The sequence below is a fragment of the Hirundo rustica genome, chromosome 17 (genome assembly GCF_015227805.2).
Source record: "Hirundo rustica isolate bHirRus1 chromosome 17, bHirRus1.pri.v3, whole genome shotgun sequence".
NCBI lineage: Eukaryota > Metazoa > Chordata > Aves > Passeriformes > Hirundinidae > Hirundo > Hirundo rustica.
In genome coordinates this window covers 294,383-579,343 of record NC_053466.1, presented here as the reverse complement: position 1 = coordinate 579,343, position 284,961 = coordinate 294,383, and the positions used below count along the sequence as shown (strand labels likewise).

General features: G+C 47.2%; 5 protein-coding genes across 11 annotated transcripts; 3 read left to right on the top strand and 2 right to left on the bottom strand.

The window, feature by feature from the left end:
* The first annotated feature begins 6,033 nt into the window (after positions 1-6,033).
* PIWIL1 (piwi like RNA-mediated gene silencing 1) lies at positions 6,034-19,659 on the top strand. Its single transcript, XM_040080917.1, has 21 exons — positions 6,034-6,159; positions 6,796-6,873; positions 7,460-7,634; positions 7,927-8,052; positions 8,467-8,681; positions 9,104-9,225; positions 9,837-9,917; positions 10,377-10,574; positions 10,923-11,034; positions 11,900-12,017; positions 12,634-12,751; positions 12,907-13,021; positions 13,474-13,661; positions 14,173-14,245; positions 14,574-14,774; positions 14,867-14,970; positions 15,457-15,527; positions 16,022-16,175; positions 16,968-17,093; positions 17,520-17,667; positions 18,304-19,659. The coding sequence occupies exons 2-21, from the start codon at positions 6,799-6,801 to the stop codon at positions 18,418-18,420; spliced, it is 2,637 nt and encodes an 878-aa protein (XP_039936851.1). The 5' UTR covers positions 6,034-6,159; positions 6,796-6,798; the 3' UTR covers positions 18,421-19,659.
* A 302-nt stretch (positions 19,660-19,961) lies between these two features.
* On the bottom strand, positions 19,962-105,619 carry RIMBP2 (RIMS binding protein 2). Of its 4 annotated transcripts, XM_058422845.1 has the most exons (24): positions 105,191-105,619; positions 65,395-65,478; positions 65,128-65,242; positions 64,421-64,543; positions 60,208-60,312; positions 56,616-56,666; positions 55,374-55,394; positions 51,858-52,062; positions 45,941-46,092; positions 43,989-44,065; positions 43,054-43,163; positions 41,826-42,635; positions 39,216-39,367; positions 37,599-38,060; positions 35,813-35,956; positions 34,673-34,831; positions 29,066-29,183; positions 28,177-28,361; positions 26,447-26,615; positions 25,183-25,283; positions 24,235-24,306; positions 23,865-23,999; positions 23,240-23,286; positions 21,399-21,463 (listed from the first exon to the last, which is right to left on the bottom strand). In XM_058422845.1, exons 2-23 carry the CDS (start codon positions 65,430-65,432, stop codon positions 23,260-23,262), a joined length of 3,531 nt encoding a protein of 1,176 aa, XP_058278828.1. In that variant the 5' UTR covers positions 65,433-65,478; positions 105,191-105,619; the 3' UTR covers positions 21,399-21,463; positions 23,240-23,259. The 4 variants fall into 4 exon arrangements, with proteins under 4 accessions (XP_058278829.1, XP_058278830.1, XP_058278831.1 ...); XM_058422846.1 differs by lacking the exons at positions 23,240-23,286; positions 65,128-65,242 and having other exon boundaries at positions 19,962-21,463; positions 105,191-105,618; XM_058422847.1 differs by lacking the exons at positions 23,240-23,286; positions 65,128-65,242; positions 105,191-105,619 and adding an exon at positions 88,241-88,394 and having other exon boundaries at positions 19,962-21,463.
* An 11,790-nt stretch (positions 105,620-117,409) lies between these two features.
* STX2 (syntaxin 2) lies at positions 117,410-134,636 on the bottom strand. Of its 2 annotated transcripts, XM_040080872.2 has the most exons (11): positions 134,533-134,636; positions 128,259-128,330; positions 127,664-127,763; positions 126,530-126,604; positions 126,064-126,137; positions 125,479-125,587; positions 124,646-124,719; positions 124,405-124,542; positions 122,948-123,058; positions 121,764-121,891; positions 119,338-119,476 (listed from the first exon to the last, which is right to left on the bottom strand). In XM_040080872.2, the coding sequence occupies exons 1-10, from the start codon at positions 134,560-134,562 to the stop codon at positions 121,808-121,810; spliced, it is 867 nt and encodes a 288-aa protein (XP_039936806.1). In that variant the 5' UTR covers positions 134,563-134,636; the 3' UTR covers positions 119,338-119,476; positions 121,764-121,807. The 2 variants fall into 2 exon arrangements, with proteins under 2 accessions (XP_039936807.1, XP_039936806.1); XM_040080873.1 differs by lacking the exon at positions 121,764-121,891 and having other exon boundaries at positions 117,410-119,476.
* Positions 134,637-138,198: 3,562 nt separating this feature from the next.
* RAN (RAN, member RAS oncogene family) lies at positions 138,199-143,428 on the top strand. Its single transcript, XM_040081125.1, has 7 exons — positions 138,199-138,315; positions 138,978-139,020; positions 139,932-140,016; positions 140,110-140,235; positions 141,191-141,378; positions 141,892-142,062; positions 142,167-143,428. Exons 2-7 carry the CDS (start codon positions 138,985-138,987, stop codon positions 142,209-142,211), a joined length of 651 nt encoding a protein of 216 aa, XP_039937059.1. The 5' UTR covers positions 138,199-138,315; positions 138,978-138,984; the 3' UTR covers positions 142,212-143,428.
* A 10,591-nt stretch (positions 143,429-154,019) lies between these two features.
* ADGRD1 (adhesion G protein-coupled receptor D1) lies at positions 154,020-277,585 on the top strand. 3 transcript variants are annotated; one of them, XM_040080979.2, is made up of 26 exons: positions 154,844-154,927; positions 155,007-155,043; positions 157,944-158,027; positions 161,131-161,226; positions 163,883-164,005; positions 166,236-166,415; positions 167,565-167,819; positions 171,615-171,679; positions 172,456-172,608; positions 174,690-174,749; positions 175,577-175,694; positions 176,804-176,914; positions 178,613-178,688; positions 181,875-182,016; positions 222,674-222,747; positions 224,914-225,037; positions 236,152-236,255; positions 238,604-238,715; positions 243,892-244,045; positions 247,042-247,108; positions 248,053-248,119; positions 252,488-252,579; positions 273,110-273,236; positions 274,420-274,461; positions 276,298-276,390; positions 277,004-277,585. In XM_040080979.2, the coding sequence occupies exons 1-26, from the start codon at positions 154,859-154,861 to the stop codon at positions 277,097-277,099; spliced, it is 2,721 nt and encodes a 906-aa protein (XP_039936913.1). In that variant the 5' UTR covers positions 154,844-154,858; the 3' UTR covers positions 277,100-277,585. The 3 variants fall into 3 exon arrangements, with proteins under 3 accessions (XP_039936911.1, XP_039936913.1, XP_039936912.1); XM_040080977.1 differs by lacking the exon at positions 161,131-161,226 and having other exon boundaries at positions 154,020-154,927; XM_040080978.1 differs by lacking the exons at positions 154,844-154,927; positions 155,007-155,043; positions 157,944-158,027; positions 161,131-161,226; positions 163,883-164,005 and adding an exon at positions 165,448-165,498.
* Positions 277,586-284,961: the final 7,376 nt, after the last annotated feature.

Genomic DNA, 284,961 nt, shown 5'->3' with positions numbered 1-284,961 from the left:
TAAAGCTGCTGCTTTTGCAGGCAGCCTGGGACAGGCTGCACTGTGACAGCGCACACACACACAGAGCATACACAAAAACACACAGAGCACACACAAAAACACACAGAGCACACACAAAAACACACAGAGCACACACAGAGCACACACACACAGAGCACACACAGAGCTCGCACACACAGAGTTCACACACACAGAGCACACACAGAGCTCACACACACAGAGCACACACAGAGCTCACACACACAGAGCATACACAGAGCACACACACACAGAGCACACACACACACAAAAACACACACACAGAGCACACACACACAGAAACACAAACACAGAGCACACACAAAAACACACAGAGCACACACAAAGCACACACAGAGCACACACAGAGCACACACAGAGCTCACACACACAGAGCACACACAGAACACACACAAAAACACACAGAGCACACACAGAGCACACACAGAGCACACACAAAGCACACACAGAGCTCACAAACACAGAGCATACACAGAGCACACACACACACACAAAAACACACACACAGAGCACACACACACACAGAGCACACACACACAGAGTGCGATAAAATGTTGAGGTTGAACGAGCTGCTATGGAAACAGAGTAGAGGCTGTGTGGTTTGGAGGGTGCAGGTAACCAGGTGCACAGAGCGTGCAGAAACGTGTCTGACTCCGAGCCGTGCTCTTCCACCCTTCTCAGCCTGCACCCCACGCTTTAGGGAGCCAGGAGCAGAGTGCTTCTGCTAACACTTTACTACTGCTCTGAGGAATTCACCCTGCCTTCTGTAACTCAGGATATCCCTCCTGGATTTGTGCTCTTGCTTCTCACGGGTGTGTGCTTGTCAGATACCCAAGAGCTCGCCCCATCTTTCAGAAGCAATTCGGGGAATACTGAGCCTGTGAATTCCCGTGCTGAGGCAGGCTCTGGGTGTGAGCACAAAGCTGTGCCTGCGCTGGGTGCCCGTGTCACTGACAGCAGCACGGTCCGTGCACAGCCCCAGTGCCACCGGGCCGCTCATTGGCATGCACGGCACTGACAGGGGCTTCCATGAAAACATTTCAAAAATGATTTTGCAACTTAAGAAAACATACTTCAGCAATTACCATTTCCTTTACCATGAAACCAAATTCACTGTACATTACAGCTTTAAAGCTGAGATCTAAGGTTCAGATCAACTCTTTAATCCTGACTGTGGCTTCGGGTACTTCCTGATATTTATGAGAAATGCTCCAGGCCTGCAGCTGGGCTTTGAACAAAAAAATAATGAACTTCGTTGACCGTGAACAAAGTTCTACACTATTTTAAAGAAAGTTAAGCTCTGACATTTTTAAATCCAACATTAAATCACATAACCCAAATTCTCTGCATAATTCAGGAATGTTCACAGCAATAAAAAGACAATTAGATCAAACTGGGTTGCTAAATGAACTGAAATCAATCTATCTAAACCTGAGAATTCTTGTTAGCCTCTCTCCTGAAATACTCCCAATTTACTATATAATATCTGAATCAAAACACTCTTCTACTCCGAAATACTCCATACACTAACTCTCCATCTCCTTGCACTAATTAAAAATACAGGTAATAAAGGATATCTTACAGAATACACACCTCACAGAATTTAATAGTATTTACTGAATATGGCTCACAAATCTAATTACAGTATTAACTTCTGGAGGCCCTGTTCCTGTCTGTATAATGTGATCTCTCCATTTAATGCAGCTGTTATTGAGAACTTACGCCAAATCACTTCTTGCTCACTTCACGCAGGATTTGCACACAAACGAAATGTCAGCTAGGCCTGATGTGAACTTTTAATGGGCAGAAATTAACAGAAGGTACCAATTTGATAGAACATGGGTAATTTCAGCAGGGGGATGACGGTGTTTTCAGGAGTAGAGGGCAGAGGGTGACAGAGCAGGGCTGGCAGTGAGCAGTGAGGAGTGCAGGGATCAGACATCCGTGAGCAAGGAGCACACAGCCCCAAACCAGGCTGCCTCTGGTAGCACAGAGCATATCGGTGTCAGGGGGAACAGGAGAAACTCCTACACCTGCTCCAGGAACACAGCAGGGCATGTTCTAAGAGAACAGACACAGAGAATAAGGGCTCAGACAAAAGGAGTAAGAACCTGAATGAAAAAATCAGAAATTAAGCATGAAAAAAGTAGACTAGGGAACAGCAGGGAAATACAAAGTTGGCACATTGATTTTCCCTCTTCTTGAGAGAAAGTACTTCCATGATATTTGTTATTCAGTTGTGTATTATCTCCTTAGTGGCAATTTTTTTTTTTCCTCTTCTGCCACATGCCTTTAGCTTTTTGTTTTGGGGTGTAGATGCTGCCCTACCTGTCCCCCACCCTCCAGCCAGGGCAGTAAATCAGGCTCCCCTGTGCAGGCACACCAATTCCTCTGTCCCAGGCTCCATTACCGAGTGTGACCCTCAAAACTCGCACTGGGAAGAAGCAAGGCTCTTAGCTCATGAGACAGTGTTTCGGATACCACATAGCCTTTAACACTTTGCCTCTCTCACTTTATAAAAACACTAACTGAGAATGTAAAAACACTGTGGTCCAGACTCCCAGCTAGTTAACACTTACCACAGAAACATGAATTCCAATGCTTGTTTTTGAGAAATTCCCATTTGAAAATTCCTTAACAAATATTTAATGAGATTCAGGAGCAACATGCTGGGCTTCTGAGAACTTAACCATGCATGTCAGCTACTGAGTTCTGTTCTGACGGATTCCTTGTTTCCTCTTGCTCCAGCACAGCAAATGATGGGGTTTATTCTTCTGTCTCGAGACAGTGCCTTTTCTGGGGATAGAACCAAGAGAGCTGGTGATATCTGGCCAAGGTGTTACAAGAAACAGATGAAGGTAAGAGTTCAACCTGCATTGGGAGGCCTTTGCAATACACTTAAACACTGCACTAAAGGTAGGGAAGCATTTTCCCCCCCGTGTGCATTGGAGTCACTTATTTATTTACCATGCAGGATCCCAAAGTGCTGCTCACTACACAAGTTAACAGCTGTCTGCTGGTACAGTTCCTGCCTCCTACCTCCTCAGGCATCTTTTTCCTGTTTATACTTGTACATCAAATGGGCCTTTGGAAAAATCCCTGATTTTCTTTTGTTCTGTTTTCTTTGTTCTGTTTCCATGCAGTCTTTTCCCCTTTGGAGATGACATGGATGGGAAATGGCTCATTGTAGCAACAGGAGACAGAAGGCAAAAACAATTGCATCACGGGTAAAGCAAACATCAAAGTGGAGTCCAAGCCAAAGAGCTGGGGAAAAAAATAAAATCATATGTGATATTTTGATGTGTTGAAGTCCAGTTTGGGAGGGTTTGTGGCAACACAAAAAATAAAGTGCAAACGGTAACCATCTTCCAGGCCTTGTTTGTCTTGGTGTTTCTGTGAAGCTGCCTGGGCTAAGGACACGATGGACCTGCTGCCTTTTCCACATCCCCTCTGACTATGAAAATCCTGGATAGAATTGTTTAAAAAAAGCAGGTCTGAAAGACTGTGAACCAAACTGGAACCCATCTTTCACTAAGTACTAATTAACTGTCTGACAGCCCACGTACAAAAATTAGAGTGCTTATTGTTGATGTTTATTTTCACTTTAATAAGGAATTGCTGTAGGTAGCCAGCCTGATTAAGTACTTTTAACAACTCCCTTCTAAAGATAATTGAGTTCTGCAGTGAAATGTAAGGAATTTGGCATAAAAAAACCATTAAGCAGGCAGATACTTTAAATGAATAAACAAACGTAAGTCTTTCCAACACACACATTCTGCTTTCTCATGATTTACATAACGCAAATGACTTTGACAACATCTTTATGTTCTGTTTATCTTAAAATACTGCTGAGCCAAAAAAATCTGCATATTGTGTTTCTGCAGCTTTAAACCTCTGACCTACTAGAGAGTTCTGGAGGCTACAGAGCAATAAAAGTTGCAACTGTGGGTGAAGAGCCCATGGCAAGGAGTAATCACAGCTCTTAAAAGCACTGAACATGCCAGATCTAAGTGTATGCATTGGGTTTGTTAAATATTTATCCAGATTTATATGTGAGTAAATGGAAATCACATGCTAGAAGTACTTCAGCTGTCTTTAAGCAGCAACAACCACACTTCTGTAGTTCAAAAGCTCTTTTTTTAAACTCCTGGAAGAGAATCTGGCTTCCCAAGTGGGTTGCTGTGCTGACATGGTAAGCACAAGAAATCTGGCTTTGAGGACAGACTGACAATATAAGTGAAACAAAAAGAGATTTTCCTATTATTTAAGTATTTATGTTACCAGCGTCACCCACTTCCACCTGGAATAGCAGAGAACAAGGAAAAGGAACCTCGTTTACTGCAGGTACCTCGAAACTTGTAAATGGCCTCACAAGATCAGAGCAGTCTTTCACAAAGGTAAGTATTTATTAGGTAATGTTCTCTCTGTCCCTTGAAGTCAGTGTCTCCAAACCCATCACGGTCATTTAGTCTTTAAGCAAAGGCACACTAGTAAACAGAAAGGGTGCAGGTGAGCCCTGGTGCTATCTGCACATCCTGTTTTTCATGGAAAAGCTTGCTGGAGAGTTAATTCCCACTTCAGACCGCTTCCCCCAAGTCGTAATGTTTGTTAGCTCTGTTGTGAAGTCCAAAATACAAGTTACAATTGCCTGTGAGAGCCATGGCAATAGGGCCAGCCTCAGTACTCAGAAAAAGGTGCTTCTCCCCTGTGTTTGATGGCTGGTCTGCTGGAGGGTGTCCCTCTGTGGAAGGACGGTCTCTCCGGGGGTTTGAAGCGTTGATGCTCCCCCAGGCTGTGTCACATCACTCCTGGTGACAGTTCCACTGCCAGCAGCCTCTGTACTTCCGTGGCAGCAAGGAAGTTATGCTTATTTTTATTTATCATTTAATAAAGTTGAAGTAAAAAACGTGTTTTAATAGATCTTTTAAGGTAAGGGTTGTGTTTCATTGTTTTATAGTTCCATGTCAGTTTGATTAGCCAGTTAAGAAGTCACAATTTCTAAAGACTCGTATGTATTTTATTGCTGGGAGATACAGAGCATTAAACACATGCATGTTATGCGCATTAATTGGAAGCACTTTAAAATCTTGTAAATGTATCAATGGGTTTTCATATACTGTATCTGATTGATTTTAAATTTCCCAAATTATATTAACTTGGTAAATGTAGATCGTGTCAACAGAAGTAATCTCAGGGCTGATAAAAAGGTCACCGGGGAGTTGCTGGAGTGTCTGAGATGCGGGGTCAGCCATGGCTCAAACAAGTGCACAAGCACAGCCCCGGCTTCACCGGCGCCGAGCGGCGCTGCCGTGGAACGGCGACAAGTTCTATTTCTTGTTTGACTGCTCCACCTCCCGGTGAACTGAAATTTACCATCCACGCAACAGGTTGGAAGAGGAGGAAATCACTTTTAGAGGGAACATTCTCCCCGTGTTCCCCCTTGTGACTCCCGGCGCCCACCGTGCAGCGGGGGCACCGCCGAGCCTCAGCCTCGGGCCTCAGCCGAGCGTCCCGGGGAGAAAGAAACCCGGCCAGCACCGGGGCACGGCCGGAGGGTCCGGGGGGAAACCCGGCCAGCACCGGGACACGGCCGGAGGGTCCCCGGAGGAGCCCCCGCCATCCCCGGAGAATCCCCAGGTGATGCTCCCGCCGTCCCCTGAGGATCCCGGTGCGGTCCCCGGGGTCAGCCCCCGCAATCCCCGCCGGGTCTCGGTGCTGTCCCCGCCGTCCCCTGAGGATCCCGGTGCGGTCCCCGGGGGCAGCCCCCGCAATCCCCGCCGGGTCTCGGTGCTGTCCCCGCCGGGTCTCGGTGCTGTCCCCGCCGTCCCCTCAGGGTCTCGGGGCGCTCCCCTCAGGGTAGCACCGCCCTTCGGCTCCCTTCGGCACTCTCCGGCGGCGCTCGGCAGCCAATCGGCGCAGCGGACGCCTTCCCGCCTCACTCGCTGCCGCGTGCCGTGCGGCTCCGTGCTGAGGGCGCGGCGGAGCCAGCGCTGCGCCGGGCCCGGCCTGCGAGAGCGGCGGCGGCCCCAGCGGGGACCGAGCCGTGCGGGGCCTGGGGAGGGCGGCTTGCTGTCCGCAGGGTAGGAGCAGTGTCCCTGTGCGGCCCGACGGCAGGCTGAGGTAAGGCCGAGGGCTGGTGCGTGTGCGCGGGTGCGGGAAAGGGATTTTGGCCCCACAAACCGCTCGAGGCGGGCAGGGAAGCTCGGCCCAGGCCCTCGGGGCCGGGAAGGGTGGCTCTGAGTGCAGAGGATGGGCAGGGCTGGGCAGGACTGTGCAGGCCGCAGGGCCGGCAGGCCCTCCGGAGAAGTGTGCTCTGCTCCTGGTGTACGGTAACAAATGGGGCTGAATCGAATCCCCAGTGAAACTTGAAAGTCGCATCAGAAGGCCCCGGGTCTGCTGAGGCCTGATCCTGCCGTGCTCGTCGATCAGGCTGACTCCAAAGCTTCAGAGTTGTTGCGGCCTGCGGCAGCCCCTGCAAACCTGGCTGGAGGGGCTCCCCTTCCCCGGGGGCTCCCCTCCCCCGGGGGCTCCCCTTCCCCGGGGGCTCCCCTTCCCCGGGGGCTCCCCTTCCCCGGGGCTCCCCTTGCAGCTCTGCCAGCATGGGGATCCCCGAGCAGCGAACCCCGCAGGGACCGGCGTGTTCTACTGCGGGCCAGTGGAAATTAAAGCAGGGTAATAGTGCTGCTCATAATATTTATTGGGACAAGGGTGGGAAGGAGAAGATAGAACACTAATGCTGTAGGTTGCTCATTTTAGAAGATGACAGGAAGAGCTAGAGCCAGAGGAAGACCTCCGAGACAAACACCTGCTCTTCCTGCTGTAGGAGATACACCTGTAAGTTGGTTTTCTTCTTAATGAGTGCAGCCAGGATTTGAGATGTCATACCTAACCTAATTCCTATTTTAGTATCAGGCAGATGCTTTACATGTTATGTGTGTATGCATATATTCTATTGGGTGTACAGTTAATATAGCTCTGCTTTATTAAGGACATTTTATTAAGTTTCCAGTAACATGAAACTCTGAATTGTGGGATTGCTCATGCCTTAAGCTTGCCGTTCTTCCAGCCATGACACTTTTTAATATTATTTATTCCCTAGATACTAAAATTACGAAAGATGTATTTATAGAATAACTAGTCAGTTACTCGTATCAGAGGGACTGTAGAAAATGAGAAGTGCATTCCAAGCTCCTGTTAGAGCCTGGAAAGAGAAGATTTGCATTAGCTATTAGTTAAATGAATAATAACTTAAAAAATTTCCACACTCCAGTAGCTTTGAGTTTCAAGTGTAGAATAATAACTCTGCTCCTTCGTATGGGAGAGGAGGGATTTAAGTGTAGGTAACTCTTGCAGTGGAGTATTAGAATGCTCTCTCCTTGGTGAATGCTCTGCTGAAGTCGCTGTTTGTTCCCACCTGCAGCAGGTTCAGCAGGGTGTGCCTGGCCAGCTGCGCGGCCGGCAGCAGCCGCAGCATCCTCAGCAGCAGCCGCAGCAGCCGCAGCAGTTCCATGTTCCTGCACCTCACTCAGAAGAGCCCGGGGCCCAGGGGCGCCCGCGCGGCTGTGAGACCGTCCTGCAGGAGAGACGGCCAGAAGGTCAGAAAGGCTGGGAAACTCCACAGGAGCGCGTGTTCTGATGAGAACACAATTAAGAGATGCTTTAGACTGTAGTTCTTTTTTTTTCTTTTCAAAAGAGATTTATTACTAAGAATTGAAATATGTTTGCTACATAGCAAAAGCTTAAACGTAATGTTTTGTGAGCACTCTTAAATTGGTCTTAGTGCCTTTTGAGATTTAATTGCATTCTATATTTTTATTTGTTAATATGTGATAGTATATATGTTATTTATTACTTGATTGTGATTCTCCCTCAAATTTTAAACAATAGGATTACAGGTTTCCTCGGGGCTCCAGGATTTGTCTTTAAGAGATAGGGGTGGACGTCGCAGAGATTTCCATGACCTTGGGGTAAATACTCGGCAAGCCATGGTGCATGTTCAAGAATCCAAAACTGGTATGTTTAAATTAGATTCTAGATTTGAAATGAAAGATCGTTTCCTTTATTTCTGCTCTTAGTTTCCCCTAAAGAGCTAAGTAGAGTGTATTTAGGAAAAGATAGTCCTCCTCTTTTCCTCCTCTTTTCCTTCTGATACTAATACTTCAGAGTGTATAGAAAAAGATTAGAAGTTGTTGCTGGTACCTGAAGAGGAACATGGAGAGTTGTGCTGGCAGCTGAAGGCTGAATAGAAAGTTCCAGAGGGCAGATCAGTGTCTGGTGACAGCGAGCTGCAGCTCACCGAGTTAGAGCAGATACAGAACACCACTGACCTCCGATCTTTGTCCGACTGCCATAGCTTAAAAAAATGTCTCAGCACTGTAGAATAACTGTGAAGTGGTAACATTTCATAACTGTTGCCTCTCATTTCAGGTTTTTCAGGAAAAATAATCAAGCTGACCACGAACCACTTCCGTCTGAAGTCGCGCCCGCAATGGGCTCTGTTCCAGTACCACGTGGGCTACAGCCCCGAGATGGAGGCGCGGCGCCTGCGCTCAGCCCTGCTCTTCCAGCACGAGGACACCATTGGGAAGACCCATGCCTTTGATGGGTCAGTGTTATTCCTGCCAAAGAAACTGGAGAATAAGGTACAAAATGAGAACGCGGTTTTATTTTTTAGCGTGACTTGAGTTTTATTCTTGTTTCCTACTAGCCAGAGTTAGGGAACTGATATCCCACAGGCAGTGGGCAGTTTAGTTGGATTGAATATATCAGCATAAGCTAATTTGTTTGTGTGGAGAAATTTGGTAATAAACTTCTGGTTCTAATGCATCATTTCTGCAGGCTAGAATCATCCTCTGCACAGAAGTGATAGCACAGACAGTATTTCTCCTTTAGTTTCCTTTGTACTTACATCTTTCCTACCCTCCTAGTGGGAGGTCGAATCCACATTTCAGTTAATCTTGAATCACTGCTTAGAATAAAAATGGCTAAGTTTGATATTACTGGAGCAAAATCCAGGGACAGCCCTGTTTGCTCTGGTTTTGTTAACCTCATCTCCCTTTCTCAGGTTACTGAACTGTTCAGTAGGACTCGAAATGGGGAGGATGTGAAGATAACAGTCACGCTCACTAATGAGTTGCCACCTACTTCACCTACTTGTCTGCAGTTCTACAACATCATTTTTAGAAGGTTTGCTGTATAAGTTATATCTTTATAAGAAGTAATTCTAAAAACACCTGACTTCAGTTTTTCCATTCCGAGGAATAGGCTACACTAAATTAGTATCATAAATGTAAATTTTTAAGCCTTTCTGGCTACTCTTACTGTGGGGCCAACCACATCTGGCAGTACTGTAACGTGCAGCTGTGTGTATTTCTGGACCATGTTAGTGTGAAAGGAGTTCATGCTGCTGTAGGCACTTGGAACACCCTACCCTCCTTCGTGTGTGTGGGTTTGCCTCTTAAAGCAAATAACAGAGCAGGACACGGGACTGGCAATTTCCTTCTCAGTGTCTGTAGACTTTCCTCTTCACCCGGGTACCTGGACTGTGTGGTTCACCTGAGATGTAGCCTGTTTGGACTGCTGCCTTCAGCTGGTTGTGCAGGGTGGGGTTGGACCTGAACTTCTCACTTGATTGTTGTTAATGTGTCCGTGACCTTTATAAATTGAGATTAACAAGAAGTTCATATTTTACATAGTCAGGTGAGCAATGAGTTTGTGCATAGGGATTGGACTGTGCATGATGTGATGATGATAATAATAGTAATAACACTAAACTACATCCATTTTTCAATTTTTAGGCTTTTGAAGATGCTGAATTTGCAGCAGATTGGACGTAATTATTACAACCCCAGTGATCCAGTCAGCATCCCTAATCACAGGTTAGGCAGAAGTGCTTGGCTTTTGGAGGGGTGCTGGGGCAAGGGTTGCTGGCTGGCGGGGTGTCCTTGTTCCCTGCAGGATCCCTGCTGGGTGCCTGGTGCGCCTGGGGGCCGTGGTGCACTCCCTGCATTAACCTAACCTGTACAGCCTGGCTGATGGCAGGAACTGGGCAGTGTCCTGCTGGATAAACTGCTGGTCTTTTGCTTCTGAAAGTGCCCTGAATGCCTCCAGGCTTTGTCTGTGAGATACTTGATAGCATGAAATGGATTTCTGACTAAAGATAGCTACCTGTGAAATATTTTTGATTTTGTTAACCTTCAAGAGCCTTGTTTGTGTTTGGATAATGGTTTCTTTGTGCCGTCGATGCTCTCTGGTGTCTGTGCAAGTGGGCAGGAACAAGGGGTGACAGTAAAGATGCTGTAAAGCACACTGAGATTCTGTGTGTTCTCCTTTGCCAGGCTGATGGTGTGGCTGGGCTTCACAAGTTCCATCCTGCAGTTCGAGGAGAACATCATGCTGTGTGCAGACGTGAGCCATAAGGTTCTCCGCGGGGAGACAGTGCTGGACACTATGCACAGCCTTCACTCCCAGGTTGGAGAGGAAAGATTTAGAGACGCCTGTGCCAAAGAGCTCATTGGTTTAATTGTTCTCACAAAGTAAGTCTTTCTGCACTCTTGTTGTCTTGGAGAGCTCCTTATGCTCCGTGCCCTGAATATGCATTAAAACATCACAAAGCCTTAAAATGCTGTCACTGTCAAGCTAGCAGACTGATCAAGGTGACAGCATTTGCAAAAGCAGGAAGTGCACACTGGTTTTCTTTTGGTTTTGTTACTGTTCAGCTTTTGGTAGAATTGAGAGCCTATTACAATTGAGAACTAAAAGTTATTATTTCTGGAAGGAGCAAAATTCCAACTTGCATGAGTATTAACTTTGTCATCACACAGTTGTATTTCTTTTCTGTTTGGGTTAAGATGTAAACAAAAAGTGATGAAATGTTTATGTAGGTACAATAACAGAACGTACAGAATTGATGACATCGACTGGGATAACAATCCAAAGGGTACCTTTAGAAAATCAGATGGTTCTGAGATGAGCTTTGTGGAGTACTACAAAAAGGTATAAAAACTTCCCTGTGTTTTATGCTTTAACTTGGAATGTTCAGTCATTGTTACACGTTTACTTAGGATGCGTGGATTTGTAATTCATAGTATTTTTAACGGAATTTTGCTTAAAGGACACTGTGTAATCTGAGATTAGTATCAAACCTGCAGAGCATGGTTTGGTGGGAGTAATCCACCCCAGGGAGTAGCTGGTCAGGCAGAAAGGCCGGGAGGGCTGCACAGATGAGCAAGGAGCTCTTGGGAAAGCTCCCAAAGGGAAGCAGGGACAGGGGGTGCGCAGGAACACAGATACATTGTCACAGCGTGCAGGGCTGAGGTTGGGAAAGCCAAAGCTCCTCTGGAGCTGAGTGTGCGTCAGAGCTTGACCATCGGGGCCTCTCACTGTCAGCTCTTTATGCATACCAGTTTCAGCTGAAACAGGATGGAACTCAAGGTTATGGGAAGGTTACATTTTAGAAACTTCACTTGGCAGGCTTGTTTGATTCTTGTGATTTCTTAAATTAAATTCCTCTGTAGGGCAGGAACTTTGTCCATTGCTGAACTGGAAGGAGCACCCCAATATTGAGTTAGATACCCCAGATGATGATGCCTCAAGCAAGGCACAAGCTTTGTTCCTGTTGTCTCTTACACATCAGTAGTTTGATGGCACCAATGAGACAATAGTGCTTCCCTGCATGGCCTTTTCTGACAGAACCAGATCTGTGCTAATTGAAAAAGGTTGTCGTTGCTTTTGGTTTTGTTAGTTTTAGGAATAATATTTGTTTTCTCAAGTGAGCATTATTACTCCAGAATAATACTGTTTGTTATGAGTAATTTGTTTGTTATGACTAAGTTAACATGCATTCTGTATTTTGATCCAGCAATACAACATAGAAATCAGTGATTGCATGCAGCCTGTCCTGATCAGTCAGATGAAGAGGAGGAAAGGGAACATCCAAGGATCTGTGGCTCTGATTCCAGAGCTGTGCTCCCTAACAGGTACTGTAGTATTTTTCCATATCAAAGCATCTGTCAAACCATAATGCTACTGAATGAGGTATTCTGACAGCAGCTTTCTGCAAAGGTCAGAACTGTTTTGTTTGTATAAAAGTGAGTTCAGGAACACATTTTGTAGCTAAAAGATTGGATATTTAAATGGGAATGGAAAGTTTGAGGGGGTTTGTTTTTGCATAGTGTTTAGGTATGTGTTCAACAACAGCACTCTGATAACTTGTAGAGAGTTCTGATGGTAGAACTTCTGTTGAAAAAGAACAATTTACTAGAAATTTATGATAATTTTGTAAGATACATAAATTCACATTTTGCTCCGAGATACTCACTTTGCACTAGCAGTACCTGTCCATCTCAGCGCCATTTTGTTTTGATTTGAAGAGCTGCAATGCCTTGTGGGGTTTCCTCTCAAGTGCCAAAATCCAGGATTTTTTTCCTATGCCAGTGGGGGTGTATGTACAGGAAGCAACTGAAAACTTGGGCAACTACTGCTTCTACTTCCTGAGTCTGCAGGACATGCATCACCAACCTGCACAGGCTGCAGGTTTACTTGTCATAGTCCCTAGTCTTAACTTTGACTCAGAAGAGGCTTTGCTGTTGGCAGGACTGACTGACAAGATGCGCAGTGATTTCAACATGATGAAAGACTTGGCCATCCACACACGGCTGCCACCTGAGCAGAGGCAGCGCGAGCTGGGGAGGCTTCTGAGCTACATCCAAAAGTATGGCACCTTCACGTCCTCTCTTTCTGTCTCGTGAAAGATTTGTGTATCAAACTTCTGCAACAGAACTTCTGAGATCTTACTAAAAAAACTTCTAAAAAACTCAGCAGGAACAATTTTCTTACGTTTTTAATTCAAATCTTGTTTTTAAACAGAGATGACAATGTTCAGAAGGAGCTCCGAAACTGGGGTTTAAGCTTTGATTATAAATCAGTGTCCTTTACAGGAAGAGTTGTTCAAGGAGAAAAGATCTTTCAATCAGGAGCCATGGTAAATAATAAATCAACTTCTAAAATCTTCTGGGTGTTCCACTGATGAAACAAGTTCTTAAGGAAGGAAATGGTACTTTTTGGTTTATAAGTGAAGGATAAAGAGTGAAAACGTTATACACAAGCCTTTGTCCAAGCAGGAGACTTGCAAATTTCTTAAGCCGTTGCCAGGTTGTGTTTAGAAACCCTTTAATGCACTCCATTACAGTAGCGTTGTCCTTGCAGAGCAGTGCTCCTGGTCAGCTGCACGGACTAGGAGACCAGAGATGTTTCTGATTAGTTTCCATCTATGACAGAGGTACCGAGGCTTGCGGGTGAAAAGCCAGGGGTTGTTTCAGTTGAGTACTAGAACAGGGGCAGTGTATGTTCAGTGCCAGGTAGGATGCCAGTATGAATGCTGTAGGGCTGAACGAGGTCAGAGCTGCCTGTAAAGCCTGAGCTGTGTGCCTGCAGTTCGATTACAACCCTCAGTTTGCTGACTGGACCAAGGAGACGCGGGGCGTGCCCCTGATCCGCGCCATGCCCATGGACAGCTGGCTGCTCATCTACGCCCGCCGCAACCACGACGTGGCCAACACCCTGCTGCAGAGCCTCTTCAAGGTCACCCCGTCCATGGGCATCCACATGAGCAAGCCAAACATGTGAGTGTCTCGTGGGACGGGGGTAGCGTGTCACACAGCCATCGTCTGGGAGATTTGTAGTAAAGCAAAGCTGCTTTCAGTGTGGAGATTGCTCAGTTTTCTCTTGTGACTGATTTTTCTTACTCATACTTCTATTTCTGAGAGTTTTTCACATGCCAGAACTAAGAAGTGTTAGACAGACAGTCATTGAGCAAACCCTTCTCTAAGGAGTGTTTCCTGCTTAGGAAATCAATTGACTTAGGATCGGTTCTGGTTCTGATTTGTTCTCACAAATATCTTCCCTTCAGTACCTGTACTTGCCTTTAGTTTTGAATTTCATTGTGTTTGGAAGCACAAGTTTGGAGGTGATTCCTTTTAACCTTGAGATGTGTGATAGTTGTACGTTTGTTAATAGCTGTAAATGTGACATTTCATTCACTATTGATGCGTAGTGAGCTTTTATGCTTTTGCTGAAGTTTCAATAGCTGTTAGGTGGGTTTTTTCTGTAAGCATTTTCTCTCTTTCTTTTCAGGGTTGAAGTAGATGATAGAACAGAAGCTTATTTAAGGGTTTTACAACAAAGGATTACCCCTGACACAAACATAGTATGTATATGAATCTATTATTTCAAATCATGTTTATCTCTGTAATTGCTGTTTAGTGGGATTTGCTCTCAGAAATACAACTCGGGGCTCCTGAGAATCCACTGCATAGCTGCTCATCCTCCAGTGCAAACCTAGCACTGACCATGGGTATCCTTCTGGAAAAGAGCCTTTGGTTCTCAAGACAGACACTGACCCTTTGCAGTTCTTTCTTTCACTGTGAACATTTGAATATTTCTCTTGAGCCTAACGAGTTTTTCATAAAGAACTTTTTAAGCGCTGTATAATGCTGAGAATGCAGCTCCTTACAAAGATTCTTTTTTCTTCACAGGTAGTTTGTATTTTGTCTAGTTCCCGAAAGGATAAATATGATGCCATCAAGAAATACTTGTGTACAGACTGCCCCATCCCCAGCCAGTGTGTGCTGGCTCGAACTTTGAGTAAACCACAGACTATCATGACAATAGCAACCAAAATTGCCTTGCAAATGAACTGTAAAATGGGTGGAGAACTCTGGAGCGTTGAGATCCCCGTAAGTAATTCTTGTAATGGTAACTCCCCTTTAGGGTCTCTGTTTAAAAAGCAGGCCCTATATGGATCGTGCTGTGTGCGATTGCTTTGCAGCTGAAGCAGGTGATGATCGTGGGCATTGATTGTTACCATGACACCGTCTCTGGGAAGCAGTCCGTTGCGGGCTTTGTCGCCAGCCTGAATCAAACAATGACTCGGTAAGATCAGGGTGCCAAGGCAAAAAAGCCCCAAACCAATAAAAAAACCCTTTCCTTTGACTGAAGAGCAGCTGCTATGTGATGGTTCATCAGGAAAATTCCAAATTTGTTTGCTGTAATGGCTAGTAAGAAATGTGGATTTTTTCCACTGCGTCCCTTGAAGGAGTGGCCTTGTCCTTTTCCCTTGCTTGAGAGAGGGGTCAGCTGGTGGAGACAGGGCTGGGATGAACAGAGGGCAGCAGGATGACAGGTTCTTTTCCCTTTTGAGTTGACTTGTGTGAAAGGCTTTTCTTGGTTGAGAAGAATGTGAAGTCATGCTATGGCACTTGTACCACAGGAGGAATATTCTCATAGAACCCCAGCTCCTCCTTGGCTGCACTGACCCACAACACCCTTAAGGACTAAGTGGTCATGGGCATTTTAAATTAACTTCATTGCAGTAACCCTGGGAAATGCTTTGAAGGGCTTTCGTTTTGTTCTTCACAGGTGGTTCTCCCGCTGCGTTGTTCAAAGCCGTGGGCAAGAACTTGTGGATGGAATCAAAGCCTGCTTGCAAAGTAAGGGAAGGGAAGGAGTTCTGCTCTTGTGGAGCCAGATCTAAGAACTGACAATTCAGCTTCCTCAAAACTCTCCTCCCCTGCTGCCCTGAGGGGAGGTGTTACCAACCTGCACTTATGAATATTGCTGAAAATGAATAGCATTCTGTGTCAGTCTCTCACTGATTCCCACATTTCTGTACAGCAGTTAAAGACTGCTTAGCTGTGCACTTCCAGGAATGCTTTAAGGGAGTCTGATTTCAAGGAGGGCAGCTCCTGCTCCAGCAGAGCCACTGTGTCCTCGTGTCCTTTCTGTTTGTGAGTGCACAGGCACACCAGAGCTCTTCCTGCAGGTACATTGGTGTAGCATGATGCTGACCCATTTCACGTTACTGAAGGATTGAAGACCTTGGTTTTCCAACTTACTGCTGTATATCCGGGAATAAAAATCCATTTTTGTTTTGGAATGAATTGTCATTACAACTAATGGCTTTTACTCTTCTTTTTTTTTTAAGCTGCTCTAAGGAACTGGTCCAAGTGGAATAAGTGTTTGCCCTCTCGTATTTTTGTGTATCGTGATGGTGTTGGAGATGGACAACTCAATACTTTGGTTAATTATGAAGTGCCTCAATTTCTGGATTGCTTGAAGAGTATTGGTACTGACTACAGGTAAATCTGTTTCCACCAACCTTCTGCTTTACTGCCAGAGAAATAAACACTGGGATACAAAACAAGGCTATGGATGAAGGCTGTGTTGTCTTTCCATCCTTACTGATTTTCACCTGAGCTCAGATATCTGCTTTTCTGATAATTATTTACATGATTTCAGATACTTCACTTGTAATGTGATAGGAAAATTCTTAGTACATGCACCACATGACTGCCATACACATGTGTGCACATCCACTCTTTGGGCATTCTTGATGGATGTGATAATTTACTTCTGTCCCACTGGTTGATCATAGCCTGATTGTTACGTGTTTTTCTTTCCACTCCTTAAAGGAAGTTGTCCAGTCACTTACATTTTCAACATTCTGCTTTGAAACTTACCAACTGCAGTGACTTAATCTGCTCTGAAAAATAAAAATATTTCCTTACACTGCAGGCAGGCAGAGCAATTGAAGTGCTCAGTTCTTCTGTTTAGCTTTTGTTGTTGGCTTTAACAAAAATACCGTTAAGACACAGTATAGGGAGCAGTGGGGTAGAGAGTAGAAATCCAGTCTTTATTTAGAAGATCCCTTTTTGGTCCATTTTCTACTTCTCAGTGAAGTTAAAGGAAAGTTGATTTGGTGAAAAATAATATCAACTAAAAATCTAAAGTTGTGAACAATGTGTTATTTAATCTGAATCAGTGAAGACTTACATGTGAAATGAATGCCTTGGAACTCCAGCAGATCTGCTCCTGAACAGTCAGTGCAGTTTTCCAGGAGAGTATTGTTTTTCCCTTTCCCTTTCTTTTAGCCCAAGACTCACGGTGATTGTGGTGAAGAAACGCGTGGGTGCCAGGTTCTTTGCAGAGGTTGGTGGAGGACTCAGAAACCCGCCCCCCGGGACTGTTGTTGATACCGTGGTGACCAGACCAGAGTGGTGAGTTCCCTGCTCTCGCCAGCAGCCTGCTCAGGAAGGAAACACATCCAGATTACATGCACTGTAGCAACAAGTGTAAAAATCCTTCCCACCCTCGTGTGGCTCAGGGGCTGGAGGAAGTGGGCAGTGTAAGCTGAGCACACGTGCAGAGCGGTTATCGGGAGGAAAACGGGACAGAACAAAGGGTTAAGGTTGTTATCTCAAGACCTGGTCCATACAGTCAGATTATTCGTGCTCCCCCGGGTCTCCTGGCCTTTCAGACACACAGGAAGCTTTTGAGGCCAAAGCCTGGCCATTCTTCTGGGGTTTGCTCAATAAGCATAAAGGGGCTGGAAGAGAACAAGTCAAGTACCTGGGGGCGTGCCTCTTCCTAAGACAAAGAGCCCTTTCTGTAGCAGACCCGTGGGTTTGCTTTTCCTCTGGCAGGTACGATTTCTTCGTGGTGAGCCAGACAGTGAAGAACGGCTGCGTGGCACCCACTCACTACAACGTCATCTACGACACCAGCCAGCTGAAACCAGACCACGTGCAGCGCCTGACCTACAAACTGTGCCACATGTACTACAACTGGTCGGTGAGTGCTCCCTGGCAGCAGCATCCTGCACCTGGGCAGCTCCAGCCTGCAGGAAGGTGCACAGGGCTCCTCAAAGGGCCTGCAAGGATGCCTTGGCACCTGGAGCAGTTTGAGGACTGGGTGGTTTATAGTTACCTGAGCTCTCTGAAGATTACAGCAATCTTTATGCTCCCTAGTAAATACTTGTTATGAGCACTGTTCCCAAATTCTGTGTCAGAAGCAAAATAGAAATAATTTCTTACCTGCAGAAGTAGCTGCTCCTTTATGTGGAGGTGGAACTGTGCTGCTGCATTTCCCTTGAGGCCTCTGGTGCACACCCAGCTCGGCTCGTGCCTGAGCTGTGCCTCAGCTTTGTCACTTTTTAGTCAGAAATAGCAGCTCTGCAAGGCCCGGCACTGGGTGTGTCAGAGGTGTCAGGAGGGCACTGGAGTTGGGAAGTTTGGGGTTTTTTGCATCTGTTCTTCTGTTGTGTTGGGTGTATGTAGTTATTTTCACAAATCAGCACAAACAACAGGGAATACAAATTTTACAAGTATGCAGACTTTGGAGCTCCACGGGTCTTTGTTACACTGACTGCATGCTTATTTAAATTACTTGAAAATAATTGCCTTTTTTTCTTTTTTCCCCTTTCTGCAGGGCATTATCAGAGTACCTGCTCCTTGCCAATATGCTCATAAATTGGCTTTCCTTGTCGGTCAGAGTATTCACAGAGAACCGAACCTGATGCTGTCAGACAGACTGTACTACCTTTGAAGCTGTTACCAGCCAAACATAGAGTGTAGTTCATCTCTAGGGAATGGAGAATTGTCTGGGCTTTTGCTTTGGTTTTGGTTTTTTGTGAGACGTGCACAGGAGATGTGCAGTTGTGGAAATTATTTCTTTTCATTGCACCAGGGAAAAGCTTGAGGTGGCTGATTTGCATTTTGAACAGGTGTCTGATTGCTAGAACAACTACACAAATTTTTATGATTTTTGATGCTTATTTACTAAAGGTTTTCTGTGATTCTTCCCAAAAGTTTATTGGTCGTTCTTATTTACATTTTGAGAAGTCTTACACAGAACTACTTTTGCATGAGAGACAGAGTTATGCAGACCAGAATCCAAACTCTTCCAGCTAGCGCATTACGCTTCTGATTTTCAAAATGCTTCAATATTGTTGACTCCTTGTTTCTCTTGGCTGTTACAGTGAGGGCCAGATTTCTCCTGAATTGTTTCCTACCTTAAAAGGAGGTGACGGGACGCTCTTGCTTACCAAGGCTTTGTTCTAGGCTGTACAGCGACGCAGGACCTCTGGCAGGGCTTTTAACAGCTGTCACCATGAGGGGTTTGCAAACCAGCCACAGACTGTGGTGCTGCCTGGAGGGGCCTGAGGGGCCTTTGTCAGGCTGGGGCAGCTGAGGAGGGCGTGCTGGGTGCCAGCTGCACCCGAGGGCTCGGCCTGCAGCACCCTGGGGAGCCAGGGCTGCACAGCGCTCTGCACAGCAGCACCCCGGGGAGCCAGGGCTGCACCCGAGGGCTCGGCCTGCAGCACCCTGGGGAGCCAGGGCTGTGCTGAGGGCCTGGGCTGAGCCCGTGATGCTGCAGCAGCAGGGACTGACTGTCGTGGGGCTGTGCTTTCGCTCTGGTCAGCGCAGTCACTGCAGGAGGAGCTGCCCTGCTGGGCTGCTCCTGTCTAGCCACAGCCCTAGTGAGAAACAGCTGCCAGCCAGGGATACCAGCGCACTGACAGGTTGGGGGTTTTTGTTTTTGTAGCTCCGGGCAGTGGGGCAGCCTTGGTTTGTTCGTGTCTGAGGTTTGCATTGGTCCCTGTTGTGCAGCCCAGTTTGTCAAACTGACAGCATGTGTGGGGATGGAGGTTGATTGCAGATTTTTGCAGTAGCAGAGTCAAACTACTTACTGCACGTGGAGAAACTCAGATCTTAGTGCTGGTTTTCCTAACCACCCTGTTGTGAACCTTGTTGCTTTTCTTTGTGAGATTTAAATAAAGTTGTTGCTGTAATCTTTGCTCCTTTCAGCCTGTTCTGTGTATTTTGTACTTCACCGCTGGGCTTTGGGCACAGGTGGGACAATTGCTGGGTAGCTCTGCGACCCTTTTTTACCTCTGGGAAGCTCCTGCAGGATTGCAGATAGAGGAGATAAACCCTTTTTTTATTCTGCAGTAAACTGGAGCAGCCAGGGACAGTTCTGGAAGAAGGCTGAGGCAAGAAGCCAGCAGCTGTCACTGGATTTATGAAACGTACTGCACTCTACAAAATATCAAATTATTTATTTATATAAAATATAATACACAACCATTGTACACATGCACACACCCACACAGTACTTTACCACAAATGTAGGCCAGTTATTTTCTTCAATTAAATGTTATAATCTAGCACACGGTATTTTACAGTAATTTACATCGTTATCTGAAGACACAATGGGGAAGCTTTGATCATTCGTTTATAAACCTTCCGTAAATTACAAAAAGAAAGGCAGTCTGAAAAGTATGTATAAACAGTAAAAACAATTTACAAATGGACAAGAATTACAAAATAGTAACAGCCAATGACTGCCATCAGTGTGTGGGGTTGTTTTTCGTGATATGCCAATATTGCAGGTGTGATTTGAGTCGAGCCTGGCGCAGCCTCCTTACGGGCTGTGGCTGGCACAGTTTGTCCTTGCACTTCACACTGCAGCCTGAATCTGACAGCAGCAGTCTGAAAATGCCTTTTCACCTAGGACTGAACCTCCACAGCAAAATAAGTAACTGGGGGAGAAAAGAAAGGGCTTTTGGTGTGGAGTTTGGGTTTTTTTTTTTTCCCCAGTAGCTCAGAACAGTGAACCAGGAGCCCCAAAACTGGAGGGTGGATGGTTGAAACAGGGTGAGCTTCTGAGTAACTTACACTGCCTGATCCCAGTGGAGTGAGAATGACAAATCAGTACAAGGGTTTGGATTTACGGGGGAAGCAAAAACTAAAACCCAAGCGTTTAGCACAGCACTTCCACACTCCCAGGAGCTCATCAGACATGGGATGGGGTCAGTAACAGTATTGACCTGAAATCACGGGGTGGAGGGAGGATGGAGACAGCTGAATCCACACTACATACACCGGATACGCTGCATATTTATTAGACAGTACAAATCATTGTGCATTAATAAGGCAAAACATCAAGGCTGATTCAACTAGGAGTTTCAAGACCATTTTTGTTAATGCTAATGACTGGGTACAGGGGGTGATCTCTCTGAACTAGCAATCAGTGAAGAGAGTTTTCTCCCCCCACTCGTGGTTAAAGGCTGAGATTTTTCCAATGGAGTTGCAGGTGTTGAGTTGACTTCCAATAAAACCATGTTCTTCTGGCCTTAATCCCACAACTTTTTGTTTGTTGTTGTTTGTTTTTTTACTTTTTAAAAAATGTTTTTTTCAACAACAAATGCACTTCCCTTTTTTTTTCTTGCTGTTTTGATTAAGCAATTCACATGATTCTATTGATGTCAGTGTTAAAAATGCAAAGGTCTGGTAAAGTACTGCATAGTCATGAAAGCCCTAGTTTTGATTTAAAAAAAAAAAAAAAAAGAAGTACACAGACTGGAAGCTTTACAAGTTGTCCAGGAGCACATGACTCATTTCACTGCACCAAGCTTTTTCAGCAGTTTCTTGCCTTTGGAAAGCAGCCCCTTTTTCTTTTTCGAGGACATTTCCCTGCCTCTCCCGGGACTACCAGAGCCCATCACAGGTGACGGAGGTGACCCGGGATGGAGATGAGCTGTGGGGGATGGTGCTCTCCGGGGTGTACCTGTATTCTCAGGAGGAACCTATTAGGTACATTGTTATCATTTATTCAATCTTTGAAAGCTTCAAAGCCATCATCAGCAAGAAACCTGGCAACATCCCTTGTCCCATCACCCACTTAAACAAAAGGGTCGGTTTCTTTCTTCTCTCTGGCTTAAAATACTGCGTGGGCTTATGGAAAATACATCAATTTGGAGAAAGAAATTATAGAAATAGAAAACCCACCAATCAAGCCCAGTTTTGGTTATACCTTTTTAAAGGAAAAGTTGGATACACTTGCTTTGCCAGAATTCTGGCCACAAAAGCCACCCAACTGGCTTTGGTTTTTCATTTCAGTACTCTGATAGTACTAAAATGGAGAGGGATACTTTTAGCTATAGATTTAAGAAAAACAAATGCGTTAATTACTGCAGATTAGCAATCTATAGAAGCCAAACTCTTTTCAGAAGAAATTACTTAAAATGCTACATGGTCACTTACTTTTTTTATGTCCTTTAAATGCCTTTTCTTTAAAATTGGCTAGCAAACTTTATGTACAGATTAGAGAAGATGGCACACTGGCTTTAAAAAAAAAAAAAAGAAGAAAAAAAAAAAAAAAGGAAAAAGAAAAAGCTAAAATGAACCTTAATTGCAATCAAAGAAAGCTTAAAGGCCCTGAGCGCTTGATGTGTATGCTGCAGCTATGAGGTTGTTAGATGACAGCATTCCTAAATATTTTGAACAGCTTTTTTTTTTTTTCTGTTCAGTCATCAAAAGCACTTGGATGAAAATGCTAAAATTACGTATGCTCAGCCTATCCTAGCTACAGTGCCCAGCTGCAGAATGGTTGCTATCAATTAAGGTGATATTTTCATAGTAGAATCCATGCTTTTGGGAGTCCTGCTAGCTTGGAGCTCCAGTTAAACATCAGCAATTTACTGGCTTGTTGTGCAACAGTGAGTTGAGCAAAGGGGCTTCAAGCCTACTTTGATTTTAAATCAAGGTCTAACTCTAATGAAAAAAAAAAAACCAAAAAACCAAACGAAAAAACAAAACAACTTGGTAAAGCACCCCAACGTACACCTGAAGATACCAGATATCGAGTCTAATGCATTCATTCAGTGAGCTGCATGTTTCAGGTCGAGACTTTTATTGCATTGGTAAACCAAACAGTTGCTAATGTTGCAAACGTACACTCGCTAGGAAAAATCCGAGTAAATTGTACCAGAGGAAGGGGCTTTTATCAGAAGTGCTGAATAGTTGGTCTTAGGCAAACTGGGGTATAATTGATTGTGGAAAACACATTTTAAGGCAGACAATTTAAGTGGCTGTGTTTGAGTGTAGTGAGTTTCAGAACCAACTATCCCCTTGTGAACTGCCGTCCGTGCCAGCGTCACTGCTGTTTCTGCAAGGGCTGGAGCTGTTGTGCTTTTCTCTTGACACGGGAGCTTGGAATTTTTACATCCCAGCTTGGCTAGCAATGCAATATGCAGCTTTGTTTGTAGGGTAGTTAGACATCAAACTCTCCTCTCTATGTAAACATAAACATTGAGCTCGGGAAGAAATATGTTCCAAACACTGACCTTGGTAAAGGGAGGTGGGATGGATTTGGGAGGGTTCCTGCTCGAAAGGATTTGTCTCCTAAGAAAGGAGCTGACGTGACTGGGTACAGTAAAGGCTTACAGCCCGTTCTTCTGTGGCCAAGGGGTTTGGAGACATATTTCTTTTCTTTTCCCCCACAATTAAGTTTCAAGACTTGCATTAGATAGCCAGGTAGCTTTAATTGAAATCTCTATTGGTATCTTCAGTTGCTCACTTACGTGAAGGCTACATTGCCTTATTAAGGTGTGAAATGAACACTCTTCTTCTGTTTCCAAGCAGATGAGCAAAGAAATAAAAATATATATAAAATATATAATATAGAAAAGTATTGCAGTGATGAAACAAAACCAAAAATGAGGTACTCTAAACACGATTAATTCTTTCATAAAAGAGAAGTCTCTGAGCAATTAATTGTCACCAGTTGGAACAGAGGGTTGTAAGGATTAAGGGATCACCACTGTCGGTCCAACAGCTGCGGTTACCGTTTGTATTTAGAGGAACACTGGTACCAGCCTTTCGTGCACAAGAACTTTTTTAGTAAGAGCAATTTAGAAGCTCTGGGAAATAACTGTCACCAGGAAAGCGCTGCTTAAATTCAGATTATAATGGCCGGTCCTGTAATGACTGCAATCAAACAGTCAATTTCGTTTCTCCATTTACAAATGTAACGAGCTGGCAAAGGCTAAAGTCACTTTTCATCACGGTTTTTTTTTAATATATCGAAAGATAATTTTAAATGGGCAAATGAATTTAAAAGTAATGTTAAAAGTAATGTCTAAGTTATACATGGGAGGGAATGAAATGGAAAATGAAGATTCAAGTGTTTCTTAGGGGGTTGCTTACCCTTTTTGCCTTCGATCTCATGGGTGTGTCATGGACGTAGCGCAAGGGTGCGTCGGAGAGAAAGACTTCAACATCATCAGGCACTTCTTCAAGGAAGTTGGAAGGAACCAGCCCCTTCTGCCCGTTGAGTTCACCCTGTGAGCAGAGGGAAGTTCAGTGAATGCCTTCATTTACTCACCTGCAGGTTCCCAAGGGGGCTGGGAAATATTTTTGCCTGTTTCCAAGCTGGCGAGGAAGAGGAAATTCTCGTCTAAGGTCCCTGGGGACGCTGAGGGCTCACAGATTCCCACCCCCTCTCCCCAGGCTGGTGTTTGGTAACTGCTTGGTGCAGCTGGGGGCAGTTCGGGGTGACCCAGCAGAGCCAACTTACGTAGTAAAATCCATCTTCATCGATCTCACCAAAGACAGTGATGATGTCCCCAGTGCAGAAGGTCAGCTCGGCCTGCAGGGAAGGAGCAGGGACAGGCAGCTCTCAGGCCAAGGTCAACCTCCTCTTTACTCATAGAAAATCCATTTGGATTTCTCCCCACTCCTTCATGTTAAGACACTGCTGAAACCGAACTGATCTTCGAGAGCCAAATCTCTTTTTTTTTTTTTTTTTTTCCCCCTTGGGTTTTTTTCCTCAGCTTGCTAAAGCTGGCACCTCTCCCAGCCCCTGTGGACACCCACAGGGCCCCCTGTGACCAACACAGGGACTTGGACAGGCGGGACGAGCGCTGGAGCTTTGATCTGCGCAGCTTCAAAGGGCCCCCGAGCCACTGCTGGGGGAGAGGGAGCAGCTGAGGGTGGGACGTGGCTCAGGCCCTGCTGTGAGTGCCAGCACAGCATCGGGGCTGGCAGGAACCTCTGCACATCACCCAGCCCAACCCCTGGGGCACGACAGCCCTGCGCTGCAACTGTCCTGGATTGGCTTCAATAAAACCTTCACAACGGGCAGCTCCACTCTGATCAGCACACAGTGCACTGGGCTCCTTCTAATGGTCTGCGGCTTAAATGCAATTAGGGCGGGGTTTTAAATTAATTTTAATTTCCTGTGGTCATGGGAGAGAGAACAAACAAAATCTTTGCAATACAGCAGCACAATTTATTTGATTTGTTGGCCAAACTATTTTGAAACACCATAATTTAGAAAAAGATTTTCAGTAAGAAACAGAAAACAACCCTGGCTGTGTTCTAAAGCACCGAGTCCCACATATTTCAAAATTCACTTTCTCCTTTAGAAAATTCCCGAGTGTTCTACAGTTCACCAGTTGAAACAAAACCAAAGCACATTCTAAAGGACCATTTTAAAGGGTAACAGGCTCAGCTCTGGCCCTACCTCCACATCCACGTTGGGGGAGCTCTCCCTGGGGTCGTAGTCGTAGAGAGCCACCATCCTCCTGGTGGTCAGCGGCTGCTGCCGGCCGCGCCGGCCGCGCTCTGCGGGGCACGGGCAGCAAGGTTATCCCAGAAGTGTCCCAAAAGTGTTCCCAAGGTGTTCCAAAAGTGTTCCCAAAGTGCTCCCAAGGTATTCCAAAAGTGTTCTCAAGGTGTTCACAAAGTATCCCAAAGTGTTCCCAAAGTTATCCCCAACATGTTCCCAAAGTGTTCCCCAAAGTGTTCCCGAAGTGTTCCCAAAGTTATCCCTAAAGTGTTCCCAAAGTGTTCCCACAGTTATTCCCACAGTCATTCCCAGTTATTCCCACAGCTATTCCCGAGGTGTTCCCACAGTTATTCCCAGTCATTCCCACAGCTATTCCCGAGGTGTTCCCACAGTTATTCCCAGTCATTCCCACAGTTATTCCCAGTTATTCCCACAGCTATTCCTGAGGTGTTCCCACAGTTATTCCCAGTCATTCCCACAGCTATTCCCAGTCATTCCCACAGCTATTCCCGAGGTGTTCCCACAGTTATTCCCAGTCATTCCCACAGCTATTCCCGAGGTGTTCCCAGTTATTCCCAGTCATTCCCACAGCTATTCCCGAAGCGCTCCCCGAGTCCCTCCTGCGCTGCTCTCGCCCTCTCCCAGCTCAGCTGCACGAAGCCACGACGGCCACAGCCACTGACAGAGAGGAGCGGCCACACACAGCTCAGAAATAATCATTAGCCATCATTAAATAATAATTAACACTGGTCTGCCTCTCTTTATGCCAAGGCACAGAACCCCCAGCCCGCTGTGCACAGCGGACTCCACAGCTCAGGGATCCTCTTCTGAGCCCAGAAATATTTCAGGAATATTTCAGAAAAAGTTCAGAAAAAAAAACCACAAAGAAAGTAACAAGTGGAGCGGTGAAGCTGCAGGTCCCCATTTGCAGCAGGTGATGTACTAAGATTAAATATTGGTGCTATAAAGTTGTATGAATATTAGCTGTATAAAGTTGTATAAATATTAGCTGTATAAAGTTGCATAAATATTAGCTGTATAAAGCTGTATAAATATTAGCTGCATAAAGTCATCCCGACACTGGCACAGAGTGTGTCCCCTGGGGCCGTAAATGACTGTAAAAATGTAGATAAATCTGCATAAAACCAGGGGGTGACGTGGGAGAAGCCAAGTGAAGAGACCCGAGGGTCTGACGTGCGATGTCTGCGTTTTCTCTCACCGATTTTCTCAATTGGAGTGTTCAAAGGAAGGAAACCTTGCTTCAGAAGCTGATCCATCATCTCCTCGTCGTCTGCTTGTATCTCAGAGACCATGTTACACGGGATAAGGCCAATTCTTGCACAGGTTTCTCCACGGTAAAATCCATCAGCGTCTTTGTCCCCATAAACCTGGCATCCAGAGAATGATGATATTGGTCAAGCAGGTTTTAGTATGGAGGAATTTTAGTGCAAGCCTAATGACAACTGCAGTTTAGATGTGGAATTATATTAGTTTTGGACCGCTCTGACTTAGGCTATAAAACTGGAATTGTTGCATTTATTTGACTTGTGACTTAAGCAGAATTTAGACTTTTTTTTTTTTTGTTAGCAGCGAAAGTGACAAAGTGCATTAAAAGCCATCAGTTTCTCCCTGTGCTGAGCCACGTGTTTACTTGGTGTTTATGGAATCATTATGGTACTAGATTCAAAATTAAATATTTGCAAAATTATGCCAAAATGTTATTAATTTGATTCAAACAACTTTTACATTTCCATAAATGCTTATCTCATACATAATGCACTTAAGCTCTGTGACTGCCTTTTGATTTAATTTAAAAACATGGCTTAGAAAAACTACCTGAATGAAATGCACATTCTTGCAGAGGAAAGGAAACTTAAACAAGTTCTTTTTCTTTGGCATAGACCACGTAACACGTGAGGGAAGCGAAACATTGAACAAAGTATTTAACAGCACAAAGACTGTGAGCTGGGTACAGATGTTTGTGTTAGGGCCCAACCCAACGGAGTGGAAGGCAGTCAGGATTTTAACAGCTTAAATCACAGTTTAGTCTCTGAAATGGGCAATGTTCAAATTACTGGGTTTGGGGTTTTTTTTTGTAAACTGCCCCAGCTCCTGGCACGGCCCAGCTCTCCTGGGCAGCCATGGGTGCTGTACATCAAACAAACAAAAAAAAATAAATAAAATAACCACTACAACAAATAATTTAATGAAACTAAAACAACCCCTGCAATCACCTCTATTAACATTAAAAACTAGTCAATAGCAAGTTTCAAAAGTATTACCAAAATAAAAGCTAAAAATCAAAACCATAGACTAATAATAAAAGCACTTAATATAACTCAAGATAATGCATCTCTACCTTTCAATTGTATGCATGCACAACTGTAAATGCATCAACAGCTACCTTAATCATAAAAAAAAATGTGAAAGTACTTTTCCAATTAAAGTCAAAAAAAACTATTTAAGATAATACTAAAAACTTTAAAAGGGGAGCAGAAACACTCCACTTAGGGCTTCAATTAATCTAAAGTTCATTATCTCATCATTAGCTAGCAGTGCCCAGCCTGTGGAAAATGCAGCAGCTCAGGTTTGGGGCAGCACCAGCACTGCTGGGGCTCCTTTGCAGCAGAGATCCTCTCTGACCTGCTCCTCCTGCAGGGTTGTGACAACGGACACAGGGAGCTCCAGAGTCACCCTTCTGGGCCCAGCCTGAATCTTCACTTAAAACTGGCCCCAACTATCGACAGCACCTTCGAGATTTTTGCCCATTTTGTGGTTATTTTTAAGCCGTTAGCACTCGATATTAATGACGGGATCAAGTGAGATTTCCAGCCCGAACCTGTGAAGGAAAAACGCCCGGGTTCTGATCGCACGGGCGGCTTTCTCCAGGGCACAAAGGAGAGGCTGTTTGTAAAACTGTCCTTTGTCTCCTTTGTGCCCAGGGCTCACCTTGATGATCTGTCCTTCCTTAAAAGGCAGCTCCTCCTCTGCGGCATCGGGGTTCGGGGACATGGTCAGAGGGTCGTAGTCAAAAAGTGCAACAAATATTCGAGTGCAAAGATCCTCCGTGCCAGGATCTGTTTCAGATTCCTCATAAATGTCTGGGGAAAGATGGTCATGACCACCGTAGCCATCTGTGGAAGCAGGTTCAGAAAAGAACAATTCAGTCATGCAGGCTGGCCTCACCATCCAGCTATCCCAGCTAATATTTGAAACATGACTGGCATTTCAGTGAAAAAAAAAAAAATCCAAACCTCACTCCTATAAAGCTTGGTGGGTGGTTTTTGTTGTGGTGTGGGGTTTTTTGGTTTTGGTTTTTTATTTTTTGTTATTTTTTTTAAAAAAGCATATAAAACCTGCTCTGGAAGTCAGGCTGATCTCCTGCACCAGACTGATGTTTGCACAGCTCACGCAGGAAAGCCATTTTTGTTAGGTTTGCAAGAGTTTGCCATAAATTAATGGAAAAAGTAGCCAAGAGCACGGCATGAGAGTACAGAACGATGGCAGACGAGTGGCAGCACGCAGGGCTGGGTGACCCTGGCTGTCCACACCGATTTCACAGACCACCAGTGAAGCTGCCAGCAGATTCCTCCCGAGCTGGGCTCCCGCTGTAGCCGAGCCCCAGCAGGGTTCAGCGATCCGCAGCGGGCACTAAAGCGACGGAGAGCTCTGGCGGTGCCAGCTCACACCTGGGAGCCCCAGCACGCCCCTGCCCTCAGCCCAGCCCAGGTGAAGCGGCCTGGCTCCGCACGAGGAGCTGCCCTTCGGGGCGCTGAAGGATTTCCTTGCCAACCCCGAGGCTGCCAAGAACAGAGATGCACGGATCTGTCCAACTAACCCATGGAAGGGACCAAGATGGGCCGAGACCTTTGCGGCACCGCGCTGCCGTGCGAGGACCTCCGCCCTGCGTGCTCCACCCTGTCCGGCCGTCCCGCAGAGGCTGGGTTCCCTAAAAGCTGAAAAACAGGGACACGGAGAAGAGCTCAGTCAGCGCCGTGGTTACGCGGCTGGACATCGACCGGGTCCATCGCGTTTGGAAGCGTAAGCTCTAAAGGCAACCAAACCTAGTTTTTAACTCAAAGGTTAGCTGAAGAGTGAGTACTGCTGCCTGGCAGACCTGCGAAAGGAGAAAAAAAAAAATAAAAAAAAATAATAAAAAAAAATGGTTCCCTGATTCATGGCAGAGTTTTGCAACCGGCAGTCACACACACCAGAACAGAAAGAAAAGAATAATTTTTGCAATATTCTTTTGCCTTTGTCGTTGCTGCTGAGGTGGCGTTGGCGTGTCCTGACGAGCGGCAGGGGCAGCCCCGGGGCTGTGCAGGGGCTCGGGGGGCGCAGGATGCAGGATGCGGCCGCTCCGCACGGGCACGGCCCGCTCTGCCCGCGGCCGGCCGCACCCCGGAGCTCTCCAGAGGTCACCCCGCAGTCACCGGCACGAAGGCAGCGCGCTCAGCACGGCCGGGAGCGGGATCATCTCAGCCCAGCCGGGACGCTCCGGGAGCAGCGGCTGAGCCCTGCTCTGCTCTGCTCTGCTCTGCTCTGCTCTGCTCTGCGCTGCCCAGCCCTGCTCCGCTCCGCTCCGCTCCGGAACGCGGCAGGGTGCAGCTGGAGCTCCGGGATGCTGCAGACAGAGGGTAAAGGACCGGTTCTGGTCTCTGGGGACGCGTCCCTCACACCTGGAGGCTCCTCTGGACGTTAATGGACAGAAATGCAAAGAGGCAAGATGGTGCAGAGCACCCTCGGAAGATGTGGGACGGCCCCGGCCCCTGTGGAAGCAGCTCTGTGCCTGCATCCTCCCGCAGAGATGCAGTCTGCAACTTCAAAGGCAACAAGAGATGGTCTAAAAAGGACGGCAAAGTGGTGACAGTGCAGAGAGAAGGCAGAAAATGAAAATGATGAAGCCGTGACTCCAAAAATCTGGGTCACTGTCACACTGGGGGAGAATCTTGATTCTTCTCTTGAGATGTTCCATGATAAAGAGCATACCCTGAAAATTCTGGGAATGAGATGAATAAAAACAACACGATGAAATGAATTATTTGACAATAATAAAAATAAAAATTAAAAAATACTGATGATGAAACATTTCTCCAATTAAAAATGCAGGGGTTTTTTTTTGTTGGGTTTGTTTTTGGTTTATTGTTTTGTTGGCTTGTGGGGGTTTTTTTGGGGTTGTTTTTTTTTTTTGTTTTGTTTTTTTTTTTTTTTTTTTTTTTTAAAGCAACATTCAGATGGGCAAAATAAAGAAAAGCAATCTTTTGGAAAAATTATAGTTCAGCTAACCCTTAATTAAAATTTAGATTCAGTTGTCCTTTAATAAAAGCAGCCATTATTGTAATTTCTTCTGGGGGAAAATCATCGCCAAGCAAATTAATCTGATTTCAGCATGACACAGAAGAGGACCATAAACGAAAATGCAGAGCAATAAACAAAAACGAATGGGGAAGAAAAAAAAAAAAAAAAAAAAAAAAAGGGGGGGGGGGGGGGGAAATGCAGCAGATGGGTCCAAAGGATGGACTTTAAAAATCAATTTGGAAAAAAAAGAAAGAACAACAAAAAGAAAAAGAACCAAAAAAGCAATGATTATAGAGAAGAGACTGATTTGGCAAGCAGATGTTAAAGGAAGATACTTCACACACCAGAGAGTCTTCTGCATCTCTGTGGGGTGGCTTTGCAGGGACAGCGGCTGCCCTAGAGCCAGCCGGTTTGGGGTCGCTCTTCCAGCCCCCCTGCCCTTCTCCGTTACACAAACGCTCTGCTCTGGCGCCCCTCGGAGCTCCGGCCTTCCTCCCCGAGCCGGCCTCGGCCTCTTCGCCCCCGGGCTGCCCCGGCCAGGGGAGCTCCCCGCAATCCTCCTCGATGCTGCTCTGCCTGGTCAGGGCTCTCCTGCGGGCCGGCAGCGGCCGCCTCCGGCAGGGGCAGGGCTGTGTGTGTGCCCGGGGACCGCACCCGCACCGGGGCTCCTCCTCCTCACTGCCCCGGGAGGGTCTGACCCCGAACCGGGGCTCCTCTTCCTCACTGCCCCAGCTGTGTCTGACCCCGAACCGGGGCTCCTCTTCCTCACTGTTCCAGGAGCGTCTGATCCTGTGCCGGGGCTCCTCTTCCTCACTGCCCCAGCTGTGTCTGACCCTGTGCCGGGGCTCCTCTTCCTCACTGCTCCGGGATTGTCTGACCCTGTGCTGGGGCTCCTCTTCCTCACTGTTCCAGGAGCGTCTGACCCCGAACCGGGGCTCCTCTCCCTCGCTGCCCCATGGGGGTCTGCACCTGTTCCAGGTCTCTCCCTCTCTGTCCCAGCCATGTGTGACCCTGTTCCAGGTCTGTCCCTCGCTGTCCCGGCCGTGTGTGCCCCTGTTCCAGGTCTGTCCCTCGCCGTCCCGGCCGTGTGTGACCCTGTTCCAGGTCTGTCCCTCGCTGTCCCGGCTCTGTGTGCCCCTGTTCCAGCCCTCCTCCTCCTCGCTGCCGCAGTCCAGCCCGCTGTCGGGGCTCCGGGCCAGGGGCTGTCTGGCCGCGCATCCTCGCTCCTCCGGGCCCGGGGCCGTCCTGCGCCTGGCCGGGTACCGCGGGCTGTGCTGCTGCTCCGCAGCTCCGGCCCTGCGGGATCGAGAGCCTCCCGCTATCCTGGGGTTCTTTTTACAGGCCGTACCTAAACCCTGCTTGTAGAGCAGTTCCGAGTGCTCCCCGTCCTCTTCGGCCACTTCTGGAATACTGAAAAGCCTTTTACTGTGGTGTGTGTGCTGGGGAAAGTCAGGCTGCTCCGAAAAGGGGGCTCCAGTGGTCCTATTCTTATCGTACTCCTTAAGATTTATGTAATGTTAAAAACCAGACAGGGAACAAAGAGCGTGTGACAAAAATAAAATGGGAGGGAAAAGGGAGAAAAGAAAAATAAAGACAGAATTAGTTTTAGAGCAATGGCAAACGTAAAACATGCAGCTTATATAGTGAAAAGGATGTCATGCTTTGAATGAGGAGCTGTGAAAAATAAAGATGCGATTAAGAAGTTGCTGGGTGCCAGATCCAACACGAGAGGTCAGTACAAACGACCGAGTGATGCTCTTAACGGGAATAAACTCGTGCATTTGAAACGGAGCAATGGAAGCCACATCCAGGTTCCAGCAGGGTGAGTGAGGACGGCATTAAACTCCTTCCTTGGCCCATGCCAAGCTGCCATCTGATATTCTCTGCAACCAGAACCCACATCTGGGGACAACAGCTCTGCCCTAGCAGCCTCCTTGCTTTGCATCTCTTAAAGCTTTTTATAGAGGTAGTCAGTATCTTCACTCTCCTGTCAGAGTAGAGCTATTCCACAGCCAGCATTACAGGAGTTCTGGTTTCCTCTCTGAAATTCTAAAAGACCTGCACCATTTTTCAAGCCTGCCTTCCAGGGAAAGCCCCCTGGGACACAGGCTGCTCTCTGAGGCCCCCGGGTCTGCACTGCCACCAAATCTCTCATCATGACCTTGTATATAAAACCAGAGCTTGGAAGTCAGCCTGTGAGCAGAAGCTAAAGTCTCTATGCCAGAAGCAGGTAAAACCTATCCCATCCTGGGAAAAATAAGCGTTCTGGACATGCCAGATACATTTGGCACTTTTCCTGTTCCATTTCCACAAAACACAGGTTGGTCTGACAAAGAATCCCCAGAGGCTGGGCTGGGCTCTGGGCAGAGGGAAGGGAGCACAGGGCAGGAGGAGCTGGCTGCCAGGATTTATTGATTCTGCAGCACGGAGATCATCTCTCCTTGTGCTTAATGCCCAGATCAGGGGCACCTCTGGCCTCAACAGCACCCGTAAATAACAACAGATCATCCTGGAGATTTCAGGGACATCTCTCCCTGAGCATTCCAAACCCAGCTGTGTTTGGGCATTGTCCTCTTTCAGGCTGAGGGAACTTCCCAAGTTACTTTAGACTGTCTCACCTCTTTTCCTTTATTTTTAAAACATGTGTAACACCAGTGAAACTAGAGATAAAGTGCCACTGAAGTGGAAAAAAGATCAGTGAGCGTGGACTATCACAGTTTAGATAGAGAGAAGAGACATCAAGAGAAGCCTGTAAACCTCAGCAGGTCAAAAATTATTTCCTACACCAGTTAAGGTTCTGGAACCTTCTCACTATCAACACTGATAATACTGATTTAAATCCAAGAAGTAAATATACCTTCTGATGCATAGAGAACAAGAATGGTCTTGGGATTGTTCTTTTTGCCAGGGGAAGGGGACAGAAGAGGCATACAGAAGGATTTAGCTTTTCAACCTTTACGTTGGTGCAGCAATAGAAACACCAATAATTTCTTCTTCTGGAAAAGCACCTGTCTCATTGCAGACTATCAGAATAAAAGGACTGAATTTACAGGACATGAAAGCACTCATAGGAACGGTCAGAATTCTTGTATGCATGAGAAAATAGTACTGATTTTAGTTTAACAACCATCTACTGGGAAAAAGTGAATCTGTGGGTTTGCGCTTCCTAAGGAAACACAGTTTGTGCAATTCCTACACACATAAAGAAGCCAATACAACTTACATGTACAAATACAATATGGCAAATACATACTGAGTATTGGGTGTGTTTAGTGCTCTGCATGTGCTGTACTTGTCCTACTGAAGTTGTTTCTCACGATGAATATTCCTGTACTGAAGCAGTATTTCGGGAATACATCTCCCACTCTCTCTGGTGATTCCCTGATATTCAGGGCACAGGGAGTTCTGATAAAGCACAGATCAAACTAAGCTGAAACCACTCCCATTCTTACAGAATGCTTTAAGCCTGTGGCAGGGATGGGACCAGCACTGGATACACGGACAAACCACTCACACAGGAAAAAATCAGCTGTTTTAGAAGTTTTTACAAATCTCCTTTCTCAGAAACAACTCGTTTTCAGGGTAGCACATGCAGTGCATCCCCACAGAGACAAGGGGAAGGTCCCCAGACACAGAACAGAAATTGCAACTGCAACAATCACATATAGGAAAATAGTCAGTCCAAAGTTTATCTATCAAACAATGCAAAAAAGAAGGAAATAAACGCATTAACGCATCCCAAATCTAATTCTCCGTGACAGGGTGGGTTTTGCTGCTCTGCAGGGTCCCTCATGCTGGGAGGGAGGGAGGGAGGGAGGGAGGGAGGGAGGGAGGGAGGGAGGGAGGGAGGGAGGGAGGGAGGAGGGAGGGAGGAGGAAGGAAGGAAGGAAGGAAGGAAGGAAGGAAGGAAGGAAGGAAGGAAGGAAGGAAGGAAGGAAGGAAGGAAGGAAGGAAGGAAGGAAGGAAGGAAGGAAGGAAGGAAGGAAGGAAGGAAGGAAGGAAGGAAGGAAGGAAGGAAGGAAGGAAGGAAGGAAGGAAGGAAGGAAGGAAGGAAGGAAGGAAGGAAGGAAGGAAGGAAGGAAGGAAGGAAGGAAGGAAGGCAGGCTCTGGAGGCAGCCCCAGGGCACGGTGCCCATCCATCCCTCACCTTGAGCGTGCCGTGCGAGGTGAGGCTGAGGCGCCGCCGGCCGCCCTCCTCCAGCTGCATCTCGGAGTAGAGCTCCTCCTCATCCTCCTCCAGGATGTCCGACAGGTCCGAGCCCCGGCTGCTCTCCGTGTGGTACTCGTCCCCGTGGCAGTAGTGAGCCTGGGAGAAGGTGAGGAGGAACCTTAGTGCGGCTAAAGCCGATAATCCCGGCTAGCCCGAGCGCTCCTGGGGCTGGGCTGGCACACGGGGCACCACCACGAGCCTGGGCTCTGCTCGGGGGGAGACACCGTGGGGAGATTCTGGTTTGCCCATTTGTGATCGTAATTCAAGAAATCCAGTCTCAGTGCCAGGTGATACAAAAAAGGACATCCCCATTCACAGCACCAAACCTGGTTTTAGTCTTGATTAAACTCCCCTGATTAGAGAGCTCCTTCATGCACCAGTGGATTGCTGACCAAACTGTAAAGGCCTTAGGATAATTCACATCTCATCTGTTCTTCGCAGCTGTTTGTTACATCACATTATAATTTAGGAGTGATCACTATTGCATTCTTGCAGCATACTACCACCATTGCAGACCCTCCACACAGGAGGTCAGGTCTTTGACTGAAGTTTTTTACACTATGCCAAGACATTAAAAAAATCATCTCTTTTCTAGAATTTACATCTCTCTTGAAAGTAATGTAATAAATGATTTAATATTTGTTTTCAGCGGGATCAGACTAAAAGCTGTGCAGTTGTGCAAAACTCTTCTGGCAGCCCCTGTTGCATTCCTTGGAGCCAATCCTGCACCCTGTTTTTTGGGGTATCAGGTCCCAGGCCATGCCCTCACGGCACACAGGAATCCTTCCCCCTTCCCCTGTCCCACAGCAGGTTCTCCCATGCACCTCACACAGAAAAGGCCCAGAACACAGAGAGCACAGCCCAGGCACCTTTTCCGTAAGTGCCACCTTCATTTGCTCAGTCTGCAGCCCCTGGAAGCGAGGGTGCTCGGGACACCCCCGTGCCAAGCCCGGAGCGCTGCCAGCCCCAGGAGCAGCCCCTGCCCAGGGCTCGGCCCCACACAGCCACAGCCCCACAGGTGACCTGCACAAAACACTCCCTGAACACCTGACACAGGAACAAAGCCAGGACACTCACTTGCTTCCCAAGTTCTGACCCTTTCAGGAAATCATCGACGGACGCTCCCCTGCGCTTGACCTTGGGGGAGTCGTAACCATCCTCCTCCTCATCGGAGTACGGGGCGGCGCTGCTCCTCTCGCTGAAGATGCTCCTCCTCTCCATCTGACGGGGCAACAGAGGCACAACAGAGCCGTCAGCAGAGGCCTCTGCACCCCCGGGATCCTTGCCAGTCGATTTAAATTAATGGCACAAAGGGCAAGGCTGAACACCCAAGCACACGGCATCCGTGCGCTCACGGGCTAAAGCACTGTCAGTTTCCCCTGGGTGGAACCTTGGAGGAGTTTTTCAAGAAGTTTTTGCCTGTTCTATCACCCTCACTCCTAAACAATTGCCCGGTTCCATGTGTTTATCAGCTGAGCTGCCAGCTCTCCTCCCTGTGCCACTCAGCAAAATTCTCAGTGCCCTGCGTCAGGGGCTGCCAGCAGAGACTCCTTTCCCCTGGCACAGGCAGGGGATGATCAACCACGAGGGCATTTTTGACCTCAGAACAAAAAAAGCCCCAGAATGAGGCTGTGGGCTCTTGCTCTGTTCCTCCTGGCCGCAGTAATCCCTGCTGGCTCTGGTGACAGCTCTCAGCAGCCACCGAGAGGCTGGAGCAGGGCAGGGGCAGGCACACAGCTCCTTCTGCAGCACTTGCTGCAGTGCATGAGTGAAGAATTTATACCACAGGGGACTAAACGTGACAAATATCCCTGGCAGGATTTGATTACATTTAGAATTAATTAGTCTATAAGCTTCTGTCCAGATTCCTGAATAAAGCATTTCAAGCATCACTTAAACTAATGTAATCAAACGTGGTTCAGAGCACATGTTATGTCAGCAATTTTCCAAGCCAGAAAAAGTATTTCTGGTTTTTTTCCCTTATGGTTCTTAAACCAACTTTGACCTCATAGGGCCAAAGAAACCAATTGCCTTTTCTCCCTCTATTACATTCCAGTCTTCTTTATTTATAAAGAAAGGGAGATATATACAGATGCATATTTATGCATTTATCAGACCTCATTGAGCCAGAATTATTCAGCTTCTCAAAGGCTCAATTTACCCACTGTATCAAATGCATCCCAAAGCAGGAATAGTGGAGGAGCTGGGGCTGTTAAGACATGTGTGAACCGTCAGAATTAATGGAGTTATTTTGGAGATACAATGGGAGACTAAAAACTGTGCATAACTGATGATTGCCAGATGAAGGACCACGAAAATGTATGAAATAAGTGACACCTCAGCTTGCAGGAAGTAACACTGTGAGCAGCTTGTGATGAGAAAGTAACTGCCCAGGGCACTGGGAGTACTTAAATACTGCATATTTGTGTGGAAAACCCACAGCACGTTGTCAGGATGCATCCACGTCAGCTGTACCGACCCCGGAGCCCCAAGTGTGGGATTTAAATTACGTGGCACAGATGGGAGTCAGGGCAGCAGCCATGGGACACCGTGGTGCCCAAAGCAGGGGTGTCCTTGGGCAGGGACACTCCAGGAGGAGCTGCAGTGAGGAGAAGCTGCAAACACCTGTGAAAATGCAGCACTGAGAAGGGCAAATACGTAAAATTCCCTGTGGAGCCACGACAGCGGACACAGCTGGGATCTGTGAGCCCAGAATTCCAGCACACTGCTTCTCAAGCTCAGGCTCTTCAGAGTTTGGGAACGGCTGCCCGCTCCTTAAAGCACGTGATGAAAAAGCTCCGATGGCAAGCGTCACACTGAACAAGGCAGCCCAAAAAAGCCTGAGGAAGGAGTTTGCCTTTACCCTGCTGCTCTCTGCCACTCGTTGTGCAGCTTCTCTTGCCATGGCTTTTGCGACGGTGTTGGGGACTGGAGTGCCTTGAGGCTGGGGGAGGATTCTGTTGGGGGACGGAGATCTCCTCCCCTGGAGCGGGCCGTGGAAACTGGGTGGCTCCAGCATGTGTCCGTGGGCAGGGGACACCGAGCGAGTCTGCTCCCACGACTCATCCCTCTTTAGGTGTGGGCCTAAATGTTCTTCTTTGGTTTCTGGGGCTCCGGCACTTGCTAATGGCTTAGATTTGGGAGCAGTTCTGGGGTGAGGGGTTGGAGGCACCAGGAGGTCAGATGGAATGGCAGCAACAGAAGAGTCCACGGACTCCCCTTGCGCAGAGAGCGTCCGGACCGTCACCTCCCGCGCGTCCAGGCTCCGCAGCCGCGGCAGCTCCAGCGCCGTGCCCTCTGCTGCTGGGAACATCACCTCTGCCACCTGGGGACACACACACGCACCTGTGAGCCCCAAAGCCCCGCCGCCGCCCAGCCCCCCCAAAGCACATCCCTCGGGATCCCAGAGCGAACTGGTGCCGGCACAGAGCGGGCTGCGAGAGCCCGCAGCAGGGCTGCACAGCCCCCGCGCCGCCTGCCTCCATCCTTCCAGCCCCTCTGGCCAGGGCGGGAGCAGGGAATGCCCCAACAACAGGACAGGCTCCACTGCAGCCCTGCGGGGCTGGCCCACCTCTCCCAATGAGTGTGGCAGGAGGGAACCGACCCGCTGCCCTCGGGCAGTGACACCGTAACCTGTGACACTGCACTGGCACAGCAGGTGACACTGGCACAGGAGGTGACAAAGACAGGAGGTGACACTGGCACAGCAGGGCACTGACCCACTGCCCTTGGGCAGTGACACCGTAACCTGTGACACTAGCACAGCAGGTGACACTGGCACAGGAGGTGACAAAGACAGGAGGTGACACTGACACAGGAGGGAACCGACCCGCTGCTCTCAGGCAGTGACACTGTAACCTGTGACACTGGCACAGCAGGTGACACTGGCACAGGAGGTGACAAAGACAGGAGGTGACACTGGCACAGCAGGGCACTGACCCACTGCCCCTGGGCAGTGACACCGTAACCTGTGACACTGGCACAGCAGGTGACACTGGCACAGGAGGTGACAAAGACAGAAGGTGACACTGGCACTGCAGGGCACTGACCCACTGCCCTCGGGCAGTGACACCGTAACCTGTGACACTGCACTGGCACAGCAGGTGACACTGGCACTGGAGGTGACAAAGACAGAAGGTGACACTGGCACAGCAGGGCACTGACCCACTGCCCTTGGGCAGTGACACCGTAACCTGTGACACTAGCACAGCAGGTGACACTGGCACAGGAGGTGACAAAGACAGGAGGTGACACTGGCACAGCAGGGCACTGACCCACTGCCCTTGGGCAGTGACACCGTAACCTGTGACACTGGCACAGCAGGTGACACTGGCACAGCAGGTGACACTGGCACAGGAGGTGACAAAGACAGGAGGTGACACTGGCACAGCAGGGCACTGACCCACTGCCCTTGGGCAGTGACACCGTAACCTGTGACACTGGCACAGGAGGTGACAATGACAGCAGGGCACTCACTCACCCGCTGCCCTTTGGCATAGACACCGTAACCTGTCACGCTGGCACCGTGCGATGTCCCCGTGGCTGACAGGGCCGGTGGCTTCCAGCACACCTGGATGGTCCCTGGCGTGGGCCCTGCCCGCACAGCAATGTCCTGAGGTGGAGCTGGAGGACCTAGGAGAGAAGGGACCGGTCACTCCCGAGCCTCGGGGCAGCAGCACAGCGTGGGCGGCAAGCTGAAAGGGGAACATTTCCGAACGCCTGGTTAAAGCACAACTGCTCCCACAGGCTTTTCTCTGCACTGAACTAAAAACACCCAGGAACCTCTGAAGGCATTTACAGAATGTTACTGTAACAGCACACCAAATATCTCCTTAATTGAAAGGCATTGCCCTGCTTTAAATAGCTCCAGTTCGGCCAGAAAGCCAAAGTAAAAATATCACAGAGATTATTAGCTCATAAATTTTTCAAGCATCCTGCTGTGCTCTTTAACCATCAAACCCTGGGCAGTCTGCTGCTAGAACGTGCGAGAAGCAGGGCTCAGCTGCAGCCGCCTCTGCAGAACACAACACAGACCCCGGTGCTGTGAGATGTCTTCTCCCAGAGAGCCCAGCACAACCAGCTCCTGCTCATCCACCAAAAGGGTACAGACACTGACTGTGTGCATCATCCACGTGCAGACATCGCACAACACCGCGGGCGAGCGGCCAGGGCGTTTCGCTGGTTTGCTGCCACTGAATCTCATCCTCTAGTGGACACGGAAATAGTCACGGTCACGTTCAGGACAGCACAGGCACAGCAGGAAGGTTCTGCTTACACCATCCCTGCATCTGTAAAGGATTTTTACCTTGCAAGTTGAGAGTAGGCAAATTGACCTAACACTATTCTTGGCCAAGAGAGATTTTGGTTCAGGATTGAATTTCAGCGTTCCTGGTCATCCTATTTTATGGACAGCCAGCATTCCCAATTCATCAGGGCTGCTCCGCTTACAAGAAAGAACGCATCTGATCTAACCCAGCATCTTGCCAATGACAATGACATTAATCTGCTCCTGCAGGAGAAGTCACCTTCCTTTCACTCTCCCAAAACTAAACAATCCCCAGGGTGTCTGTCTCGACCTTCACAGGCTGTGGCAGAGATGGGTTTAATAAACTGCCATGCCTGAGGCTCAGCATGGTTTCCATTTCCTCCCATCATTAAATGGGAAATTATTCCTGAGGATTTTCGATGGTCTTGGTCATCAACATAAATGTTTGTTTTGGAATTCTGCTACGCTTTTGCTCCTCATGGTTTTTTTCCCATAAATTAGCTCCAAAACGTGCAGCAGCCCCATTGGTCTTGATCCTGTAGTTATTTCTATTTTTAGATCTGAGCACCCAAGAGAAAAACACTTCTATTTTTATTGAAGCAATTCCATTGCTTTGATGAATTGAGATGAGTTCAATTGCATGACACCCCACGATGGTAGCTCCCATCACTGACTCCAAATTCATCCCTTTCCCTTGTTCCAACGACTCTGGAATCAGGCATCAGCCCCTAACCTCTTCAACAGCTGCTGTGCTGCTTTCTCTGCACACCAGTGAAAAGCTGACTGGTTTCTGTAGCAGTGCTCCCAGTGAAATGAAGCAGTGGGAAAGATTCTGGGATCTCTAAAAGCTGAGGCCTCACTGCTCCTCAGCTCCTCGGCAGAGAACAGCTCTGCATTGATCAGCAGCCTTGGCAGCTAGAGGGAGATACAGCACGGGAAGTGTTCGGCCCGGAAAAACCCTCCCTCAAAAGGCCTTTCCTAAATAGCAGAGTTGAAATAAGTTCAAGCCAGCACCCAGGCAGTGCCTCCCAAGTCCCCCAGGACTCCCCAGTCCGAAATGCCCTCCTCCCAGCAGGTTCCACAGCAGCACTCCAGCTGCCCCACGCAGCGATTCCAGGCTGAAGGGAAACGTGCGAGCTGAGGATGCGTTCACTGAAACGAGCCTGGCATCAAGATGTGCGGCACAGCATCTGCACTCGCCCTCCGCTCAGCCGCACTGCTGCCCTCCCTGTCTGCTCCCACAGAATCCCCCAGGCCAAGGAGGCGAGCAGGATGAATCCCTGCCCCTCGGCTGCAGGCAGAGCCCGGCAGGCAGCGAGCAAACCCCAGCTCAGAGCTCGCTGCTGATCCTTCACTTGCCACCTGTACCTGAGTGTCCCTTCAGAGGCACCCAGAAAGACTGAATATTTCAGGGATTTCCTACTTGGCCATGATTAGATGACCTTGGGTAGGTGAGTCTATAAGGAAAGATAGATTTTGTCAGGTGCTGCCATACACTCCCAAAATTACGAGATTATCCTCCAAATTCACTACATGATTTCTGCTCTAGTTTTCAACACTTCAACATTCCTGAATAATGCAAATGACTGACAACACTAACCAGCACTCCTAATGTAAAAGCCAGGTGGGAAAAAACCTCAGACTTCCCAAAACACAATGAATCTGTTCACTGCACAAACTCAAATTGCACAATGAAGTTGATTACAGCTTCACAACCAAAATGCACTTACACCCCCTAAATGCTGTGAAGGTTAAAGTATTTCATCTAGTGTTTTCAGAGAAACTCAGCTGAAGAGTTTTGGGGTAGGGAGGAAAATACCAAACCTGCTGGCAATGTAGAAAATTCCACAAAGGCTTCCTTTTTTTCTCGCTGTTCCAAGGGAAGCTGCCAGGGCATCTGGTGGGGCTTTGCCATGACCTTCACCTTGTAGGCCATATTGGGCTTCAAATTAAAAAAATGGTACTTGTAGCTAGCAGCCTTGACGATGTCGAACTCCTCCTCGTTGAGGAAGATGACGTGACTGTAATTACTGTTTGTAGGGAGCCAGGAGAGCTCGGCAGAGATCTGGGTTATGTTGTCCACGCGGAGGTTGGAGGGGGCCACGATGACGTCCTTGCCCACCAGCAAGGTGCACTGCAGCTCGTCGGAGTTGCCCTTGCTGGTGATGCTCTGGATGGATATCCGGTACGTGCAGGTGGAGGTGTTGAGCTTCTCGATGAGCGCTTTCGTCCTGCTGCCCAGGGCTATGTTCATCCTGATCTCCTTGTCCACCAGGACGTTGTAGCTGCTGACGGTTCCCCAGCCGGGCGGCACCACCGGGGGCTCCCAGCCCACAATGACACTTTTGGCTAGCTGTTTAATAAGGGTGATTTTTCTGGGATAAGGCACAATGTCTTCTCCGATCTCATCAATGTTCACGTCCAGGGTCCCCGCGCCGTTGCTGACCACGCCGGGCTCCGTGTGGCTCGGGGGGCTGATCTCCAGCAGCTCTCCCTCCAGAGGGGGCCCCGAGCGGTTGATGAAGTTCTGGTCCTGCTCGCTGCTCAGCGCGCTCGACAACCGCGTCTCGTTGTCCTGAACGAAATCCACAAAGTTCGAAGGGACGAGTCCTCTTTGTCCATCCAGGAGTTCTCCTGGTGGGAAAGAGCAATGCCATTGAACCCCTGAAGGAGAACACCTGTCCCACGGCAGCTCCTTGAGAGCGGACAAGGTAAGGGGCAAGGGATGGGTGAAAACGCACAAACACCATCCCCAGCCTGGGAACATAAGGGCTTATTAAGGGAAGTACCAGAACTGCCAGTAAGCTTTTTTGTCAGCTTAAATCTTGCCAGTAGGAAAAGCTGACACCATAAAATATTTTATAACTAGCTCTGCCTGCAAGGAGCGGCTTTGCTGATGCAGAAACTCTTTTAATTAACACCACGATGATAAAGCTAATTTTAGCAACTGATTTAGGAGCAGACGAAGGAAAGAATTTGGAGCGTGTTTGACAGACGAACCGCTTTCAATCTGCATGAATTAGCACGAATTCACGGATTAAAAAAAAAGTACCTTCATAGAAGCCGTCCTCGTCCATGTCTCCGTAGACATAGAGGTACTTTCCTGCCGTGAGAGGGAGCTCCGCCTCTGGGTTCTCATTTGGTCCATCAAAGGGGTTGTAGCTGCGGGGGGACAGGCAGAGTGCTGCTCAGGAGAGGGGCTACAGCTCCAGGAGGGCAATTTCCCCAGGCAGCGTCTTTGCTTCCCTTCCAAGACACACTCTGAGCGGCCCCGCGTCAGTTTGTGCCCGTGAGGTTCCCCCCTACCCCTACCCCTAAATCCACGTCCTTTCCTGCAGGATTCTCTCGGACACTCCTCACTTAGCGCTCTTGAAAAACACCGGCCAAAATTCTCTTTATTTCTTAGAGTGACTTAAAGCAATCTCAGCTGTGGGGGTCTTTTCCAGTCGCCATATTCAATTTTATGTTCCTTTTGCACAGGTTCATTAAACTTTTGCAGAGGCAAGGTAAAAGAAGCCAAAAACAGGGAGCTACATCTAAGAGAAGCTACTGAGAGACAAGCACTTATTAAGCCCTTAAATCTATATCCATCCTGAAAGAAACTGCTAGTCACTGAAAGTTTTATCATGACAGTGCCTCTTGCCTGAAATTTTAACATGCACATCTTTTCCTGCTTGGAAGAGTAATGGATAAGAGCAGACTGAGACCTCCTCTCTGGAGCAGGAGGCACCCGTTTAATCTGCTTTAGGCACTGAGGGACAGGAGTGCAGGGGCTGGGAGAGCCGGGCTGTCCCTCTGGCTGTCCCTCTGGCTGTCCCTGTGGCTGTCCCTGTGTCCCCCAGGACACGCACAGGGCACTGCTCTGCCCCAGTGCACACAGGTCTGCTCCCCACACCGTGAGTTCCACGTCACGACTCAGTGCATTGGAAGTGGAGCCAAGGCTGATGTTGAACTGAAATTGTATCTGTAGTGGGATGGGTGCTTTACCTGTAACGGGCAATGCAAAGGTGGACTTTCCCAGAATATCTCTGCTTTGAGGTATTGGAATTCTGATCATTATCCATCTGTAGAGAGGCAGGAGAAAAAAGATGATGTGATTACAAAAAAAGATGAACAGTTTTCCTGACAGGTGATATAAATCAGTGAACACGTAATATCAAGGACGAAAAATAGAATTCTAGCATGGAACACAACTGGTTAACTTTAATTAGAAGGGCAGATTGCCCTTAAAATAAATGCTGAGTTAAGAACTCGTGTGAGTGTAAACCTCCAAGCACCTGGAAACCATGAGAATCATACAAAATATTGCCAACCCAATCCAAACCAATCAAATCCAGCCCACCCCAACCCAATCCAAACCCAATCCAGTCCAACCCAATGGGCACCTGATCGAGCACACAGCCAGGAATGGTTACTTTAGAAGGCTTTTGAACAGGAACAACCAGGGCAGTTGCAGGTATTTTTTTTTGCAGGGCATTACTGATTTATTGATTTATTTATTTGTTTCAGACTTCCCAGCATTATGTTCCATTTTTCAGATTTTATTCATGCACCCTCCCTTGGGTGTGGGTGTCTCTAAAAGGGAATGGAGCCTAATTTCTGTGAGCTTGCACAGTGTAAGAGTGTGTCACATAATTACACTCTGGAAGGCACAAGAGGGCTTGACACTCTCAGTGAGAGATAACTCAAAAATAACAGAAAAGGGGAATTAAATTTGACGTGCACTTCTTCTGTTCCTTGCTGTTAGTTCTGCTTCCCTAAGTCTCCTTGCTAAGCTGCTTTTTCTGTGGCCTCTTCAAAAAACAGTGAATGTTTCCACTTTTCAGAAATGCCGCTACACAAACATACACATATATTTCCTGTGGGTAATCCTCAGATATGCCCACGGAATTCCCACTGTACAGGAATCCAATACTTTGTTGAATATCCCCAGGCTTGTGATCCATTTAGAAACATTTTGATTCCACCAACTTCCACATTTCCAGTATCAGTGAATATAACACAGATAGAAAATATGCACGCAGTTGCAACTTATTTACTCCTGTAAAGATTAGCAAAGGGATTTCCTGGACTGAGGGGTAAAATCTGGAGATCATTTCCTCACGGCCCTCTGCCCATATAAAGCAGGGTATTTAATAGAAAATAATACCCATCTACGGAGTTTCCAAAATTTGTTCTATGCAGTTTTTGTATTTAACATTTGTCCTAAATATTAAAAAATCAACTTGCTATGGCACCTTTGAAAAGCTCTTCTGAGCTTCCCATTGGATTTCCACTGGAATTCCACTGCAAAGCAGAAAAGCTTCCTAAGAAAGGAGGAACACAACCCTTCGGAAGTGTGACTGAGAACACAATGTAGAGCTGAATGACTTCAGTGACAAATCCTGCAATTTCACTGCCATTTCCCAGGCTCAGAATCCTTCAGGGGACGCTGGGGAGGCTGTGAGCAGGGGGTGCTGCTGTGGGGACATTCACACCCCATAAAAGCCGGGCAGAGAACCAGTCCTGCAGAATGAACCATTTCCCTGCCACACATCCCTGGGCACCGCAGGAATTCCTGTTCCCTCTGCCCAGGCTGTACCAGAGCCCCATCTTCTGGGGGATAAACCTGCCTGACACAGCCCTGCCCCAGCAGAACTGCTGCTTTATCCCCCACCCAGCAGCGCTGGAACGCTCGGTGTGCATCACTGAGATGTGCAGAGGAGCTCCAGCTCCTCACACACCTGATTTTTATCCTTTGTAACTGGGACATCAATTGCAGCTTCTTTGAAAGTATCACTTAAATTCCCACTGATCACGTTCCCAAGCTGCCTCAGGAAATGAGAACACTCATGGCTTGACTCTTTAAAAGCAGGTGGATCAACCTGCATCAGCCTGCCGGAGCAGAGAAGCCTCAGCCCTGAATCACTTTTTCAGTAAAAAATTCAAAAAAGACTCACGTCTGAATCAAATCTGCATCTTGGGGTACCAGATCTTGACTTGGACAGGAATGTAGGTTTGACAGACAGTTGTTCTGGTTTGTCTCCAGATATCTGAAGGGGTCGGATAAACTCTGAAATCACACAGCGACTTCCAGAAGGGCTCTCATGACCTGGCAGCCAAGAGAACACACAGCAGGGTCAGGGATGGCTCTCGAGCAGAGACACTGCCAGCACACAGCAGAAGGTTGTTTTCCTCTCCTGCTGACAATCATCCAAGGTGGGCAGACTGCAGAGCACAGAAGCAGCTCAGCCCGCCAGCTCGCGGACTTCGGGTAAATTGCTTAAGTCAACAGCACCTAACAAAACACGAGGCAGAAAGTGAAGGCATTTTAACACGAAGAACTCAAAGGTAAAGCTTCCTCCAGCGTAAAGAATTCCACCTTTGCTCTGAGCCCCTTGGTGTGTCTGGGGAAGGGATGTGACACGCTGAGTAACGCACCCGGCGCTCAGAGCTGCCGAAGGAACCTTTATTTCTTTTGGGGACTCTGGCATCTGCTGGAAATCAGAACCAAGTCATACATTTCTCTTCTAAAAAAGAGACTGCAATGCTAATGATCTAGTTGGCAGGGTGTTCGTTTTGCAATGAAGTTGTTTGATTTTTGGCAGGCAGGAAGCGCCAGGAGCACCTGCTTCATATTTCCTCAGAGCTCCTTGCTGATACCAGCCCTAAACCACAGTCACTTGATCCCAGGGCCATGCCTCCAGTTTGTAAAACATGGAAACTAAGGCTGTGCAAGAGGAAAAAAATCTCCAAAAATCCTTCTGGAGCATTTTTTCCCGTGCTTTTTAAAAACAGTTTAGAAGGAAAATACCGATTACATTGCACATTGAATAGGCTCAAAGGGGCTGGACACTGTTACCTCCCCTGACTCAGCTGAAAACCAGAGGTGAAACAAGTAAAGAGAACAACATCATCGAGGCTGCAGGAGAGACTGATAAAGCCGAGTAAAACCCACTTGTACATTTTACCTTTTCCTGTTGGTTTAGTCCCCCAAGCACGTGGAAGCAGGAATTGTAAACTGAGCTAGATTCGACCTGCAGCAGCTCCAGCAGGGCACATGCACACGTGCAGAGTGCATTCTGCCTCTCATTAACATAATGAGCCTGGGCTCTAATTTGTCAGCCCCTGAATGTGTGTGGGTCCAGCATTTCCTCTGCCGTCCTGCCAGAATGGACACAAATGTTTCCTACTCCCTGCAAGGTTCCCAGCCCACGTCACCAGGAATTACCAGAGGAATCTCTTTGTTCACGCTGCAGAGGAGAATAAGCTCCAAGAACACCATCAGAGGGTTTTTCTGGTGCACTCATTAGTCCAATATGATTAATTTTCTCTGCATCACTGTAATTTACAGCAGGCCAGCTCAAGCACATTGACAGCAGGGAAATACACAACTCACCACACAAAAGATTAATTACAGCCAGCCCCACTTAGAGCAATCCCCAGGCTGGAAAAGGGCACATTTTTTATTCTTGGAACCTTTCTCACATCTATAACAGAAAAGTCCTCCCCGTTCAGGAACCTTTAGCCAATTTAGCTCCTTCTGTTTGCTGTTAATGTGTTTGCCATCTCAGCTGTCAGCGCCAAGCTATAAATAATTGGGCCAACTGTGATTATTCATTCAAAGGAAGCCCCTGGTTGGTCTCAGACCTCCTGCATTCTCCAGGCTTTGTTTTTAAATTACTGGCACTAGGCACAGAATGTGGAGGAAGGTTCTAGGGCAATGCAGCCCTTGCTTTGCATCCATACAGGATAATTTCCAGCGCAGGAACACGTTAGCAGGAGCTCCAGGAGTGTCAAGATGCTGGAAGACATGGAGCTGTCAATTTTGGAAAATAAGTACATAAAATTTACCCCGAGTGCTGTGACTGCATGAGGGGCTGGGGCACATCTCTGGCCCCAAATAATCACACTTCTGTTTGAAGAACCTGCTCTACTCCACCAGCATTGCTGAGAAAGGCTTCAATAATTAGTGCTGGTAATAATAATAACACCACAGACACCTCCCTGCCCAGCAGAGGCACGAATATCCAACAGCAAGAGCACGAACCGGGAAGAAGAGATTTTTGTGCCCTAACAACCAGCCTCAGCGGCGAGCTCCTGTGCGCCCTGCAGAGGAGCCTTTTAAACGGCTATGAACCAAACATTCTGTGTAAATTCACGTGGCTCTGTGTAGGTAGAGCCACAGCTGGGTTGAAAAATAAACACAAGCGCCGTCAAGTAATGGCTGTGCAAAACAAAAAACCAACCCCAAGCTGAGATTCGGAGTGCAGGAAGCACATTGCTCCTGAGTGTCTGTGATCTCCTGGGTTCTGCAGAGCACGGCTGCTCCTGCGGCTGGGACTACACAGCCTGCATCCAAAAACTGCCCTACGTTTGCCTTCAAAAATAGAAACTGATTAAACCTGGCTCTCTCCATCATCCAAGGCAATTACACTGAGGGACCTGGACTGAACAGCAAGAATGAGAAGGAATCAGAGCTGCAGGCTGCTTTAAAGCTTGTTAACTGGAAACTTACAAAAAAGAAAAGCAACAAACAAAACCCCAGTAAAACACCTTTGCTTTTGTATTTTCCCTCTGGAGAGAAAAAAAACAGAGTTAAAAATAAAATATACAAGAGGTCAGCTCATAAGAGCACATAGCAGCAAATGTCTTTTTTCCTTTAAATACTAGAAAAGAACCTTATAAAGCCACAGGGGTTTTGTCCATGAAGCCTTTTTAAATCCATATATGCTTAAATAGCCTTTATTTTCCTATGACTGGGAAATATTTGTAAAAGAAGTCTGAAGAACACCCTATCAAGGGAAAAGGAAGAGCATCAGACGTAATTTAAATGTTTCAGGAGAATTAAATCTGTCCATACTTGCACCACAATTAGACTCTCTATTCTATTTATTGCAACTGCTGATTCCATATGGACTACCTAAATTATCTAGAGAAACCATTTAAACGAGTCTCTTAACTGATGAATAATGTATCTTCAGGCTTCTCTATCTGATTGTGGCATTATGGTACATTTAAAGTGAACTTTTTATGCTCTAATCCATCCTGGCTAGGTTTATTTCACTTCCTGATATATTCAATCACCAGTTAAGGCAAAGCAGCTGGTCCTAAGCTGATCTCATTTCCATCATTTGCTTTGCTTTGAGAGCTGTCCCTGCGTTCCCTCTCGTGTTCTTTCTTCCTCACACATAATAAAAATAATGACGCTTCTGGTTTGCGGAACCTGCTGTACTGCACCATCCTTCTGAGAGAGGGCTGATTTCAGCAGTCAGAAATGCTGCCCACTTGCTCAGGCACGGCTTTATTGTTAGCACTGCATCCTGTCGGAGGATGAATGTTGTCCAAGCAGTTCTGGTGTTTGGACACAAGGGCTGCACGCCCTGAATTCCAAGTCCCATAAAAACCAAAGCGGTTCGAGAAGAGCTTTAGACAGGAAAGCCCTCAAATGCCTTGGGCACAGACCTGGCTGTGTTTGCTGTGGGGTTACTTGGGAGATTCCAGTCTGGCATGTTTCTAAGTTTTTTTTAAAAGGTTTTTTCATTAGCAGAAGCATAAAGTAGCTTGGAGAGTTTGACTGAGTACCTAGAAGATGTTCAGCTGGTTTTCATTTTTCATTAAATCAATCGCAGTGACACAGGCTGGACCTTCACTTCTGCCCAAAGGACAGCTCAATACCTCATCACTTTTCCTTTTAAATTAATTGCTGCTTTGAAAATCCTGTCCTTAGAGACACGAGGAGCTGTTGCTGTTGGTATTAAGGAAATTTCTACTAAATTCTGATGTCTCTCAGGAAATGCCTTTGGAATTCTCCATTTAGAGCCCTTTAACATCCACTGAGGGAAGACTGGCAGCTCCAGCAGAGCCACGGAGCCCCAGGTGTGCCCAGGCAGCCCGGGCACACAGAGCCAGAGCCCGAGCTCTGGAATGAGAGAGGGATGTCACCTCAGCTGCCCTGGACTGTCACATCGAGCTCTGCACCCTCCACTGACAGGAGCTGGGAAATCACTTCTGATCTCCGGGGCCCTGCGCCCCAGAGCTTCTCCACAGGCGCAGGAAAACGAGTCAAGAACATTTAACTTTTCCAGTTCCTTTTCACACTTGTTCTCAAACAACTTCGGGGGAATTTGTAAGTAATGAGAACGACCTGTCAACTGTTTCTCTGCAGGACAATTGAAGTGGTACTGAGTCCTCGCAGGGAAAAACACACAATCCAACTGTTATTGACATGGAAAAACACGCAATCCAACTGTTATTGACATGGGATAACACACAATCCAACTGTTATTGACGTGGGATAACACACAATCCAACCTGATTCACATGGAATAACACAATCCAACTGCTCCTGACATGGGATAACACAAATCCAACCTGATTCACATGGAATAACACAATCCAACTGCTCCTGACATGGGATAACACAAATCCAACGTGATTCACATGGAATAACACAATCCAACTGCTCCTGACATGGGATAACACACAATCCAACCTGATTCACATGGAATAACACAATCCAACTGTTATTGACATGGAATAACACACAATCTAACAAGTTATTGACACGGGATAACACAATCTAAGGTGTGATTGACATGGAAGTTGTTTGTAAGTGTCCTCAGGTAACCTCCTGCCTTGATCTTTGTAATTTTCCTATGAATAATGGATCGTTTACAAAGCTCTGCACTTGGGAGAGCCGTTTCCTCTGGCAACAGGAGATGACCTGGTGGAAGTTCAGCACAGATCTTGGATAAACACACACTGTTGACTTTGCTGGGGCTGTAGGAACATCAGCACAGATGCAATTTTTTTTTTTTTTTTTTTACTTTATGTTCTCCATTTCTCTTGAAACTATTTTTGCTTTTTGAAATGTTTTACTTTCAACTTTTTAGAGAAGTGCATCTTTTCTGTCACACAAATGAAACCAAGGCCAAACCATTTTCCTGCCTGTGAAAATACTGCATTCAGTTTCCCCACTTTCCACCCAGCTCTGTTTAAATGTTTTTTTAATGCAATGGCCAATGCAGTGTGCGAGGTCTCTGTGCTTTCTTCCCCATTAACTCCTCCAGCAAGAGAGCAGACTTGCTCCTGTCCCTGAGCCAGGGAAGGGTTCCAACAAAGCCTGCACGTGCTGGCAGTCTTTCTTCTCACAGAGAGGGGTTTTTTACATGAAGAATACACAGTTTTAGCTCTGAACACTGATAAGGTTCTTTGTCACTACACTCAGCACCAATTACAGGTAAAACCAGAACAAGCTCCATGAGGGTGCTCTGAGATGTGAAGGTGTCCCCAGACAGAACCAGGAGTGGATTCTGTGCTCTGTGTGTGCAGGAAACCACACACAGAACAGGTAAAACCAGAACAAGCTCAGTGAGGATGCTCTGTGTGCGCAGGAAGCTCCATGTACACCACACACAGCACAGAACAAGCTCAGTGAGGATGCTCTGAGATGCTCTGTGTGTGCACAGGAAGCTGTGTTCACCACATACAGCACAGGTAAAGCTCAGTGAGGATGTTCTGTGTGTGTAGGAAGCTGTGTACACCACACACAGTACAGGTAAAACCAGAACAAGCTCAGTGAGGATGCTCTGAGATGCTCTGTGTGTGCAGGAAGCTGTGTACACCACACACAGCACAGAACAAGCTCCGTGAGGATGCTCTGTGTGTGCAGGAAGCTCCATGTACATCACACACAGCACAGAACAAGCTCCGTGAGGATGCTCTGAGATGTTCTGTGTGTGCAGGAAGCTGTGTACACCACACACAGTACAGATAAAGCAGAACAAGCTCATTGAGGGTGCTCTGAGATGTTCTGTGTGCAATAAACTCCGTGTTCACCACACTGCAGCAGCACCAGCAGGGGCTGGCCCTTACCTTTGCCTATGGAAGTGGCAATTCCATTCATGAGCTGGGCCAGGGACTTGCCAGGGGCCGTGGGCAGGCCCGGGGGTGCCAGGGGGTGGCTGCTCAGGAGGTCGATCTTGCCCGCCTGCTGCCGGAACCGCTCCAGCTCCCGCGACAGCAGGTTAAACTGCTCGCTCTGCGTCCGGCATTTCTCCTCCAGCTCCCGCACCTTGGCCTGCAGGACACACAGACACTGACACAGCCTGCCTGGGCACCTCCTCTGGGCTGCCAGGAGTGCCCAAGGACTGGGGACGAACAGCCCCACAGCCCCCTCTGCGCTCCCACCCACACCCCCAACGCGACCCGGGCAGCCCTGCAACACTGAGGGGACTCCTCCTTCCACCACCGCTTTCCAAGGGGGAAACCCCTCATCTTGTACTCCGCCAGTGCAAAAAAAATCTCTGCCAAGGACACCTGCAAGGAGATCCTACGGTTCTGGTACCTCTTCACCCCTCTGAATGTCAGTCCTGAGTGCTCTTCCACCTTCTCTGAAAATCAGGTGTATCTCGGAGGCTTGCCCATCTCCTGCTATCCAGCTGAAGCCTCCTAAATTGCTACATTAACGTTTGTGCATTAAAACCCAACGAGAGCCACAAAAGCCCCAGCGGCTGCCGCAGAACCAGCCCTTAAAACAACGCTGCTCACGGGAAAGCCAAAGCACAGCCAGGTGCTCCGGGCTCCAGCCAGGAGGGGCTTTTGTAAGCCTGGGAGAAGCACCAGAACACAACAGCTCTGCCTGAACTTGAGGCATCGGGCTTTACCAAAATGGAACCCAAAGACAAGCCGCTGTCGTGGCCTGGGAATGTGCCTGCACAGACCGAATGGTGAATTCTGGTGTGAGAAGGTGACAGGGGACGTCGGGCACATTCCCTGCCTGGGAGCAGTGACAAGGGGCACGGGCAGCTCCGGGGAAGGGTTCTGCAGGTGCGAATCCAAACACAGAAAGAGCAGTGGAGACACTGCAGCATGAACCCTCTTTATCCAAACCTGCACGCTCACTGGGCCAGCGAAATTAAGGATATATTAATGGATCCCAGCCTGGCGCTTCATGGTGAACAAACATCACCTTCCTGCATTAAAAACCCCTCGTGTGCTTAGTTAAGCAACTGTACTAACAAAGCAAGGCTGGGTAGCAATTAAACTCATTCAACTGAGCCAAGAGCTTTGGTTTTGTAAAGAGAAAAACTGTTCCTTTCCTACATCTATATATATATAGATATATATAGATATATATAAATATTTATATAGAGATATATAAGAAAACAACATGTATTACATACCACCTATAAAAAGATCCTAGCTAAAGGAAAATACAGTACAGAGGTGACCCCAAAAATCCAAGTGTTCTACTACACAAGGTGGTACGGTTTGTTCCTTCTCTTGTAACAAATACTCTTTTTTTAAGTTAGAGTGAATTTTAAAGATATCATTTCTTTGCATTCATAACACACAAATTAATTTATTTCTGCAAAAGAAGTCTCAGTGTACCCATCTGATTGATTATGAAATGAAGAACAGTAAGAATCAGACATGGTGGGAGTTTAGCATGAACATGAAATGCTTGGGGTTTTTGTTTTTCAGGGTTTTTTTTTGCTGTGGTTTTGAGCGAATGAAATGTCAGACTTTGTTATTTGTTAATTTGCTGCATGAAAATGGCATCTATGCAAGTTTCAAAAGGACATTAAGCAAACAAAGAGGAAAACTGGCTGGGGTTTTTCGGTCCCCACTTTCCAAGGGAAAGCTTAAGGATGAGCTATTCAACTCTCTGAGAATATTACTGACCTTTCCACAAGCAGCTATGGAAACTCTAGCACAAAATAAAAAATAAAAGCATCACAATCCAGACCTCAACAAGGAGCGAAGGCTGCCTCAAAAGTATTTTTGTAAAAGTATTAATGGTATTTATTAACTTAAAACTTATTTGTATTGCAGTAAATGCCTTCCTTGTCTTTTCTTCTGAGCATGCAGAGATTTCAAGTTCTCTCACTACAGTAGGAAGGCTGGAAGAAAAATGCCCTCACTGCTCTATTTTTAGTAGGGGTGTGAGTTAGAAGTGGGCACGAAGCTGGCACTTTATAAAGAAAATTTGCCGTAAGAGCCATGACTGAGGTACCAGGGGGCATCCCCGTGCTCCAGGCGTGTGCTGGCCCTGCTGTCAGCCAGGCAGACCCACCCCACGGCAGAAAATGTACACACGTCCCTGCAGGGCAGGGTGTGCCCACAGCTCGGGACTGGGAATTGTCACCCTGTGCCCACAGCTCGGGACTGGGAATTGTCACCCGGTGCTCTGCTCCTGCCATGGAACCTGTGCCCACAGCTCGGGACGGGGAATTGTCACCCTGTGCTCAGAGCTCGGGATGGGGAATTGTCACCCTGTTCCTGCCATGGAACCTGTGCCCACAGCTCAGGACTGGGAATTGTCATTCTGTGCTCTGTTCCTGCCATGGAACCTGTGCCCACAGCTCAGAATTGTGGATTTTTACCCTGTTCCTGCCATGGAACCTGTGCTCACAGCCCAGCACTGTGGATTTTTACCCTGTGCTCACAGCTCAGAACTGTGGATTTTTACCCTGTGCTCACAGCCCAGCACTGCGCATTTTTACCCTGTGCTCACAGCCCAGCACTGCGCATTTTTACCCTGTGCTCACAGCCCAGCACTGCGCATTTTTACCCTGTGCTCACAGCCCAGCACTGTGCATTTTTACCCTGTGCTCACAGCCCAGCACTGTGGATTTTTACCCTGTTCCTGCCATGGAGCCTGCGCTGAGCACAGAGGCGTCCCAGGTGTCCCTGGAGCTGCCTGCAGCAGGGTTTGGAGATGAGACGTTCCTGCCGGGAGCAGATTGAGTGTCTGGCACTCGGCACTGCCAGGCTCCGCAGGAGCGCCCGGCGCTGCCGCTGGCACCCCAACAGCTCCAGAAGTGGGGAGCGCAGCAGACTCCATCCCTGACAGACAGACACTGTGCACACAGGACAGGGAGCAGCAGGAGCAGCTTTCGGGAGCGGAATTGTTAGGTCTGAATTCAGCACGTTCTGCTGGGCAGATGTCACCTCACAGTCTGACTCGGCACAGAGCAGCCGGGGCTTGGGCGGGCAGCTCAGATCAGCCCCGGGTGAGGCAGCACAGGAACAACATCTCAGGGCTCTGCACTGGCACGGAACATCTGAATTCAGACAACACCCGCACGCCCGGAAAGCCGCAGCCTCGAGGAAAGCACCAAACCATTCCTGCCGGGCACGCCGGCGAGGAATCGGCTTTGGAAAGCAGGATCCGAGCTCTCACCAAACCATGCCGAGATGAACTGCTCGCAGAAAAAGCACCCTGGTTGTGATGATTTGGTGTTAGGCCAATAAATGCAAAGCATGCTTGCATAACAGTGGTTCTAGCACGTTTCCCATGCAAGGGGGGCAGGGCTCTCGTTGCCATTTTCAAGGGAGAAGTGCAGGATTCGGGACAGGGAAAGGAGAATTTAAGCCCTAAAATACCTGCATGCTGTCCAAGGTGTTCTGGATGAAGTGCAAAGCAATAAATCCCAAACAAGACACAGTAAACAAAGAGATGTGAAATAAACAAGGAAATAAAAACAGTTTTGAGTACTTTTTGTTTTACATTTCAAAGCAAAGTCTATTAGAACAGTTACACGTGTAAAAACATGCATTAACACAAACCACAGAAATCAACGCTGCTGCTGATCTGAAACTGCCAAAGGCACATTCAATAAAAGGCTAAAAAATAATCTGCTTGTGGCAATAAAAAGCAAAAGCTTTGGAAATCTTGTTGGGGTTATGCAAGTCAGAGGCTGCGGACAAATCAGCTAAATAAGAATTGTGCTCAGCTCGAGGGGGGTGAAGGGTCTCTTTTCTGTCTTGTTTCTGTTTTCCTGTACCACAGATTTTCCACCAGGCATTAAATGAGAACTTCAGCTTACAGTCTGGAAGCTAAAATAAACTCAGTATCTATGATGATATTGAAAGCCTATGTAAAACACGTTCTGTGGGAATATTAACTTTTATAGATAATAATAAACAAATGCTTTAATCTTTTTTTTTAGAGTTGATCAATGCACCAGAAAAAAAAAAAAATCCCCTTTCACCAAGGCATGGCCAGCAAGTACAAACAGAAATACTGTGCGAAGGTAAAAAGACTGGAAATTACCTTTAGTTAAAAGCAAATTCCCGACTGAAATATTGACAATGCACCTGCTATTATCAACCCATATTTTTGCACGTTCTTTAGGAAATGTACATTCACACTTAAAACCATTTAATGCCTTTTCCTCAGGCAGAAAAATGAAGTGTTCTCTTTCCACCACACCCTTTGAAGGTTTTTTGAAGTATCTCAGTTCTCTCATTAGGCTTACAATTTCTGGTTCTCTAACATGTTGCTTTATGTTTATCAGACAGTATTTAATTAGGAACCCTAGGCAACTGATTGGTATTTGCTGCTGTATTTCCAGCCTAATAAATCAAAATTCTCATCATTAATCACTCTCTTTAATAGCATTTCACAAAAAATGGTACCAAAAGAGAAACATACATCACTTCCAACAGCTCAGCTTAATGCACTCCTAACCGAATTATAAATCTTAAAGGGTGCAATTTTATCAGGAGATTAAAAACAGCCCCTCTTTGCCTACACATTCCGTGAAATGTTCACTAGGGACGACACTGTAAATTACCCTGCTCAGAAGGGACCTGAACAAGCCGAGGGAACCCAGAGGATCTTACCTCTAGCAACTGAACTGCTCCTTCATGTTCCTTCTTAGCTTCAACCTGAGCCTTGTTTTTGTGCAAAAGGGAAAAGGAAGAAAAGAGGGAAAAGGAGGAAGCGGGAGAATTAATTAGTCATGCCACATACAATATGCTGTGCGCACAGAAAGCAGCGCTCCGCTCCTCGAGCCCGGAGCCAGCTCCCATCCAGCAGGGGTGGCAGTGCCAGCTCTGCTCCGCGCTCCCAGCCCCGCAAACAGACGTTATTTTGGGAGCCTGGATCTCAGCGAGGCTCCGGAGCACGCTGCCGCGCTGGGCCGACACGCCACGCTGGCACGCTGCAGCAGCGCTCCCCGAACCCCCAGACCCAGCTGAGATGGAGTTTGCTGCACATCTGCTGTGCGTTGCAGGGGCCGCGGTGCAGACCCCTCCCCGAGCAGCTGGGGGAAAGCAGCACCAAAACGGGGCTCATCCTTTCAGCGGAGCACCAGGATCGATCACCCAAGTGAACAGCTCACAAAACAGAGCAGCCACAAGGCAGGCTGTCTGAAAAGAGCAGAGCAACAATTCAGGTCCAATCAACTGAGTCAAAGACAAAAAGAGGGAAAAAAATAAGGGCAGAAAAGTGTATTTTATGTGGCTCAGAAATTCAGCTATCAAGTTTTGGTTGGGAAAAGTCTAAACCTTAAAACCAAATAAATTGCACTCAGGAACTTTGGGTTATCCTGGTTGTATTTCCATTAATTTCTCACTGTCTCCTTTACTGAAGCTGGCCCAGGATAAGCACAAGTTTTGTTAAGCACCGTACCACCCTGCACATCCTCACCAGAGAAAAGCCATAAACCCTCCTGTCCAGGGGAGGACAGCACCCCACAGAACGTCTGATTTAATGTGCCAGACATCCCATGGATGCAGCTCTGTTTAATTCTGCCCTAATCCTTCAGTGGGAGCTGGGTCAGGCCATGAAGTCATCCCAAAAACCAGGGACCAAAACCAGGGACCAAAACCCACAAACCAAACCCACAAACCAAAACCAGGGACCCAAAACCAGGGACCAAAACCACAAACCAAAACCAGGGACCCAAACCCACAAACCAAAACCACAAACCAAAACCAGGGACCCAAACCCACAAACCAAAACCACAAACCAAAACCAGGGACACAAACCCACAGATCCCAAACCACAAATCAAACCATAGACCCAAACCCCCAAACCCACACACCCAACCCCACAGACCAAAGCCCTCTCCCCTCGCCCCTATGCAGGGTGCCAGAGCCCCTGACCCCGCACACAGCCTCACCCCTGCAATAACCCTGGCTGCAGGCAGGGGATGGGATCCTGGCCCCAGGAGCAGCAGCAAACGTGGCAGCAGGTGATAGAAAGCCTTGAGTCATCCATCAGGACGAGTTTAATCAAAGCTCCCCAGAGCTCAGGATAGATGATGCCAGGCCCTGCATCAATAGCTATCTCTCCTGAACATCAAACTGCCTGGAATTGAGGTTTTCTTAAAGAGAAACACCGAGTCCCCACCAACACAAAGCCTTGGTGCCAATACTGTGCTCTTCCTTAGCTGGAAAATCCGATCGGTCTGTACAGGTACTGAAAAGGGAATGAACTTTTACTTCTGCTCCAGATGTGGCACGGGGCTGGGCAGTGGCCGCCCCTGCTCTCAAGTGCACATTTTGGTGGCTCAGCAGCACCTCTCCAGCGTGCCAAGGCGTGCTGTGAAATGCCATCCTGCTACTGCCCAGACTCTACTTCCCTTTGGAAACACTTCCTCAAGGAAAGATTACTCCAATAAAAAAAAAAGGAAAAAGAAAAGGGAAAGAAAGACTTTTAACACACAGGTGCGGGGTCCTTTGGGAGGGCAGCTCTGGATGAGAGGTGAGCCAGTAGCTCCTGTTTAACGCTGGCAGTGATGTGTTATAGCTCCTCAGATAACAGAATTATTTAAAATACATCTGTTCAAATAAAATAATCTGACACAAAATAATTTTAAAAGTCTGTTAAAATGAAATAAAATTTATCTGCTGAGCTTGTTGCACTGGGTGAAATCCCAAACCCAGCACAAGCTGGGCTGTGCCTGTCTGCCATGCTCCAGCTCAGCACAGGGGCTGCAGAGAGGAGCACACAGATTTCTCTCCTGCTGCCAGCCCAAAGGAGGATTTATTAGGGGAATGTAACAAAAATTAGCAAGAAATGCTGTAACTTCCCTTGATTTCTCTCCTTTGCCAGCAAATTTCAGTCCAGAATTTATGAGGCAGTTCTAATAATAACAGCTGAATATAACTAGAAATGGCATTTCACAGGGTGCCTAAGTGCACTTATTGAGAAAGACTAAAAGAAAATTAACTGGGAGATTTCATTTGATCAACTACAGCTTTCTGTTGCAAGCAACTATATTAGCTACATCCTTTATTCTGCTGAGAAGGTCCCTCTGTGCCAATTCTCTACCAAATTATCATTAGCAGCATTATTTCTCTGTTTTAATCTAGTCCAGCAATTGGAAAAATCAACATTAGCAGGGAGACAATTGCAGCTTTAAGTGACTTTGGCAAGGCTGAAACTCAACATCACGGTTTTTGTGTTATAATGAATACTGAGAAATTGCAGTGGGGGAAAAAAAGAAAAGTCTTAAAGTGGTTTGTGGATTAGAGAATGACCTTGGAAATGAGGTTGTTGAGTTTCTGTGGTGGCTGATGCTGGCTGGACACCAAACCCTTGCCACGCTAACGTGACACACTCCTGAAAAGGAAAATCAACTGTGATGGGTCAGTACCTTGACAAGGCCTCCTTTTATCTGATTTACCGGAGAAAGGTACCAAGAACTGCATGTCTGCAAGAGGAGGCCAAAGAAATCCCACCAAACGTGGAAGTGTCAGTGGGCATGTTAACTGTGACGGCGGAGAAATTCAGGCAGCATTCCTTCGTGACACTTAAGAAATGCACAAGGACTGCCCAGCCAAACAGGGAGGGCAGCAGTGGAAATGCAAAGGGAATCCATGAGACTGCGCCACTCTGATCCCCGCTGGGAAACGGGAGCCCTCCCACAGTGGGGTCAGGACGATGGATGTGCACTGGCAGGAGCGTTTATAAATCCCTCAGCACGGCCAGTGCTCAGTGCAGCAGCAGTGCCACGGATCCAGCCAGGGCAGGGACAGCCTGGCAGTGCCCTCACTCCAGGAGAGCCAGCCCTCCCTGTGCCCTCTGTCCCTGCAGCTCCTGGTGCCACTGCCTGTCCCTGTCCCCACGGGCCACGTCCGAGCTCCATGTCCTGCAGCAGCTCTGTCTCCTGCCTGTCCCTGTCCTGTCCCATTCCTGTCCCTGCCCCATCCCTGTCCCTGTGCTGTCCCATCCCTGTCCCCATCCCTGTCCCCGGGTACCTTCTGCAGCAGCTCGATCTCCTGTCCCTGTCCCATCCCTGTCCCTGTCCTGTCCCACTCCCATCCCATCCCATCCCATCCCATCCCATCCCTGCCCCATCCCTGCCCCCGGTACCTTCTGCAGCAGCTCGATCTCCTGTCCCTGTCCCATCCCATCCCTGTCCTGTCCCATCCCTGTCCCCATCCCTGTCCCCGTCCTGTCCCATCCCATCCCTGCCCCCGGTACCTTCTGCAGCAGCTCGATCTCCTGCTGTTTGGCGTTGAGGACAGCCAAGGCTTGCTCATGCTCCAACTCCAGCTGTTGCCGCCGTTCCGCAGCCTCTCGCATGTGCTGTGCCAGGGGATGGGAGAGGAGAGGGAGAAGGGAGAAGGGAGAAGGGAGAAGGGAGAAGGGAGAAGGGAGAAGGGAGAAGGGAGAAGGGAGAAGGGAGAAGGGAGAAGGGAGAAGGGAGAAGGGAGAAGGGAGAAGGGAGAAGGGAGAAGGGAGAAGGGAGAAGGGAGAAGGGAGAAGGGAGAAGGGGGAGAGCTGTCAGGGCACTGGAACTGCCCCAGCTGCCACAGCCAGGGATGCACAGATGTGTTCCCCCCACAGAAACCTCCCTGGCATCCCCGAGAGCAGGAGGGAAACCAGATGGGGTTTGAATTTGGTCAGGACTTGGAAGCATTCAGCCAAAGAAAACTCAGGCACCTGGACATCAACCCCTCCCAGGAGGCAGGGCTCAGACACTGCCAGGATCCTGGGGTGCTCAGGGGCCAGGACCCATTCATCCTGCAGGCACACGTCCTTAGGGAGCACTGTGCTGAAGAACTAAACCTGGAAAAGGACTGGCCATTCCCTAAGTGCCCCTAACCCGGGATGTGCTGCTGTGGTTGGTTTTGCAGATGCTGGCCCAGAAGAACAGCTCACCTTTGCTGAGCTCTGCCTATCGTCTGCAGAGAACGAGACAGAGCAGGGCGAGCACAGGAGGGGTGGGACTAAGGGGATGAAAACCTCACAACACAGAACTCACAGACAACTCCCAAAGTGTATCTGATGCTAATGACTAAAGCAAGATGGAAAGGCTCCTGGGAGGGGCACGGGCTGCAGTGCCCAGACACCCTTTGCAGATAGAAATCTTTTTCATTAAAGGTTCATATTACTCCCCCAGCATGACTGTAACTTTCAAACACCCTCCTAATAAATGGGAGTTAAGAAAGATCTCTTTCTAGATTCTGATCTCCTCCCTGGTGAGCCTGGTATTAAAGATTTTCATTTTCCAAATTACATCCCATTCCTGTAATAGTCTGAGAGCAGAGGCACAAAGCCTTATCTGCTGCACCGAGTTATTACACACAAACCTATCAGAAATCAGCACCTGGGAAAACAAACGCCTGGTGAAAATGGACAAGAACAGCCCAAAATATCTCTTATTGTCTGCAAGAGAGAATTTTATCAAGCCTGTTTCTAAGCTGTAAAGAGCTGCTATTGCCTGCTACACATTACCCACAGGGCCAGCCAGGGAGGCTGACATCTCTCAGCCTGGATGTGCTTGCAAAAGCAGCAGAAATTTCTCCATTTGGCCTCTACTTGGGATGGATTCATATTTTGTTTGAGTATAAGCAACAACAACAAAAGGATTTCTCACTTTGTAAGTTTTCACCCTCAGCTCTGGCTTGTTTTCTGGGAGTTTTGTGAGGATTTGATGATTGCCTGTGGACGTTTCTGCACACTGTACAAAGGTTCCCGGGGAATGCCTGTGCTCAGTATTTTATACTGACCAAGAATGGCTCAGGTTCTCATCCCACCTGAATGAACACCGCCCATTTTACCAGCTAGTCTTCCTCATGATTTAAATTATCAGGAAAATAAAGTCTCATTTCCCTCTGTCAAGATTTAGTATCAGATCTGGTACAGCACATTTTGATATTGTTGAGCTCTTACTCTTTTACACACGCCACTACAGAACATTTCTAGCCCTTTGAAAAGATCAATGATTAATTAATACTGTGAACACACAGAGGATCTAGAAAATGTAATGAAGAAACAGATTGTGATCCACGATCTGTGATTTTCCCCAGCTTTCAATTCCTGTGGTTCCTAAAATATCTACTTAATGACCTGGAGTTGGCAGATTTTGAGGTCAGAAAAGATCACCTGGTCACCTGTGTTAACCTAAAAGTGCCCTTCAGCCTTGTCAGAATTGTGATGATCTGCCTGGTCTGGAGAGCAGCAAGGATCTTTGTCACTGGTTTGGGGGTTTTTTTTGGTTTTTTTGTTTGTTTGTTTGTTTTACTACCCCATTTTTATCTTTAATATTTCTAGTTAAGAACTGTTATTCCTGTACCCGTATCTTTGCCTGAAAGCCCTTTAAATTCAGAATTATGGTAATTCAGAGGGAGGGGGTTTACATCTCCATCCCAAGGGAAGCTCTGGCTTTTCCCTGTCTTCCCAAACCAGGGCACGATGACAATCCACTTGTCTGCAGCTCCTCAGGGAAGGAACAGGGCACGTCCTGCACTCATCAGCTCCCTTTCCAGCCACGGAGCTGGAGAGCTGCGAGTGCAAACTGCTGCTGGGACAGCACTGAGGAGCTGCTGGGAGGGCTCTTGTTTCCTCTGTGGGCTCACCTGGGGGTTAGAAAGGAACTGCCCAGGCTGGCTGCAGCTGCAGGCAGGGCACAGAGCCCATCCCTGCTCTCACAGGGACATCACAGCCCCCAAACAGGGCACAGAGCCCATCCCTGCCCTGCCAGGGACATCACAGCCCCCAAACAGGGCACAGAGCCCATCCCTGCCCTGCCAGGGACATCACAGCCCCCAAACAGAGCACAGAGCTCATCCCTGACCTGTCAGGGACATCACAGCCCCCAAACAGGGCACAGAGCCCATCCCTGCTCTCACAGGGACATCACAGCCCCCAAACAGGGCACAGAGCCCACCCCTGCTCTCACAGGGACATCACAGCTCCCAAACAGGGCACAGAGCCCATCCCTGCTCTCACAGGGACATCACAGCCCCCAAACAGAGCACAGAGCCCATCCCTGCTCTCACAGGGACATCAGAGCCCCCAAACAGAGCACAGAGCCCATCCCTGACCTGGCAGAGCACAGAGCCCATCAGAGCCCCCAAACAGGGCACAGAACCCATCCCCACTCCGGCACAGCACAGGACCCACCCCTGCCCTGGCACAGCACAGAGCCCATCCCCACCGTGGCAGGGCACAGAGCCCATCCCCACCATGGCACAGCACAGGACCCACCCCAGCCCCGGCAGGGACCCCACAGACAGCAGGAGGTGGCAGCAGGGACCCCACAGGCAGCAGGAGGCGGCAGCAGGGTCCCCACAGGCTGCAGGAGGTGGCAGCAGGGTCCCCACAGGCTGCAGGAGGTGGCAGCAGGGACCCCACAGGCTGCAGGAGGTGGCAGCAGGGACCCCACAGGCAGCAGGAGGTGGCAGCAGGGACCCCACAGGCTGCAGGAGGCGGCAGCAGCCCAGCGCCGCTCCCCGCAGGACGCGGCCGCGCCGCGGGGCAGAGCCGCGCTGCCGCAGGAGCGGGTCTCGCCCCGCACGGGGGCTGCCGCCAGGAGCCGGGCGCTGTGCGCCGGCGGACGGGCGAGCAGCGCACGGCACGAACGGGAAACGCTGCCTGCACACGCCAGGAAATCAGAGCCCCTCTCCTCCACAGGCGCTGCCAGAAGTCAGCTAATTCAGCACTTCTCCATCTTCCCCTCTCCTTTGCTGGAATACCCTGAATCTCTCAAAAGAGACACTGAACTGCTTTTCAGACAGGGAAACTAGGCTAAATATCTCTCCAAACTTTTTTGCAATGGCTGGAAAGCTGCAAGCCATCTTTGCAAACTGCTGATTTCCCGGGCATATGAGGACACACGCGAAGCACACCGTGGACTGCATCTGCTGGGCTCAGAGCTAAAAGGAGCTGCAGGGCTCCCAGTCTGCTCGAGGTACGCTGCCAGCTCACAGGGGCTCTGCTCAGGGGAGAAAAGCGCTGCACATGAAAAGCCAGGATCTCTGAACCCACCAGAGGATTTTTGTTTCAGAGAAGGAAAATTTCTGGAGCAGTTCTTCAGCAGAACAGTGAGAGGTACAGGATGGAACGGCCACGGCAGTATTTTAGAGCCAGTCAGGCTGGCAGCCACAGCCCTGTACGTGAAATATCCGGGCGGTTTGTTCATGTTCTCGCGCTCTCCTTCTCATTTCGACTGGAGTAACTGTACAGTGCAGTGCACATGCAGCGCTTATGAAGTGTCAGATGAAGGTCTCTGGATGCCCCTGTGCTGTCTGAGATCCCTGCCAGCACCTGGTGCTCTCATCCCACGCTTTTGGTCAGACTGAGAGGGGCACTCGTTGCCCAGCTTTGCAATGTGCCCCTGGCTCAGCACCGGGAATGATGAACGAGCAATGGAAGTGCTGGACTGATGGAATTTAGGATTTATACACACCTTTAGGACCTGCTCTAAGTTCTCCAGCTTGGCTTGGAGCTGGTGTTTTCCCCTTGCAGCCAAATCTCGTTCTTTGGTCACTCTGAGAAGGGTTTCCCGAAGATGGTCATAGTCTGATTTTACCTGGAAGAAATAAAATGGGGTTATTGCACAAACTGCAATGAATGGAAGCAAAACCACACCTCACACAAATATTTCTGCACGTTGAAGTGAGGGAAGGAAAGGGTTCAGAGGAAACAGGAAAATTTCACAGAAATCCCTGCCTGGAGTTCTATTTCCAGCCGAAGGCAGTGGCCGGCTCCGGGCGTTCCTGGCCGCGGATGCAGATGTGCTGAGGTGAGGTGAGGTGAGGCAGGCCAGCCTCTCCTCCCTGCCCTCAGCCCAGGCAGGGCTTGCAGGGATAACTCCACACTGCAGGCAGAGAGGGACCTCTGAGCGCCCCACAGGCACAAGGAAGAACTGAGGAAAATCCCTCACTGCTAAAAGAGATTTTCTCTCTGCACCCGGAGCAGCTGAGACCCTTCCATGTGGCAGGGAGAGAAAGTGCTAAAGAGAGTTTGGGGCGTGCCCTGCTGGACAAGAGCTCTTCAACCTTTTACTGAGAAACTGAAAACTGCAATTCTAAGATGCACAGGGGTAGGAGAAAACCCCAACTGGTGGATAGGAGTTTTCCAGAAAAAGAAGGGAATTCTTCGACTGAGTCTCACCAAAACCATCCAAGAAGTCTTTGGTGCCAATTTACCATGCCAAGAAAATACATCAGAGGCATGATGCCCCTCTCTGAGGTCCAGCAGTGTCTTGAATGTCCACCTGAAAATTCCCCTGTTCCCGAGACAATTGGTGATTTATTTTCAGTTACTGTTTTCCATGCAGTCACAGAGCAGCAGGCTGCTCAGAGCCCAGAGTGTGTCAGCCCCCTGTCCCCTCCCCGCAGCAGGGGACAGCCGGGGCCAGCAGCAGAGCTGTGCTCTTACCTGGCCACGCTGCAGGGCTGGGGGGCACACGCTGGCATCCTGCAGGCTCAGGCTCCTGCCCTGCACAGCATCCTTCAGTTCATCCTGGAACAGAGACACGGGGTCAAGGCGCTCAGCTCACGTCCTGCTGCGTGCCCCAGGAAGCCGTGGTCCTGCGTTATCTGGTACTAACCAACTGCTGCGAGCGATACGAGGTGCAGAAGCACCAGATTCATGTGCAGTCACAGGCAGCTCTGCCATAAACCCCCGTGTTTTCAGCAGATGATCTGATTAAAGATGTTCAAGCAAGGAGAGATGACCTGGTGCAGGTGTCAGCAAACACAGAGGGCAGCGCCCAGCCGTGCTGGCACCATCCTGGGTGTGCTGCCACCATCCTGGGTGTGCTGCCACCATCCTGGACATGCTGGCACCATCCTGGACGTGCTGGCACCATCCTGGACGTGCTGCCACCATCCTGGACGTGCTGCCACCATCCTGGATGTGCTGGCACCATCCTGGATGTGTTGGCACCATCCTGGACGTGCTGCCACCATCCTGGGGACGTGCTGGCACCATCCTGGACGTGCTGGCACCATCCTGGACGTGCTGCCACCATCCTGGGTGTGCTGCCTGCCTTCAGCCCTCCCCTGAGTGCCAGGGATTCTCCATCCTGCTTCCCCCACTCCCAGTTTAATGACTCCTCCAAATTCTAATGGGAATTATTATTAATAATAACTATTATTGATAATTATTAATAGTAATGATTAGAATTCATAATTATTAATACCACTCTATTATTTCCTGGACCTGAGAGGAAATTTTGTGGGATTTCACAATTCACAATTTTGGAACTTGGCATGAGTGGGGCTGTTAAACTTCTTGGCAATAAAGCAGTACCAGCCCCAAACCAAACCTGTGGAAAGCACTACCATGCACTCTTCCCTCACCCTTCCTAGTTTTTACTGAAATAGCTTTTGACTTCTTAATCCAAATGTAACCAGAGTTTTGTCCTCTTCCTCCATGGTGCCCTGTGTCCCTGTTCCCCATTTATTTATTCAGTGTACAGAACAGTTCTGACAATGTAATCGTGCCTGAGGAGCAGCACCTCGCTGGGGCACCCATTTAACCACGCAAACCCACCCCAGGGAGACAGAGTGCAGCAAGAATCCAGCAGGTCCCTGAGCCCAGACAGGAAAAAGGCAAACGCTGACCAAACTGAGCAGGCTGAAGTGCGAGTGCAGAGGAAACAGCACTTCATGCTGCCAAAGAAGCTGCGTGCCCGTCTCCAGGGGCCTGGCACTGGGCTGCACTGGTCACCTGCACAGGCTGGCATCTCCTTGCTCAGGATGCTCACTAAATCCTCACTGAAAAAAAAAAAAAAAAAAAATTCTCTATGTTCACTAAGGTCCCAAGGCTCACTATATTAAAAAAAAAAAAAAAAAAAATCCAGGGCTTGAAGCAATCTAATTACCAGTCTTGCATGAATCCAAAAATCTTACAGATACATGAATGTGGGAAAGTAACCATAAGAAAATAAGCCATACAAGCTGCTTGTGGAACAACTTCACCTTCCCCCAGAAAAACCTCTGAGAGTTCTGTCCCAGGCCAGCACCAACAAGCTACAGAACAAACCAACCCCAAAGTGTTTCTGATGGACAGGGGCAGGACCTGCTCAGAGCTCGTTTCTGCCCTGCTGGAGCTTTTCTCCCAAGCCAAAAAAGGCACCTGAAATGTCTTGGGCAAGTCAGACAACTGCAGACAGCAGGGATATCTCCTGCAGGATGCAGGGAATGCTTTGGGCATTCTCAGCTCATGTTGAGTTAAGGAAGCAGCACCCAGGGTGATCTGTTCAGAATCTCAGGAGCAATCCCAGCCAGAAAATGGACAGCCCTCCCAAATGTTCACCAGCAGTGCTGGTTTTTGGGGAGCCCAGAGCCCTGCACAGATTTAAAGGCTCACACACCAGCACAAACTTCACAGGATGTGAGACAAATAATAAAGAAACAGCTGTGAAAGATTAAATGTGAGAGACATTAAAGATAATAAACTGTGTTACCTTATATATAAATTGCACCTTTTAAAGGGCAGAAAGAAGGCACGAATGTGTGCTCATCACAGAGCAAATGTAAAAATTCTCCTGTGGATGTGAGGAGTGAGTGAAACATTCCCAGCAGGAGGATGGCTCTGGTAGATTTAATGCAGTCTGACACCACTGTGTGGGTAACAAGGTTCTGCATTGCCTGGAGAAAGGCATCTGCTGCCCTGTGTGCTCGTTTGCTCATCCATCAATTATTTTTGTTTCTAAAAACCCCTTGTACACTATTCATTTATTTGCAGCTCCTTTCCTTTGAGAGCTGTGGCTGCCAGTAACCGGGAGGGGCTGCACTGGCACTGACTCCATCCCCTGCGCTGGCTCTGCTTGGGTGGGGCACGAAGAGAATCCAGCCAGGAGCAAAGGGAAAACCCGGGGGCTGCAGGTTCCTAAAAAGAAGAAAATCAAGGGTCTTCTGATCTTTTCTCATGAATTTTGGCCCAGTCAATGACTCATTTCAAAGGTCAGCTCCATCACCTCCTGTTCATTTTCTGTTCCTCCCAGGAGCTGGATTTTAGAGGCAAAGCTGATTCATCCCCAGTAAGAACTGAAGAACCTCCCCATGGCCAACAGGGCCGGGCTGAGGGGCACAGCCCGTCCAAGAAACTGCCTTTAAACCCCTCCTGAGCTGATCTTTGCCATCAGGACCTGGAAAATGCACCAAAAACCAGCCTGTGCTGGGACTGTGACCATCAACAGCAGCACTGGGCAAAGAGGAGCCTGAACAGGAGAGGAGTGGCTCACAGGAGAGAGGAATGGCTCACAGGAGAGAGGAAGGGCTCACAGGAGAGAGGAAGGGCTCACAGGAGAGAGGAAGGGCTCACAGGAGAGAGGAAGGGCTCACAGGAGAGAGGAAGGGCTCTCAGGAGAGAGGAAGGGCTCTCAGGAGAGAGGAATGGCTCACAGGAGAGAAGAATGGCTCACAGGAGAGAGGAAGGGCTTTCAGAGGACAGAAATGGCTTTCACAAGACAGAAATGGCTCTCAGAAGATAGAAATGGCTCTCAGGGGCTGCTGCTGCTCTGCCCCTGCCAGCCCAGGCTGTGCCCCCTCCCCTGCCCTCCGCCACGGCCCGTGCACATCAGCAGGGTGCAGTGGGACCGAGGCAGACGCTGAGTGTCCCCTGGCTGTCCCCAGAAGGGGACAGATCTGTGCAGCACTGCCTGCCACCATCACCACCTCCCACGGTCACAATGCTGCTCTCAGAATAAATGACATTTGATAACTTAGGGGAAAACTATTACACACAATGACAAATAAACAAGATAGTCTTACTTTTTTTAGGTGTTTTACTATTTCCACTCGATCCTTCCTCTCAATTGCCATGGTGAAGCACATGTTAGCGAGTAGCACAGGAAAGTAGGTGGACATTTTCTGATGTTAACATTGAAAAACCAAAGAATCCCTGCAGAGAAACTAACAGGCACGAGTGTTTTCCGCTACCACTCCTAAGGTAAAGGGAGAGCTCCTCAGGAACGCTTGCATTTTAAATAAAACCACCTCTCAATTGGATTGCCTTCGTTTTAAAAATAGGAACTTTTCCGTGCAAATTATACCCTGTTCTAACAAAGGAAAACAAATGCAGCTTTACCCCTCTAATCAGCAGGCTGAATTTAGCATAAGAAACGCTACATAAAAATAGCGCTTCTTAAAAAGCACTGCTAAATAAGGGACACGGGAGCTGCAGCAGCTTCTTGGCCCTGGAAATCACCAGTGTCCTGGCACCATAGCAACTGGGAGCAGATGTGGCGGAGGAAACACAAACAATTCCTGCTCGCTGCGCTTTTCACGTCAATAAAACCCTCAAGATAACAAACCCTGCAGCACCAGCTCCTCCCATTCTCTCTTTCTGCCCACTGCCCTGCAGCATTACCTCCATCCAGGCCGGGTGAAACACCAGGGTCACCTCAGCTGGCGGGGGATTTTAGGATCACGCGGAACCCAATTTGATCTGCTGCTGCCCGGACCACGGCCATCACTCAGAGCTCTTCAGCACAGCCTCCACCTCACTCTCTTCACCCCCTTTTTCACTTCTCTAGCTTACTCTTCCGTTTCCTCACTTCTCCACCTAATTTTCTTCAGCTATGGCACACAGTTTAAACATGACAAGACCTTCTCAACTCCTGAGAATGAAACTGGGCTGAGGTAACTTCAGCTGTGTCCAAGTGCAGCGGTTCTGTGCCAGCATGCACACTCCAGTAACTGCAGCCATTCCAGCTGCAGCTCCCTGCAGTGAAGCACCAAATGCAAGCTCTCCCTGAGGCATTACTCCAGGACTTTACACCTCCCCTGCCTGAAGGGAGGACAGAGTTACAAAGTCAATCAACTGAAGCAAAATCAGCTTTTCTTCGCTCCTTCGAGGGCTTTTCTTCCGATTATTTTTACAGTCACTTCCCAATACATTAAAATAACCTGAAACACAGAGGGTCTCATTCTCCTGTGCCACAGCAGAGCCCTGCTTCCTCCAGGGACAAATTACACCCAAGGGAAAGGAGAATCACCCACCGCTAAGGGAGAGAGGAGTGAGCACCCCTGCTCCTGTGGACAGGCACAAAGGCAGCACCGTGGGGCTTAAACATTAACTCCCTTTGCCAGCTGCTGTGAAGCTGCCACGGGCTGATATTGCCTACTGTCCCCTGAACGGGTATTTTCTTTTCATCTTACCATCCTCCCTTATCTTTTGTTTCACAGCTCCAGTTGGTAGGAAATTGGTTTTTTACCTGGAGCCCAAAGGATGAGCTAAAGATCTAACTCAGGTCAAACCAAATATTACCCCAAATATTTTAAGATCATTAAAATGCAGAGCGTTGCTCTAGAGCGTTGTTCCTGCACATGCAGGAATCTCCCTCCACACCTGGTGATAACTCTTCAGAAACTTCTCACCCACATTCTCCACTCACTTCACTTTCTCCGCTGGCAGGACAAAGGAAAATCTCCAGGTGAAAAAACACCAACAAGGTTCTGATCATCTCCAGGGCTCAGCAGGGACACAGGCTGCAGCAGCAGCATCCCCTGAGCCGTCACCCACAGGAACACTGGGGTTGGCATCTGCTGCTCAGCAGAGGGGATGGACGGGCAGCACGGGAGCTGGGGGTGTCCCCAAAGGTCACCTGCGTGTCCCCTGACCCTCCCTAAAGCAGGGAGAGCAGCACTGAGAGCTGTGAGTGTCCCCAAAGGTCACCTGCATGTCCCCTGACCCTCCCTAAGGCAGGGAGATCAGTGTGGGAGCTGGGGGTGTCCCCAAGGTCACCTGTGTGTCCCCTGACCCTCCCTAAGGCAGGGAGAGCAGTGTGGGAGCTGTGAGTGTCCCCAAGGTCACCTGTGTGTCCCCTGACCCTCCCTAAAGCAGGGAGAGCAGCACTGAGAGCTGTGAGTGTCCCCAAGGTCACCTGCGTGTCCCCTGACCCTCCCTAAAGCAGGGAGAGCAGTGTGGGAGCTGGGGGTGTCCCCAAGGTCACCTGTGTGTCCCCTGACCCTCCCTAAAGCAGGGAGAGCAGCACTGAGAGCTGTGAGTGTCCCCAAAGGTCACCTGTGTGTCCCCTGACCCTCCCTAAAGCAGGGAGAGCAGTGTGGGGGCTGTGAGTGTCCCCAAGGTCACCTGTGTGTCCCCTGACCCTGGGTCCATCTCTGCTCACCTAACACAGAGGATGGATGGGCAGCACCGGGAGCTGAGGATGTCCCCAAAGGTCCCCCTGTGTGTCCTCCTGTCCCCGGGTCTGTCTGTGCCTCCATCCCAGCTCAGCCCGGCCCATCCCAGCCCTGTCAGTGTGATTATGATCACTCCGTCCCCATCCCCGCTGCCCAGCGCGGACGTTCCTCCCTTCCTGCCCCCGCTGGAAGGGGCAGCGGGCCGTGTGCGGCTCTGCCTCGCCGACCCCGTCCCCGGTTCGTCAGCGCGGCTTTCGCCATCGCTCATCCCTGCCCGCGCTTCTCCTCCCGGGCAGCGCCGGGAGCGGAGGATGCAAACGAGAGCAGCTGTTCCCATGGAAACGCCGGGCCCCGGCAGGTGAAAAATTCAGTCTCGTGGCACCAAAAAAAGGCTGAAATTACTGAACCCAAAGCATGACATCTACCGCAGCTCGAAAAGCTTCCTGGGTTTTTTTTTTATTATTATTATTATTATTTGGTGTTTGGGTTTTTGGGGGGTTTTTTGGGGTTTTTTTTTGTTTGTTTGTTTGGTTGTTGTTGTTGTTGCTTTTTAAGATTGGCAGAATTTTTAGCAAGAAATGTAGAGATGGAAATGCTAAAAACCCTCACGTGAACTCTGGTGGCATTAGTAATTATTCAGCTGTCTCAGGGCAATCGAATTAGGCAGAAACTTATATTAATATATTGCATAATTTTGGAAATATCTATGAAAAGTTTAGCCGATTTTTAGAAGTTTTAAGTGACTCGAAAACGGAAGATTATTTCTCATTTCAAGACAGACACGAGAAAAATATGCTGAATAATATTAAGGATTAGGTGCCAGAAGCATCATCCAAAACCAGCTCTTCATGCTCCAAAAACTCTGTTTTCAGAACAGATAATATTACAGCCTTCCAGTAAGACTGCACAATCCATCTTTCATCCTCTGCTAAGCTGAGGTGGCACACAGAAACACCGAACTAATTTAGGACTAAAGCCAAGTGTTTGGGGCCAATGCTTTTTTAAGGAAAGCTGGACAGAAGCTTACGTTGGTCCTTCCATGGTTCAACCAAATCTCCCTTGACTACAATCGGCTGGAAGAAAGGGCTCACCCCAGAACACCTCACTGCCATTTACACTGGGCATTGCTGGCTTTGGATTCCTCTGCTGGTGGCAAACACCCCTGAAAAGCTGGGCAGGAAACCAGCAGAGAGCTCTCTGGAGAAGTGTCTTAGAGGCCAGAGTCACAGAATATTCTGAGGTGGAAGGGACCCGCAGGTGATCTGACTGATGCTGAACACCGACACTGAAGCAGAGCTGGACACAGAAACCATCCCAAAACACACGCACACGTCTTTCACAACTGCCACAGCTCCTTGTTTCACTGCCTGAACCTGGTCTCCACCTCTGCAGCCTGTGAGAACAACATTCAAGGCATTTTTGAGGAGAGCAGACCACAGGACACTTGCTGTTGATACATCATAGGAAACAACACAAGACCTAACCAACATATTCACCGCTTTTCTTCCCTGCTCCTTCCTAAAACCTCATTAACGCTGCCAGGTAGATGTCGATGTTGTATGAAATTGAAAGAAAACCAAACCATCACGGTTTCTTCCATCCCACTTCAGGGGTGGGAGCAGCTGCTTGAGATCAGCGGGACGGGGATTTATCCGACCCCCCGAGCCTTCCCCCTTCATTAACTCTGACACAAACCCAGAGACAGGAGTGCTCTGCACGGGGAACACATTCAGGGCACGAAGGCATTTCTGTTCACCTGAACAACCAAAGTTCAGTTTGGTTTCCAAGCGGTTTCCAAGATAAAAACTCGGCACATTCGGGAAGCACGGAGTTCAGGGGTTTGCTGCTTGCCCATTTTTCAAATGAGGTGTGTAAAACAAGTAGAGACTGCAAAAGATTTTGCCTCCTGACACTCAAAACAATCTGAGCAGTAGGAAATTCAATTTCATTTTGCCTGTAAATATCAGCATGCATCACTCACAGCCTGAACATGGCCTTCAAAACCTTTCTCACTGTCACGTTGTATAAAACTCTCATTGTTTTGTGTTCTCCTTAGAAACACGCACAATCTTTGTTGTGATTTTTACATTTCCTGCTATTTAACCACAATATTTATAATTAAAACATAAACAACCCGACACCAGCTTGTCAATCTGCAGGAAGGGTCTGGCCAGAGCACAGAACAATTTCTATACTAAACACTAGCAAAGAATTGTGCTTAAGGAGAGAAATGGAAAGGGGAGGGACAGAGATGCAAAACCCCTTTGATTTGTGAACTGACTGAAAAATAAATAAAGGAGATATAAACCCCAGACTGAACCAACAACCCTGGACATGAAAATCACCCTTCTCAGGGAGATCTCAAACTGTGGTGCAGTGTAGAGGAGTACCTGTGTCAATCCACACCAGGTACCTGTGTCAATCCACACCGGGGACCTGTGTCAATCCACACCGGGGACCTGTGTCAATCCACACCGGGGACCTGTGACAATCCACACCGAGTACCTGTGTCAATTCACACTGAGTACCTGTGTCAATCCACACCGAGTACCTGTGTCAATCCACACCGAGTACCTGTGTCAATCCACACCAGGTACCTGTGTCAATCCACACCAGGTACCTGTGTCAATCCACACCAGGTACCTGTGTCAATCCACACCAGGTACCTGTGTCAATCCACACCGGGTACCTGTGTCAATCCACACCGAGTACCTGTGTCAATCCACACCGGGGACCTGTGTCAATCCACACCAGGTACCTGTGTCAATCCACACCAGGTACCTGTGTCAATCCACACCGGGGACCTGTGTCAATCCACACCGGGGACCTGTGACAATCCACACCGGGTACCTGTGACAATCCACACCGAGTACCTGTGTCAATCCACACCAGGTACCTGTGACAATCCACACCGGGGACCTGTGTCAATCCACACCGGGGACCTGTGTCAATCCACACCGAGTACCTGTGTCAATCCACACCGAGTACCTGTGTCAATCCACACCGGGTACCTGTGACAATCCACACCGGGTACCTGTGTCAATACACACCGGGTACCTGTGTCAATTCACACCGGGGACCTGTGTCAATCCACACCGGGTACCTGTGTCAATCCACACCGGGGACCTGTGTCAATTCACACCGGGGACCTGTGTCAATCCACACCGGGGACCTGTGTCAATTCACACTGGGTACCTGTGTCAATCCACACCGGGGACCTGTGTCAATCCACACCGAGTACCTGTGTCAATCCACACCGAGTACCTGTGTCAATCCACACCGGGGACCTGTGTCAATCCACACCGGGGACCTGTGTCAATCCACACCGGGGACCTGTGACAATCCACACCAGGTACCTGTGACAATCCACACCGGGGACCTGTGTCAATCCACACCAGGTACCTGTGTCAATCCACACCGGGGACCTGTGTCAATCCACACCGGGGACCTGTGTCAATCCACACCGGGGACCTGTGTCAATCCACACCGGGGACCTGTGTCAATCCACACCGAGTACCTGTGTCAATCCACACCGGGGACCTGTGTCAATCCACACCGGGGACCTGTGTCAATCCACACCGGGGACCTGTGTCAATCCACACCGGGGACCTGTGTCAATCCACACCGGGGACCTGTGTCAATCCACACCGAGTACCTGTGTCAATCCACACCGGGGACCTGTGTCAATCCACACCGGGGACCTGTGTCAATCCACACCGAGTACCTGTGACAATCCACACCGGGTACCTGTGTCAATCCACACCAGGTACCTGTGTCAATCCACACCGGGTACCTGTGACAATCCACACCGGGTACCTGTGTCAATCCACACCGGGGACCTGTGTCAATCCACACCGGGGACCTGTGTCAATCCACACCGGGGACCTGTGTCAATCCACACCGGGGACCTGTGTCAATCCACACCGGGGACCTGTGTCAATTCACTCCTCTAACTGGAACTGCCGCCGGACGAGGAGCCTCAGACAAAGCCCCGACACCCAGAGGATGCTGGCTGTGGAGAGGAGATGAAACTCCTGCCTGACTCCCAGATCAGAATCTGAGCCTTTTCTTTACTGTTTTCAGCACAATCCAGCACAATTCAGCCTCGGTGCTACCCTCAATGGGCTTTATGCTCATAATTAACCAAATGAGTTCATTCTTTCTTTGGGAATGACTGGGTTGGAGTTAGCGCTGTCTCCTCAGCTCAGCCTCTCACTGCTGGCTGAACCACAGGGAGGAAATTAAGAGCAGTTTTCCAGTAGGAGCAGTTTTCCCCGGGGCTCCCCAGGGATCTGATCTGCCCGAGCAGGGCAGGGATGGGACAGGGATGGGATGGATCTGCCACGGAACCCCTGCCCTGCTCCCCGGATGGGCTGGAGACAAATCCGAGCTTTGATCTCTCTGCCAGATTGTCAAACGGCATCGCTCCTCCTCATGTGCAAAATGCGTGCCCAAAGTTGCTCAAATGCCAAAACTTGTCTAATCCCGCTATAATGTAGTAGAGAATAATTTCTAAATTTAGGAGGTAATTGCTTTGCTGTCCAGTGAAACGTACACAAAAAGAAATAATTTCCTCTAGGCAAGTCCTCATTTTAAACACCAGTTCAGACCTCATTGAACACAAGCACTAAACCTTTGGAAAAATGAAGCTGTGCAATTCCATTGTTGCTGTTTTCTGTTTCCTTGCCATTTCACAACACAATCCAAATAACAGCCAGTGCTCAGATGTCATCCAACACATGCTTACAAAGCGCCTGGCAAATAAAACCACTCAGTCCTCTTGGGGAATATTCCTTTTTGTGGAGGATTCTGACTCTCCCAGTTGTGGTTTTATTGGAATTCTGAACAGAACCCTGACATTTTGAACTCCTTTGTGCGAGTGAAAGGAAGGAAAGGTTCTAGTCTCAGATCCAGCCTGCCTGCCACTGCTGCCCTGGAGCAGCTCCCTGCCAGCCTGGAGCCCGGGAGCACCAAGACTTTGATTCCAGGAATTCCAGAGGACTGAATTCCCTGCTTCTACAGCCTGAAAGAGGCTGGGGAGAAGAACCAGGCAAGCAGCAGGGTTTGCTGCCAACTGCGATGATCTGCTGCCAGCCCCACAGGGTGGGCTGCAGTCCCCAGGCAGACAATCCTGTCATTCCTGCTCTGGAGCAGGAACCAGCCGCGGTGTGCGGGCACCCAGCACCACCAGGGCTGAGCTTCACCTGTGCCCGATCCCTGAGAATCGCCACGGAACAAACAGCCAGCGCTAGGCACACCCCACATTTAATTACCAGCTCACAGCTCCTCAAACCTGGCACCAATCCTGCCGGGGGGGAAAGAGCAAACCAGGAAACCCCGGAGAGCAAACTCGCCGAAAATTCTTGTGAGTGATGGAAAACAGTCGAGGGGAAAGCAGGGTGAAGATGCCCAGACCAGTCTGTGAACGGGAATCACAGACAAAACAGAGACCAGAGGCTGTCCCACGACTGAATTTCTCGAGGAGCCAGGTGTATTCAGCTCTGTGAGGGTTCAACACCTCTGAGGGTGCCCAGCACCTCACAGAAAACAGCTTAAATAACTTTGTGAGACGGCACGATAGAGTGTGTGTTGGAAAAGCTAAAAGATTTTAATAAAAGAAGGAAATAATACAAAAACAAAGGACAGAGCCATTCACAGTGCAGGGACGGGTCCCACAACACCCCAAAAATTCACTGAGAAGTCTCGTGCTCTCCCTCAAGTATTGAAGGATTTGGGTGGGTTTTTGGCAAACAGCCCAAAAGAGAACAGCTGCATTTCTGAGAAACAGCTAACCCCCAAATTCAGTGTGCTACAGAATCTCTCACGTTTTCAAAAACACGAGCAAAGAAACCGGCGCTGGAACACTGGGGTAACACAGTACTGACCACTTCCAAAGCTGTGAGGAAAGGTGAGTTAAATTTCCCTGGTTTTTAATCAGCAGCTCTTCAAAAGAACAGTACAGGAGTGAGTGACGGGGGATTCGCCTATTGCTCTGGAAAAGCTTCATGACAGCTTGCAATGACAGGCAGATCCACAGCACAGAGCAGCTCCTCTTTGCACTGGGTGAGCTAGGAGAACAGCCTGCTAAAAATAATCAGTTTTGTTCAGCAATAGCTTTTGTTGTTGCTCCCTTTCTGTGGTGTTGCAGGCGGGGAGGAAGGCTCATTTTCCTTCAAAGGTCTCTGCGTGTGCTCTAAGAGCTCGAGCCAGGCTCTGATTTTCAGCCTGCTTAGGAACCAGAAGAGGCACTGACAGGGTGGGAGACATTAATGTCACTTGAATCAAACCTACTTGAGACGCTTCTATTGCCATACTCGAAAAGAAAAGGTTCTTAACAGGAACTGTGGGGGAAGAAAATGGGAAAGAAAAATATTAAAGCTGTTATTCACTGGCAGAAATAACCATCCTACTTTTATTCTTGATGTTTGCAGCTGCAAAGAACCTGAACACTGTTTGTTCCCTTCAGCGTTCTTCACTGCAGCTTCAGTCCCAAACCATTCGATGGGCTAAAGCATGGATGGCTTTCCTATGCACCACCCCAGACAGGCAAGACTGAAGTCCTGAGTGGCTCCAAATGGTTACCACTGACCTGAGGAAAAAGGGCTTCACTCCCCATAACATCAGGGAAAAATTCTAAATTAGCACATCTGGCAAAACCCCACGGTGCCCAGGTAGTTTAATGTGCTTTAACACAGATCTTCCAGTGCCTCCCTCACTGCTCTGTCCAGGTTCCTAAATATGGTGTTCCCTTCCCTCCAAGGCAGAGATCTCCCACTCACACCCCTGGGGCTGTCTTGGTTTTAAAATTAATTGTATGTTAATGTGCTAAAAATGTGCTCCATGGGAGGACTGCAGCCTCACTGGTTTTACAGATAAGGACACAGTCCTATTTCAGGAAAACGCTTTCCAGAATCTGAACAGCTGAGATCTTGCACAGGGAATGGCCCAGCTCATCTGTCAATCTAAACGGGTTCATGTGACGAGAACATGCACTCACAGGGCTGAATCTGAGAAACAGAACTGAAATTAAAATCCAGAATTGAAGTCAAAAAGCAAAAAAAGCCTTCAAAACCCTCCTGCTGATACAGCAGCAAAGGGAAATGGGGTGGGAGAAACCCACAGCAATTTTCTGTATTGGTGATGTTCTGCAAAAGTAGATTTCCCCCTCATTGTCCAAGGAGAAACACATAAATTGCAATTCCCAGCAAATAACTCCCGAGGTCCAGCCTTTGATTCCCCAGATTGTCCCTCCCCTTCTCTCCTGCTCCACGAGGCTCTGAGGCTGGCACACAGCAGAACCCACATGGCACACAGACAGGGCAAGGACATAGCTCATTAATAATGAGAGAGGTTATTAATTCTCTCTCAACACTGTCTGTCCTGTTCTACAGCATTTCTAAGTCAGCATTTCTTATCTCAGAGTTTGCACACAGATCCATACTATGTGAGCCCTCTGTCAAGCTTTGAAAATTCTCTACAAATCCATTTCCCACAAGTCAGCCTATGAAATTACAGGACTTAACACACTTTCTAATTGCTTTTAATTATTAACATTTACATTGGCCTCAAAATGATGAAGTGTCTCGGCTGGAGCCGTGGTTAAATTTTTAATAACGTTGGAAAGCAAAGCAGCAAATCTCAGCGTGTGGACTCTAAACCTACACCAGGTTACCTGCGTGCGCATTCAGAGCATGTGAAAGGAAACTCGGGCTCCCCGTGACAGACTCAGAGCAGCTGGCAGAGCTGGAAACGCCCCGGAATGCTGAAGGCTCTAGGAACTATTCTGCACAGGCAAATAACAGAGAGGCTTCGCGTCTGCCTTTAGGGAGAATTAGCAGGTACTTAGCCCTGAAAAAGGAGCCGGACTCACAGCTGTAAAACGGTCTGGTCCCCAAGTAAATGGCAAAAAATATATGGAAGAAAGATGGGAAAACTGACTTTGGTTCAGAACTCTGGCTGGAGGATGAGCAAACGAGGTTCCAGTTTCCCTCTGACCCCTCGGAAGCAAACCTGCAGCCAACTCTTCTTGCTTCAAGTGCCAACAAGGAAAACCTCAGGTGACAACAAATGCACAACTCCACGCCCGCAGAACATGATCAATCTGCAAAAATGAACTGCTGAAGCTGTAAAGTTGGGTCATAAGAGATTAATTACATGAATGAATAATGCCCAGAATGCATCTTCTCACCGTTGTTACTTTTCTTATATTTAGGGCTTTTAAAACATTTTTCTACATTGACTTCAGCTCAAGCTGTTTCCAAATTTGCAAACTACACAACTCCAAATCTGCAAACTCCACAACATTTTTATGGAGAAAAACAGGAATAGATTCTCTTACGGATCCATTTTGGTCAGCCTTCTTTACCTTTTACTTACTCCCAACTTCATAACCTTGGCTTGCATTTCAGAATCTGCCAGGAGCAGGGCTTATTCCAACTAAACCAAATTACAGGTATTAATTAATGGCTCGTGCTTGTTTGCCAGCTCCCGCAAGCAGAAGGGTAGATAGAAATGTATTTACAGCAGAATTTAATTACCCATTTTCAAGCCACTGGCCTCCTGGCAAAAGTCTCCCAATGCAGTGCAGAATAGGACTTGGATTAAGAATTAATTTACTGTCAGGAGTGATCTGCAATTTAACAGCTTAATCGAGTTTGCTGTGAACTGGGCTGGGAGCTCTGGAGCCAGAGCTGCTGCGGCCAGGGCAGGTTTCAGGGTCCATAACTCAATCAGAGCCCCAGAGCCTGGGCTGTGCTCAGGAACAGCCTCGGGGTGCTCACAGAGCTGCAGCCACGGCTGGGCATCGGGCACTGAGCTCCTTCCTCCTCCTCCTGCATCCCTGACACTGCACTGCTGGAACACCAGGACTGGCAGGGAAATATGGCCAAACCTAAAGCTCAAACTATTGCTTCCCGTCCTTGCTTGCTGTACTATTGTAACTTTTCTATTCTCAAACTTTGCAGCTCCAGCCAGTTCCAAGTCCTCCTGCTCGTTCTGCTTCTGGGGCTGTTTTCACAGCTGTCTGAAAGCCTTCTTGCCTTTAGCATTTCCCACCCTGTGAGCACAGCGCAGGGGCTGGGCTGGCTCTGCTCCCCGTCCCTGTCCCTGCCCGGGGTGGTGGCAGTGACAGCGCCGCTCGTCCAGCTGCTGCAGTCCCTGACCGTCACCTCCCTGCCCCTTCTGACACCTTCAGAGCCTACCTGGACACAGCAGCTCCTGCTTTTCAAACCCCTCTTTCTCAGACCAGGCGGCCCCCAAGGGAGCTAGCACTCCCAAAAAGTCACTCTGCACATCCCAGCTCCAGCGTGTGTGAGCTGCTCCCTTCCCTCACAGCACCTGGGCTCTTTCTCCTCCACACCATGCCCAGGGTTCCATGGCTGCTCCACTGCCACTGAGGAATCTTTATTTTAATTCTTTTTTTTTTATCCCATCACAACAGGAAACTGGCTCTTTTCAAACCTCAGCTTTTTCTGGACATTCATGTAAATTTTTAGACTGCCAACTGTTTAAACACAATTTACACTCTCTCACATGAAGTTCCTCCGTGCTGGATCCCTTTCAGCAGCACACAGTGTTAGGCTCAATTCTGCACTCTGTACATTCGGAGCAGGATTCTCCTCCTGAGCGATCATCCTTCATTTCCACCCTGGATCCGTGCCCGGGGTGAGCTGTGGGCAGCAGCACCAGCAGAGCCCACGCCCAGCTCCAGTGGGAAGCCAGGCTGCACCCTCCAAATGCCAAGGCACGAGAAAAGCGGGCTTGTCCCAATTTCTTCATGTTATTTTGGTATGCTTTAGGAAAAAATCCCAACAACACGCAACTCATTAATTATAACCTTTCAAAAGTGTTTTCCTCTCCCCCAAACTGCTGAAATTTAGCAGAGCTGCAGCCAAAGTTCTAACGGAACTATTTTTAGCTTTTGTCATGCAGAGAACATCATGAAGTAGGTCTCATCCTTCTATTAGGGATGAGATGCAAATGTATTTAAGCAGTCAGGGCAGGGAACTTTAAAATATGCTAATCACAGTTCCTCTGGCCTGCAGGCTCTGCTGTCTGTGCTGCTGTGCACACACCACAGGCAGGCTGAGGGAGGGGAGCACCGGCATCAGCAGGTATTCACAACTCCACAAAGTGACAGCCATACGCAGATTTTACTGCCACATTTATATATTTCACTGATTTCCACCCTCAACAGCCCTTGAATGCATACTGGTCTTGTTTTCTGGCGTCTGAGCCAAATTGCCACGGTGTGTTAAAAATGGAAATGCTTTCCATGGTCACATGCAGTGGTTTTTCTTTTGAGAGTGGTTCAGTGCTGATGAAAGGGACCAGATTGGAGTTCCCTGATAATCCACAAGGAAAACAAGGCACTGGCAGGGCAGCAGCTCAGCCAGCTTCCCCCAGTGCATCTCCACTTAAATCCCCAAGAGAAAAGCTAAAAACAACAGCACACGCATCTCACACCTCTCAGCCACAGTCTGACCCTGCCTGCTCGGATCCCTGGCCTCCGTTCTTGTTTTAGTGGCAGGGGAAGCAGAGAATGCAAAGCCTTGGTGGGGCTGGGCTGCTGCCCACCACAGCTCCGGGCAGCTCATCCAGCTGCACACACCTCTGGGGGATTGAAGCACCCCAGGAATTCTGTCCAATAAACCCCCACCCTCCTGGGCAGCACACACCTCTGGGGGATTGAAGCACCCCAGGAATTCTGTCCAATAAACCCCCACCCTCCTGGGCAGCACACACCTCTGGGGGATTGAAGCACCCCAGGAATTCGATCCAATGAAGCACCGAGGTGAAGCTGCTGGGTCTCACTGGAATGCTCCTCATCTCCTGGGAGTCCCAGCAGAACAGGATATCCCCTGCAGCACATGCAGGGAGAAGGACAGAATACCCAGGACAGATGTACACAGCTCTCCGTTCCTATCAATACTAAAAATTTACATTTTTAATCAGCAGGGTGATCAAACTAGCAAAGTATATTATTTTGAGCTTCACTTATCTAGCAGAGAGTTTAGAGCAGATTGTGTCACACCTGAGATCTGCTCAAAGCACCTGTGAACACCTCACCTGGAAAACCAAACCAGGAATTTAAGGGACGAAGACCATTCTTAAAGACACACAAATGAGTCAGCAATTAGAGAACTGTGCCAGCATTGCCATAAATAAATAAGAGCACAGGATTTTAAAGTAACCCAAGCAAGTCAGCCAGGATGTGCAGAGAGCCACAGTGCTCAGTCATGGCACAGAGCCTGGTGGCAGGACCTGGGGGGTTTGGGGTGCAGGGACAGCTGTGAGCCCAAGAGCTGCTCAGACACCTCCCTGCCACAGGGAAATCCTGCCTGCCCCAGGAAGCAGCTCATGAGGAGGTGATGGCTCATCCCAGGCCAGCAGATACCCAGCCACAGACCCCTGCTCTCATCTCAGTGACATTTCATCAACAGCATCATCCTGGGATTTCTGCAAAAGATCAAATCCCATTAGAATGCATCTTCCAGTTATCTGTGCAAGCACTGGTTAGGTCCAGAACTGCATTTTGTCTGCTGTTAGCTGAAATGTTACAGCAGAGTGTTTCAAGTGTTTGCACTCCTCTTCTCTCCAGGGGAAGGTGCCTGTGCCACCGAGTCTGGGATTTTACCTGTTAGAGGTGGTCGGCAGATCTTCATGGCAGCTACACAAAACATCATCTTCCGCTTGAGAAGCAACCAGGGAGTTTCAAAAGGTGTTCATGAGGGGTCTCAATGTGTGTCAGTTCTCTTCCTTCCTGCGCCTCACATCCCCTGAATGCTGGAGACCACACAGAGCAAGAGCTGAACTCTCCTTGCCTTGCTGAAATGAATCGTCTCAGACATCTTTGAGAACTCCAGCCAAGATACTTCTGGCACTGTATAAGCATTTCTTTAGAACGTGTTGCTAATTATTTATGTAGTTCATTATCTCCTGGTTGTGCTGAGCACGACTCCTTCCCCTCTCCACCCACTGCTTCTCAGGTACAGGGTTTGGATGTGTCTGCAACTATTAACTTCTTAAAAGGGAAAAAATCAACCAGTGCAGCCACTTGGGAGAAAATCGCAATGAAATCCAGCAAGGAGATCTCACCACTGTTAGATTTTGGAGACAGCTGTCCCTCAAACACAGAAAATGAAGATTTCTGCACGAGCAAAGCAGGTCCCTCACAGAGAGCTGTGAGCTGCAGGAGTGAGAGAGAACACCCCAAGTGATAACCCAGAGCTGATTTCATCTCGTGCTGATCAAGGTACCTGCAATGCAACCCCAGCAAACTGTCCCAGTTCTGTGCAGTGGTAAAGAACTGGAATATTGCCCAACCTTCCACACACACCCCACAGCACTCCTGCTTGGGGAGCGTTTCCAAGTGTCTGAAGGCACGCACAGCTTTACTCACTCAATTTTAATCAATTAAAAATTGCTTTTTTTGGAGGGCAGAATGACAACCACCTCTCCAACTGAGAGATCCAAACCATTTGAAAGTTCCTTTGCCTTTGGTACCCTGGGCTTGTCTGACTCCAGCTTCACTCTGCCCTCACTCTGCCAGTAACTTCCTCAGTGTCAGGTTCCATTTCCTGGAAAGTTCCATTTCAGCAGAACCACTGCTGAGGCACACAGCACCAGAAGGAAAAACTGCACCTGCTTTTTCTGCCCTGCAGTGAGGATGGCTAAAAGTTGTTGCTACTGACACAGCTGCAGCAATTCATTAAAAATTAAATTGAAGAGAACAGCGGGTTAAAACTTATCCCCAAAGTGCTGCAGGTACAGTATGAAAGAAACATTATTTAGTATTTTGTTGGGAAATTTGAGTCCTGGCATCCGAGTTTCTGGCTCTCCCACTATCCCTAGCTCCAGACCGTGGGAACAGCAGGGTTTCAGTGGAGGCTGCTTTGGGTGCCCAGAGTTCACCCTTTGTCCAGAAGGCTGCTCCTGCCCAGCAGTCACTGAGATTTCCCATGTTCCCCCAGATCCTGGCACAGGGAGCAGCGAGGATGGACCCTGGAGGACCCAGAGGTGCAGCCTGACCTGCAAACAATCATTCCTCTCTTCTGCTCTCCAGGCCCAAACCCAAACCAAAGCTTGCTGGTTTGCAGCACCTTCTGCTCCCTTGTGTGAAGGAAATCACCAGCCACAGCACAGTGGTACCCCAGCTCTGCCCCCGGCTGGCTTTCTGGGTGGGTCTGGGTCTGCAAGCAGCACCCTCCCCTCCCCAGCGCCTCCTGCTACGGGAAATTCCACACAACATCAAAAGATCGACTCCGCTTTTTATTTTTTACCAGAAATGTCTTTCACCAGACCTTAACATTCAGTTCGCATCAGTGCTATGTAATTATTCTTTTCAGAAGCAGAGATGCAAAGGAGGCATTAACAGCTGTTCAAAATATCACATTTATGCACTTTTCTCTTGTCATCTTAAATATAATTACTTCTGATGCAATCAAACTCATATCCTTCCAATGGATAAATCCAGCACCAAATTTAGAACCTCAAGCTTCGAATATCAGGCTCTTAAGGCAAAGCTTTAAGCCTTTATTTTCAGTTCAGTGAGGTGCAAAGAAGAGTAGTGAGAACATAAGGTTTAAAAACGGTATTTTTAAACGAATTTTCTTTAAATTATCCTGTTAGTTGCTGGTTGCAAAGTGCTTTGAAGATCAAAGGTGACATATGAACTGCATCTCATATCTCAGCACCAGGAGGTGGGGACCAACTAACTGACCAGGTCTTCTGGAAGCTTCTTCTCTAAATTCCAAAGAAGCGCCAGAACATCAGAAGAGGTGCGAGCACGCAGCAATCCCAGCAGGAGTCACCTGCTGATGTTCGGTCGGGTGTCGGGAGGGGTGCAGCGGATGGGCTGGAAGCACAGACCGAGCACAGCTCCTGCCCCTTCTCGGGGGCACGCAGGGCTCAGCACTGCGGTGCCTCCTCGCTCGCATTTCTGCCTTTCACACTCTCATTTCAGGCTTAGGCTGACCACAAGCACTCAGGTGCTTATTGCAAGCACTGCCCCGGCTCTGCAGGAGCCCAGGAGAGCACAACAGAGCACGCTGCCTTGGGGAGGGGGGAGTTGAACCCTCCCAAAATCTCCCCCTCAGGAGCCCCCATCCCCTGGAGCTGTGCACAACCACAAAAACCACAACAGCCCAAAGCAGCGGCGTGGGCTGCGAAACAAAACTCACCTCCAAAGGCAGCAGCTGCCATAAAACACCGAAAACACAGACAGGACTTACTAAAAACTGCCAGAGACGACGCTTTGGGTTTAAGGTGGTGACATGAGACACAGAAATCCGTGTCTGAGCAAACACCTTCTGTGAAGCTGCAGGCTGCAGACACGATGGGTCCTTTCCAAACTGTGCAGGACGAAAGGAAACGAGGCAAGGGCCACTTCGGTACCGCTGCACTTGCTCTTCCTGCCACACCCTGAGTCTCCTTAACAGGGCTCTGCAGTGCCCCAAAAGCTGCAGGAAAGTGATGGGTAATTGTCCATTCCATGCAATAAAAGCCAAGCTAGATTAATAAATTCAGCCTTGCTGAATAAACATTTTGGCATGGCAGGCGACAAGACTGAAATCCAGCACAAAGCTCCAAAAGGAGCCTTGAATGGAGCCATCACTGGTACACTGAGAGAAAATCATTTGAGAGGGCAAAAGAAAAATTCAGTCCCAATACCTCCTCTAAGAAATGTGGGGACATAGAACGAAGCAGAAAAATTCTGTCCAGCATTTATCATCACAGTCTGCAAGTTTGCCAGAATCTCTCATTGCATTAACAACCAATTTCCAGCAAGGGTTAACACATTCGGAATCCTGGAGGGGTTTTGCCGTCTCACCCACTCAATTCACTGTCCTTAGCTTAATAGGGACCTTTAAGTTTGGTACTTCCAATCTTTTGGGATGGAATCAGTGAAAACAACATTCTCACACTCCTTTTCAAAAAGGTTTGGGAACAACCCCCTCACATCCTCTACATTTCCATGCAAATATCCCTTGAAGTCCACAGGTTTCTGAGAGAGCTGGAAGGATCCTCAGCCTGGGTGGTCCAAACCCAGGGAATTCTCGGCTAAGCACTTTCAGTTCTGGCCAGCAATCAAACACCAATGCAAAGTGACTCAGTGGGGACCCTGAATCACCGGGAGAGAACTCCAGAGCAGAGGGAAACTCTGGGTGAGGCCCCAGCGGGTTCCAGCTCACTCCACAACCACAGAGAAGATCCAGCTTCTCTTCCTCACACCAGGACAATCCATCTTAGTGCCACCGACAGCGTCCTGAACTGCTTCTTCACGGAACACAAAACCGGGGGAAAGTTCCTTAAAAGCAGAGGGACCCGTGCAGTAATTTCTGTGAGAACTTTTGCTGTGCCCTCACTTCTCCACCGAGTCCTCACAACTCCAAACCACATGCTCTATCCTCACATTCCTCTGTTTCAAGATTCAGGTCAAAATAAGTGAGTGCAAAGTTGTCAGGGCTATTGGAGGAGCAGTTTTGGAAATAAATTGCAAACTAGGGCTCTGAAGCAGTATTCTTTTTAACAGCAAAATTCACACCACCTCGTGAATTAACACAGACTGCACATTCAGGTTTGATAAAAGCACAAAGGACAAAGCTGCCACAGCCACAGCCCTGCTCTGCAAAGCTTTTACACCCCAATTTTTAGCAATGTGGATGGACGAGCCACTGCCTCACCCTGCAGGAGCCCCACACTAGCACACAGAACACCCATCTATTCCACGGGGCTGCCGATTCCTTTCCATAATGTTGGACTTGGGTTGCAGTTCACTCACCAGGAAATAAAAACACTGAGTAGAAAGATCTGCTGATTGAGCTCAGCAAATAAAATCCTGGTGAGCCCCTGCCTGTGCAGAGATGGCTTCACTCCAGCTGCACTGAGGGGCAGGAGGGAATTCAGTCTCTCCCTTCCGCGCAGCACTCACACCTGGGGCTGGATTTCATCACCAATAACGGGGAGGGGTGACTGAGAGGCGTTCCACGAGTTCTTTATTTCATTGTCAGTCTCAGTGAAGGCAGAGACATAAAAGATGGTAAAACTCACTCCATAACAACAGAAGCCAAAGTTCTCTTTGTTCCAAGGCCTTTTAAAAGTTTTTTAGCCAACAGGCTGATGCTAGAAGCTTGCAAGTGTCTGCTTAAACCAATCACTGAACACTGCACCTACACCTTACAGCATACAAGAGCTGCTTGGCTTATATTTTTTTGCAATTCAGAAACTTTCTATGCTCTAAATATTTCAAGGCCTGAAATTCAACTCTGTTTCAAACCTCTGTCTATGTGAGCTCATTGCAAGGCTGTGAAAACCCTCTGCTCTTTCAGTTCCCACAGCCTGGGCCCTGCCCTCTGCTGAGATCCACCAGGGCAGCAGCTCCCACCTGTCCCCAGGCAGCAGCTCTGTTATCTCAGCAAATCCCCTCCGGGCTGCACTGCACACAGACACCTCTGTGCTTCCCCCGGAGCCACAGAACATTCCCGGTGCCCGAGTTGCCCGAATGCCCTCCCTGGAGCTGGAGCTGCCCCTGCCCGGGAGAATCAGGGATGTCCAGCCAGGGGCACAGCAGGGACATCCCCGTGCCCAGCAGGGACATCCCCAGCCCCAATCCCAGCAGGGACACCCCCGTGCCCCATCCCCAGCAGGGACAGCCCCAGCCCCGTGCCCAGCAGGGACAGCCCCAGCCCTGTACCCAGCAGGGACAGCCCCGTGCCCAGCAGGTCACAGAACCCCCTCCCACACCCCACACCCCGTGTGTGTTCCATGGATCCCCCCGCCCCCGCTGAACCCCAAACCCGTCTGATCCATCACCCCGCCCGCTGCACCAGAGCAGCCCCACACCTCTGCAGCCTGGGCTTGTGCTAAAACCCACCCTGGAGCAGAGGAGGGGGGGAGGATGACAAGCATGAATCAGTCCTTCCAAAGGCTTTCTTTTTTTCCCCTGAAATGGAATTCTAAAAATACCTCCGGGCAGTGTCCCTCCGCACACAGAATGGCGAGGCAAGAATTGCATCCTGCATGCACGAGCTAAATATCAGAGGCTGCAGTCTGACAGATTGCAGAGTTAATGACAGACACTTCCACTCAAACCCCCACATCGCCGTCTATTTTTAAATGCCTTTACTTACATAATGTTCGGTGTCTTCATCAGCACGGATCTAATTCCGAGGCCGGCATCGAGGCTGTGCCCGTGGGACATGGGAAATCACCCAGAAAAGGATGGATCCTCCCAGAGCTGCTGGCCCCGGGCCTGAGCTCGGCTCCTTTACTTATTCATGACTTTGCTGAGCAGAGCCCGGCGTCAGCTGAGCAGGATCGTAATTCAAGCCTGCCCCTGCCGGGGTGACTCGTTCAGGTGCAGAGAGCTCTGCTGACGGAGCCTTTACCGGGCAAAGATCCCTTCTGAGACACCACTGCCCGCAGAGCAGCCGCCACCTCTGCCTTTGGGACAGGGAACCATCTCAGATCCACGCCACGGAAAGGAAACCCGTGCGAGGATGGTGTCCCTGGGCGCTGGGGCTCGATGGGCACGGCCCCAACAATGCCAGTTCCCAGCTGCAGCCGGAGCCCCAGCGCAGCGCGGGCAGACAAAGCCTCGCTCTGCCAAGAGCTCCCACCGTTCCTGTGGAATTCCAGCCTTCCCTCAGGGCTCTCTGGGGATTAAAGATCAAGAGTCCCCTCAGTTTCACAAATGTGCGGTGTGTGCGGTGCCCCCATGGATGCAGGCAGAAATCCCGGCAGAGCCACAGCCTGCTGGCTGCAATCCTTACAGAGGAGAGACCCTCAGGCAGGAGGAGCAGCAAGAGGAGCTGACCTGTCCCAGAGATCGCACAGAGACTTTCCAGGGAAGTGCCACCCGGAGCTGCAATGCCAGGCTGGTGCCCGTGTGAGTGCAGCTGCAGGGAAAGGGCACAGAGCGGCCGCTGCACAGACACCCTGTGAGGCCAGACCACCCTGCTTCGAGCATCCAGGCTTTTACAAGGTGCTGTCACTGTCCTGTCTTCTACGGTCTCTAACTACACATTAGAAACAGCTCAGCAATTGACTTGGGTCCTGGTGATCAAAGCATCAGGTTACACAGGACAGTAAATGTCAACAATTGTAAGTTACCGCTGCTGAGACAACTCTCAAATGCTGAGCTTGTAATGCACGATACTTCAATAAATCCGTCACAAAGCACATTTCAATCTTTCCTCTTAGATTGAAAGGATTTTCCTGATCTCCCTCTGCTTTTAACACGTCTTTTTCCTTTTGCCTCTATCAGAGTATAAATGTATTAGCGAAATAATCAGCAACATTACAACGTGTAGCAGTTTGCAGCTCTGCACTGTGTGGGCGTGTGCAAAGACATCTTTAATACAGATACTAACCAAGGTGATAGGTTTTATTTACTGTCTCTAATTAATTTATTACAGTTTATTGCTGTCCTATTAAGTGCCAGTAGGTAACAGCAGGAGAAGCCTTGGATTAGGAGCAGTGTTCATTTTTTAAAGACCCCACAGACCCAGCACCTGCACTGTGGTAACACGGGACAGTGTGGCAGAGATTCGGGCAGGGGTATTGACAGCGGGCAGTTCCCACAGCACAGAAAATTACTGCACATCTCAGAGCTCCAGCAGCTCCCAGGCTGCCCACAGCAGCTCAGGAGAGCCTGGACTAGAAGAGCAAAGCCGTGCAGCTGGAGGAGCCCTGCCCCGCAGTGTCCCCATGGCCGAGGCTGCCCCCAGAGGGATGGGTGGTTTGATGTTTTACTGCTAAGGCAATTATTATCCTCAGCCCTGTTACAGCTGAGAACACGGAATCACTTTGATGGCATTTGTCCTACAATCTCAGAGCTTCTTGGTGCGTTAAACAATCGCCAGTTTTGTTCCATTCCATCGTATTTCGAAGTCACAAAACAAATTAATTAGCGAGATCGTGCCACCTCGTCCTTAATCTCATTAGAAAAGACTAATGGCTACAGAATCAATTATTTCATACAGATTACTGCCTCAACACCATCAGCCTTTACATCACACAGACTCCTTCTGAATTTTCAATTCCGTTGTCATTTCCTCCACTAGTTTAATTACAACCCTTAATCAAGTCCCTTCTTTAATCAACTTTATAGCCATGTCCATTCATTTATGGCTGCACATAAAATGAGAAACAAAGAGCAACTGACAAAACTCTGGGGCCGACAGCAGAGCTTTCCCAGGATTTGGCCGGCCCCAGCCTCTGCTCCAGGAACTGCAATTCCTTCCCTTGAAATACCCACAGTGAGCTCATAACAATCACAAGGAAACACAAATTTTTTTAGCCAAGGTTTACAAAACCATCATACGGTTTTCATTTTGCAGTTCCTGAAGATCCAGGGGCTTTGTCATTACATTGACACACTCCATAGTTTTGTCTTCTGTCAGTTCAGTTTCTGGGGGTATGCAGGTTCTGTGTCTTCCAGAATAGAAAATTTCATTTCCAAAGCAATAATTCAGATTTTTCCAGCTTTACTCTCCACTATTGTCATAAGCAGTTTGTAGTTCTTTCCAATGCAGTAACAAGTTTCTCCATCGGTCTGGACACATTTCTACTTTTCCCTTTTTTTGCTGATTTTTTTTTTCCCCCCCCACAATGGTAAAAAAAAAAAATTCTTGTCATTTCCTGATAAAAAGCCCAAGTGTTTTGGGTTTTTTTCTTCAATTCTATCTTTCATATTCTCATGCATAACTGATAAAACTATCCAGTGACTTTTTTTTCTTTATGATCCTCTAGAATAAATGGACCAAAAGGAAATTAGCAACAAAAATGAGAGAAGCCAGCACCCTCTCTGTATGCAAATTTCTTCTCTTAAATACAAAAGTGAGACCATGGGAATCCTATTTCACTGAGCAAATTAACAAAAGGTCAGAAAGCTTGATCTTTGTCACCGGTGTACTCTGTCTGAAAGCTGAGCTGCCTTTTAAATATTTATAAGGGAGAGCGGTAATTGCAGGAACAGAGCTGTGAGAGAGCTCTGTATGCACAAAGGAGGAACTGAAAATGCTCATGACATGGGAGATATCCCACCAAAGGAAATCTGGGTGAAGGAAAGGGGCACTAACCTGGAATTCTAGTGATTTATGAATGCAGACACATATGGAAGTGTCCTAAAGCCTTTTATTTTGGGGGTCTGTTGTGAAACACAGACACAGGAGAGAAATTCAGACTTCACCAGCCACTGAAAACTGATGAAAAAAGAGGTTCCATGAGCAGTACACAGAACCATGGTTCATTTTAATGAATATTTTTAATGAAATAGAAAACAAAGGAGGAGAAGCAGCTGCACAGATGCCAAAGGGGAGAGAGCAAAGAAAGATGTTCAGAGCCCGCTGCATCTGTGCTGGGCACCAGCAGCAGAGCCCCTCCCAGCAGATTAAGGGTTCTTGCTACATAATCTTCCTGCCTGGTTTTAGTGCCTTTAATTAAAGCCAGTTTACACTTATCCCTGTAGTTTGATACCCAGTTTATTGCAGTGCCTGTTCGAGTTATTCTCTTTGGCACCCCAGGAAGGCTCAGGGATTTCCCAGCCCGTTCTTCCTACACAAACCCCAGATAACACAAATGTCCACTCTGCCTCCTCCACCTGGGCTCCCTTCGAGCCCAAATGTGCTTTTCACACGGGAACATTCCCATTTGGGACATTTAGGAAATTCCCTTCAGTCCAGCAACCAAAGGGCAGCACAGGAAATGCTCCCACAGGTGAGATCGTACTTTGGGAGAAAAGTGCTCCAAGAATCACCTTGCAATAACCTGGGTGCTTGAAAGGGATGTAATTACAAGATAAAATAAATCTAAACTCTATCAAAAACACACACAGTGAGCTTGATAGGAATTCTCAACCATCTGAGGAGAAGGAGCATTTGGCTTTCCAGAAAGGATAACTCCCTGCAGATCCCTACCAATTATCCCACGATTCTGAAAGTTCCAAAAGCAAGCTGCCACTGGAAAATGGAAAGTGGGCTCCAAAAGCAAGAATCACAACTTCTTGTTAAGTAATTTTTGGAAGCATGTAACAAAACATGCTCCTTGGTTAGACAAGGCAACATCCCAAAATACTCCGCTGATGACACCTGGTGGAGTTGCACAGGGTTTTCTGTCGCTCTCTGCACTTCAGACTGAGGGGCGGTGGCTGATGTGAGTGCACTTGTACTCTGAATTAATTCCACATTTCTAGAATGATGTGCTATCACGTTCCTCACACTGCAGCCCCCAGCGGTGCCAGCTGTGCACCCCAGGCTAATTTGAGCACCCGTTAATTATCCTGCCCAGTTCCTGGCTCAGTCTGGGGGCTGTGCGGCGTTTCCAGGCCGCCGTGCCACGCTCCTGGCTGCAGCACCCATCCAGAGCCTGGGTGCCCATCCACATGTCCATGCAAGGACGCACCGAACCTGCAGCTGCAAAGTGCGTCCCAAACTGGGAACTCCAGAATTCCTCCAGTTCTGCCTCGCTGCAGGAACGGCTCCTGGCTCCTTGGGCACATTCCTGGGGATGGAGGGGCACACACAGACAGACAGGTGTCTGTGCTTCCTGGGGCTCTGGCTTAGCAGGAAAGCCAACTCCAGCTCCTCACTGCTCTTTCCAGGCTGTTGTTGAGGTTCTGAGCATGCCGTGCAGTGAAGATGGGCAGCACAGTAACCACCACACAAAGCCGAGGAACAGCTGCTGGCAGGAAAGCAACCTCACCTTCCCCAGGAGCTGGCAGCTTGAACCTGTTGATTTCAGTAAAATGAAACCCCTCCTTCCTCTCGAGCCTTTGCTCTGGCGACAGACACAAATCTCTAGCTGGAAAAGCAGACATACACACATCTTCCGGCCTGGGTGTGGAAGGTTGTTGCCTTTAATAATCTGGCTTCCCCCCTAGTTTGGGGTGCCAGTGAAACTGCTCAGGTGGCTGTCAGCTCTTTCGTGGGATCAAGAATGAATGAGTAAGATGTGTTGATCAGCAGACAAAACAATCCTCATATCTCTGCTCAAACACCCTTCCAATGTTAGCCAGACTGAGCAATTCCCAGCACGACTGCTGGAAACACAAAGTTGGGCTTGTGGCTAATTACACAGATCCAGCTTCGGGGGAATGGTGATCTTGGTTGTCAATGGGAAGATTGTTGATTCGATGTTTTGATAAATAAATTTAAAAATTAGAGCTCACTTGTCCCTTGCAGCTCAAAGTAAGAGAGAACAATAGGCAGCCCTGGAGGCTGTCCAGGCATGCAGTCCCAGCACTGGAACAGAAACACCCAGAGCTGCACCACCAGAATGATAAAATGAATGCAGAAAGATGACAAGAAAAAAACCCTGATAAGCAATAAAATGCTCACACCAACCAATGGAAAACACTGCAGAAAAGCTATTATTTATTTGATTTGAACTGTGTGGCAAAGTGAACTACTTCCTTCCAAATGAAGGAACAAAAATCAGCTAAGGGCTGGGCTTTTTTCTTTTCTTTTTTTAATTGGAACAATAAAATCCTCAGCAACCATATTCACCTATAAACTACTGAACTACCTTTCCACAGTTTTCCACACTATTTTCCATCTCAGATCAGCATGGCTCTGTGCTCCCCATCTCTGCAGCAGACATTCTGTCTCCTGCTCCATCCATGAAACCTCACCAATCCAGCGCTGCTGGGAGCTCCACGGAGCAGATTCCTGTTCGCAGAAGCCTCCTCTCCCTTCTCACATCCTGCCCTCCATTCTCCTCTTTCATGCCCTCAGTATCTCACTGGCCTGCCCTTCCAGTTCAAACATTTCTCCATCACTCTGATTTTCATAATGGCTCTGGCTGTAGCTGGCACCAATTCTCCAAAGTCTGAGGTTTCCCATATTTTTAGCTACTGTGCCAAATTGCTGTGAATTTAATTAGTTAAACACCTACCTGCAGAAATCTACCCTAAATTCAAAGTGAGAGTTTGCTGTCAAAGTTTTTATGACGAATCCAAAGCAACCTTGGGACCTTCTGGGCAGGAAGCTCTGATGCAAATGGCTCATGCTGCTGTGGGAACCCAAAAACCACTTCTAGCTGCGAGTCTCAAAAGGCAGAGTATCACAGAACTCAATAAATCCTGTGGCCAGAGCAAGAAATGAGATTGCTGGGGAAAATACGAATCTGACAGAATAACTGCTTTATTTATTACTCTTTAACACTCTGATATCAGATTTACAAGGATACACTAAGATAAAGAGGCAAGAGACACGTCTGTACTACTATTTCTTTCATAAAGTATAAGTATCAAATCATTTAGCTAATTTACAGATTAGAGAAAGCTTATTGAGCATAAGGCTGGCTGATTTCTCCATTTTATTCCTGCTGCTGTGTCCTGGCAAACCGGGGTAAGAAATCCTCCTGTGCGCAGTGTGCACAGAACCATCCTGCACCCCCTGCTTTAACTCTCATCCCAAACCTGGATAAACCTCCTGGCCAAGGAAAGAGCCTTAATGAGCACCTGATAGCCAACCATGGTCAATCTTCTGGAATATTCTATTTAACAGCAAAATTCACACCACCTCATGTATTAACACAGACTACACATTCAGGTTTGATAAAAGCACAAAGGACAAAGCTGTCACAGCCCCGCTCTGCAAAGCTGTTACAGCTCAATTTTTAGCAACATGGATGGATGAGCCACTGCATCACCCTGCAGGAGCCCCACACGAGCAAACAGAACACCCATCTATTCCACGGGGCTCCTGGTTTTTATTTAAATGAATTATGTATCAGCCAGACCAATTCTTCGTTCGTTTCACACATGTAACTAGTGTATTTCTTACTGGAATTATCCCACAGTGATAGCACCACAAGTCTAAGGAGAATCAGACCTTTAAGTATTATCAACGGAAAATGTAAATCCTTTAAAAAGGATTTGAGGTGGCTTTTTATGAGAAAATGACAGTCAGGAAAACGCCTGAGTGCCTCTGACACAAACAACAGGACGAGAGCTGAGGATTCATCTCTGTGAAGAAATCTGAAAGCCAGACTGAGGCCAGAACTCATCTGACAGCAGCTGGTATCTCTCAATAGCCAAAGCATCCCCGTTTTGGCAGCAGCAAATCACCGCTCCGGCAAAAACAGGAGCTCCCCTCGGGAGGCAGACGGCATCCCGGAGCTGTCCTGCGAAGCCCACGGCTGGAACCAGCAGGGCCGCCTCCAATTCCACCGGCAGGGAATGGACGTGCCTCCAATGCCTCCACCAGGGCTCTGCCATAATTATAAATGATGTCATGACCGAGTCTGAAGGGATCTGCCAAAGCAGAACCGGACCTGCAGGGAGAGAGCGTTTCTTTCCCAGTGCCAGGCTCTGCCATAAGCTCTGCTGGATCCGTGCCCACGGGAGCAGCCAAAATCCTGCGCAGACAGAGCCCTGCAGCACGGCCCCGGAGCCTGCAGGCTGCCCCAAAGCTGAGCAGAGCCCTGCAGCATGGCACTGGAGCCTGCAGGCTGCCCCAAAGCTGAGCACAGCCCTGCAGGCTGCCCCAAAGCTGAGCACACAGAGCCTGCAGGCTACCCCAAAGCTGAGCAGAGCCCTGCAGGCTGCCCCAAAGCTGAGCACACAGTGCAACCCTGCAGCACAGCACTGGAGCCTGCAGGCTGCCCCAAAGCTGAGCAGAACCCTGCAGGCTGCCCCAAAGCTGAGCAGAGCCCTGCAGGCTGCCCCAAAGCTGAGCAGAGCCCTGCAGGCTGCCCCAAAGCTGAGCAGAGCCCTGCAGGCTGCCCCAAAGCTGAGCACAGCCCTGCAGGCTGCCCCAAAGCTGAGCAGAGCCCTGCAGCACGACCCAGAGCCTGCAGGCACAGCTTTGGCCCCGAGAGCCTGGCAGCGCAGCCAGGCACGAACGGGCTCAGCAGAGCCTGTGGAGCACACATCAGACAGGGCTGTGCCCACACTGCTCTTGGCTCCTCAGGGCCAAGGCACCCTCAGGACAAAAACCACAGCTCGCTCCAGGTCGAGATCAATTTCTTATCCCAAGAACCTGGGATCGTCTCTATGGGAGTTATAAACGATGCATCAACGTCTATTAGCATCAAAGGTTTTTCAGAATGTGCACTGAGGTTAAAGATGTTCATAATTAAAAATGAATCCATTTATCATACAAAATGGAAAATAGGAATCTTCACGGGATTATTTTGTTTATCATTGGAGGTATACAAACACCTCCACTGGAGTTGTCTGGGCCCCCTGACAGTGAAAGAGGAAATGGGCGCTTTTAGATGTAACTTATACCCACTCCAAGACAGGTACTGAAAACAGAAAGCTTTCTTTCTCCATGTGAGTTTTGTAAGTCATTACTGCCTGAGCATTAGTCATTCCTCACGGTCCCTGTGCTGGAGCTAAACCTGCCCCTTTCTGGCCAGACAGCAAATTCCCCCTCACCTCCCACTTGCTTTCCCTGTGAGTCATTTAGAGCTGCCCTGGACCCGCTCACATCTGTGCCACAGCTCCATTCCAGGTGGAACCGTGCCCAGAACAGCTGCTGCCACCTGCCCTTCTCCAGGAGAGCTCTTTGAGTAAAGGCAAGTCAAATAACTGTGTCACCACAGGTCCAGGATTAAGCCCAGGAAGTGAGAATCAATTTACTTTGACTCTCCTATTAAGTTATACAAAGATTGGTTAAAGGATTTTCTTTCTCTCCAGCCTCCATCCTCATCCTGTATAAGCAGAAGGGTAGAACTGATGGTATGCAAGCCTCATCTATCTTCCTCTTTGATCCAGTTAATGAAATTGAGATTTGTTGCAATTTCCTGCTTTCCATCGTTTAAGGAACATGGTTACTTTGAAGATTCCTTGGAGCTTACAGTATTTTTCCTTATAACTAAATTCTATTTCTCCTGGATATCTTAATTCTTTATCACTGCCAGTATAAGTTGTTAATAGACATCTGTCTGAAGCATTCTGACTGACTGAGCCCCACAAACTTAAATTCTGACTTGAATGGATATAAATACTTTTCTAGAAAACGCTTTTGGCTTTTTCTCTCCCTCCCTGACACGAGAACCATGTGTCTCTAACTGCTGGCGCAAGCACTGGGGCAGCACCTGAACAACGACCTCAAATATGCTGAAATGGGAGAGAAGGTGTCTTCATGCAGGTGATGGCTCAGCGGGCAGGTCAGAGCTGGAGAGGAGCAGGACAGCTCCTGTCTCTGCCAGAACATGGAATCCACATGGAGTCCTGCCATGGCTGTAGGCAGGCGTGGAAAGGGAAAAATGCCTCTCCTCTCTGGGTGACAAGAGCAGGTGGGTGATTACATTAATAAACTTCCAGAGCAGACAGCACGCTAAATTCAAGCCACTGTTCATGCAGGAAGGGAATGGATGTCTTTAAATACATTTTCTCTTCTAAACTCCAGAAAAAGAAAGGCAAACCCTGGCCTGATTTTCTCTGAAAGAACCCTTCCTTAGAAACCTCCAGCAACCTCTTGATTCTCAGCAGGGTTTTTAGGACCAGGAGAGTTCCCTCTCAGCTGAAGAAGGAATTTATTCTTTATTTTTAAGGTTGTAGCAGCAGATCTAAGGTTCCTCTCCATCACCCATCACAGGTCTGCACAACTCATATCCCAGTCGTGACATCCCCAGAAATTACAGCTTGGAGACCTCGAGGTGCAAAGCATTGACCTGTACTATCCAGGCTGAGGGGATAAATCAGCAGCAATGATTTACAGTCAGCAGGAACAGGTGAGACCGGAAAGCTCCAGGACAAATCCTCCCCAAGTGCTCAGACTGGGCCACACAAAACCCCAGGTCTGCCTTACAGACAAATCATCGAGTGAGGATGGGGAGGCAGCGAGTCCCGTTAGGTAACGCACAGATGAGAATATTTTCACACATGGATAACAGGCAAAATGTTCGCCGGCAACGCAGCGGGAGGGTTTCCAGCGAGGTATCAGAGCCACGCTGTGCGCCCAGCCTCTGAGCCAAGCTCAGGGATGCCTCTCGCAGCACTTGGAACAAACGCTCTTTGCTTTTCTGCTGGGGAGCAGCTCCTGCCAGCCCCAAACGCCGTGCCTCCCCTGTGCCCAGACAGGCGATAAAAGGGGATTTGCAAAGTGAGCCAGACGCATTTCCTGCAGGGAACTGCTCCCCTCGCACAGCCCTCGGGAAAACCTGGCGCCTTTTTCACAGACTGTTCTTTCATCGCTTCACTTGCCTGTATACAACTGCTGGATCTTATTTTGGTTGTTTGTTTATTTTTAATTTATGCATCAGGAAATGACTGAAGATGTGTCATTGTACAGAACCCTACACAACTCCTGGTGAGATTCCCCAGTGGAGCAGAGCTTTGGTGTGGGCAGCACATCCAGGTTTGGTTCCCAAGAGGTATAAAGGTGTAAAAAGGCGTATAAATGTGTGTATATAAATGTGTAAAAATATGTATAAAGGTACATAAAGGTGTATAAAGGTGTACAAAGGTGTACAAAGGTGTACAAAGGTGTATAAAGGTATATAAATGTGTATAAAGGTGTATAAATGTGTGTAAAGATGTATAAAGGTTCATAAAGGTTCATAAAGGTGTATAAAGGTGTACAAAGGTGTACAAAGGTGTATAAAGGTGTACAAAGGTGTTTTAGGCAACAGAAGTGTGGAACTGTGTGTGAAGTTTGGCCAGGAGATGGTTCTGGCTCGCAGGAAGGAGGAGGAGGAGCTCTTACTCTGTGAGTGGCACATTGCTGTCATTTACAGAACGCTCCTTTAGCAAACCAGGACCTAATGAATCACCAAGCATTAAAAATTGATCGTCCTCACGCAGCATTTTTAAACCTGCATTGATTGATGCTTTAATTTTGCATGAAGCACCAGGGCCCAGCCGAGATCCCTGCGAGGTGAAGGGGTGGGGGACAAACTGAGCGGTTCTCTGCGTTTGCTCTGCACTCGGGTCACTTCAGAACTGGGATGAGCAGAGCTCTCAGAAAAGCAGGAGGGCTCCCAGCAGCCTGCATTTAATGTTTATTTGGTCATTACCTGGCATGCCAGCGTTTAAACTGCTCTGCCCTGCAGGGGAGGCAGCCAGAGCCGCTGCAAAGCATCTCAGCCAGGGAGGAGAATTGACCTGACAACCGAGGGCACAAATCTTGTGCCAGAACAAACCATCCACAAGATTTCTACAGTCATCGTACATAAAAAACCTGATCAGACTGCTGGCTGCAGACAGAGCCTTCTGTCAGGCCCAGTATGACACAAGCACATTTTCCCAAACTACTTAAAGGTTATGTAATGGAGATCTGCAGAGCATTAGCCGCCACATGACGCGTCCCACTAAGATCCCAAACTGCCACCTACAAAACTTCATTAGCAAGCACTGAACAAGGGAGAAGGGAAGAAATACACCCCTGGAGCTGGCAGGGAATATTCCTGAGGTTCCAAACCCCGTGCAGGATTGGGGGCAGGGAGGCGGGGAGAGCAGAAAGTCAGAATTTACCCGGAGCTGAAACTGTGAGCGCTCAGAGCAGGGAAATGCAGCAAAGGGGGGCCAGGCTGAGCCCTGCAGGGCTGGTTCCAGTGACAGCTGTGAGCTGCATCCCACGAGTTCTGAGCTGCATCCCACGAGTTCTGAGCTCCATCCCCACGAGTTCTGAGCTGCATCCCACGAGTTCTGAGCTGCATCCCACGAGTTCTGAGCTGCATCCCACGAGTTCTGAGCTCCATCCCCACGAGTTCTGAGCTGCATCCCACGAGTTCTGAGCTGCATCCCACGAGTTCTGAGCTCCATCCCCACGAGTTCTGAGCTGCATCCCCACGAGTTCTGAGCTCCATCCCCACGAGTTCTGAGCTGCATCCCACGAGTTCTGAGCTGCACCCCCACGAGTTCTGAGCTCCATCCCACGAGTTCTGAGCTGCATCCCACGAGTTCTGAGCTGCATTCCACGAGTTCTGAGCTCCATCCCCACGAGTTCTGAGCTGCATCCCACGAGTTCTGAGCTCCATCCCCACGAGTTCTGAGCTCCATCCCCACGAGTTCTGAGCTCCATCCCACGAGTTCTCAGCTCCATCCCCACGAGTTCTGAGCTCCATCCCACGAGTTCTGAGCTGCATCCCCATGAGTTCTGAGCTCCATCCCCATGAGTTCTGAGCTGCATCCCCACGAGTTCTGAGCTGCATCCCACGAGTTCTGAGCTGCATCCCCACGAGTTCTGAGCTCCATCCCCACGAGTTCTGAGCTGCATCCTGCAGCTCCAGCCAGAGCCCAGCACAGCGCCCTGCAGGGACCCTGCTGGGACAGGCCTTGGCGAGGAGGGGCACAGGTGTGGGACAGCCTCTGACTGATGCCAGAGAACACTCAGTGACACTCCCCACACCATGGAAAAGGCACCATGGCTTTCCACACAGCAGTAACAAATGCTCCTTTTACTCTTTTTACAGGAGCAATTCCATAGAAAGAGCGTTTCTTCAGCTCTACTAGAAGGAGGTACAGAAATATTCAGCAGGAGCTGTAAAGGTAAAATCCCATAATATATTCCCCGTTCTAGGGGAATTTAACTTTGATTTAGGGTTTTTCTAAGCCAACCCTAAACAAGTTAACCTTCCTCAATTAAAGGCTTGTTTTCCTTTCAAAGCTGGCAAGAGAGGGTATTACTGTCATTTTTTTCCATCACACATCTAGAGTAAAAACTTGATGAGGCTGTCTATAAAAATGATTAATGCTCCTCAGTGGAAGAAAATAAATCAGTCTAGTTCCAGCGGAGGTGGAGCACGGGAGAGGGAAGGGGTGCGTGCGGTGGCTGCCCAGCAGCTCACCGTGATCACATCACGCCTTGGGAAGAGGAGCTGGCTGTAGGATGATCTTTAAAGGAAAAACAAAGAGGGTTTCTAATTGCAATGATATGAGAGCAGGGAAGAGAAGCTGTGCCATGCTGTAATATCCTCAGTGCCTTCCCCAGCAGCAAACACTGGGCACAGCAATACCTCCTGCCCTAGAAATCAAGCCTGTTTGTAACAGAAAATACAAAACTTTATGACGATTGTATATTTTAAAAAAAGCCAAAATCAAACCCACAGTCCCATTCCCTCTGTCCTGACACCTGCACTGTAAATGTTTGTACCAAACCACTGCCACCAGCAGGGCAATGAGGCTCCACCCCAACCTGGACATGCCCCTGAGCACAACAGAGAATTTAGCTAATCAAACGTTATTCCAGAAACGTCAGAGCAAATTCAAATTCTTCTGGCACTCAGCAATGTTCTTCTGTAGATCAGCAACACACAATGCAGGCTGTCAAGTGATTTATAAGCAGCATCTAGAAGCCTCTGCTGGGATTCAGCATCCTGATGGAGAAAATAATATTTGGTCTGAAAATCTCATTTCCTAAGCAGATAAAATAAATAGAATGTAGTGGGAAGAGTTCATTATTATTCCCTTTTACAGAAGGAGAACAGAGCCCAAGAGATGTGAAACTCTTTGCTCAGGGCCATTCACACAATCTGTGGCAGAGCTGGAGGCCCCACTCTGATCTCCTGATCCACACAGACCAAAGTGAGGAGCCACCAGCCTTTGGGCTGACTCTGATCTCCTGATCCACACAGACCAAAGTGAGGAGCCACCAGCCTTTGGGCTGACTCTGATCTCCTGATCCACACAGACCAAAGTGAGGAGCCACCAGCCTTTGGGTGACTCTGATCTCCTGATCCACACAGACCAAAGTGAGGAGCCACCAGCCTTTGGGTGACTCTGATCTCCTGATCCACACAGACCAAAGTGAGGAGCCACCAGCCTTTGGGTGACTCTGATCTCCTGATCCACACAGACCAAAGTGAGGAGCCACCAGCCTTTGGGCTGCTCTGATTTCCTCCCCCAAATCCCAGCCACTGGTGGCTTTACAGTCTCCATTTACAGCCTGATCATGGCTCCAGTAGGACATTCACCAGGGTGGTTCCAGAGCACAGAAAGCCCCAGGGACCCCAGACTGCAGCCCCTGAGCACCCCTGGCCCTTCCCAGAGCCCCTGGGAGCAAAGCAGCCTGGCCAGAGCCCTCTCCCCCTCCCCTGGGCACAAACTGCTCCCATGGCACCTGCTTGGAAGGAGCTGTGTTCTCCCAGCGCTGTGGCTGCACTCAGTTCAAGTTTTATTCATGGCATTGGGATATATTTTTCAATTCTAACAGCAAATGCTGTTCTAACAGAGGAGCTGCTTCTGTCAGCAGCACCCTGTGGCAACCCTCATCGGTGGTGGGCAGGCCTCTGACACAGAACATCAGCACTCAGAGGGGCGATCTCCAGTGCCACCAGGTGTTTTCCAGAAAATCTGAAACGGATTTCAGGTCCTTGGTCCCAGGCACGGAGACCTTCCAAACATCAGAGAGGAACTGTTATCTACACAGCCTGACATTCTGTCAGAACAGGATACGCACGCTGTGAAAGGGGGAAACAAAGGATTTACACAAAATCCCAGTTTAGTCAGAACCTTGTGCTGAATGATAACCCAAAAATAAGTCCCAGGAAAAAAGTCGTGACTAACAGACATTTCAGCTGGTGTGACATATTTCGAAGCCGTGATGAGGGCCTGAAACACTTTCAGTGAAATGACAAACAGCCTCGACTGTCAAACCGTGCTTCATTCAACATAAATATTGAAAGGACAGGACACTGATGCATGACCAGCTAGTTTCTCATTACAGACTAAAGTCAGCGTGATTTTGGATATTTCATTTTGGTCTGTGGTGAGGCATTTGACACACGAAAAGGAAAGTCCCTAATACCCAAGGAAATTAGTTATCCAGTGCTCACAGGCTTCTCATTTCTCTTGTGGCAACCCAGAAAGGTTCCGAGCTTTGTAACAGGAGGCCCGTTGTGCTGATGTATTAATTTAGCGCTCAGGATCACCCAGCTCTCTGAACTGCAGTGGTTGCACGCAGGAGGGTGTGCACACCTAACACAAATCCGAACCAGAGGCACGTCCAAGGAGGTTCAGCCTGTACGGGTGCAGAAGTACAGACACGGTTTGTACCAGTGTGGGACTGGTCACACCTAGCGAGAGATGCTGCAGATTTCTGAGCTTGCATCTGTCAGTTAACTAAACCAGCTTTTAGCAGCTATTCGGAGCATTTTCAGGCAGATGTCTGTGGCACTGCACTGCCCCATGTTTTGTTCCATCTCCCCTTCCCTACCCCTAAAACCCACGTGCTGGTTTAGAGCCGTAACTTGGTTTTAATTCTAGAAATTCCAACAGAATGCCTGTCTCAGAAAGGTGCTGCAGGTAGAGACAAATACATCAAGCTGGATATAGAGCCGTGCCCCTCTGTTCAGTGCCTCCAGCATACACCAGGCTGTATTTCAGCAGGCTGGGACTCGTTCAGGTATGGAACAGGGAAATCAGGGCTGCTCTGCAGCCTCAGACAGCACTGCCCCTTCCCTGCTTTCATCTACAGTCCGTCTTTTCCCTATCAGAAAGAAAACAGTCTGCACAAAGCCACTGACCAGGACCATCCGATCAAAAAGGAGCAACAAAGAGGAACCTAGAAAAGGCCCAACCTCCTTTCAGGCACTCGAAGTAGCACACACGTATTTCAAAGGCTGTCTGCAGTGGTGAGTCCTGGCTGACATCTGTAACACTCAGTCTGAATTACCTTCTTCATTTGTCAGCTGGGCAGACTTGAAAGCTCTCCTCTAATAAAAACGTAACACCTCCTGATCAAAAACACCAAAATACAAAGTGACTACAGCAACTTTCCTATCAGAGCCACACGCTGTTATTTTTTATCATATTGACGTTATGGGGATGCTGTAACTTCCCCTCTGCTGCTGGGTCTGTGTTTCAGTAATTCATGCTGTTTTCTTAAGGCAGCTCTTCTATCTTGCCAAGCAATAATCCTCCTTTTTATCTGGATGATAACAATCATGGTATTCTTCCCCTGTCACAGAATCGTTGGTGCAATTCTCAACATTGCAACCAAAGGCTTTGAATTCAGGTATTTCTTCAAAATGCATCCAATCCCTTAAGAAGCAGGCTCTGTATTTACCAGGTGCAGGGTCAATAATTAGTTATTCTGCTGAGTTATTTTATAAACCTGCATCACAAAACAGCCCAGGCGGTGTTTTACCACTAAAATAACAGGCAGCAGTAGCTTTAGAAAGAAAACCCGAAGCTTTCGTGTGCACGGAGATGGTGCTCAGTGCCAGCTGCGCTGAGCCCGTGCACAGCTGTAATGTCGCCCATCACATCTCCCGGGAAGGACACACCCCTGCCGGCGCCACGGGCAGCAGCCGGCTTCGGAGCGAGGTTCCGAGCCCCTGCAGTGTCCCCTGGAGCAGCGGGCACGGCACGCTGGAACGTGCCAGTTCTGCTGTTTACGGGAATATGCAATAATAAAATGATATCGTTCTGTTCTGCGTGTTCTCTGCAGAGCAGACACCCCCAGTCCTGCTGTCTGTAATGTCCATGTGTCTGTCTGCACCTATCCGCAAATCTCGGCGTTCTGTGAAAAAAGGATCCGGTAATTCGGTCTAATTTAGCATTAGGTGCCAGACAAATGCCACGTATTGGCACGGCCGGGGGCCGTGCGGAGCAGCAGCGATGACTTTGCCATGACACGACAATGCACACACGGGCAAAGCAAACACGTTCTGTGGAGATGCACCGCGCTCGGGGCTGGGGCAGGGACAGCCGCTGTCACCGCCACGGAGCAGGAACACAGCCATCAAACCTGCCCGAACGGCTTCTGCTCCACTGGAAACCCGCGAGGGGACTGGGAAACGACATCAGATTAAACACCATTCGGAGGGAGGATGGAATAATCTAGCAAGAGTTTAATCCCTTTACCTAGCGCCCGTGCGCGATGCACATTTTGCTATTCACAGCAGCACCGAGGCGGCGTTCAGTGAAGGGCATCACCAAATCGCTGCAGAATAATAAAGTTTGCCTGCCAGCCATGAGAGTTACCGGTGCATCGCCGCTCGCCACAAGGGGATTGTCCCCCTGCACACGCATCCCCATCCCCATCCCCATCCCCATCCCCGCCAGCTCCCGGGGCCCGCAGAGCACGGGGCAGCCCCGGCTGCTCTCGGGGAGGGAGAAATCCCCCGTACCTGAGATCCCCCCGTGCCTGTGTGCGATCCCCCCGTACCTGAGATCCCCGTACCTGCGCTCAGGCTGTGCCGAGGGCCAGCGGATTCATGCGGGAGCGGAGCGGGGCCGGCGCAGCTCCGGTACCGGCGGTGTCGATGTTTCAGCAGCTCCGGTACCGGCTGTGCTCGGTGTTTCAGCAGCTCCGGTTCCGGCGGTGTCGATGTTTCAGCAGCTCCGGTACCGGCTGTGCTCGGTGTTTCAGCAGCTCCGGTTCCGGCGGTGTCGGTGTTTCAGCAGCTCCGGTACCGGCCTTTCCGCAGCTCCGGGGCCGGCGGTGCGCGCTGCCGACCTTCCAGCAGCCCCGGTGCGGGTGCTTCAGCAGCTCCGGTTCTGGCCCTTAAGCAGCTCCGGTGCCGGGGTTCAGTAGCTCTGGTGCTGGCGGAGCTCAGCCCTTCGGCAGCCCCGGTGCCGGCTTTTCAGCAGCCCCGGTACCGGCCTTTCCGCAGCCCCGGTGCCGGCGGAGCTCGGCCTTTCCGCAGCCCCGGTGCCGGCCGCGCTCGGTGCCGGCGCTCAGGGCCAGGCGGGCTCCGGGAGCCGAGCGAGCATCGCGGCCGCGCCGTGCGGCCGAGCCTCTGAGCGCGGCGCGGTGGCAGCCGCCCAAGATGGCTCTGGGGCTCTCTCTGCGGGCTCTGTGCGGGCTCTCTGCCGGCTCTCTCTGCCGGCTCTCTCTGCGGGCTCTCTCTGCCGGCTCTCTCTGCCGGCTCTCTCCGCGGGCTCTCTGCCGGCTCTCTCTGCCGGCTCTCTCTGCCGGCTCTCTCCGCCGGCTCTCTGCGGGCTCTCTCCGCGGGCTCTCTCTGCCGGCTCTCTCTGCCGGCTCTCTCTGCCGGCTCTCTCCGCGGGCTCTCTCTGCCGGCTCTCTCTGCCGGCTCTCTGCCGGCTCTCTCCGCGGGCCGTGCCCGCTCACACGGCCCCGGCCCCGCAGCGGGCGCGGAGCCGCGGAGGGGCCGCGGGGGAGGCGGCGGCGGGCACGGCCGCGGGTGCTGCCGGCGGGGCCGGGCCGCGGCCGCGCTCCGGGGCAGCCGTGGCGGCCGCACGGAGCGATGGAGCGCGGACGGGAGGCGCGGGGATTTCCGCAGCGCGGCCTGCCCGATGGGAATGAAGGCGGATTACCTGCGGCATCCCCGCCGTTCCGCCGCGCCGCTTCCCGGGAAAACGGGGGGCGACGCGTCCCCACAGAACTTCCAAGGTGCGGCAGCATCTCCCTAACGGGCAGAGGGAGACGCTGTAAGGGGATAGGGGAAAAGATTTTAAATAAATCAGATTTTAGAAGCCCGGCTTCTCTCAGTGTTTTTCGCTCCTAGGTGCTCGTGAGCAGAGGTGATCCAAGTGGCAGAATCTGGTCAGTTCGAGAGTGCCTCCAACTACAACATAACCTGGATTCTCCAGGCTGAGGAAGGTTAAATCATCAAGAAAACATCTGAATTATATTGAGTGGTATTTCTGTATTTTCCTTTTAGTATTTCTCAGGGGAAGGGAATATTGCACTCTCAGGGCAGTACTAGATTGAATTCTGTTAAAGTATCTAGAGAAATACACCCCTCAATTCAATAATGTCTCTCCTACAGTTCCTTTCCAGATACCAGCCTTCCTCCCATGGCTTTACCCACAGGCATCGTGAGGAAGAGCAGGAGAATTTGGGGGGAGTTTGGCATGAACAGGAGGCCGGAGATCTCCCCTAGGGCCTGACAGCTCTTTATGAAGTTGGAGCGCACGGGGAGCATGCTGCTCCCCAGGAGCTGCCAGCGCCTGGTGCTTCTCTGGGAGGAATTCGGAGCCATGGAGGAGGGGGTTTGTCAGATATCTCGCTCAAGTTTTGTCTTATCTGGATTTCCAGTGTGAACCCTGGCCCGTGATGTTCGCTGAACAGCAGAGGAATCACTCCAGACTGGCCCTGTCTGCATTTCTGGATGCGGCAGCTCCCATCCATCTGTTTGGGCACCGCAAGCTTCCAGCAGCGCTGAGAGCCACCACTCCATCTCACCGGCATGAAACACATTTCCCTTGGGAGGTTTGGGATTAAATCGTGGTCACAGTGAGAGCTGCAAAGCAACTGCCTGCTGCTGAAAAATCTGTGCCTCCTTCTATGGATGGAACATCCAGATCTGAGCGCTGGTGACGCAATCGAGCAGGAAGAACAGATGAGGAGAAGGCTTATAACAATCTGTGCTTTCTCCCCGAAGGTCTGCACGGGCACGGTCTAGAAAGACTAGAATTTTCTGAATGAGGAGTCCAGAATCTCAAAATAAGGTCCCCAAGACCTCTGTGCTGTGCAATCTCAGCCCCAAATGACCTTCCCTGAGATTACTCATGGCTGCAGCAGGAACAACAAAACCCTGGCATTTTCTGAGGGAAAAGATGTTCCTAGCCAGGCTCGTATGTTCATTCCCAGATTAGATTATGGCTCTGATCATCAGGCAAGGCACTCTTAATTTTATAACCAATTTCTGGCATAAATGGCTTTCTTCTCTTTTTTTTTTTTTTTTAAATGTCTAATTTTGGCAGGTCAGATTTTTCCCCTCAGATGAGCTACGTGCAAGCTTCAAACTCCGAAGTTCCTCCTGCCTCTCTCAGCACTTACACACTGCCTGAGCACACAGCACACGGCATGAGCGCTTCCAGAATATTCCGGTGCTGTTTTGGAGATCTGTCTGCTCCAGGCTGGAGACCGCAGGAACGTGGCTGTTCCCTTTGTGCCCTTGTACAAACAAAGCAAAAATTTCTCAGGCCAACCTGATACTTGGAAATCTGTCAGATCCCTGTAAAATGGTGTTTTTACCGTGCTCCCCTGAGCCAAACCAGCTCTTTCCTTCCTTGCCATGGGTGGGTTTCTGTGTATCTGTACACATCTGTACGTGGGGGTATGGGTACATACATGGATAAATGTGTTAATTATCATAAACTTTCCAAATGCCTTGCTTTAAAAATATGGAAAAATATGTAAATAAATTTGATTAAGTCACTCTGAAAGTAAAATAGCAATTCGTTTTTTGAACTATGAGCACAGACTGCTATGAAGGTTTCAAAACATATTCTTTATCTCAAGAACATGTTTAGCAATTTGAGTCATAAAAATTTGACATATGCAACTTGTTATGCTACAGCAGACGAGAGCTGACATTTTGCTGGAACTGTAAGATGCTAGGATTTACTATAATAAACATTTTATTATTAATTTGGTAATTAATTTGGTAATAGTTCGTGTGGCCAAATGTCAGCATCAAGTAAATAGCTTGATAATAAATTTTCTGGCTGCAGTTGTGCTGTTGATGGGCCCTTGGCACATGGGAATGTACATAACATATCTAATAGCTTTGCGGAGAGAGGAACGGAATTACAGCTCTGTGTGCCACGGAACCCCCAGAACAAACCCCCAGAGAACGGCCCTCCCTTCCGACAGACATTCTTTAGGGGAAGAGAGAGGACAAAAGACATCTTTCTGCAGGTGGTAAGGGCTCCGTGAAATACCATTTTAACTTCTATGTCACTTTTCACAGGCTGGAATGAACTTCACGCTCTTTCCAGTCCTGCTGAATTTCATGAAGCGGATGTTTAAAATACGTCCTGGGAGATGTGTTTGCCTCCCCTCGGTGTGAAAGGCCACTCTTGCAGGGTGTTGTTTCATAAACCAGGCGTGATAAGCCCTCCCCTCCCCAAGCGTTGTTGGGATGGTCACGACACAGAGTGACACCACAGAAGTTCAGAAGGCTTCTCTTTATTATGGCCCCGTGCTCTCCTTTATGGTTTTTACAAACCTCGAGGGCAGCTTCTACTTGGTTAATAGCGTTCTTGTTAATTGTTCTATTGGCTGGTGAAAGGTGTTTTACTCGTCCATCAAATCTGTCTATTCTAGGGTTGTTTCCATGTTTTCTTTACCGATTCTCGTGGCACGAATCCCTTGCTGTTGCAGGTGCATTTATCTCTCACCCTCAGAAGGGATTGTTGTGTTAAAGGAGCTCCTCATTCTCAAAACATCTTCACGTGGGAACTCACGGACTGCACGTTAGCTGCACTTCGGAGAAATGACCGGCAGCCTCCGCCCTGCTCCCGCACCCGAGGAGAGCCCACGAGGGATCCCAGCCCCCGTGCTGCTGCCAGCCCTGGGCACCAAGGACAGCTCTGTGCAGCCCCGGCAGCTCCCGAGGGCCTGGCACAGGGACTGCTCTGTGTGCCCTGCCCCACAGCTCATCCTGCCCCACAGCACAGGGAGTTCTGCATTTCCGTGCTGCCGAGCACACGCCGACGCAGGAGCTGCCACTGCTGGCCCTCGGGCCGGGCAGGAGCAGCTCCAGCTGCTGCAGCCATGGGCTGTGTTCCTGCGGGTCATCTCCTTGTGTTTAACCCCAAATCAACCGCTCACAGGGCATCCTGCGCCCCCAGCACCCGGGAGCTGTGGCCTCGGTGGGAGAGGAGCTGGGCAATCCCAGCTCTGGGAACTGGAAGTTATTCCTCGCACACGGGCTCAGAGATGCTGCTGGTAGGGCACAGACCCAGGACAAGACAAGACAAGAAGGGTTTGATGTTGGGGTGGAAATACAAAGTACAGAAATGCCACAGAGTCTTCCAAAGTACAAGTTCGTATCCTCAAGTCGTGAGTCTAAACCAGAAGTGCTGTGAATTCAGACCCAAACTCTCCTCCACACACAGCTCATTGATATTAAATATTGTAAATTACCCCTTTGAATGAGAAATGGACAGGTAAATATTTGGAGTTTAACACACCTATCAATAAACTATTTTCACTGTGACTCCTTACCAGCACAGTTTGATATCAGGAATAGAACTGGATTTTTACCTACCCTCAGGCATCCCAGCTGATTTTGGAGCTCTTCACGATCCCCTTGCAGCACTTGGATCTCCAGGTCTTTCATGCTTTGGGATTGTTTGTTGCTATTTTGCAGATGTTGAGACTTAACATTGACAAAGTGTGTTTCCTGCTTTGGAGGCAGTGCTCTGGTGATTGTTTTTGTGGTGACAGCAGTGTTTTTGGATGACAGTGGCAATGAAGTTGAAGGGCTGACAGCCTGCTAAGGAGAAAATACATTTTTCATGTCAGTCTCGCTAAAGCTTTGGCTGAGGGGAAGAATTTAATTCATATTCTTTCAAAAATCATAGCATTTAGTGCTTTATTTGAAAGTTTTCTTCCTCAGACATTTCATTCAAGCTGTGAGTGAGTAAGAGACAATCTTGTTGGATCAATCACAGGTAAAGAGATAGGGATAACACAAATAAATGAAAAGCAGACAAGTTTTCTCTTTTCTTTTCTTTTCTTTTCTTTTCTTTTCTTTTCTTTTCTTTCTTTTCTTTTCTTTTCTTTTTTCTCTTCTCTTCTCTTCTCTTCTCTTCTCTTCTCTTCTCTTCTCTTCTCTTCTCTTCTCTTCTCTTCTCTTCTCTTCTCTTCTCTTCTCTTCTCTTCTCTTCTCTTCTCTTTTCCCTTTCCCCTTTTTCCTTTCCCCTTTTTTCCTTTCCCCTTTTTCCTTTCCCCTTTTTCCTTTCCCCTTTCCCCTTTCCCCTTTTCCCTTTCCCCTTTCCCCTTTCCTTTCCCCTTTCCCCTTTCCCCTTTCCCCTTTCCCCTTTCCCCTTTCCCTTTCCCCTTTCCCCTTTCCCCTTTCCCCTTTCCCCTTTCCCGGCCGGGCTCAGTGCCGATGGAATTACCACAGGATGGCAACAGCGCGCTGTGAGCCTGCCCGGCGCGGCTCGGCAGGGATCGGCTGCTGGAGCCGGGATTTGCGGGGGGTTTGGGGGGAATTTGGGGGGTTTGGGGGGAGGATTTTCTGGTGTTTTTAGGGCCCGCAGCTCGCCCGGGATGCTGCATTCCCGAGGGATAGATCCTGCATTTCCAGGGATGCTGCATTTCCCAGGGATCCTGCATTTCCCAGGGATCCTGCATTTCCCAGGGATGCTGCATTTCCAAGGGATGCTGCATTCCCCAGAGATCCTGCATTTCCAAGGTGGTGGCTGCTCCTGAGCTGGGCAGTGGATGAAGAGTCAGGAAGGCAGAACCGACCCGAGGTGTGTTACATCTGCTAAACCTGCACATGAATATTTCACTGCTGAGTTTCTCCTATTGGGCATTAAACCATTGAGTAAATGATGCAGTAAAGAGGTCTGAGAGTTGCCAAACACTTAAGTGTTTATTGATCTTTTTTAAAGCATTTTTGTCGTGTTTGTATCCCATGAAGGGAGAAGCACTGAAAGCCCTGGAGTGAAGGGTATTTCAGCATCGATGCCTGTTTAATTTCGGGCCATGGCTAAGTCAGGTCACTTTTCCTGCACTGCGGTCAGTGCAAGCCAGCCTGGCCCCCGGAGCTGCCGCAGCTGGACAGACACCCCGAGGCACGGGGGCTGGGGCTCCCGGCGCCCTGCTCGGTGCAGGGCAGCTCAGCTCCGTCCCCCGGGGGCTGGGGCCGATGCTGGGCTCCGCGGCGGCTCCTGCCACGGCCCTGCCCGGCTCCTGCCGCAGCAGCTGCTCTGCCTTTACGTAACATTTAATCCTGTGTGACCGGGGCCGCTCCCACAGGGTAAACACAGTCAGCGGGATGCGTTCAGCGCCGCTACCCTGATTTCCATCTCCTCCCTGCTGCTGCTGAGCCAGGCTGTCTCTGTCGGCTGCTCGGCCCCCTCGGAGCCGGAGCGCAAATCCGAGGGGAGCTGAACCTCGCAATACCCGGCGAGAAGGTGTTTTTGGAAAAAGGGACTTTGGAGTTTGCTCGTTTCTCTGGTCAGATCTCAGGACGCTCCGGTTACCGATCGTTCCCAGCAATTCAGCCCAGCTCTTGTTTTTCTGCCGCGCGTTGCTGCCCTGTGCTGGGGCGCCGTGGGTGTCAGGGCGTGAGAGAGAACAGGTGTTGGTGGAACAGCTCCCCTTCAAGCACAGAAATATCTTTTAATGCAGTTGAAATAATGCCACGCTCACTCTTCTGGTATAAATGGTAGGGAAGTCAAAGAGGGCACTTATTTCTGTCTGTGTAGGATGAAAAGGATGCTCAGTGGAAACCCAAGAAAAGCATCCTGGCCCACAGGTCTGAGTCACTCTGCTCAGCACGTGCTTGCCTTAGCAGTGAGCCAGCTTTGAGGAGGAAAATCATAGAAAGCAGATACGTAATCTACGCCCAGCTCCTGCACATGGACATGTGAATCCAGCTGGAATGCAGGGAAACAGAGATTTTGCTTTTATTTTCTTCAAACCTGCCTGAAGTTTATAGTGATTTCTGTCATTTTAGGGATTAAAAAAAATATATATATTAGCTGTGATTAAAAATACATGTCAGCACTTGCTGAATTTTGTTGTCCTGTGGATTTATGTTTTGTTTCTAGGACTGATTTGTTCTGCGGTTTTATTTGCCTCGTACTGGAAGGAAAACCATGCCCAAAAATCCATTGGGGGAACTGTACGAATGGGAACTCTGACAAAATCCATCTATAAATAGTTTCAAAGTCAGGAGAGCACAAGTGTGCCCAGCTGTCAGCACTGGGCAGAGCTGGGAGCTGTCCTGGCAGCCAGAGGGTGATCCGGGGCTGGGTGGGAGCTCCAGGCCCAGGGCAGGATTTCTGCACCCCAAAATCCCCTCCCAAACGCCCCCAGCCCTGCAGCCCCAGCTCAGAGCTGCCCCTCTCTCAGTGTTCTGCTGAGCACTTTGAAAACCCTCTGCACAAACTTGCTGTGGTTCCTAGAGGGGGTCTGAACCTAATTTTAGGTGAACTTTTTTTAAATCCTGCCATCAGTGGCTGTTGAGGAGCTGTGTAAATACGTGGTGGGAAATAGCTCTGTATTGTAGGAGTAGCCTAAATGTACCCTTCCACACATGCAAATTAATTTATTTAGAATCAATGGTGGGCAGCTCAGCCGGCAGGGACTGGTTTTCAATGTGGGGAACATGAAAAGGAGCTGTAATTATTTTTAACAATGAAGGTTTAGCATGTTTTCGCTGGGACAGTGACATCAGTTCACCACAAATGGCCACGGCCGATGTGGGGAACATAAAGACAGCCCAGGAAAGCCTGGAGGGAAAGCCAGGAGAGAGACACAGATATTAAACTGGAATCCTTATTGTGGATTATCTCTTGTGGGGATAAACATCTTTCCCCAGCTGCAATGAAAGCAGCTGGTTCCCAAAAAACGCATCAGCCCAGTTCAGGGTCAGCGGGACACCCAAAGTGACCGGGGAGCGAAAGTCCCACAGGTCCTGGAGCCACTTTTCTGTGCTAGAATTGGCACAGGGATTACAGACTACGTAACTGAAATATTCCCAGCTGGCAGCCAGGGAACTCTGTAAAGTGGTGGATGGAGAGCACTGAAACCCTCTGGGGAGAGCCTCAGCCATGGGACTCCTGACTTCAACCAGGTGAGCCAGCTCCATTTCACCAGCCACCCTCCAAGGCAGCAGGCACAGAGCTGGGATATTTCCTTTCCTTTCCTTTCCTTTCCTTTCCTTTCCTTTCCTTTCCTTTCCTTTCCTTTCCTTTCCTTTCCTTTCCTTTCCTTTCCTTTCCTTACCTTTCCTCTCCTTTCCTGTCCGTTCCTTTCCTTTCCTTTCCTTTCCTTTCCTCCTTTCCTTTCCCTGCCTCCTTCCCTGCCACAGCCCTCAGGGCCTCTCATCCTCAAGTTTGGAGAAGCTGAGGGGTTTTCTGAAGCATTTGTGCTTGTGCAGGTACTTCAGAACCTCACTTTATTCGTAATGAATCGTAGGCTCACCATTTAAATGCATTTCTTTTGGATGTTTTTGCAGAGCAGCCACGTGAACCCCAGCACTGTATTGCTTCATAAGCCTTTTCAGCTTTTAGCTTTTCTATGCCAGCAGGGTCCTGGGTGGTGCATTTCAAATGTACTCCCGTGGAATGAAGGTGTGCTCCTCCTCGTGTGTGCTTGTCTCCGCGGAGCAGAGGCTGGGGAGATCAGCACCACTTGGGGTCCGTGGGAAGGTTCCTGTGGGAGCTGCTTTGACCCTAAATAAATGGCCAGCCAGGCTGGGGCAGAACCTGGCAGCCCTGAGCCCCCGGGGATGTTTCCTCATCCATTCCTGCCGCTCCTCACGTCCCTGCTGCAGGAGGAGCTCACAAAGCCGCAGCTCCCAGGGAGCTTCCACTCTTCGGCATTGCAAACCGTGTGCTTGGGCAGAATTGTTTATTTTAGCAGCCAGCTCACAGATGTGAAATCTTCATCAGCCACCGAAATGTTAATGATGCTGCGGATTCCTAGCACGCAAATGAGCTCCTTTAAAAGAACCTTACGCCTGAAACATCAGCATCATGACTCCCCAAATGGAACATCAGCATCATGGCTCCCCAAATGAAAATAAACTGCAAGTCAAGCCTCAGCTCCAGTGAGGGAAACACTGACAGGAAAACCAGTGGAGTAATGCAAGTCTGGAAATATTCCAGCAGTGCCTTGACAGGGATAAAGCCAGAGCAGCCTTCAACTGGCGCAGCTTCATTTCACCCAGCATTTCCTTTGTTCCACCGCACGCTGAGGAAGCCTGAACCCGAAAGCTCCAGCCCAAGAGAGCAGGTGATTTCCCTGTGACACACACTGCCCAGAAGAGGGCCCAGATTTGTGCTTCACACACAGCACAAAAACGTGACGTTTTCCTAAACAAAAACCGTGCAAAGCAAACATAGAGAAAATTGTGTGGCAACACCCTGAATTATTGAACGGCTAGCTATGCAGAACAAACATAATGAAAGGGTCTCATTATCTTCTAAATAATCATTGTAAATAATGCTTTAGATAATTACTTCATTAGTTCTCAAAACACTGGCTTTTATTCTCCTCTGAGATTCTACCCACTAACTCGACTCTGAATAAATTGCCAAAAGGGAAAACCAAAAGCAGAGCAAGCATGCGAGCTGGAAATGCAATGTGTGCTTGTATGAACTGATTCAAACCCAGGGTGTTTTGAAATGGGTTTTTTTTGCAGATTCTCGGATGGTTCAGAGCCGTTTGTTTGGATTTTTTGATGGATGCATTTCTTCCTTCAGCGTGCTGGGTGCTGCAGGCGGGCTCCCTTGCTGGCAGCTAGCTGTATTTCCCCACTGAAAGCTGGCTGGCAGCAGTGAGGAGAGAACCCAGAGCAGGGCTGGTCACGGATGATGTTCCCCAGAGCAGGGCTGGTCACGGATGATGATGTTCCCCAGAGCAGGGCCGGTCATGGATGATGATGTTCCCCAGAGCAGGGCTGGTCACGGATGATGATGTTACCCAGAGCAGGGCTGGTCATGGATGATGTTCCCCAGAGCAGGGCTGGTCACGTATGATGATGTTCCCCAGAGCAGGGCTGGTCATGGATGATGTTCCCCAGAGCAGGGCTGGTCATGGATGATGATGTTCCCCAGAGCAGGGCTGGTCACGGATGATGATGTTCCCCAGAGCAGGGCTGGTCATGGATGATGATGTTCCCCAGAGCAGGGCTGGTCACGGATGATGATGTTCCCCAGAGCAGGGCTGGTCATGGATGATGATGTTCCCCAGAGCAGGGCTGGTCATGGATGATGATGTTCCCCAGAGCAGGGCTGGTCATGGATGATGATGTTCCCCAGAGCAGGGCTGGTCACGGATGATGTTCCCCAGAGCAGGGCTGGTCATGGATGATGTTCCCCAGAGCAGGGCTGGTCACAGATGATGATGTTACCCAGAGCAGGGCTGGTCATGGATGATGTTCCCCAGAGCAGGGCTGGTCACGGATGATGATGTTCCCCAGAGCAGGGCTGGTCATGGATGATGTTCCCCAGAGCAGGGCTGATCATGGATGATGTTCCCCTGCAGTGAGCACATGCTGCCATTTCCTTCACTGCAGACAGGAACAGACTCACAGTTCAGGGCAATCACACCTCCAAACGCCACAGCCCCAACAAAAGGAAAGCCAGGGCAGGGTAAGAAAGGGGCAGAAAATCTAAGCCCCACAATCAGATGGCTCAGGAGCTGAGAATGTCTGCATTTGGAAAAGTATCTCTTTTTTTAGCAGCATTCTGTCAGTACTGCCAGTAATTAAAGTAATGGCATTAAAAAGTGACAAATATTTTCCTGGTCACGGCCCAAGTCAATCTGGAGCTCTGCAGAAGGCTGACTTCCCAGCATGGAATTTTAACAGGCCTTTTCCAGAAGTTCATTAAAGAAATTAGGTAGCAAGGGGAAAGCAAACTCGGCACAGCAAGTCAGCAAGCACCCAACCCCGAGATGGAAAGGGCACAGCACAAAAAACCAGAGCATTTGAAACGCTCAGAAGGGAATTAACCTGCACAAAGGTGATCACTGAAATTTTGAAAAGGGTCAGCAGCAACCAGAGTCAAGAGAGAACTGAGACACATCTTGTGAAAATGAATCCTCTTTTGTGTGTGCTTTTTGGTTTTTTCAGTGTTTGCGTTACATTTTGTGGTGTTTCTTTTATAAAAATACTCTGGTAGTAAGGCCATGATTTGGGTTTTAGCACACGTCAAAAGCCCTACAATATTTGCTGCAAATGCAGAAGTTTCAGGATTTTTTCCTTAGGATTTAAACTGCTCTCAGTCTGCAGTTCCCAGAGGGAGCAGCCAGCCCTGGCAGCCCTGCTGCCCCTGCATGGTGCCAGGGCATTTCCAGGGGTGCCAGGACATTTCCAGATGTGCCAGGGCATTTCCAGATGTGTCAATTTTATGAGTTCATCAGAACTCATGTGATGGTGCATCACAAACCCTCCTTTGCCTAAAACCCTGTTCTACACAGCGCAGCAGAGGCAGAATTAAGGCAGAGTCACAGCTTTAGCTGATTCTTCTGAGCTCATTCCTGTGCAGGTTTGCAGCAGATTCCTGCACATCTAAACAACCTGAGCACTTTGGTCACCCTGAGCTTTGTAGGATGCGTAACATCCTCCTGTGTTTTTAGTGACATGCAGTCATTCATTAACTCGGCATTTTCTAAGTGCTTTGGTATTAAATCTCAAACCCTCACTGCTGCCAGACTGTTCCAGGAGTTGTTACAAATCGTTTCTGTATGAGGAGAGCATTCACTCAATGAAACCTTGGGGTTTCTTACCTCAACATTTCTCTAAAAAACTCCATGGGCACAGCTTAAATTAACACATCCCACTGTTTTCTTCATAACTATCTCTACACCTTTTCCAGTAAAAAGTTGCAAAAAATACACCACCTGACCCTGTGCTTGATGAAAGTCTGCAAAAACCCATCAGCCTCACTCAAACACTTCCCAGAATATCCCCAAGGGCCACAGTGACCCCACGGACACAAAGCAGACACAGGAGACTCGCTTACATGAGTTTATTAGTGCATAGGTTAGAGATTTTCTCCCCTCCAGAATGAACCAACAAAGAGGTTCATGTGAAAAGGTCTGTTTTGCTGTAAAACAAACTCATTGAGGCAGCTGTTCAACAAGAACTAAAAACTGTGGAGTAGCCTGTTCAAATTTCTGGTCTTGATGGGCAGATTACTGCATTACAGAGGAAAAACTTCAACATGACAGGATTTTGAGGGTCAGCTTACATCACCAGCTGGTAAACAGCAGGAGTGATTTTTTTTCCCCCATCTAATTTGCATATCTGTATAAATAATATTTACTGATAAAAATCTAGAAAACTACAGAATAAAAAATATTTACCTAGAGTGAGCATTAAGGCAACCAATCCTTCCTTACTTTGCATGTAAACTTCCTCACAAACATCGGTGAGCGTTCCGGACTCAGAGGTAAAAGAAATTTGTTCATTATTGAAGCCGAATTTTTCAAGCGACTTCTTTATGGCTGACTTGTAAAGAGACCAATAATATCAATAATAACAGTGTTTGTTTTCTTTTTTAAACGTGTTTGACATCTGAATAGCTCCAGCATATTCACAGTATACCTGGACAGCAAAGCAGGAATATTCATACATACAAGAGAAATTGTAAACTCTGCTGAATTTTACCAAGTCTGAATTCTCACTTACTGAGTAACTTTGATCTCAGACACTTTCAACAAAACCTCAGTTTAAGGATTCTAAACTCGTAGGACCGAGTTACTGCAGTCAACGTGAGAGCCGAGTATCTGAGAACATTGATGAGTGTAGTTTTAGACTATGTTTGAAAGGCACAAATGATCCTCTCCTCTACTTCTCTTAGAGTGTAAATATATCTACATATCTACATGGATATGCTTAGACAATGAGGAGCCACAAGCCCAAGTTACAAATATTTTACACACAAAAATACAAAAACCACCTGTAACATTCAATGCAGTTATCTGGGTACATCTGAATTCTCTGAAGCTTTCAAGCCGTGCAGGCTGGCACTCGCACAGGCGTGCGCACACCAAAACACTTCACACATGTTACAGCCACGCAGGGTTCAGAACACATCCGTGTCTCAGCTTGTGGTAATTTCAGACTCTTCTGGGGGAGTTCATCCCCTGTGCTATACCCATACATCGACATCAGCAAACTCCAGAACAAGGAAACCTGATTTGGCTTTATGAAGTCATTTCTGTCATATTCAGGTAAGCAGTAAGGCTGAACTGATCCACTTTGCACAAGAATTACCTGTACAATTACCTGCTCAAGTGCAAATTCAGCGTTTCAGAGCTCTATGCTTTCACCAGAAATGCTCCAACTAACTTTTTTATTAACCACAAAGGAAGTATTTAAAGCAGTTAACCTTGAAAGAAAAAATAAAAAAACTGGCAAGCGTAAAAGAGCTTTTTTTCTTTTTTCTTCTCAAGTGTAATGCACTGCGCAGTTAAATGAGTAGTCTCTTCAGGATAAAGTATTTTAGCCCTTGCTGGAGAAAAAGCATGAAGTTTAAATAGGTTAAGGTGACTAAGTAATTAATACACTTAAACACAAGGCTACATCTCATAAAAATATTCACAGGAGTGCTAACGAAGGCAGCACTGGCAAGGCACTGAAAGTCATGATTAGAGTTAGGTTAGCAATAGGAAAAAAGCCAAAGAGTCAAAACGCAACAGTCTCTCAACTCCCTATTTCAACTTTAACACTGAGATGTGAAAAAACCCCAAGTTACTTGAGTTCAGAACAAAGTGTCAGTCTCACAGGTGCCTGGTTTATGATGTACAGTCCATACGCACCCTGATACATTCTGATCTTCATCTGTGAGTAAACATTACGAGTGATTTTGCTCTCATTTTTAACCATTAGTGACAGGCCATCACGGTGGGACAGTGTAAGGCAACATCTGTGGGAAAGGTTTGGTTTTGCTGCAGATGTTCTGGAGTTCCTGAAGGCTGGCAACTCTTGGAATGTGCTTGCTAGGACAGAGTTGTTGCTAGGATAATTCCAAGTATCAGAAGCAATACAGTTACACATATTATTATGAACATCAATTTCTGCAGGGAAAAGAAAGAAGAAAAGTTAAGACTGAAATGCTTTGTAGAGACAGAATAGATTAAATATATTCAGAGCCTCAGTGACACTGACAGCTGGGCTGAGTGCTGGGATTTTCTTTCCAAGGAGTAATCACTGCTGGGATTTCCTGTGGTTTCTAACATACATGTAACCATGTCACAAGACACAGCCTCTGTGCAACACTGCTCTGCTTTCCTTTACAGAACAACGGTTATCACTCAAGCCCAACTTCTGTAAACATCATCAGAAACAGATGTAGGTCAAGTCTAAGTAACTGCTCACTGCCACCCTCCTTGGATAAATATTTGCAGCCTGCTCGAACCTTTCCATCTGCACCCTTAGAGGGATTCAGCAGGTCAGTAAAAACACTGTGCAGCTAAGAGCTCAGAGGAGCTGCAAGGGTTAAAAAAGGAGAGATGGCTGTGTGTAAATGCCTCAAGGTGTGACTCTGGGGCAGGTATTTCTGACTGCAGGTCATGACACTGAAGTCTGCTCCCTGCCCCCAAACCAGAGCTGAGAACAATCTCCAACACCAAGTGATGTTAAAAGAGTGTTAGTAGAGAAATGTGAAATTCTGATGAGCTGTGTGAACTGGCACCTGCCCCTGGTGCTCTGTGTGCAGCTTCAAGACACTGCACATTAAAGGCTGCATTTCTACTGCATTTCTACTGCTGTGGCCTGCTTACCCTGGCTAAGCATTACCTGGACTGAATGGTGCTTTACTACAGCAAAAACACAACACTGAAAGAAATCCCATGTCCTGAACACACTGTCCTCTCCCACTGTTTCATTTAGTCTAGCATTAATAAACAGTTTCAAAGTAAGAAATTTGAAGATGTTCTCCAAGCCATAATACCCAACTTCATTGCTGCAGACATCCACTTCTCAAAAACTCTACTTAAAACCACAGAGACCCCCACTGGACGAAGTTCCAAGCGTGCTTAGTATTGCATGCTGTTTGCTGATGTGAACTTTCAGCATAAAGACAATAACTCCAGGAGCTGGGAGCCAGCCCGGGGCTGTTTGTGCCACCTCCTGGGGCTGGGTGGGGCAGGGGCTGCTCTGTGTGCCCTGGCAGGGTCACTGTGCCACAGCAACGCCCACAGCGGGCACAACATCCACATCAGGCACACCCAGGAACTGTCAGGGATATCCACATCAGGTACACACAGGAACTGTCACACACACAGGAACTGTCAGGGTCACTGTGCCACAGCAACACCCACAGCGGGCACAACATCCACATCAGGCACACCCAGGAACTGTCAGGGACACAGAAATAGCCACATCAGGTACACACAGGAACTGTCACACACAGGAACTGTCACACACACACAGGAACTGGCACACACACACAGGAACTGGCACACACACACAGGAACTGGCACACACACAGGAACTGGCACACACACAGGAACTGTCACACACAGGAACTGGCACACACACAGGAACTGGCACACACACAGGAACTGGCACACACACACAGGAACTGGCACACACACAGGAACTGGCACACACACAGGAACTGGCACACACACACAGGAACTGTCACACACACACAGGAACTGTCACACACACACAGGAACTGGCACACACACAGGAACTGGCACACACACACAGGAACTGGCACACACACACAGGAACTGGCACACACACAGGAACTGGCACACACACAGGAACTGTCACACACACACAGGAACTGTCACACACACACAGGAACTGTCACACACACACAGGAACTGGCACACACACAGGAACTGGCACACACACACAGGAACTGGCACACACAGGAACTGGCACACACACACAGGAACTGTCACACACACACAGGAACTGTCACACACACACAGGAACTGTCACACACACACAGGAACTGTCACACACACAGGAACTGGCACACAGAGAGGAACTGTCACACACACAGAGAGGAACTGTCACACACACAGGAACTGTCACACACACAGGAACTGTCACACACACACAGGAACTGTCACACACACAGGAACTGGCACACACAGGAACTGGCACACACACACAGGAACTGGCACACACACACAGGAACTGGCACACACACACAGGAACTGTCAGGGTCACTGCAATATCCACATCAGGCACACTCAGCACCTGCCAGGGGCACAGGGAGCAGGGACACCAGGGCACCCAGCCATCCCCAGGGCACCCAGCCGTCCCCAGGCACCGGGCACACCGTGGGGGTTAGCAGGAGAACACAGAGAGAACAAGAGGCAAATTAGTTGATTAGTTACTTACTGCCACAGCGGCAGGAAGCCATGCATGCTGAGGTTATCCAAGCATCACCGAACACCCACAGACAAACCAATAATTAGAGCTACTATGGCAATCAACACCACTGACACAATGATAATTATCCACATTTTCTGTCAAAAAACAAGGCATGATTAATATTAAGCACATTGAGACTTGCATTTATTTTCAATTTTTCAAGTAATTTTTAGATTCACAAGCACTTTCATTAAAGCCCCCTGTATTCTTAAATTGAGATAAATTTATCTGTATAATCTTGCAAATGTAAGATTTAACATTCTTAAGGAGGTAAAATCACGTGATTAATGCCTATAGAATTATCAGAGATTATACAAGCACCATTTACATACATATTAAGTGCGTTCTTTTAACACCTCTGAAAAGATCTTTTGTAAAGGATCAGGAGTGTTATCTCTGTAGATCTCTATCTACAGAAAATGAATTATTCCCTCAAACCCAGCTCACCATAAGGAGCCTCACCGAATTGCACAGCACAGCAAAAAGGGAAATTGGAATGCAAAAATAAACTGCTCAGTAGTCTGATATCAGAATATATTATTTGGTGTCTGATGGGAAGAAAGCTACTGAAACAAAACAAGCGCAATGGAAAGTGCCAGAACATTCCTCTGAACTCAAGTCCTGCACAAATTCAGTGCCACGGCACAATGCCACACCCTTTTCAGAGGGAAGATCCCCCTATATTATCTGCAAAACTAAAAATTACAAGCAGATTTTTTTTTTTTTTTAAATAAGCCTACTTCAGCAAAAGCATTTTTATTTTTCCCGCTAGCAAACAGATTTTATAGTTTTAAGTTCAGGTAACTTTACTTGTGATTAACAGCTAACAACCCTTAAGGTTATTTAGAATCTGAATAATTTAAGGTCTTGTGAAAGCTGATAAAAAAAGCATGTGAATTCAACCACTGGAATAATACATTAATTCTTCTTTTGGGGTTTTTACCCTCTGTAATGGCAGCCCTGAGTGGAAAATTGTGAACACACCCTTAGCTGGGCATGAACTGCTGATCTGTTCTCATAGTCCAAGAAGTGCCTGTCCTCTATTAGAATTATAAATTTTCAGTATTAACTACAGCAAAATAATTGACATTGGAAATGCTCCTGTGCTAAATTAAAATACTGCCTAGCACAATTACAGAAAGACAACATACCCTGCGTGCTTTGCTCTGATATTTAACTGCCTTTTTTGTCTCTTCCTTTGCATGTTCCACATAGTCTGTCGCATTCATCACGTTCTTCTCTATGTTGTTGATCATTTCACCCTTAAAACGAAATTTTGAAGAAAAACCAGATTATTGGAATGCGTGGATCTTTGTTCCACGAATCTAAAAGGAAGGCTCTCGAACATCAAGAATTACTTTGACAGACCAATGGTGCACATACTGGGGATGGCATTTTTTTCTGCTCTGGCATGTAAAGGAGAAAGGGAATGAGAAGCAAGGGCTCCCAGCTCCCAGCACACAAGGAATGCTCATGAGCAGGGCAGGTGAGTTTGTCAGGAACAGGAACTGAGCACCTGCAAACATCCCTCGTGTGGGAGGGATGTTTTAACAGCCAAGGCTGAGATCAGAAATCCCTGCTGTGCCTGAAGGGGACAAGGATATTGACTATTGCCACACAAGCTTCAACAGCTGCCCAGGAAATACACACTGAGGTCCCCAGAGCTCCGGGATTACGATGTCAGTGCATGACAAACTCAAATTAACTACGAGGAATGACACTCGGCGATGAAATGGAGGATTGGTGAAAGATGACAGTAAATCCGTTACCTGTGTCTCTGTCCAGCAGAAGAAATAATCAGCAGCAGTAAACAGCAAAGCATTACAGAATGATGCACAAGTAACTTCTGTTCGTGTGTCATTCACAAAAACCTGCTACCTATTTCTCTTGGCTGTATATTTAATATCAAAGCAACAAAGGACTTCTAGAACAAAACCCAATTACAAAAAACAGGCAAGTCTCTCTAACTTGCTTTTCAGGCAGGTTTCTCTTATAACACTATTCTTTCCACTTTCCTGCAGAATCAAACCATTTTAAGACCAAAATTAAAAACTTTTGTTGTATAATTGGTATTTATAGACTAAAAATAGAACAATTTATGTACATGTCAAGACAAAGCTTATGAATACAAAGATGACTTGAAGCACTTGTCAAGCCCTTTAGACTCATGTTGGTGAACACAGAATTGCACTTCTGCATGCAGTGCAAGGTGCACACAGCCTTGCTGACACACCTGCTACTCCACTGTGGCCGAGAATCCAAAATCCTCAAGGCACTAACAATGTGCCACGAGATAGTTTTTCTCACTTACACACGCACAAAGATGTTCCAGCACATTGCAATCGATCATTTTGAAGAAAATATTAAATGTACTGACTGGAAGGCAAGTCTGCGGTCAGTTATTGAAAGCATAAGGACATTGAGATGCTCAATTTGTCCACAACAAAACAAAACCCTCCAGTGATTAACTTCCATTTATTCTGATCACGGTCCAGAGTCCCTCTGAATCTGCACTAGCTGGATAAAATCAACTGCTTCTGCACATTGCAGAGCGGAAGAGTGAGGAGACAACCCCCACCCACGAACGTGTTTGAAGTGGTTCATTCACCTGAGTCTCAACAAACATTGCCATGTCCATAAACATCTCGTGGAGCTCCCGAATGCTGGACTCCAGCTTCATGATATCCTTGTGGCGTGACTCGATCTCGTTCAGGGCTTGCCTGGTTATCTGGGAGTCTGATATGATCTTGGGGAGAATGGAAAGAGACATGGACAGCCCTAAGTGCCAACACTCTTCAAGAGCAGGAGCAGCAGAAGAGAGGAGACACAACTGGCCCAGAAATACATACATCAGAAGTGAAAATGGAAGGATTACCACTCTCTAACATTTCTTCCAGCTCCTCATCAGTGGTGGTCTTTCCAGCTAGGATAAAAACAACAGGACTTCACATAGCATCACTTATTCAGGATCAAACGTTACATTTTGCCATCCATCCAGAAGGGTGACAATTCAAAGAGAATTCTTGCACTGAGATTTTGCAGGATAAAACCCTGTAGTGTTCAGCCACTACCAAGGGCCATTTTGCATATAACAAAATCCATAAAGTATCAAGTAATAATCAGAAAACAAATGCAGATTCAAAGCTATCATGAAGAACCCTGGTCAGAATACTCCTAATAATGAATGGGAAGAAAGTCATATGTGAGTCAGTCAACAAATGATTAAAGCACATATAACAGCAGCACTGATTTTATGCCAGATGAATTTACCAAGTGTCCTTGCAGACAAAAATGGAACCTCATAAAGAGAGCTGTTATCCTGTTATGCATGTTAATTTTGGAGTGGCTTTTAATAACCCTTGCTGTTTCAGAATGCAGCCTTTCTTGATGCTTCATTTAAAGTTGCAACATTGGAAGTAAATGAAGCAAAGGAAAAATATAATTTCTTTAATGATTTTCAATCTAAAGGAAATTATTGAATTTTCTCTCTTTTCTTTCCAGCTGTTCTAAAAAAAGTACTATCACGGAGTTTGTGCCACGCAGTGAGATCTTTTCTCTCATGCCCTCTGAGGTGCTGTCCAGGATCCCTGATGCTTTGAACTGTATTTAATGACTGGGAAACAAGGGAGGCAGTGCCAAGGAAGGATTTCTCCCGTGTCAGAAGCCCGCGGGGGTCACTCACTGATCTCCAGCTGTCGCTGTATGCGGCCCTTGCTGCGCTCCCGGAACAGCGTCTGCGTCTCGTTGTACTCCGTCATCACCTCCACAAACTTGTGTGCCAACACCGAGTGCTGCCGAGGGACGCGGGGCAGAGGGGACACACGGGGACAGACAGGGGAGCATGAGGGAACATGGGCAGAGGGGACAGAAGGACAGACAGGGGACACGGGGCAGAGGGGACAGAGAGGGGGACACACGGGGCAGAGGGGACACACAGGGACAGACGTGGGGAACATGGGGGACGCAGGGCAGAGGGGACACATGGGGACATACGGGACAGACAGGGGAACACGGGGCAGAGAGGACACATGGGGACAGACAGGGACACACGGGGCAGAGAGTATAGACAGGGACAGACGTGGGGACACAGGGGAGCAGAGGAGACAGAGAGGGACATCAGAAAAGGCCGTTTCTGTCTGCACAACTCACAGTGGCACTTACAGCCCAACAAAGCACCACAGGAGTTCTGACATGAGTTCAGAACAGTTAAACTCACTCTCCACTGTACCAGAATGCTTGGATTTTCTCTGAGCTGAAGGGATCCTACCTGTGTTTTCCTGATCCTGAGGTCCACTGATGTCCGATTTGCATTTTCACCCTGATCAAAACTCTGCTCGATAGCTGAGAACAAGGCAAGAGCGCTGAGTCAACAGCAGTCATTTAACTGCTCCATTATTTTGTAAATACTATTGTTACTTTTTAAAGGTACAAGTTCCCCAGAGAAGTGTAAAGTTTCTGGGCAGAGGGGTGGCAGTGATATATAAGTAAAGTTTAAAAATCATTTTGATAATTGGTAGCGATCTTTGAACACAGTAACTGCTTCATACTCTTAACAGAGTCACACTGGAAAAATTTAAAAGGTGTCATTTTGCAGTTAATCTTCTTCCAAAATATCATCCCCAAAAAAAGCACTTCAGTGGAAGAACTCATTTCTATGTGGAGGAATTATTTTGCACTGTCATTTTCTAGGTTATTCCTGAAAGCAAGGAGTTTTATTTGTCCTCACAACTTACCCTTTAGCCTGGCCCGGATTTTATTAGCAATCTTCTTTATTTCCTCATTTAGTTCTTCAAGTTCTTCCTTCGTTCCTTTAAAAAATATATTTTTTGAACTGTTAATGATTGATAACAGTAACTCAGCAAGAGTCTACAAATCTACCTTGCAATCTCAGGATTTTGTTCAGTACAGCTAAGCAGAGCTGAAGTTCATTCTCCTCCTAAGTACTTTAAATACAGATTTATCTCCCCTTTTTGTCAGGGTGGCGTGCACGCTGCGTGCACTGCTGTAACACCCACGGACACTCTGAGGGTCACCCAGGGCATCCCTGGAGGGCTTTGTTCAGCCAGGGCTCACTGAGGGACCACACTCACAAGAGCACACACTGCTCACTGCCATTTAAACATTCACACGAACCCTGACTAACCCTGAGACCCACTGAAGAGCAGCCTGCAAAATCAGCGCAGGAACACAAACATACACCAAGGGAAACGGGGGGTCAGGGTGAAACAACACCCCAAGCTCAGCTTCCACCAAGATAAAAGTTAAGCCAGCATTGCAACGCTCAAACAAAGAATATCTCAGCATCTTTTCTTCCCTTTTCTTTGAGGCTGCCCACAGGCACAGACATGCCTGGAGCCAGCAAGGGCTGAGAACAGGGAAGGCTCTGGGCAAGGTCCCTGAACTTCCCAGTTCTCTGCTGGAAAGCACAAACTCACTCCCAGCTCTGGGGTTAAAAACAGGGCTGCACAAGGAACTGCAAGTACTGCAGCAGCAGCTGCCTCTGCTGGCCCTGCAGAGGAACAAAGGCCTGACAGTACAAGTGACAACTTCAACATTTTCACAAATTAGAACCTAAGTAACCTCCCCGTTTCTGAGGAAAAAACCCCACATTAAACTGAGTTTTGGTCTAGGAAAGGTTTGGATGATGCAAGAAACATCCTGAACACAGATTTTTTTTCAAAGGAGACTTAAAATGGGTGAAAATAAACAAATGGAAGTATTAATTCAATATTTAAAATGAAAATATTACATAGTGTTACATGTTGCATTCGGAACACCTGAAGTTCTATTCCTATGGACAGCTAAAACAAACAATATTTCAGAATATCTAGCCACATTTATGTGACATCTTAAAAATTATTACTCACTTCCTTCAGGATTTGGTGCTGACAGGATAATGCTGTGCTGCTTCTTCACTTCTTCCACATTTTGTGCTATTTTTGCTATATTATTTCTAATTTCCTCAACCTAGAGGAAGAGAAATACGGCAAAAAAGAAGACATTAGAATAATTCAGGGCCAATATTTTTTTAAAAACAAAAAAACCCTGCTAATAAAACCCGAACTATTTCATCTGTAAGTAGCAGAGAAAGTAATCCTAGCAGAAATGTCAACATTTAAACAGTCCGTAATTTTTTTTTTTAAACTAAAACCCAGTATTGTTACTAGCAAATGTATTCAGAATGGCCAAAACCTTAAGTGCTAATATTCCTAATAAACAACTGTTTTAAAATTCTATTAGCAAGTTTCTTGTTGACAGGGAATTGAAAACATTTCTCTGCAATAAATACAGAAAATACCCTGAAATAAACTGATAAAGCATTACCACCATTTGTTTTGGTATACAATTACAAACCATACCAGGGAGGATGTGTGGATGAATTGTTAAACCTCATTACTGAAATTAAAAGGCACAGAGAGCGAACAGTCAGTCTTTAATCCAAGGTGAAGACTGGAGCTGTACCTGTTGGAAGAAGTCATCCATAAAATGGTCTTTTTCGATGATAACTGTCTCCCCATCTTCATTTCCTTTATACTGTAAGAGACAACAAACAAATCTGTGAGACCCACCCCAGGACAGCTCTGAAGAAGCTACAATCGTGCCACACTGGCACAGCACGCACACTTCCATCAACAGTCTGCAAAGCCAAAGGGGTTTCCCTTTTCTGAGAACTGTAATCTAAAAACAAATAAGCACAGAGGCCACAGAGAGTCAAGTGACTACTACAGAGTTGTGAAAGAAATGCCGAGGTGCTGAGAGCTCGTGGGGTAACGGGGCCAACACCTCCTGGCAGCCAGAACAAAACCCATGCACGCACTGCTGCTGCTGCCCTGCAGCGCTGCCACCGCACACCAGCTCAGCCCTCATCAGCCTCTGGTAACCCAGAAATACAGGAGAGCGCTGATAACCCCCAGGCTCTGCCACACCCCGGGCACATTCCCTGTCACACCTCCCAGCCCCGTGCAATCCATGGATCCTCAATCCTTATCACGGAAAAAACACGATCCGCATGCATCCTATCAAGGCAAGGAGTTCAAGCTTGTCTTCTTTAATTCCCTCCGTGGAGCACAAACTGGTGTAAGTGCATTGAATCAAAACTGGAACAAAATATTACCTTTAACACACAGTCAATGGGTAATCTGTGAGAAAAAACCAAACTAGAAGATAATTATCATTAAAGGATCTTCATTCCATGACACCTTTTTTCCTTACAAGGCCATCTGATCTTCTAACACCCACTTTCTGCTTCCAACCTCTGATCCTATCACCCATGAAGTTTGGTTCTGGTTTTATTAAATTACCTGAGAATTATGCATTGTTTGCATGACAATTCTGCATTTTAATCCAGTGTCAAACACTGCTATTATCTTATAAAGAAGTTACTGTCAATTAAGATCTAGCCCAAGCCTTCAGGGAGAAGTTACAGACTCGGTGCCAGTTCCTCCCCTGCAAACTCAGGGAATGCACAAAGCCCTGGGGAAACACATTGGTGAGAAAGCAGCTGGGTTCTGTGCTCAGGGGAAACAAAGATGAAAGAGGAATTCAGGAAAGGGGATGTCACTGCCCTCCTGGACCAACCACTCAGTGCTGGGGTCACTGGGGACTTGCTGAGTTACTCATTTTGGGGAGATAACGCTACAATTCAAATTATCTGTCCTTCCAGATTGCCATCAATTAACAGTCTTGCTTAACACAAATAAGAGAGGAAGTCCACGCCCCAAGGAAGTCACCCAAAACTTCACCATTCCCAGGACTGCACTGCTACTACGCCACAAGCTCTAAGTTAATATTTAGGAAGGAGCTACATTTTAAAGACATTTAATTTCATTATCTACGTAAAAGAACACTTTCTGTTTATATTTACTGAGTAAAGAATTTTTTTTTCTGCTTGTTCATAACTGCACTCTATATTTAGTTATTTGAACTAAAAATAATGAAAATACCGTCTACTAAGAGATTCAGAATGTCAGCTTTTAGTTTGATCAGATCTTAGTAAAGCATGTAACAGCTGAGTGACTCCTAAATGAATGAAAGACAAATGTGACTCAGAAATGTGCATGGAGATGCTCAGCTGGGAGGCAGCTGATCATGACTCCCCAGCCCACAGCCTGTGCCACGCGGATTTCACTTTCCTACTTGGCTGCAATCGTACCACTGACACATCAATTTGCTCTCTACAATTTGTTGAAGGATTTATGGACAGCCTACCCCAGTCATGAGCATTTGAGACACCTGCGAAGTTTGTCTACCTCTGTTCGGTATATTCTTAAATCATCTCTTACCTAAAATACAGCTAATTTGCTGACTTCTTCAACTGATGTGCTTTCGTGCCTCTTTTGACAAGCACAACTGACCAAGAACTCACTTTTATCAGTTTAGCAGAAACACACTGCTCTCCCAGGACTTCACCTCCCCAGTACAAGCAGTATCACGAAAAGCTGATAAAAAGTTCAACGTCAATGCCAAGAGCAATCTAATAAAGTCTGTTTGCAGTTCATACCTTGACCTTGGGACCCAAAGTCTGGGACACACAGCTCCATAAACATTCAGAGACCTATGAAACACATGCAGCCCCGCCAGGAGTTTGTGCTGCTTGGGCTGCACAGAGTTAATTCTCTTCACTGCGGCCGGCACGGACTGTGTTTGGGATTTGTGCCGGCCCAGGGCTGGCGACACGGGGATGTCTCAGTTACAGCACCTACAGGGTCAGGGCCTTTCCTGCCCCCCTCCAAGGGGGCACAGATGGGAACAGCTGTCCCCAGGTGACCCAGGGGACATTGCAGACCCCATGGCATTATGCTCACTGAAGCTGAAGCAGGAAGGAAGGGAGGCACCTTTAGTCTTAGGGCATTTTGTCTTCCCGAGTCATTGTCATGTGTGACAGAGCTCTGCTTTTCTGGGAATGGTTGAGCCCTGCCTGCCCACTGGAAGTAGGAAGGAACCCTTTTTTTTTTTTTTTTTTTTTTTTTAATTTGCTTGAGTGCAGCTTTTACTTTACCAATTAAACTGCCTGTGTTCTCAACCCATGAGTTTTCTAACTTCTGGAATTCTGCCCCATCCCACCAGGGCGAGTGAGGGAGCTACTCTCACTGCCAGCAGGGTTAAACTACAGATATTCTCACAGTATCATTTCTCAGCTCCAAGAAAGGCTGTCCTGATGGTTTATGAAACTTCTGTCACTTCCACTACCTTACAGAATTGCAGAAATAAGTCAGGCTGGAGATATCTTAGTGATTACCGACCTCTGAAAGAGCTTTTGACTGAAAACGTGACTATTACTTGCCCTTGAAATTCCATTCAAGGTTAGCAGTTTCTCAGCGCGGATCACGTGCGCTCTCTGGCAGGCTGCAGGGATCATAACTGACCATTCTGCCAGGGAATCAGCCCCAAGGAGCACCTTACAGAGCCCCGCAGCTCCTCCTCGCAGCACGGCGTGCCCGGAGAGCCCTGTGCAGCCCAGCAGGGCTTGCAGAGGGCCAAGCGGGCAGAGGCAGCCCGGGCAGGTCAATCATTAACGCGCTGCCAGAGCAGCACGGAACAAGCGCAGCAGATGGGAACTCGCTGCAATAAATCCCCTCGCGCCGCCACGGCACACAGCTCATCCTCAGCAGCTCCGTGCCTGAAGGAAGCCTCACGTCAGAGGCTGACGCAGGGAAAAACAACAGTCGTGTTTTCCTCCTGCTGCAGAGCCTCCTTTGGTGTTTGTTTCTGTACCACCCAATCCTAACAGCTTAAACCCCTGTGCCTTTGTGGTTTTTCACCTGTTCCTGAACAGTTCTGGGGGCACTAGTGACTGTCCAACAAACAGTTTAGAAACAAATCAATGCAGTTCTGTTCAAGTTACGGGTCCTTGCTTTAAAAAAGCTGCAGTAAATACGAACTTACAGACTGCTATGTACTACTCATTTTTCAAAGATTACGTGTAACAGATCTTCATTAACACTCATCCGTAAAGAAATATAAAAATCAAGTATTTTGATTGATTCACCAATCAAACATGAAAAATTATTCCAGTGGTCTTCATCCACTTCAGCAGGTCACAAGGGGGGAATTTTGGAGCCATACGGACAATGAACAACAAAGCTGAGATCTAAACCAGCACTCTGCTTGAGCAGAGGTTTACGTCTAACCCTGTTCTGAAATGACTGAACAACTAAAAGAAAGTATGAATAAGTTTTATTACCAGGCCTTTAAAAGGACATCTGTTAGTAATACCTGAAATGAGCTAAATGTGCTCAGCTGAACATCTGAACATGGATTGTACAGCTCTTTTAGAGCTGTTTTAGAGAGACTTGGATCTGAGAACAGCAAACCACTGAAGGCTGGGAGCACATTTTACAATCATAGCTATTTACTACTCATTTTATTCTTCCCTAAACATCTACTATAAACCACTGCTGAAAAACATGTATTGGATCAGAGAACCTTCTAATCTTACACTTATCTGTGCTCAAAATAACTAAAACCAGTCTGGGATTTGCTCAATTGTCCCATTAATTGTATTAAAGGACAACTCAACAGCTTAAAGAAGTTCATTTGGGCTCACTTAGAGTAATTTAGAAATGACATTAAAATACCCCCCCGAAGTTGAACAAATACATTTACGGCTGCTGTCTTCTGAAATAGCACATACTTTACAAAACTCCTTCGAGCTAAGAAAACAAGAGGAAGCAGCATTATCTGAAGGCTCTATAATCTGCATGTCATCAACCACTCCTTTCTCCAACAACTGTTTAACAGCCTAAACAGGGTATTAACAAAAATATCTGACAGTTATGTTACTGTTGTGTCAATGAACCACAAACACTGATAGGCAGCATTTCTACATCTTCTCTGTAAGTATCTAGGAAAAACTAATGACAAAATGTTCTGCTTGCTGCCCAGCAAAATCCAGGAACACACAAATGAGGACACAGGAAATGACATTTCTGCTAAAGGCAGTGGTGTGCTCAGTTAAAACAGACCACTGTAGGCTGGGATCCCTCAAACTCCATGTGCACCACAGCACTTCTGAGGGAACTGACAGGGGAGGTGTGACCAAAGGAACACCATGAAATCCTCATGCCAAGGAGAAGAGCTGAGGTAGAGTTATTTCTGAAGACTTTGCAGGCCTAGGCCTGTTTGAAAACCACAACGTCTATGTTCTACTCTTATGATTTAGCCAAATGAAATACAATGAAATTACATGAATAACCTAAACACTTTGGAAAATGGGCAAAAAGGTGTTTAACACATTATTTCTTACACTCACTATTCCTTTTCAGAGCATCTTACCCATGTGTCAAGTATCTCTGCTCAAAGTGTTTATTCTATGAAAGCAAAACCACAAAATCATTATATTTTTGGGATCTCAGATAAAGATGTAAGATGGAAACTGCTAGTTCAATGAGTTGCCTGTGGAAATAGGAATATCCATCTCCCTTGGACATGCAACTTCACAAAACTTCAGGTCATAACTGTGATGAAACAAAGACTAGATCTTCAGTAACTTTTACCTTCATTTCATGTTTCTTCATTAGAAGAAAAATGTTAAGTCTCTAAGCTATTTATTAATTCTACAGGCAGAGCAAATGACACTGATGAAGCACTTCAGCAATACTGGCTGGTATATATTTCAAAAGCAGCACTGCCGTAATGTTTTCAGATGTCAAATACTAAAGCTGACTCAAAAATGCCTCTGTAAGTCTGCCTTAAACACTTCAAACCCTGTCAATGGGGGTGTGTCAGGGTGTGGAATTGGTTTCTTCCATTTACAGAAACACAGAACAGGATTAAGTGCATCGTGTAGCATTATAAATATAAAGCAAATGTGGATCACCATTGGTTGCTTCCTCTCTCTGGCAAGCGTGCACCAGCACCGAAATTTGGCACGTGTTCCACAACCTGGACATGTTCAACACCGGGAAAGGGAATAAGCATACCTGAATGACAGAGCTTTTTTTGGCATGACTCCAAAACATCATTCCTGGTAGAGAAACTGTAATCTAATAATCCTAAAACTTTTCCGATGCCAATTCATCCTTTCAGAGAGGGGGACAAAGAGACTGGTAATTCCATCACTAGAGATGGAGCTTCCAAAATGTATTTTAGGATCCAGAAGATGAAAGAGCCCCAGACCTGAATGCAGCTCAACACAGCCCAACTTCTACACATACGCGGAGTACTGCAACTATCACAGGAACTCCTGTGTGTTCTCCAATTCCATTTCTTTTCAGGAAAAAAAACAAAGCAAACCCAAAACAAAACCCCCCAAATATCCTTTTATTTTACCCAAGCCATATCCTGTCGCAGACAGACTGACAGTGCCTCTCTCCAAATCTCCCTTCTTTTTTAGGACACTGTTTCCAAAGCACAAATAAGAGAAAGGAAAAGAGCGTATAAACAGAGGCAGCTACCATTTTGTAAACACGCGGAAAATAAAGCTTGCAGAGCGCTTTCCTGCCGCATCACGGCCCAAGAGCTCCCGGGCGGACAAACCCAATCCCGCTACAGCCCGGGCGGCCCCAGCACGGAATTACCGGGGGAATTCAACGGAATCCACTGGAATTCAGTGCCGCCCCAGCCGCTTCGCAGTGGCCGGGGAGAAGCGGAGCCCGGCGCGTTACAGAAACCGCCGAGGGTGGAACTCCGCTGCCGCGGCCCGGGGGCTCCCGGCGGGAGCGGGGCCCTCCCGGCCCGGGCACCGCCGCTGCCGCCCCCCGCTGCCCGCCCGCTCCCCCGCGCCCCCGCGCCGCACCTCCGCCAGGTCTGCCAGCCGGTCCTTCATCCCCGCGGCCGCTCCGCTGCGGCCCCGCCGCCCTCCGCGCTGCTTCCGCGGGGCCCGCCCGCCGCCACACCGCGCAGGCCCGGCCGCGGCGCGGGAGGGAGCGGCCCCGGGCCGGGCCCCGCCCGGCGCCGTGACGTGCGGGCACCGAGGGCGGGGAGCGGGCACCGAGGGCGGGGAGCGGGCACCGAGGGCGGGGAGCGGGCACCGAGGGCGGGGAGCGGGTGCACCGGGGAGCGGGCACCGAGGGCGGGGAGCGGGCACCGAGGGCGGGGAGCGGGCACCGAGGGCCGGGAGCGGGCACCGAGGGCGGGGAGCGGGCACCGAGGGCGGGGAGCGGGCTCCGAGGGCGGGGAGCGGGCACCGAGGGCGGGGAGCGGGCGCACCGGGCACGGTGGGAAGGGAGCGGGCACCGAGGGCAGGAACCGGGCACAGCGGGCACGGCCGGCGGCGGGGGCACGGCCGGGCCGGCACGGTGGCGGAACGGGCTGGGCACATCCAGAGCCGCCTGCACCCGCCCCAGTGTCACCTGGGCCAGGTGAGCCTGCCTCGGCGGGCTCTCCGGCGGTGCCCCCTCCAAGCCGAAGTGTTCGGGATTCTGTGGATGTGTGCGATGTCTGCAGGGAAGTGCTCGGTGCGGGAGAGCTCAGGTGCCTGAGCGGTACCGCAGGTGCGCACCAGGGAATTCCCATCCACGAGGGATCCCCACGAGGAGTTACAGCTCGATTGTGGGACACTGTCCTGAGAGAAGTCGCTGTAAAAAGGTGTGATCTGGTTATTTTTTAGTGGTACGGCTTGTCTTAAACGGCTGAGAGTTTGTAGGAAAGAGAGCATGCCCGGACTATGGAAGGCAGTACTCCTTTATACCACTCCTCATCTGCATTTCCAAACACTGTGTGCCTGCTGTCTTTTATTTCGTACATTCACCTGTGTCAGACTTGCTGTTTGTTCACAGTTGACCCAAGTTAAGATACAGGAAATGTAAAGGCCTTTTAAAAGTAGTTATTCTGCTGATTACCTACGGATCTCACAGACTCTAATCTTTTAGGTAGTGATCCAACACTGCTGAAGTGTTTTGCTGCTTTTGCTGAATGGGGTTATCTGGAGCAGATGTTCTGTGCATCCTCTGAACTGAGCACTTAATTATACATGCTGATAAAACAGATGCTAAAACCTAGATTCCACGTGGTAATTGATCTTTTTAACAATGAAATGAGTGCCAGGAGCTCAAATGCTATGATAATGGAAATTTTAATTATTCAAAATTAAAGTGCTAGATCATTTGCAGGAAAAAGTAGTTTACTAATAAATTTGTTACAATGTTAAGAAATAACTAAAGCACTGTGAGTGTTATAAAGACGGTTACAGATTGCTTTTCCCCCTCTGTTTATATTCTTCAGAACAGCAAAGTCCACTAATGTGGCTTTATGGTCTCCTATTTATAAACACATTCTTATTTGGCAAAAAGAGAGGTGGAATTCACAAGAGTTTTACCAGGATAGCATTGTGCGGACAGAAATAAAAGATGAGTTGCATAGTCTGAAAAAATAATCCTGACACCTAGAGGCGCTCAGCAAAAATGCTAAAAGCCACACAAACCCAACTCATCGCAAAAAGGGAAGGCAAGTTCAACACACCAGTGATTTTTTCCAACAAAACAGCACACAACATTTGGATTGGCATTACACTAGCAAATAAGCAAAAGTTACGGCACACTTCAGTCACTGTTGTAAAGCTTTGTGTATATTTTGTGTCTGTCAGGAAATTAACAAGAAATAAACTATGTTTGTATATATCACCTGCAGTGAAATACTTTCCTTGTCAATTACATTCAACCAGCTATATGTAAAAACGTATAATTTATTTATTCTAGATTATGGGGACAGCAACAAAGATAATAAAAGTAATTGAAGTGAACTGGATTAAAAAAAAAAAAAATACCAGAGAACTTAAAAATCAGAGCGAACCCATGAACTTGTTATTTATAGACATATGCAAAACTCATACGTTCTTCGAAAGTCAGTTTTCAAACAAATCTTTTCCACTGATGTTTGGACAGAGTTTTGAGATCTTGGAGAGCCATTCTAAATCCAAGGCTTACAAAACAACTTTTGCTTTCATTACTGCACTCTCTAGTGAATGTAGATCAGTTTGTATGAAGAATGGAAAAGCACAGTCATGAGGCACATTGAAGGAAAGCCGCTTTGACCACAGCCCATCGTACCTGAGAGCTGTTCCATTAAACCCTCCTGCTGTTAAAGACCTCTTTATTAAACCACACAGGAGGCAGTTGTGCAGTTTCTCTAAGTAACTACATGTCTTTTTTTCACTTTGTCCACGGAGAGAGCATCAGCAGACAGCATCTCCTGGGATTTTATGGATGCAGCAGGGACGCAGCCGGGGTCTCTGAACCTGGCACAGGGGCTGTGTCACCCACGCACACCAGGACAGCTGGGCAGTGACCACAGCAGCGAGGAGCTGCTCCTTCCACCAGGGCTGGACCCAGGGCCGAGCTGTCCGGCCTGTTCAGTGACCGTTTGCCACCTCGAGAGGTGCCCCGGGCACTGTGGCCAGTGCTGGGTCCCTCGCTTTAGCAGGGCCATGGAGGTGCTGGATGCGCCCAGCAAAGGCCAGCAAGGCCACGACCAAACGCGTCCTACGAGGAGCGGCTGAGGGAGCGGAGGGCGCTGAGTCTCAGGGAGGCTCAGCAGAACCTGCTGCTCCCCACAGCTCCCTGACAGCAGCGGCCAGTCCTTCCTGCCCTGCCTGCAGTGAGAGCACCAGACGAATTCACAGAATCACAGAGTCACTCGGTCAGAAGAGACCTTCAAGATTATCCAGTCCAACCCATGCCCTAACACCTCAACTAAACCACGGCACTGAGAGGCACATCCAATCTTTTTTTAAACACGTCCGGGGATGGAGACTCCACCACCTCCCTGTGCTGAGGGAGACAGTGTCAAAGGCCTTGCTGAAATCCAAATAGACAACATCCACAGCCCCTCCTGCACTCGCCAGGCGGGTCACCTGGTCATAAAAGGAGATCAGGCTGGTCAAACACGACCTACCCCTCCTAAACCCGTGCTGGCTGGGCCTGAGACCCTGACCCTCCTGTAAACTGTGTGATGACACCCAGTATAAATTGTTCCCGGACCTTACCGGGTACTGAGGTCAGGCTAACTAGTCTATAACTACTAGGATCCTCCTTCCCACCCTTTTTGTGAATAGGTGTCACATTGACCAGCTGCCAGTCATTTGGAACCTAATCGGTGAGGAAAGGGCCTCAAGCCTAGAATCAACTTAGATATTTGAGAACATTTATCCGCTGTTCGGGTGGTCAGACATTGGAAGAGCATGCCCAGCGAGGTGATGGAGTCACCATCCCTGAGGGGCTGACAAGGATGTGGCGCTGTGATGCCGTTTGGCGGTTTCGGCGGCCGTGCTGGGCGGGCGCTCTGACCGGCTGGCCTCACAGGGCGGTGCCCGGTGCCGGGTCCCCGGTCCCCTGTGCCCGCTCCCCGCTCCCCTGTGCCCGCTGCCCGCTCCCCTGTGCCCGCTGCCCGCTCCCGTCGCGCTCCCTCACGGCCGCGGCCCTGCCCCGCCTCCCGCCGCCTCCCGCGCGCCGCGCACCACGTGACGCCAGGCCCCGCCCCCGCCCGCGGCCGCGCGGCGTCGCCGTCCGGGTATTTGAACGGCGCTTCCGCCATTTTCCCTGCGCCCGGCACGGAGCGAGCAGCGGGACACGCCTCGGCAGAGGTACGGGCCCGCGGCCCGCTCCCCGCCGCCACCGGGCCGCGCCTGGCCGCTCTGGAAAGCGCCACCGGCGGGGGCGGCGGTCGCCGTTAGCTCGCGGCTGGGCTGGGATGGGCTGGGCTGGGCTGGGCGGCGGGGAGGCTGCGCCTGAGGGAGCGTTGCGGCTGCGGGAGCCGAGGCGCGTGGCGGGTTTTCTCCCCCGGGAGCGGGGCGGCGGGAGGACCGGGGCCGTGCGCGGCTCCGTCCGCGGTGAAAGGGCGGGCGGGATGTGCGGGGCGGCGAGCGGCGCTCCCGCGGCCCGAGCCGGGGGGGAGGCGGCGCTGCTCAGTCATGGTGGCTCATGGCGGGGAGCGCGCCCGGCCCGGTGCGTGCGGAGGCCCGGCCGGGGCGGGCCCCGCTCGGAGCCGCGCGGGGCCTCTCCCATTGAGCGGCGGCGTGCCGGTTCCGGGCGGGCCGGGAGGGCTCTCTCCGCGCACCGAGAGCGGAGGGGGCCGCGGGCCGGGCGGAGGCGGCGCCGCCATTACCGCGCGCGGTGCCGCCACACGCGGGCGGGAGGCGCCGCCTGCCCCGGCCGGGCCCGAGCGCGCCCGGAGCTGGAAACGGCCCCTTCCGGCGGGGCCGCTCCCCGCGCTCGGCTCGCTCACACGCTGCCATTTCCCCCGCAGACACAGCATGGCCACCCAAGGAGAGCCCCAAGTGCAGTTTAAGGTAAGGCAGTCGTTCGCATCTTGGGTTAGTTTTTTCTTTTTTTTTTTTTCCTTTCACTGGAAAAGTAGCATGAGCGGGTCTGGAGTGCCGACGTGGATGGTGGGTTTGGTTTCGAAGTGCTCGTCTTTCCTTAACGGGGCCATTTATTGTAGCGTTGCATGCGACTTACACAAAAAGAGTCTGTTAAACTGTGTCGATCTGTTCTATTTTCGGTTTAGTTTAGTAAATTTTAATGAATCTTTGCCTACAGAATGGTTTTTAAATCTAAGAACTGAAGTGCTCTAGTGCTCTGTAAAAGGTGATCAGAGTGAATTAGAATAGCCTTCTTTCTGTTATGTGCTAGTTGTTCAAATGTTTCAGAAGATACTTTTTTGGTGTTTTGTGTGGCTGGTGGGTTGGTGGTGGTTTTTGTTATCTTAACAGCCAAAAGTCCTCAAGACTGCTTCTTGAAGGCTGTTACTTGTGTTTCCTGCAGTGCTTGGCTAGCGTATTCCATGGTGCAAATGTTGGTGGGTTTTTGATTTTGTTGGGTTTTTTAATTGTGAGATAACAGTGGGTTTCTCCAGTGGATGTTTTGATCACTTCCCCTCCAAATCTGGTCATATTCAGGTTGAAAGCCCTAAGCATTCTTCATTCAGTCCCTTGTAGCAGTTTAGTAGGACCATATTCGCAGTGCAGTGTGGATTTTACCTGCAAGGACTGGATAAGGCTGACCAGAGTTACAGCATGGTGGATGGGCTTTACAAATTGATTCCCAGCACAGGGAGCTGCTTCATGTGGAATTCTGTCTCGTGTTCACAGCACCTCGTAGGAACTAAGCTCTTTGTAGTAATAAATAGTATCTGTGATAGAGTGACTGATAAATGTCTCAAAATACATTGCGCTGACTCTTTTCCTTTATCTGTCCTCAGCTTGTCCTGGTTGGTGATGGTGGCACTGGTAAAACAACATTTGTAAAGCGTCACTTGACTGGTGAATTTGAGAAGAAGTATGTAGGTATGTCTGAAGAAACTTTTGAACTCCAATATTTTTCCAATGGAAATACAATCTATGACTTGCTAAATGCACTGTATTTTCTTATTTCCCTAGCAACACTTGGTGTTGAAGTCCATCCTCTGGTGTTCCATACTAATAGAGGCCCTATTAAATTTAATGTATGGGACACAGCTGGCCAGGAGAAGTTTGGTGGCCTGCGTGATGGCTACTACATCCAAGGTAAGATCTGTGGGGGGACAGTTCTGTACCTCCTGGAGCTCCATCCTTCATTCTGCTCATATTGGCCATGCTGGAAGCTGCCAGTGCAGCTGCAGTGATGAGCTGGCATAGAAGTGTTCAAACTCTTCACGCAGAGAGGGTGATGTCCTTTGCCGGACAATGTGAGCCAGTGTGGGAAGGTGCTAAATTGTGTTTCAGGGTGTTACTGTGGGCTTTGGCATTAATGGAACTGCTGTGCCTTTAATGACAGATACTGCTGGTGGCATTTGGTGGTTAAGGGGGGAAGACGTGTGCTTCAGCAAGTGCAGATTCTTGTCTGTATTGCTGTGCTCAGGCAAGGGCTTGGAACACAGAAGTTTAGACTTTCAACACTATGAGGAAGCTGAATGCCTCCATGCCAGAGTCAGTCTTTCTGAAAAAGCGCAGAGCGTGTTCCTTAATTCTGCTTGGCAAAGATCTGCCCCTTGCTACTTCACTCACCTGCATATCTTTATTATATCTTATTTTCGTAAAGTGTTCTTGAGGTCCTAGAGAAACTGCTCTGGGCAAGGGCATCCTGAGATGTGGACCACAGGCTCTCAGCCTACCTTGAAGCCTCCTTAGCATGTCTGAGATGGGTTAAATAGATTTTAACCGATTCTGCCAAATATTTGGGCAAATCCAAGTTGGCTTCTATATATTCTAATAGGGTGCACCACCGTGTTCCTCAGTGGTGCAGCTGAATTAGTGAGAGTGGCTGCTCTGACACAGGGAGCACAGATGAGAGGTGACACAGCCACGGGCCAGGGTCGGTTAACAGGACAGGAGCTGTCAGAGCTGTGATGCTGAGAGGGAACAGTTAATGCAGGTGCTCAGACCTCATGTGGGGTACCTCTGGGTTCCTCCTCACTATCCCGTGTTGCAAGCAGGTGCAACTTGACTTACTCCTGGTGTAACTTGCCTCCTTCTCTTGCAGCTCAGTGTGCCATCATCATGTTTGATGTAACATCAAGAGTTACTTACAAGAATGTACCGAATTGGCATAGAGATCTGGTACGAGTATGTGAAAATATCCCTATAGTGTTGTGTGGCAACAAAGTGGATATTAAGGACAGAAAAGTCAAGGCAAAATCTATTGTGTTCCATAGGAAGAAGAATCTCCAGGTGAGTCAGGAGCAGTCCAGTAGGTTGGGTCTGCGGAGTGCAGCTGGGTTTTGGTGGTAGTTGGGTGCTCTGCCTCTGTCATTGTAGGCAGCCTCACATCTGTTGGCTCTTCAAAGCAAAACTCAGGGGAGGGGAAGTGATGATGTTAAGGATGATCATTGCTGGACTGGAGCAGGGCCTGTGCTGAGCTCTTAAAGAACTTCTGTGCATTGGGCTTTAACTGCTCAGAATCTCATCCCGGGACAGGGCTGGGACTACAGCAGATCACGTCACAGGAGAAAGACACATGCACTGTTGCCTCCTGAAAGTGTTATCCTTGATGAGATTTGATAATTTTGCAGTTAACAGTTCTGCCTGAAACTGTTTCTAGGCACTTAAATCATAACTGCTTATGAATACGCTAACAAAAGCCATGCAAAGAAGGGAGGGTAAAAGAGTTGATTCTGTGTTAATCTTCGTATGTCCTAAACATTAGAGGGCTTTAAAATGATGTCTAATATTTGCTTTTTTCAGTATTATGACATTTCAGCTAAGAGTAACTACAACTTTGAGAAGCCTTTCCTGTGGCTTGCTAGGAAGCTAATTGGAGATCCCAACTTGGAGTTTGTTGCCATGCCTGCGCTCGCGCCTCCTGAGGTTGTTATGGACCCAGCACTGGCAGCACAGTATGAGCAGGACTTACAGGTCAGTGGCCGAGGGCACGGGGGGAGCAGTTGCCTGGTGGCTGGTGTCACACTCGGGGCACAGAGCTGAAGAACCGTTCTGAGGTGTAACTTGCTTTGTTGCAGATTGCTCAGACCACTGCACTGCCAGATGAAGATGATGACCTGTGAGGGATGAAGCTGGAGCCCAGCGTCAGAAGTCTAGTTTTATAGGCAACTGTCCTGTGATGTCAGTGGTGCAGCGTGTTTGCCACTTTATTATCTAGCTGAACAGAACATGTGCTTAATCTTTGGGATGCTGAAAGAGATGAATGGGCTTCGGAGTGAATGTGGCAGTTTAAAAAAAAAAAAAAACAAAACTAAATGGAAAAAAAAAAACAAAACCCTTCATATTTTGGACCTGCATATTTAGCTGTTTTTTGGACTGCAATTATACTTCCCCTTTTGAGTTTCAAATATAAGACTGCTGCAGTCACGTCAGAGTGTTAAGTGGAAAATCTTGGTTCTGTCATTTTCATTCTTTTGTTTAGGTAATAAAGTTGTATTTCAAGTATCTCCAAGCAAGTGAACTTCCATGCATTGTTAGGAAAACTGTTCAAAGTGTCTTCTGCTCTTCATTTGAGGGTAATACTTGATTGTCTACTACTGCACTTCTCATTCTGTTTTCCTTCCTGCTTCTCATATTCTGCTCCTCTTGCTAATTCAGAGCTAACAGTTAACCTTTGCTTTTTTTTTTTGTTGGCACGTAGAACTGAAGCATGTGAGGCAAGCTGAACTGCCGGGCAGAGCCCCAGCAGTGCCACTGGTGTGGCGTGGCTGCAGGGGAGTGTTTGTGGTGCAGGGTGGCTGCAGAGCACAGCCTGCAGTTCTGCTTGCACATGCTGCAGTTCCAGCTGGCTCCTCGCTGCTGCCGTGCTCTACAGGTACTTCAGCCCTGTGTTTTCAGCAGCCACGAGCAATCCAGGCCTGTGAACTGACTTCAGCTGTGTCTTTGCATGGAACAGCAGTAGAGTTATAGCTGCTTAAAACAGTTGTAAGCATCTTCAAATTCACTAACCAGAAAACAGCCATGGGTTGAACTAAAACGCTCTTGCCTACCCAGTGGTACATTAACTGAAGCCACAGTGATCTAAACATCTAGACTTTACTGTAACTGCACCAAGTTCTTAATTTGAAACTGGCTTATTACAGCACAAATGGTGGAAAATGTCAACTTTTAACACTACCTTGTAGAGATGAATCTTGGTCAATATTAGTACTGCTAGTAAGCAAAACTTAAGTTTAGGATTTTTTTTTTCAGTAGTGTTTGAGTACATGAAGTCTCGAGCTCTTCAGTTTTGTATTTTTGGTTTCTTAATAAAGTGGAGCATTTCATTTATTCCTTTTAACTTGCATGTTTGTGTACATAAATTACTTCAATACTCAGGTTTTGCTGCCCGGTAACAAAAATTGGACTGATTATTGTGCAATATTGCTGTAAAGGAGTAACTTCTGAGTTAGTTCTTGGGAATTCTCAGGGGATTGGGGTTTTTTTTGGCTACTCAGAAGCCGAGTTGTGTGTTTAAGACTTGAAGCTCCTGGATGAAAATGAGGAACGTTTTACACTTGGTGTTTGTAAAGGGGCAAACTCCCACTCCATGTTTCATTGACTCTTCCTGCTGCATAATCCTGCTCTAACTGCTGTTGTAGGCTCTTGCCTGTAGTGTTACTAATTCCCTGTGCAGGTCCTGGGTAATCCTGCTGCCTTGGCTGCTGCTTTGCTCGGTGTGCTGTGGTGGCTTCTGTGTCTTCGAGCTCCCACTTCTGGAAACAGCTGCTCAAAAGCACTGACTGGGAAACTCCTGCAGTTCTGCAGTGTTGGCGTGCTGAGAAGAAAAGGCAGCAGCCCTGGAGCTGGGTTTGTATGGTTCCACAGCTCACCTGGCCGACACAGGACCCCTTGGTGTGGGTCTGCAGAGGGGAAAAGCTGCTCGAGGGCTGCTCCAACTTGGGAGCTTTGCTCTGCCATCTTCAGTGCACCTCTGAAGTCCAAAAGAGTCCAGCTCTGAAATAGGAGTACTCATCCTGCTGTATAGGAATCTTCAGTTTGCCATGTTTTTGGAAGCCCACTTGCAGCACTTATGTTTAGTCCTTGTTAATATTTGGGTTTAAATAATGCAGGTGGCCTTAACTGCATGTGCAGAGTGCTCAGTTCAAGTTCCTTATCTATAACCATTCTAAGGAAATTTTCACTAGGTGGGCTTAGAGAAAATCTGTTAGTCAAGTAAAAAGGAAAATGAGAGTTGTGTTCTAAGACCCTGTTCAGTGCCGTCAGATCAGTGCCAGGACTGAGCGGAGGCAATTCCCTGGCCCCGGTTCTGTGTGTGGGTCAGGTACCTGCGGGGGTTTGTGCTCCCTGCACCCCTGGGTGAGCTCTGGGCTCAGGCTGTGCTGAGGGGCCGGGCACGCAGCAGCAGTGCCAGGAGCTGCGCCAGATGCTGCTCCTTGTCCAGGACAGAGCTGGAGCTGCCACGTGCTCAGAGCTCTGACCAAGGCAGCTGCAGAGCGTCTGCAGAGCAGCTAAAGCACGGGCACGAAACTGCCAGAGGAAATGTGCTGCTTGCTGGGCCTTGGCAGCGAGGAGAGCTAAAGCCTCAGGGGTGCTGGGGCTGCCCTTGCATCTCGGGATTTCAACAGAGAATCTTCTTTTTTCCTCTTTAGAAACACGGGGTAGCACTTGTCTGCGGGACTGGGAATCTCTGCCAAGAAGGATGAAGACTGTGTCTCTTGACCCTTCAAGTTAAAACACAACAGAATTTGTATTTTCGCTGCAGAAATTTGTGTTGCTGGTGTCTGGAGCGCCCAGGGTGGGCTCACAGCTGGGGATTTGCTGGTGGAGGATGCTGTGTGAGCATCCCCTGCAGGAGCTGTGGCAGTGCTGTCACTCCTGGCTGTCTCTGGAGTGCCCAGGGTGTGCTCACAGCTGGGGATTTGCTGTTTCAGGGTGTGAATGTGCTGTCCGAGCCAGGAGCTCTTTCAGATGACAGACCGGAGGGTCCTGCTGATGAGCCCCAACAAGAACATCCTTATTTGTCTGGTTATTGATACACAAGGCTTGTTATTTGTACCAAGGCTCCAGCGCAGCCTAAACTTCCTTGGTTACAGATTGGAGTGTACAGGGCAAATACTTTTAATTGGCTTGTGGAGGTAATTATCTTGTAGTTCACCACGTGAAGTTAGAGTTCAGCGAGTGAATGACATTTCCCCCAACCTGCAGTGTTCTGAAATGGAACAGTGTTTGTGTTAGGGCACTGCTTCGGTATAGGAATAGGTTGCTTGGTTTTTATTTTGTTTTGGAGAGTATCTGTTGATGTCTGTCTTGCTGTGATCCTGGAATTCTGTCCTGAAAAGAATCAGGTTCCCATATTTGTTCTGCTGACATGAAGGGAAAGAAGTTGAGACTATGATGAAAAAATTCCCCAAATAACCCTATACACAAAAATTAATATTTATAATAACATAGACAGAAGTTTTAGTAGCTCAAACTTCTCTTTAAACTCATGGTTTTAATATATTTAATACAAGCATTCAAAATTGAATGCTATTAATATAGTTCAGGTTTCTAGGAGGAAATTATGGGTTGCTCAGAGTTGCCCATTTCTGTATTGGCTCTTTATTAGCAAGGACTGGAAGCCAGTTGTAAAATAGTCGTAAACAGGGAGTTCTTCAAGGCTGTGGTGATCTCTAACATCTAGGAAGAAAGCTTTACCCAGTGTCCTTCCTCCTGTGACTGCTGCACAGTCACTGATTTCACTCTGAGGCACCAGGACCTTTCAGGATGCAGCCATTTAAAACTCTGTACTAGGTGTTATCCAAAGACTGCAAATTAATAATAATAATAATCAGTGATAATATAATAATACTCATCAATATTAATCAGTAATAAATGGCTCCTTGTGATGAACTTTTTCAGAGAAGCGTCTGCTCCAGTCTGATTTCCCAGCACTGATAGTAATTCCCATTGCTGCTGCACAAAACCAGAGGTAATTTGCTGATGGCTTCTTTCCATCTTGGTGGCTTTCAAAAATAGTGCTGGGGAGGGGAGCACTGTGTGTGTTGGTTAGGCTGAGAATACAAAGGTTCATTTTCCTGTCAGACTTTTTCAATGGATTACATCATAAAACAAAAAAGGGGAAGATTTGGGGGTCTAAGAGTGGGTTCTCAGGTATGTTTTAGGGAAGGAGCTCAATCCAGAGGGCTTTGTTGCATTTATAAATTAGAAGGTGGGTCATAATTAACAAGGAGTCTGCAAATTTTGGCATTATTCCTTGTCTTTTGATTCTGGATCTGGTATTTTTACTTCTTAGCTGTACTGGAGGTTTTGTTTTATTCAAATACCTAAGCTGAGGTCCAGGTATAAAACTCATTTCAGACTACAACAGATGAGTAATTGTGCCAAGTTCATGTGTGAGAGAACTGTCTGGGACACATCACCCGCAGGTTTTGCCCGGCTTAAACCAGCTGCGAGCAGTTCTTGGCTCACCCAGTGAGCAGTTCCGATGGAGCTCTAAAATAACCTTGAAGATCGGGGGTTCCTGCAGAATTCTCTTCTCCTGCTGCGGCAGACGGGATCCTCTGGCCAGACGTGCCGATTTGGGGCTGATTTTGGGGTGATTTGGGGCCGATCTTGGGGTGACTTTGGGGCGATCCCGCGCGGTTCCGGGCCGTTGGGAGCCCCCGCCCGGACCCCGCTGCAGTTCCCAATTTGGCCACGCGGTGGCGGCCGCCGCCCGCCGTTGTTCTCGGTCCCGCTGTAAATGGTTTTTCCATCGATTTTTCCATCGATTTTTCCATTTTCACAGGTGAAATCTGCCAGAAGCACGAAACGTACCCAGACCGAGCACTGCAGGTGGAGTTTTTCGTCCTAATACAGTTAGCACAGCAAAGCATAGGCACCACCATCATCTTTCCCACAATTCATCACATTTATGTTGAAGAACTGTTAAAATCAGAGCTTATTACATGAAAACAGCCAACACATTGATTACTGGCATTGAACTACAGATATAGCTTCACCTGGGAGGAAAAAAAAGAAAAAAAAAACCCTCATCCATTAAATGCAGATCAGCTAATGTTACCAAACAAAAATGTGCTGAGGAACGTGCAATATTCAAACCTAGCACAGTGCTGTCATGACATTTATGGGCTGATCTTGTAGTAAAGTGACGCTGTGAGTAGCAAAATTCACAGAAAGCTTGCAGGGCTGGTGTCCTGAGTGTTGCAGTTCCCGTCTTGCTCTGAGGAGATGTAAGCAGGGGAGAAGGATGCTCCTCGCCAGGGAGCTTTTCTCTGCTCCCTTCAGCAGTAGCAGGCGAGGGATGAGCACGGTTTAGGCACGCAGGGTGTGCGGTGCTGCAGTCCGAAGGGCTTTCAGCCGGGACAGGCATTGTCCCGCTGTCACCCTGGGCTCCTTTCAGCCGAGCTGGGTTTTGCCGGTCCCCCGGGGTGCAGCCCCTCCCCGCTGCCTCTCACCCGTGCGCTCGTACCCTGGCCTGGCAGCTCCAGCAAAACACTGCAGATCCTCATTCTGGAGAAAACAGCGCTGTCTGCTTGAGCCAGTCACGCTGTCCAGACTCATTTCTGTTTTAATTGCCGGCTCTGGGGTGGGTGGTGGCTCCTGGTGGTTCACTACTAGCGCAGGATTAATGGTTTTATTCTCTCTGAGCAAAAAATCCCGCTCCTAAATACATTTCATCTATCCCTGGCTGTTGCAAATCGGACATGTTGAGGTTTGTAATGCCATTTCCACAGGTGCTGGCCTGACTACAGAACTGTTTATCCGTATTTAACTCTACAGATTGATGTGCTGGGTGTTCCTTGATGCTTCCATCTCCTGCTCTTCATCCCAGCTGACTTTGCATGTGCTAGAAAAGTTTGAGTCCAGAAGGAAAACACTTAATCTCTTGAAAAATCAGTGTTTCTAACTAATTAAATGGGATATGAATCAGGTTGCATCAATCATCTTTACCTGCAATGACATCTGAAAAATGACGTTTCTTTAAGGAGCCTATGAAAATCACCGAGAGACTGACAAATCCTCTGGAGAAAGAAAGAGGGATTTCTTTGATCTCCATATCATTTCCATTTTCATAGTCAAAATCACATTTTGAATGGTTGATTTTATTCCAGTTTACTTTCCTGCAGTGTGCATTAAGAACAGTGGCAGATACAATGGGAAATTTTTTATTTATTGCTTTGAAAATATGTTTTCAGGCAGTTCCATGATTCCAGGGTGTGTCCTGTGATTTTAGGATCTTTGGGATGACTGAGTGATTATTCAGATTGTCCAGCGCTGCAGCAGAGTGAGGCTCAGACCAGCAGGGATCACGGACTGTGCTGGCTTTGTTCATGTGCTGGCCCAAGAGCCAGGACTCAGACCTGAAATCACGTGCCTTGTTCTGGAATTCCCTTTTCATGCCTTCAAATTAATGAGTTGCATTTCAGATTTGATGACTTCAGGCTCTATAAGAGCGTACATTTGGGAGCCTCTGCCAACTCCTCGGCCAGCTCTGGTTCCTGTCCCCACCCTCTCGTTGCTTTTGCCACTGAGATCTGAGGTAGGACGCTCCAGAAGCCGGAGCTGTGTCATTCCACAGGAGGAAATCTTTAGTACAAATGTCTGTAAGGACCTCAGGTGCTCCTGCTGACGAGTCATTCCCACTGCCTGCTGCCTTCTGCCCTCGTGCTGCTGAGCTTTCCACGAGGCACAAACCTCCACGGAGCTGCTTTTACCCCAGAGAGCAGGAGGCAAATCTGTAAAACTGTAGGAGAAAAGCTGGCACAAATCCCAGAGGCAACAGTTCTCATGGTTTAGGGATTATTCATCATTATTGTGTAATATTATAAATATTATTTTAGTATTTGTGTAATTAAGAAGATCTGAATACCTGAATGATCCCAAAACATATCCACCGGTGGCTTCTGGCAAAAAGGATTTGGCTTAATCACATTAAAAAAAGGATTTGCAAAACATTTTATTTATACAATTATCCAATTTTACGTGAGCTTGACATTAAGGCTCAGATAATCAAAGATTCAATTAAATTAAATCTTTGGGATTGGCACAAACTCCTAAACTACTTTGCAAACATCTGATGTGTTCGTCATTGCATGGAGTGAGATGTTCAAGGCACTGCCAAGATGCAAAAAAAGTCCAGTGAATAGAAAATAGACAATAAAAGAGCTAATCCAATAAGCATCAGTTAGGAACTGGGACCTCATTTAGGGAAACTGTAAATGCATAATTTATGGTTTGGTTTTATCTACCTGCTTAATTGGTCTTTGAATCATCAGGGTCTGAATGTTTTCATAAGGAATATCTCTCTATATATATTAAATCAGCTTAATATTACGTATCTTGCACAATAAAAGTATTTTCACTTGATTAGGCCCACATTTTATTGCCAAAACTATGTATTTTGTTTTCTGGCATCAACCAGCAACTTCTCATATTCTTAATTAGAAAAATATTTTTCCATGATAGCGTTAGCCGTGTTGGATTAGCTCCAGGGTCCGTGTTTGTTTTCTCTTTCTCCAGTCTGAACTGTTCAGTTTGTCCTTCCCAGTTGTCAGCTCAGAGAAGATTTCATGTGATGCTCTCAGGAGCGGTCCCTGGCTGAGGAGTTCGACCAAAACATCGTTAATTACTTGTTCCAAACATCCTTAATTGCTTGATCTGTCCTGGGGAGCAGAGCGGGGCCCTTCCATGCGCTCTGTCAGGGAATTTTGGAGGCTGTTGTGGGTAATCAGAGGGTATTTAGGGTGTTTGGGGTATTCAGAGGGTATTCAGGGTGTTTCAGAGGGAGTTGTGGGTATTTCAGAGGGTATTTAGGGTGTTTCAGAGGGAGCTGTGGGTATTTCAGAGGGTATTTAGGGTGGTGTGGGTATTTAGCTGGTATTTTAGAGGCTGTTGTGCAGGTGAGGACTGCAGATCCCCAATTCCTGCTGCCCCTAAGGGTTTTTCAGCCCTTCCCTGGTTCTTTGCAGGTTTAGGGTTCTCTCCCACAGGAGAGCAGAACTCGAGTGCTGGAAACCTTAAGGAAAAGCACAACTCAGCCTTTTCTGACCCATCCCCATGCACTGCAGCAATTCAGATTAATGTGATGATACAATTGTAAATAATCGATTTTTCCCTTTTTTTAAAGCAAAGCTCTCCTGGCTTTAAATGTGGTTTGTATTTTTCTGCTTTCCTCCGAACCAGGGGGCTCCAGTGTTGCTGTATCTCAAGGGAATCTCCCGTGGTTGGCCAATTAGTGCTGCCCATTGCCATGGTTTAATTGTAATACATCAAGGAAAAAGAGGAGGAAGCATTCTTCAGTCTCTTTGAAAGCGATGCAGCTGGCAAACGATTTTTTAAAGTGCAAATCTGACCAAATTGCACCTATGTACATCTGAGCATTTCCCTGGAGCAAAGGACAGATGAATGAGTTTGCACAGCTGTGGGGTGATTTGTGTGAGTGAATTAAATAAAATCCCTTCCACAAGTACTTAGCGGGGATGTCCATTACCAGAAAAGTTCACAGTAAAATATAAGTGGATGTGTGTTGATATATCAGCTGTAATCACTTCTTAACAACGCCTGCTACTGACAGGGAGACACTTTGGCCAGAGTCGTTTTAATCCAGAATATTTATTGATGTCTCAGTAGAGACCGTGATGTGAAAGAAGGTTTACAAAACCTATTGATTCTTAAAATACTCCTTTCAAAGATGTTCGCTGAAATATTTCAGTCCCAGTTATGCACCAGCTCTCTCGTTTGGTAAATTGGTGATTCCAGTGAAAACAAGGGGAGAAAACTGTGTTACAAATTGTTTGTCCTCTACAGGGTCAAACGTTCTCTCAGCCATTATCCCTCTGCTTGTATTTAGGTTGTTAGCCACAAAGAGCTTTGACTCGGGGTTATTTGTCCTTTCCTGGTAAATGTCAGCTGCAGCCTTTGCTGCTTTTATGTTTCAGTCCTCTTCTCACCCTGGATGAGCAGCGGGTGAGCAGGGCTGCTGCACTGATTGTCACCTGTGCTGGGTCACCCTCACCTGTGCTAGATCACCCTCACTCACCTGTGCTGGGTCACCCTCAACTGTGCTAGATCACCCTCACTCACCTGTGCTAGATCACCCTCACTCACCTCTGCTGGGTCTCCCTCACCTGGTGCCAGCACCACCAACGCCAACATACTGTGACCTGTCCTGTGTGCTGAGCCCCTGTCCCACTGCAGAGCAGCCCTGACAGCTCTTCCCTGCTCCCTCCGAGCTGGGACAGAAATTCTGGCGTTGTTCCAGGGCCCCAGCTCTGCTCCCCAGCCCTGCTGCTGCAACTCTGCTGCTCCCCAGCCCCGCATCCCTCACAGCCCCAGTTCTGCACCCCAGCCCTGCTGCTGTTCCCCAGCCCCGCTGCAGCTCCCCAGCCCTGCTGCTGTTCCCCTCCCAGGGCTCAGATGGGCCCTGGGGCTGGGGCAGCCTCTCCTGCAGGCTCAGGGCTCAGCTCTCAGCACCCAGCACCTGCCCTTGGTGCCTTCAGGGTCCTGCCAGGACTTGCAGTGAGCGCTGCCGTCCCCTGGGGCGGATTGTCTGCCCAGCGCTGCACTGTGCCGCTGGAGCAGTGTGGCTTTTGTCAGGTTGTGTTTCCAGAGCATCACAGGAAAAAAATTCAGAATCTTATTCTGCAAGTTATCTCCAATGTCTGCTTGCAATTTGCTGTTTCCACAGAAATTTCTGGCAGTGAACTTGTTTGCTTGGATTCTCACAATTGTTTTGGTAAGCATATTCCTTCCCTTGACAGGCCCCTCTTGGCAAATATTTCAAATTCCTGTCTTTCTCTTTTTACATTTTGTTTTTTTCACAGGATTTTTAGCTGTAGCTCTCTATTATTTCTAAGAATGGCTCTGCTTGTCACTATATGACGCAGAATTCGTAGGGTTTACACAGAATTCCTCCTCTTCCTTCAGGATATCGAGGAGGTTGTGGCTAACAGTGATGAGGGAGGAAGTCTCAAAAAAGCTGGAGGGAAATAAGCAAAAGCCAGGCTGGTTATCACCACATTTGTGTAGGAACTGAAATTCAAATATTCACAATGTTCAAAATTCTTCTTTGATGGGTCCTAAATCAGGATTACAAACAGAACTCACATTTTATTTCATTACCGAAATTTTGTAACGCTGCACTTGGGTAACCTTGGGACGTTCGTGCAGCCTGAGTGTCCACGGGTTTCCAGGCTGAATTTGGATCTGCTCAGCCCTTGGGCCCTGAGCCCATCCACTTCCAGTCAGTGCAGGGAACCAGAGGCTCGGGGAGCTCGGGATCCACCTGGGAATCCAGCGGGGTCCAGCAGGGCCAGGCTGCTTTTCCCAGCTGGAGAATATCTCTGCACATTAGAGATATTGAATACCTCTATTATTAAGTACTATAACATTTGATAATATTATTAGTGAAAATAATTTTCAATTATATTGGGGAAAAAATGAGTGGAAAACTGTTTCACCCTCCAAGTTCTGATCAGAGCTCGGGCAGGAGCTGTGGCTGAGCAGCAGAGAGGTGAGAGGGGCAGCTCCGAGGGAGGAGCAGGAGGAGCCAGGTGAGCTCAGGAGGAGCCAGGTGAGCTCAGGGGCAGGAGAAGAACCGGGTGAGCTCAGGTGGAGCCAGGTGAGCTCAGGGGCAGGAGAAGAACCGGGTGAGCTCAGGAGGAGCCAGGTGAGTTGAGGTGAGCTCAGGAGGTGCCGAGTCATTACTGGGTGGTGGAGAGGGGAGGACACCAAAGGCCAGGAGCAAAGTCCTGTAGGGGCAGCGATGTGCAGGAAATGACTTTCCTATGGATCAGAATCTTGTGCACTCATTGATGTAAAGCCAAGACTATTTTGCTGCATGAGTGGGGCTGAAAATGTTATCCAATATATTTACATAACTTCTGGCAGATGAAGGGGTAAATAAAATGATCTGGATTTTGTGTGATGTCAGCATGTTATGGTTCTGATCCCTAGTCTCTGATATTGCCTACGTCACCTTCAAGTGGCTCGTGTGAGGATGGAGAAAGGGGTGATAGGGAAATGCAGGGAAGAAATAAACAGGCATGGAAAGCTAATCAAACTTTGTTTAAAATGTCACTCTTTCAGCATATTCGGCTGAAAATAAAGAACTTGGAGAGAACTGAAAACAAGGTTTCATCATAGAAGAGCAGGTTAAATGAAGAGTGTCAGCCAGTTCTAGCTGCTATTTTTCTTTTACATGTAAAATGCTGATTAATTTTTGTCACATAATTTCAAGTGTAATTGGGTGACTCTTATAAAAATACTTACATGTAATCATTTTTATTAAAATAAGTAAAGTGGCAGATGCAGAAGTTTTTTCTCAGATTTGTGCAACTCTGAGGGAACTGGTGAAATAGGCACAGCCTCAGTTTCCCCTGCTGGGTACGGATGGAGTAACCCCAGTCCCTCAGAGTGCCACGGGAATTAAATCAGCGTTTTTAAAGCTTTCTTCGGACAGAAGCACGACCTGTGCTTTTTCTGTAGAGAGATGTCAGCTTTCCTTGGGGGGTTCCTCTTGTTTTTCTGAGGGGTTTGAGCTGTGGGCAGGCGCCCCCAAATAAACACCCACAAACACCCTCAAACAAGCACCCACCAACAAACAACTCCTCCAAATAAACACACACAAACACCCCCAAACAAACACACACAAACACCCTCAAACAAGCACCCACCAACAAACAACTCCCCCAAATAAACACACACAAACAAACACCCTCAAACAAGCACACACCAACAAACAACTCCCCCCAAATAGCCCCAAAGAAATACACACACCCCCCCAAACACACACACAAACACCCCCCAAAAAACACACACACACACACACAAACACCCCCAAACACACACAAACACCCCCCAAAACACACACACACACACACAAACACCCCCAATCAGACACACACCGTCCCCAGGTGTGGCTGGGGGCAGCTCTCCCCTCCGTGCCGCTCCCGGCTCCGCTCCCCCCGGGCCCTGCTGCTCCGGGACGCGCGGAGGAGAAGCGGCAGCGGGATAGAAATGGGTATAAATAGATATAAACAGAAATAAAGAGAGGACAGAGCTGGAGCAGAAGCGTGACCTCAGCGGGCTCTCGTCCCAGAAGGGTCTGGGCTGGAGGTGCGAACTGAGCGGGACGGGACGGGACGGGCGGGACTTCGCGGCTCTTTTCGGCTCGATTCAGCCCATTTCGGCTCCTTTCAGCTCGTTCCAGCCCATTTCGACTCCTTTCAGCTCATTTTCAGCCCATTTCGGTTCCTTTCAGCTCGTTTCAGCTCATTTTCAGCCCATTTCGGCTCCTTTCAGCCCATCTGGGCTCCTCTGAGCCCGTTTCGGAGCGAACAGGGAGTTTTCCGTCCTGCTGCTCTCAGGAATTGCCTTTCCCTGCCAGCACGGCTCCAGCTGCCTCCGGACCTCCGACACCGGGAGAGGAATCGCGGGGGAAAGTTGCGAACAAGAGCTTTTCTGCTCGGCACAGATCGGAATAGAAGCGTTTGACTTCTTTCACGGAGCAACTTGGCGGCTTGGTGCACATTTCTGTGAATTCTCCTCCGGTCACGGTAGTTTTTCGGAGTTAAATGAAGATATCGAAGGGTGAAGCGGGAAAACACTACTTGGAGTGTCTGGAAGGATATTTTGCCATCACTGAAGGAAGGGCTTTTTGAACCTGCGTGGAAAATGTCCTTTTTGATACCAGAAGTCACAAAGGAAAATTTATGATTGAAATCTTGCAGGAATAAACTGCACTTTTAACCTTAAATAGACCATGCAGAGTTTGCTGTCTCTACTCTGTTGCCATTATTCTTTGCTGATTTTATTTCAGCAAAAATATCAGGTCAGTATTGAGGTGTGCTTGGGTTCCTCTTTGCAAGTTTTGCCTCACCGTGTCTCATTCTGTAATGTTTTATGTGCAGGTGTACGGAAACCATTCCCAGCTACCCAAACACCCAGGTAAGGAATGCTCTGCTTATATTTTATGACAACGTACTTAAAATATTTATTTGCTTTTTTAAAAAAAAAAATTTAAAAATCCTTAGTAGCCCCAAAGAAACTGAGCTCTCATGTTTAGTGTCAGCTCTGTATTAGAGGTGTAATGGTCCAAAGGATGAGGCGGTCCCAGTCACTGTGCGTTCAGTAGTGCCCGCTGGATGTTCTGAATAGAAACACATTGGGAGAGGAATGGCTTGCGTTGGATATGTGTAACTTGTTTGCCATCGCTTTCCTTGAGTGTAACTTTCTGAATCAGATCTCCACACAGACTGTTTTCTTTTTTCCCCTCGATGTTCATTTCAGTTTTCGATTCGATGATTTCAGTTGGATGTGCCAGTTTGTACACTTCGCAGCGCTCTGGCGTGCCTTCAGTCCCTCTCCCCTCCTCCCCTCCTTCACGCTTGGGTTTAAATCAGCTACAGAGCAGATTAAGGATTTCTCATCTGTTTCCAATGTAAAAAACCCTCAGAGCTCGTAAGGGTTTGTGTGTGTAACTGCAGGATTCTTCTCTTTATATAAATAGTTTAACCTCAAGCCTCACGGTGGTGTACAAGCGCAGTTTAGCTGCGTTACCCGTCCATGCGCGGCTCTGTGCTTTTCAGTTTTAACCACATGGAATAATTCTCAAGTGGAACACAGCGATGGGGAGAGGCCACGTCTGTTAAGGGAGTAGCTTCAGCCTGATTAATTGTCTTTTGCTCCCCCTTCGCTCCAAACCGAGCGGAGCAGTCCCGTTTGCCCCGACGCGGGTCCCCGGCCCGTGGCGCCGGCGCAGGCAGCCCCGCTGGCCCGGGGGAGTTCCCCTGCTCTGTGGGGCAGGCTGCGTGGGACAGGATGCTCTGTGGGGCAGGCTGCTGTGTGGAACAGGCTCCTGTGGGGCAGGCGGCTGCGTGGGGCAGGCTTCTGCGTGGGACAGGATGCTCTGTGGGGCAGGCTGCTGTGTGGGGCAGGCTGTGTGGAACAGGCTCCTGTGGGGCAGGCTCCTGTGGGGCAGGCTGTGTGGAGCCATCCCCCCGGGGGTCTGCCTGCCTTCGGGCCAGGCTGCAGCAGCCCTGGGCTCTCCCGAGCGGGGTCCGTGCCTCTGGAAAGGCTTTGGCACTCCGGGCAAGGCGTGTTTGCTTGCAGAGCTCTCGGCTGAGTTCGGGATGCCTGGAATGCTGAGATGATGTTCTGTGTGTGCTGCTGTGGGTCCCTGTCCCCCGAGGCTGGCGGTGACCTCGTCCTTGCATTGCCAGCTGTGCCCTTCTCTGCTCCCAGGGAGATGGAGAACCACAGAACCCAGAACCCTACATTTCCAGGAGACATCCCCACCTCATCTGCCTGCGCTCTCTTCCCTCCTGGAGGGAAAACCTCTATGACAACGGCAAACATTTAGTTAGGTGGGCTAAGAATAGATCCTGAATTAATGAATCCAATTATGAATCATTTGTTAGATATCTCTGGTATAGTTGACTTTGGAAGCAAGTCTGAGTAGTTCTCGTATCCCCACAAGGCGCAGAACTTTGAGTTCTGTTTCCTCAGACCTGCAATTGCTTGTTGAGAAGTTTGGCGATTTTATCAACTTTGCACTCAAAATAAAAAGATAAATGTTAGGATCCCATCTGTGTCTCAGCTCAAGCTGTACCATGAGGATGGAGGCAGTCAAAGTGTCCTCCAGGGTGGGTTTAACAAACTTTCCTCTGTCGGCTTCACACCTCAGCCTCTGGAAAGGTTGCTTGGGAACGAAAAATGATTGTGGGGCAGAGAAGAGGAGATACGGTGTGAGAGCAATCCTTCTGTCTTTGTCTCTGTTATCCTTTGTGTCGTCCCCACCTCTCCCCCCAAAGAAAAGTGCCTCAGACTAGTAGGAAGATGTGCCATGATGGTGCATTCATGGAAAAACTTCTGTATGTCTGAATCAGCTCACCCAAACTTTCTTACCTGTAGGGCATGCTAAATTTATTTCGTCACATCTGATTAAATTAATTGGTTTGAAAATAAAGGGTTTCTTGTAGCTAGTAAGACAGTAAGAAATTAAAATTCATGTTTTTCTACACTATTAATGCTCTACCCTTAAAATAGAATTGTTATTTCAACAGAAGATTTGGTTGTTTTGGGCAGCCTGCTTCTGGTTGAGTTCAAGTGACCCCATGTCCCCAAATTTGTTCCAACTCTGGTCAGTCAGGCTGTGCAGACAGGAATGCCACTGGAGACCTGCAGGTGTTGGCCTTTCTCAGCTTCTCCACCTGTTGCTGAGGAGAATTTAATGACGGAAACCCAAATGTTTCCATCAGCCCCAAAGGGCTGTTCTGGTTTTGGGGGGGCTGGAGAAGGTTCTGGAGGAAGAGCTAGTGCCAGATGGGGAGGTGAGAGCTCTTCCACCTGAGCTCTTCTCTCAGGAAAATCGAACTCCTTGGATGCCTCCCGTTACCTCTGGAGGAAGCAGGAGCTGTGATATTCGCTGTAGAGGCTGAGCGCTCCCTCGTGCGTTCCCATCCCAGGGCTTTGGGCTGTCCACGCGCTCAAAGTCTCAGTAAAATCTGGAATTACTCTGCAATTACTCCTCAGCTGTTACTTCAGTGAGTGCTGCCAGATACAGAGCAGAGATTTAGTCAGAGATCGTTATACATTTTAAGTGCATTTAAAATGAAAATCAGTTGGGATTTAAAAGCAGGATTTCTGCAGTGCTCAATCAGTGATAGGGCTTTAATCTGCTCTGCTGCTTTGATTTATGGTCTCGCTTGTGTGCCACACTTGATTTACATAAAATATTTCAGTTTACTTAACCTTTTGACATCTTTTATGATTACTTTCTGTGGAGACTTGTTACATACCTTGTTGGTCTTTTATTTAACAATCTTTTAACCTGTGTTTCTTGAAAGGGTTCAAAGTCCTGGCATCAGCTTCCCATTACTGGCCATTGGAGGATGTGGATGGAATTCACGAGTTTCGGGATACAAATGGAGGTAGACAGAGCATTCCCTGACAATGACAATAGCACAGCTCTCTGTGCCTGGCTGGGACTAGAAGGGGCAGCAGGAGAAGAAGGGTTAACTTTTGTAGCTCAGATGTTGGGATTTTTTTCCCAGTTAATGCTTTTCCAGGGCTCCAATATCCAAATGATGTTGCATTTGTATTTTTATGGAGCATTCTCCGAGGTTTTATGGGCTGTCTGTGCATTGCTGAGGTTATAAAGAGAAAAGGTTTACGACCCAAAGAGTCATTGAAATCACATTGTTATTAGTTGCTTGGGTACATGCACAGCATGCTCTGGTACCCTCGGGGTCTGAGATCTCTGGCTCTGCCAGCAGGGAAGATTTCTCTGTCCCTTTGATTTTGGGAGGAGTTAAATGCCCAAGCTCCTCTTGCACTTTTGAACATTGCATCTACAGAAAAGTGTAAGCTCTCAGCTGCATACCACCTCTCACTCATTTTTATCTGCCTTTGGGTGTTTCCTTAAGAGCAGTATTGCAGCATGAGTTCATATTAATTCGATTCTTTTTCCAGCTGGGCAGACTCAGGGGGGATTTGCTGAGGTGAAGCTGTCCCTGACGCTCAGTCTGGAGCTGGGCTGTGGGGTCTGGAGGGAATGGCCCTGGAGGGCTTTTCCAGGGGTGTGTGGCTGGTGCAGGAGGGAGCTCCCTGTGCCCCTCTGCGCCCCTCTGCGCCTCTCCCAGGGCTGTCCCTTCCCCGTGGAACGCTCAGCTGAGCTCTGCCTCCCTCCCAGCCCAGAGGTCCCTCAGTGATGCCACACGAGCCGTTTGCTCTCTGCTGGCACTCGGGCAGGTCCGGGCTGTGCTGGTGTGAATTCCCAGCGTTCCACACACGAAGTCTGCCGGGTGCTCCCCAAAACGTGTGCCAAAGTGGCAATATCCATCTCTGCTCCTGAGCGGGGAAAGGGATCTATAAATATCTAAATCCCTTTATTGGGGAGGTGCTCAAGTATTTTAAGCCTGAACTTTGACCTATCTTTCCACAAAATTTCTAGGAGGAATGAAATTGCCTGACCAGAAATATATCTGGGCAATATTCTGCTTCCATTAGGAGCTGATGGCAGCATTCCCACTGCCTTCAATAGAATAATAATTTGGCTTACAGAACTTGCCACAGAAGTTCTCTCAAAGTGTGTTAAAGCAATTTTCTGAGCCTGGACTTCACGTGGTTTCAAAATGAGTCAAGTGCTGCATATCTAGCACTGTTCTGGCAATCCCCTTACAAGAAAGTTGTTTTGAAAGTGCTTAGAAATTATAAATAATATATATATACACACACATAAAACATATCTTCCATATAGAATATATGTTATACATTAAAAATCATATATATGTTATATCTGTTATATATGATGTATACAAATATATTATAAATATACATACATATATGCACAAACATTTAGATATACACAGCTCTTGGAAAAGGATAATTGATGTTAGATTGTTTTTCAAATTTAGTTTAATTTTATTTCAGCAAAATTCAGAACTATTTTCAGTATCTTGGAAGAGAGACAGCAGAGCAGATGAGGTTCCTGATCCTACAAACCTTCCCTTGCAGGAAAGGGACTGGCTCACTGAGCAATCCCTTTTGACTCCTGCTATGACACGGTGTTAAAGAAATTTATAAATGAGCCAGCTGCAGGACTTTGCTGAAAAACATTGGTGGATTTTGTCTTACAATTACTTGTAGGGGATATATCAGTAGCCAGAGGATTTTGTGCAGTGCTGAGTTCTCTCTTCAGCGTTGCTCTGGATGGCTCAAATTCCTCTCAGCTGCTTAGATTGTGCCTTATCAGACACGGATATTATTTCAGCTGCCTCCAGCAGAGGTTTTATGTATCTGATATTTCACTTTGATATACAAGGAAAGTGCTGTTTATTGTTGTAATCTACTCCAGGTGACAACGTGCTTGGTTTTGGTTCCATTCTGGTTACACAACTCTTCTGTTTATTGCAGTCTTTCTTGTTTTCCACTCGTCATATCATGCAATTATTTTCATTCCATGTTTCTCCTCTTAAATCCTTGAAGCATCATAATCTGTCTGTCATGTTAATCCATTTTATTTGTTGAAGTCATTGTGTGTGAAGCCAGATTTATATCTCTCAAAGCATTCGTGTGGTGAGAGAGTGTCAGCAAATTAACGCTTTGGAAATCTCAGCACTAGAAGCAATTGAAGGGAAACAATCAGCTCAAAATATACCAAATAAAAAGAAAGTGGCCATGCTCAGGTTTTTCATCTGTCCCCTAGTTTTCCATGCATTTTTATCTGGAGGTTTTTGTGAGTGGTTTTCCTTTCCTAAGAGCATTTGTGGTTTTTGTTCTGTGAGCTCAGTTGGTCTAAATCCCAAATCAATGTCTCTCCATCTATTTTCATGGGGTTTTCATCAGGCTTTATTTGCCTGCCCAGGGCAAACAATTACAGTGTGCAAGATACAGTTAAATTTTCAAAATCAGAAAAAAACAGAGAATAAAACTTCATTGTCAAACATAAAAACGTTGTAGGTTTTCTCATATTTGGATGGAGTTTCTTGTATTTTGATTTGTGCCCACTGCTCTGATCTGCTCACTGGGTACAAATAAGGAGGGCCTGGCACATCTCTCCATCTCCAGCTGAGAATTTTTACAAATTGGTCGAAGCCCTGAGCCCTCGGCTCTCTCAGCCTCTCCTGGCCTTGCTCCAGGGTGTCCACGTCACTTCCCTGGGGAGCCAAAACTGGACATGGGCCTTGGGCTGCCAGAGCTCCTGCACCATGATAATGAGATTTATTATACATGCAGAGACCCTTGTCAACAGGAATAAAAACCTCAGAGCATTTCATAGCCCTTCATCTGCAGCTGGATTTTTTACAGGTTTTTTTCTTCTCGGTAACTGGGAAGAAAACTTTCTCTTGGTGGCATGCATTCCCCGAGCAGGTGCAGCTCCTCAGGAGCGCTGGTGAGGTAAATGGAGCGCTGACTCCTCACCAAACCCGTGATTTGTGCTGTGCTGAGAGATATGAACTGGCCGCTTCATTACTGGTGGTGTTTATTCATTGTTTTGCTTATTTGCTGATTTTCTTTTGTTGTTCCACCCAGCTCTAAGAATCCACAACTTCACTGTGCTCCCTTCCCATAACTCTACCTTTGTAAATACCAATGACTCTGCCTACTCTAACTTCTCTGCAACTGTAGGTGAGGAATCACTCGTTTTTTTGTTCTGCATTTCTCAGGCGTGGATGGTTCTTGTAGCATTGGATTCAGAGTTAACTCTGAGTTCTGGTTCAAGTGGTTGTGCAGTAAAAGTGGTATTATTATTATTATTATTATTAATTATTATTATTATTGTTATTTCACTGTCATACATTCTTGGAAAAGCCCCTGCAATGTTACCTGGATTGCTGCAATTCTGGGAGAGGCATTCCCATGGGAATCCCAGGGGAGGATGAGCCCCAGGCATCCTCCAAAACCTAAAAAATTTCTTTTAGGCTGAAAAGAAACAGAGATGATATTGTAGAGGAACAAACAAGAATAAACAGGTTTATTTTTTTCTTGTCTTTCAAGGCTAAAATGGAAAAGAAGCTCTCTGGTTTTCACTATTTTATAATAATTTTTAGGGGACATGTTAATAAAGGAAAATGCAAGCGGATTTGCAAAGCCTGGAAGTGAGATGTTGTCAGTCAGGACAACTTTGGTTAACACAGTGGTTTATTTTGGGGGTTTTTTGTTGGGTTTTTGTGTTGTTGTGTTGGGGTTTGTTTTGTTTTGTTTTGTTTCTGTTTCTGTTTGTTTGTGGGTTTTTTGGTTTTTTGTGGGGTTTTTTGGGGTTTTTGTTTGGTGGGTTTTGTTGTTGTTGGGGGGGGTTTTTTTGTGTGTGTGTGTTTTGGGGTTTGGTTTTTTTTCTTTTTTTTTTTTTTTTGTGAAACAGATCTCTCTCTATATGTGCTTTTATTTAATTGTTTTTTTAACACCCACACATTAGGAGATGAAAGGAAGAACAGAAAATGACAGCTCCCAGGCAGGAACCTGGCAGACTGGAAGCCAGTCACAGCTCCAGCAGCTCCAAGTCCCTCAATTTCAGTAATTACATTTGTGCTGTGTGGGTGCAATTGAAATAAGACCTCGTGCCCGCTTTACCTTGGGCATCAACTCCCATCAAACTGTCAGAAAACCTGACCTAAGGAGAAGGATGGAAAGGGTAAAGCTGTCACTTGGGCTGCTCAGATAGTAAGAATTTTATATTGGAATACTAAACCCAGTGGTTTTTTTTACTCTCTAATAGTCAGAATATGCTGGCAAATGGGAACTCTAATGATGAACTTCAAATGACCCTAATTCCTTTCAGTCCCCTCTTATCTGCTTTATAGACCATTTGCATAGTTCTCACATAATAAAATGTGTTCAATATGAATATTATAGAGAGTGACACCAGTGGCAAAGGAAGTGCTGTGGGAACAGAAATGCCTTCCTTAGCTTATGGCAATTTTCCTGGAGAGATGAATTTATAATTCAGGTGCCTTGAGAAGAACTTAGAAATGCTTGATTTACTCCACAGCACACACACATATATTTGGAAGAAACTGAATTTTATCTGTCAGCTGGAGGCAGGACTTGATGGCTTCCTCCTCAAAGGGGAGGGGAAGGTACCTGAAAAGTGATATTTAAATAAGGATTTGGGATGAGCTAAGAGAACATTGAAACTTGCATTCACTCAGGAAAGGAAAATGTCTTGTCACTGCTGGAGCTCCCTCGGAGCAGCTCTTCTCAGCGTTTCCCAGAAGAAATTACGAAGAAGGGTCTTAAACCCAGGGTTCTGAATTTCAGAGTCCTTGCAGAAATGCCATCCCAGAAGTGGTGACAGGAAATGCCACGTTCTGTCTGCTCAGAAACAGACAATTCAGTGTTCGCTGCCCTGGGCAGTGCAGGCATCTTTACCAGCAGAACGCTTTGATGCTGGCGTTTGTTGTGATTTCCTATTGTTTCTATTTCCTTGCTGCAATCAGGCAGGACAAACGAGAACAGCTCCCCATCATCATCTGCCAGCTGCACTCTCAGACCTTCGCGAGGCTCCTGCAGTTAACAAACACCAGGTTTTGTCGTGCTAAGGGATTCACGTGCTTTAGCTGGTAGCAGATGAATCGACAGCGCTTTTCTTTGGGAGGGAACGCAGACAATCACAAATAAATTAGTCATTATCCCCGTCAGACAAAGAGACTGCCTTTCCAAATGCCAAGGAACCACAGCAAAGGATGATCTATTTCTGAAAGGAGATCTGTTTCTGTCCTGTGAGCGTACCTTGCCAAGGAAATTTCTGAGTAATTTTTTTAGTGAAAAGCAAGGTTTGATCACCAACTTGCCCTTTAAAAAAAATAAACAAAGAGATGCTATTTTGTTACATTTTAATTGGTTTAAGAATGTCTTTACTAGCCCAGCCTAGCAGTAAGACACCTCTAGGAAGTGTCTGGCATTCAAAACCCTGGGAAGCATGAAGTTTACTCAGATCACTTTAAAATAATAATTTTTGGTGTATGGATTCTGTCAAAGAGCCTTAGTTAACCACAGAGCTGAGTGGATATGAGTGTAATATTTACAAACCTGAAACAAAAGCGGTATCTGTGTGGTCTTTAAAAATACCACAAACCACGGACAAAAGGAAACAAACGAAGAAACTGAACGAACTGAAACTGGCAAACTGAAACAAACAACACCAAATAGAAAAACAAACACAAAAAGTAACAAAACCATATAGCTGGAGCAAGATAAACATCTGAGCTACAGGAGTCTGATAAATTGTGATTTCAGGAAGTTTTCCTTTATGTGAATGTTAAACCGGGTTTTGCTTTTGCTTCAGATATTGTAGAAGGGATGGTGAACAAAGGAATTTACGTCACTGAAAAGAAAGGGGTCACCTTCCTCTTCTTTGGAAGCTATCGGAATTCTTGCATTAGTAATCCAGAGGCTTGTGGGCCTGAAGGTGAGAAATTCATTAATTATGATTGACTTTTCTTTTGCTGTCAAATTATGTTATTCAATAATCATTGTTTCTTTCCTCCCTGGAATGAAATCTAAAAATCAGGCTTGACACTTTATTGACTTTTGAAACAATTGAGCGTTGATTGCTGAAAATTTAGTCTTTTCTAACTGCAATTTAATCAGAACTGATCACCAGCTACTGAGATTCAGTGTGGCCTCTTTGCAGGAGTGGGCTTGGGGTTTTTAGATTTCTCTCATGAGATAAGAAAACTTTTAGGTCTCTGGTGTTATGGAATCCATTTGTCCTCACAGATGCTGAAATCCCTTCGTTCTGTTTCTCTTCCCTTTCTCTTGGGGTAGGATCACAAAGTGAAAGGTCTGATGGGTGTGGATGGCAGAGGATGATGGAAATTGTGTGTGACAGCCAAACCAAACATTTGCCTGGTCAGTCACACAGGGCATTCACTAGAGGTCCACAGTTCCATGGAGATGGAAGGTTCCATAGGAAATGCTGGCTTTCTCTGAGCTCCAGCAGTCCCAAAATTGAGCAGCATTGTTGACATTGAATTTTCTTGCTTTCATTGATTTGTGCCATCCTTCAGATGGGTAACATGGCTTGAAATAGGATCACTTCAGTTTGAGCTGCTGGAGAACTTTGCAAGCGCTCCGAGGGCAGCAGGAGCACGCTGTTACCTGAGAGCGAGAAAAGGGGGTTCAGCACCCTGCTGTAGGTGTGGCTTGGGATACCTGCTGCATCTTTTCATACTTTCTTTAATGCCACTGGGAAATAAAAATGGGAAGTCATATTCTTTCAACATCTGCAGTATAACATGACAATCAGAATAAATTATTTTTGTAGAACCAGAGCACTCGCAGTATCTCACAAACATGAAGATTAAAGGCATAAACCATTGAAATGTTCAGTAGATAAAATGTGAGGAGAAGAAATCGGATAAATAATAAACACTAAGTCACTGCAGCAGGTATTAATAAAAGGAAAAAAAAAAAAGGAAAAAAGGCAATGTCCTTTTTCTAAAGAACATGTGTGTGTTTTTTTCAAATCAAATGCACCTGTGGTGAGGGTAAAGTGAAATTTATTCCAGCTGCTGCAGCTTAACCATGCCCTTGATGTGTTTGTGAGAAAGTGGTGTCAAGCACACTTAACCAGGGAATGCCTTTGGGAAAGGTGCTGGGATCTTCCCAGGTGAAATACAATAACCCGTGAAACAAAAATCCCCGTGTTTCTTCTAAGGCTGAATTTCACAACATTTCAGGGCTATTATTTTCACTTGAGAAAACAAATTCTTCCCCCGCTTTGCTCCTTCTCAAGCAATCTTTAAACAATGGTTTTCTGTAAGCATTTTGGGCTCATGGGAGTGGCATTTTCAGTCAAATGAAACGTTTGTGGAAGATGAGAATGTGCAAGAGAATGTTCTCTTATTCCTTGGCTTGGGCTCATTTGGAGAAGCTGTGTGTAATCAACAAAAGCGAAGTGTGAGTGAGGTTTGTTTTGCCACTTGAGTGGCAGTGACTCCTTCTGGGGCAGCCTTTATTAAAGAAAGCCATCTTATGGAAATTACATTTACTCACTAATATGGGGCCTGGAGAGCTGCTCCACTTACAGGATATTAGTGAAATCTACTGTGAACTGAGGAGGATTATTTGTGGATGAAGTTAATCACATGTGCACTTGCGGGATTGGGTTGCATTTTTGGGATAATTCTTTCATTTTTGTGTAGGGGAACACAGAATCTTTCCTGTGGCTCTGCATGTACATCTATCCCTTTATTGTACACTTTGCTTTCAGGAGCTGTTTGTGCACCGAAGGGTGATGACATGCCTAGGAAATTCAGCTGTTAGAGAGGTGTGCTGGGGGAGCTCCAAAGTGGTCCCTGTATTCAATCTGGCTGTGATGGGGTCTGGGGAACCCCAGAAAAAGTGTAGGTGCCTTTTGGAGATCAAAGAACTTTGGTTTTCCCTGAGAGAAGCTGCTCAGGACACAGTGGTCACTGCAGTGTCCTGGGTGTGCTCATGGGATGCAAACCGAAGGGAGGGATTGTTTATTTGGTTTAAACTGCTGGAGCATTGTTGATTTTAAAAATGCTGTCCTGGTTTATGCCAGGAGATGATCTGTCCTCAAAAAGCTCCCCACTCTCTGTATTCTACTCATCGGAAATTTTTAATTGCACTCGTTTTTTTCATTCAAGTCTCCTCCCCCTTGCTTTCCTCAGGAGTCACATTTTCCTTTTTCTGGAAGACTCAAGACCAGCAGGCCAAACTTCTCCCTGCCTCTGGTGGACGAGTAATTTCCAGTGGTTTCAAAATCTGCTCAAATGAAGGTGAAGGCTCCGTGGAATTTTACACCCGTGGCAATGCAATGATGAAGTGGAAAGCAAGCTTTAGTCCACCAGGTAAAGTTTATGTGCTTAAAACAAACCAATTTTCTTCGCTACATTTTTGCTTTGTTCTTGCAGACAGAGGTAGTGAGAAGAGCACAACTTCAGGAAAGAGGAGTGGGTATATAAAAATAGCTACAGACCTCCGTGCTTAAGAATTCTCTTGGTGTGGGGAGGAAGAGATCAAATACAAACCAAAAAGCAGTGATGTATTATAGAACATTTGCCGTCACTAACAGCCCTTGGATCCAGCTGCCAGTGGTGTGTGGAGTGCAGTCCTTATTGACTTCCATGGCTTCATGCATGTTTGGATGGAAACATGAGCAAAGAATGCAGATTAATCCCTGACAGCTCCCAGCGTATCCCAAAGGCTGCTCTCTGCTGAATTCAGGCTTTATTTGGTAACTCTCTAGCTGCTGTTTGGTGCTTTCCCGATTCTGTTTTCTGTTGAGTGTCAGGTTTTCTATGCCAAGCCATAGCATTAATAAACACTTTGGTGTACCACATATCTCACTGCTTCTATCTAAACTGTGTATTGCTGGGGAGCAGTAATACCCACTGACTGGAACAAATTCTGGTCTTCTAGTAATGCTAATGGCATTCAATAAATGTTTTCTTGCCTTAATTTGACTATCTATATGTTGTTAAAATAGGACTCATGGTAGCAGTTTCATAAACATTAATGAATCAGTTCAGAAATCTTCTTTTAAGAGAAAAGCCGCAAACAGCAAGAATAATTCACACGTTCATGGATTATCCAATCCAAGTGAAAATTAATATTATGTTTTCTGCCTCTCAAGCATAACAAGGAAGCTGTGAGAACTTTTGAGTAGTTTATTTGCTTGTTCTCCAGCTCTGGCTGTCTTTGCTGAGATGACTTTTGAGGCAGTAGTGCAGAGACCTCAAATCTTGGCCGGTAGCACTCAGCAGGTGGAATTTATGGAGCTGCAGTGAGCCCAGGTTTGGGCAAAGCTGACAGGAATCCTGCCAAGGCTCCCCCAGGGGGGTAAAGTTGAACGGGCACAGCATCAGCATTCCATAATTCACCTTTAGCACTTCCCAAGCAGCCCCACTGCGGTGCACAAACCAGCAGAGCCGCGTCCAGCGGGAAAGCTGGGAGCGGAGCCGCCTCCGGATCCCGCTGTGACCCCCAGCGCCTTGCAGGTCCCCACTGGACTCACATCCTCTTCACCTGGAAGTGGAGGGAAGGGCTGAAGGTCTACGTCAACGGCACCCTGAGCAGCGCTGACCCCACCGGGAAGGTTTTCTACGACTACGGCGACGGCAGCGCCGGGCTGCTGACGGGGACCGAGGGGGACGCGGCCCGGCGCGCCGTCAACGGCGCCTTCGACGAGTTCATCATCTGGGAGAGGGCCCTGAGCCCCCGCGAGGTGCAGCTGTACTTCACCGCTGCCATCGGTGAGTGTGGGGTTGCCACAGTGCCCTGACACCACTGGGGAGCCCCAGCTGCACAGGGGCTGGCTTAGAAACGCTCAGTGTGCAGGACCTGGGTGTTTACACACACGGGAGAGGGCCCTGTGTAAAACACCCCACGAGGTGCAGCTGTACCTCACCGCTGCCATCGGTGAGTGTGGGGCTGCCACAGCGCCCTGACACCCTTGGGGAGCCCCAGGTGCTGCCCTAGAAACGCCCAGGGTGCAGGACCTGCGTGTGTTTTACGGGTCGCTGTAGCAGCGTGGGGACGGGTGGTGGTTGCTGCTGCCTCTCCCAGAAAAGCTCTTCTGGAGAAGCCGCTGGGGCGGGCACACAGCGGGCGCTCACACAGCACGGCCAGCTCAGCGAGGACAGGCAGGAAGGGTCTCCTGTAAAAGGAGAGGTTTATTTATTTAAAGGTCTCCAGTGGCGTTCATTTTGCAGGCTCACGCCAAAGGTTCCAGGGACAGAAAGACCCAGATCAAAGGGGTTAACTGTGAGGTCAGGAGCCTGTGGTCTGAGCACAGGGATGGGGCAGGGGCAGGGCAAAGGGCCACGACCTGCAGGGGACAGAGGGCAGGACATCAGAGATACCACAGCCCAGGGGAAACAGGGAAAGGAGACGCTCTGAACCAGGGACTGTCTGAACAACAGAGGTGGGCAAGGCCCAGGGCCAATGGAAACAGCAAACTGATTATTTAATTAACACAGCACTGCAGAGCACCCTGGGGAAGCCTCTTTGCTCACCCTAAGCTATGAGGCTTTCCTGAAGCCAGGGGTTGATTCCTCCAGGGAAAAGCCCTAGAAGCTTCCCTTGGAGGCTCTGCACCTTGCTGCTGAACAGAACTTTTAGAGACAGAGAAGTCGGGGTGAATGTCACTGAAATACTCAGCTGTCCTTGGACCTGCAGGCTTTTTCCTCACCTGAATTGATAAAGACATTAACTCATGTTTGCTTGTGCACCAAAAAGAAAGAGATTGGCTGAAAATGTAATAGAAAATGCAAAGAATCAGGAGCAGAACCAAGACAGAACCCAGGCCAGCAAACCCTGTCAGTGCCTCTATGGATCTGCATAACAAACTCTCACTACAGGAAGGGCTGGTGCTGTCAAGTGTGAGTAGCAATCAGAAAACATCCATCCTGGGGATAAAGCCATGGGGCACCTAGAACATTCTGCTTCTCTGGGAGCTTTTACTTCCATTTATTCTTACAAGGTTCCCAAGAGCTAAAGCAATTACACCCGTCCCTGTGGTGCCTTTGAACCCCTGGGAACCATCTTATCACAGAGTTTCTGATGTGTGCCTGGGAATGAGAATGTCAGTGTTTGTCACCTCCAGGTTTGATTACACCAATCAAATACGTACAAAATGCATTTTATAAAAAATTAAAGTACTAGCTAGTTTATGTACTAGCTAGTCACTGAAAAAGAAAACCCTCCACCTATGGATATACAATCAAGGTGTGCGCTTGCCACAAAAAAATTGTAGGAATTTTGCTTAAGGTTTTTTCCTATGAAAGATGTCAAAACTTCTGACTGGGAGAGTATTCATTTGGTAGTCATTTGATACAGGAAATAACTTTAAAATCTTTGAAAATTTTATAAAGCTCTGGTCATGGTGGAAAAAATGCTTTTGTATTTGGCCGCTGTGTCTTTGACAACAATCGAGGGTTACTATAACACTGTCCAGCTCAAAGCTGCCATTAATCACACTCTGATTAATGCAGCTCCAGGAGAATGTTCTGCTGCTAAACTCAAGAGCAGCAGATTTTCAAATTACCCCAATTCATCAATATGTGTGTCCTGTTCCCCTGCCAGGGAAGTATTAAATACATACAGCGTGAGCTTTTTTAAGCCCCTGGATGCTGGTGAGCTCCCAGCACGGCCCCTCTGCCAGACCAGGGTGCTGTGGAACCCTCCTCACTAAAATAAATCCTCGTCAGGGCTCCAGTTCCCCTCCTTCCATCGGGGCTGTGCTTTGGGAAGGAATCACTGGGGCTCCAAATCTCTGATTGCTGCACATCCATGTTTGGAGCTCCCTTCTGAAACCCTGCTGACAGTGCTGGCTCCCCCAATTCTGCTCAACTCCAAACTTTTTAAGAGTTGTGCAGAATTTTGCCTGCACCCCACCTTGAATCCCTGCTGGTTTTTGGGAGGCTGCATAACAAACTCCTTGATTTATACCTTGAGGTGTTCGTGCCGTGAGCTTCTGCAAGTTTACTGCAATTTGCATGGCATTAATTGTTGTGTTGAAGGGTTTTTCCTAAACTCCGAGTTCACAGGTTTTTCAGTGCTATGTGGAACAATCGGAATGCTGTGGAAAATGGATGTATATCCTCTTAATTGAAAGTGGAGCTGGGTGTGTATTTTCTAGGGGCTTAGGAATTCAAATGTAAAGGGATACCAGGTATATACAGGTATATATCTTTTTAATTAGTCAGAAGAATTCCAAGCCAACATTGTTTTAATGTGATCAGGTGTTTTGGAACATTTGAGAAATGTGGCAATTTTATTTTCTATTCGAAATAATAGATTGATTGGATTTTATAAAATTTCCCACTTAATATAAGAAATTAGAAATCCTCAGAGAAAGCAATGGGTATTACAATAGTAACCAACATAGTAAAGGAAGGTTATTATAGCTATTTATTGATTTTGGAGGATTTCTAGCAGGATGAGGTGCTTTGACATAAGAAAATATGACAGCCTGGTTTTTAATTGAATGAATGTTCATGTTCCTTTTGGATCTGTGAGAGAAATGGGTCCATTATGCAGCTAATGTTGGATTGCACTGAGATTCCACGCTCCTGGCAAATAATAACTCTTGCTAAGATGTAGATTAGAAGAAAATTTTATTTCCCTATCACAAATGACTAACAAATCGCCTTGCCCAGAAAGGAATCAATATCTTCAAAATGGAGCAACTGGAAACCATCCAGAAGCGAGTTAATTCCTTCTGTCTTGACAAATTATTTCTGACATGCTCATATGGTCACTTTCAGTGCAGCATTTCCACCCCTGCTCTTTCATTTGAGGGCTCCTCAAATGTTTTGCTGCAAGCAGTGGGAGTATTTCCCCTGGCTTGGAATGGTTTTCAGATATTCAAATAGTACAGATTTTCTGATGTGGAAAAGCCTTTCTGAGCTTGCCTTTGTGGGTGTGATTTTATTTGGCACTTGGACAATTCAGGCTCAAGTTTTGAGTCAGCTTCAGCATCTGGAGATGGGAGCTGAGACTTGAACCTCATTTTTCCAGGGTCTGAATATTCCCAGTCCCAGTTTGGCTCATATACAGAAATAAAACAAGATCTCCCATGAAATCGCCAGAACTGCCCATAGATCATTATTTATTTCTGATAAGACACAGGATTAAAAAAAACCCAAACCCTTAAGAATTACTGTAAATGTTGGGGAAAGAGCTGGAGGAGAAAGATGGATGCCAGTGTCATAACTGTAGAGTTGACTTTCTTTTTTTAATTGAGATATAACACTTGAAATGCGCTGTTTGCAAAGAAAGATTTAAGTATGTAAGACTTAAGCTACTGCAATGCTCATCTGCAATAAGATAATGGAATAAAACTGATGAGAGAATCAGAAAATTAATTTTTTTCAAACAGGGCTGTGTGGCTACTGTACTGCAAATAAATAAAATCCTCAGAACAGCAAATCTTTGCTTTCAGTTAGAACTGATTCAGCCTGAGGTGGGATATATATATAAAATTATGTATCTGATATAAAAAATTCAGATTGGTTAACATCTCATTTGTGTTTGTATTTCCCCAGGTGTGCAAGTTCTGCTTTCTTCAACGCTTCCATGGTCTCTGATGACAACCACTACAAAGCCCGTGGTAGGACAGTGCTCAGAACGCTTTTCCATAATGGCAGAATGTGCATAAATGATGTAGTTACAGACCCTCCCCCTGCTTAATTTTCCTTAATGGTATTTATTTTCATACCTCAATTACTAATGTTTTGGGATATGCATAAGTAGAAGTTTTAGCCACTGTGGGAAGAAGATGGGAACACAAAGGAAATTCATTGTTAAATAAAATAGTTACTATATTAAAAAAGGAAAAAAGTAGCAATTTCTGAAGTATTACTATTAACTTTGAAAATATAGGAGGCTAAAACCAGTTTTGATTATTTTTCCTTTTGTTTCCTTTAAAATTAAAAAAAAAAAAAAAATCCCACCACAATAATAAACTTGGTTTCAATCTGTTTAGTAAAGTACAATGAAAAATAAGAAAATTGATTTTTCATATGGAGAATACAAAAATTGCCTGTTTTAGTGTATTCTCGTGTTCTTGCTCTCTGTGGGGTCAAAGGTCTGTTGGTTTTCTTTCTTCTATCAGCTCTTGTTCACAGAAACTCATGACAGATAGGCTTGAACTGCCAATGAAAAAATTAATCTTTGAATTTTCCCCCTTTTCCTTTTTCCCTTTTCCTTTTTCCCTTTTCCTTTTTCCCTTTTCCTTTTTCCCTTTTCCTTTTTCCCTTTCCCTTTTTCCCTTTCCCTTTTTCCCTTTCCCTTTTTCCCTTTCCCTTTTTCCCTTTTCCCAGATAATTTGGGGTAATTTGGGATAATCTGGGATCGTCACTGCTGGCTGTGTCCGTGTTGTTGCAGGTCCCCAGCGCGTACCAGCCCATCATCTCCGCCCTGAGCCGGGGCAGGGGCAGCTCCCAGGGCCCCAGCTCGGCGCTGGAGCAGCTGCAGAACACGTCCTCCAGCCTGCCCCGGCAGGAGCTGTCAGAGCAAACTGCCCTGAGCCTGGCCCAGGTGAGCTGAGAGCACGCTGCCCTGAGCCTGGCCCACGTGAGCAGGGCTCCCAGGTGAGCTCAGAGCAAACTGCCCTGAGCCTGGCCCAGGTGAGCAGGGCTCCCAGGTGAGCAGGGCTCCCAGGTGAGCAGGGCTCCCAGGTGAGCCTGGCCCAGGTGAGCAGGGCTCCCAGGTGAGCCTGGCCCAGGTGAGCGGGGCTCCCAGGTGAGCTGAGAGCACACTGCCCTGAGCCTGGCCCAGGTGAGCGGGGCTCCCAGGTGAGCCTGGCCCAGGTGAGCAGGGCTCCCAGGTGAGCAGGGCTCCCAGGTGAGCCTGGCCCAGGTGAGCAGGGCTCCCAGGTGAGCGGGGCTCCCAGGTGAGCCTGGCCCAGGTGAGCAGGGCTCCCAGGTGAGCAGGGCTCCCAGGTGAGTGGGGCTCCCAGGTGAGCAGGGCTCCCAGGTGAGCCTGGCCCAGGTGAGCGGGGCTCCCAGGTGAGCAGGGCTCCCAGGTGAGCAGGGCTCCCAGGTGAGTGGGGCTCCCAGGTGAGCAGGGCTCCCAGGTGAGCCTGGCCCAGGTGAGTGGGGCTCCCAGGTGAGTGGGGCTCCCAGGTGAGCAGGGCTCCCAGGTGAGCCCGGCCTTTCTGCAGTGCCCGTGGTGCCCGGCGCAGCTCCGGGCGCTCTGGCTCGCCGCACGCACCACGTGTGGAAAGAGCTGCAGGGAGCAGCAGGCGTCGAGCAGCAACCAGAGAACTGAAATGAGGTATTACTCGTGCCTTTGGACCCATCATCAGCAAGGAAAGGCATTGAGGGGCTGGATCTCTTCTCCCACATAGCGAGGACAGGAAGAAATAGCCTCAAGCGGTGCCAGGGGAGACTTGAGTTGGATTTTAGGGAAAACGTCTCCCTGAAAGGGTTGTCAAGCCCTGGAACAGCCTGCCCAGGGGAGTGGTGGAGTCGTTGTCTCCACTGAAATGGGTTCAAGGAATTTATTCTGTTCAAGCTAATGCACAGAGGGGGAAAGGCAAGCAGGTGTTATCTGCAGTGTGAGCTGACAGCAAGGGGCCTGTGCCCATAACGTAAAATTAGCGTTCTGGAAAGTGATGGGCATCTAATTCCCTGATTTCAGCAAGCTGTGAAGCCATTATTGCCGGAATCAGCTCTGGCCTCACTGCTGATTGTCCCCCTAAGCCTGAGAGTAATTCCAGAGTGACAAGGGCGCTTTACTCAGACAAAAAAACACAAATAAAACTTCTGAAAACGACAGGGACAGCAATTGAGAGATTGTGTTAAAAGCTTAGTATTTGCAAACTCTAAAGCTTGGATTTCATGGATCACAGTTTAATATACAGCAAGAGCCCTTCTAAAAAGCTTTAATACGTTGTTTCCTTTGTTTTCCTGAAAAGTTTGTGTGGGCTCCACATTGCAAATGGAACAGCATCCTGCCAGACACCGTCCCTGATTCCCACATCATTCCAGTCGCTGTTTGGGTGCTCATTCGAGCTGTCTGCTGCCGCTTTGTGTGCCGTGACAGTGATTTGCAGACAGAAATGTGGGACATGATTATCGCTAGCAGAGCTATTTTGGGATGTAAATACAAGAGAGTCCTGATCATGGGCACCGACTCTGTTGTTTGCCTGATTGATGGTGAGGCTTTGTATTGTCTGCAGCTAATTCTCTGAAAGACAGGCACCGAGCATGCCTGTGATTTTCTGTAGAGTTATCTCTGCCTGATTGTCATACGCCTCACAGCGCAAGGAAATTTGATTTAAGTGATATGCAATAAACTTTCTGATTACTGACCCACGTTTGTAATGAATTGCTTCTGACAAATCTGACTTGGGAGTTGTTATGTGGTGTCTTCCACATTTCACTGTGGAACTTCACTATATTCATTTTCTGAAGGCTTTTTGATAAGTTTAAGCTGGAAATGTGGGCCTTTTTCTTTTAATTTTCAGTGCAGTTCTTGGTGCTCCCCTTTCTCCCTGTGTGTGCACACCAGCAGGATTTTCTGTGCCTGAGGAAAATCCTAGCAGAGATCCGCCCCGGATCCTTGCCAGGAGATATAGCTGATTAATAAATAATTGAGTTTTATTTGTCTTTTAGGCATTTTTGAAAGCTATTGAAGACTTTATGTTAATGTCCAACTGGGTTGATGCACCAGAGGTAAGAAAAGTGGTCACAGATTTGTGATTTCCTTCAGTTGCATAAATTCACATGGATGATAACAGAACTGGTTGTCACCATCATTTTTGGTTGCTGGGACTTTTGGGCACTATGACTTATTTTATCATCTGCCACGGCTGAAATACCTGCAGGGTGAATGCAGAAATTTCCTGAGTTTTTTGCTTGAATCTTAAGAAAGCGCAGATTTCAGAAGAGAGAGCTTTTAAACTGAGAGGAGAAGCTGAAGCACAGGGGGGGTCTCATTGAAGCCTAAAATGCTTTTAAGACAAAAGGATGTCTAATTGATTTAAGCTCCTAGCTTAATCTTAGCAAATCCTTGATCATCTCTGATGTAAAGATTTCAGATAAAATAGATTTCCTTTTCAGTGAAACGTGTGTTAACTCTGAGATTTTATGAATCAAGATTCAGCCTGGAGGGTTAAAGCAGCTTTTATACTGAGGAGCTCTTGAACAGAGATGAAAGAAAGGCCAAACTGTAGCACCTCAGCTTGTGTTCCAAGAAAGATCCGATACCAATCTTTGCACATCGTCCAAAACCTTCTGCACAGTTCTTGGCCCCATTCTGCTGAGTCCGGAGTGTAACTGAGGATATGATCCTGGCTGGCAGAGGCTGCTGGGAGCAGCAGCCAACCGGAGCCGCTCTAGAAAACATTTGGGGTGGCATCAGCTGGTGTAGGATTTTATCCGCCGAGGGTGGGGAAGCCCTGCCTGGCTTGGGCAGGGGTTTCAGGGGGCAGCTGCAGCCCGAGCAGAGCAGCTCCTGCTCACAGCAGCTCCTGCTCACAGCCCTGTCTGTCCCTCCCCAGAGCCCGGCCGTGTTCGGCAGCCTGGTCCACACCATCGACACGGTGATGGCTCACCTGGCGCTCAACCTGGATGGGAACTCGCTGCCCCTGACCCTCGAGGGCTCCTCGTCCGTGGCAGGTGGGGCTGGGCAGGGCTCTTCCCTCTGTGTCCCAAACCCTGCTGTGCCTGCACCTCTCCTGCACCAGCGCAGGAGGAGGAGAGCAAAACCCATCCCTTCCCACTTTGGAATGCAAACCTGAGTTTTATTTGTGGGAAGATGTCCCGTTTCCCTCTTTGGAATGCAGACCTGGGTTTTATTCAGTTTTATTTGTAGGAAGATGTCCCGTTTCCCTCTTTGGAATGCAGACCCAGGTTTTATTCAGTTTTATTGGTAGGAAGATGTCCTGTTTCCCTCTTTGGAATGCAGACCCAAGATTTATTCAGTTTTATTTGTGGGAAGATATCCCGTTTCCCTCTTGGGAATGCAGACCCGAGTTCTCTTTGTAGGAAGGTGTCTGTGCAGTCAGGCTGGAGGTGATGCTCTGGCTGTGCTTGAGCTGCCCTGAGGTTATTTGGGGAGGAATTCAGAATAAGCATTATGTGTGAAGGATTGAGTAATGCTGTGCTAATAGAGTTAAAGGGCCTACAGCTCATATGCAGCCTGTGGAGGTTTGGGTGCTACAAAACATTAATCTTTACAAGGGTTTTGCAAGAGGCTGAGAATAGGAATAGTTTTGACCTTTTGGATGATTTTATTTTACTGCTGGTTAGCATCTTAGCACCCTAATTTCATCTGCATCTCTGGATGCTACAGGTATCAGAGGTGTTTTATCTGTTCTGGCTGCCTGCTTTGCCTTGTTGAGATCCCCTTGAGGGGTGAATAACCTGAGCAGTCCCCAGGACCATCCACCACTGCCTGGATCTCTTGCACGCTGGGGTTCTCATGTGCAGGACTGAAATAATGCCTGCAAATGCCAGTGCAAGAGAGCTGCTGGGCTGTTCTTGCCCTGGGCAGGTGTCTCTGAGCCCGGGGAGGTGATCCATGGTGTAATCACTGCACAAACCACCTGCTCTGCCAGAAGGGACTCCCATCTAAAGGGCAGTTTGGGACCTGGGGATGTACCACACTCTCTGCAAACACCCGGGGTTTAAATGCGGGAGGTGCAATAGCTCTTAGGGCAGCCTGGTTAAACAGGAAGGTGTAGAGGCTGTTGATTTGCTGATGTTTTTTTTGGGTTACCACACAGATTACGCTGTGCTCAAAATGCATCCCCAGACCCTGAATGTGTCCCACTATCGATTTCCATCTCGAGGGCAGAGCTTTATTTCCATTCCCAGTGAAGCTTTCCATGGAAAAGGTAAGGAAAAGATTAAAGAGAGAAGTGAACTCGTATGCACAGGGTATCCAAAAATGATTTTGCTTTAGAACAGGTCTTGGTTCACTTTATTCCTCCAAGTAATGGATTTGATCCCTGTGGGTTGCACTGAGTCTGAGGAAGCAGCACTGGTCCTGTCATACTAACGAGCAATTAATGTGCTGGAGTTTTCATATTAGTTGAATTAATATTGAGTAACAGAGCTGAGCAAGAGACTGAAGCCATTTAATTCTGACACACTTTTACATCAGAGAAGCCATAATTTCATAATTATTTTTTTTAAATCATCTCAACTTGTTATTTTTAAGAAATTCTAGGATGTCAGATCAGGTATTATTTATCCCTTTGTGCAAAATTTGTCTCCTGTATAAAATTAAACTATAAAATGATAGGTTTAAGCAATAGCAGCTACAGGAACAGAATGAAGATATAGATTACCCTCATGGCAAAGAGGCAGAACTCAAAAATCCATACCTATGCTAAAGTTTTAAAAATCTCAAAAAGAAGCATGGCTAAAATGTGCACCTTTAGTCAAGGCTCTAAAACAACGTTTGAAGTTAATTATCTCTGTTAACTCTCTGCTCCAAGATTGAAGGAACCCCTTTACAGAAGCATCTGCCTCCATCCTCAAACCTTTGAAAATCTGACTCAGTGCCCTAAATTCCAGCCCACAGAATTTCCTCACCCAGATGCCTTTCTGCAGCACCTCTGCAGAGGGATGGTGGGTCCCTCTTTCATGAAGCGCAAAGTTAGCTGAAAATAACCTGCAGTGAGAAATTCTCTGATAATTACTGAACTGTCTGCCTGATTTGTGGTGACAGCTTAGTTTCTTTGCACTGGCAGGAGCTCTGGCTGGAGACTGCAAGTCCTCCCAGGTCTGAATAACTATAATTGCAAACCTACTTGTAATGCCAGAAATAGCATGTGAGAGGAGCTTTTTCCTTCCCCACTTATACAGCTCCTCACCATGCAGATTTTCTTTGATTTTCCAGAACATTGTTGTGCTTTGTATCCTGAAATGATCCAGGGCATTAAATGTTTTACTCTTTTCCAGCCAAAGCTCACTTCTGAGCAATTTCAGCCTTCAGGCCACAATTCTGCACTGTCCAGATGAGCTTAACTAAAAAATCTGTTATTTCACCTTAGACAGCTGACACTACAAATACTTGGAACCCAACAAAAGGGATAGTAAAAGACATCTGTGTGGCTCACTGAGAAAATACACATCTGTCTCTTCACTCAGATGCTGGAGAGCCCAAAATTCCCTGGAATGTGGGCAGCAAACAGAACATTGGGACTGATTGCCTGGCTTGAGTTTCATCAGCTGCCAGTCTGTGGAGGAGGTGGCCTGGAGACCCTGGTGGCTCTCAGGGAGGCACTGCAGGGTCCTGCCACCCTTTCTGCTGCTGGGCTCTGTGTGTGTGTGTTACAATTGACAACTGATGGCTTTAACAGCTCGTTTTGGGGGTGCACTGTGCAGCTCAGGCATCCTTCCACTGTACTTTTGGTGTCTGCGCTGTACAATACGTTCACAACTTCTCACTTAACCATCAGAGCTCTGCTAAAGCCAAGATGGGAGGGTCTGTGTCAGTCAGGGCTCTTATTTAGCCCAGAGCTGCAGCCCTAGCAGAGGAGTTCTCCTCCCTAGGGCTGAGGAATAACCCCTGCTCCTCTCCACAGCCTGCATCACCATCGTGGGCCTGCTTTACCATAACATGCATTATTTCTTCCACGACATCAACCCCATGGACACCAAGTAAGTAACAGCCTGTTTATGACCGTGGTGACACACACATGTCTTTATCAGCTGTAAACAAATGACAAGCCATAACCCTGGTTCTGCACTGTGGAGGGCGTGTAGTCATTAACTAGAGAGAGATTAAAGTTTACATTACGTGTTTTATTTTAGGTTGCAATAAAATAGATTCCCATAGCGACATGTTTGTCTTTTCTTTGTCTTCTCCTTCCATTCATCAGACCTGGTACTAGGATTTCATAATTTAATCTGTCTCATAAAAGGAAATTGCATTTTTTTCTCCTAGCACATATGAAGATAAAGCTTGCACTTAAATGAAACAAGTAGGAAAACATAACATTCCTCTTTAGACAAAATCTGAATCCTAATCCTAGAAACCCATAAGGTAATTTTATAACAGGAGACCAGGCAATTCTTTAAAGACCTTTTGCTTTATGTACCACATCGGTGAAATCATTAGCAGATAAGATAAGGTAAATGCAGAGCTGTACAGCCCTCTGCAGCACAGCTCCCCTGGGGATTTTCACAAGGCCATTCTCATGCCAGCCATTTCAGGGTCCTGGTGAGCAAGTGCAGGACGGTGTTTGGATGTGATTTTCTCTGGGGTGCGTGCGTCGGCTTGCAGAGTCAGGCTGGCAGCAGGAGAGGAGCAGCGGCTCAGCCCAGGCAGGGTCTCGTCCCTGGGCGTCCTTGGTGCCCCTCAGGGTGAGGAGCCCCTGTCGGCTGCTCCCTCTTGGTCTCACCGTGGTCACTAAATGGCATTTCGGAGTCCGTAGCAAGCTGTGCTGCCCTTTGCCCTGCTCCCTCAAGGACAGGACGCTCAGCAGGGGCTGTCAGGGAGCTGTGCCTTCAGCGTGCAGTATTTTGTACTCACATGGAGAAACTGAGGCAGTAAGGGGAGCCTCTGTTTTTCAAAGCGGATGATCAACGCAATTTATTAAGGTAATAAGATGTAATCTCAATTGTTCAAAGGGAGAAAGAGAATTAAAATGATCCTGACTTATGTCAAAGTTCAGCAAACACAATCAGATTAAAGATGCTGCGTATCAAAGCTCTGCATTCCAATGCACTGTCACAGCTCCTGGGGCTCTGGCACAGAAAATGAAACAGAGGTGCAATCTCTGAGTGCATTCCCTGAAATCTGTGGGGCAGGACCACCTGGAGATCCATCCCTGCTCCCCTGAGCTGTGCTTGTTTTCAGCACTCATTTTGAGGATGAAGTCTGCCCCGTCACAATGTTAAAGAAAACACAAAGGCACGGGAGAAGAAATGTTTCCTAGATTTCTGTAATTAATTCTACCTGCTCGAAATGTCTGCAGTGTGTAATGTACTACACGATCATGTCTATAAATCTGGAGATGCAGGTCTGCCCAAACCAGCATCCCAAAAGGTAATAATTCAGGAAATGCTGCCTTAGCAATTTTTCCTCAGTGGAACCAAACCCCAGGTACTCAAAGATGTTTTAAAAATAAGTATGCACTTCTCTTCTGCTTGCTTTTCTTTTTTTTTTTTTTTTTTTTTTTTTTTTTTTTTTGTGCTCTACTATTATAACTTTTTTGCTTACTTTTCAGTAGAATATTTTTTTTCTCAGAGTAGTTTGTTTGAAAGATTTTCTTTTGTGTTCCTTCTACCACTGGGCTACTCAAACACCTGTAATTTGAAACCTGACCTTCTTCTTTTTTTGTGGTGGAAAGCCAAAACCAAAACTCTTGGAGCTTTTGTGCTGTACAGACAGATGATTTCTATTTTCAGACTACATAAATATAAGTTTCTAAGGGGAGCAGCTTTTGAGTTTTTATCCAAAGAAAATGAAACACAGCAACGTTTTGAGCCCATTCTGCTCCTGTTGACATGCAGTTTGTATAAATGTGGACCTGACACCCCGGGCCAAGGTGAAGAAAGGCTTTTGCAGGCACAGAAATGCCATTCCCTGCTTCTGATGAAGATTTGTCTCGCTTCAAAATTCACCAAGGTCTCTAAAGTTAAAACAAGCAGATAAAGGGTGTGGAAAAGTATCCATGCTCTTAATCTGTGTGGGAGAAACCTCAAACTGTTGGACGATGAGCTTAACTTTAGGAGTCCTTATCTAAACTTAAATTTGTCGTATCAGAGTAGCAAATTCTGCCTTCAGGTGAACAAGTTCCATTCACTTGCAGGTTTCTGGGAGCAGAAGTAATCTCTGGTACTGATGGGATTTTTAAGGTCAGAACTCAGGGGTTGTGCTAAATGAGTTCTGTTCTGTGACCCTGCCAAGGAGCTGAGTGGAGTTATTTGAACATCTGACATGGGGTTTAATTTTTTTTTTCTGAAATAAAAATAAGAAACCACTGCAGACAGGTGGTGGGTGTAAACAAGGTGGTTTTTCATTTGCTTTCAAACTGGCCCTTTCCAGTGCTGGGCTATGTTTGGGAACCCAAGCTGGTGGTTAATTCACCGGGGCTCAGATTTCTCATGGTAAAACCCATTCATCCACCTGCTCCAGAGACAGATGACAGCTGTCATTTAATCTGCACAGTTTGTTACCGAGAGCAAAAAATTCTACCCTGAAGCCAAATGCATCTCAGTTACTCCTAAATGTGTGAAAAAGCCAAACTCGTAAGTTTTACCTTAAAATAAGTGGGTTTATGTACTGCAAAATTACTTCCCACTAAAATAAATGCCTTCCCAGGACTTATCAGCTATTTAGTCAAGTTCAGCTCTTTGTACTGTGACCTTTCTTTCCCTCTAACAAGCCTAACTGGCCATCATCTATTTTTCAAGGTAAAGCTATAAATCGCTTCTCGATACATCCCTATGTTTACGTGCATTTTGTCTGTGTGTCTCACACCTGATTTATCTGTTTGCTCAGCCAGCCTGAAGCCCCTGCAGGTTTCCTCCTCACTTTGCTCAGGGTGTTGTGTAGATCCCCTCATAGGATTCTCTCCAATTCCCTCAAACACATTCAGCAAGGCTTGAAAACCTTTGCAAAGAGGAGCAGAGTGAAGGAGAACCTTTGCCATGTCTCCAGGTGTCCAGAGCTGTTCCCTATACGTTATAGGTATGGCTTCTGTCCTGTAGGATCCTTTGTGCCCTAGAGGAATTCATTGGCTTGAAAGGAAAAAGGAGGTCCCGTGTTCCTTTGTTGTTATGTATGAACTAAAAAACTGTTGTTATTCCCCTTCTTTAATATATCTCCCTCTTTCCAAGGATCACTGGAGCTGCTGCCTACAAAGGTTACATGATCTCAGCCAGCAGTTATCTCATCTCTCTCAAAGTGGAGCCCCTGCCCCAGCTGTCCTACAACCTGTCAGGGTCTCCTCTCGTCACCATCCAGCTCACGCACAGACTGGTAAGTGTGAGTGTGATTGTGAGTGTCAGGATCTGCTGTGTCGCTGTGAGCTCACCCACACCCGTGTGGGTGTCAGGATCTGCTGTATCACCGTGAGTTCACCCACACCCTGCTGAGTGTGAGTGTGAGTGTCAGGATCTGCTGTATCACCGTGAGCTCACCCACACCCTGCTGAGTGTGAGTGTGAGTGTCAGGATCTGCTGTATCACCGTGAGCTCACCCACACCCTGCTGAGTGTGAGTGTCAGGATCTGCTGTATCACCGTGAGCTCACCCACGCCCTGGTGAGTGTCAGGATCTCCTCTAGCACCATCCAGCTCACCTGCAGACTGGTGAGTGAGATGGGAGCTGCTGCTTTGGGCTGTGCCAACCTTCTGTGCCTGGGGCCATTTCTTTGTATTTCTCTCATGATTTTTGTGGCACTTTTAGTGTCAGCTCAGCTGCCATTTGTGGGTACACCGTTATGTTTTTCCTGCCATCATGGCTTCATTTTCCATCACTGCGAAAGGCTGAGCAGTGCTGGTGTTGGGGAAGGTGGTGAGTGGCCAGAGCAGCCTGGGGCCTCTCTTTCTGAGTGCTCTGGGTGTGTTTGCGCAGTCTGCAGCAGACTGGGATGAAGTGCTGCTTTCTCACGGGAGTGCTCAATAACAAGAATTCCCTTGGGTTTTTTGCTTTTTGATCTTGGTCCACGCTGAGATAACTGAGGAGTTTTGATGGTTTGATGTCAGTGGAATGGAGAAGGGTTTAGACTCTGAGGTGCTGAGAGGAGGCATTGCAGCATCTCTGACCCACTTACAGCCTTGAATGGCAACGGCAAGGAAAGATTTAAATTCTTAAACATTTCCTAGAATACTTCTCTTAGATGTTCTTCTGAATTTTTTATCATATTTTTCTTTTAAAGCTGTTTTCAACCCAGTTTTTCTTCTTTCTGTTGGGCTTTTGATAAAGCTGGAGTAAGCTCCAGAAAGCTTATTCCAGAAGAATCCCTGAAGCCCAGGAGTGAGGAATGCTGTTTTGCAGACAGTTTTTCATACTGAGGACTCCTAAATGTCCCGAGAGGCCTCTTAGAGGTGGGCACTTGTGAAGAGTGAATTTTGCGTAGATCATTTACAAAATGCACTTTGCTCCATTTAGCCAGGTCCCTCTCGTGCTGCAGTTAGGATGATTTACTAGGAGGCTCTTAGACAAACCTGTGCTTTTTTTCCTTTTCTGTGCTGGAGATAGAAATGTTCCATTTGCGAGGCATCCTTCTTTCTTCAGCCAGCAGGAGAAATGGGAATTTCCCTGGGAATGTGGCCGTGGCTGATGGTGTCCTCTGCAGCAGATACAGGTGCACTGGGAGTTTCAGACTCCACCCAGACCCCGCTGTGCTTTCCATTTGGTGTTCCAGGAGTGCTGGATCCTCTCACAGAGCCCTGCTGGCTGATCAGCAATGCAATCACCATGTTTGACAGGAGGACTGCTTGCCCCTGACGTCTCTAGCTTTCAGAACGTAATTGCTCCTTTGGCTTTTAATTAATGGTTAAGTTTTATATTAAGGAATGGATGAATAGATTATTCCAGCTGTGCCTGAGTGTGGCCACTCTGGGCCAAACCTGCTCTCTTGTACACTGCTTTGCCTCCCATGAATCCCATGGGATAATTTTGAACAACATAAATTCAAACAACTGTAAATTTACTTAAGGAAATGACTTAAGCAAATTTACAGAAGTGAATTCAAGTGAATTTAATTCAGCAGGTTGGGAAATGGCTCCGTGTCCCTGGAAGCTTTCAGCTGACAGCAGCACAGATCCTTTCTTGCTCAAGATATTCAGATACTTCAGATATTACTTCACCCTGAAGTGGTTTCCTTTGCCTGAGTAGGGCTCTCCACGGAATAAAAGTAGAATTTAAAATGTGGAAGAAATTCTGGCAGGATCACTGTGTTAAAGTAGGTGCTTTAAAGAGTAACAGTCAAGTTATTTATCTAAGTTTGTGTTTGAATAATATGTTTAAACTGAGAGCATAAAAACTGGCTTAGAAACCTGTTTTATCCATTAAAATTCTGCAGGAATAGGAGAAACATTTGAAGTGGATACCATTTCATTCTTATAGGTGTTTGTTTGTTCCTCATAATGTTCTCAGTTTAACAGAGGAAAGTGTAATAAGAAAAGGTAAAAAATACCAAGTCCAAACAAATAGTTTTTCTTTATGAAAGGTTGAGTCTGACTTCTTAATTCCTCTTCTTCTAATGTGTGTAGGAAAAATGCCAATCACTGAGCAACAGAAATCCAAAATATGTTGGAATAAACCAAGTCTATTTTAGGAAATCATTACAAAGAGAATGCCTGTGAACCGAATATCAGCTCTTGAAACAAAACTTCCCAGAGCATTTATCATGGCACAGCTTAACTCTGGGTGAGTTTAATTTTCCCTCAGGCAGGGCTTTCTCTGAAACTCTGCATTTCTCACGTGGCTCTGAGGAGCTGGGGAGGTCAGGGAATTTCTCTCTCCTTTTGGACCATGAGGTAATCCAAGCTGGGACTGATGTCTGATGCCCGGGGAGGGATACCGGGGATATCTGGAAATGAAGTGTCAGTGTTTCCTTGTGCAGAGAGCCCGGGGCAGAGGGCTGGGAACGGGCTGTGGGGATGAGAAGTCTCCTCAGAGGTAACAAAAACCTGGTAATTCAGGGTACATGGACCGGGAGAGCAGACCGGGCTCTGCCGGGTGGTGCTGGCTGCAGTCGCAGCATGGTCTCTGTGAACACCCAATCTATTTCATTTCTCTTTCTCATCAGCAAAATTTTGCCTGAATTAAGTCCTCTAAGAGACAAAATTCATTGCACTGAATTGCAATAGTCAGTTGTTATTCAGGAACACTTCAGGGACAGACAGACAATTTGTGGCAGATTTAAAACATCGTGATGCTCTGCTCTTCACCAACCCCTGTGTCCAGCAAAAGAGATCCCAGAAATGGACAGAAATCCCCTAACACCTCCAGGGCTTGGGGAGGGTGTGCAGACCGATGGTGGTTTGAGGCTGGAGGCAGCTCCGGCTGGACCTGTGCAGATGTTTTGTAGTGAGACAACAGTACATTTTGTAAAATGATTATCTAAAAAAAAAAAAAAGTTGTCTGTTTCCAGCAAGATGTTTTTCATAGCAGGAGCAACTAGAGGAGAACTAGCATTTCACTTCTGTGATCCAAGAAATTACAGCACAGGGTAGAAATTTAGAAGAGATGAATGTCAAGGCTGAAATGCAACACAATGTGCTCTGGAGAAAGTCAGAAGGGATGACAGAGGGAGAAATGGTGTCAAACGGCAGCAGTACTTTGTAAAAGCCATGTGGCTACATGGCACAGAGCATGTAGCATCAGCCTTGATTTCTGCCCTGCTGGAGTTGCATTTTGACACTCCTGGGGACAAAGTAGCCGTAAATTCTCCTGTTTCAGGAGACTTCCAGCGGGTGGAAATAGCAGCAGGGATAAATCCAGGCTTATTTGGTACAAAGAGGGCACAGAAGCGCCATGGGGAGGAAGGTGATGGGACGAGAGGGCAGCAGTCACAGCCTGGGTGCTGCTCAGAGCTCTGGGGATCCCTCACTCCTCACTGGCACTGCAGAGAGAATTTCCTCACATCTGGAACAAAACTTCTCGTACACCAGTCTCAACCACTTGGAGTTTTCTCCAGGGCTTTATTTTCTCGTTCCGCTTTGCAGAGGGGGAACATGTGCAGCTGCAGTTTTGGAGAGTTATGAGATCCTGGCTGCTACATCCTCTGTGAGAGTCCTCACATGAAGATTAGACGCAAATTGGGAATTCTTAATGCAGCTGCTTTTCCCTCAGACATGGTTTGGGGCAGTGGCACTTCAGAGGATTGTTTGATTCTGGGAGCAAAGGCAGGTTTTACTAAGGTACTACAAGTCAGGACCAATTCAGCTTTGTTCCACCTCAGCCTTTTGCTCAGCCTGGTCCATTTTAACAAACACAGTGCCCGGGGAACTGTGAGGTGCCAATCTTTCCTGCCACGTTCTTGCACTGAATCGCCGAGCAGCTGCTTCTCCCCTCGCTTCCGAGGGCTGCCTCTGCTCCTGCACTCTGTGCCGCTCCCATCGGAGCCCCGCGTGACCAGGGAGCCTCCGGCAGCTTCTCTCCACCATCCATCGCCTTCTTCCTCAGTCAGCTGCTGCTCCAGCCCCTCTCCTGCTGCACCCCGTGGCTTTGCTGAGCCTGCAGAGGCAGGAGCTGTGGGAGCAGCAGAGGCAGGAGCTGTGGGAGCAGCAGTGGAGCTGTGGGAGCAGCAGTGGGGCTGTGGGAGCAGCAGAGGCAGGAGCTGTGGGAGCAGCAGAGGAGCTGTGGGAGCAGCAGTGGAGCTGTGGGAGCAGCAGTGGGGCTGTGGGAGCAGCAGAGGAGCTGTGGGAGCAGCAGAGGCAGGAGCTGTGGGAGCAGCAGAGGCAGGAGCTGTGGGAGCAGCAGAGGCAGGAGCTGTGGGATTCAGGAATTCAGGAATTCATTCCCTGTGCTGCAGTGCGGGCACACGCAGAGCTCCACAAACCCTGCGTCGATCAAACCGAGCTCTCCTCATTTGTCTCCTTCCCACCCAGCTTTCAGTGAGGCAACGGGACCTGTGCCTTTCAAACACACCCAGACCTCATCCTTTTCCCTTCTTTTTCCCGGACATGCGATACCCCGGGGTTTGTTTAACAGCGTTGCTGATAGGAAAAGAAAACAAGGGAAGAACCGATCCCCATTCGTACACAAATATTAGTGCTACCGTGAGAGAGGCTAATCAATGTGGAGCCAATTAATTTTTATGGCAAGTTAAGTGTTGGCTAATTTATATATTGATTGAGGAAAAACAATGAATCTTGCCCACACAGGTATAATTTTTCATTGGATGGACTTTGACAGAGAGAGCTTGACTCAAATACAATTACAACTGTGACTCTTGCAGAATGTACCACAATTAAGCAGAAAGAAAAAATAATAATAAAGCTAACTTTGTTACACAAGTTAAATCCTTGCTATAAAGAGTGCAGGAGCTCCACTGAGTTCACATGAGAAATGAACATAATTGCAGCTACTTTTCTTGCTTCTGGGCAACTTTAAAACCCAGCAGTCATGATGATGAAATACAGCATCTCTTAACAATACAGCGAGAGTTTTCTATTGCTAATGTTATTATCAGAAATGCCCCAGGATTTATTTTCTCAAGGGGCTCCATTCTAACAGCCTAGAAAGCTGAACTAATAAAAAATACTGATTTTTGTCAAGCACGTTGAAGATGGCCTGCTCTAAGAACCAGGGCAGCTTTGTGATAAGCTGCAATTCACAGAAGGTTTAATTTCCAAGTCAGAACAGGTTCAAACCTTTGGAGACACAAAACTTTGCCTGTGTTACCACTCATTCATCATCAAACAAGTCCTCAGAATTTCTTTGTAAGAGAAAAAACGGGAAATGGATAGTGACAGGAAATTTATTAATTTGTCTGTATTTCTATGTCATAGAACATTAAAGATTAGAACGTGGAACTCCCCTGTCGGCTTTCAGCTAGGAGGGACTGGACCAGGATTATTTGAAGGTTGCCCATTGGCATGGCAGGCACATCAGACAGGAATGATGAATGTGAGGGAGTTCAGTTTGGTTTTGTGGAACTCAGAAAGTTTAGCTCATTGTGAAGGCTGAAAAGTTGTCTTCAACTTTGCTGTTCTGGTGATGAAGGAATAGTGACGGTTTCCAAATGGAATGAATTTATAGTTGGGAAGAGGAGGATTTGAGAACTCTGCAAGTCCATTTAATGTCAATTGATTTCTTCTCCCCCCCACATTAAATATTCACACTTCCTGCGGGAGGATGCTGAGTATTGCCTTGGACCACTGAGCAGGAGAGCTAGAACACGATCTCCTTAAGAGTGGGACACTCACAGCCCTAAGGGAAAAGGGGGAAGCTGGAGGGACAAACTCCAGCTTTAGTCTGATGGAGGCAGAGGTTATTGCTCTGCTGGTGGCATTAGCAGCACTGGCACAGAAATAATCACACGGGGATTTGAATGCCTTGGACCCTCCTCACTGTGCTCCTGAGCTGCTGCATTTCAGCAGCAAGGGGCAGACAAAGCTGCTGCTCTGCTCTGGAGTGGGGCAGAGTGGAGCGGAGTGGAGTTGATGTCCCGGGCCATTCCCAGACCTTTGTCCCAAGCGCCCCGGGTGGTGCCGGGCAGCTCGTCTGTGCTAAGGACAGGCTGAGCTACAGAGCATCCAGCTCACCAGAAATGGGACAGAAATGGGACAGAAATGGAACAGAAATTGAACAGAAATTGAACAGAAATGGGACAGAAATGAGACAGAAATGGAACAGAAATGGAACAGAAATGGAACAGAAATGGAACCTTTGGCTGGCAGGAGCGGTGATTTTAGCTCAGAAATGGCAGAGGGGCCAAACTTCAGAGAAGCCAGCAAAGAGCAGAGGATGGTAAAACTGGGGTTTTGTTCCCCAGGCACTTGAACTCCGCTCCTGGTGGATAATGGCATGAACAACCAGGAACAGATCTGGAGTTGTTGTTCTAGCAGGAAATGTGCCGCTGCTGAGGAGGGATTTTCCCTTTTTAACAAATCCTATGGATGAATAAAATTAGATAGAAATAAAATTCATTAATTTACTGTTATAAAAAAAAAAAAGATAAGTTTAAAATTCTAATTCAGAGCATTAACCTGTTCTTTAAAAAAACCAACTCCTTGTATTTCCCTTTTTAATTTTTTTCTTTTCCCAGGTTCTTAATTTTCTAAATTAATTTATTCTTTGAAAATTATTTTTCTCAGATCATTGGATATTGATGTTTTACTTTTATTTGTTCTCCCGAGGTTAAATCTGGACTTGTTTTACGCATGTATCTAATGCAAGGGACTATAGAATATGCTTTATAGAAAGATGAGTTTGGAAATCCTTATGAAGATAAGTGTAGAAATTAATGTCTCAGAGGCGCAGGTACTTTTAGTTCAGAATCTACTGATTGATTTCAGAGAAATCAAACACAGAGACATATTTTTTTTATTGGTTAAAATAAATTCTCATGTTCAGTGAGAGCAAATCTAATCCGGTTTACTGGTAAATAGGGTTTTTTGCTTGTCATATCTGTATTTATCCTAATTTAGTCATCCCAACAGCTGCTGTTTATTTATTTCTGTGAATGCCTAATGTTAAGTTGAATACTGTGCTGCTGTTTCCTCCCCCAGCTGGCTCTCAGGTAGGGAATGCATGAGCTGATTGCTCAAGGAGATAGCTAATTAATAAAACTGCAAGGAAAAAAATATCCTGTGCCACTTTAGATCAGCTCACATTAAACTGTGCGTGAGTTATGCTGCTCTTTGTCAGCATTTTTTACAGTAGACTTTTTATTTGCCTGAGGATGTTTTAAATAATTTCAATAGCGAGGACTCCAGGAGCCAGTGCTGTCTGTGTTCTTCATTCCTCATTTCTGTCTGTGTTCTTCATTCCTCGTTTCTGTCTGCTATGATAATTGATATCAAACACTGCTTGAGTAGCCAGCAGAGGAATAAGTTTGGAGAAAGCACCAGACACACCAGGGAATTCAGTTTTTCTGAGTGATTTTGTAATTATTCATCTACACTGATGAAACCTTACTGATTCCCATCTGTTATTAGGGATGGCAGTTCTACCCTCAAAAAGTTTTGGAAATTCAGATTGTTTGTTTGTTTCTTTGTTTGTGGGTTTTTTTGTGTCAACCTAAAAATAAGGTTTCTTAATTTTTGCATATGGCAGACATATGGTAATTTTTTAGGAGTATTACTTAAAGGCCCTCAGAAGTGGATTGATTTTTCTTTATCAAGAAAGTCAGCTTTGCAGTGCAATGCTATTAATTTGCCTTCCAACCAATTAAAAATCTAGAACAGTATTGAATTTTTTTCCTAACCTCTGATTTCTCAGCTTCACCTTCTATGTAATGGTTGTTTTGTGATTCATACAAAGCTTTTTCCCTAGATTTATTCAATGTTGAGGTCCTGGTTTCCATGAAACTGTATTGACATGATCTATTTTCTCTATGCTTTTGTTTGTTCTTGCTCAAACTGGGGAGAAACGTTGTTACGGGGATGGGCTCAAGCTCTCACATGAGTCAGCCAGCAGAGCTCACAGGGTGAATAAAACCGTGCCACTCTGGACTAACAGCAGCCATTGCACTTCCAGAATGGCCCAAACTCTCCCAAAGTGTGACTGCTGCACACCCGCTGAGCACTGCACTGAAAATGCACCAGAATGAGGCTTCAGAGAGGCACATCAGAGCTTTGAGGCTTTAACTGCTGCAGCTGCTTGATGAATGGTAGAGCACACTTCAGGGACGAGGCAGAAATGTTCCCTTTCTTGGTCCTGCCTGCAGTGTTGAGTCCTCCCGGGCTGTCACCAAGGAGCTGTGACAGCCCCAGCGTTCCTCCCTGGCAGAGCGCTTGGGCTTTATGTAAATTCCTCTGAGGAGCAGAAACATCTCCTTTGAAAATCTGCCAGGAGTTCAGCAAAGTATGAGTGGGGGCGAAGGAAGGAAACCATCCAGGGAAAAAAAGCTAATGCAGCACAAGAAAATCCAGCACAAGCCCTGGTGGTGCTTCAGATGAGAGGTGCTTTGCTCGGGGAGCAAGGGGGAGACACCTGTGCAGGGGGAGAGATGTACCTGTGCAGGGGGAAAGATGAACCTGTGCAGGTGGAGAGATGAACATGTGCAGGGGGAGAGATGAACATGTGCAGGAGGAAAGATGTACCTGTGCAGGGGGAGAGATGAACCTGTGCAGGGGGAGAGATGTACCTGTGCAGGGGGAGAGATGAACCTGTGCAGGGCAGTGGGAGGCTGCACGTGTGCAGGGGGAGGCTCCTGGAGCCGTGGGGCAGGAGCAGGGTTCTGCTGAGCAGCCAGCACAACTCCAGGGCTGTGTGTGCCAGGGCCAGTCCTGCCCTTCCGCCCTGCTGGGCATTCCCTGCCAAGGTGATGTGCTGAGTATTCCCTGCCAGAGTGATGTGCTGGGCACTCCCTGCCAGGGTGATGTGCTGGGCACTCCCTGCCAAGGAGATGTGCTGGGCACTCCCTGCCAAGGTGATGTGCTGGGCACTCCCTGCCAGGGTGATGTGCTGGGCACTCCCTGCCAGGGTGATGTGCTGGGCACTCCCTGCCAGGGTGATGTGCTGAGTATTCCCTGCCAGGGTGATGTGCTGGGCACTCCCTGCCAGAGTGATGTGCTGGGCACTCCCTGCCAAGGTGATGTGCTGCCTTCTTTTCTTCGGTGCATCTCTCTTTAGGGCTAAAATACACAGGATTGGAGAGGCAGCCTGGGAGCAGCCAGCTGGGGAGGAAATGGGATGTTTTGTGCAAATAGTTCACCATCTAAGTCCCACCAAATCCTCTGAAGGCAGCATGGAGGGAGCAATCTCCTTCAAAATGTGTTATTAAAACTGATCCTTTATTATAAGAAGCAAGTAATCTTACACTTATCTAACCACCCTGAAGTACGTGATGTCACTTTAAATCATGTATTTCACAGTGAACCAAACAAACATCAGACCCAAATATATCCTGTGAACATAAACCCTGAGAAATTATAGAAGAATTTCCCATAAAAAATTTATAAAGAATTTGCAGAGACATAGTGCTTTATTGTGGTAAATTCTGTACCCAAGGGAACAAAAGCATAACTTCAGTACGTAGTATATTTCTACATTGTGTGTTTTGATTCTTCATAGTCTGCGGAGTGTTGATTAGCTTCTTACTTCCCTTAATTTGAGTATTTTGTACATCCCAGAACTGGATTTACATATTTAAGCTCCTCCTCTGGCTTTCTCCTGAGGAAAGTTAGAACTCAGTAAATATTGTCTTAAAAAATCCCATAAATATTCCTCCACTTCAGAAAAAAAAAAAAAAAAAAATTGAGTTTGCTTCCTGCAAGTATCAACTAGCCAGCAGAAAACGAATATACTGGCAAGAATATTTATCAGAGCAGCAAATTTTTAGTGGTTACAGAAGACTGTTCCTGGCAGGCAGACTCCAAAAAGGAAGCTGTGATTTTTTCCTAGGTATCTACTCTTTTATTGATGTTTTATACATCAATATATCAATATATGAAGACTCTGTCTTCACTAAAGATATGTCAAAACACTTGGAGATTTACTGGATTACATACAGTGATCAAATGTTTAAAGGCAATTAATCAACACAAGAACTCTGTTCCAGCGCTTCTTCTCAAGGAGAGGCTTTCCACTCTCCTGCTGCACACATTTCACCCTGATGGCTGCTGCTGTGCAAGTCTTGTAGAACATAATCCTGTTACTTGACATCTTAGCTTCTGTGGCTTTCTCCTTGTATTTTCTTTTGATTCATTGAGGAATTTTCCTTCCAGGCCACAGCTTTTGGCTCTAACTTTGCAGTGCATCAATGCTGGCAAGGAATTGGTTGGCTTCTGAGCTGGAGAATATTCTCCAGCCAAGATGCTGGAGGTGTGTTTGCTGCCCTTTGCTCTCAGTGAAGAGCAGGCAGAGTTCTTCCTGGACCTCTGAAGGGTGAGGGGAGAGCAGGAACAGTCTGAGCGAGGGATGTGGAGTTCCACTCAGCTCAGGAGCTGTGCAGGGCCAGCTCTGGGGGTCTGGGTACCCGGTTACGCTCTGACTGAGCCAAGCCCCACCCTGCCCCCTTTGAACACCTGGCTCAGGCTGTGTTTGAGTGAGGTTTTCTACTTTAACACCCCCTGTGAGTGACATCTCCCCGTTTGCTCGGCGGCCAGGCTGCCTGCGCAGTCACAAAGAGACACCAGCTCTTCCAGGAGACCCTCTCACACCAAAGTGTTTGTTTGAAGGTTTGGGCTGAATTTTTCCAGTTTGCCCTGGTTGATAAGGGAACCTGGAGCAAGAAACCTGTGGATTTGCTCAGCTAAACCCCTCCCTGCGTGTCCCCCTTGGCCGCAGCTGCGGAGCAGCCCTGCCAGGGAAGCTCCCTGCTGGAGCATGGCTGAGGGGAGCAGGTGGGACGTGCTGAGGAGCCAGAGGTGCTACTCGTGCCTGCTGCAAAGACTGCACAGACGAGATATGGAGATCTATATTTGTGATGACAGAAGCTTGGATTCGTTGCTGAGGAAAACTTGCCCCATTTTGGATTTTCTGTAGTGTGCAGTTTTTTAAGCCTAAGGAATGCATTTAGAAAGATAGAGAAAAAAACGTTAAAAGGGAATGATACTATAAAAGTCCTTTATTTTCCCCCATATTCCGTCTTGCATGACTGAACTAGATTTTATATGTTTTGATGATACCACAATTGTGACATTTCAGCCGAGAGCTATAGAGCCCTGAAAATAAAAATGTGTCCTGGAAGCACTGATGGATCACTGACAAGGCTGGAGCTTCCAAACTAGTGGGAAATGATGACAAGCCCTGCATACAGAATGAATGGTTTCAGTCTGAGCTGCAGGCTCTCAGCTGTCTGACGCTGCTCTGTGCAGGACCTCGGCTCAGAGATCTGGGGTCTGAGCAGGAGATAGATAAGGATGTGTTATCTCAGAGATCTAGGGTCTGAGCAGGAGATAGATAAGGGTGTGTTATCTCAGAGATCTGGGGTCTGAGCAGGAGATAGATAAGGGTGTGTTATCTCAGAGATCTGGGGTCTGAGAAGGAGATAGATAAGGGTGTGTTATCTCAGAGATCTGGGGTCTGAGCAGGAGATAGATAAGGGTGTGTTATCTCAGAGATCTAGGGTCTGAGCAGGAGATAGATAAGGATGTGTTATCTCAGAGATCTAGGGTCTGAGCAGGAGATAGATAAGGATGTGTTATCTCAGAGATCTGGGGTCTGAGCAGGAGATAGATAAGGATGTGTCACCAGTGCACTGGGTGCCAGGCTGCAGCACCCAGGGCTCAGTGTCTCTGCAGTCACACAGCTCCTGATGGGGCCAGGGCTTGGGCGCTGCTTTGTTCCCAGTGCAGAGGAGCGGCAGGAGCCGGGCTGAGCCTGCAGCCCGCAGGGACTCCGGCCCCGGCTCTGGGCAGGGCTGGCTGGTGCAGGAGGGCTGGCAGGGGCGAACGTGCAGGGGAGGATCATCCCTGTGCCACTGCCACCCCCCCGTGCTGCTGCCCCTTGCGAGGGGGCTCAGCCACGTTCAGCGCAGGAGTCCGGAGGACAGCACAGAGAGAAATATTTCACATTTTGCACACAATGTCTCTTGTGACAGAACGTCTGCCATCTCCAGGAAAGCATCAGCTAAAAATAAAGGTAAATTTCAGAGCACTTGGAAAAAAAATTGAGCAGCTTAAACATATGGTCTGACGAGAGTCTAAGTAGCTTTTACTTTGAGAACTAAATATAGATAAGTGTATTCTAGTGTACTTTATTTAATTTGAGAGTATGGCAAAACTGCAGCTCAGTTCCCTATTGATGAAAATCGGTGTCACACTGCAAATCTTATTGGCAGAAGGACAAATGTGATCCAAACCCTGTCTGCTGCTGCAGCTGTGCTGTGTCAGGGCGTGATGCTGCAGCTCTGTGCCCTGCCCCTCTCCGCCTTTGGCTCTGGGCCGGGCCCTGCTGAGGAGGACCCCGCTGGGCGAGGCTGAAGGCTGCCAAGGGAGCCCACAGAGCTCTGTCAGAGCAGGGAGATGGTTCTGGCTGCTGTCCTGGCTGGCCCCTGGCTGACAGCACATCAGTAATTTATACCACAGTGATAATACGTTGTAGTGCCAGTAACTTTTTATAACACTCGTAAAATTCCCGATTCCTGTGGGGAAGCATTCCTGCAGTGTGGGCAGCCAAGTGATCACTTTCAGATGTCACTGAGCGCTGGGACATTGGTTCCTTGCCAGCTCCCTGTTAAGGTGACCAGATTTTCTAGGCTCCAAGTCAGGGAGAAGCAGTCTGGAGAGCTGGAAGGAGGAGGAATGCAGACCCCACCTGGGATATCGTTACAGGCCTTCAGGCAAGCCAGGAATCTGCTTCCCCTCTCTCACATCTGCCTCCTACTCCTCTGCCATACCTGGAAAGTCAGATCCTAAACCACTCCACCAAACAGCCATCACAAGCTGCTGTGCTATTTAATTTAAAATCACTTTGGTTTATAATTTAATCCTTGCCCTACATTCCTTTGGGATAATATGTGTAAGTATTTTCCAGGGTTCATTCTGTCCTGCTCGTGCCAGCTACAAAAGCTCCAGACTTGAGGAAAATGTGAGCAGTGAGGCAATGCCTTCCACAGGGCTGTGCCTGGCGCTGCCAGGCCAGGCTGAGGCAGGAATGCACTTGGAGAGCACCAGGCCACGGAGATGATTTTTGTTATCACTGGAAACGTGTGCTAAAACAACTCAACACAGCCCAAATAGCACATCTGCTTAACTGTGTGTGCTGCTTCTGGACGGGTCAAGGAGTAAAATCACCTCCAGGAGAGCACATGGGCACGGCTGAGCTTCAGTACCTGGCTTGCTTTCTGTTTGCTTCGTGAACAAAAAGCTTCTTTTGAAATCCGTTTTTGTTTCCTGCTATAACAGAGTAAAAGATGCTGGGGAAAATTTCAGGTTTCCTGCAGGAAGGTAATAGAAGGACAGGAGCCTTATAATGCGTTAAGATTCCTTTTGTCTGCTCTTGTGCTCTCATTTTATGATATTTCTGAGGTATTTGTGAGTTTTTTCCCTAACATTCTGCAAAGTGATTTCCTGTCTCAACAACTGCATTATTACTGCAATAGCAGATGTGCTTATTCCTGCAGTTAAACATTGCAAAGTAGCTCTGAAACACGTACAGACACCTGTATTTCATTTCTCCCACCTAACTGGTACCTTGAGGGGTAACGATCTTGATTCCAAGGTCCAGAACTTGACCTGAGTCCTCCTGGTGTGTTTGGTCAAAGGTGGGGTGGGCCGTGATTGACTTCAGAGGATTTGATTTAAACTATTGTGGATACAGCTTGTGAAACTCACGGGAACAGAGCCATGAAAGAGAATTGCTATTTAACTATAAAATAGGTTAAACACCGTGGAGTCAAGAAGGGACTTTTGCAGTGACATCTGAGTCGATCAACACTGCAGTGATGCAGGTGGAGCTCCAGGATGTGTCAGTTCCTCCCAGTTCATGTAATTACAGCTTACACAGGTCCCTCAGCAGTGTAGTATCTCCTCTCTGTTAATGATATTTGAAACAGCAGAATGTCCCTGGGAAAAATCTTGAAATATGTTGTGCTGTGGCTTTAATTTAACTTCAGGCAACCCTTATCTTCTAAAAACCATGCCTAAGTAAGATATACATGATGTTTAATTTGAAATAGAAATGACATCACTTTGGAGTCATCTGTTTAAAGGTACATGCATGTAATCCTTCATTGGAGGAAGATCTAAGGTGGCAGATTTTTGGATTTTTTTCAGATCAAATACCAGCATAACAAAGCAACTGTCAGACACCAGTGAGAAAGATTATTTAGTTCAAGTTAAGGGCCGAAAGAAATAGAAGAGTGTGGCTCTAGACTGCCTTTATTTTCATTCCTAAGATTTACCAGCCATTATGGCGGAATCTCTTAGCAATGGAAAACTTGACAAAGCAGACAAAAATCTGATTTATTGCTAAATCTTCATATTCCAGTACTACTGGCAATAAATTTCTTTTAGACAAATGCAAGTTAAAAAACAAAAAATGTATTTTTGCAGAGATGGTCGGGAACTGAACTCCTCTCAGGAAACGGCACATCCCAGGGCTGCTGAGTTTATCAAAGGCGTTCATCATGATTGGCCATTGTGCACTGCTGTCAAATGTCAGTGAAAACCAGAAATCCAGAAATAAGTGCCTTGCCTAAAGAGAGTGAGCAGAAACGAGATGCAATTTTCAAAGCAATGATTGTCCCAAATGGAAAAACGTAGGCATTAAACTCATCCAATTTCCTGATGGTTGGAGTACTGCATTTAACCTTTGTGGGTAGAAGAGGTGGAAATGGGGCTGGAAACTCAGAGGTGGCTCAGGGGGTATTTTCAGCCCTGCTATCGGACAGCCATGTAGAGACCATTGCGGTGTGAACCACGCTTCGTGTTAGCAGTAAAACTGAGTAAGAAAACCAATGGCTCTTAATCCTCTAAAATCTTGTGTAAGGTAGAGGAACATTTTCTCTGGTTGTGTGTGGCCGATTTTGGCTGAAGATCTTTGTTCTGTAGCTGTGCTCTGTAGGATGCAGAGTGTCTTCTCCTCAAACCTGGCAGCTGCTGCTTGTGAGAAACCAGAGACTTGTAACGCCTGTCTTAGGAAAAAAAAAGAAACACAGATGCTGAACCAGAAAAATACCTTTAAAGTTATATCAGTTGCACAAGAAAGAGGAACTCCCTTCCAGGAATGTTCTGTCTCAGTGGCAGCGCTCAGAGCTCGCTGACAAAATGTGTTCTTGGAGCAGGAGGGTGGGGGGCTCTGAGTCAGCCCTGGCTGAAGGGCTGGGCTGGGCTGGGTTCCCTCCCGGGGGACCTGCCACCACCTCGGGGCCACCGGGCAACTTTGGCACTGGCCACTACAGGGCAGGGGGCACGAGGGCAGCTCCGACCCTCCTTTGAGCTGCCCTGAAAATGGGAGCATTTTCCTCCAGCATTGCCCAGCTGGGAGAAAAGATCAGTTCAGACATTGTTTCCTGCCATTAATGATTGTGCCTCTCGTGGGCAGATTGTAACTTGGGTGTGAGTACGCGTGGGGGAACAGGTGAAGGTGATGCTGAGGGCAATCCTGCCCTCAATGTGTTGCAGCGGTGTTAATTACCCAAGCGTGGGAGCAGCCTTGCCCTCACAGCTGCGGGTGATTAAAGAGTGAGTTGGGCAGCTGGAGTTAGAGGGGTTTGCTGAGGGAGGGACAGAAGGTTGTGTGAGGGACAGGAAGCAGTGAGCTGGAGCCACAGAAACATGAAAGAGCCAGAGCTGTGTGGAGCCACTAATGGAAGTACAACATAAAAACAGTTAAAAAGACTCATAGATAACAAGAGAATGATACTCGAAGCTCCTAGAAGATTTTAATGAAGCACTCTTGAGTGCTGTGGCCATCTCAACGAGGATGATGACAAATGTGTATTTTCCCAAATTTATCCTGGCCTGAGGTAAGTTGGTCAAGGTTTTTTCTGCCTCCTGTTGGCATAAACTTATATGGACTTCAGCAGTGGAGGGGTTGCATGAGAATTAGATGTTTGCAACTCGCTCTGCAAAGAGGTTGCTTGGGGTGAATCTGTAAAGCAAAGCACTTCTCACTGTGACATAATCCTGCTAATATACGCAGAAAAGTCTTTTTTTGGTGCAAGGTGGATAATTCAGGTCACGTCTCTGCTCCAGGCAAAGTAAAGTTTCCTTTTCCATTCTATCCTTGGAATAAGCTGGAGAATATCTGGGAGTGGGGAATGTTGTGGTCCAGGTGAGCAGCTCTGCTGTCTCTGTTCCCTCAGGAGTGTCAGCAGAGGTTGAGGGAGCAGGATTATTCTGGGGACACATCATTCCCTCTGGGCTTGTTTGCCTCCCAGCCCACAATTCATAGTACAAGCTATGTAGCAACTCAGCAAAATTATTGCCACACATTTCATTCACGTGGACTGATGTTTTTCTAAGAAATTGGATTGTGCTTTAATGCTTCCTCAACAATTATCCAAAGCTGTTCGTGGTCCTGGTCACAGTCCAGCTCTGACTAAAGTGTGAGCGTAGCTGAATCACAGAGCATTTCCAGCACATCCCCGAGCTCGGGGGAGGATGTCCTGGCTTCTCAGAGTGTCACAGGGCCACCATCGCCCCAAGGAGCAGCTCCTGTGCAGCCCAGCCTGTCCATGGGGCTGGCTTTGCCCACAGACTGGGATTTCTGCTGTAAACCCACTGCACCACCTGCCAGGAAATGGTGTGGGAATGTGGCCAAAACCTCATCAGTGTGAGTGAATTGTCACCCAAACCTGGTGTTCCCTTCACTCCTCTCTGTGCCCTGGAGCAGGGAAGGCAAAGTCCTTCACAAAACAATTGAAGAAATCTCCCACAATTACACTTCTCTGTTTCTGCTGAGGCTGAACTAAGACTGCTCAGCTTAAAAGAAAGATTATAGTGAAAGGAGCTGCCTTTTATTTTTTAATACATATTTATTTTCTTCGTATATTTTGGCAAAGAAGAGAAGTGGCTGTTCCACTGCACTTTTTTACCAGGCTCCAAAGACTTTTGTTAGTGCACCCTCTCTTCAAAAGCAGCACTGGTGTTCATGGGCTGGGAGGAGGATTTTGGAGGCAGATGAGGAAGGATTGTGCAGAACATGCTCAGGAAACGTCTCTCCGAACTGCCCTTTTATTCACTCAGATTCAGGACTCTGGGTGGGCTGAATTAGGTGTCATTGGTGCTGAAAAGGTTGAGTGGCTCTGGCAAAGTATTTATAAACCCGTGTAGTACTTTTAAAATGGAAAATTTTATTTTGGTGTTTTAACACGGAATTTCTTCTAATGTGACACACTGAATCTGAATGTTTTCAGTGTTGTGTTTGAAAAAGCGAAACAAGAGTCAGGGTTTTGTTAAATACGTGTGGGGACATTGTATTGAGGGAGAAAATGGATTTTTTGGCAGTCTAGAGTCTGTTTCCACAACTCCCTGCCTTGTTTTCTGTGGTGATCACCATAACCAGACTCCCCAGCTCTTTGCTTCACTCAGCTCAGTGCCTGAGCCACCTTCTCCTGGTCTTCAGGAACTCCTGGTTTTCTGTTTCTTGTTCTGTGAGCAGCAGCTAGATGCTGCTTGTTGCCTTTGCAGATGCTGAGAAACCTCCCTAGAGAGCAGAGTTTTCAGGGTGTGGTTTGTATTGTGATAGCCCACTCAAAAAGACAATATTTAATCGGCATATTTTTAAATTATTTTTGTGTATTCTTTGTGACATTTTGGATCTGTTTTGTTGTTGTTGGTTTTTTTTCCTCCTATTTTCTGTGAATTATGATGGATTTAACAGAAAACCGTGCTGAAGGAGTTTAGCAAAATGTTTTCATAATGTTCTTGTTCACCTGAGAAAACACACACATGAAGTATGATATGTGAGTTTGAAAAGTCCAAATCAGTTATTTGCATTCTCTTTCTTGCTGCTCCCTCGTGAAATCCAGGTTCCATTCCTGTGCTGCGTGCCAGGCTCTGGCCTGGATCAGCAATGGCAGGTTTCTGGAATTAGAAGGCAGAGCACTGTCTGCACAGGTAGATGGTGAGGAGCTGGATCCTGGATTCTGCTCACAGCTCTGCAGTGTGAGTTGTTTATCTCTCTGAACCTGTGCTCGCCACACCAGCCACCCTTTGCCTGATTGACAGCACATTTCAACCCAACCTGGAGATTCCCTGCCGGGAAAGCAAACAAACAAATGAACCCTTTGTTGTGCTGCGGTGCCTGGCAGCCGCAGCAGGAACCACGGGGACAAACAGGCGGCTCTGGGTGGGAGAAATCTTGGCCAATATCTAAGTAAGCAAGAGAATTTAGGGGAAATGGGGTCTTGTAATCAATCCCTGCTGTTAGGTAAGCACTGGGCTGATAAACTGCAAGATGAATCAACCTATTCCGTGCCATCTGTATAAAATAACAAGATGGATGGGACTGAAGGGATAATAGAATGCAAAGTAAGACCCAGCAAGGCGCAGCAACTGTACAAGGCCAAAACTCTGTGAAAAGCTACGTAATAAATAGAATTATATGCAGAGGCCAGAAGCTGAATGTATTTGCACCGAGCAGTGCCCATATTTCTGTCTGGGGTTTGCAGGTGTCAGCAGCTTTGAATGTACTCATCTTTCTGCCGCCTCTCAGAGAGCCTGAAACGTGCTTGTTCTCCCTCTTCAGAGGCACACAGGATATTTAATGTCCTCTCACAACTGTCAAGCAGGTCCAAGGTGTTCTAAGGCACCAGTGTGAAAGTTTAAAGTTTGCTGTTTACCAAACGCATAAAGAAAAGGGTGAAGATGAAGTGCTTATTTGAGGAGTAAAATAACTTTGTGGAAAGAGCTGAAAGGTGGGATAAACCAGGCAGAGGGAACAATGGGAATAAATCAGTCACTCTGTGAGGCACAGAGAACGGCAGGCTATTGTAGGAGGTGTCCCAAAAGATCAGGCCCAGGTGTGGGAGCCTTCCTTCAAAGGCTGTTCTAGAAATGAAGAGCTGGTAAGAAGTCTTGTAAGAGTTATACTGCACCTGTCACTTCCTAGGGATAAATTCAGTTGCTTTTAAAGTATTATCCTAAGGTTGGTTCAGTCTGATCCGTATTGGAGATGGATTCATAAACTGCTTTGAAACATGATTTAAAAGAACAAAGTGCAGTTACTGAGAATATGCTGGGACCCAACAACCTTTTCTGCCTGCACCAGGTGCCCCGAGGTGCCCTGCTATTCCTCCAGCAGAATTGCTTTGTGTTTCCCCTTATGAAAGCCTCAATCAATAGCCAGCTTTGCTTCAATGGCACAGCACACTGCTCTTTTAAAGCAGCATCTCCTTTTGTCACCAGCGTTTGCTCTGTCAGAAATTTGTCATGCCAACCGTGATTTTACAGGCAATCATTCAGAGGTTTTACCCTTGGTTCAGTCACCTCTCTGAGGAGTTAATTCCTGTCTAGGAGGACTAAGTGCCTGACCTGGGGGTTGTTAGCAGAGCGCCAGATGTCACTGCTATCCCCAAACAATCCTGGTTGTTAATAGTTGCTCATTTAATTGAGGTGATGTTTTCTCTGTCTGGATGATCATCAGCCTTATTTATCCACAAAAAAAGGCAATAGCTGAGCTCACCTTTTAAATTATCCTTCTCTTTCATGCCTCTCCTCTTTTCCCGAGACTTCAGAACAAACTGAGCACTGGCAGTTGTATAATTACAATGTACCTGTGCTTGTCAAGCAAGTTTTCTGCCTGTCTGTGTTGTAACCCCTGAGTTCCCCACGGGTCATCAGCTCTTTCAGTGGCTCCTGGCTCCTAAATCCCAAATATCTGGATTTTTGGTGAACTATTTCAGACCTAAGCACAACAAAAGCATTTAATGTACACTTACAATATTCAAGTTTTGAAGGCCTTTTGCAATTTTTTGCTTGTTGGGCAGGGTTTTATCTGGGGCAAAATGTTGCATATACCCTGCAAGAGCCTCTGCCAAGTGTCCCACAGGAAAGCTGAGTGTTGTGCTTTGCTCTTGTGCTGCCTCCTGACTCCAGGAGCACGTTCAATGAGCACCAGGCAGTGGCCTGAGTGAGGGTGCCTTGGAACCTCTTCACAACCTGATTCGGAGATGTTCTGACCTCACACAAGAGCCCAAACAGAGCCCCAGAGCCTAGGGGATCAAGAATAAACCAAAGGCTTTTCTGCTTTCAGCGTTTCACATTAGGCAAGGCTTTCTTCCCTGTCTCTCAAAGGCTGGGGCTGTGCCCCCATTCCCGGTGCCGTGGCTCTGTCCCTGGGGACAGCGCTCTCACCGATGCCACAGCTCCTTGGACATCGCTGGCTTTTGCATAAAAGCTTACGCAGGACAAGGCTTGGGGGCTCAGGCAGGCAAAGCCCTCAGTTTGTCAATACGGGGGATCAGAGCAGGAATTAACTGCAACAGCCTAAAGACTTTGTGTCACCTCCTTCTCTTTTTATTTCATGCAACACACTGCAATACTCAGCCTGTGGTCTAGGCTGGCGTGGCTCCAGAGGGGTCTGGAACCCACAGAGATGGATGAGCCCTGGCTCCAAAGCAGTGATGGGGAAAGGAGCTGTGCCCAGGGAGGGGTCCTGGGCACATTCCAGAGGCTCTCTGGCAGCACCTGCAGTGCCCACCCACTGCCCCGTCCTGCCCAGCCCCTTCTGGGCGCTTCCTGCCTCCAGGGAACCACCAGGAAGGGGAGGACCTCTGCTGCCAGCAATGTCAGACCAAAGTCCATGTTTTTCCTGAGTTATGATACTTTGTGGCTTAAATATGTTTGATCTTGGAGGTCTTATCCAGTCTTAATAATTCTAGGATCTGATTTTGTTACTGTTTTTTCTCTGAGCCCTTCCAAGCCCCTCTGAGCCTCAGCTTGCTCTGTTTTTCCCGCGTTTAAGAACAAAAATGACCCATCCCAGGAACCTGTGCAGCCATCTCACCTCAGGACAGCTGCAGGTTTGAACTCAGCCCTCCTGCTCCAGCTGCTCACCCTCTTGGCTGGATCCTCCCCAGGTTAGAGGCGTGGTGTGAGCAGCCCAAAGTCCTTGCCTTGTGTAAACCCTGATTAGAAACACCTGAAACATCAGCGTGAGATCAGCTTTATTCTTATCCTAAACCCAAAGCACAGCCCTGCACGGTGCTAGGACAAAATTAACCCACCCCTGCAAGATCAGGACCCTGGGTAAGGACCAGGTCACCTGCTGCAATTGAATAGCAAATAAAACGCTGAATTCACATTGCACAATATTGGTAAATAAGGATCATGAGGGGCAATAAATCCCCCATGCCCTGGTCATAATTTATTTTAAACAGCAAAACAAATTAAGCCAAATTAAACTCATAAGTCATAGTGTGAGCAGAATCCAAAAAAATGTCAGCTCCAATAAACTATGACAAATAAAAGTATTGGCATAAACTGAGGATTTATATCATTGGCACCACAATAAGGCTTTCTTTAGTTGATCTTGAGACATGACTCAAAATGTGAAGAATGAGAATATAAATATAAATAAAGAGGTGGGATTTTTTTCTAAATGCTGAAAGGGTTATTTTTGACACAGTAAACATTTTCATTTCAAGTTAACACTAGTCAGTGCAACAGGCAGATCTTTTCAGTGGGTTTAGCACACCCAGCTGAAGTATTCAAAATAATCTGTACAGAACTGTCATGGAGCTGGATTAAATAGATTATTATACTAATCAGATTATAATAACCCAGAGCATCATTCAGAGTCTTCATAATGAGCTCTTGCTAATGAGTTCTGCATTACTTTTCCTTAGATATAACATTTCTGGGAGGAGAGAATTTATTTTTCAAAATATAAACTTTGCACTCATATTTTTTTTATTCATGACAGTGAGTTTTTGTTCTGAAGCACTCGAGATATTTTTCATCCTTTAATTAAATAACATCAGTGTTCAAATAACAGACACTGCCTGTCAAGGAATACAGCACAGTCATTCAAGTGATCTTCACCAGAATAATTACCCCACAATCAAGCTGTAATTTGCCTTTTCAAGTAGACTAAATGATCCAGATTGATTGGAAAAAAAGGAGCTGTTCCTTTCAATAGAAAATAAGATGTTCATTTCACATTCTGCATTTTTAAAAAATAGTTAATGGTGAGATGTCATTTGGCTAATCTGCAGTAGCTTCTGACAAACCCCTGGGATGTGCCTTGGAGCTTTTGGTCTGTGCTGGTGGGAGCTGGGACCGGATTTGTGAAATTCATCACAGCACCCGTGGCCTTTTCACAATGAGGTTTGTCCTGTCCTCAAACTACCTGGGATAGTTGTGTCCAGAAACCTGGCCACGCGTGAATTGCTCCAAGGGTCCCCATCAGGCCCCTTCCCCGTTTTCTGGCAGTGACAAATTCCCTTACCCAACTCTCTTTTCCCATTCTGGTGCCAGGTAATTGGCAGAGTGCCAGGGGAACCCTCCAGCTCCGAGGGTCTGCAGCGTTTTACAGGGGAGTTGTGCTGGGCTCAGGTTTCCCAGAGACTGCAGGCTGCTGTCAAATGTGCTGAATTCACAAGGGTTTGGTTTCTTTCACCGAGTTTAGAATGTGGTCCTGATCCTGTGCAGCTCTGCTCCTGGCTGGGGGCATTTCAGGCTGGCCTTGCACACAGGAGAATGACCAGACAAGGGTCATTGGTGCCTTTACCATAATCTTATTTTCAGTCCTGTCAATAGCATTTTTTCCTTTTTTTTTTTATCTGACCTTAAATTTCTGATTAATACTGATTTTTATGAAATCTTAATGCTGTACAAGACCTCTCTTCAATCCGTATCTGTTTAAAACAAAGTATTTAATCTGAGAGAATCATATTGTGTGATCAGAACACCGAGAGCAGAAAAAGCTGACAGACAAATGGCTGCAAAGCTGGGAGAGGTACAGAAAAATGTATGTAGAGAAAACTCTAAAGCAAACAAAAGATTTGGCCAGCAAGTTAAATTATAAGGGTAAAGTTTAAAAGCACTGCTTCCAGAACCCTGGGGGGTTTTGTGGAATAAGGCAATTTCTTCAGTCGTGACACTGTAAGAGCATAGGAAATTGGGATTAAATTAATAAAAATGAGAACTATGTAAACCTTAGCTCCAACTCTGCACCAAAGAGTTCCTACGTTCTAATGAAATTCAAAAGAAGATATTGTTAGCTAACAGTGCAGTGTAAGAGTCTGCACTGCTGGTGTTGTGCTTGAACTGGGTTTAAAGGCTGTGGAAAGAGCTTTTCATGTGGCATTTCTGCTTCGTGGCTTTGGGGTGAATCCCATGCAACTGTCACTCCCAGGAGCTTGGAAAAGACGCAGTTTGTGTGCCAAGAGTCAGAGATGCTCTAAGCAAACCGTGCAGTTTTGGAGGCGTGTCACAATTTTCTGAGCTTTCTAAAGCTAAAATAAGAAGAAAGACTGGAAATTATCTGGTTTTGGTAGGGTTCATCCTTCTGCCAGTACACCACTCTTCATTTTTTTTTTTCCTTTCCTGTGATATTCCTGCTCCAATTTTAAATAGCAGCAAGCCGAGCCATCAGAAATTCTGTCTTTGTCCCAGGCAGCTCTCAGGGACCTGCCTGTGACACCAAACCTGGAGGTTCTCCTGCTCTGGGGGCACTTCAGGTGCTTCATCTCTTTCCAACTCAGCATGCAACTCCTCCCAGGCTCTTTGCCTTTGTTCTAACTCTCTGAAACAAAAGTGTGCACGCTCCTCTGTCAGTATTCCCTTGTTTTCATCCGTTTAACAGTTTTTTAAGGGTGTTGCTGAATTAAAGTATAAATTGCTTCTGTTCATAATAGCAGTCCCAAATATGTAAATCCCCTTTCTGTAAGGGTGAATATTAAGATGAATCTATTTGCATAAGAAGCTTATTTTCATCTATTTTCCACATGCTTTTACTGCCTTATGATCCCTCAATTAGGGTTTTTGTGGTTCCCTTGATCATTATGGTTGTGCTCACAAAAGGAAAGTGAAAAGATAATTTTACTCTGGCCAAGCCTTTGATATCTAAACCCAGTTTCTGCCTCTGGCATAATCTGCTTCTGTAACTTGGGCAAACTCTTGAAGTGCAGTTGGGCCACTTGGATCAGGTACAGAGAAGTATGGTGAATACTCTCAAGAAGGGAAACAGTCAATAATAATTCAGTTTGCCCATCTGTGTGAGGGACACTATGGTCTTTCAGCTTTTTGTTGTTGTTCTTAACGATTCTGTTCTCTTGAGCTGCTTGTTTCTTCAGAGCTGAAACTGTGAGTGCTCAGTGCCTGGCAGGTTGGCACTGCTCACAGACTTGGCACAGAGGTTTCTGGATATATTGCTGCACTGCTGCTTGGAATTAATTGCTAGATAATTTATGGTGTTGTTTCTGAGAAGCCTTCCTTTTCCAATACATATATTTTAAACATCCCAAACAATTTCCCATCCCCACCTTCCAAATAAGATCTGAGCAAGCCACGTTCTGGCCCCAGGACTGGCCGAGTTCCCACTGGCTGCACGAGGTGCAGGAGCTGCCTCTTTATGCACTGACGTTGTTTTTGCAGTAAAAGCGAGTGGAGCTGACTGCAAACAACATGGGCAGCTCACAGAGCTGCTGGTTCCCATATGCCGCAGATACTTTACTGCTTGGTCTGTGTCCATTTCTCATCATATCTGGATCAGACATTCAGTATTCAGCTTGCTAGCAGGATCTGTGGGGAAGAAACTGATACGCAAAATAAATCACTAAGTTGTAGCTAAAATAGTTTTCATAATGATTTCCTGATTTCAGCTAGAGCTCTTGTACACCGTGCAGTGCCAGGGAAACAGCACACATCAGAGGAGCAGCCCCAGCTTTGCTCAGGCGGCTGTGTGCTTAGTTTCTGTGATTCAGAGTGGATTCACACGTGTTCTATTTTATTATTATTTATTGTAACTTTGGTCTCTCAGAGAAACTTCAGGGGAAAATCTATTCTCTGTTAAATTCACTGTTTTAACAACAAGAGACTGAGAGTGGAAAAGCCACTGCTTTCCTTCTGTTTTCTCTTAGAGAAATTGTTCTTTTTATCTTCCTCTCCATTCCTCACTCAGATAAAGAGCCTGTGTGTTTTTATAGCAGTGCCTGGTTCCCCTGAGCCCTGGAGGGAATTTCCTCCTCTGGAGCCCTGGGCTGGGCTCTGGAACCCCCTGGGAAATCTCCTCCCTCCACCTGTGAATCCCTGGACGGCTGATCCTGCCCCGAGCCCGCTGTCACTGACACTCCGAGCAGCGCTCGGGAAGGGCTGCAGTGCCCAGCTGAGCAGGATAAAAGGGTTTGTTTGCTTTAACTCAGTTCTTCACCCCTGGACTGGGGTGGAGCCTTTCTCCAATCCAGAAGTTTACAACAGTTGTTATTTCAGTCCTTTTCACTCCAAGCAGGAGCAGTGCCCAGTTTCTCTGCTGAGTGTGCAATGGCTCAGCTCACTGCAGATGCTCGAAATGTTCTCCAGCAAACTGCAAATTCCTCCTCACAGAAAGGCAAACTGCTTTTGGGAAGGGGACACAGCTGGAGCCCAAGGCAGAGGTTAAGGAGTGGGAAGGGTCCCTGCACACAGCAGCTGCTTTTCTTTTAGCATTCCCTTACACTCCTGCTCCTTTGAGCACAGAAATGCACATCCTTAAGCACTAGGGTAATCTGTACCTGAGTCAATCCAAACCAAAATACTGGAAAATGGCGTAACCTGGAAAAAAACCAAAATGTAGCTTTGTGGAGGACCCCACCTTTGTGCTCTAAAGGATCCTGGTGTTGAAAAGCCCTTGAGCTGGCAGCCCCTTCTAGTAATGAAACCTGGGGGACTCTGAAGTCTCTGAGGGTGTTAATAAGGAATTTTGCTGGCTCTATAATCGAGACAATGATCCAAACCTCCTCTAAATCCAGGGAAAGCCTAGCTGGCTAAAGTGTGTTTGTGATCAAGCCATGAGTTCTGTAACGAGGCTCATGGGCACGCTCGGCTGACACACAGACACAGGGATTGTGTTACAGCTCAGTCCCAGCCCCTGCTGCACCCACCCTGGAGCTCCTGTGGCTCCAGTGCAGCATCAAGAGACTCAAGATTGTGGCAGAAGTCATCCAGAGCTGCCTTAGGGAGCAAATTGTCAATGGCTGCTTCTCTTGAGTAAGAGCCATTAAGGGTGAGGTGTCCCTGGAACGCCCTGACTCACCTGACACATCAGGTGTAGCTTTGGATTTCGCTGCTCTTCCTGCTCTGCTGAGGTTGAACACGGAAGGAACTAGGGGATTTTGCAAGGCAAAGAACGGGAAGAGAAGTAGGAGCAAAACTCCAGAAAAAGTGGAGTTGGATCAACATTTTGCTGGTGGGAAATAAGCAGAAATGAAGCATTAGTGTGTAAAAAAGAAATAAAAGGCCTGACTGTGCTCCTGACATGCTGGGGGAAGTTCTTAGAGGGTTCCTGAGCTGCTGTCTGCCCTCCTCTGTGTGCATCTTACTGAAACCTACCCAAGGCGTCCTGGGCAGCCCCAGCGGGGAGCACAGCACGGTTTGACGAGGCATCAGGGAAAATTCTCTGGGTGAATAAAGTTTCCCATAGGATTTTGCTACTTTTGAATGTTTTGTTTTCTTTCACTCCTTGCAGTTCTCTCTGTAATGCTGTGAGACAGGTGGGAGCTCGAGTGCAAGGCTGAGCCCAAGAGGAGGAAAGGGCTGTGCTTTCTCTTCTCTCCTCCCAGCTCCTCGTCCCCTTCCTCAGGCTCTTCTGCTTTTTCATTCTGTGTAGCATGAGGAGCCCATAATGAAAGGCTGGCCATAAACCAGAAGATTGCCTTTAAATTGTATTTCTTTTCTTTGTGTTGATGCTCAGGGCTGTTTCACCCTGGCGCTTTAAACTTGTGATTTGTGAGTGGGCACAGCCTGGGCTGTCCCCCACAGGGATCTGCAGGTTTTGCAGAGCTTGTGATGCCCCAGGGACTGCAGCAAAGCCTTTTGAGCGCAGGGCAGTCCAAGGACCCCGCGATTGCCCCGATGCCCTGGTAATTTACAGCGCGGCACAGAATCCAAACACATCTCTGGGGAAGGTGGTTTGGTCCCTCTCTGCAATTTCAGAAATACTCGATTTTGAGTTAGTTACCACAAGAGTTTGTGAAAGCCTCTCACCTATGTAAGAAATGACCTGGCATTTTTTGATGAACCACATTTGTGTCTCTCTGAATAAGCAGTGGGGGATTTGAGCACGGTGTAGATGTGCACAACGTGTGCCATTTTTGGTTATGAGGGAACTGAAAAGGTTCTTGAGTTGTAAGTCATGGTTGGAAGGAATCTCTTGACTTATTTGGATTGCGTATCACTCTGACAGGTTTGCCATCATCTCTTTATTAAAAAATACATTTATTTTCTAGGCTGTCAGCCACTTATTATTTACAAAGAGGTCTTAATTGGAAGTGTTGTCCCATTGGAAATATTCCCATGAACACTAGCAAGAATGTTTCCAAAAATAACCTGTTTAGCAAAAAAAGGAAATCTTCATTCTCCATAGCACAAAACACCCTGAGCTCCCCACCCTGAATGTTGGGAGACACTGTGTTCCTAAAAATGGACTGGCTTGCTTTTAATAACTCCTGATCCCCGCAGGAGGATTGTGCCTGTACCCAGTGGGGTTGCTGGGGTTTCCCTGTGGGTTCAGCAGCAGGGTTGTGCCTGTACCCAGTGGGATTTCCCTGTGGGTTCAGCAGCAGGGTTGTGCCTGGGGTCGCTGGGGTTTCTCTGTGGGTTCAGCAGGAGGATTGTGCCTGTACCCACCGAGGTTGCTGGGGTTTCCCTGCAGGAGCAGTAGGAGCAGCACGGGGGTCTCTGAGCGCTGGAAAACTCCTGGCATGCAGAGTTAGCTGAAGGCTTTGGATTTGGGGTTTGTAAATTTTCTGATGGGCTACAGAATTATCCCAGTAAATTAAACTGTGCGCTCAGCCATTTCTGTTTACATAGGATTATGGTTTTATTAGATCTAAGAGCAGCTCCACTACTTGTGTAATGCATTTTTCTTAAAGAAGCAGAAAGACAAGAAAAGACGCCATCTGATTTACAGGGTGTCTGTGTCCCTGGAGCTTACAGGAATGTCACACTCGGGTACATGGGGTAACTGCTGGCCACTGCATCCTGACAATGCTTAAGAGTCCAGGGTGCCATGAAGGGACATTTCCCTGGAGTGCAGGAAAGAGAAAGGAAAGGAGCCCGGCAGTGCTGCCGTTGGAGGGAGAAAATGACTTCTCATTCTGTGCCCATTTAAGCTGGTTGTACTCACTAAAAGACAAGTGAGTTTGGAGACTTTGCAAAGCTCTGAAGAGCGCAGCTGCATTCCTCAGACCATTAGATCAGTTTCCAGAGGGACCCGCCGCTGATTTCAGGAATCTTGGAAAATCTGAGCAGCAGGCCAGCAGGGCTGGGAGCTGAGCAGCTGTGGAGGTGTTCACATTTGATGGCAGCAGATGCCACCAAATTCACATCCACCGAATGTGAATGGCTTCATGTGGCATCTGTGACCTGGCTGGATGCCACAGCAGGTTCTCTGTCCCCATGGAGAGTCTGGGGTTTGCCCCATCCCTGTGGAGAGACTGGGGGTTTCCCCCATCCCTGCACTCTCTCTGCCATCCCTGTGCAGAGTTTGGGGTTTTCCCCCATCCCTGCACTCTCCCTGCCATCCCTGTGCAGAGTTTGGGGTTTTCCCCCATCCCTGCACTCTCCCTGCCATCCCTGTGCAGAGTTTGGGGTTTTCCCCCATCCCTGCACTCTCCCTGCCATCCCTGTGCAGAGTTTGGGGTTTCCCCCATCCCTGCACTCTCTCTGCCATCCCTGTGCAGAGTTTGGGGTTTCCCCCATCCCTGCACTCTCTCTGCCATCCCTGTGCAGAGTTTGGGGTTTCCCCCATCCCTGCACTCTCTCTGCCATCCCTGTGCAGAGTTTGGGGTTTTCTCCCATCCCTGCACTCTCCCTGCCATCCCTGTGCAGAGTTTGGGGTTTTCCCCCATCCCTGCAGTCCTTGCCATCCCTGTGGAGGGCTTTGCCCCACCCCTGCACTCTGCAGCCTGTGGGGCTGCTGCTCACACCTGCACACCTCCTTTAGGGAATGTTTGTGCAAACCCTCAGCTGGGGACAACCTGATGTTATTTGCAACCTGACAAAAAACTGGAAGGTTGAATATACTCCTACTTTAAAACTTTCATCCTGGCTATCCCAGGAAGGAAAAACAAACCCTGTGCTGGAAATGGCAAGCTCCAGCTTCTCAGGAGCGCTGCTGGAAACAGCCGTGCATGGCCCTGGTGTGCTCCTGCCACCCCCGGGGCTCCTGACTGCTGGCACACGGGCTCCCGCAGCTCTGCAGCCCCTCTGGGGCTCGGGAGGCTCTGGCTGCGTGAGGAGATGTGCTGAGCCCCTGCAGCCTGGCTGTTCTGCTGCCACTGCTGTATCAGCAGCCACATCTCTGTCTGCTCTGCCTGGGGACTGCACGGGGCTCCACTCACTGACTCCCATCTCCTCATCTGAAAAATCAGCCCCGTGGCTTGGTCTCACGCTGCTCAGCCTCATGGCTGGAGTTAATGCACCAGGCCTAATTCCAGACTGGTTCTCATTTTGCTGGATGTGGTTGATGTACACATCAAATAGTTCTGGCACCCTGGCGCTTCCTGTGAATGAAAAATGACACAAAACAGTTGTGTGGATTTCATCCCCATTGATGTAACAGACTAAAAGACAACTCATGTTTGGCAAATGCGCAGGAATGGGAGAAAAGATTCAAATCAGAGGGAAAAAAATGTAAATGTTCTCAAGAGAGGGTTTTTCCCGCAATAAAAAGGGGGGGGGGGGGGGGGGGGGGAAGCAGTAATGGAAACCCATCCGCTTAATCCTTGAAAGATCTGGTCAGGAGAGTGTAATATCTTAATGAGGTGCTAAGATCGAAGCAAATAGCCTTGGAGAGGGTGTGTTACATCTCGGAGGCACTAGAGAGGAGTTTTTATCTCCGACGAGGATTAGCTTCAGGCCCAGCTGGGCGCTGTCTGTGCACAGATCAGCCCCTCTTGCCGTGGCTGCTTTATTTTATTTATTGTCTGTACTTAGGACAGCAGCTGTGACTTATTAAAGCGATAGGAAACTCGCGTTTTGTGGGGGTAATTTTCGGATCATTTTCACTCTGTGGCTGCCGGTTAGGTCGAACTGGAGCAGGTGAAGCAGTGAGCGTGTCTCCTCACCCAGAGCCGGGGATGAGCTCAGGGCTGAAAAACCCCGGTTGTGTGCGCTTTGGGACATTTGGCTGGTCCTAGTCACAGGGCAGGTGTGTGAGCACGGGCTGTGCCCAGGAGATGTCCCGGGAGATGTCCCAGGTGTGTGAGCACGGGCTGTGCCCGGGAGATGTCCCGGGAGATGTCCCGGGTGTGTGAGCACGGGCTGTCCCAGACTGTCCTGGGCTATCCCAGCTGTCCCGATCCCTGTCCCGTCCCTGCCGCGCTCCCGGTGCGCACAGGCAGACACGGAGCCGTGCTTTATTTAGTGGACATTGCACAGTAAATCCGTGGGATAACGGATGTGAACTGAAACCCAGGGACGGGAAAGAACCTGAGAAAAGAGAACTGGGGAAGAAAACCCAGCGCCCTGAATCCGAGTGGCGTTTTGATTGCACAGAATAAACATTCCCTTATCTCACCTGGTGAGCCTGAATATCTTGTCCTTAAGCAGGCATCGGTTTTTTGTAATATTTTCCATTCTGTTACAACAGTCTTATCGCAGAAGGGATGAGCGCTGACTCTTTCTGCAGGCGCTGCCGCGGCTCTGGAATGTTTATTGTGCCCTGTCATTATTTATACTCCATCTCCTCCATCGCCCCCGGGAGATCAGCGGAGCCGGGGAAGGATAAATGGCGATTAGCAGCAGTCAGGGGATGTGAGGGCTGAAAGGGTCAGTAGAAAACAAAGGCTGCCATGTAGAATTCACAAAGAGTGTGAGGCACTGCCTTTCAGAGGCGACATCCGCGTAGCCAGGCTTTAATGCGAACGGAAAATGCTAACATACAAATCCAGCGCTAAAATTATACATTAACAACAAACGTACTGAGTGGTAAGTATTTTTGCCATTAAGCCCGGTACTCTGCTTCTGACATGAGCTAGCAAAACTCCTCCTAAAGCTTGCATCAAATCACATCTCCAAAACTCCCTTTCAAGCGTGGTCCTTTGTTTGGAAAGGAATTTCTCTGCAGATGGATGAGGGCAACCCAACTGATAGCACACAAAATCTTGGGTTTTTCCGAAGCGTGGAATGCAGACCTGATGAAACTCTGCCTGAAGCTGACCGCGGGGGTTCCAGCGCCCCGAGGAGCTGATGTTCTCCTGCAGGAGTTCAGCCCAGCTCCCCGCGGTGTTTGTGTCACACACCACGGCCCTGCTCGCTGCCTCCTGTGCACACCCACAGAACAGAAGGATTTTGGTGCCCGTGCCCTGGAATCTCTGTTCCTTGGGTCCTCCCTGGGGTCCTGCTGCTCTGCTGTCACTTCTGCTGAACCCAGGGGTGGGTGACGCCCGGGGCTGGGGCCCTGGCACAGCCCCCTGCTCGGGCTGGGCCGCAGAGCATCCCTGGAGCACCCCTGGAGCATCCCCAGAGCAGTCCCGGCCCTCCTGCATCCCTGCTCCGTGGTGTCCTCACTTATTCCTGCTTCCTGCGGGGTTTTGGCCACATCAGCCACCTCCTGTTCCGAGGTTACCTGTTCCCAGAAGCCAGCTTTGTCCCTGGAGGTGAAGGGCGGGGGATTGCAGCCTTTATAAAGAAGATAAATGCACTATTCCCAAATATTCCATAAACGGTTCATTATTCCTCTTGTTGTCATGCAGAGTAAGTGAAATTTTAATGTTTCACTGCTCCGGGCTCTCAAAATCCTTGTGCTCTTCAAAGAGCAGGGCTGAGATTTTGTTCAGTCTTTGTGAAGGAAAATAGGGCATCTTTGTGCTTTTTAAAAATCCGTTTAGAAAAGGTCGTACGCACTGTTTGTGCGCTTGGAAGTGTATCTTGGGATAACTACGATGTGCTTGTTGTGTGAAAAATTGCCTGAAAGGTCTCTAAAGCCTTCTCCACAATAAATATGAGTCAATATGGATTGATTCCTCTCAATCATGACTTTTACTCTTGTTGGTAACAGACGTTTGCCAGCTCAGATTTCATTCCTGGCTTGGCAGAGAAGGGTGTACGACTGAAACCAGCGAGAGCTGCCCTTGCTGCTGGGTTCTTAGCTTCGTGTTACTTTTGAATTCAGCACAACCTCTCGCTGCTGCCGAAGTTTGCTATTTGCGGGCAGCCGAGCTGTGTTTGTGGGGTTTCAGTCCCACCCGAGGCGGTGGAAGCTGCTTGTCAGACGGTGTGCTCTGGGCTGGGGGTGCCTGCGCACCCCTGGGTGCTGCGGCTCGGGGCAGTGCCAGCTCCGTCCGCCTGCGCTGAGCTGCCCCAGCCTCTTGTTTCTCTCCCGAATTCTCTCTGCCTCGGTAACAGCAGGGCTGGCGATCAGACTGCAGCTGAAATGCTGAGTGCCTCGAATGGTTCTTGTCTGATGCAAATGTTTCTCTCCCTAAAAAAAATGCCTTCAGGAGGAAAAGTCCAGGCACTGTTTTGGAAAATAAGGATTGTGGAAATACTGCCTAATAGGAAAAGTATTTTTAGAAGGGATTCTCCTGGTGCATCCCTTTAAGGGATTCTGGTTTCTGCCTGCCTCCTGGTCCCTGTCACAGCTCCTGTCATTGCCTCCACAGCATTTCCTGCTGCAGAGCTCTCTGCCGGGCCTGCAGAGTTGTATGGCAAAGGGAAACGTTTCTGTCAGAATACTACAGGTGAATGGGGGAGAGGAAGATTCATTTGCTCCTTTCATCGTGGCTCTGTTGGATTAGAGGACGTGTCCTTTCATAAATAGCTTCTTCTACATCAGTCAGACTGGTTGTTTTCCTTTGGGAATATTTTCACCTGAGTTAAGAGAAACAGAGTAGATTAAGGAAGGGCGCACAGAAGACACATCTGCTTCTTGTTTCAGAAAAGCAACTAGTTTTTAATATAATAATGCAGAGTAGCAGAAAAAGGCACAGAAAAGAAAACAAAAAACCTTAACAAAAGACACCATCATCTATTTCATGGAGCAGTTTTGGAAAGTTATCATGGATTTGTATCAGCACGATCACAACATCCATTGCATTATGCTGCTTGTAAGGCGGGTGAGAAAAGCTGAAATGATATTTGATTCATCTGCCCAAAGATTCCTGTAAGCTTCTGGCAGTGTATGTGAGCAGAATTCTGCAGGGCTGGCAGAGGGTTTGCACAGGCAGCTCTACGAGGGGTGGAATTTACCTGCGCTGAAGATGGTGTTGGGGAGCCTGGGAGGGCAGGGGCAGCAAAAAGCAGCCCAGCCCTGGGGCAGGGGAGGGAGCATCGCCTCCAGCTGCTCCAGCGGGCAGCCGTGGCAGGAAAGGTCTCACAAAGGCACCCCCTGCATGAACCAGCCCAAACCCAGGAGCTTTAGGACTTTTAGCTTTGCTTCATCCATGTTCTGAGATGAGTTTCAGCCTGGCCCATTTAACTCAGATGTCCTAAAAGAGACCAGAGCACAGAAGACAGAAGCGAGATCTCAGTTATGGGAGAAGGGCCTATGGGAGTCAGTGTTTACGGCCCCTCGGTGACCTCCAGGTGGATTTGCCTTTGAAAACAAGAATTTCCTTTTTTTATTTATTTGCCAGTCTGAAGAACTCTCTTTGAGCCCTGACAATCACACTGGGTTTCTTCTTCTGTGCTGTGGGATGTTCTGGAGCTCTGAGCTGAGTGGCCACAGGACAAGCAGAAGAGCTGCTCTGCAGGGCTGCTCATTACATTAAATCAGAAAAAGGCCTTTCAGGCAGTGAGTAACTGCCTCAGCACTGGCACCTTGGGTGGAATAACTTGTATTTTTAATTACTTGGTTTAAATGAGATCTCTTTGGGGCCAGAGCACTCATTAATTTTGGGGAGGCAATGTCAGGGTGGAGGCTGTGCCCTGAGCCAGCCAAAGGCAGGGTGGAGGGTCCCCATTCAATGGCTCTGGCTCTGCAGGAGCAATTCAGTCAATAACACACAGGAAGGAAACTGGTGCTCTCCTGCTCTCCCTTTTGGACTGACCTGCTAAAACTTGGAGACAAGGCTGCATCAGTGTCACTGGCTCTGCTTTGCCCTCAGCCCACCCTTTGATAGTGGTTTATTTGGCTCTGTACTTATAATTTTTCTCTTACATGTAGATATAACTGTTTAACTGTAAGGACATATCAAACTCTCTGACTGCTATATTGCAATCATGTAAATGAGACTGTTTCTCGAGTGACAATATTTTCACCTCTTCATTCTTTGGAACAGAGCTGTGCTTTAAGGAACACCAAAAATGTTTTTGCTTAAGAATTGAGGCAGCTTTTCATACAGATCATCTGTGTCTGTTTGTGCTTACATAAGAAAAGGCTGCCACGCTGAGCTCTGCTTCTCACTGACTGGCATTTAAATTTTTTAAACATCAAATATTTACCGATGTAACCCAGTTGCTTCCCAAATTGAATTTCAAAGGTCCTTATCCCGCAGTTTCTGTTTGCACACATCTTCCATTCAAGGCAGCTCCATGCATCTCTGATGAAAATGAACCTGCTTCTTTCTGGAGCTATTTTTTAACCTTTCTGCTCTCTCCTTTATTTCCATGATTTACAACAATATTATTGTGAGCGTTACTAATCCCTCCCGCAGACGGTGGGTGTTTGCCGTGGGTTTACACGGCAGCGCTGCCTCTCGAGTGGCTCTGGCTCCCAGACTGAGGGAGTTTTGTGTTTCAGCTCCTCGTCACTGCCCAGCGCTCAGCCACACACACACCCACCGTGCCCAGGGGCAGGGAGGAAGGGGAATGCATCCTTGGACAGTGGAGGTTTGGAGGCTGAGGAGGGCATGGAAGCACAGCCCCCAGGGGAAATGTGGGCAGTGAGGCTGGGCAGGGCTCTTGGTGCCCAGGGTCCCTCGGGTTCAGCCCTCAGCACTGACCCCCACAGCTGTGCTGAGTGCCAGAGGCATTTCATCTGCGCAACTTCCCTGTTGGGGAGGAATTCCGTGGCTGTAAAGTTAAAGAAAAGCCACCTGGAGCTGTGCATGTGTGTTAGGAGTTCATCATTTTAACTCGAGGGTTGCAGACAGTTTCTGTTGCCAAGATTGCAGCTTTCCTTGAGCGGTTTGGAAAGAACTGACTTTAATGCTGCTGAGCCCCCCAAAGCAGAGAGAGGAGCTTTGCTCTTTCAGCAGTGTCAGGACGCTGCAGCCAGAGCAGCCACGGAGCTGTGCTGCGGGCAGGGGACCTGGAAAGGGGCAGAGAGAGCAGCTGGAGTGAGACAAGCACCAGGGGACAGCTCCTGTGGATCACCAGGGAGTGTGTGACACAGGCACAGCCCCCACTGACGTCTGCAAGGGCTCAGCTGTTGGCCTGGCTGCTGCTGCATGAGGCCCCTTGTTCAGCGCTGTGAAAAAGATGGGATCCTGTTAAGGGAACGGCATTTTTATTCAAATGGATCTGGAATTGGTAGCAGAAAAATAGCAAGATCTTCTGATGCTCTACGTATTTGAAAGCAGTTAATTATTTTGCTATGTGCCATAATTAAAAAAGAAAGCGCCAGGACAATTTCTTCATCCATTCCCTCCTCCTTTTTTCTCTCTCTTATAGAAATGGTATCTGGTAGAGCAGCCAAGATATTTTTCAGTCTGTTGCTCATGGGTCTTTTCATTACTTTTTTGTTCTCACACTGCTTGCCCAGTACAGCAGCTGTTAAATAGACAGCCGAGAACTGGGGAAGGATATTGGTGTAACATTTGATTAACACTATTTTTGCAGGAAATTGATGTGTCAACTATTTTTAGCCTCAGGCAGAGGAATAATCAAACCCAATCCATGTGGCAATGTTCTCTGATTTCAGATGACTTTACAACCTCTGATATTTCACTCCTTTTTAACCTTGTACTGCTGTCTGTCAGTTTCCCACCCTTTGTGATTTCATGTAATTTTTTTAACCGTATGATTGTCCCATCTGGAAATACATTCAGTAAACTTTCCTGTTGGCCCTGGGAGCCCACAGTGTTGTGTTCGCTGCTTCAGAAAGTGTGCGTTGGCACAGCTCTGTTCACCACAGTGAAACAACCAAAAGTCTGGCTTTTATCCATAGCACACTGCAATTCCCTATTCATAACCTAAATTCCTTTTTGTGCAATTTGCAATTTTTTTTTTCATTACATATGCTAGTTCCATCTTAGGGTGAATCATTCAAATGGACTCTAAATTAAAATAGTTGGCTGATCTAAGCCCCAAATCTGTTGCAGTGCAGTTTTCTCACAGCTTGGAAGAAAACAGCCAATATAGCCACCATAGAAATGGGTGATTATTCTTTCTGTCTGTCTTTTTCCAGGTAACTGAGTAGATGAATGTACCCTAAAGTTTAAATCTTCTAAGTAATTAGGAGAAATAATTGGAAAGGAAAGTCAATAAACCATGTGTCCCTGAATAGGTCATGCCAACAGTCGGGGATGTCACTGTGGGGACAGGAAATCCTTAAATTAGGTGCATCATTTTAGTCTCTAATTTAATCCATAAACCAGAATCAAAATTTGTTTTGAATCATCCGCACGTAAGAATATGTAAGTGAGGCTGTGAATGGCTCAAGAGGCACAAACACAGACACGAGGCTTGTCTGGTGCCTTTTCTTGCCATCTTCAAAATAATCCATGATACCCTTGGAGGTGGAGAGAGCAAAGATCAAACGCCTCTGAATTAGACAAAATTCTGTATTTTGCAAACAGAGACACGGGGATTCCAATTGAACGGCTTCGGGTGAGGGGAAGCCCGGCGCTCTGGGCTCGGGGGTGCTGAGAGCAGGTCAGTGACAGACCTGACCCACGGGTCCATCCTTCTTCACACTGCAGAGGGAAGGTGCACACCACACCTCCGCTCCTGGTGGCCACCGCTGCGTGACAAAATATTTGCTTTTTAAATCCAGGGGAGGAGAGGAGAGACAAGCCAATCTCATAAAGGTTCACCCCACCCTCTGCTTGGCTCCTCTTCCTTGGCAAGCCCTCCCAGCAGCAGCTGCCTGCCTGTTTTCCTTCTGCAATTGTGTTCATGACATTTCCTGCAAGGAGGTTTTCCTGAAGGTTTCCAGCAGTCCTTTCAGCCCACACCCCCCTCCCTGGCCTCCTCTTCCACTCAGCATGGCTTGTGCCTGGTTCCCATCCCACATCCGGGCACCCCCTCTGTGAATTTCTGGGGTTTGCTGGGCGGATTCACCGACAGTAAGTGGTCTCTGTGAGAGATGCTGGGCAGCCATGAGGTAAACACAGACAGACAAGCACGGAGTTATTAAGGCTGGAAAAGACCCTCAGGATGCTGAGTCCAGGCAGGTCCTTCCTCAAGGTCCAGGCTCCATCAGACAGGCACTGACTTGCTCCGTTTCTGGTGCCAAGGGGTTCTTTCCCCTTGCAATGTAATTATTTTTGGAGAAGCTGCATGTGGCCCTCTCCATGCAGAAAGAATGATGTGAAGAACGTGGATTAGGGAGAGCACATGCACAGATCCTGGATTACTCAGTGTGCTGCTGCTTTCCCTCTCCTGAAAGCTTCATAAACTGTCCTTTCATAGGCTTTTAATAAACACTCAAGTGGCTTAATCTTTTAGTGTAAAAGCCTACTCGTATTTTAAGCTTTCTGTTATCAAGGTCATTAAACCAATATCCTCAGTTCTACAGGATCCAAACCACATATAAGCTGTCACACAGTTTAACTTAAGAAGTGCAATATTGAGGTGCAGTCAGTTCCTTTTTCATAGCTTAGAGAGTACTTTGAAGTAGAGCTGTTGGAGATCAGAGGGAGTTTATTCCTCTGTTGCCAGTTTCTTACGTGTTGGGGGCTCTCTGTCCTAATGACAGTTCTGCTGCAGAACTTCAGGGAAGTCTCAGAAGATGAGGATTTTGTGCAGTTGGCATAAATGGCACCGGAAAGCCTTGTGGAGGGTTTATCATGGGTGATAAAACATGGGACAGATTCTTTAAGAGAAATAAGAAGGGAAATTAGGATAGATCCTTTCTTTCCATTCTTTAGTCTATTTATTTATTTTTCATTATTATTATTTACTTTTTCTTTCTCCATCTGAATACAAGCGCAGTTCTGGACAGGTCAGAGCCTGTATGGCCTCCCTTGGTGTGGTGCATTGTCTAATTAGTGACATCTGTGTTTAGAGTTAAGATGGAGAAAAACAATGGTTTGTCCCTTGCCAGAGAAATTTAATTGAAGGTAAAACATACATCTGGGATTTGTTTGTGTGAAAGATACACGACTGCAGTACCACCTCTTCTTCCAGCCTGACCCTGAGGTGCCCTTTCCATTTAGTGTATTAGAATCCAGATTTATCTAGAGAAACCTCACAAATCAGAAATGGCAGTTACTGTTCCATCTTTGCTGTCATTACAGCAGATATTTCTCTCCTTTTCTGTGTTTTTTTAGCCACTGTCTGTCACAGAAGTGAAATGATTTATAATACAAGTCACCTGTAGATTCTTTCAATTGCTTACTTCAGGAAAGCCCTGGAGGTGATGGAGATGACACCACCCAGCAGGGCTGGCACAGCCTGGTGCGTGGCCTTGCTGCTGCTGGAACGGGAGGCACTCTGCCAGCAAAGCTAAAATCAGAGAGAGTGGCGTGAGCAGGCTGGGGGCTGCACCAGTGAATGTTTCCTGAGGATGAGGGACATTGTCCCATTGTCCCTTTGCAGTGGGAACACCGTGGGTGTGAGGCGCCAGTGTTTGCTCTGCCCCACCTTGGGAAAGGGCTCCAGGATGTCCCCAGAGCCAGGGGAGGGGGCAGTGACAGTCCCTGCTCCCAAAAAACACCTGAGCTGCAGCATCAGCTGGGGAGGGGACAGTGACAGTCCCTGCTCCCAAAAAACACCTGAGCTGCAGCATCACCTGGAGAGGGGACAGTGACAGTCCCTGCTCCCAAAAAACACCTGAGCTGCAGCATCAGCTGGGGAGGGGACAGTGACAGTCCCTGCTCCCAAAAAACACCTGAGCCACAGCATCACCTGCAGAGGGTACAGTGACAGTCCTTGCTCCACACCTGAGCCGCAGCATCACCTGGAGAGGGGACAGTGACAGTCCCTGCTCCCAAAAAACACCTGAGCTGCAGCATCACCTGGAGAGGGGACAGTGACAGTCCCTGCTCTCGCACAGCGCCTGGCCTTGCAGCATCAGCTGCTGCTGTGGCAAAGGCTGAGGGGACCCAGGGTGAGGTGATGAACTGGAAATCTGTGCCGGGGCTGTGCTCAGGCAGATAAGAGAATTCCATTTCTGTTCTGCAGAGCTGTGGGTTAAGCAGTGAATGTCCTTATCTGCTGCCCGAGGTGTGTGGCAATCCAGGAGGAGCCTGGAAGCCCTGGCTGGGCAGAAATGTTTGGTTATCTCCAGCCAGGAGGGAACGGTGCTGCCTTGTGCCTGCCACTCCTGCTTGGGCTTATGAGAGAGGAGAAGGAAAATTGCGTCAGGAACTTCTTGTACTTGGTTGAGTTTCAGCAGGATGAGGTGGTGGGGATTTTTTTTTTTTTTTTTTTTTTTTCATTCCCTAAAACAAGGAAAGCAAAACTTGATTATCTTTCGTCTTGGCAGCAGAATTTTGCTGCAATGATGTGAGAGCTCTTAATTCATCGGTGGGTTTTTTTTATGTTGAAGACCCTTGTAATTAAAAAATTGCCATAAGGCAGGATCCATGTAATGTGGACTTTAGGGGTTTATGTATTAGAAAGGGTTGAACAAACACTGAAAATTTTCTAGTTTGCATATTTCGTCTGTAACAAACTATTACTTCACTCCAATATAATTTGAATAATTTTGTCATCAAGCTCATAATGGAGTTGGGAATGGGATCTCAAAGCTTCTTGAACATAGGAGATTGAGTCAGTTGCTAAACCTGTTTATGGAAGATAGAAATTATGTCATTATAATGCTGAGGTGTGCTAAAATAAAATCTTGAATTATGGCATTGCTCTTTCAGTTTGAATGTATGTTTTAAAATAATTGCTGTTGTGGAAAGGAAATGTCTGGGAGTTGGTCACTGTAATGCACATTTCAGAGTTATTAATCGTAAAATGTGACGGTTTTATTATGCAGTGAGAACAAACGATGAACAAAATCCAAAGAAGCCAAATACATGCTGAAGAATGATGTCCCAGTCCTGCAAAAACTAACGCCTGTATTTGTGCTTATGTACAATAACGATCCTGGTTTGCTGTTTGCTTAACGGGACACAGATTTCTCACCCAGAGTGCTTTGAGTTTAATCCCAGTGTGTAAAATTAAGACTCAACACCAGTCTTTGCCTGTTTGAGGCTCGGGTTGAAGATATGAGGACTGAACAATTTTGCTGCCAGTTCTGGTGTGTTAATCTGTATTAAGTCTCTTGAAGTTATTGTAGCAATGAGAATGTGAAATAGTTGAATAGGGGAATTTAATCCTTTTTAAACATTCCTTCGGGGTTTGTATTTTTTTTTCTTGCAGACATCCAGACAATACAGCCAAGCACTAAACCAAAGTAACAGAGTTCATCTTTACTGTGCATTTCTGGATTATAGGTATGTGGCATAATTCCAAATTCTTAACCTTGGTTTTATTAAATTACACTTTGTGATGCTGCGTATTATTTATGTTCTTCTTGCCTCCTTTCATTCATGGAAACAGTTAAAAATTGGAACCTCTGCCTTAAAAACCACAATCTGGTTGTTTCTTCTTGCCATAAAGAGGAGCCTGGTTATTCACAGACCCGGGCTTGGGTAGGTGATTGGGAACTGACACAATTTTGTAGTGAAGGTACAGACTGGTACAAATGGGGCTCATCCTGTTCCATGGGTGTCCACCTGGGCAGGGGCTCGGCGGTTTCAAGGTGGCAAAGCTCCAGCAGAGCCTGTGTTCTCACTGGGTCTGTGCTGTCACAGCATCCTGCGAGGTCAGTACTTCAGAGCTGCGGAATTTGGCCAATGCATGGAATGGATAAACATAATATCCTTGAATGCATATTAGAATTAAATGGAAATAAATATCACCTCAATTTTCACTCAGGAAATAAGAGCTATGGAAAAGCAGTGGCTTTTTTTTTTCTATTTTTTCTTTTTTTTTTTTTTTCCCATCTTTTCAGCACTGAATAAATTTAATTTTTTTTTTTTCCATCTGAAATACGCTGCTCTTAGTGAATTAATTGGGAAGGAATACAAGCAGTGAATTTTTAATTTCATGGGGATTTACAGGTTTTGAGCCATAACAGTGTAAGCCTAATTGATGTAGCAATGGGGATGCTGTGATCCCTCCTGCACACCCTGCACTTGGGAAGGTCACAGGAATTGTTTAACTGAAGTTTTGTTTCACGTGTGTTGAACTGCCCCAGCTGTTGGCACTAACTCGTTGTTATGGTTACTCACAAATTACGATAAATTAGTAGCAGATTTTAATGAAGCAAATGAATCTGGCTGGGGCATTGTTCCTGTACTGTTCTCCACTTTGGTTGGGGCCCTGGGGGCTTTGTAAGGATACAAACTTGAACATGAGATGTGTCCTTCAGACGAGCTTCACTGCTGTCAGGATGGGTTCATTCCCTAGTGCACGGCGCTCAGTTTGGTTTCTGACCTACAACAGACTCTCTCTGAGCACTCAAGGATGTTCTGAAGGGCAGAAGCATGAGGTAATACCTACCTTTAAAATAAGCACTGAGAGGAGTACAGAGCACTCAGTCAATCTGCAGGGCTCAGGAAAACACCGAAGAAATCACCAGTTCCTGTCAGCCAGAGGGGTGAGGGACCTGTGGTGCCCACAAGGCTCCTGTGCCCGACTCCTCTCCAAGGCTGGGAGAGCACAGGGAATTCTGGCTTGCCCTGGCTCCAAGAAAAAACAAACTCATGAGGATCACTGCTCAAAACACTGCACAAAAAAAGCAAAGTGCACGAGGGTCCTGCCCGGCCCTGTGTCCCATCCTGCCCAGCCCTGAGCCCATCCTGCCCGGTTCTGAGTCCCATCTGAGCCCCATCCTGCCCAGCCCTGTGCCCATCCTGCCCAGCCCTGAGCCCCATCTGAGCCCCATCCTGCCCAGCCCTGAGCCCCATCCTGCCCAGCCCTGAGCCCCATCCTGCCCAGCCCTGAGCCCATCCTGCCCGGTTCTGAGTCCCATCTGAGCCCATCCTGCCCAGCCCTGTGCCCCATCCTGCCCAGCCCTGAGCCCCATCTGAGCCCCATCCTGCCCAGCCGTACCCACAGCGGAGCAGGAGCTGGCACTGGCAGGGATGGGCTGCTGCAATCTGAGCTCAGCCAGCCTGAGTTCCCTGGGCAGGATGGGTGTGACGGCGGGTGAGGGCCAGCCAGCACAGAACACACACTGCTCTGGGGGCTTTACAAGATTATTGACTCATCTCATACCACAGTTCTCAGAATACAGGAACCTAGGTCTGGGTGAAACGTCATAAATGAGATGCAAAATGTAAGGCAATGGTGCAGTTGTCATTCACTGATTATAAAACCGGGAAGAAATCTCTAGAGACATTCATGGAGGGATCTGATCTGTGCCTTGTCCTGGTGAATATTTTCCTTAACTCTTTCCGTGATGGAATTGGGAAGACACTGGCAGTATTTGTGGGGTCTCCAGCCTGAGGTGGCTTCCAGACCTTTTAATCTCCTGTACAGTACAGTGCATGTGAAATTACCCTACAGCAGATGCATGTTGACAGAGATTTTGTTCTGGTTTTTGTGCTTTCCAGCAATGGAACCGGTGTTTGGTCTGATGAGGGCTGTGTGCGTGAGAGTGGGGACCTCAACTACTCCGTGTGCCTCTGCAACCACCTCACCAACTTTGCCATCCTGATGCAAGTGGTGCCTCTGAAGGTGAGACTCAGCACAGGAGTAAATCTGATAAAAACAAAGCATAAATACTTCAGTTGCATCCTCACATCATGTAAGTGACTGAAACTGAGCTCATTTATACCCAGCTTGGATTTATTTCTCGCTTCTGTCATGTTATCCAGGGAGTTTAATTAATACCCCAGTCCTTTGTGTCAGTCTGACCGCCTGAAGGTGGGGGCTGCCTTCCTCAGGTCATGGGGATTTTATCTAGCCATTATTATCTTTATTACTTGTAAAGCACCTAATGACCCCAAATGGTTTCCAAGTACAATTTTTCCAGGAACTCTCCAGGCTGATAATAAAATGCAGGTTTGCCTCAAGACCTCCCATCTTGTAAGACAGAAGTATCTTGGGAGAAATTAACCCTCTTTTAAAGAGCAGCATTCAGGGGATTGTCCGGGATTAAACAGGACAGCCATTCATTAAATGCCACTGAAAGATTGGTTGATTCTCCACTGGGGAATAGTTCTGAAAAGCCCAGCTTTCAACTAAACAGATTTAAGATTGTGATGAGTAATGGGATGGTGCAATAAGTTTTTGTATTAAGCAAGGTTGGTAACTAGAGATCAAAGATATTTCATATAGAAATCTTTGGAATCAAGTTTTCCTTGAGAGGTCTGAAATGTATAACTAGGAAAGGCTGTATGTGAATGGACCTTCCAGCTCCTCACAGTCCTTTAATAGTTCCATGTTCAATACTTTCCCTCTCCTTAAATTTTTGGTCTGATGCATTTCCACCCACCAGACTTTGTGCAGAATGTTTTCCATAGCTCTGTTTTCCCCTTTTTGATAAAAGGAAAATCTCATCCCAAATCTTTGTCCAGGACAAATCCTTTAAATTGACCATTTAGGATTATCTTGTGGTACTATTTTTTTTTAACTAGTGAGAAGAATCGTTATCTTCATTGTGCAATTGGCGTGAAGGTAAGAGTCAGGCAAAGAGAATTCCTGGCCTTTGAGCTGTGCCAGCAGACTGTGCTCAGTTACAAACTCCCAGGACATTTGCTAAGTAAAGCCTCCTGAGCCAACCTGACAATTGGAAACTTCTCTCAGGTGTCCTTGGAACCCTCTTAAGTAAATGTTAAAATGCTGTGGATTTTGAGCACATATTTGTGTTTGCTCACCACGCTCAGAAATTCAGGAGCCGAGGTTCAAAGGGCCCATTCAAATCACCCTGGAGCACCAGACTCTCAGTGCTCTAAGAAACTGTTGAGATGATGTTACATCTGGTCTTGAACTTTTGTATATTTTAATTTTCTTTTCACAAATGAAACACACAGATAATGTGAAACAAGTAAAAGAGGGTGGGAGCATGCAATTGCCTTTGCCTTTGAATGCTGTGAATTAAATTGTTGGAACTGAGCTCGGATTACAAGTGTAGCACCGCTCCAGACTTTACATCAGTTTCAGCAGGAGCTTTAAGGCGCTGGAGCCTGGGTGAGCGTGAAAGACACAAACAGTGCTGCTGCTGAGCTCAGTTTAGCGCCTTCAGAGGTGCAGGGCATTAGCAGTAGTAACAAGTTTATTTCAGGAATGAAATAACCATCCTGGAAAAGCTTCCAGCCATGTGGTGCTCAGATGTCAGCCTGGCACTGGCCTGGTACCCTGCTGAGGAGCTGGACCACGGGGGATGCTGAAATGATTTGTGTTTTATCTCTCTGCTGTTATGTCTGTATCACGCCTGGCCCAAACTCTTGCTCGCTGAGATTTGTTTATCTCGTTGGTCTTCACTTGAGAATGGTAACATTTATTTTGAATTTTGGAGAGTACAGGGCACCAATTAGTTTTAACAAATAAATAAGTTGATCGAAGGTAAAATGGGGCTGGAGATGAGCAGAATGTTCCTGCAGGAACAAGTTCAACCCTTGACTGCCTTTGAGAAGTGTCATGGGTGTAATTAAGGTCAGCAGGTGATCAGAACTTGGGGACTGGGTTGGGACCCCTTTGGGCAGCCCTGACCAAGCCAGTGAGGCTGAGGATGGTCAGGATGGTTCAGCTACATCTTCCCAGCAAGAGATGGCAGGGACACGCAGAGCAGTTGTGCAGCTGGGGGGGTCCCAGCAGTGCTCTGGAGATGGGAGCTGGGATATCCCTGGAGCCTGGGGAGATCCCAGCAGTGCTCTGGAGATGGGAGCTGGGATATCCCTGGAGCTGGGGAGGTCCCAGTAGTGCTCTGGAGATGGGAGCTGGGATATCCCTGGAGCTGGGGAGGTCCCAGCAGTGCTCTGGAGATGGGAGCTGGGATATCCCTGGAGCTGGGGAGATCCCAGCAGTGCTCTGGAGGTGGGAGCTGGGATATCCCTGGAGCCTGGGGAGGTCCCAGCAGTGCTCTGGAGATGGGAGCTGGGATATCCCTGGAGCTGGGGAGATCCCAGCAGTGCTCTGGAGGTGGGAGCTGGGATATCCCTGGAGCCTGGGGAGGTCCCAGCAGTGCTCTGGAGGTGGGAGCTGGGATATCCCTGGAGCTGGGGAGGTCCCAGCAGTGCTCTGGAGGTGGGAGCTGGGATATCCCTGGAGCTGGGGAGGTCCCAGCAGTGCTCTGGAGGTGGGAGCTGGGACATCCCTGGAGCTGGGGAGGTCCCAGCTGCTCCCCCTGGGGCCGGGGTCCCGTTCCTGGCAGGGGACAGGTGACAGTGGCAGCAGAGCAGCACCTCCATGGCACACAGGGACAGGGATTTTCCTTCTTAGACAGCAGGAACCCAGCACAGAGTGAGCTGCAGCTCAAAAGTGTTTCAAAGAAAATTCAGATGCTATCATTTCATTTTGGGCAGCTTTGCTCCCCCCCGAGCAGCCAGTGGGGCCCTCTGCTCCTGCCAAGAAACACGCCAGCCATCTGGCAGATTTTATTTTCGTAGTGATCCAACAACTACAAAGCATGCCAGGCTATTTGTACCATCTGCCACCTAAATGTCATCTCAGCAAAGGATGGTGGACACCTGGGGACCCAGGGTTCAAAAATCCTTTGAAAGAGGAATCATTTTCTCCCACAGAAAAATAGAGCTTGAAGCTTGGGTCCTCCTCCCCCAAGACACCAATGCAGGACACGACTGAAATATTTATGTCTCCTGGACCATTCTCTTAAATTGTTCTTTTTTCCTGTTTTTCCTCTTGCTGTCTTTTACAGCTGTGAGGGTATAAAAATGACTCCTATAGAGTTCACATGTGGATGGACATTTCCAGCTAAGCAGTAGCATTATACAGTCTGTGGTAGGAATTGTTTGGGGTTTCGAACACAATTTCTGCATTTCTAAAGCTAGAAATGACTTTGTTTTTTATCCTGTTTGTAGCCTGTTCACAGTTCAGAAGAGACCATCGATCAATGTAGTTCAAGCAGCTCAGCAATGGGCTTGAAAGCAGACAAGTGTTTATACAGGGAAAATATTTAAAACCATCTGATCTTGATGATGGAACTGTAGAAACAGCCCACAGCATTTTTAGGGAGCCCAGGATTTTGAAAGGGTTTGGGCATTTACCTGTGAGCTTCTATTTACAAAAAGAAAGTCATTCTAAATTTCTTTCTTTGGGGAAATATATGTGTTTTTATTTTATTTTTCACTGTTATAACTGAGTTTTGATAATGTATGGCTGACTGAGAAAAAGGTAAACATCATCCTATGTTTATAAAGGCTGTTTTGAAAAAGTCCTACTATTGCAAAATGCTTTAAAAATATGGGGGATAGCTGTGTAATTTATCAGTTTGGAGCGTTGTTTCCTAAATCTAATATTGCAGTTATTGATCAAACGCTGCACTTTGAGTGCAATATAACAGCAGTCTGAAATCATAAGCTTTTCTTAAAATTTTCAGCCAACTCCATCCTCTGATAGGACAGTGAAATGGAAACAATGTGGCACCTTCAGATTTCTGCTGGTTTGTAATTTTAATATCATTACTTTTCTCAGCATGCTTTTCATTGCTGGGAACATAAAAAGAATAATGCCTTAGTCCAGTAATTTTTCTTTTGCGTTGCATATTTAAAAATTGGATAGGCGTTGTGATGGTTTTGGTCCTTGTTTATTGCCACTGACGGTTTGTGTAACTGAAGAGATCTCTCCAGACAGTTCAGACAGCCCTCAGCCATCAGACGAACAAAGATAAATCAGCCTGGGCGTTTGTTCCAGCGTTGCTTTGTAAACTTTCTTTGCTCGTTCTCACTCTCTCCACTCCACCCCCGGTTTTATTGCAGTGGTTATTGTCCCTTTGGAGGAGAACATCTCCCTGAAGCCTTCACACTGTGATTGTGCATCGTATTGCTTTTGTCCTTACTATGCCCGTGCTCATCTTCTCTGAAAATAGGGCACCGCTCTTGACTTTTAACTCAGAGCCATTGTTCTTTCCTTTGCTATTCCTATGCCAGTACAGCTCTGTTGATTTTGATGGGAGGAAATAGGAGAATTTCCGATTGTCCCTAATCCCACAGAATTACACGGAAAAAGTTGGACTGGTGCTGCAGGATACAAAACCCCTCAAACTCCTTGGAGAATTGTTTGGCAGTTACTGAATTCCTCTCAGCAGAGGAGAGCAAAAAAAATGACTTTTTATTTCGGAAAAGCACAAATATTTGAGAGCGCTGTAACTGTCGAAAGAACTCCTTTGTTTGAGGAGCGTGATAGTCTGTTTTAATCAGAATGCTCAACAAAAGAGCACAGACTTCTTTTCCGTGGTGGGAGTACAGCACTGAACCCCTTGGCAGCCAGTTCTTCTCGCAGACTGAAGGGTTTCCCCAGGCAGTACAAAATGTCCCCAGCAGGGCGCCTTTACCCATCGCTTCTCCCTTCCATGCAGTCCCTCTGTGCTTTGAGCTCGGGGCCCTGCTGGGGGAGGCTCAGGGGTACCAGCACCAGCCTCCCTCAGTCCCAGCCCTGAACCCAAACGGGCCTTTGGGAGCCAGAGCCCGAGCCTGGAGCTGGGCACCCTCACTTGTACTGGGTTTTACTGGGAGCTGGGTGTTTCGTTACCCTCAGCATCCCTGAAGGATCTCAGATGGGAGCTGGCGAGAGAGAGCAGCACCTTGGTGTCTCTGGGAGCCCGCTGGGGGCTGATCCCTCTCGTGGTTCGGTTTTGGCTGCTCTCTGGAGAGGGGATGAGCCGGCTCCTGCTGGCACGGGAGGCGGAGAGCAGGGAGGTGAGGGCAAAGCAGCTCCTTGGGTGTCACAACCTGCTGTGAGTGCAGCATTTAACATTTCCTGAGACACTGCGAGCCTCGGGCTCGAAAGGAAGGCAGAAAACACACCCTGCCCTGTGTTGCACCGGCAGATTCCAGAAAAAGGTGAAAATTTCAGGTTTTCTGGCCCCCAAACTTTACTGTAACGTGGTGTCACTTCACAACTTGAGTCCTTCCTCCCTGCCGTGCTTCCTTCAAGCTTCATTTGAACTGAGAACCTGCTGTCTGAGATCTGTAATGAGCAGGATCCCTACTGATGGATGACACGGTGCCCAGAACTATTTTAAAAAATTATGTGGGCATTTAAAAACACTAATTAATGTCTTGGCAGAGACACTTGGGAAAATCTGTATTTTTCGAGTCACAGTGAAAAGTTTTAAATAAGCGACACCAGGCTGGGCTGGCTGGAGGAAATTGTGCCTTTAATCCTGAAAAGTCCCCTCTGCAGCACTTTATTGCAGATTGCTAGGAGCTGGGGAGTTAATAGAGAAGGGAATTCAAAAACAATTCTGCTGGAAATGGCTGATAAAGATGATTGCATTGTGAAGCGTGACTCTCAGAGGCATTTTTTTTTCTTTAAATTCACAGTATCTGATGCATTGTGGCTTGAGAAAAGAAGTTTTGCATCAAATTAGGCTTTTCTGTGGGTGGTGATTGTACAGTGCCACTAAGCATGGCCCCACCAAAATCGATCCCGTAGTTTCAGGGAGTAGATTGAGCCTCCTGAACTCATCACAGATGTTAATTTACAAAAAATGGAATGTTATGTACCTAACAAAGTTCTTGGCAAGTTGAAGGAAAGCAGAGATTTGTACTGTTGTTATTATTATTTAATATATAAATAAAGGCCTCCCTGGACTGAAATTGAATTTCAGCAGCCTTTCTGGAGGCAATTAAAGCCATTAGCTTCATCAGCCAGGGCCAGCGTTTTAGTGTCTCTGAGACACTCCGGCTGCCAAAGTTAATTATTCATCCTTTTCTTAATTGGATTCAGATTGCATTTTAAAGGTACAACTTCAGTAGATTTGGCTGGGCCTTAGTTGTTCCCCCTGCCTCTCCCTCCCCCCAGGAAATGTCTCGTGGGAGGATGTTCAGCCTTGGCAGAGGGGCTTGAGGGAGGATTTCAGAGCTGGGATTTCAGCCCCTGGCAGATCTGTCAGATCAATAAACAGAAAATCCATCCGTCCCTGCAAGGAGCTCCATGGTGGGAATGCTCCTGGGGGATGGAAAGCTGACCAAAAGGGACTGGAAATCTCACTCACTCTCATGTTTGGACCTGGGGCAAAGCGCAGCTGTGGTGGCATTTCCCCCGGTGGACAAATGACTGTGGATCCATGGAATGTCCCCACTCCAGGAGCAAACACCTCCTCCTCTAGGCTGCACCAGTGTGAGACCAAAACACAAAGCAGAGGGATGATATCGCCCTCCGCTCGCAGGACTCGTTCCTTAAGGCTGTTAAAACCTTTTTTGGTTCAAGAACCTGCCCTCTTCTGGAAGATTAATTGTTTTTCAAACAATTTCAAAAGCGGTTTAGACAGGGAAATTACTGCTTTTGGTGTCTAAATAGTGAAGCTGTAACTTGGTACGGGGACAAACCCTTCCGGGATCAGCTGTGACGAGCCTTGGTGCAAGGACTTGAGCTCAGCCCTTTGTCTGATGTGTGACCTCTAAAGGCAGAAATAGAGGGATGTTTGGCAGCATGTGAAGGAGAAAATTTTAGGTTAGAACTTCCAAAAAAAGTCCCTTTCTTTGGAGAAAGCCAAAAGGAGACTCTTTTCCAAGCAGACGAGGTGCAGGCAGTGGCCTGAGAGGTGAATAACTTGGAAAAGGACAGGGACAGGAGGGCAAACGTCCCATGGAAAGAGGGAGCACGGAGCAGAGAGCCCAGGCAGGTGCTCGGGGCCAACCCAGGGCTGTGTGTGGTCACTCGTTAGCTTCACGTAAATAAGGAGGTTTTCTCTTCTAGATACAAACATTTTTTCTTGCAGAGCCTACTGAATAAGTCTTTCTGCCTGAATGACCTTTCCCAGCTACTCCAGAGATGAAAAGTACCATCTCATTATAATAATAAATTTTCATCTTCCCTGCAGTTATTTATAAACAGAGGGGTTAGATATCACTCTTTTTTCTTTTTTTTTTTTGCTATGAATAGCATTAGAAATGAAAAATACACGCTTGGAGTGTGAACTGGTATCTTTCCAGGCTCTTTTCTCCGACCTGTGAGTTTCCCCAGGAGAAGTGTTTAGCAATGCAGTGATTTCTTCAGGGGTAGGACGCTGGGCTGGGTGCCCCAGACCTGCTGGATCCCCCAGCTCTCTGCCCAGGCTTTGGGCAGCACAGAGGCAAGGGGCATTGCAGCCTAAGCTGAGAGGGTGGGAGTTTTATGTGAGGCAGGAATTTGTGATTTTACCTTGTCAAAGCTGAGACTAAGGAACATCTGTCCCTTAGTGCTGGTGACTGCCGACACTCACGACTGGATGAGCTCGTTTCCTGGCTCTTCAGAGTAAAAGAATGACCATATAAACCCAAGGAAGCAAAACATTTTAGAAGAAAAGAATAATTTAATGTAGATTGGGACAAGTGTGAGAATCAGGCTCATGGGACTACTTCACAGTTTGCTCAATGTTTTATTTGGTACTCGTTAATGCTATTTTCTTCAATAATAGCATTACAGCTTGATTAGAGTTTTTGTGCTGACTACAAGTACATCCCAAATCACTGTTTTATATTCCTCATCATGTAGGAAGCCTGTAAACTTTCAAAAAGAAAGCTGAGGTAAGGTAAAACCAGCCCTTATCGGAGCATTGGAATTTCTGGAAATCCTTTCTTAATTAATGAGGCCCAAGGCTTCGACAACCCAGGTACTTCTAACAAATTGCTCCTTGTTATCCCTGAAAATGAGAGCACACCCCGTCCAGGGCTGTGAGAGGTGTGTGGAGATCTGATGTCTTTAAATACAGGTTCTTTTCCCTCCTTCACCACAGCCCTGACCTGAGGCTGCACCCCCTGGGAATCCTTCCGAGCCTTTCTCCGTGCGGCGTTCTTCCCCTGCAATTCCCCTCCTGCACCCCCAGCCCGGCTGCTCCCTCTGGGAACAGCTCCTGGGCTCCCCTGGGTCCTTGGAGCAGCTCAGAACGGTCAGAGCCGCCCACAGCTCTGTCCCTCACACAGGGAGCGGGAGAAGGGAGCGGCACTGCTGCTGCCTTGGAAAAAGCTGTGACCACGCTGATGTGAGTTGTGATTTAGGAGCATCACTCTTAAAGCCTCATCACATTTTGGTTGTGTTCACCAGAGCAAGAGCAATTTCCAGCTCGCAGATGCAGGGACCTTTGTAGGTTATTTCAGGTTTCAGTGAATCTTCTACATTTTGTTGTAGAAGAGATTTTTTTTTTTCTCCTTTTTCATTTCAAAGTAATAGAGGCTCACTTGTGAGAGCTTGATTCACATTTTGTCTTGCCCTGAAGGGATTTCTGGAGGAAGACTGAACTAAAACCCAGAGAGAGACTTTCTTAGAAATGTGACGTCAAAGAAATTAGAGAGAAAAAATATCTGTGTGATCATCATCTTCTTTTGGATTACTATGGGAAAAAAGCCCAAACAGTTTGAATTTGGGGGGGATGGAACACCTTTCCCACATGGAAAGAATTGGTTTTGTTCAGCCTGGAAAAGAGAAGCCTTCAGGCTGACTTAATTGTGGCCTTCCAGTACCCAAAGGCAGCCTGCCCGAGGGAGGGAAGCTGTTTACAAGAGTAGTGACAGGAAAAGGGGGAATGGCTTCAAACCGGAGCAGGGAAGGTTTAGGGAAGACATTGGGAAGAAATCCCTCCCTGGGAGGGTGGGCAGCCTTGGCACAGGTGCCCAGAGCAGCTGTGGCTGCCCCTGGATCCCTGGCAGTGCCCAAGGCCAGGCTGGAGCAGCCTGGGACAGTGGGAGGTGTCCCTGCCATGGCAGGGGTGGCACTGGAGGGGCTTTAACCCTTCCAACCCAACCCAGTCCATGTTTCTGTGGTTTTTGCCCACTGGGGTGTCCAGTAAGAAACCCCCACCCCTCTGAGATCTCTGCCAGTGCAAACACCACAGCACACCACTGTAAACCTGAATATTCCCCGAGCAGGAAAACTCCCTAGGGAACATTTTCTGGCTGAAGGACTCTGGGAGTGAAAGGAGAGAAAGAAAACCTTGAACTGCTGAGAAATACTGATTTCAGAGTGACTTTAAATCTGAAAAGCTTCCTCAGCTTCCCTCCCCCTTCTGTAGAATTGTGAGCCACCTGTAGCCAGGGAAAAAGGGTTTCTACTGGAGAAATCGGGAAATAAGGTCCATGCATTTTGGACATGAATAGACCTGATGAGGAAATCATTTCTAAACTGCTCCATTTACCACAGGGATTATTCCTATTTCAGGAATATTCTGAAGAATGCCTGTCTGTGGCTTCTTTGGGGGATGAGGATCTCTTTTGTAGGAATTATCTGGAGATTTTAAGCTGTTCCAGTACACAGAACTCTTTTGTTTCTGTAATTGATGCTGTCCAGTCAGGGAAAAGCAATTTGTCTTTGGCTGAAAAAGAAAAAATACTCAAGAGCTGCACCATATTTCCTAGGAACAGTGACACCATAGCAACAGTTGTCTTTCAGTGCTGCTGCATCCCTTGATGGCTCTCAGATTGTGGGCAAGTCACAGCTCTTCTGCTGTAAATCAGCACACCTGAGCTGCTGCAGATAAAAATCTACATACACGGCACATCTTTTTGTCCGTATTTATGTTTTCCCATAACCACGTGTCACGTTATTTCTCTCCTTTGAAAGGAATTTTAATGAGGAGTTTATTGGTAGAATATTCAGTTTGATAATCTCTAATGAAATACCTCATTTGGGTGGGAAATTTTATTGTGCTTGTGGAAAATAATAGAAAATCCCAAACATATGTGGAAGGACTAGTTTTTATTAGATAAAGTTGCTGTAAAAAAGTTTTGGAAAATATATAATTTCTTTTAGTATTTTTTATAACTAATAAATATTTTGAGTGTGTTTCCAGCTTGGAATTTAATTAATAGTGCTTCAAGATTGAAATAGAAACACAGTATTTCAATCATCAAAATTAAAACTTTTTGATTGGCTGATTTTTTTCCCTTCAGTTTATGAAAATGTCAAGTCTATCCAAAATCAAGGCAGGAAAAATGTTTGAAAATTCTTCTAGGATGAGAAAGCTTTTTCCTGCCTAGCTCTGTTCTACTTGTTACATACTAATACTGCCTGGCTCCCTTTGCTGGGTGTGGCGCCTTTTTTTTTTTTTTTTTTTTTTTTTTTTCCCCATTCTTTTATGAGAACTTGCATGGAAAATTAAAACACACTCTGATTAATTTAAGATGCATGGCCAAACCACACTGTCCCTCTTGCACTGACTCTGTGCGGCTTTAACGCAGATCCTGCTGGAGAGCACCATGGAGTTACAGTTTAAATGTTCACAAAAATTGAATTACCCCTTCTGACACAGAGCTTCAGCAGGGTCACACTGCCACTGACACAGAGCACTTCTGCAGTGTCACACATGCATGAGCTGCAGGGGTGCCCCGTTTCTGCAGTGTCACACATCCATGAGCTGCAGGAGTGCCCGTGCTCCTCTGCAGTGTCACACATCCATGAGCTGCAGGGGTGCCCCGTTTCTGCAGTGTCACACGTCCATGAGCTGCAGGGGTGCCCTGTTTCTGCAGTGTCACACATGCCTGAGCTGCAGGGGTGCCCTGTTTCTGCAGTGTCACACATGCCTGAGCTGCAGGGGTGCCCCGTTTCTGCAGTGTCACATGTCCTTGAGCTGCAGGGGTGCCCGTGCTCCTCTGCAGTGTCACACGTCCATGAGCTGCAGGGGTGCCCGTGCTGCTCTGCAGGGTCACACGTCCATTAACTGCGCTCGTTTTGCCTTTCTCCTTTGTGTGCAGCTGACGAGGGAACACCAGGTGGCCCTGTCCTCCATCACTTACATCGGCTGCGCTCTGTCCATCCTGTGCCTGACGATCACGCTGGTCACATTCGCTGTGCTGTCGTGAGTAATTCGAACCGCACGCCTGCCGAGCAGCTAGCGCAGAGAAAGGCAAGGTAGGATCCCTTCAGGCCACTGGGCAGGATCCCTTCAGGTACTCAGGGTAAAACAAAGGCTATTAATTCTACAACCTTCCTTAATTGGATTCTGCACACGCATTTGTAACACTTGGTTGGTTATTTCTAAATTACTTTCATTTCCTAAAATGGGATGGTCTTTATATAGCAAGTTATTTAAATCTCATGAGAGATTTTTAAATTTTTTTTTTTTAAACTGTCCATGCTTCGCTATAGTTCAGGAATCTTGCAAAGAGGCTTGCAGGAGCTCCAGCACAGTGTGAGCAGGGACTGCAGGACCACCCCCTCTTCCCCACATGCCCACATCTTTGGGTTAATTGGAGTATATCCAGAGCTCTGCTGTCCCACTGTCGTGTCTGTGGGGCACAGAGTGGAGAAAGGAATGCCCGGTAAGGAAGCGTCAGTCAGCGCTGGCTGCCTGGCTTTTGTTTCGCACAAAGTACACAATTACCTCACACGAGCCACGTTGATGTTCCAGTGTCTTGCTGTTCTCCCCAGGCTGACATGGAGAGCTTTTCTGTTTCTCCACAGGTTTTCTGTGTCCCTTCGGTGGGTGAAGGACACTGTAAGCAGCGTGAAAGTCACTCATGGCCCGTGGTTAAACCCTCTGGGTGTCCTGCCCATAACGGGGCAGCCCCTGTGGGGGCTCTCTGTGCTGGGATGGTTGCTGCCCCCAGGCACTCAGGGCCTTTATTCCTATTTATGTTCCAGTAGTGACAAATGAGTTTGAGGTCCAGCTGGGCTTGATACAAACATTTCTGGAAAAAAAGCTTTCGTAAAGGTTTGTGTCTGAAAAAACCCAGGAAACCTAAGGGTGAAGCAACTTGTCCAAGGTTGTGCAGCACCATGGGAGTTCAGCAAGGAGTGACATTCTTGTCTCCTTTCACAAACTGAACCATATTGTTCCCACTTGAGTTTAATTTTTGTTCTCGGTGCCTAAGCATGTATTTTGGACATCCTGTTAAGAGGCCGGTTTCTAGGGAAAAGGACTTGCTGAATCTCAGTAAACTGATTGCAGCCCTTGGTTTTTTCCAGACCTCGTATTATTTCCAAGTTTCGAGGTCTGTGTTGGTCGTCCTTGGATTAAGAGGCAAAATCCACTCTAAACAGGTCCAACATCTGCCTATCTGGCATTGTGCTGTTGGCATGTTTAGGCTGAGGGGAATGATCTGCTCCATTTTAGTCTGAGTGCAAAATTGGATGTTAGAGTGTCTAGAAAGGAGAAGGGAGCAAAAGGAGGAGATGCTGCAGTAGCAGAGCTGAAATCTGCCAATTTAAAATCATTTGATTGTCTTTTCACTGGAGAGCAGGGTCTCATTAGGCAGCTGAAGTGAAGTTTTGCAGTGTGGTGTTAGATGGCTGTGCCATAAGTGGAGAAGAATCTCCGAGTTCTTTGCCCTGCTCCCCTGCTGGGTGACACTGCCCACTTTGTGGCACATGGAGCTCCTCATTAGAAAGCCATTGGCACCGGGCAGAGCATCCTCTGAGTTACTTTTAGGGATCTTCATTCTCGTCATGTCCCTCTTCGTTCCCTTCACATGGAGCAGTGCAGCAGGCAGGCTGCACCAGAACAGGAACCTCTTATCACCAGGACTGTTTGTTTTTTGAGGAGAACAGAATTAGAGGCAAGGCCGGAGATGTTCAGATCAATGTTTTTGTTTTCTGTTTCCTATTTCTGGATGAGAACAGAAACAAGAGGTCAGCACACTTCCAGGAAAGCCTGTTCCTGTCAGATTTCCAGCTGGTTTTTTAAAAGCCAAGAGAGATATGTTCAAATGATGTTGAAACCACAGCCAGGTCTCTGTCAAGACAGGGCACTGCCCATCTGTATATGGAGCTCTCATTCCTGTGCTCAGAAGTGATATTTGTGTAAACCAGAATTGGAACAAATGTCTTTTCACCTTCCCTATTTCCCATACAGGCAAATAGCAACAAAACAAACCCAGGAACTCTCACAGAGTGGGCTGAGTGGTGCCAGGAGCCCTGTGCTCTCTGTGACCTCCTTGGCATCACAACACCCTTCAGGATCAAACCCTTCTTTAATATTCTGTCACTGGTCATCCACTTGCTCGTGTGCAAATCAATCTGCTGCTGCCTCCAGGACAGCAGCAGGACACCGAGGGACAGTGGGGCACCAGCCCGTGGTGGTGGCAGGAGAGCTCCAAACAGCCCCGGGAAGCCCTGCCATCCCAGAAGCCGGTTGAAGCGCTCGCTGATGCACGCTGACGGTGTCGGCGCCCTCGGCGCAGCGCGCTCAGTGTCTGTGTCCCGCAGGTCCGTCAGCACCATCCGCAACCAGCGCTACCACATCCATGCCAACCTGTCCTGTGCTGTGCTGCTGGCCCAGGTCCTGCTGCTCACCAGCTTCCAGTTCAGCCCTGCCACTGTGAGTCCCACCCACGGGGGGCTTTGGGGCAGCTCCATGGCGTCGGGGCCTCGTGCCACCTGTAGGGAACTTTCTTCCATCTGAGGTCTATTTTTAACATGCCTCAGCCAAAAAAATGCCATCCTGCTTCAGGGGTCAATTCCTTAGGCAGAGTACCAGGATCATTAAATTACCATTAAAACCGGCATCCAAAAAGAGCTGGGTTAGACTAAGACAAATAGGCCGAGTTAACAGTACCACATGCCAGGAAAACCAATTTCTTTCCACTGTTAATTTTAAAAAATGCAATTTAAGTAACGTAAGGTCTTTGATGGAAAGTTCCACCTGAAGAGCAGAAAGAAAAGCTGATTTTACAGTAAACTTCCAGGGTGCTCTGTGTTTGTGCTGGTAAGAACTTGGCTGCTTTTGTGACCAGCTGTTGCTCCACATTATTTTTCAGAAGCAGCCAGTGGTTTCTGTTACTGGTGGGTGGGTGGTGGTGGTGTTGTTTTTTCTCAGCAGAAGTAAATATGAGGTTTGCACTTTGTTCATTTTGCCAATACAACAGCTACCTAAATTTATATTCAGCTCAAATGGGATCCCTTGGATTTCTGTTAAGTTTATAAATAACTGTAATGTCTGGTTTGCACAGGCAGTCATTACCCGAGGATCTAAAAGCACTTTGGAAAAACTAAATTCATATTCTTTTGCTGTTTAACATTCAGGTGGGTCCTGAATGAGTCATGCAATGTGCAAGGGAGAAAATGAGAGGGGATGGTTTAGAAGGAAAAATGAAATGGAGACATTGGAGAGCAGCAGAAGATGAAGCTGAAGACAGTAGAAACCAGGCATGAAAATAATCCTCTTTAAGTAGAGAGCTAAAACCCCGTTGAAAGGACACAGGCTTGAGGGCAATAGAAGGTTCACTCAGCGTAACAGTGTGTCATTTTCTCACAGGTTTTTCCTTTTCATCCATCCCAAATTTTCAGACAATTCAGCTGAGTCCCTTCAGACGTGTGTGAAAGCCTCTTTACACCTTCTCCAGGCCAGCAGCTCCTTCAGTGCGTTAAAGCCGTGTGAAATCCCAGCCGTTTGCTGCTGCGGGTTGGATGCTGCAGAGCCCACGGTCCCCAGGGAGCAGTTCCAGGGGCACCCACATTGGTATCGTGCCCTCTTCACACTCTGGGGTGCTGCTTGTTTAGTCAAGCTTGTGGAATGCTCACACGGACTCAAGCTGCACTTTAATAGGTGCAGATTTTCTCTCACACCCGTTCCAAACCTGCCTTGCTGAAATGGGACAGTAGCACAAGAAAATGAGACCACAGGCTTTGTGAAATGAAGTGCTTCACAGAATCCCTGGACTCCTTAGCTCTACCTACAGCTGTAATTGTATAGGATAACACTGTAAAGATCTTAAAGTTGACAAACGTTACGTAAACACTGTCAGCTGCGCTTTTATTTTTACACTTTGTCCTCTTGGAATCTGGGTGGGTCGTGATTCATCCTTTTACTGGTCTGCTGTCCTCACCTGCTCCTGCCCTGTTCTCACTGGCTTTGACAGCAGCCTAAATACCTTTATTGCAGCTTTAATTGAGCTGCTAAAAAAAGGGCGTTTACAAAAGAGGGGAGCAGTATTTGCATAGAGGGTGTGGGTTTGTGATCTCCGCCTCTGCCAGGCTGGGTGTGCCAGTGCTGAGCCGTGGGTGCCCGGGCAGGATCCCGGTGGGTTTGTGAATGTTTTCATTCACCCTGCTCACCGTGCCACGGGCTCAGCTGGCACTGCAGGATCCCGGTGGGTTTGTGAGTGTTTTCATTCACCCTGCTCACAGTGCCACGGGCTGAGCTGGCACTGCAGGATCTCTGTGGGTTTGTGAGTGTTTTCATTCACCCTGCTCACCGTGCCACGGGCTGAGCTGGCACTGCAGGATCTCTGCGGGTTTGTGAGTGTTTTCATTCACCCTGCTCACAGTGCCACGGGCTGAGCTGGCACTGCAGGATCTCGGTGGTACCACGGGCTGAGCTGGCACTGCAGGATCTCTGTGGGTTTGTGAGTGTTTTCATTCACCCTGCTCACCGTGCCACGGGCTGAGCTGGCACTGCAGGACCCCCCTCTGCGGGTTTGTGAACGAATTCATTCACCCTGCTCGAGGTGCCAAGGCTGAGCTGCCATCACCTCCCCATCCTTCCCCACATCTGTCTCTGAGCATGTTTTAGGTTTGGTTACAGATATGGCACACAGCAGTGCCTGTAGTTTTCAGATGCATTCTTTAATGATTTACAATTCACTCCACAGCAATTTTTCTTTGGTATAATGACAGTGGATTTTCTTCCCCTATTTTATAGAATGGCAGCGGTTTTTAACCACAAAGCTCTGTCTTCACAAACAAGACTTTAATCTTTCCACTAGACCCTATTTATTTATTTATTTATTTATTTATAAAATATGGTTATTGACACCTATCACCAGCAGTGCTAAAAACAGTAGTCTTAAGTGATCATGGCACATTCCAGGAAGGCAATTATTCCCAAAACCAGGATGTCTTTCTTCCAGAAAAGGCAGATATCTTTGCACACAGCGTTTTTCCCTATACTGCCCAGCCCCTGACGTACCTTAGTTATCCTCGTGGCTTCTGATGACTTCCCTTTACTTTCAGCAGTAGATTTGTTTCTTCAGAGAGGTTTGCAGTCTCAGTTACTCACTCTGCTGTAGACTAGAGAGCGTCATTTTTAAAACAGACTGCCAAACTGCAGCATGCAATTAAAATAGTTAACCATCCACAGTTCTTTAGGTCACTAAAGCCTTCCAAACACCTGAGTGTGTTTGTGGGGAAAATGGAAATATTATTTAGACACAGGAAAATGAAAATTGAAGAATCAGGTGTTAGCCAGCACTGGGCTTTTCCCACCACAACAGAAAATCTAATGTCTCTACTGTCTGCAGTTCTGGATCGGGGTATTTATCTCATTCCACTCAATACTCCTGCCTGGCATTGCTGGAAACTTGTGAGTGGAGAGGTGAAACGAGCTGCTTTTGTTTGTGATATATCTATAGAATTAATCACCTATCTGTTTTAACACTGTCCTCAGTAAAAAGTAAATGACAAACATTTTCTGGGAGTCCCTTTGGAAAGCCTGCTTTCCTTTCTCTCCAGCAATAACAGGGCAGACCCTGCTGCTGGCTGGGCTGCGTTTTCTATTTGCACAGACTCTAGCTCTCAGCCCTAAGAGTGGCAGGAACAAGATCTGCCTTTTTAGGAGTATTGTGCTAAAAGTGGGGTGTTTCACACGGAGCGGCATGAGAGACATGCTCGGCTTTGGTGTGGAGGGCTCAGCTTCTCAGTGCTTTTAGCGAAGGCAATTTTGCCATATAAGAGTAACTTCTAAGCAATAATTAAGGCAAAAAAACCCCCACAACTCTCCAAAGCTATCATAATGAGCAGCCACTTTGCTATGGATTTTATGTCCAAATCTGCAACTAGGTATTATACGAAATTATATACAGACCAACCTCCTGCTACTTTGCTGTGTGTTATTTTTCTGCTGTTCTGTGATTCATATTGTTTGGCTACTCAAAAGTTGGAAATTATCCATTTGACAGAACTAGCCTGTATGTCAGCTTTATGTTGCATTTATAGTTTTGTGGACTAATCTTCTGGTAGAAATCAAAAGGCATTAAAATGGATTTTATAGCCTTATGATAAAATTAACTGGAAAGGCTTTTACAGCTTTTGTCAATAAGCTAATCTGGTTTAATAATATGTCACTGAACTTAGTGAAATACTAAACCACACACAGGCCTCACTTACACGAATTAACCCCAAATTTATTGCTTTGAATACATGTAGTCCCATTGGATTTGCATTAGAATGTCCTTGCACAGTCCAAGTCAGTCAGCGCAGGAAAACCTCAGTTTTCATTCTGTTACCAAGTCCCAACATTTTAATTTTCATTGGAGTACAAATCCCAAATCACCAACATAAAGAATAAAATTCCAGCACAGCACAGCTTAGTTCACACGACAAATGGAACCGATGATGGACATCTGGGGCAGAACTGGGTCCTGCTGGTGCTGCCCCAGCACAGCCCCCACCTGCCTGGAGCCCTTCTGGGGCTTCTGCAGCTGAGGCGGGCAAAACTCTCCCCATTTCCCTGGGCTGGACCCAAGCAGCCCCTCGGGAATTCTGTGGGTGCCACAGAAGGGAGGTCACAGCTGCAGGGCAGAGTGTCCGTCACCATCAGCCTGCCACACACGTGAGACTGGGAAACAGGGAACCTGGGAACCTGGGACACAGGGATGGGAACCTGGGAAACAGGGAACCTGGGAAACTGGGAACCTGGGAAACTGGGATGGGAACCTGGGAAACTGGGATGGGAACCTGGGAAACAGGGATGGGAACCTGGGAAACAGGGATGGGAACCTGGGAAACAGGGATGGGAACCTGGGAAACAGGGATGGGAAACTAGGAACCTGGGAAACAGGGAACCTGGTACTGGGATACAGGGCTGGGGCTGGGACTGCTTGACCTCTGGAAGCAAACGAGGTTCTCTCTCCTCAGTCACTGAGTGATGGGCACAGCCACTGCTGGGACCTCAAAAGCTGTGAGAGAGGAAAGGGAAAAGCTGTGAGAGAGGAAAGGGAAAAGCTGTGAGAGAGGAAAGGCCAGTGGTGAGCACCTGAGGTGTGAGGAAGAGGAAAGGATTTGTTTCTCCTGTTCTGCGAAGCCAGGCTGCTCAGAGGCTTAGAGGAAAATTAAAGTTTGCTGAGAGGAGCAGCTGAAGGAAAACCAGGCAGCAGGGTACAGAACAGTGCTTGTGCTTGACTCCTGTATTTACTACAGCAACCAGATGCAGAATCTCAGTTTTGATTCCATAAATATTTTGCAGATTTTAGTGGGAGTATTGCTCCTACTGTTAAAAATAAATAACACATTTGGATTTCCGCATCACGTTTGGCAATATTAGGTTTTTGGGGTTTTTTTTATTTTTTAAAAGGTAAGAGGATTTGTTACTCTGAAGCTTTCTGAATATGCAGTAGAAAAATTAAATTATCTATTGCTTTCTTCTAAAGACAGTTTTACTTCAGTGATTTAACATTTAGCCTGTAAATGTCTATAGAAATTAAAAAAAAAAAAAAGAAAGAAAACCATTGTGACTGTATCACAAAGAACTAATGTATTCATTTTTACTCTTAATTTAGCTGCCTTGCAAGATATTGGCCATTCTCCTTCATTTTTTCTTCCTGAGTGCGTTTGCATGGATGCTGGTGGAAGGATTTCATCTTTACAGCATGGTGATCAAAGTATTTGGGTCAGAAGAAAGCAAGCACTTATATTATTATGGAATTGGATGGGGTAAGCATTTAGTAGCTGCTTACTTTAAGTCTCCTCATTATAGGACAAGATTATATTCAGAAGCATATTTGAAATTGTCATCTTATGATCACAGTTTGCCTTACTGAGAGTAGATCTCTTGGAGGAAAAAGTGCTTAATTTTTCTGTCTGCTCCTTAATCAGACTTCAGAAGGTGCAGTCCTTGGTCCAGTTCCGCTGCAGGGAACGCCACAACCTCTGCAGGCCAGATCAGACCCTGAGCAGTGGCAGGACTGCGGGAGGGGAGTCTCACACTGCTGTGTTCTTTCTTTGGTTCTAACTCACACCAGCAGCTTACTCTCTGTGTTCTGCAAACTCCTGCATGAAAAATGGGCACAGCAGCACAGAAATGTCACAAGAGTTCGTTGGTTGGTGCTTGCATTAAATTGTGCACAGAACCCCAGTATTATGATTAGGAATGGAGAAGTGGTTCTGTGACATGGGGAGGTCTCAGACAACAATTCAAGGCTTTCTTGCTGCAATCATGAGAGCAAAATCCACGTGCACATTTGGGGAACCAGCACTGAGTGTTTTCTTGCAGAGTCTCCTGCTCTCACAGCCCTGGAAGAGCCGCAGTGGTGCTTGACAAAGCTCCACGTCCCAAAGGAGAGGGAACCTCATACTCTGAGTAAAAGAATACGTGGGGAAAAATAGAAAAGCAATACCCGTGCAATTACAGACAATTTTGAAATATGTTAAAATGTGCATTATCTTTCCTTCTCTCCAAATTCATTAGGAGATACAGGAAGAACAGTTATATCAATAAAGCAGACCTGCTGCAGTCATCATTGAAATATTTAATATCTACTTGGCACCATGCAGATCTGGGTGATAGTAACGCTGTGAAATATGCATATATTTCAAGAGCTACCTACTTTTCCTTTTTTTTTTTTTTTAATTATGTCATTTTTATTTTCTGCATGTTTCATCATTCATTTAAAAATCTTCTTAGCAGCTGTGTCTAAGGGCTCTGGTGAGCACGGGATCCCCCAGACCCAGGGGACAAGCTGCAGCTGGAAGGTTTTGTCCTTTGCCCTCACTGTGTGACAAGTTCAGGAGCATCACATTCATGTGGCATTTTGTGCAAGGTTTACTGGCTGTGAAATGGTGATTAGAAGTGATTTAGAAGACACAAAAACAAACCTGGCGTCTGATTGATTGGGTAAAAAAATCTCCAAAACTCCTTTTTTGCCTTGGTGACTCAGCACGTCAGGCAGAGGTTGTGGTACCAAAGCTTTTTGCCCCACCGTTTGTAGGATGCTGGTGACAGAGCTGGTGGTGCTGGATGTTTCCCCATTTCAGGCATTTTCCTTTCCTTCAGAAACTCTCACAGAGGGAAGATTTTGTCTGAGCTGTCAAAAGACATAAATTCCATTATATGCTGTTAGTCGATGTAGCCCCCGACTTCTGCCCAGATCTGGTGTAACACAGCAGAAGAAAATCAGAGAAAATGAACTTCCTCAATATAAATGGGAGAATATACTCATCCCCATCAAACAAAGTGGATCTTTTCATCGTTGGAGGGAAATACACTTTCATTTGTGTCTAATGCTTCATCCTTCTCCATAAATGACATATTTAGCCTTTTAGAATTGATGTCCTAAAATTGCTTTGAATTGTCTGCCACAGAGTTTCTACAGCCTGGGGGGTTTTTGTGTTCTTTGTGGTCTTTTTTCATGTATAGAAGACACAGAAGCTTTCAAAATATAATTCTTCCTAACTACTGAGTATATCCCACATTTATAAATATATATTCATGTCAATATATAAATATTTATAAATGTGCTTCCAGCTGCAGTTATTAAAGAATGAAAATACTTCTTCCAAAAATTATATTGCTGCCAGTACTGGAAAACTTTACACAATTCGTGAGGATGACAGTGGTAAAATTATGCAGAAATTGCCTGTCAGAGAATTTTGTAAAACCCTCAAAAACCTAAAGAATTAAAAAGAAAATTGAAACTTTAAGCTATCATGTCTAATACTCTGTCTGGGACCTGTTTATTAAATTCTGTAAGATGATAACAGCTCAAACCTTCACATTTTATTAAATCATACCGGAATTAACGGGCCGTCATTTAATATTTGAAGGGATGGGTTTCACTGTATTCGGAACTGCTGGCAGTAAATCCCTCTCCTGCTCTCCAGCTCCTGGCCTGGAATGAGCTGGCAGTGCTGGGGCCAGAGCAGCTCCCAACACCAGGAGAACTGCCTCTGTGGAATTCCTGTAATTCCTGTGTCATCAGGAGAACTGCCTCTGTGGAATTCCTGTAGTTCCTGTGACACCAGGAGAACTGCCTCTGTGGAATTCCTGTAGTTCCTGTGACACCAGGAGAACTGCCTCTGTGGAATTCCTGTAGTTCCTGTGACACCAGGAGAACTGCCTCTGTGGAATTCCTGTAGTTCCAGTGACACCTTGCAGACCTGTGACATTTATGTTAAAGCCAGCCTTGGCTGAGCACTGGAGGCAGGCAGAGTTTGCTCCTGTCTCTCGCTGCTGGGTGTGATGCTCTGGATTAACCAAACGTCACCACTCTTGTCCTCTCACCTGCTATTCATGCACCCCTGTGAGAAACCCTGCTCTCCTGTCTAAGCTGTTCTGAATTCTTGAGCAAAAATGCGCTTCCCTGGGGTACGGGGGTTCAGGTAAGGCTGATATTGCTTCACGTGGTTTCAGTGCTTGGGTAGCAAGAGGCAGAAAGTCCATAAAGCAGAACCAGGCTTAAAGGAGGACTGTGATTCCCAAGGAAATTGGCACTGATTCAGTTTAGCAGTTTAACTAGTACTTTATTAAAGTCATTTTGTCTGACATCAGTTGATTAAAACATGTTGGATCAAACCAGCTGCAGGAGGATATCAAGTTAGCTTTAATTTGAAAATGACTCTGAGCTGTTCTGGCCATACAAAATTTAGCAGAACTTGCAGGGCTTACTGGAAGATGTGCTTTTATTCCTAATATTGCCTCTGCCTTTCTGCAGGCTGCCCACTGGTGATCTGTGTCATTTCTGCAACGTCGTCCCTGGACAGCTATGGAGAGAGTGGAAAGTGAGTACGAAAAACCCTCAGTGCAGGTGCAATAAGGATGAAAATCTGATGTGGAGGAAATTTGTAAATGTGTTAATGGGGTTGTGGTGCTGCAGGATCCTCCTGAGGAGCAGGGCAGAGTCTGCAAAAGGATGGCTTGGGCAGACGTGTTGTGAACATAGAAGCCTCACGGCTGGTTTTCACAGAGATGATGCACAAAAAGCTCCTGGGAGGTTTTTCCTACTTTTCACTGAAGAGCTCCTCAGTGAGCTCCCTCCTCAGGGGGGAAATTTCCACTAAGATGAGAGTAATCATTGATTAAAGATATTCAATCTTCTGAAGAAAACTGCAGTTTCACGCCTGAAATCTGGAATGGATAATGTCCAAAACTTTGAGAATTCATTTCCTCTCTAATTTAGGAAAAGAAAAGCAAATTTAACTGAAAGAACGCCATAGGATTTAATCCTAAAAGAATTTCACAGCTGCTTCATCTCTTCAGGGCTGTCGGAAGGGCTGGCTGTGTTTGCCAGCCCCTTCCCCACCAGCAGCCAGGAGAGGCAGGGAGGGCTTGCGTTGGTCTCTGGCTGCAATGAGCCAGATTCACTGCAGTGAGACATTTCCCAGAGCTCCAGCACTGAAAAGACCTGCGGCCGAGGATACAGAACAGCAAACTGCAAATAAAACACCTCCTCTCTTCCCATTTTGCACTCCTGTGAAGGTGGGCTGGGGCACAGAGGTGCCACTGACAGTGTGACAAATCCACCTGAGATCCCACCTTGGAACCCCCGAGAGTGAGGGAAGAGGAGCTTTTTCCTGATGCTGTCACATCTCATGCTTTCAGAATTCATTAGTCTTTCTGCACTCTCTTTTAGTTGTTTTTTCAGTTGTTGGGGTTTTTTTTAATTAGTAACATTACTAATCAAATGACTGTGTTTCCTCTGAAACCACTCTGGTTTTCCCTGCAGCTGCTGGCTTTCCCTGGAGAATGGAGCGATCTGGGCTTTCGTGGCGCCGGCGATGTTTGTCATTCTGGTAGGTACAACCAGAGCTGCTGCTCCTCGTCTGTGCCACCCACCAGCGGGGCTGGCTCAAGGCTGGGGTCACACCTGGTGCCAGCCCAGTGAAACAGCAGCCCTGAATTCTCCAGAAATCCTTAGTTCCTGCTCCGAATTTCTGTGTTGTGCTTGGGTGCGTATTAATTGATGCACATTAATTCTCACACTGTAAATTTCGTTACTCAAAGACAAAGATGGGACCTGAAACAGCAGGACAGCCCCGCTGGGGTCATTAATAACCACGTGGTACCAAGTGCTGGTGGGAGTTTTAGCAGTTCTCAGAGAGAGCCCCAAAGGAACGGGCTCTGAGGTTTGTTTCGCACTCAGCCTGGTTCCACCCTGCTGAAGTTGGAGGTTGTGTGAGTGGCCCGGTGGAGATGGTCACAGCGGGGCAGAGGCAGCAGCAGGGATGTGCTGGAACACGCTGTGAGCCGTCAGCCTTTAGGGCCCAGGGGAGGCTCCAGGGGCTGCCCCACACCCTGCAGTGTCCCTGCAGTGCTCAGGAATCTGCTCCTGTCCCCTGGCTTTCGGGTTGCTGGCAGGTAGGACAGGCTGGGCAGGGCAGGGCTCTTCAGTGAGTTTGCTGCCAGGTAGCGCAGGTTGTGTGGCTCTCAGGGCTGTTCAGGGAGTTTGCTGGGTTCAGGTGTCTGGCTGTTCAGGTGAGTTCAGTGGGTTTGCTGGGTTTGGGTGAGTTTGCTGTCAGGTAGCACAGGTTGTCTGGCTGTTTGGGTGAGTTCAGTGGGTTTGCTGTCAGTTAGCACAGGTTGCTGGCTGTTTGGGTGAGTTCAGTGGGTTTGCTGGGTTCAGGTAGCACAGGTTGTCTGGCTGTTCAGGTGAGTTCAGTGAGTTTGCTGTCAGGTAGCACAGGTTGTCTGGCTGTTCGGGTGAGTTCAGTGGGTTTGCTGGGTTCAGGTGAGTTTGCTGGGTTCAGGTAGCACAAGTTGTCTGGCTGTTTGGATGAGTTCAGTGAGTTTGCTGTCAGGTAGCACAGGTTGTCTGGCTGTTCAGGTGAGTTCAGTGAGTTTGCTGTCAGGTAGCACAGGTTGTCTGGCTGTTCGGGTGAGTTCAGTGGGTTTGCTGGGTTCAGGGCTGCCACAGCCCCTGTTCCAGCCCCAATGAGCTGCACCTTTCCAGGGGAGGGTGCAGGGTCAGGGCACTCCAGAGCAGCTGATGATGCTCACACATTAAAGTGCAGCGAGTTGCAGCTTCGCTGTGATTACTCAGGGCGTGGGGAGTGTTTGCAGAGAGCTCTGTGAGATCAGCACCTCTCCAGCACCGTTTCTGATGCTTTTATTGACTAGGCTGTCTACTGTGTTCTCTGCAGGCTGTAATGTCAGATTGAGAGCCTGAGGATGCAATAGACTCACTGATCAGTGAAACCAGGTTAGGTTTAAAGCTTTACGTAGATTTTTAGAGGCATGGACATTTTAAAAGAAGGCACAGAGAAACTTGCCCAGATTTCATCACACAGAAAACCCCCACAAATCCTGCTCACAAGCCAAAGGAAGGAATATATCCATACACACGTAACCAGTGTTTACCACTGCATACCTCTCTATTTGGCCTGCAGAAGGTGTAGCCTGAATTTCTGTATGTGAGTTTACATTCAAAGCTATGTAGATATTGATGATGGAGAGCAGTTAAAATAATCCAATATTTATATGTCCCCTCCTTGCTTTCTGGCCATTGTTCAGCACCAAAGGAGGAAAGGACATGCAGTCAGTGACACCAAACCTTCCCAGGCTGCTGTCCAAGGCTGGTGGGCACCAAAACACCCCCGGCAGTGAAATGCTCACTCACCTGAGCAAGCACAGCCTCCAACAATTTGCATGAGCAGCTGCTTGGCAGAGAAAGTGAATTTGACTGTCTGGCTCTAACTTATGATATATAACATTTGTGCAGCCCAAATTATGTTCTTGTAGGGATACAAACACTTCCAGAAAGAGAAAGGGTGAGCTCACAAGGTTGATCCGCGTAGAGCAATTTGTTAAATAGTCCAAACCCAGCTCTGCCCAAAATAGCAGCAAGTGAGCTGACAAATTACCTCTCTGGGCATTGGATATTCCAGCTGAAAAATGTGTTAGTGCCCACAGGGAAATAACAGGGCTAAACACTGTCTGGTGTGTGTGCACGTGTGCCTGTGTTCTTTCAGCAACAAATTAGCCACCGCTTGCATAAACTAGCATGTAAGTCTGAAAATACCTCTCGAAAAGCAGTTTTTGACTAGTTCAATCCACAGTGTCTCTGCCAAGAAAAAGGATTATGCTGTGAAGAAAAGAGGGGGATTGCTCCTTTCAACTCCCACTCCCCAGAGACCAGGCAGACACGATCCACTTTCATCCAGCCTCACAAGCAACCCAGACACCATGGAGCCCGAGGCAGAAGGATGTGGAGGGAGTGTGACTGGGGAAAGCACTCACACATACTTCTCTAGGCAGTAATTCACAGAACCTCCCAGCCCTGTGTAGATTCCCATACAAATATGCTCCTTCCTTGGGGTTTGAGTCAAGGGATACATGAAGGAAATAGTTCCTTCTATATGTAGGGCTTTGGGCTTCTGCCTACATCTTAAGGTTTTATGATTACTCTCCCCCACACCCCAAACCACAACACACAAGCCTCTGTATCATCCTCTTAAAGAGCTTCACAAAAAATCCTTGCAATTAATTTGCAGTCCAAACTAAGCTCAGCCCAAGTTGTCCTGGGAATGTCGTCAGTGGAAAAAAACCTGACTTGACAAAGCACCTGAATTTTGACACAAGACATTAAAACTTGCGGCAGAAAGCTCTGTTTGTTATCTCCCATCTGCTGCCTTGGTGTGTTTCCATAGATGTGGCAGAATTCAGGGAATTCCGAGGAAAGCATCTGCGTGCGTGGAGCGGGGGCTGTGCTGTGCTGCAGGCAGGAAACGAGGAGCAGACCCTGGGCTGCAGTGCCAGGGCCCCTCTGTTGCTTTCCCCGTGAATTGTTATTTTCCTTGTGGTCCAGTTCGAGTGGGAGTTTGCAAGGCCCTGAGTATAGCACAGAAAAAGTGTTCTCAAAACTGCTCATTGCCACCTCAAAGGATTCATACAAATTATTTACAAAATATGATTTGGTAGGAATAGGGAAAATGATCCCGAGACCATTGAATTTCACCTCTTCTCTCTGTAAAGCTGATTGAACAAGTCCACTTGTTACTGAAGGGCTGGCGGTTCCACAGGATATCCTTTGGATAAACCCAAGAGCCATGGCAAAAATGAACTACTGCAGATATGGTCTGATTCTACAGCAGGTGATGATCTGCCGTAGAGAGCTAGAATTAAAAAGGAGTCAGAAGATCTAAAAAAAACCCAAGGAAATCATTGTAATCAAATTTAAACATCTTTAATTCACCCTCTCATCCTCAGAATTAGAATATTTATGTCAAAGTAGAGGATGATTATTGAGTTTTAACTGAGGAACAGCACTTTTTTTTGAAGTCTTCTTTTTGTTCTGTAGTTCAGGATAATTTTGTTCTACCCTTGTTCTTGATGCTTTGTAGCTGATGTGCGATTTTGGTCAGGAAGGGAGAAATATGTCTTTCACCTTCACATTGTCTACCTTGTTTTCTTCTTTAAACCCAAGGTCTTTGCACAGCAAGACAGTCTTTGCCACATTTCCTTTAAGTGATAAAGATTTCCTTCTTCCTTCACCTGTGACTCCAGCACAAACTTTCTTTTGTTGAACATTTTCAGTGTTCGTCTTTTCAAGATTTCCTACTTTTCTGTTGGGAATTCTTTTCATTTCATTGATGTTTCTGCTGGACCTGACATCAAAAGGAGCGGAGCCTTTGAAGAGCAGAGTTCAGATTTAGCATGTTTTTCTCATTGCTCCTTTAAAATAGTCCTGTACCTAAATTGTAAGCAGGCTTTGGCAAGGAGCAGGCCCTGCACGCCCTGAGGTGCTCTCCGAAATCTGCGCACATGGAGCACAAAACCAGAGGGAATGCAGCCACGTGCCCTCGTGGGGAGTCCCTGCAGCTCTCCAGTTTGCCAGCTGGCAGGTGTTTATTTCCAATCGGGGAATTTATTTGTGTGGGGGGGACCCTGAGCACCCTGGCTGTGAGGGTGCACCATTCCAGACTTTTCCTAAGCAGGCACGGGTGTTCCTGGAGGGAAGAGAAAAGCAGGAGCTTCCCACCATGGGTAATCTCTGACACGGGGCAAACCACACCAGTCCAACCTTGAGCTCCTCTTTTGCCAGTGAAGACAGCACAGAAAGTCTCTGTTTGCTGCTGTGTGTGTGCAGCACCCCCAGGGCAGCCTGCGCCTCAGGCTCCGTCAGGACTTGCTCTCCTCACCAAGTCTTGTCCCCTTCTCTGCAGGTCAATATTGGCATTCTGATTGCCGTCACAAGAGTCATCTCCAGGATCAGTGCAGACAACTACAAGGTCCATGGAGATGCTAATGCCTTCAAGTAAGTTTTTCTCATTAAAATTGCAGCAACACTCTCACACGAGCGATGTTACACCATGGACTTCTCCCAGAGCACCGACATCATTCCCGTGTAAAATGCAATTGCTGGTAAGGGTCTCCTCCACTTGAGTGCAGCCAGTTAATCTATATTTAGTAAAAGCTGAATGCTGCACAGGGGGAAACCTGTGGTTCAGCAGGAGCTGAAGTGTTTCCCTGCCTGTTACAGTCTCCAGCATCTGCTGATTCATTATTTTCCCTTTCATTAATGGAGACTTTCCTCTTCCTGCTGCAGTCAAAAGCTGAATTTCACAGAGCTTCATTAATCTGTGCTGGGTTATTGCAACTCTTCTGCTCCTTCTGAGGACAGACCTTGCTCCTAGCCCCAGCTCAGTATAATATTTAGCCATATGCTTATCTTTAAGACTCTCTTGACACTGCAAAGTGCACAGAGGTACGCTGGATTTAAATGTGTGCCTAAATTCAAGCAGATCTTTATATCTGTGCCTTGAGCCTCTTGGGGCCGTGGCCTCTGCGAGTGAATCATCTTTAAAATAGCACTAGCAAGTCTGGAGGGGAAATGTAAAGCAGACACAAAGATACCTCTGAATATACAAGGACAAATTCTGATTTCTGAAATATATAGAGGGATTACATGCGTGTAGCCAAGAAGATAATTTAATATATCGAGGCTAAATTAAGATGTTGAATATTCCATTTTGTATCTCCTAAAGATGCTCTAGTCCAAATAGAGAAATGACACTGTATATAAATAAAAGAATATGGAACTTAGATGAAGAAAAATGTGGCGATGGCTCGTGTTTAATGTTTCTGAGGCACAGGTTATTGTATGATAAGGGTTTGGTGCCACTGTTCTGAAATGGTATTTTAAGGAATAATTTTTATGCTTGGATTACTTATGTAATTTTGAAAATGTCATTAAATTTTAAATATTGGTGACAGTTGCCTAATTGAAGTTAGTTTAGTCATTGTACACTTATCCAACAGGAAGAGAAAAACAGTAAAGTCTACACAAAAATCCATAAGATTATTGCACTATAGTGAAATGAGAAGCCTGGGAATTAAAATTACTGCTTCAGGTTTGGCTGAGTTCCTGTGACCTTCAGAAATATGAGGGAAATACGAAACTTAGGAAGCAAATAACTGTCTATTGTCAATGCCGGGTTTTGTGCACCATTAGAAGTATGAAGACAAAGACACAACTCCACAAATAAAAGAGCAGCTGTAGAGATTGCTCCATGTACCTGGATATTTTACTGTACTGCAAGGAATTGATTCCATACCCACTGTGCCCTGCACACTAACATGTATTAATTTTTTTTTAAACTCTCTATGTGCACATAAGTAAATTGATTTATGAATGATTGGTCTAGGAATAAGATGTAATGTCTTTAATGAGGAGTATATGTTCTTAGCCCAAATATTATCAGCTGTAGCTTTGGAATAGTGGAACTCTGTACTGAAAAGGAGGCTTCTCCAGATACCCTGGCTAAGAGATGCTCTGTGTGCCATTCTCATGCTACATTTTCAGGATTTGACCTAACAAAAGTTACAGGGAGAAAAGTGGATAAAAATTATTGTCAGAGGGCTGACACATCTAAAAACTTGAACCATTATGTTATTAAGTGGAAATATGCTCTGGCAGAACACCTTTCCTCACAGAAAGCCGACAAAAAGCAATAGAAGGTAAACAGAGCATAGTTCTGTAGATAAGATTGCAGAAATGGGTCCTCAAAGGAAGGTTGAAACAAGAAGAGCATAAACACATGTTCAAATCAGATCTGGGGAAGTGTTTATACCCTGATTTAACATAGCAGTGAGGCATGATGAATTAGAGTTTTATGCACACAGGATGTCATGGAGAAGGTAACTGGTCTATTGGAAAAAACGATAATTATAAAGCCTTTGTAGCACTGGGTTTTTATGTCTAGTGTGAAATCCTTCTGCGTATTTTCCAAAAAAGAAGAGAACAAAGCGAAGCAGGGCTCTGAGCAGACAGGTGCACGGGAAGTGTTTTCCATCGTGTGAAATCCCTACGGCTCCAGGCTCCTGGAGCTGATTACAGGTTTTTAACCCAGGAGGGTGGAGGAGCACAGCCAAACCAACTTGTGACAAACACAGAGAGAGCAGAAAAGCAGAAAAGGCACTGGAGTTTCTGTGAGGAAGGACTGCAAGGTAGTTTTTGAATCAACAAGTTCAGCTGGCTTAGGGAGGAACGGCCAAAGGCTGCAGAATGCTTTGTGTACTGTGCGCCCCAAATGGGGGCTGCCAGGCAGCCCTGAGCACTGCACCTCTCTGAAATCGCTGTGGGCAGAACTGGACTGTGCCAGGAGGGGTTTAGCAAGCCCCCCTCACAAACCCAGAGCCGGGTGGAAGCGGCACGGCATGGTTTGGGGAGGCAGAAAAGCCTTGGCACCGTCTGCAGGAGAGGTGGCTCCTTTCCAGCTGTGCTTGTGGTTTCAGAAAGCCAAAAGCAGAAGATGAGAGCTGCAGGGCAAGGAGCTGTGGAGGGGAAGCTGCTCGGTCCAATAATCTTGAGGCAGAACAAAAGAGGGAGTTCAGAGCTGTCTTTTCAAGCTGGGATGAAATGTAAGTGGACAGCAGGACGAGAGGCAGCGAGCTGCAGCCTGCAGCAGCCTGAGCGATGGCAGCAGCTCAGCAGCAGGGTCAGACAGCACAGCAGAATGGGCGGGAGGGCCTGGCAGCAATGAGCTCAGTGCCTGTGGGGCAGTGCCACCTCTTTCCTTGGTGGCCCAGGCCAGCACTCACATCAGGCTGTGGTGTTTGAGTGGCCTCACACTTGTGGGTGTTGCTGAGTTCAAACCCGAGCAGCCACTGACAATTCCAGCCTGCAGCTTTCACAGAACACGCTCCTCCCCAGGCTCACCTCTGGCCAGGCTCTGCTGCAAAGGGAAAAGATTAATCCCACGGACAAGGACTAAATTCCATTGCTGCTGGCAGCCTGGGGGGAGGACCTGCCCTGGCTCTGTCTCCCCTGAGCTGAGCTCAGTAGAGCTGACACCACGTCCAGTGCTCCTGCTCCGTGCAGAAACGGCTCCCACTGCAGCTGATGCCTGATAAATGTTCATCTTGCCCTAAAAGCTCGGATTTGTCCCCAGGGGCAGAGGGGAGGCCAGGCTGACTGCTTGGCTCCAGCCAGGTGTGAGCAGAGATCACCGCAGGAAATCCTGAGAGCAAAGATACATGTTGAGTCCTGATGGCAGCAGTCAGAAAGGGCGTTTATTGCTAGGGAAGTGCTCCTGCTGGAGCACGGTTAGTTTCTGAAAAAATGAGTTACTTGGCAATGCAAGCGGATATTAACCACCAAGGCTTGTTTCTCTTGGCAACAAACAGCGATAAACTGATGTAATTATTTAGTGTAATTGTTCCTGATTTTCCATATGGCTACAGGTCCCCTCAAATGTGACTGCAGGATGTGCACCAGGGTGAGCTCTGCTCGGAAGGCAGCACCTGACAAACCTCAGGTTTAAAAGCCAAAACAGAAAAGAAAGTTCGAACAAAATTCCTTTTAGTGTCTTAAAATTAATTAATTATTCATCTTCCCCGTTCACATTTCCCCCAGAACAAAGTGCAGGTTTTGGCTTATCGATCTCTTCAGGTTCAGATGTTGCTTGTCCCAGAGGAGACACCAGAGAACTCCCTGCTGACCGTCTTGTGCTGCTTTCACTGCCACTGGTGTGCTCATTTGTTTGTTTAAAATAAATAAAAATAGCACCCCTAAAATGAATTTAAGAAGCCACATAAAAGACTAAGCTTTTATGAATCATAAACGGCAAAACACCCAATAATTTAAGGCAAAAATGAATACATTTAAACAGTTTATGATCAGAGACACTAATTAAAGCATAATAGACTCCTGTGGCAGTGTGAACAGTAAGTATTTGGTCACTGTAGTAATCTTCCTATGTGTGTGAAAATAGCTGCTTCTTTTAGTGTCTGAAACTTTAATTCTGCAAGAGCCGTTTACTGGAAAGAGTTGAGCAAAGAATTATTATTATCTCCTATTTATTACTTGAATTTACTTAAGAACATGCTTTTTGCATTGTTTTTGAAGCATATCGAACACATTTATAGAATATGAACTTTTCCTTTAGTTGTGATTGATTATTCCTGAACCTTTTATCAGAGGATTAGCTATTGACTCTCAGGAAAATAATTTGGAGCAATAATTCAGTTGTGTCTTAATGGGAATGTTTTGCATCCAGGGAACAGATTTTCTGCCAAAAAGCTAATTTAAATGTTTTAGTTTATAGAATGCTGAATCTAATACCTTGAAACATTTAAACGCATGCATACAGCATTTGTTTGAATTTCCCATTCTTTTTTTAGGGACATAACTAATCATATGTTTGAGTTTAAGCATATGAGTAGCCTCTCTAAGCTTAATGCAATTAAAGCAGATTAGTTTAATGGAATTGCTCTTGTGCTTGAAAAGGCACATGATTACATTTCTGAGTTATGAACCATTTGAACTCTTTTTCTTACTTATTTCTGCTGCATCTAAAGACTTAATTCTACTCAACATATTCATTGGCGTGTAAGGGCCTCAAGTTTTGGGGTTTTTTTTGCTTACTGCCCCACACTTTCAAAGTCTCATTGCTTTTTGCATGGAAAGTGACTTCTCTGTTAGAATGAGACAGGCTCCCAGTGTGACAGTGCTGGAAGTGTGCACATTTCCTTCCCCATGGGGACAACTCTTGCCTGGTGACATTTAGCACAGGTAATGATTTGACTCCCTGAGTTCCCTCGGCTACAAGGGTTAAAGTATAACACAAAGAATTCTCCAGGGTTTCCTCTTTGGCCCTGAGGATATTGATTGTGGCAGAGGAAGGAGCGCCCAGCTTCTCTCTGTTACAGTAATAGTGGTTTTCATTCAGGAGCAGAGACACCACATTTACCAACCCCCTGGGATTTCCCAGCCAGTTCACTTTTGCATTCTGTTGTCCAGAAGAGACAGTTTAATTAACTTTTCTTGAATAAAGTGCCAAGTCCAACTCTTATTAAATACATTCTCACTGCTTACTGTGAAATGGTCCAATGAGTTGGAAAAATCTGTCTTTTTTATAAACTGTACACTTCAGCACTCAGTGAACCGAAAGTGATAGCTATCATAATCATCCATGGAGAAAGCAATTACAGCAAAACTAGAAATATTTCTTAGCTTTTTACCCTGTTCTTTCTTTCGTTTTATTATTTTCTTCATCCTCAAATTCAGTGAAATAGTAAAACAGTTCTCCAATGGAAAAATATGTTTTCTGTTTAGTTAAATTAATGACTGAAAATTGGAAAAAATGTCAGTAGCTGTAGTGAATGGGAGCAAAACAGGGCTTCAGTAGAATCTCAGCACAGTGAGTAAGTGATGTCAGCTGCTGTGTTAGTTCCATCTGCATTGTTTAATAGATCACAAACCCCTGCACATGGAACTGAAAATGGAGTCTGTGGGTTTAATGCAAATCTCTTCCTTGCTTTGGTTCCTCGAGCAGCGTAGGGAGAGCGTTTCCCTCTGCAGGTGCAGATGCAGGAGGGCTGTGCTCCGGCAGCTCCTGCTGCAGACATCTGCGGCCTCGGCCGGTAATTGGCCGCTCCAAAGCGCTTTGCAAAGCCATCCATTACACCCTGCACGCCCGGGCTGCTCTGGCAAATTGCTCATGCATTTAATCACGGACCCCGTCCGTGCCTCGCTGTTTCACTTCGTTTATAAACCCTGCCCAGCCCTGCAGCCCGGCACCTTCTGCCTGGGATACAGAGCTGGGACTCGGTGCTGCTAACTCCCGTGCTTTAACACCAGCTGGTATTCTGCCAGCCCCTGTGCATTTGTTGCATTTTGTTCTTGTGATTCCATCCCTGTTTTGTGTCGTTTGATGTCCAAAGGCTTCTCGTTCTAAGGATTATTCCCAGCTGTTCATTTCGCAGAATGTACTTGTCAATCACGGCAGTGCTTGAAGCTCTCACGAGAGCTCTCCTGCCAAAGCCATACCATAATCTCCTCCATAGCTGAATTCCACCTCTTTCTGATGCCATTAGAGAATTTTTTTTTTTTTTTTTAAATCTCCTTCCACAAGGAAGGTGAGGAGCAAGTTGCAATCTGTAAACTCTCCCCAAGGTCTACAGGGATTCAAAATCCATAGCACTAGGAAACCCTTTCTGTGCCTTTCTGGGTGGCAGATGTTTGCAGCACAGCGCCCAGAGACAGGGAGCACCTGTTTCTGCATGCTCGAATGAAAACGAAGAGAGCTTTTTGCATCTACTGAAGGAGACCATCCGTTAGGCAGGGCAGTGTGACAGGCCACGTCTGCTTCCAGCAGCTCCTTCTCGTCACAATTTCTCACTGTGTGTAAGGCATCACGTTCATTGAACGTCGCTTCAAAGAGCACGAATGATGCACCTCCAGAAACAAACTGTTGGAAGGAGGAGAGCTGACTGGCAACAGAGGAAATGAACTGAAGGAACTAGGCAGTGACAGCTAGTGAGCTGAAGTGCTACTGCCAATGATAATGTCTTCAACCTAATTAAATTTTTGGCTCATTGAATATGACAAATACAAATGCATTTTGGGCGTCTCCTTATTAGATTCAGGGTTTTAGACCAAAAATAGCATGGGTTTGAATGTTGTCAATGAGGGTATTAATGAGGAAGTGCTAATCTTTTAGAGACCATAATGACAGTAATGGGAGTGCTTTCTTTGCTGCAGCTGCTGAGAGTCACAGCGCTGCAGAAAGGCTCCAGGCCACGTTGTCATTGTTCAGGCGCATTTTGGGAGGAGTATTAAAATATTAAAAGTATGTAAAGCATAGCTGCAGAGAGGAGGCGACTCTGCAAAATGAGAGAAACAGGGACAAACAGTAACAGACTTAAACTGATGGAAAAAATCAAATCTCTTTAAGCTTCCTGTAGTGGGAATGGAGTCGCAAGGCAATGGATCTGATTACCCGGAGAGCTGCTGCCTGTGAGCAGCTTTCAAAAGTGGTTGTACCCCTGCCTGTCAGGGTCAATTCTGCTGCCAGGAGCGACAACCAGCCCTGTCTGAGCTGCATCAGCTGACACTGTGAGCCCTTCCACAGCTTCTTCTTTTTCTTGGTTGTCTCCTCCTGAGCCAGAACTCTCCTTTGTGGGAATAGTTTCCTGTCATTGCTCCTCAAGCAGGATTTGTGCTCAGGGCCTGTGGACACTGGCTCCAAAGGAACAAGCAGCTCTGATACTTGTGCCTGTTTCTTTCTGTGTTAGGAAGGGCAGCAAGACAAAACATATGCGTACAAAATATACAGGGAAAGCTTCATCGTTAGGAGGTCCTGGTTTTTCTGAGTATAAAGAGAAACCAGTTTTTATTAGAGATGCTTAGTCATGTTTATTTTCACATCTGAATGTCAGGATAGAATAAGGTTTGTTAAAACCTGGTTATTAAATCCCAGAGATGAAACCTTGCTGTGAGCACAGCAGGATCAGTGACAGAGGTGAAGGGTGTGAGAGAAGGGGCCGTACCAAGCCACCCTCCAGCTGTTCATCGTCTTGTCCGGAGGGGAATCTCTGGCAGCTGCTGTTCTGCTCATTGACCTATGGCTGGATCAATTCCTTGACTCCAGCCTCCCGGTCCCTGCCAGACTCCAGGGGCAGTGGCTGCAGGTGTAATCTGTCCTCTGCCGCAGCCTGGGGGTTCACATGGGGTCTCCTTACGACGAAGCAGGATTTACACAGCATTTAACAAGAACAAAACTCTCTGCTGGCCCCGTGCCTGAGGTTGGATCACTCCTGATGAGTCTGTTGTGGCACACAGCTGCCAGGTGGGGAGGAGGCAGGTCAAGGGTGTTGTTAACAATATGGTTATTGTTAATAGTATGATTAATACTGAGACATTGGGATTGCGACCTCTGAGAACCGTGCATGGTGGTGTCACTCCTCCGTCCCCTCCCTGTTGCCAAAGTTCTCCAAAGGACAGCTTGTCTCCTTCACTTCTAGAATTATAACTACACAAAGTTTCAGGTTTTGAAAATCCATAGCTTTGAAGTTCACATTAATTTGTTTTTAAAATGTCCTAGCTGGATTTAGTTTTCCATCTTTTAATATCAGATTTTAAGCCTTGAAAGTGCTGGTGGGAGGACGGGGCTGTGAGTCACAGCTTGGTGCCTGGTTCCAGAGTAACGATTAAAGGCTGCTCGTTCATCACAGAATGGGACAATTCCCTGTGAACAGCAGTAACCTCCAGAGTTTGCTTGAACTGCTTCATTTACACCCTTGGCTCCAATTTATAATCCTGGAACTCTGTGTCAGCTTTATGCAGAATAATAAGAACAAATATTACAGCTGTGGCAATGCAGAATATAAATGTTATTTAAGCATGTGCCTTGTGCAGAGCTCTGGGCAACTTGTAAATCACTGCCCAGTCTGACACAGCTCTTAGCTAAGTGTGATTTACACTTCTTCCCAATAAAGCACTTGGGAAATAAAACTAAATGAATGGAAAATACAGGTAATTACAATAAAGAAAAGATACTATCTTAGTATCAACAATACTTCTAAACTTTTAGGTGCTCTCTTCAGGTAAGTAATAAAATGCCATTAACAGTATTTATGTCACGGGTGTTCTGGAAATAGAAATTGAACATTATTCCCAATTCTTTTCAGTTGAAAAAGATGCGAGACAGAAACATATTTTAATGAAAGAAACTGACTAAAAAGCACTTTTCTTTTGGAGCAGTATTAGAAATAATGAAAAAGGCAGTTAAGTCAGATGGTAACTGAAAACACAAGGACGTGAGGAACAGTGTGGTTTTAAAAGTGAGATTCTGTTGCCACCCCAGGAGGAACCATTTCTTTACTCTGTTTCTTATCCCTAATAAGTCTCATGTATCTTCTCCAGATGTCCTCCAAAGTTAGCTGTATTATAATAATAATAATAATAATAATAATAATAATAATAATAATAATAATAAACCAGGGAATATCCAAATACAGTAGGAGAACAAAGAAGATTTGGGTGTCCTCACGTGAGTAAATACAGTAAAGACTCAGATTCCTTGTAGGCAGCAATAGGACAGATAGAAATATGTATGATATAAATATGGATGGAGCTGCATAAAGAAGTGCTTCATGGCTTATGAACAGGAGAATTAGCGAACCCTCAGCCCAGAAATTTAAAAAAATAAATGATGACCACAGAGTCTGTTTTTCATTTTCATAATTTATATGGAAACCAACTGTACCTGAGTGCAGCAGCATCTTTCTAAAGGAAAGGGCTCGAGATTGTCCCAAAAAGGCAAAAGATGCACAGCCTCTTGGAAGTGACACAGCTTCAGCCGTGACACTGACTGTGGCAGACACTGTAAAGCCTCACCTCATGCTGCCTGGCTTCTCCAGTGCCAGCTCAATGAGAAACCAACACCTGGGGCTGCAGCACTGCTCCTGTGCAGTGAGCTCCAGCCCCCTGGGGCTGCAGCACTGCCCCTGTGCAGTGAGCTCCAGCCCCCTGGGGCTGGAGCACTGCCCCAGTGCAGTGAGCTCCAACCCCCTGGAGCTGCAGCACTGCCCCAGTGCAGTGAGCTCCAACCCCCTGGCACTGCAGCACTGCCCCAGTGCAGTGAGCTCCAACCCCCTGGGGCTGCAGCACTGCCCCTGTGCAGTGAGCTCCAACCCCCTGGCGCTGCAGCACTGCCCCTGTGCAGTGAGCTCCAACCCCCTGGCGCTGCAGCACTGCCCCTGTGCAGTGAGCTCCAACCCCCTGGCGCTGCAGCACTGCTCCTGTGCAGTGAGCTCCAACCCCCTGGGGCTGCAGCACTGCTCCTGTGCAGTGAGCTCCAGCCCCCTGGGGCTGCAGCACTGCTCCTGTGCAGTGTGCAGTGAGCTCCAACCCCCTGGGGCTGCAGCACTGCCCCAGTGCAGTGTGCAGTGAGCTCCAGCCCCCTGGCGCTGCAGCACTGCCCCAGCGCAGTGTGCAGAGTGCAGAGTGCAGTGTGCAGGTGCTCCGAAGCAGCACTCACCATGCACAGGGGCTGCAGCCATCCCTGCAGTTCTGTTTTTCCCGGTGTGTACGTGTGGGACGGGAGCAGGCAGGGATGCAGCTGTGTGTGCTAGTGCTGCAGGTAAAGCTCTGTGAACCATGACACAGAAAATGACTTTTCTCCCTCGCTTTGCGTGCCTGACCTTGATCCCGAGCCGCTCGCTGCTGCCGTTGCCGTGGGAACGGGAGGATGATTGTTCCGTTGATCTCGTTGCATAATTAAGGGTCACTGAGACTGTTTGGGTCAAGAGATCATTTTTAGAATTCAGCTCCTCAGGGGGCAAATGTTATTCCACTAAAATTTTCTTCGTGATTTGACGTGATTGTTACTTTGTCATCCAAAATTAAAATATGGGTCCCGCTGACTTCAAGTTAAAATCCAGAAATATTTTCCAAACCTCCAGGTTCCCAGAGGAGGCTGCTTTTCCTGGGTGTTCCAGGGCTGCAGAGCCGCCAGCTGTGCAGTTTGTTGCCACTTGTCAGCTAAGGAGTGGTAATGGCTTCGTAATTGCCTCTGACAATTCTGAAATGTGCTTAGAACACAATCAGTTTCATTGGTAAAAGCCTCTGGTGATAAAGTTCTGAGTCTCTTCAGGGAACAACTAGCTGGGAGGCTTTTTCTGCTCTTGAAAACTTGCTGTTTCTACAAGGACTGTTTGAGAAAGGGGGAATTGGAGCCTGGGCCAGTTTTGACAGGCCATGTTTTCTACATTACCAATAATTTTTGGTGCTTGCCTCCAGCCTTTCCGAAGACCCACACTTTTCTTGAAATCTCAAACCCCAACCCGATACATGGAGAACAGAGTAGGGGCTGCTTCGTATTTTTAGCGTATGGTGCGACTGCTTTGACATCCCAGAGCAGGGAAAACAAAATTAATCATAATGGATTTTCATCACTGACTGCAGCTTTATTAAGTCTTAAAAACAGGTTTATAACCAGTGTCTCATTATAGTTGTAATTAATTAAATGAAGCCAGCTTTATGCAATCCTGTGCTTTGGACAAGTCTTGAAATTTTTAGGGAAAAAACGCCCCATCCACATTATCCTCCTGGTCTGGCAAGGAAAAATAGATGTGCACTGCCACCCTTGTGTTTGCTTTGCTCTCTTTTGGCCCCGAGGCTTTTGAAAGGTCTGTCTGCTTCTGGTTTATCTCTCTTTGTGCGGGTCTGTGTTTTCGATAGACCATTTCTTCTTCCCTGCGTGTCCCTTCGGAGCAAGCTGTGCCCTTTCCTATCAGTATTCCAGTCTTGTGAGAGCTTCCTTCACAGCTCCCGTTATGGAAGGAACAGGGAACTCTGTGGGGTCCTCCCCATAACTTCTGTAATTTGACAATCCCTCTTTATTAGCACTGGGTCTGTCATCTCAGTGTACTGCTGGGAAAACAGAGATTTTCACCGCATGATATAGCAGCTATAAAAAAGATTGAGATGGCTGTAAATAGCGCAATAAGGTTAATTTTCAGAATATTGTTTCAAGATGACTTGCAGATTTAGCCAATTAAAAGCAGTGAGGGTTGGGCTGGTGCACATTCCTGCCTCACACGGACGATTTGCCTCGGGACACTGTGCAGCATGCTGGCATGAGATGGGAGAGGTCCTGCCCTGGGAGCTTGGAAAAAGGGTGGAAGGAGCACAAGTGGAAGATGCAATCAGGTGTGAATGTTGAAAGGAAAACGTAGATCACATCTAGGCTGCTCCACCCACAGGCAGCATCTGAGCCTTTGAGGCATTTGCATTTCTTTGTTCCTGAACAGACAGTTTAGGAGGTTTTTGGGGATAATCTGTCCCTCTCCTGGGCACCAGCTGTGTGTCAGGAGAGGAGTCTGATGGCTCGGACTGACCCCACACGTGCAGAGTGCCCAGAGCAGCCAAGCTTGGATTATCCTGTTGCTCCTGTAACTGCCTTTACAATAATTTCTGTCAATTATTTGATATTATTTGACCTAGAGACAGAGCTAATACCATCACCTGTCCGAGCCAGGCTTGCTCATGGCAAACTGGATATCAATGAGACCAAATCCTCCTCCAGAGTTTTTGTTGCCTGGTTGTGAGAGCAGTGTTGCTTTTTTGTCCTACCTTTGAAGACAAACTGGCCCCTAATAATAGCATGGTATGTTAAAAAAACAACCCCAAAACTACAACAAAAAAACCCTTACCCATTAGAAAATTGCAATTTATTTTCTTTTAAAAAACCCAAATGAATCCCTCCAGACTTTCTGGTCAATTTACTTTTGTGAGACTATTAAAGGAAACCTGTAATGGAAGTGGGTAATATTTCCTTGTCTCTTTCCCCCTTTCTTAGCTCTATAACGTAACTCCAGAATCTTTTAGGGAAGAACCAAACACTGTGGGAAATAGGCAAGTGAACATTTGTGTTCAAGAAAGGAATAAATCTTCACTATTGTAAGAATCAGGGCAAATTCTTTCCCTTTTAAACTGCTTTCATTTTCCACATGATTTTCTAAGCGTTTAATTATTTTGGCTTCTGGCCATGGTCATCAACAAGCACTCCTGGGAAATTTGTTCTGTCATCCATTTCTGGAGTCTCCTGCATTTTCAGCAGCCACAATTTTTGGGTTTCCAGGAAGTGTAACCGGTGAGTGGAACAGGCCCCTGCCCATTCTGTGCCCCTGGCTGTTGAAGCAGTGCCCCGGTGATCGTGAGTTTATCCTGCAGGGTGGGTCTCTGCTCGGCTGTGGTTGCTGTCAGCAGATCCGGGGTGCCTGTCTGACTGGGATATTTGTCCTGCATGCTCCTTTAGCAGTTGCTATGGAAAAGAGAAAACACGTTCTGTTCCACTGGGGCTCCTCCTGATGTTGCAGTGATGCTCCAGGAGGAGCAGAGTGTGAAAGGGAGCGCGGAGACACCCAGCGTTTTCAGGATCGGAACACAAATACGCGGCGAGGCCGCTCAGAGCAGGGGGCCCCAGGCACTGCAGTAACGGTGATTTCACCGAGAACAGAGCAGGTTCTGGGTGTCCCTTGGACAGGAACAGCTCCAGTGCAGGAGCAGTGCAGGAACCACGCATCCACACGCAGCTGTCAGCACACACCCTGCGCCGGGACGCAGCGCTCTGCTGCTCTGGGAATAAGCTCCCGTTGTCTTTGATGACTTCATGGCAAAGTGGGAAATGAGCTCTTACCTTGGGCTGGGGCATTGAGAAGCAGAGAATGCTGTCTCACCAGCAGGGCAATGAGAGAATTAGTACAAAAAAATGTTGGAGAAAAGAACTGGGAAAATGAATAGTAAAATCCCACTGCAAGGTCAGCTTCCCTGGGGAAATCATGAACTCCTAAAATTCAGCTTGCAAGGACATAATGTTTTAATTCTTCATATTTGTTTTAAATAACTTGCACTAAAGACAAGGAGAAGGACATGTTTTGGTTCTGTACCTAATTTTTGGGAAGTGGTGGTTTTTTTTTTTCTTTTGTATTTATAGAATCTGGGAGCAATGGAGGTGACAAGGGACTTGATCTGTGGAAAGCCTTAGCTTCACGGGGATTTCCAAATCCCTGGTTAGGTGCTTAAATCAGAAGTCAGCGCTGCAGTCCCTGGAATTGCCTTCTCAATATTAAAATTCCTAAGGTAGCTCCATTTCTGGTCACAGGCTTAATTTTGTCTGGCTTGATGGGGATTTGAAGTGAGACTTGAGTTTCGGTCCCTGCTCTACTGAATATTTAATATAAATTCAGAAATATTAATAAAGCGAGGATTAGGTAGGACTCTCCTCTCTCAGGGAGTGCCTTGTGACTAATCTGTGGAGTGCACCTTCTCCCTCTGAGCCAGAGAATATTTAATTATTCAATATGACTGGGACAGGTTCAACAGGGAACAATGAACATCAAGCAGGGAGTCAGAGTGCTTTTCTGCAGAAATGGAAAGTGCAGTCCCTTGGGCAGAAGAGAGACTTGAGCCCAGGCCTCCTGTGCTCTGGGCAGATGCTGTGTGTTCCAAAGGCAGTCTGAGATTTTGGGAAGGCTTGTGAGAGGCGAGGCTGCTTTGGCAACCTCTGCCCTCCTGTGAGGGTCTGTGGTGGGAAGGCAGACTGTGAAACACTGAGGGTGACAAAAAGGAACAATTCCACCTCCATTCCCACTCATGTGACAAAAATCGATCTGAATTTAGTTACTGTTGCAGCCTAGATTTTTTTTTTTTTCCTCCTGTAGCTACAATGCTTTCATTTAGCAGCCTCTTCCTGGGTTATAAATGACACCCACAAGAAAGCAATGATCTGAAGTGACTGTAAATGGTTCTTAGTCAGATTCACACCATTATTTTGAAAGTGCAAATAACATTTGGGAAATGGGAAATGGCCTCTGCAGTTATTGGTTTTGTCTTTTTTTTTTTTTTTTTTTTTTTTTTTTTTTTTTTTTTTTTTTTTCTTTAATTTGCTGTAGTTCTGCCTCGAAATCACCAAAGATTAGGTAAGCAACTGTGTGTGTGCTGATGAAATACATTCCTTGTGCCATCAGCCTGATTGCCTGTGCAGCCAGGACAAGGAGGGGGGGGGGGGAGGAGGAGGAGGAGGAGGAGGTGGTGGTACAGGTGTATTTGCAGGAATTTCATCAGCTGCTGCTTGGAGTCAGGAGCAGAACTAAGATCCATGTGTGTCCTTTCAGGATGAAAGTCCTGCCCATTAGATCAAGATGTCTAGCAGAGACCAGCTCAAACACCCCCAGAGCATTTCTCTCACAAAGGAGGAATTTTTCTCTTGAGGACTACAAGGAGCTCATTCCTCTACATCCCAAATGGACTCAGTTGCTCTTCATCAGCCCTGGAATTGCTCTGTGTTTTTTCTGCCATTTGCTGCCTAGTTCCATGAAATACGTGAGCTGCCACCGTTATTCTTCCATTTGTCCTTTCGATGTTGGTGGCAGCCCAGCACCTGCAGCTTTTGGTGTTGGTTTTGCTCCTTGGAGTAAGGAATGAGCTCTGGGTGGCCCAGTGAGCAGCACAGAGCAGCACAGAGCTCCTGGTGCTGTGGCCAGGGCTCGGTGGGGATGGCGCTGAGCACAGGGATGGCACTGAGCACAGGGATGGCACCAAGCATAGGGATGGCACCGAGCATAGGGATGACCCTGAGCACAGGGATGGCACTGAGCATAGGGATGGCACCAGGCACAGGGATGGCACTGAGCACAGGGATGGCACCAGGCACAGGGATGGCACCAGGCACAGGGATGGCACTGAGCACAGGGATGGCACCAAGCATAGGGATGGCACCGAGCATAGGGATGACCCTGAGCACAGGGATGGCACTGAGCATAGGGATGGCACCAAGCACAGGGATGGCACCAAGCACAGGGATGGCACCAGGCACAGGGATGGCACTGAGCATAGGGATGGCACTGAGCACAGGGATGGCACTGAGCACAGGGATGGCACCAGGCACAGGGATGCAGGGATGACCCTGAGCACAGGGATGGCACCAGGCACAGGGATGATGGCACCAGGCACAGGGATGGCACCAGGCACAGGGATGCAGGGATGACCCTGAGCACAGCCAGCTGAGGGCACCAGGGCTGTGTCGGACTCGTGTGAAAATCACTTTCATCCAGTCAGAATCGCTACACGTACTCTCCCAGCACCTCTCCAACTCCCAGCCTAGGGGTCAGTAAACATTACTCATAACAAATAAGAAACTGATTTTTTTTTTTTTTTTTTCAGCCACAAGTCTGAAACGCTAGTCACGGGTTTGAGGATTTGTTTATTTTTATATAAAACCCAAAGGGTACTGCTGGAAGTGACTAGAGAGGAGCTCAAGAAACAGGAGAGGAACTTCAGTTAAAAGACCTATCTGTCAAACTGTCTTGTTCTGTGAATTGTGGTGGGGGAATTTTGCCTTTTTTTAGACAGTATTTCCTCCAATGATTATATAATCTTGGCTTATGGGTCTGAATTTAGTTCTTACTTCAGCAGGCATCATGACAGAAAAGTGGATGTCAGAAGTCTTAAAAGGATTAGTGCTCCATAGAGAAGCAATAAAATCGATTTGTGAATTAGGGGTCCCCTTCACAGAAGTAATAAAGTTTCCTTTCTGCAATCAGTGAAATTTCTTTCCTGTGAGGTGTCGGTGTGGTCGTTCTGCACTGGTGTAAATATCAGCAGCTCTCAGGGCAGGAGCAGAGCAGGACCAAGGGAAAGGAGCAGTCACAGCCGAGTGCAGCTGTCCCACACCAACTGCAAATACAGTAAAACTGGGAGGCTCCACTGTGCTCTTGGAAAAGTGGCCCTGGTAACTGCAGGAGCTGTGCAATGATTTTTGATGATGTTGGTAATGAAAGCTCGTCTCCGAGGTGCTGAGGCCTGTGCTTCTTGCACACCAGGGCTGCAGTACAGTCAAGGTAATTACCCACCTCTGAAAACCTCCCCTCCCCTCTTGGTTGACTTCAGCTGGGTTAAAATGCTGCCTAACAGCCTGTCTCCCAGCGAGATGTGCAGAAGAGATGAGAATCCTGTCCCGAGGTGAAGTGCCGAAACAAGCAACTGAAAAAAAGCCGGTTGAAGAAATTTGGATGGGCTAAGATCTCTAGTGAGCAGGTTTTACTAGTCAGGAAATAGAATTCAACCCTAGGAACAGGAAAAGGGAAGAAAAAAAAATTTTTTTTTCAACTGGAGATTGAAAAGGTGAGTGGATGTTAAATGGGCAGCTTAGCAATTAATGGAGAAAGCTACTGCTGCTCCTGCCAGAGGCTCTCTGGAAAGTTCAGTGAGGGTTTTTGAAGGACCTCGGCTCTGGCTCTCTGCAGAGGGGTTCAGCCACGAGTGCTGGGGTGAGTGGGACAACCCCTGACCTGCCAGGACCTGCCAGGACCTGCCAGAGGCGAGGGCAGCCCTGCAGGCTGGGGTCAGAGCACACGGGGTGCAGCACGGATCCTTTGTGCTCGAGCAGCCCCACAGACCCCAACAAGCCCTGCCAAGGTGGTTTGGGGAGTGCAGCCCCTGCAGCTCCTGCAGCCCCTGCGACTCCTGCAGCTCCTGCAGCCCCTGCGACTCCTGCAGCCCCTGCAGCCCCTGCAGCTCCTGCAGCCCCTGCAGCTCCTGCAACTCCTGCAGCCCCTGCGACTCCTGCAGCCCCTGCAGCTCCTGCAGCCCCTGCAGCTCCTGCAACTCCTGCAGCCCCTGCGACTCCTGCAGCCCCTGCAGCCCCTGCAGCTCCTGCGACTCCTGCAGCCCCTGCAGCCCCTGCGACTCCTGCACCTTCTGCAGCTCCTGCACCTTCTGCAACTCCTGCAGCCCCTGCAGATCCTGCAGCCCCTGCAGCTCCTGCAGCCCAGCTTAAGGGGTTTTGGTGTTGGGCGGAGTGTGAACAGCCCTAAACCACAGACTGAACTCACAGGTAGACTATGCACAGCTAATAATATCCCAAAGGCTTTTCCATAGTCTCTAGATATAAAAATTTAATCAGACTCTAAGTATTCTTGTGTTTTCCAGAAGCTGTCTAAGTAATGACCTAAAAAAAAAAAAAAACAAAAACCACAACAGAAAAAAAAACAAACAAAACCCCTCCACAACTTGGCTTTGTTCCAAGTGAATTAGTTCCAGGACTGCCCCTTCAGTGAGTTTCCACGCAGAGAGACAAAATCTCATCAAACCTGAACTGCAGAGAAGTGACAATACCTGGGCTTTGAAAAGTGTAGGTGCGAAATGAGCTGTTAATTGCCAAGGCCAGAGCATGAGAAGGGCACTCAGGGGAAGTTTGGATGTCCTTTTTGTTTTCTGACACATTTGGGCACAAGGAAGAAGCTTCTGGTGAGGTTTCTGAAGTCCTGGGGGGGGCTGAACAGCAGCGACTGCAACGTAAGCCCAGCCCCTGCCCCAAATTATTGCTCCATGTCACCAGTTTTATGGACAATATAAAGCCCCATTGAGGTTAGTGACTGTATTTTTTAGGTTGTGCAGCTAAAGTCATGCATGGGGAAGTATTCCTTGTCCAAAAACATCTATTTGATTGTGCTCCGTATCTTAGTGTACTAGAACTAATCTACTAAAATATTCATGTAGCAAAGAAAAAAGGGAATTAAAAAAAAAATATATATAAGGTATGTGCAGTGTGTCAGAATTAATGAACTTAGTGGAACATTAACTTTTGTGTTTCTAGGATTTTTTTAACCTTGCTACCTTAATGGCATTCTGAAGCAGCATTTTGCAGTTAGTATTTTTCTTTTTAAAGTTCAGAGATTAAAATGGAATAAGGGCAGGAGGGGGAGGGAGGGGTAAGTGGAAGGAAATAAAAGAGCACCAGGAACCCTAGAGCTGGGTCCTTTGATTGGTAGGTAAAGCTCATAAACAGCTTGAAATAATAATTTCCTACATAGGATGAAATTCCAAGTGTGTAAAAATGGAAAGCTATGCAATAACGAGGTAAAAACTCAGAAAAGTCTTAATGAGATTCAAGAGAATCATAGGCAGAGCTGACCCTCAGATAGTCTTAAATGGATTTCACCTTCACATGGCTGCTTTGCTAAATGAGTGTGTGTGAAAAATTAATACTTTTGCATGGGAAATCCCACGTCTGGATTGTACCTTCATTTTAGCTGTGGAATTCTGCTGCACATGTGCTGAAATCTGGGCTTAATAGAGAGCCATCTTTATTAAAACATGATTTTTAAAATTATATGAGTAATTTGCAATGTTAAAGGCTTCTGAAAACCCAAACTGTAAGAATGGTTTTGAAAATATTGAAATTGACTTCCTGACTCTATTCTGCCCCCAGCTACAAACCAGATGAAGCCTTTTATGCTCCGACTCAAAGGAAAAAATTATGAAAACATTTTTGGCAACAAAATAGTTGGGGGAAATGATATTCCAAACTGAAAATTTTATGAAAGCAGAGACTGTGAGACCAAAAGAGAAGAAGAAAAGCCAGTGGTTTGTGATGAGGGCTTTTACAAGGGGACCTGTGTTTCCCAATCCCTGCTGATCGGGCTGGAGAGGAACCCAAGCCCTCAGGGGTTCTGCGCCTGCTCCATCCCCCAGGTGCTCCCTGGCCCCACTGCTGCATTTTCCTCAGGGCTCCTGCCACTTCACTGCTCCCCAGTGCAGCATCTCTTACCTTCGAGTTTGGGGAGGAACTTTAATCCTATCAGAGAAAAAACAAACAACAACAAAAAACCAAAACCAAACAAAACAAAACCCTTGATTCACAAAAATGAACTTGTATAAGTTGTTTTAAAATTGTATCTTTTAAAATGCATTTTAAAAATTAGGTAGGACCTCAAGCTTTAAGATTTTCCTTCATTTTCTGACTGAAAAAAAACTCCTTGAAGAATTAAATTGAATTGTGCAGAAATATTAATGGCTGAGCATACAGAGTTATGAAACAATATAGAAAAAAACCAAAACAGAATAGAAGAAAATTCCAGATGCTTCCCTGTCCCAGATTTCCCTGTAAACTTCAGGACACACTTTTATTTGAATATATAATGAAGTGTGTGCTCAGGTCACTGAAATGAACAATCATCTTGTCTCTAAGTTTAATTAAAAGATTTCTTCATTGGATTGTGTTGTACAGAGTTCTCATTTGTTTGGTGTTTGCTGTAATTACAAGCAGTCTCCCGTCAGGCAGCTCTGTGCATTTCTCTCAATGTGTGCTTTAATCTGAACGAGGGGCACAAGGCACAGGCAGGACATTAATCTCCCTGGAACAGCTTTTTCCCTTGCATAGGCTTCCATCTAAATAGAAATCTGATAATTTATAAAAAACCATGGCTTTAGCGAGCAGGGACTGACTTCTAGTTTCACATCACCCCTGTTTCCTTTCTGCCCCTTGGCTTCTCTATCTGTAATTGTACCAGAGACTGAATTCCCTGATATTTTAAACACTTAATTTGATAAATGTGCATGAATCCCGCGGGTACAAGGGGAGCTCACCGAGTGCCTGTAGTGCTGAGCTGGGATTGGATCTGCCCTCCTGGCACACATTTCAGATGGGGACTGGGCTCCTCTTTGTGCCAGAGTTGTTCTCAGCTGGCCGGGACAGGAGTTTGTCCTTTGGGAGCTGGCACTGGAAATGTGCCTGGGTGTGCACAGGTTCACCTGTTCCTCTTGGAGCTGAGGTTACTCTGGGCTCAATGGAAAATGTTTTGCCCTGTGGAGTGATGAGTTTTTTGGTGATTACAGAGTGGACAGACCCTGAGTGCTTGTGGGTTGCCCAGTGCTGTGAGCTGGATGTGCTCACTGGTTTTGGACTCCCCACTAACAAACTTCTCTGGAAACTGAAGACACGACTGCAGCATTTTTATGACCATCTCTCAGATCTTGCTCCCTCAGTTACTGACTCACCATCTGTATATATCCTGTGTGATACCAATGTTCTGCTATCCCCACTTCCACAGATGAAAAAATAATTAAAATCTTGCTCATTAAAAGAATTTCACGGTAAAGAAGAGTTCCTCCTGCTGCCTTGCTGCCAGAACATAATTGATAAACTCCTCGGTGTGGAGGCTGACATTTCTTTAATGGTCTCACCACAATTTCCTATTTTCATTTTCTCTTCCAGACTAACAGCTAAAGCCGTGGCTGTTCTCTTACCAATCTTGGGGAGCTCGTGGATCTTTGGCATTTTGGCTGTCAATGCCCACGCTTTAGTATTTCAGTATATATTTGCTGTTTTTAATTCACTACAAGTAAGTACCTGGTGGGAAAATTTACGGCTACAGAAATGATTCTGAGATCAAATTAAATAGATCATTAGTAATGTTTCCACATGTTTATGCTTATTGCATTTTATTCTGTGCTCCTTCCTCTGTCTTTTAAGTCTGTGCTAAGAATAGAGTGCTGGCAATTGCTTGTCTTTGTTTGAACAGAACTTGTGTCCCACTCCTTGGTGTTTGCAGTAGCAGTAATTAAATAAATGAGACAGCCCCGAGCTTCCGAAACGAAATGAAATTCATTCTTCCGGTGCTGTGTAGCGCAGGCAGGATTCTTCAGCAGACATACCAGGCCAATTTTTCAGTGCCAATTTGAGGCTTCATTACTGAGACTAAATGAAAGCAAACAGAAGTTTATGGGAAGGATCAAAAGTGGAGCTATTCCCTGTGCTGTACAGAACTCCTGCATGCAGGAAACTCAACCCTCGTCTTCTTGGCACACCAATACAGAAGAACAGCTCTGTCCAAGGAGGAATGTAAACATCTGCTGAGCTTTAAGCAGACATTTCAGTAGAGCACTCCCCTGTAGGTGTGTTACAGTTCTTTCCCAAACAGCGTTTACAAAGAGGAGGAAAAAACAATCTCCTGTAAATCCTTTCTTGCCCTGGGAGCAAACAGCACTATGGATACAAAAATGGGGAAAGAGGGTCCTTGGTGCTGAGTACCACCCAGAAAATAAAATTATTATGTGATGGAAAGGGATGAGACCTTTTCACTTTGCATTGGACTAAAAGCCCACAGATAGAAAAATTCTGCCATGAAAATGTTCCTAGTGCTAATACCTTGCTTTTCTAGTCTGAAAAATCCTGATCTGGTGTTTCCCTAAGGGCATTTCTCTCTCCTTGGTCTTTGCAAACACAAACAGAAAGTTCTCTTGTTGTCATGAAACAAGAATTTCTGCATGTTTTCACCCAGATTTTTCCTTCAGTATAGCAAAGTTTAGGAGGTGTTTTTTCACAGGAACAGTTCCAGACAAGTCCCACAGTAACCTACTGCTGCAGGTTTCTCGAGTTTCACTCAGGACACTCTGGTGCAGTGCACTCAGATATTTACAGGGCTCCAGCTGCCCCGTGCCTGTTCTGTACCAGCCTGAGAGAAACACATTGGATTTGATTTTTCACAGCCAGACCTCACCCTTCTCCCTTTTCAATGTTTTCAGGGATTTTTCATGTTCCTGTTTCACTGTCTTCTGAACTCAGAGGTATGTAACCAAACGGTGTTAACAAATTTGGGGTTATCAAAGAACATAAGTGTGAAGCAAGAACAGACTTTCTCCATTATCATTGCTTGCTATGTCACTGATTTCCTTTTGCTTTTAATTAATCCGTGACTGTTCTGGCTTTGTGACTTGCAGCATTTTTACCCGTGCTTGACATTTGTTTTAATTAGCGTAAGAAATGTTTAAAACACAGAACAAAGATAAGAGGAGCAGTTTAAGAGTCAGGAGAGAAGCTGTCCCGAGGGCTGGGGGCTGAGCAGGCGAGGGCTGCACTGCCAGGAGAAGATGTTTAAAAAGTGGGAGCAGAACTCGCTCTGGCAGTCCCTGCTGGGGGCTCTGTTACAGCTGCAGTTCCAGGGAGGAAAATAAGCATTATTCTCAGTGAAACATACTTTTGGATGCTGCCCATGCAGTCCTTAATGGGAAACCAAACTGAGAAGATATTCCAGGTATTTTTCTTGGCGGGAAGTTCAGGTTTTCATAGGGGACTGAGGCATCTTATTGCATTAAGGCTGCATTAAAGCAGCTGGGATAAAGCCAAGACAAGGCTGATGTAAATTTGGCTTGCAGCATCCTCTCCTCCCGTGGCAGGTAGCAGAAAATGCTCAGCAGCAAGTATTCCTGAAAAGAAACGGTTTCTACCAGAAGCATTTCCAGCACCAGGGGAATGCCCAGGGAGCCCTCGGAGCTCTGCTTCCCCACAGTTCTTTCCTGGATGTTACTGTGCAGCCCTGTGCTGTGCTTCCTGTGCCACAGCAGCACTCCAGGTCTTCCACAGAGATATTGTTATTTATTAATATTTGCCAGCTTATTCCATCTCAGAGCATTCACTGATGCGATCTCTGCCAAAATCAGTTTGGAGAGCCAGGTCCAAACTCTTGATCCCTATTGAAATCAACTAAAATTAAGCAGGCAGGTTAAAAGTAGGTAGGAAAACTATTTCTTTATTCTATTTTCCCCCAGGCTTAGAAATCGTCAAGTTTCAAATGTTTTATATCAAATACAAATATTTGAATTGCTGTCATTTTTTTCAGGAATCTCATGAAAAAATAAATTCAGAAACGTTTCAGAATTTATATCCTCAAAAAACCAGTTTACACATAGCTGATGTGAGCTGTCATTTTTGGAGAGCAGGTCCCCCTGGCTCCATCACAGGCTGTGCATACCTAAAATACTCCTTTAGCTAAGCAGGGGGAATTCTTCTTGAGAATTACTTTCTGAGAAGTAAAACTCAGATATTGTAAAGAAACATCCAGAGACCGGGTATGGAAGTGGCTGGGTGAAAAATGGCTTTATTCCCAGTGCACCCAGACAGAAATGTGCAGGTATTATAAGGAATCACAGGAGAAGGGGCCAAGATGGGCTGAAAAACTCTTCTTGATCTCCACACCTAACACTGGTCAGGCACCTCCAGCCATTAATCCTTGTCAAATCTCACCTGCTTATCTCACCATCTGTCCTTTCTGAAGCTGATTTTCACCTTGGGGGAGAATACTGCTCCCTCTCTAGGGAGTTTCATGACTCAGTTTACAACAGGCTGCAGCTGCTCTGTGTCCCGGTGGCACCTGGAAGTACCAGGGCAGAGAAGCCCAGGGAGAGCCTCGTGCTCCAGCCTGGGGCTCGGTGTTTAGTTAGGAAATGTGAAAGTGTCCTGGTGAAAAGTCCACAAAGACAAGGGAGAGAGTCGGGTTGGATTGTTTGTTGTTGAATGGCACGGTGACATTTGTGTGGAGGAAGGAAAAAGGGAAAATGATTGCAGGCTGCACCTGTAAAAATAAACACAACTTTTTCAACTGTTTTCACCGTTTTTCGCCAAAGGTTAGAGCTGCCTTTAAGCACAAAACCAAGGTCTGGTCCCTCACCAGTAGTTCAACACGCAACATCAATGTGAAGCCCTTCAATTCAGACATTGTAAGTATTGCTCCTTTTTTCCCCAATTGTATTTGAGTGCTCCACATTAAATTCTGTTGGAAAGAACAGAGCAGGCCCGTGGGTATTTTTAGTACCAAGGTGTAGACAGGTGGAACCAGCAAGTTCGTGAAGTTGCAGCTCCAATATCTGTTCTGAAAGCAAAGGACAAAACTCTGCTTTCTGGGAAACTATGAAATAAAAGCAAGCACAGCTTTATGAACTCTGGATGTGGTTCGATAAGGCTCTTCCCACCAATTGCAATGGACTTCTGCATTCCAGCAGCATTTTGGCAGTGTGTTGCTCTGATGGGGCATTCTTACTCTAAGCCAACGCGTGAATATCCTTTTCTAGCTCTGCTTAGATTGTCTTGAGACAGAAGACATTTGTTTTGATAAAGAACCAGACATGTGAAGTGATAAGTATTATTAAGTGATCGTTGCCAATCACCTTAGATCCTGGCAATAACAGTTTAAAAATCCTTCATGGCGTGTGCTCTCAAGACCATGTGCCAACACTGTAATGTAAATAGATGCTTTCAAGCTTTTATTTCATCCAGGCAAGAGTGGCTTGGCAAAATAAATAAATCGATTTTCTATACTATTTTATTTTCCAGATGACTGGGAACAGGCCAGGCACAACTCCCACGAAGCTGAACACCTGGGATAAAAGCACCAATTCAGCGAACCGCATTGATTTATCAGCGGTCTGACAGGAATAGCAGCTCCGCAGAGAAAATCAAGCCATACATTCAGGACCTCTGACACTGTGTCCACCAGCTTTTTCTCACTGCTAGTAACAGCAGAAAATCGGGGTTTTTAAATCACTGCCTAATGAATTGGGAATTGCCATATTGTTTTGTTGAGTAAACAGCCCTCGTTGCTTGCCTTTGAGACTGCAACGTCCTAGCCCGTGGCTATCAGCAATATCTGTAAAGATGACCAGCACAAATACACACTGGATGGTTCTGTCAGCAATGATGAGAACACTAGGTATGCAAGGAGGGCTTATTGCTCTCTGAATCATTCCAGCTCCCAGAACCGAAGGAAAGCAACGTACCTCTGAAAAGATGGATTTTTATGCTCTAAAATGAAATGCTTCCCTTTGTATGTTGTAATGAGACTATTCCACACTTGCTGTGCTCTCTCTGTTTACATTTATTACCTTACAGAATTATCAAAGTGAAGTGGATTCAAAAGACATAGTATGGTGTTTAATCTAAGTGCTACAAGGAAGCCAGGACTTGAGGGAGAAGCAGGTTCCAGCTCCTCCACTCCCAAAGTGGATTAGCAAAGCTAATAAACACATAAACAGCTCCTGTAACCTGTAAATCTCCTGGATGTGGCCCGTTAGTGTTTTAGATCCTCCTGTTGCCGTGTTCTCAGCAGAGGCAGAAATGGCTCTGGCTGTCCTGCAGCACCTCTGTCGCTGCTCTGTGTCTGCTGACACATTGCCATACAAATTATTCCCCTGCTCTGCCTCGGGGTGCAATCAACAGCTCCCTGCTTGCAAACTCACTGTGGCTTCTAGAAATCAAGGACTGGGCCTCTCTTTCTCCTGTTACAGTCATTTGGAGACACTGAATTCCTGCTACAAAGATGTAACACGCTGATATACTGTGAAGGCAGCCAGCCTACAAATAAGTCTATGAATTGTCTCCTGCAGACAGCCTTTAAACAGGTCTCTGCAGTCTCTTTTGTGGTTTTAAATTCTGCTCAGCATTTAGTAGCTTCTGCTTTAGTACTGCTATGAAGTATCTTTAAAGATGAAAAAAACACTGTAATTTTTCTTCTGACCGGTGTTTTGTAGGTTCTCGGAGTGGTGCCTGGAGCACGAGGCAGGGCCACCTGAGCTGTGCCAGACGTGCACCTTCCCAGCTGGATAAAGCCGAGTTTAACTGCTGGCCGTGCTCAGAGCCCTCAGGGGCCTTGCTCTAGGGCTTGTTCAGCGCCCAGGGTCTCCAGAGTGACCTCCACAGGTGAGGTCCCCGCCGCAGAGCGCCTTTGCGGCCAGAGCTGATGCGCGGCTCTCCCTCCCTTAACGCTGCTCCGCAGAGATCACCAGGGTAATTCCCTCTCCTGATCCACGGGGCTATCAAACAGGCAGAGAACATGCAGGTCCTCAACCTCGTGCTTTGCTGAGATGTTTTGTGTCGGGTTGTGACAGTTCTGTCACAAGCACTCAAAGCCCTCTCTCTTAACTCACATGTATCGCTGTACACTAAACCACCAAAATCTAAGTTTACAGAATTCCAGCACTGGGGCTTTTTTGACCCTAATTAAATGTTTCCATCTTCAGCAGCTCAGACCCTTCCTGGTCCCAGTGAATGTGCTACTGGTTTCCAAGAGAAAAGGTATTTACACTCCAATGTGCAGAGTGGAAATTTTCTGCTGGATAGTAAATTCATCAAAAAGTAAAATGAAAGTAAATTGATCTTTAGGGAACAGGAAATACCCATCAATTATGTCTGAATTTAGTGAAGTATTTAATCCAAAAGACATGGAATTAAAAGTTTAGAAAAACTCAATACATTTAATTTCTGTGTGATCCAAACCAAGTTTTGTCCATGTTTCCTTCCTGCTCTAAAAAATATTATCTGTTTCAGTTTGGCCCAATCTTTCCTGCCTTTTCCCCTTCCTAGCCAAGACCTGTTGGTGTGATCCCCAGACTGGAAGCCCAGAGTCCCCCCAGGCTCGTCAAGCTTACAGCTCAAAACATTCTACAGAAATTATTTTAGTTGCGCCAGATCTGTGCTGGGTTTCTGCAGCTGGAACGGAGCTGATCTGCACATCACATATGTACGTGAAATCCATAGGCTTTAATCTCTTGTTTCCTAATGCCAAATAACTCCAGTTGTTGACAACTAACTCCAAACTGAGGGTCACAAAAAGCTAAAGATGTAGATGGCTGTGTCTTCGTTTTGGCTTTTGTGTATGGTTTTCTCCTAGCCTTTTCTGCACTGCTCTGTCTCACAGCTGTGCAAATATATGGGCTTTTCTTGGCCAGAAAATTATTTTTTTTCTCAAAAGACCCTGTAGGCAGAGCTCTTGGAATGTACAGAGGAGATGGAATAGAAGAGTACTGTGATAACAGTGCTCAGAGTTTGTTTTGTGTGCAGACAATGTATTTAAGCATATTTTTTATACAGGAGCATATGAGTTCTTTTGGGTTTGGTTTGTCTCTTTGGTTTGTTTTTGGTTTTTTTACACTGTGACCACAAATTAGATTGAAACCCTCCTTGATCATTTCTCTTCTAATCACTGTATTATAGCACAAAGTCCTGTGAACGAACCAGACAACATAAAAAAGTGGGTGGTTTTTTTTTTTTTCCCTAATCTTAATTTTTAAGAGTATTCCCTTCTGCACAATTTGCATTACCTGCATTTCCTCTTGTGCTGTATTGGTCATTTTGTGACTGCCCAGGGTCCATTTGAGAAAAGCCCCAAACTCATCCCAGTGGCAGTACAACATGGCAGTGGTACAAAGGGCTAAACCACTTGTTCATCTGTGTATGATCTGTTTTAAAATTCTTCACCAAAGATATGAAAATGTGTTTGGTTTTGTACATTGGAATGGGACATGAAGTGCTCTGTGTCGAGGGAGCATTGATTCTCCTGTGAGACCTCTGTGGATGCAGGATCCTGCTGCAGCCCTGGAGCTGCTGGACGTGGCTGGGGATGAAGCAGTTCTGTCTTGTTCATGGCCCATGAGGTTTGGAGCACTGAATTTATCACACTGCATCGGAGATGGGGCTGCTTCTGTTTTTGATAAACCAGTGAAAATCCCCACAAAGTAAAAATGTGTTCTGTTGCCATCGATATCCATTCTTTTTGATTGTTTTTCTTGGTACCGAATGCAGCAAATGTGCTGAATAAGAAATGCTCAAATGAATCTTTAAACAATCTCTTCCTGTCCTCAGTCTGTTGAAGCTTGAAAATCTTGCAGTTTATTTATGGGCTTGTATATAGAAGCTATTACAATACTTTTTTTTTGGACAGCATCATTTTGTCAGCAGTAGGAAATCTTAATTGAATGAAATGTGAGTTTTAAACATAGGTAATGTAGCAAGGATTACTTTGCCAGTAAGTAGTAAAATAATTTAGTTTTGTTGTTTTTTCTCCTTCAAATAAATAAGAAATCTTAATTTCCTAAAAGGACTTTGTTACAGTTATTCTTTTGATGTGGGCTGTAAACAACAGCACAGCGATGCAGATTCCCTGTCAGGGCTTTGTTGCAATTATACATCAGAGCTTCACTCCTGCTGTGTGTCAGGGTGCTGAGGCAACGTGCAGGCAGTATTTGTGTGTTCAGCTTTGTACCCAGAGGAGATCTGTGCTGAGCCTCACCAGCAGAAGGGAACTGCTGGGCTCCAGCACAGCCAGGGCAGGACCAGGGCCACGCCTTGCCCCGGTGGCTGTGGATGAAGAACGGCTCCAGGAGCGGCTCCAGTCCACAGCAGGGCACCAGTGATGGGTTTTAACTAACATTTGTATGAAAACTGTACTACCCTTGTGCTTTTTTCTGAGAGTGATAATGTAAATCCAGAAACGTCCCATCTCAATCTGCTCAGCTCCCTCACAGGGATGCAGTCCTGCGCTCTCCTTTGCAAGGGTAGAGCTAGTTCTGGGATGATTCACAGACTGCCAGCTGCCTCCTCTGTGCTGCATAGGTGTGCAGATGTGCTGAGGTGTGGAGAAATGACTACAGCAATTATATGCTGAAAAATTAAAGACTGGAATTTAGATGAGAAAGATTTTCCATCCTCTTCCAATGAACCTTCCCTCCATATCCTTTCAAATCATGTAGCAAGGCGCACATAAAAGAAACCTTTCTTGCTATTTTGTGAAACACTGATGTTATTAACATTTATCATTCATGACAGAGTAATAAATTTGATCATTTTGGCTTACATCATGTTTGCCTTTAAAAATATTTTCATTCTATCTGTGTTGTGCTCGGCTGACTCGGTGTAGGGTGTCATGGATAGTTATTGCTATAATTGCCCTTGTTCACACGATTTTCCTTCTCGACAATCCCATATGCTCTTGGAATGCAGAGGCCATATTTCATCTTGTCAGGGATGCTGTAACACTGAATGTGCCCTGACATCAGCATCTTCCCCAGGTGCTGACAGGGCAGAAGCCCCCGGCCCCAAGGGACGTGTGAGCCTGTCCCCAGCCCTGCCCTGCCCCTCCCAGGGGTGCTCCGTCTGCTCACGGTGGTTCCCCAGGAAGCTGCTTCGGCCTCTCATTTTCCTCCACCAGAGGCAACTGAAATGTTCTCTCGCCCCTGTTATTTTCTGTTACTGAATAAATCAGGCTTCATTGGGCACTGTATGTGCTCCTTTAAGCATTCTCCAAGCTAAGCGTTTGGTGATATCTACTCACAGAGAATAAATCATAAAACAGTTCAAGAACAAAAAAACCCACACCAAAACTGCAGCACAATTAACATCTCTGCCACCACAAAACTCAAGTTTTAGTTCATGCTCATAATATTCTGGAGGAAAATACAGAATAAAACAAAACAAAGTTTTTACCCTCTAAAAGCATCCCAAATTAGGCAAATATGAAATGCTTCTTGGAGAACTTGGGCCTCATATAGTAGGTTTTAGACAACTTAAAATTTATATTATGTTGATTGGAGAATGTTTCCTCCAGGTATTTTTGTTTCAGATTCTGCAGAGGTTGATGAAATGTGGCTCTTGTGTGATGAGATGCCGTTCGCTTAGCCAGTCGTGTATCAATAAATTTGTCATATTTTGCCATCTCTGAAAGGAAAGAAAAAAATGAGGGGGGAACACATGAGCATGTGTTCATATCATAGAGGAGAAAAGGCAAAACTCTGTGAACCTTGGGCCTTTCACCCTGTGCTGATGGCTCCAGGCTCTGAAGCGTAGCAGCTGTGAGTATTTGCATGGACAGCTTTTTGCTGCAGCAGCAAAGAGCATAATTGATAAAAAATTAGCTGTGGTGACCTGAATATTGTGCATTTAGATTGTACACTATGCACTAAAATCTCTGATGGGCAGTCAGTGGAACACACTGCCTGTTTACCTGTCAAACCAACATAAAGCGTGCAAAGAGTGTCCTAGAATTAGTCCTTAAAAGCCAGATTATCCATTATTTGGTATTTCACTGCTTATGCCCTCTTCAGGAGTGAACTTCTCCCAGCTGAATCCAGAGATTGCTGGATGGGAGGTGGAATTTGCACCCCTGAAATCTTGCAGGGGAGAGCAGAGCTGCAGAGCTCTCAAGGTGCTTCCTCTCCCCAAATCCACTCAGGAAAATGAATGACAACAGAAAAGGTGATGTCAGTGCATTTGTTGCAGACAAAAAAGCCACCCCAGGGCAGCAGTGTGGGGGATTTTCTGTTGTTGTTTTTTGGGGGGGGGTTTTGGGGGTTGGGTTTAGTTTTTTTTTTTCAGTAGGGGAGCAGGAATCACCCAGAGTGTCACAAATCTGGATTTCTGCATTCAGTTCTATGATGCAGATGGAAAAATAGAGTGAAAGATGTTTTCTGGTTGTCTGGAGGGATTTCTGTCAAATTCAGTTATGGTTTTACACTTGCTGAATAGTCTGCCTCAGACACCCAATGCAGGATGCATTGTGCTGCAGGGGAAGATGACTCCTGCTGTGCTCTGCTGTCCTAAGAGCAGAGATTATTTGGATCAGGGGAGCCACTTGGGAGCATTTCAGCGGACAGAAAGGGTAACAGTTGTGCCAGGACTTTAAAAAGCCACTTCTATGAATAATTACTCTTTGAATCCACAGCAGTCCAAATCAAACAGACTTCTGAAATCACATTTATTTTCAGTCTATCATCAGCCAAGACCATGGAAGGAGTGGGCACCACACGCCCAGGAGGAGCCTGAAGCTCAGCACTCGCTGCAGTCACAGCTTTGCCCCGGGGCTGGGGCTGGTGACAGAGCTCAGCAATGTCACCATGTCCCCACACTGCTGGTGGCAGGGCTCACAGGTGTCACCAGGTCCCCACACTGCTGGTGGCTGAGCTCAGCAATGTCACCAGGTCCCCACACTGCTGGTGGCGGGGCTCAGAGGTGTCACCAGGTCCCCACAGGGGCTGATGGCAGGGCTCACAGGTGTCACCATGTCCCCACACTGCTGGTGGCAGGGCTCACAGGTGTCACCATGTCCCCACACTGCTGGTGGCGGGGCTCACAGGTGTCACCATGTCCCCACACTGCTGATGGCAGAGCTCACAGGTGTCACCATGTCCCCACACTGCTGGTGGCGGGGCTCAGAGGTGTCACCATGTCCCCACACTGCTGGTGGCAGAGCTCAGCAATGTCACCAGGTCCCCACACTGCTGGTGGCTGAGCTCAGCAATGTCACCATGTCCCCACACTGCTGATGGCAGAGCTCAGCAATGTCACCATGTCCCCACAATGCTGGTGGCAGGGCTCACAGGTGTCACCATGTCCCCACACTGCTGGTGGCAGGGCTCACAGGTGTCACCATGTCCCCACACTGCTGGTGGCAGGGCTCACAGGTGTCACCAGGTCCCCACAGGGGCTGATGGCAGGGCTCACAGGTGTCACCATGTCCCCACACTGCTGGTGGCTGAGCTCACAGGTGTCACCATGTCCCCACACTGCTGGCACAGCAGCAGAGGTCTGCCCGAGGCAGCTGTGAGGATGCTCGGGACAAGGACGATGCCTTTGGTCCTGCATCCAGGACTGAATGCAGCAGCTTTGCATTTGCAGCAAGGATCCCACCTGGAATCCTCCTGCAGAGCTCACTGCAGACTCCCTGGAACACCTTCCTGTCCTTCCCCTGGAGCTCTCACCGTGTCCATAACTCATAATGGCCAACAGCAAAACATTCTGCACAGCAGCTTTTAATAATGTCTTCTCATTAGGAAAATGTTTGGTCCTGTGAGCATCTAACTGCAGGAAAAACACAGTGATCAGCACAGTGATTTAACAAGGAAAGAGCTGATCTTCTCCCCATATCAGAGTTTTTCATTTAATAGAGCTATTTTTTTCAGATAACAGCCTCGATAATGGCACCACAAGAAATGCACACTGGGAAGCACAAAACAGCTCAACTCCACTTTCTTTCTGTGTACTATAATTTGTGAAACGTTGCACCTTCCCAGTGAGAAAGGAAGGACTTCGAGCTGTGGCACATTGTTTTCACTGCATAGATAGACAGCATCCTGTTTTTCTAGCAATTTGAGACCTAAATTTCTATCCTGACCAACAGCTACAAGCAATTTTAATACTTTTTTAACATTTTCAGTTTGAATTGTATTTTTAGTTCATGACCTTTAAAACTAAGCGCATTTCAGTCTCGCAAATTCCAGTTATCTGTTTGGCAATTAACATTCTTAAAGTGCATCACTACCGCTAGGTGCCTCCCACAATCCTTTAAGAACAATTTCATTTTTCGTCACTTGTTTAGTCATTCCCCTAACTTCTCTGTTCCACCTATCTGGCTTTATCTATTCAAGTGAAACTAGAACAGATGTCACAAAACACAGACAATTGCCTCCTACATGGTCTACAGGTACTGCTGCTCTTGCAGGATTAAATTTTGGGACTGGCATAGG

Excerpts from the sequence above, each read along its gene's own strand:
- ADGRD1 (XM_040080979.2), top strand. The coding sequence starts at position 154,859 with ATGCAGAGTTTGCTGTCTCTACTCTGTTGCCATTATTCTTTGCTGATT. Across the intron at positions 182,017-222,673 it reads TCCAGCTCACGCACAGACTG|ACATCCAGACAATACAGCCA; the intron begins GTAAGTGTGAGT and ends TTTTTCTTGCAG. Across the intron at positions 222,748-224,913 it reads TGTGCATTTCTGGATTATAG|CAATGGAACCGGTGTTTGGT; the intron begins GTATGTGGCATA and ends TGTGCTTTCCAG.
- RAN (XM_040081125.1), top strand. The coding sequence starts at position 138,985 with ATGGCCACCCAAGGAGAGCCCCAAGTGCAGTTTAAG. Across the intron at positions 139,021-139,931 it reads AGCCCCAAGTGCAGTTTAAG|CTTGTCCTGGTTGGTGATGG; the intron begins GTAAGGCAGTCG and ends ATCTGTCCTCAG. Across the intron at positions 140,017-140,109 it reads ATTTGAGAAGAAGTATGTAG|CAACACTTGGTGTTGAAGTC; the intron begins GTATGTCTGAAG and ends TTATTTCCCTAG.
- PIWIL1 (XM_040080917.1), top strand. The coding sequence starts at position 6,799 with ATGACAGGAAGAGCTAGAGCCAGAGGAAGACCTCCGAGACAAACACCT. Across the intron at positions 13,022-13,473 it reads TCTTTCAATCAGGAGCCATG|TTCGATTACAACCCTCAGTT; the intron begins GTAAATAATAAA and ends GTGTGCCTGCAG. Across the intron at positions 15,528-16,021 it reads AATCAAAGCCTGCTTGCAAA|CTGCTCTAAGGAACTGGTCC; the intron begins GTAAGGGAAGGG and ends TTTTTTTTTAAG.
- RIMBP2 (XM_058422845.1), bottom strand. The coding sequence starts at position 65,432 with ATGCCAGCGTGTGCCCCCCAGCCCTGCAGCGTGGCCAG. Across the intron at positions 28,362-29,065 it reads CATCTTGGTCCCTTCCATGG|ATGGCTACGGTGGTCATGAC; the intron begins GTTAGTTGGACA and ends CTGCTTCCACAG. Across the intron at positions 25,284-26,446 it reads CACTCCAATTGAGAAAATCG|AGCGCGGCCGGCGCGGCCGG; the intron begins GTGAGAGAAAAC and ends CGTGCCCCGCAG.
- STX2 (XM_040080872.2), bottom strand. The coding sequence starts at position 134,562 with ATGAAGGACCGGCTGGCAGACCTGGCGGAG. Across the intron at positions 126,605-127,663 it reads AGCACCAAATCCTGAAGGAA|GAACGAAGGAAGAACTTGAA; the intron begins GTGAGTAATAAT and ends TATTTTTTAAAG. Across the intron at positions 124,543-124,645 it reads CTTCCATTTTCACTTCTGAT|ATCATATCAGACTCCCAGAT; the intron begins GTATGTATTTCT and ends ATTCTCCCCAAG.